The sequence below is a fragment of the Ceratotherium simum genome, chromosome 30 (genome assembly GCF_057802395.1).
Source record: "Ceratotherium simum simum isolate JZ-2026a chromosome 30, ASM5780239v1, whole genome shotgun sequence".
NCBI lineage: Eukaryota > Metazoa > Chordata > Mammalia > Perissodactyla > Rhinocerotidae > Ceratotherium > Ceratotherium simum.
In genome coordinates, this window is record NC_141929.1 from 1,926,908 (window position 1) to 2,205,970 (window position 279,063).

Sequence of the window (279,063 nt, forward strand, 5' to 3'; positions counted from 1 at the left end):
GGAGCATTGAGTCTGAGTTTCCACAAGTCCATGACCTTGGACAGCCATGTGATTGCCCCAAGTCAGGATGTCCAGCCAGCCCACCTCCCTCAATGAATGCTCCACACACTGACACAGGGGGCCGCTGTCGCCATGGCTGGTGCCCCCAGGGCAAGGGGCCATCTGTCCCGGGTCCTGGGACAGCAAAGCCCCAGCTGTGAGGCCCGGCTCTAAGCACTCCAAGTCCAAGTGCCAGGCTCCCAGCTGGGGTCTGGTACCTCCACCTACTCGAGAGCACAGACAGGGGCTCACCCTCCTCCAACTCCAGGGATGCACATGCCCTGGGCCGCATTGTTTGGGGACCCTTGATGTTTTTCCATCTAGTCCAACAAGGCTTGCTAAACCCCCACGGTGAACCTGACCAAGCGCAGGTGCTGTGCAGGAGCAAGGGCTGGCTTCTACCCGGCCTGGCTCTCAGGACTGCAGGCTAATGCAGATAGTCATAGAACCCAATCAGCAAAAGAAACAAGCATTCAACGGGTCCGTATGTATATGAACACGCATACGCAGACAGAGCCGAGCACTACTGTCTGATTCATCCTAAAGCAGAAAGAAAGAGCACAAAACATATACATAGAAAGAAACTATCAAGCTAAGTGGAATTGTAACAATCTGACCTGCAGCTCCCAGGGTACCTACCTACTTGGAAACCGTTTGTTGAGCATCTGATGGAGGCGGAGGGGCGGGGCTGGCAGCCTGGCTCTGGGCAAGCTGTCATCCCCAAGGTCCTGGGTGCTGAACGAAGTCTGCTGTGGTTTCTGCATGAAGGTGTGGACCTTGCTTCCATGCAAGTCCTGCACTGGTGGAGAGAGAGGGGGTTCCAGGAGCTAGTGGCAGGTGGGTTTCCCACAGCAGCAGGGCACAAGGCTTAACCGCCAGGCAAAGCAGCCAAATTGAGGACAGAAGGACACAGAGCAGAACAGATGGGGACAGCCGCAGCCCCTCTCTGGGGCTGCAGAGGTGCGGACAGGGCAGGCACTGAGGTTTTCCTCTGTGCGTCCTTCTAAGGTCCAGCCCAGACATAACTCTGCGAGTCTCGGCCGAACAGTGAGTCTGTGCGACAACAGGAGGGCAGTTCTGAGAGTTGGTAGGGACCTCAGAGTTCCCTGCAGGGTCATTTGCTATGGCAGCCCCAAGAAAGGAATTCACTGCCCCAACCCCAAAGGTGCTCCAAGGACCCTCGGGATCCCTGTGGCGTTTCCAGGATGGGATGGGCAGGTTCTCCACTGGAGTATTCAGCTTCCCTAAATAACAGGAGCGTCTCTCCGGGGATTAAGGAGGTCATCTTGGCCAGCAGCCACACAATGGGTGGCTGGATGAGGAAGGACAGTGTGGTAGAGGGTTGGCCTAGGTATCTGCAAGTGTCATCTATGTCTGGGAGGAGGAGAGAAGGAAGAGAGGGTATAAATAGGAAGCTTTTGAGGCCACAGAACAGGTGAATAAGCAGAAGTCAGCCACGTGTCCCCTGAAATCCACACTCTCGGCAGCGTGGTGCCAGGCTGAAGCCCACAGGCGAGACATGCGCCGTCCCCCGTCCATGTACCACCGTCCTTCCACGCTCCCTCACCCAGCCAGACAGGGGCACACACACCTTGTGTGAGGCTGGAAGTGTGGGCCTGGCTCCCAATTCCACCTAGTCTCTTGGAGCCTCAGTTTCGTCTCTGCAAAACTGTGGGAACGTAAGACACTGTGTGACATGGCCTTCCCTCCCCACTGTCTCTCCACAGGTTCTTCTGCAGACTCACGCCATCTCCATCTTGCCCCCCAAGCCCACAGTTGGCAAAGAGCACCAGGCTGTCATGTGGCACCCCTGGCCTACTGCACAGCCATGAGAATGCCCGGCAGCTCTGGGGGGACTGGCCAGGAGCTGTGTCCACCTGCCCAGAGACAGCCCCATCTGACCCCTGAACTCATGAAATGTCCTCATCAAAAGGGACCAGACACCCAGACACGACTTTCCCAGCTCTTTGTGTCACTGAGGATTCCAAAGGCCACCGAAGGAGGGACATGGCTGCCTTGGCCACCAACAAGACTGTTGCAGGTGCACACTCTTTGCTCTCTTTGATTAAACATCCTATAACCGCACATCTGAACCCCTCGGAATTCCAGAATTCCATGCTGTGTCCCTTCTCTCAACCAAATGAGCTTTCTCAACGCCTGGGGCCAACTCCTAAAGCACTGTCTCCAGAGGGAGGGAACCCTCCACAGCCTTCATTTGACCAGGAAAGGGCCACTATTTCCCAGGCCGGCTGACCCCTTGGTCACCACCACGGCTGGTCAGCCAGGTCAGCTATGGACTTCGGGGCTTGCGCTCATCCATCCTACCGCGGCGGGTCTGCGCAGGAGGTAGAGAAGGTGTCACCGGCTGGAGCGAGGGTTCTAGGCTGGGCTCCGCGCACGCTCCCCGCGCCGTGTGGACTGGAGCCCGGCTCGGCTTCCACCAGCCCTGACCTCTGCCCTTCAGTCCACGGCAGGTGGGTGCGCCAGGTCCCAGGGGTCCGTGTGACTCGCGGCGCGCGCCAGCCAAGTCCGGTGGAAAGGACCCGGCGGCCATGCGCTCCCTCCCCCGCAGCCGCGCACCTGTCCTGGGCGTGGCCCGAAGCCCCGCCCCGTGGCCCCGCCCCGGCCGCGCCGCGCGCTGGTTGGCAGAGGCGACGCGCTATGCTAATGAGCCTGGCCCTCCCCGCACCTGCCGGCAGCAGCCCGCGGGCGCCAGGCGGACGCAGTAGGACCGCGCCGCGAGGGCAGCATGCCACGCTCCTTCCTGGTGAAAACGCACCCCGGCCACAGGGTACCCAACTACGGGCGGCTGGAGACCCAGAGAGGTAGGGGCTTCCCTCTCCCCATCCCCCGTCCAGGGCTCAGGCTCCCGCGGGGCAGGCGGGTGGGGCGACCCCGGGAACCGAGACACCTGTCCCAGGTGGGAGGAGAGGACTCAGTTCGCCAGTGCGGCTGCGGCCGAGACCCCGGGGCTGGAGGTAGGTAGGTGGCCTGCGGGCACCTCGTCCACTTCGGGGGCCACCTGCTCGTCGGTCAGGGCGGGTGGGGATTCTCTCCCCACTTAGAGAAGTTTCCCGGCCCCCAGTCACTCTGGGACTCTCCCCCTGTGGCCTGGCGAACCCACCCCAGCCAAGGGGACCCCTGAGCCACCTTCCTGGTGCAGGAGATTTGGGAGGGCCCCACGGATGGTGCGGAGAGAACCGGAGGGCAACCTGGGGCTGCAGTCCAAGGGCTCCCCCAGAGCATCCTGGCTCGGGTGGTGAGTGGAGGAGACAGAAGAGGGGCCCAGCTCATCCCGCGTTCTGCTGGGCCCCTCCAATGCCTTGTCGCCCCTCCCGTGGGCCTCCTTCCCTCCCGCCTCCCCTCGCCCCCATGGGGGCTGCCCAGGGCAGGTGGGCTGAGCAGCTGCAATCCTTGCCCGGTGGCTGGGTGGGAAGACGGGCATCCAGGAACCAAGACTGTACACTCATTCCCATTCCCTGCTAGGCATGGGGACACAAGATGTTCCTGGGGTAAAGGCCTCTCTAGAGTGGTCAGTGCTATCCCCACAGCTCGGCAGCTTCTTGACGCAGAGACCCCCTGGGGGGCTGCTCGGTGACTCAGAAGGGGAGGGCAGGAGGGACACTGAGGTGGCCAGGTGCCCCTTCAGAGCCTTTAGCGCTCTCAGATTCCGAGTGGGGAGGGAGTCCCAGGATCGAGACCCTAGGCCGCTGCCACCAGGGGGCGCCTCCTAGGACTGACCTGCTCCTCAACTCTTACTGTCACTACCAGCAATTTTATAAAATAAACTAGAACAGAAACGATCAGAGCGCAGTGCTTATGGTAAAGGAAACTTTTGCTTCAGATATATATATATGATGGAAAATTGAATTTACATGGGTTGTAATTTTAAAAGTTTAAAACCGGTTGCTTTGAGTCCAGTCATACAGTGCACCCCACTTTACCATCTGAGCTTGCAAGGCCCAGGATCGAAGTTTGTCAGGGAACAGCCTCACAGCCAGCCAGCGGTCTCTGCTCCCCTCTATCGTTCCCCTCCTCTTCCTCTTCCTCCCCTTCCCCCGTCCCCTCCCCATCCTCCTCCTCCTCCTCCTCCTCCTCCTCCTCCTCCTCGCTGTGGCTCCTCCAGCTTTCTGACAGCCACATGGCCACGGTGATCCTTTCTGCCATGATGTTACCCCAGGATAGACCTGAGGTTCTGGGTCTGGGGTCCCTCACTCTCTCCTTTTAAATAAGTGCATTTTTAGGCCTCCCTAGGGAACCCCAGAAGCCAGAGGGAACTTAAGTCTCTTCTAGGAATCTGAGCTGCAGAATGAATAGAAAAGTGAGCCAAGGGGCCAGCCCCATGGCCTAGCAGTTAAGTTCAGCACGGCCCGCTTCGGCGGTCTGAGGTTCATAGGTTCAGATCCTGGGCGTGGACCTACACCACTCATCAGCCATGCTGTGGCAGCGACCCACATACAAAATAGAGGAAGATGGGCACAGATGTTAGCTCAGGGCGAATCTTTCTCAGGAAAAAAAAAAAGTGAGCCAACCCAGAGACTATGGGGAAGACTGGGGAAGGGCTAGCAGAAACATGGGTCAGGAGCAAGCAGTGTGGCGGCCTCTCCCCTGCCCTCCCTCTCGGGTCGACACTGGCCCCCCAGACAGGGTTTGGCTCCGTGGCGATGCCTGGGGCCAGGGCAGTGGTTGAGCCTCAGAGACTTAAGAAAGGCAAGTTTTTTTCAGTAGAAAGACCCCTAGGGAAGCTTCCGTGCAGGGTGGGGGGTCCTAGGCTCTCTGGGCAGCCCAGTGCTATCACTCCAGAACATCCTTGGACTTCATCTCTTAGCCTGTCACTGCCCCACCCCCATTTCCGGGCCTGCTGCTTTTGTAATTGGGAAGATTTGGGTGGAAGACAGTGAGGTCAGGGGAGAGCGGAGGGTGGGAAGCCTTAAACTTTCCCATTTCTCTACATCCTCACCGACATTTATAATTGTCTATTTTTAATTCTTGCCATCCTAGTGGGTGTGACGTGGTATATCGTTGCGGCTTTAATTTGCATTTCCCTGATGGCTAACGAGGTTGAGCATCTTTTCCTGTACTTATTGGTCATTTGTATATCTTCTTTGGAGAAATGTCTCTTCAGATCCTTTGACCATTTAAAAATTGCATCATTTGTCTTTTTTACTGTTGAGTTGCAAGAGTTCTTTATATATTCTGGATACTAGTTTCTTATCAGATATATGATTTGCAAATATTTTCTCCCATTCTGTGTGTCGTCTTTCTCTACCAAAGCCTTGGCACGGAGGTAGAAACAGAGCCAGAGATTTATTTCAACACCTGTGGGATAAGCAACGAGGACTGTTTGGAGGTTCAGGCTTCGGGGAAATCAGAATTTAACTCTTACCTGTAAGCCTGCTTACTTTGGGGGCTTCTGCCCTTCTCCTCTGGGTCAGGCACGGAGCTTGCTGGCCTGCAGGTACCGGAGCAGCAGCCTGAGGGCAGGTCCATCCCAGAGGCAGTGTGACACCACCTTGGACAGCCCGCCTTGGCTGGGAGCATTGGCAGGGGGCCGAGTACACCCACGTCATGATGGGCGAGGGGTGATCTGGAGGTGACAGGAGGCTAATTTGTTATTTAACACACGGTGGCCTGCTGCTAAGTGTTCTGAATGAACGCTGCGTGGGAGCCTGGAGGATGCTGCTCCGAACTGGTCCTGAGGAGGGACTGGGGCTCAGAGGGAGGGCCTGCCCTGCCCAGGCGGTAAAGGAGCCTTCCTTGGCCCCAGGACGGCTGTTTTAGGATCCTGTAAGATGTTTCTCTTTCTTTGTTTTTAGAGAGGAACTGAGATTCCTCCTCTAGACCTGGTGGTCTCTGGGCTGCAGCCATCCTTCTGTCACTTCTCTCACCAACACCTCCGTCTTGTCAGATCTTTCCCCTCATGCCAAGCTGCTTCTGGCCCAGAAGATGGGCTTGCGATGAGACCAGGAAGTTAGATGGGGAAGACAGAGCATTGGGACTCAGTCTCCACCTTTTGTTCTCTCTCCCTCCACCTTCTAGAAACCGATGGCACCTGTGCTGCCTGCAGGGGGCTGGTGGTACCCCTCCTCCTCCCAGACAAGGCGGCCCCTTCCACACCTGGTGACCCTGCCCCGCCCTGGGACTGCGCCTCCGTCATTGCTCGGATCTCCCTGCCCCTCTTGAGGAATGAGGAAGCTCAGGGGGCCTCTGGGCCAGACCCCCTGGAAGTCAACCGGGCGGAGCCTCGGGCTGGCTGGGCCCCCAGCGTACCCCTCAAAGACAGCCTGAACCACCTCAACCTGCCCCCACTGCTGGTTCTGCCCGTGCGGTGGCCCCCGATCCTGAGCACGGATGGGGACCAGGCTCCAGACAGACTGCTGGGTGCTGAGCAGGTCCCCCACCCCCTAGGGGGCTTCCAGTGCTTCCGCTGCCTCAAGCCCTACCACACGCTGGCTGGGCTGGCCAGGCACCGGCAGCTGCACTGCCAGGAGCAGGCCCCACGCTGCTTCACCTGCAAGTACTGCGACAGGGAGTACGCCAGCCCGGGCGCCCTCAAGATGCACGTCCGCACGCACACGCTGCCCTGCGTCTGCACCTTCTGCGGCAAGGCCTTCTCCAGGCCCTGGCTGCTGCAGGGCCACATCCGGACCCACACAGGTAAGATGGCGTGGGGTCCGCAAGAGGGATCAGGGTGGGACCTGGGGGTGGGAAGAGGGGAGGGGTTGACTGTATAAACCAGAGGATGGACGGTCACCCTGCCTCTGCTCCCCAGTGTATCTGTGTCCTGGGTCGGCCGGCACATAGTCCACAAACCAGAATCTCAAAACAGAAATGTTCTCTCTCCCAGTCCTGGAGGCGAGAGTCTGAAATCCAGGTGCGGCAGGGCCGTGCTCCCTCGGGAGGCTCTAGGGAGGGTCCTTCCTGCCTCTCCCAGCCCCTGGGGGTTCCAGGCGTCCTTGGGCTCCTGGCAGCATCGCTCCAACCTCTGCCTCCGTCCTCCCATGGCATCTCCCCCTGTATGTGTCTGTGTCCAGATTTCCCTCTTGTTATAAGGACGCCAGTCATACTGGATTCAGCGTCCACATACTCCAGTGCGACCTCATCTTAAGCTGATGACATCTGCAAAGCCCCTATTTCCAAATAAGGCCACGTGCACAGGTAGGGGGTTAGGACATGGACGTATCTTTTTGTGGGGGACACAATTCAACCCATGACACCTGGCAAAGTACAGAACGTGCAGGGCTTCGGTGGGGTCTGACTTCTGGCATTCTACAGCATTCCAGAATTCTGGAGCAGCAGGTGAGGGGAGCGAGAAAGGCCTGGCCTGGGGGTGAGGACCACAGGGGTCACATAGCCTGTCCGAAGGGCAGAGACGGCGGCTAGGCCCTGGGAGCAAACCCGTCCACAGGTGGGAGGACAGCCAGCAGACCGGAGGGAATGAGGGGGAGAGGAGCAGCTGGGGAGGGAGAGGAAGACAGAAACGGAGGAAGGAGAGGGAACGGGGCTCAGAGCTGAAGGAGCCTGAGGATGTTAGCCTTTCATTCTGTAGAGAACAAAATTCTGCCCAGAAAGAGTGGAAGTGGCCTGCTCTGCCAAGGGCAGCCAGGGGCTGAACTGGACCTCAATCCAGGTCTCCACCTTGCATCCGGGACATGGCTGAGCACACCCTGAGAGCGAGAGACAGGACTAGACAGCCCCAGGAGGAAGACTTTGGTGTCAGCCACAGGCCCACAGTTACAACACACACTTTCTGTAACGCGGCTCCCTCACCCCTGAGTCTCGACTCCGTGACTAGAATCTTCCGAGTCACGCTCGCATGGAGGCTGGGAAGGACAGTTTTGCTGGAGCCTTTTTCTGGGCTGGAAATCCCCTCTGGTTTTCCTTGACCCTTCGCGAGAATGTCCCCCGAGCGCCCCATCACATGCTGTCAGAGACTCAAGGCTCATGGTCTGGAGCCTGGGAGGCCCTGCAGGAGGCTGGCCCGGGTATCGGGCAGCAGGGAGGCAGATGCCCTGGCCTTGCGGAACTGCAGGCTGGTGCCTCTCAGGACTACAGAGCTGCGGGACAGGAAGCCACTCCGCATGCAGATGACTCTCCCTCCCGTCACACTTGTCGGGGTCGTCCTAGGGGCCAAGGTCACAGAAGGACTTTGTCCAAATGCCTGGTGGCCCTGATTGGAGGTGGCCTGGAGGCTACAAGGATTGTAAACCGTTCCTAGATGCTGTGTTCCTCCAGGCCCGCCTTCTCTGTAGACTGGCCTTCAGTGGGTGGGAACAGCTGCCAGAGGCTCCTGGTGCTTCTCACCGCCAGATCCGGTCAACAAAGGGCCCCAGGAGGGGCTGGCAGAAGCAGAGAAAGATCTAGCGACTGTGGTGGATGCAGCAAAGATCTGTGCTAGATCCTTCCTCCTAGAAAGGGTGTAGATGCTGCAGTCCTGCTGGTGGGACGGTCTGCCCTATCCCCAAGTGGCTCCGACCTTGGGCGCATGTGGCGTCCCGGCCCTGGCGTTTCCTCCTGGTGCAGGTGCTGAGGCCCCCCTGTCACTCATCTCCCAGGGAGGGGCGATGAAGATCAATGCATTGCATCACCGTGAGTGAGCATTTGGAGGGGGAGGGACAGGATTCTTCATTTATAAACAGGGACCCTTGAGCCCTGGGGCCCCCTTCCGTGGTACTGTACTGGCCATTGCAGTAGGACCCCCATGGTCAGTCACCCGGCCCCCTCTTCCTCCTGCAGGGGAGAAGCCGTACGCCTGCTCTCACTGCAGCAGGGCCTTCGCCGACCGCTCCAATCTCCGGGCCCACTTGCAGACACACTCTGACACCAAGAAATACCAGTGCAAGAGCTGCGCCAAGGCCTTCTCCCGCATGTCGCTCCTGGTGCGGCACGAGGAGTCTGGCTGCTGCCCTGGCCCCTGAGCAGCGCCGGTTGGTGCAGGTAGGAGAGACAGGACCTCACCACGAGAGCCGATGGCTGGCGGCCCTCTTGGCTGCCCTGTGTCGCCTGGTGGGCCAAGAGGATCTGGGCATCTTGGGAAGGCAGGGGCCCAGCCTCACACTCAGCACGCATTTCTCCTCTCCCTGCCCGCCACCCGCTTCCCCTGGAACTAGAGCAGCCCCATGGGCATTAGTGTGAGCAAGGGCTCATGTAGATCTCCCACCCACTCTGCCCGCTGAGGGAGGGGACTTCTCTCCCAGGGAAGACCTTCATCCAAACAAGAGCCCCCGTTCATCTTCAGCTGGGTCTGCTTGCCGGTGCTCTTCTTCCAAGAGGGACAGACTGCTGGGCGCCGGTGGCCAGCCCAGACAATTCCTACCGCTAAGCTGACAAACGCAGCTGCCTGTGGGTCCCTTCACAACTCGAAATCCACGGTTTTGCCTGGTGCCGAGTGCATCTGAACGGTCCAGCCTTCGTGGGCAGAGCAACCTCAAGGCTCACCTCCACCTGCCTTTGATCTGGGACCAGGGCCAAGCTGTCTCATGTCACGAGTGCACATGCACACGCAGGTGCAGACACACACACACACACCCTTCCCACCTCACCAGGCTGTCCCGAAGATGGAGCAGCAGTGAGGGGGTCTGGCATGGTTGGGATGGAGCTAGGCCCCCCACCCGTGACCGTGGGGATGGCAGAGAGCCCGCAGCCCTGCCTGCTGTCCTCCGGAGTTCTGAGTCTTGCCCACTCCCCTGGGTCTACGGGAGAGGCCAAGCTCTGAGAAGTTCCCCAGGAGCAGCAGGATTCCTGCATAATTTGGGCCTTTCCGGCCACAGAGTGGGGAAACTGGGGTGAGGGCCCCAAGCTGTGAAGTGTCGTGGGACAGGAGCAAGGCTTGTGGGAGGCTGGCTGGGGGGTGGGAACGGTATTAAACAACGTGGAAGAAAGACTGAGGGGCGTGAACTCTGGGGCGTGAATGCGGGGGGTGAGGAGTGTGAGAGGCCTGGGAAACAAGGGCGGAAGAAAGGCTGTGGGTCTGCTGACAGGTGCTCGTTCCCCAAAGTCTAAGTTAGAAGAGAGAACCCCGTCCTGTGTCTGCACCATCTCTCCTGGATCCACACAGAGGGGCTATTTCTGCACCTGCCCCAAACATACACGCCTTCCCAAACCGGCTGGGATACTGACCCGCAAGGCCCCCAGCCCAGCGTCCTGCCCGAGCCTGGTGGTAGCATTCCCTTCTCGTACGTGGACTCTTCTCACCCCTAGACCGCCAGGTGGTCACCCACTGGGCTGGTCCTGCCTCTTGCCAGCATGTCTTAGCCGTCTCCGGCTGGACCCTGGAGGGTCATCCGGAAGGAGGCAGGAGGCTTGAGTCTGACGGGGACTGACTGAGTCCTTGACACTGGGAGGGAACACCTGCTCCTCTCTGCGGAAGCCTGGCCTGCTATCAGCAGCTCCACTTCTGGCCCCGGGCAAGGGATGGAATGAGGCACCTTGGTCTTGGCCCCGGAATGGAGCCCCATAGCAAGTGACAGAGGCCACCACTCAGCCCTGAGCCACCCAGACCTGCTGAGCCTCCTCCCCGTGTGCGAGGACATTCAGGCCTTCACCAGGACCACGTGGGGCACAGAGGACCTTCCTCTGCAGTCACCCAGGGGCTGCAGTCCAGCCCTGGTGGTCCCCACCTGTAGATTCCACCTGACACTCGTCAGGGCTGAGGGCCCTGGGTGGCTGGTTTGATGACGGCCATTGGCGGGGTCTTGGGGACAGCCCAGAGGAAACTTGACCTTGATCTTGGGCTTCTCTGGACCAAGGGTGACCTTGATGAAAGAGACCCCCCAGGAGAGCCCCCCGTTCCAGCCTGAGGCAGACCTTGTCAGCTGGTGGGATGATGACGCTCTCTGAGGAAGTCACGCTCCCATGCCCAGGCCCGCCCCGCTGCCTTCCCTCCCCAGGGATCAGCCGTCCCTCGAGGGATGGATGGTGGGACCCAGAGGCTGGGAATGTGCCATGTTGCTAATGTATCAGTTTGCCATGGCTGCTGTAACCAAGTCCCACAGACCACAGAAATCTCTCCCACCGTCTGGAGGCCCAAAGTCCAGACCAAGGTGCCAGCAGGGCTGGTTCCTTCTGAGGCTGAGAGAGAATCTGTCCTAGGCCTCTCCCCCAGCTCCCGCTGGTTTGCTGGTGTCTTTGATGCTCCTCGGCTTATAGAAGCACCACCCCGATCTCTGCCTCCATCTTCACATGGGTCTCCCTGTGTGCATGTCTCTCTGTGTCCAAATTTCCCCTTTTTATAACGACACCCGTCATATGGGGTTGGGGCCCACTCTCCTGATCTCATCTTGACTTGACTACGTCTGCAAAGACCCGATTTCCAAATAAGGTACTAGGGGTCAGGACCTCAACATATGAATTGGGGGAGACACCATTCACCCCAACAGCTGACAAGAACACACGGTTTGCCAAGAGATGCCCAGTGGGTCCTGTGCTTGGGCTGAAGGAGAGGAGTCGAATCCTCTTCTCCCCCAGTCGAGGGGGCAGTCGATTCTAACTGACGGATTTACTAGAAACACCTCCTCCAGAGGCCTTGTGAGTCCCCTCCCCACTCACGGGCCCCTCTCGAGCTCACATGCCTGCGCCTGTCCCTCGCCTCCTCCATCTCCCAGCGTGGCCCCTGACAGGGCTTCTGTCCTCCCTCCCACGCCATCTCTGAGGCGCCTGCGCCTGTGCTGAGTGGCCGCCTGTCATCAAGCCGGGCAGAGCCAGAGCTCCAGGCTGCGCTCCTGTTTGCGTCCGGCCATCTCGCAGGAGGGCTTTTTTTTTAATAGCATCCAGATGCCCGAAGGAAGCTATATTGTAAATTGTGTTCTATTTCTGGGCCCCAATATCTAAATGGGGAGATACACCTGTTGGGTATGAAGGAGGGAATTTCACAGGCCTAAAATAAAGCCAAACGCTTGCCCTTCTGCACCAGCCCATGGAAAATGCTCTTGTATTTATATCTGGGCTGGCGGAGGGCGGGGCGCTGGAGGGGGTTTGGCAGAGCAGGGGAAAGGCCTGAGCACCTGCCAGGGAAGCAACAGAGAGTGAGTGGGGCATGTTCCGCTCCGACCACAGCGAGGCCACCACCTCCCCGCTGTGGGCCACACTGCCCGTGTGGGGCCAGCTCCCTGCCTCGCCTTCGCTTGCTATTTTGCCTGAGCATCAGAATCAACCTGGAATGCTCATTTAGAATCTGGGTTTCCGGAGCCCTCTCCCTGCACCCACGAACGAGAGTCAGGAGGGGTCTGACTCTCGCCCACGTTTGTCCGTGGGGGAAGTGGGCTCGGCCAGCTCTTTTCTCTGGGGGCTGCAATTTGGGTCCCCTCACCTGTAGGCCTTCTTTTTCCTACCAAATTTTACTCATCACATTTCACTTTTCTCCCTAAAGAAGGCCTTTTGATGGCACTACTCCAGGCGCGTTGTGGGAGCCTCTCTCCAAGGTGGGAGCAGGGGTGGATGAGAGACGAGAGGCCCCGGGACCTGAGGAATGGGAAGCAGGGGTTTCCGCTGCAGCCGGTTAGGTCTGGGCGAAAGCAGAAGCCTAAGAAATCAACGAGGATTCTGGAAAAGAGAAAAACCAAGCAATGAGCTTGCCAGGGTGGGGATGGCATCTTCACAGCATGAAAAGCGCTCCCAGGACGGTGCGTGACAGGCCGAGGACAGGGCCGCCCACAGTACACAGGACGTAAACCCCCCAGGGCTGCATGCCTCCCGCGGTTCTGACTCAGCCCTGAGTGCCGGCCGCTGTGATTGAGCTCAAGGCCTGGAAACAGGTGCGAGAGGGACACTGGGCTCTCAGCAGCCCAGTCCCTTGCCCCACTCCCCGTTGAAAGAAACCTCTCTCCTGAAAGCTGCCGATGAGCTACGGTTGTGCTCTCCCTTCCAGAAGCCCAGAGGGTTCTATAAATATCATTTTGGCCCAGAATGTTCTGGGGGGTTCTCTGGAAGTTTGAAAATAGTCCACTTGTTACTATCTATATTCAGAGAACCCACTCCTGGCCTCCACTTGGTGGCTAAGTATAGCTCCCTGGCAAAGTCCAATGGAACAAAAGTTTCCAGGCCTCCATCACCTTGCGGATGGCAGAACATTCCAGGGAGAGCACCCAGCTGCCAAGACTCAGAGGCGCTCGGAGGAGGCTGGAGCTGACGTGGGGCCTGCAGCAACTCCCTCTCCCTGCACTCGGGAAGTCTGCGGGGCTGTCAGCAAACGAGGGTGCCCTCGCCAGATCCAGTAGCGAGAGCTTCTGATGCCAGCTCTGCCGTTCTGTGGGGTCCAGTCAATTCCATTATAAAGCCTTGGTTTCCGCCTCTGTAAAAAAGGAATTGTGCTAAACTATTTCAGAATTTGGGAAGAGTGCCAAGTAAACAGGATAGTAAAAAAGACACTTAGGATGCCTAAAATAAAATATAATTGCTAACTTGAGAGAAACCTCAACCTTTATCTTCTCAGAATCTATGTCCATTTCTTGACCACCAAGTTCTGGCTCCAGTAAATCTCTCCTCCCAGCTGTCCCCACCCAGCCCACTGAGCTGCCCGAGAGCTGGTCTGGCCCCTGTCCAGGGCATCCTTAGGTGCCAGCAGAGCACCAGGCACAGCTGAAGTACAGGGACGGCGGGAAGGGCGGGAGGGGCGAGGGATGGGGATTCAGACCAGGGTCCGTCCTGTCGGGTGGGCGTCGCATCTTTGGGTATCACGTGGAAAGATGAGAGGCTGCCTTCCCACATGACATCCATCAGTGCAGTCCCCTCTCCCCCAGGCTGATCCGGAGCACCCACGCCGCCCCCTCCCCGCAGCTCTGTTCCTGGGGCTCCTCTTTTGTTTTGCTCTGTAGGGATCCTCCCGCAACTGGTCCTTAAGAAAGACATGAAGTCACATCGGCTTTGCTCACCCAGCTCAAAACACCAGCCCCCACTGCCTTCCCCTGGCACAGGCCTGGGCCTCAGGACGCCTCCACTTCAGGAAGGAGAGGCTGGAAGGAAGGTGGCTACCGGAATCACAGGGGACTCTTCTCTGAAATCTGCGTATTTGCCTTTGAAATGTAACTGTTCTGAATTGGCCAAAAAGAGGCTGAGATTGAGGAGAGTCAGGGGGCCTGACTCTGCTGCCATTCCCTTCGCTGAGCATCAGATGAGGCGTGGCCTTCTGTCCCCACAGACCCTCCACAGCACACATGGATGAGGTGTGGACTGCTCCCCCGTGGACCCTGCATGGCACACGTGGATGAAGTGGGGCCTGCTGTCCCCATGGACCCTCCCCAGCACACATGGATGAGGCATATCCTGCTGTCCCCATGGACCCTCCCCAGCACACGTGGAGGAGGCGTGTCCTGCTCTCCCTGTGCCTCCAGTTACCTTGGTGGTGGTCGTCTCCCTCCTCCTCTCTCAAAACACGCACGCCTATGCTGGTAGTTGACACAGGTGGCCTGCAGACCTGCTCCAGGGCGGCCGTGCTCAGGGAGACTTCTCACAGTTCGGCACACACGTCGATGGGCAGGAGAAGCGGGGCTGCCCTGCTGGCACCTATGCACGGACCGAGCCCCACAGTGCACCAGGAGTCCTGGCATTTCACCTCCACATGTTCTCAGAAAAGCAAACGCAGCTTAAGAACGTCCTGAATTGTATTAAATCTCAATGCTGAGTCCCTGTCCCTTTAATGTTCTGAGTGAAGGAAAGGGAAGTGCACGCGGAGCCCCTCGGCTGCCACTGGAGTGCGAAGATCTCTCCAGCGAGGGCACGTGGGCGCTGTTGCTAGGAGCCAAGCTGGCCGCTCTGCTGCGTTCACAGGACACGCCATGGTGATGCTGGCCTGGGTCCTTGCAGACACATTCTCAAACAAGGACCAAGAGAGCCTGCCGCTTCAAGAATGGACAGTATTTATTGCCAATGGCAACATTTACACTTTCAAGGGAAAATGACAATTTTGGAAACTTCTATCTTCCACTAAAAGCTTGGCAACTCTCCATGCTAAAAGACTTTTCTGATGAGAAAGTGATTTTTTTATTGTGAAATTTTTGTTATACGTTATTGTTTGTCAGTCACCATATAAATGCATCCCTCCACCCCTTGTGCCCACCTCCCACCCCCCAGCCCCTGGTAACCACCAAACAGTTCTATCTGTCCATGTGTTGGTTTATCTTCCACATATGAATGAAATCATGAGGTGTTTGTCTTTCTTGAGAAAGTGATGTTTTGATATTATAAAATGAAACGTGTGAACATTTGGAAGCTCTGCATAAATCACTGAAGTGGTATTTTCCAAATGACCAATGCAGATGTTACAAAATCCTGCCCGGGCCAAAGGCCTAAAGTGCAGGACAGACCAATGGATTTCAGTGGAAGCCAGGACAGGAAACATCTTGATGGGCATCAGATTCCACGTCGCGGGTAACCTTGAAGAGATCCCCCGGTCAAGTTTTGGCGTACTGTTAAGAAAGAGTCACAATCATCGGAAAGCTATGCCAATGCGTTTCCATCCACACACCTGTGTGGGGCAGGGGTCCCTCCCAGGCACCAGCCACAGCGACAGAGCGCAGCAGCAGACAGCAGAGCCTGGCTGCTCCACCCATGAAGTCAGACACTACGGAGATTTGCAAAAATGGGAACCAATGCCACTCTCCTCACTAAAAATTTGTTTCAGAAAATAGTTATTTTTCAGAAAAATAAGTTTGCATATAATGGGTTTATTATTGATTTTAAATAAACAAATCTCTTAAAAATTTATCAATTTTAATTTCTAATATGGGTAAATATAGATAGATGAACCCCACATAAACAATAGCTCTTTGGGGTCCTCAATAATTTCTAAGAGCAGGAAAGGGTTCTGAGACACAAAGCTGGAGAACTGCCACCCTGTGTGTGATTCTGCCCTGTGAATGGGAACCCACTGGTGCCAAAGCAGCAGCCGTCCGGCCCAGTGCAGGAAGAGCCTGCTCCAGGCTCAGCGAGACACGGTTCGGCTCTGTTCCATAGGTGACATTAGGGAGTTATTGGGGTAACTCCCATATGTGTTTTCTGCCTTATCCACTGACTCTGGAAAGGAGTCCCCGAGACCACGTGACTTCATCACATCTGCAAAGACAGCCCCGCTGAGTCAGCGAGGATGGCCCCGACACACACCACAAGGGGCTCCCACATTCTGGACCCCACGTTAAAATCAATTCCACCTCCAGAGTCTTTCTCAGACCAGTCCCTTCATCTCCATCCTCAGGCCATCGCCTCAGTTCAGGCTCCCACAAGTTCAGCCGGACAACTAAGAATCCTTCTAGCCCCCTCATTTCCATCTTTGGTTTGCCCTGCACCCTGTACCCCAGTGCATCTGCACAACTCGCCCACAACCCCTGCTCTCACCTCTGACAGCCCCCTGCAGCCTCAAGTTCAAGCCCACAGTCCTTGGCATCGTGTGCGAGGCCACCTTCTCCCACGAACCCCACTGTATCAGAGCAACCTCTGCATTGACGTGCCTACCCCCTATCTGATCTGGGACAGCCACTTGACAGACGCCAAGGGCTGAAGGAATACATGGAGCAGGGCCAGGCTCAGCCTAAACCAGCCTTTTCCTTTTTTCTCTCTTTACTCCATTTTGGGGGCTAATCTCAGAATCGTGGATTTTCCCATCCTTGGAAAGTGATCTGATCTGTATTTTGTGTGTGTGTGTGTGTGTGTGTGTGTGTGTGAGGAGGATCAGCCCTGAGCTAACATCCGATGCCAATCCTCCTCTTTTTGCTGAGGAAGACTTGGCCCTGGGCTGACATCCATGCCCATCTTCCTCTACTTTATATGGGATGCCGCCACAGCATGGCTTGACAAGTGGTACGTCGGTGCGTGCCCGGAATCCGAACCTGTGAACCCCGGGCCACCGAAGCGGAGCCGGCGAAATTAACTGCTTGCACCACTGGGCCAGCCCCAGATCTGCTCTCTTTAGCACAAACTTAATGACGGTGTTCAGCCCCAAGAAGCCCAGGCTAGGAGCATCCTGCGTTTATCCAGGCCGCGTGAATCCAGCCCCGGATCCATTTATCCAGGCGGGCTGTGGCACAGGACAATGCGCGTGCGCGTTTGAAAGCGGGTGAGCGGGCTGGCGCAGCCCCTTGATGAAGGAAATACTTGCCAAGTCAGTGGCTCACGCAGACACCAAGGTGAGTGCGGAGCAGCGATGCCAGTGGCCCGCCCACCTGGCGAGGCCTCCCAGCCACATGCGCACTGTAGCGATGGCCTGTTCAGAGCCCTCGATTTGGAAGACGGGAAGGGCTAGAGGCAGCTGTGTTATTTACTCACCAATTTACCCACATGAACATTCTGTTTCTCCTGAAAGGCAACTGCACTCATCCGAGAGCTGCTTTTGGGACAAGTAATAACCAACGCCGACTGTGATCAACGTGGGCATGACACTGACATGACCCTTCGAGGGCTTCATCTCCTGTGAGGGAGGAAACTGAGGCACAGAGAGCTTACGCAGCAGGTCTAATGTCACACAGCGGGTCAGTGGCAGAGCTGGGATTTAAATCCAGAGTCTGTAACCTTAGCCGCTAAACTATTTCACTGCTTAGTAAGAAATTCTGAGCTTTCCTTTCACTTGGAAATGAGAAATAGGGTTCCAGATCAGGATGGCAGATACTGGGGCAGGGTAACGGGGCGATGGTCAGAGCGTGGCCAGGAGGATGAGCGGGAAGGGGAGCTGCCTGGGACCCAGAAGGAAATACTCTGTAGCTCTGGAATTCCAACGCAGGAAGCCAGGTTCTTTCCCACCCTTGTGAGGGGAGAGCAGGTGTGATGAGCAGAAGGGAAACAGGGCTGGAGGAAGTCTGAGAACAGCAGGGAGTGCTCAGAATCTTACAGAGCTGACCCGGCTCTGAGAAACACGACAGGAAAGGCAAAGAGGAGAGAAGAGAGGGGAGGTCAGGGGTCTCAGCAAGACCAAGGGGTCCAAAGGTAGATCTGGAGAGGACTCTCCTGAGCCAGGTGGATGGCACCGTGAACAGCCAGGCTGCAGGACCAATGGGATCACAGCACCCGGCACACAGGAAGCGCTCAATTAATACTCAGTCCTTGGCACTCTGACGCAGTTCTGTTTTGCTGGTTTACAACAAGACAAAAGCCATTTCTGTTGGAACCATAAACCTTTCAAGGTAGACCAGCACAAGATTCTGGGTGATGTGGCTGGGAGGACCTCTGAAGACTCGAGGAATGCCAGCAGGGGCAGGCGCGAGAGGAGGCCCCCGTTACTGTCCACAGTTAAATATGCACCAGCACGCCTGCCCTGTGCCGGGATTCCCGGGTATCTGCGGAACACAGTATATCATGACTTCTGTACCAGTTTGCTGGGGCGGCGGTAACAGAGCACCAGAACCCGGGCGGCTTAAACCACAGACAGTTATTGTCTCCTGTCCTGGAGGCTGGATGTCTGAGACCAAGGTGTCGGCAGGTGGGTTTCTCCTGAGGCCTCTCCCCTTGGCGTGTAGACACAGTCTTCTCCCAGTGTCCTCACACAGTCCCCTCTGTGCATGTCTGTGTCCTGATCTCCTCTTCTTATAAGGACACCAGTCCTATGGGGTTAGGGCCACCCTAGTGCCCTCATTTAACTTAATCATCTCCTTAAAGGCCCCATCTCCAAATACAGTCACATTCTGAGGTCCTGGGGGTTATGGCTTCAACACACAAATTTTCAGAGAACACAATTCAACCCCTAAGAGCTTCCTTTCAAAACTACTAAATCTTATTTAAAAACACAACACTCACACGGCCCTCCCAGGCGCCAGCGCCCCTAGCACCCTTCCCAGGACTCAGTCCATTTCACCCTCTGAGGTTGGTGCCGCTCTTGCCCATTTCAGGGGTGGACGGCGCAGGCATGGGAGGGGAACTGACCTGCCCAGAGTCTCTCGGCTACAATGTGCTGGGATCAGGATTTGATCCTGGCAGCCTCCCGCTACTCGAGAATCCTTTTCGTGCCCCTTCCCTGCTTGAGACAGCAGCTCCTTCAGAGGATGAGTGGGGTCCTTGATCCCTCCCACTTTTAGAACAGCCTGTGGCTTGACTCCCTGGAGCAGATTGGGAATTCTCTCATCCCTCCTCTTCCTCAGCAGTGCCTCTCAGGGTGACAGCTCTCCAGGTGGTGGCCACCATCACCCCTGCCTCCTTGCAGAGGCTTCCTGGTGGCTCTGACTGGAGCATCAATTCCTCACCCTACACCCATCATGCATCCCCGAAACTAATCCTGAAGCATAAACAAGGAAGGGATTAAAAACCTAGACATCCTCTCTTCTACTGTTCCGTCTCTGCTGATGGAGAGAAAAGGGGAACCATCAACACTTGCTCCCCGCCAGCAATGTCACCTGCCAGCAGGCTCCCAAAACAAAGGGCTGGAAGGAAGCGGGAGTGCGCAGAGGCCGGGGACCTGCGGCGGCCATCCCGCCAGCAGCAGAGCGGGGTCTCAAACACGGGTCTCTCCTCCTCCAGCAGGCAGACATGGGTAGCTGCAAGTGGAATCTAGAAGTGTTACCCGGTGGCTGGCTGGATTTTCCAGGTTCTTTTTTGGCGTTGCAAAGGAATTTGTGAAAGAACACAAGCAAGAAAGTTTCAAGCAGGAGTTTACTCACAAAGCAAAAGACACTTGGAGAGAGGGAGCGGGCAGGCCCAAGGTGAGCAACTGTCCCTGAGGTTTGAGTAATCTGTGGGTTATATAGGCTATGAAGGGGATTACAGAGGGTTGTCCAATTGGCTTGTTGCCTCTTCCCTCACGTCGGGAGGGGGAGTTTTTCCCCTTAGATGGTCTCGATCAGAGCTGTCATGGCATCCATCCTCTGCAAGGGGGGGTCAAAACCGCAATGTAAATTTATGATGATTTTAGTATAATGAGGGTGAGGGCAGGGCAGGGCAGGGCACGTGGGGGCTCTTTGTGCACCAGCTCTGCTGCGGGGGATTTTAGTCCCTCACTACTAGGATAGGTGTCAGGATTTGTGGGTTCCCCTCATAACTAGCTACGTGTCTAGCTGCAAAACAGGACGTTGTGGGTGTTGTGTTGGGTGTTAGGTGGCCCTCAGAGGAGGCTTCTTTTCTGTTGACTTGTCAGCTTTTATCCCTTCCCCTGCTCATGTCTGACTTACTACCTGCCTACAACAAAAGTGGCACGAACTGCTTCTGGAGAACTGAAAAAATGTCCCTCAAAAGGGAGGAGTAGGGACCATGCAGACAGACAAGGCCAGGCCTCAGGCCGAGGTCCTGGCAGGAACGATCTCTTCTGAGTCTCCTCATCAGTGCGACGACCTCGCAGGAGGGCCCTGTGCTTGGATGAATGCTCTGCTGTTGTCATCTTGAAATTCTTCAAAGAAGAACAAGGGGCCCACATTTTCAGTTTGCACTGGGCCCTGTAAATGATGTCACTGGTCCGGCACTCAAGGATGGATTAATGAAGACATGAATAATTAGATGATGGAGGGGAGCCTCAACACTCAACGTTCTGTCAGTGACACACCCTCCCTCCTCCAAGCTCATCTCCACTTCCCCACTCGGGGGCTTCATCTTTCGCTGCCTTTATTGTCACTGGTGCCTAAGTTCAAAACGCCACTTTCAACACATTTATGCCTGATTTAAAGAGTGTATTTTGGTTGCAAAACTGAAGGGCAAACATTTTTAGATGAGCAGTTCAGCAAAGACGACGTCCATGGCTCTAACACAACGAGCATGTCCCTAACCCTCAGACAACAGGGGAGCCCGTTCAAGTCAATAAACCTAAAGCCAGCCATGGCTCTGAGCCCCCAATTCATCACCACACCCCTTGAAGTTCAGACATAAAATCCCAGCAGTCAGAACAGCTTTACTGAGGTGTCACTGGCCCAAAAGTAAGTGCACACGTGTTAAGTGTACAGCTGGATGAGCGCTGATACCTCTGCGCACCTGTGAAGCCACCACCCCAATCAACGTGACAGACGTATCCACCCTGCAAGTTTCCTCATGCCCCACCACTCTATCTGCCCCTGCCCCCTAGGCCCACCCCATAACCAGTGGTCTGCTTCCTGTTGCTGCAGATTGGTCGGCATCTCCCAGAACTGTTATAAGTGGAAACTGCCATGATCTTTTACCCATCTTTTTCCCTCTGGCTCTACCCCTAGGCCCTTGACATGTCTTGTGCTTCCTCCCATCACACTCCTCGAGGCCTCAGACACCTTTTGTTGCCCCCTCCACTGCTGGTCCAGATCTTCCATCACAGACCGCCATGGTCTGTGTCGCAAGGGATGATGGCTGTCATGGACCACCGAGATAACCTTTTAGGGGTCTCCCTGCCTGCAGACGGTCCTTGCTGCAGTTCATCCACGTCACCAATTACATCTGTTTTTGAGACACAGTTACAACCGTGTCGTTCTCCAGACTGAAAGCCAGACCTGTCTCCGAGTCTGTGGGACCTCAGCATTCACAGTGTCTTCCCGTGACGCCCTGCCGTCACTTGTGGCCTCTCCAGCCACTGTCTCTGCTGTGCTGTTGTTCACTTTTCAGGAGCCGTCCTATCTCCACAACACGGTTGTCAGCGTCCTGAGGGCAGAGTTTGATGCTGCCTTCCCTGCCTCCCCTGATGCTGTGCCGTGCTGGAGGGGACCCCAACAAAGACTTGTGAATGAACAGAGAGGAGTGTACACAACTTCAGCAGAGTTCAGAAGAGACTCAGAGGCTTTAGGACCTGCCGTTCTGGGATTATTAGAAGGCTCTACAGCTTCTCCCAGAAAAGGGAGAGAACGGAAGGATAATTTTGAAAGCTCGAAAGTAGGAAGGCCAGGGTGACCTCACACCGGTGCTCACACGAAGCGTGGACCGAGCTCTGTTTCCTACCAGTCTGGAACACGCACACCCTTTAAACGTTGATGTTTCCATTTCCGCCGCTAACCCCGCTCCCCTCTCCTGCTCACCTTTCCCAGGATGCTGGCAGGTGCTCTGCAGCTGCAAATGCTTGGTCCTAGCCAAGTTGGCCCTGGATCCCCAAAACATTGAATTCATCCTGTAAAGAGAGTAGTGATCCTTAGAGATGTAACTGGGTGTGAGAACAGCAAGGCTCGGAACAGGTGCAGTGCTTCTCAGACCACAGAGGAAGCACGGCCGTCAAGGAGCCAGAAGGGGCAGATCCACCTAGAACTTTAGAGAACTAGTCGGAGTTCTCAAAGCAAGTGGTGGAGGCTGGGGGTTCATTTTTTGATGATGAGTTGGACAAATTATGGTACCTCTAGACGACAAAACCAGAGAGCTCTTTTGTACTAAATTAGGATGTTCTCCAAGAAACTCGTAAGAGGAAAAAGCAGGGTGGGAAAAAAGCTATTTGCTTGTATTATGCATAAAATGTTGATGGAAAGATACACAAAGAATGGATAACAATGATACTTCTGGGAACAGACTGGGTGGCTGAGGCCAGGGTGGGACTGGCCATATTGCATACTCTATCTTGACTGAAATCGGAACCATTTTAAAGCTAAAAATAAATTTTTATAAACGGAAAGGGGAAATTGGGAGTAATTGCTTAATAGGTATGGAGTTTCAGTTTAGGATAACGAAAAGTTCTGGAGATGGATGGTGGTGACGGTTGCACAACAATGGGAATGTACTCAATGCCAGACAACCGTACATTAAAATGGTTAAAATAGTAAACGTGACATCTATTTTACCGCAATAAAAAAACCCAAGGTAAATATAAACGTGGCACTCCATTGCAACCATGAAAAAAGAGTCCTTGCTTATATGGAGCTTAAAAAGGGGAGTGGGCTGGGGCCAGCCCCGTGGCTTAGCAGTTAGGTGCGCCAGCTCAGCTACTGGCAGCCCAGGTTCGGATCCCAGGCGCGCACAGAGGCACTGCTTCTCCTGCAGTGCTGAGGCTGCCTCCCACATGCAGCAACTAGAAGGATGCGCAACTATGACATAGAACTGTCTACTGGGGCTTTGGGGAGAAAAAAAAGGAGGAGGATTGGCAATAGATGTTAGCTCAGAGCCGGTCTTCCTCAGCAAAAAGAGGAGGATTGGCATGGATGTTAGCTCAGGGCTGATCTTCCTCACACACAAAAAAGGGGGGGGGGGCTTTGAAAGCACCTATCTCTGAAGCAGCTCATCTCTTAGCAGCACCCCCACCCCCACTCAGCAGCACTGGTCAGCCAGTGGGGTGGGGAGTCCTTGGGGCCCGTGGGAGGCGGGGCGCAGGCTAGGAGATTCTGGGGGGCCAGTCAGGGGGACCCTCAGTCTGCGGGGCACGGGGAGACCCCCGGAGGCCACGTCCTGGCGCGCTAGGAGCCGCCTGCCCTTCAGCCCCGCCAGCACTGCGCGCGGTCACCCCGAGTCTCCCAACCGGAGCAGCTAGGAGTGTCGGACCTCGCAGGGCCCAGTCATCCCCGCCGGGGTAGACGGCCCGCCGCCTCCCTCAGCCCAGGACCACCCCGCAGGGTGCCGAGCACATGACACTTCCGCCCGCCAGGAACACGCCTCTCAGCCCGGTCCGGCCTCGATCACGGGAAGGCGCCGCCATGCGCATGCGCAGACCCGGCACCTGCGCAGTCTCGGCGCCTGGGCCAGCCCCCGCTGCTGGGGCGGCCTCGCGCCTGCGCAGAGCTAGAGCCTGCACGGACTCCTTGTCAGGCTAGATCCCCGCGCCTGCGCAGAGCCGACACGTGTTCGCCGGCCAGCGGAGGCGGGCTCAACGTCGGCAGCCCATCGTTCGATCTCGCTGATTGGCTGAGAGGTGGAGCGTGAGCCGAACCCGCCGCTGGTTGGACGGCGCGCGAACAGCTGTGGCCGCGCGGGCCAATCGCAGGGCGGCGGGGGCGCGGGTCTGGCCAGTTGGCGGCAGCAGGTGGAGGGCGCTGTGTTGTTTGGCCATGGCGTCGGAGAAGCCGATTGTGGCCGTGACTTGCACCGCGCCGGTGAACATCGCTGTCATCAAGTACTGTGAGTGCGCGGGTCCGGGACACTCGGTGGTCACGGTCTGACATAGGACGGACGTCCACCCCCGGGGGGCCAGGACACTCGGTGGACACGGTCCCGACGGGACGTCCACCCCCGCGGGGTCGGGGCACTCGGTGGACACGGTCTGCCGCAGGACGTCCATCCCTGAGGGTCTTGCTCACCTCGGCCTGCTCCAGAATGGTCCGTAAATGGGTTCATTCAGGATGCAGCCTTTGAGGACTGGCTCTTTTCACTCATAACTTCTGGAGATTCGTCCAGGTGGTTGCAGGCATTCTTACTCCTCAACTTCAGCGCTGAGTGCTGTTCCCTGGTGTGGACGGCCACAGTTCGCTTAGCCACACACCCTTTGAAAGGCAGCTGGTTGTTTCCACTTTTGCACTATTATGAATAAAGCTGCTATAAACTTTTGTGTATGGGTTTGTGTGTGACCCTAAGTTTTCGTTCTTCTAGGATAAATGCCCAGGAGTGCAACGGCTGGGTCTAGGATAGTTGCACCTTTAGTCTTTTTAAAGCAACTGTTAAGCTGTTTTCCCGAGTGGCTGTACCATTTACATTCCCACCAACAGCATGAATGGGATCTGGGTGTTCAGCATTTGGTGTTGTCTCTGGTTTTTATTTCAGCCATTTTGATAGGTGTGTGGTGCTATCTCATTGTGGTTTTTGTTTTTTAATGATTTTATTTATTTATTTATTTTTTTCCCCAAAGCCCCAGTAGATAGTTGTATGTCATAGTTGCACAGCCTTCTAGTTGCTGTATGTGGGATGTGGCCTCAGCATGGCCAGAGAAGCGGTGCGTCGGTGCACGGCCGGGATCCAAACCCGGGCCGCCAGCAGCGGAGCGCGCGCACTTAACCGCTAAGCCAGGGGGCCGGCCCTCATTGTGGTTTTTGTTTGCGTTTTCTGCTGGCCAGTGGGGTTGGGCACCTTCTCAGGGCTTATTTGCCATCTGTGTGTCCTCTCCATCTCATTGGTCCGTGTTCTAATGGGTTGTGTGCTTTTTACCATTAAATATTGAGAGTTCATTGTGTATTTTAGGTATTGATCCTTTGTGGGATATGTGGATTGTGAATGTTTTCTCCCAGTCTGTAGCTTGTCTTTTCATCCTCCTAACAGGATCTTTGAAAGAGCCAAAGTTTTTAAAATTTTGGTGAAGTCCGGTGTTTTTCCATTTGTGGATCATGCTTCTGGTGTCCAGTCTGAGACCTCTCTGCCAGCCCTACATCCTGAAGATTTTCTCCTATGTTTTTTTCTAAAAGTTTTATAGTTTTACTTTTTAAATGTAAATCTGTGATCCATTTTGAGTTATTTTTTGTATAAGGTCTGAGACTTGGGTCCAGGTTCATTTTTTGGCCTATGGATGTTCACTTATTCCAGCAGTGTTTGCTGAGAAGGCTGTCCCTCCTCCATTGAATTGCTTTTGCAGTTCTGTCAAAAACCAGCTGGGTCTATGTATGTGGGTTTCTTTCTGGGCTCTCATAGATTACCTGCCAGATACTAGTCTTTATTATCTCCTCTTGCTGTTTGCCATCCCCAGAGATCCCACACAAAAGTGCAGCACATTGTGTGTGCTTAATAAAGAGTTTTGAAATTTTGGACTTTCAGGAAGGTTTACTGTGTTTATTGTGATCTGCCAGGAGTGGAAGAGCTCAGCAGAAGTGGGTGATTCTGAGTAATTCCAGGGAGTACGGGCAGGGAGATTTGAGGAGTTTTCAGTCACTGGGGTCCTTCCTGTTGGGGAGGAGAAGGCAAAGGCCTTACAATAAGAGCACCCAGTGCCTGGTAGGCCCTCCAAGGTGATTCGTTGAATGAGTGAAAGAAGGTGAAGCAGAATCAATGAAGCAGGGAGATGGACTGGCCTCCAGCTCAGCTCTGGGACCTGGAGCTCAGTGAAGTAGGGAGCAATCCAGGAGGGCTGCCTGAAGGCTGGGGCACAGCAGGAAGAGGACTTAGATTGTGCAGTGAGAGAACAGGGTCCAGATGGATGGGGGAGCTGTGGGATGGGAGTAGGGGTGACTGCGGAATGTAGGTGGGGAGGGGTGGGGCATTGGTGGGCAGGGGCAATAGTACACTGGTTTGCAGGGCCCAGAAACTGATTGCCTTTGCCTTGGGTTGTCTGTTCCAGGGGGAAAGCGAGATGAGGAGCTGATCCTGCCCATCAACTCCTCTCTGAGTGTCACTTTGCACCAGGACCAGGTTAGTATGGACTGGACTGGCAATAAACACCGAAATAAATATTGATTAAACTTCTCTTAAACTTTTTTTAACAATTGGTAGCAATATATCCCCAGCCAATGAATGGTGTCCATTCCATCCCCCCTGTTAGGAAGGCTCACCGCACATGCACACACACGCACTCGTGCCCCCGGGTCTCCTCTGGAGGTCCGTGTCCCCTCATTCTCCGAGCCTAGCCCTGTGGCTCTGCTGTGGGAGATGGAAGCGTGGGCCACACTCTGTGTAGTGAGCCAGCCTGGGGCCCAGCCTGCCATGTGTCTGCCGGCCTTCCCTACTGCCCGGCCCCAGACACCTCGGCCTCCTCCTCCCTGCTCTCCTGAGTGGGCGCCCGTGAAGGGCCGTGGTGGAAAGGCCTCCACAGCAGAACGGGGGGCTTGGCTGGCACCCGCCCTGAAGTTGCCCCGCATTTTCTTTCTCAGTTAAAAACCACCACGACGGCCGCCATCAGCAAGGACTTCGCCGAGGACCGGATTTGGCTAAATGGCCAGGAGGAAGACGTGGGGCAGCCGCGCCTGCAGGCCTGCCTGAGGGAGAGTGAGTGGGGGTCCCCTGAGGGATGGCAGGGCCAGGCCAAGCCCGCTCCGTCCCCTCGTCCCTTCCTCGCTCTAGGCACAGAAGGTGCTGTCGCCTCCTTGCCCCTACCTGGCTCCCTGAGCCCCGGGGACAGGGCAGTGCCTGTCAGCACGGGCCCGGTTTGGGGCTGGGGTCTGGGCCTTCCCCGAGAAGGAGGGCTCAGTGGGGCCCCTGCCCTTCCTGACCCGCAGCAGGTGAGGTGCCAGGGGCAGGGAGTGTCGGCTCTGCCCGGTGACCGTCTCCCCGCCCTGCAGTCCGCCGCCTGGCCCGGAAGCGGAGGAGCAGTGGTGATGAGGACCCGCTGCCCCTCAGCGTCAGCTACAAGGTCCACGTCGCGTCGGTGAACAACTTCCCCACGGCCGCAGGCCTGGCCTCCTCGGCGGCGGGCTATGCCTGCCTAGGTGGGTGCCCACAGGGAGACCCCGGGCCCCCAGAGTGCTGTGCCGCAGCAGGTGGTGCCTCATGCTCTTGCAGCCTTCAGGGAGCCCCTGCCACACAAGGCTGAGGCCTCGGTCACCTCACATTTCTGAAGGTTAAAATCTTCTGGGGGCTCCATGTATAGGACCCTCTAGGTTGTATGTGACAGAAACCCACCTCAAACCAGCTTAAGCTTAAAGTAGGAATGATTTTTTGACTTATGTAACAGAATTCCAAGGAGTGCAGCTGGCTTCAGGTGCAGCTGGCTCCGGGCTCTCTGACAGCCCCGTTAGGAATCCATCTCTCTCTGTCTAAATCCCAGCTCTGCTCTCCTCTGCGCTGGCTTACTTTCCAGCAGGGCCTCCAGCCTGAGGGCAAAGCCGGTCACCACAGCGGCAGGCTCACACCGTCCTCATAGCCACTGAGACCAGTGGCCCAGCTTGGCTCATGTGCCCATGCCTGAACCACCCTTGGTGACTAGGGGGTGGGCGAACCAGGCCAGGAAGGGCCTCAGTTTCGGGGGGCAGAGAGCTTGCCTCGTGGACCCCCAGCTCCATCCTGGCATCCCACCCTTGACCAGGCCCAGGGCTGCTCCCTCACGCCCCGCCCTGCCGGTGCCCTGAGTGGGCACGTTCCTCAGGCCCTTATGCCTAGGTCCCTGCCCCAGATGGCACCCTGAGAGCCCAACTTGGTGTCTTTCCTTAGAGAAGCTGTCTCTGGCCCCTCGCTGCTCAGTCCTCAGGCCCCCAAGGGTGGTTCCATCTGTGGCAGCCCTGCAGGCTCGGGTGGTCTTTGTGTGTCCAGAGCACCTCTGAGAATGCTAGGTGGGTGGGTGGGTGGCTGGGCGGGTGAGCCAGTGAATGCTAACCATGGGAGCTGGTGGCCGAAGCTCCGCCGTCTCAGAATTTCTCATTTCCTGTGGGAGCATCCTCGTGCGGCACAAGCTCAGCCTGCGCCGGCACCCCCGCCCACCTGAGCCCCCCTCCTTTGCCTGCAGCATACGCCCTGGCCCGAGTCTATGGGGTCGAGAGTGACCTCTCGGAGGTGGCTCGTCGAGGCTCGGGCAGTGCCTGCCGGAGCTTGCACGGCGGCTTTGTGGAGTGGCAGATGGGGGAGCGGGCTGACGGGAAGGACAGCGTCGCCCGACAGGTGGCCCCCGAGTTGCACTGGCCCGAACTCCGAGTCCTCATCCTTGTGGTGAGTGAGACTGGCCGTGCAGCCAGGGGTCCTCACAGGCCGTGCTGGGAGCGGGAGGAGGGATGGCGTTCCCTGGCTCGCGGGCTTGGGGTGCTAGGAACGTGCCTCTCATCGAGCGTTAGGAATGACTCCCATGCAGCAAGGGCTGCTGACCTGGACGCGGCCATTCCCAGAGCTCCATTGTCTCTGCCACGGTCAGAAGGCCACTGGTCAGGAGACCTGGCTCCCACCGCACTTCCCCACCAGCTGAGGGGAGGGGCGGGACAGGACAGGATGGGATGGGACGGGTGGGTGGTTGGGTGTTTAGGGCTGGGGGCCTCAGGGCGTGGTCCAGCCTGTCTCCACCTCGCAGGTGAGTGCCGAGAAGAAGCTGATGGGCAGCACGGTGGGCATGCAGACCAGTGTGGAGACCAGCCCCCTGCTCAGGGTAAGGCTGGCACCAGGGTGGACAGGCAGCCCCCAGGGCACGTCCTGTACGTCGCGACACGCCAGGCTCTGTTACGTCCTTCGAAGCTAAGGCTCATCCGCTCTGCTGAGCCCCTGTGGACACTGGATGCTGACGTGGGGTGGGATTGAGGCCTGAGCTGCCGAGCTGGGGCTCTGACCCAGAACCCGAGCTCCTGACACTCTGCTGCGGAGCCGCCAGCTCCTCACGGAAAGCGCTGTGCCTTGCAGTTCCGGGCCAAGGCCGTGGTGCCGGCACGCATGGCAGAGATGACCCGCTGCATCAAGGAGCGGGACTTCCAGGGCTTCGGCCAGCTGACCATGAAGGACAGCAACCAGTTCCACGCCACCTGCCTGGACACCTTCCCGCCCATCTCTTACCTCAGCGACACCTCCAGGCGCATCATCCACCTGGTGCATCGCTTCAATGCCCACCACGGGCAGACCAAGGCAAGGGTGGTACAGGTTGGGGCTGGCACTGACCCGCACCCACTGGGAAACCCGCAGGGGCTCCTGAGGCTTCGAGCTGCAGTAAAACCACGTCGTGAGGCAGCATGAGGTGTCTGTGACAGCCTCGCAGAGCCTGCTGGTCGCTGCTGCACACAGGGCATCCATGGATTCCATCTTGCCTGTTTTGTTTTGGTTGCATGACCCCCTGAGGGATTGCAGCCCACGCTCCGGGGCACCGGTGTGGGAAGCCCCTCGCTCACCCCACCGCCCCACTCAGCCTGGCCCCGCGGGCGCTTGGGAGCTGGTCTGGGCCCCAGCCCTGCAGTGGGAGGCCGGGGTCTCCGAGGCAGATGAGAGGGGCTGAGCCGGGCACAGCCACCATGCAGACTGTCACGGTGACCACCTGGCTTCCAGGTGGCGTACACATTCGATGCGGGCCCCAACGCCGTGATCTTCACCCTGGACAACACCGTGGCCGAGTTTGTGGCTGCATTGAGGCACAGCTTCCCCCCCGAGTCCAATGGAGACAAGTGAGTCCTGTGGGTCCCCCCATTTGGGAGGCCGTGGAGGGAGGAGCGGGGTCTTCTGCTGAGATCGGGGTGCTGAACAGGGAATCCCACAACAGGCGTTGATCCCCCGGGGACCACAGGCAGCGTGTCACCAAGTGTGCCTAGCTGTGATTGTGGATGCATCTCCATCATGTCCCAGCCCCGTGATCACATGCACACTCCCCAGTGCAGCATCACAACTCCTGTGTGGATGCGCCCGTGGCCCCGCTGTGACAATGGCATTTGGGTTCCCTCCACCCCGCTGTTCTCACGTTCTCTGTTCTCAGCTGGGGACACCTCCCTGCTGGGCCTGCTGGAAGTGTGTGGGCTCGTCTTGTCTGTCACCATCACTGAGGCAGCACTGACATCTGGGGGGCGGGGGCTGGAATTCTAGCCTCCCCCCTGTGGGACAGTCCCAGAGGCCAAGGGGCCTCTGATCTCACTGCCCTGTCCCCCGAGGGGTGGTTTGCAGATCCTCGCTGTCCTGAGGGACACGGGGACAGACCCACGCCTACACTGAAGCATCTCCCTAAGCAGAGCTGCCCCGCTGGGCGTAGCAGTAGCCATGGGCTAGGAATGAAAGGACACCGAAACCCTGCAGAGGTTTTCTGAAACTGTCCCCTCACGTGACCCCAGGCAGGCCCTCGGTCATCCCTGCTTAGGTTTTTTTGTGGTAAAATACACATAACATACAATTACCATCTTGACCGCTTTGAAGCGTACAGACCAGTGGTGTTAAGTACAGTCAGTGTCATGCAACCAGCACTTCCCTCTAGTTCCAGAACTTTTCATCACCCCAAAAGAAACCCCATGCCCATTGGCAGTCACAACCCACCCCCAGCGCCCAACAGCCACTTCTGTGCTTCCTGTGTGGACCTGCCTGTTCTGAGACCCCCCTGTGGATGGATCCCTGTACGGCCTGCCTTCCTTTTCAGGTTTCTGAAAGGGCTGCCCGTGAGGCCTGCCCCGCTCTCAGACGAGCTTAAAGCTGCACTGGGCATGGACCCCACCCCGGGAGGCGTCAAATACATCATAGCCACTCAGGTGAGGCCTGGTACCTGGCCCTCGGCCCAGCACAGTGGGCAGGGGCGTCCACCGGGCGAAAGGCTCCCTTCACGCCCTGCCTCGGCGGGAAGCCGGCTTGCTAACAGCAGAGGAGCAGCAGTGACGGCCCCGTCGGTCCTCAGAGCATGTGGCCCATTGCGGTTTGTTTCGTCCAGTCTCTCGCTCACCTTCAAAGTGGACATTGAAGGACACCCTGCGAGGGGCAGTGCTGAGGGTGGAGAGCAGGACTGGGATGGTGGAGACTTGGGATAGGCAGGTGCTGGGGATCCTGGGGACCCTTGGGGCCCCCCCCCCCCCCCCCCGCCGCCCCGGGAGCGGATCAGGATTCCTGCTCAGAGTGCTGAGCCAGGATTTCACTCGGATCCGCCCTATTCCAGGTTCCATGACCTTTGCACCCAGGCTGTGGTCTCACCTCCGCCCTGGGACTCACTGTCCACCCTGAGTCTGGGTGACGGGGGCCGACTGACCGGGCACTCGCAGTGGGGAGACCACGTGGCTCTGCGCGAAGGAGCTGGGACAAGGCCTGGGTGTCCCTACGCAGATGTTAGCTTCTGACCTCACTTACCTAGCAGGTGGGGGGTACATTCTGTCCCTCCCTGTCCCCCTGACCTGACATTGATTCCTGTACACCCCAGGTAGGGCCTGGGCCTCAAATCCTGGATGACCCTCACGCTCACCTCCTGGGTCCCGATGGCCTGCCGAAGCCAGCTGTTTGACTGCCTCCTCGACGGGAGCCCCGGCTGCTGCTTGGGAAGGGGACGCTTCGCTGGGACTGGGGAACCGGGTGTGGCAGCCGACCAGGCTGTGCTTGTTGGGACTTGTGGGTGGCCGCCCGGCTCCGAGCCGGGCAATGTGCTGTGGTTGAGTTGGGGCAGTGGACTGGCCACCTGCAGTTGTCCAGGTGGTGAGGAGCAGCCCTGCCCCCTGTGCCTCACCCTTCCCAGCCTTCACCCAGCCCTTTGCCAAGATGAGAGCTGGGAGGGGAGCTGGGAGCAGCTCAACACCTGAGGACCAAGCCAGCTGGGAGTGGAGCTGCCAGGGCAGCATCCTGGGGAAGGGGTCTCTGGCCCCGCGCTCTGGGCTGCTCCCACTGCCCCGGAACAGCAGCTCGATCATTGGCGCTGACGGGGAGTCAGGCGTCCGTCCTCGGAGCTGGAGGACAGGTCACTGTGCAGGGAGCAGCCTCCACAGGCCTCCAGAAACCTCCACCAAGTGGTTCCAGCATGATGGCCGCCAGGGCTCCTCTGCCAGGCTGGGGGCCGGACCTTGAGCTTGGGCCACAAGGTGTGGATGGAACGTTTCTCTATAAGAAGGCCTGTAGTGTGCCTCGGGCGGGAGGTGGGAGAGCAGCACCAAGGTTCCAGCATCCCCTGGGAGCCCCTGTGGCCGGCCACTGGGAATAAAGCCAGCGTGGGTGACTTCCTGCTGGTGCTTCCGCTTGGTTCCTGCGCAGTGTTCCGGGGTCCCTGCTCTGAGGGCCTGTGCCGGGCAGTGGGCAGCACTCACCCAGAGGACCAGGGAGGGCCTGGGCAGCGCCTCCCCTCCTGCTGTTTTCTGCCTCTTGAGCTCCCCTTCAGTTACCCAGCCATTCACCCCGCCCACTTCCTAAAGATCTGCGCGGGCGGGTGGTGGAGGAGGAGCTAGGCACCTGCCCTCCCACCCGCCTCTCCCCACTCCCCTGAGGGTCGGATGCCTCAGGGCGGGTGAGGCTGCTGCCTGGATCGGGTTCTGGTCTGTGACCCTGAATGCGGCAGGCGGAGGAGGGACATGATAAAGGGATGGGACCCAGCACTCCTGCGTTGAGGATTTCCCCAGAAGCTTCTCACGTGCTGTCCCCTCCCTGTTAGTCCTGTGAGCAGAGGGTTGCCTGTAGTCTGCCAGAGGAGAAAGTGGGGACTGGACCTGCCACCGTCCTTAGTCGCTGATCTCCAGAGAGGGAGGGGCTGCCCAGGCTCAGGGGTCTCCTGTCTGAGGCCCTGCTCCCTGGTGGGGAGACCACAGTGGACATGGTGAAGGCTCTGGACCTTTGTAAACCCTTTTGGGAGCCCGACCTGCTCATACCTTTTCTGGGTGACGCCCCATAGACACCTGCGGGACCCTTGGTCTGCAAGCTCCAGAGAGAGCTCAGCGTTGTGGGGGTGACTGCCTCCTGAGACAGGCTGCTCCCCTTGTGGCACAGCCCACCAGGAACCACCCTTGTCACAAGCCCCCGGAGATGCTTAGGAAGCCCCGATTAACGGCAGAGGGCAGAGCTGGCAGGGTAGGCGCCTGGCACAAAGTGAGCATCAAATGGTGGCCTCCCTGCGGGGCGCCCGAGGAGGTGCTGGAAGGAGGAAGTGAGCGGGGAGGCCTGGGCCTCGGAGGCTGGACCCGGCACGCAGAACCCGCCGAGGAAGCCGGCCCAGTGGGGCTGGGCCTCATCCCGAGCTCCCGGGCCGGGCTCTCGGGGAGCAAGTCTCCTGCGTCAGCACCCCGAGACGTCGGATCCCACCGGCCCAGCCAGTCTGTCTCCTGGGGGCTGGGGGCGGGGCGAACGGCCGGGGACGGGGCGGGGCCGGAACTCGGGCCGGGACGCGGCGGAGGGGCGGAGGGGCGAGAGGCCAGGTGGGAGCGCGGCCGCGGAGTCCGAGCTGAGCCGCCGCCGCCGCCATGGGGCAGATCGAGTGGGCCATGTGGGCCAACGAGCAGGCACTGGCGTCCGGCCTGAGTGAGTGCACCCGGGATCCCGCGCTTGGGGCGGGGGCTGAGCCTGGGCACCGGGGGGCCCGAGAACCCGGGCTGCGGCCCCGGCAGTGCAGGCTGGAGTCGTGGGCATCGGGAGTCAGCGGGTTGCGGGCTGGGAAGTGGGAGTCCAGGAGACTCCAGACTGCAGGCCGAGGAAAGGGGCGGGCTAGAGATGGGGTGCGGGGAGCTAGGCTCCTGAGAGGTCAGAGACCCCGGGCTGCGGGCGAGGAAGTGGGAGCTGAAGCCTGGGGTGGGGGCTTGAGATTCCAGCCAGGGACCTGCAGCTGTGGGGCGGGCCCGGGGCGGGGCGGGCTGGAGCCTGGCGGGGCAGTCAGAGACCTCAGACTGCAGAGGGGGTTCAGAGACCCTCCAGCCCCTGCAGACCCGTGCAGCACCCCACCCCACTCCCATTCCCCCCGTCCCATCCCCTGGCCCCTAGATGTCCCCTCTTCACTCCCCCACCCCCGCGCAGGAGTGGAAGAGGAAGTTTCAGCCCGGTGGTTTCCGGGGAGTCACCACCCCTCAGAGTTGGGAAAACCCCATGGGACAACCTGCCCCACGGCCCCTCCTGCACTGGAGTAGGGGCTTCAGCCAGGAGGTCGCCAGGGGCTCCACCTCCGGGGTCCTAGGTTGCACAGTGGGCTCCTCCTGCCCTCTGGCGAGGGACTCAGCTCCTGGGGTGGTGACCACTCTCCCTCTGGGGCCCAGCCCAAGTCTGCACGGAAGGACATCTAGGATTTCACAAGGCTCTTGGAACCCACCCAGAAGAAGCCCCTCCCAGCTCAATTCCAGGAGACTGCTTCTGGGGAAGGATGGCAGGGCCCCTCCACCCTGGCCGCCTTGTGTTCAGGAGCTCTGGTTAGGGAGCAGTGGGGTCTGCTCCCCAATTTGCAATTGGAAGCAGGAACCGCTCAAGAGGGGGCAGGTTCTGAGGCAAGAGGAAGCTGCTCAGAGGCTCTGCCCCCCTTACCTCTGGGTACCTGCCCCTCCCAGGAATGACCTATGCCCAGTGGGAGTGGCTGGGAAGAGTGTGAGAATGTGATGAGGAAGAGGGTCCCAGCCACCACCGTTTACCTGGGACCCACCTCAAGGCCCCCTTGCCATCTGGGCATGGATGAGCGGAGGTGAAGCTCTGGGAGGGAAAGGAGCAGAGGGAGATGAAGGCTCCCCAGCACCCCCACTGTCAGATCACATTTTGGGATGGGCAGCTTTGGAGCACGGGGCCCAGTGGTCTGTTCTGTGTGTCCAGGCAGGTCACCCCTGTTTCTGCTTCTAGAGTGGCTGAGAAATCAGTGGGTCAGGTAGTTCCCGTTGCTTCTCCCCAGAGCTGTCCCAGGCTGTCCCTCTGCTTGTTGAGGGCTGTGAGGTCTTAGACTGCTGCAGACCAGCCTCCCTTCCTCCCACAGCTCCCCACCCCCCAGGAAGTAGAGGGCAACGGAGGGCAGCTCCCTGAGAGCTGGGCGGCCTGCGTTCTATCGCCCGCGGGCGCAGATAGTGACTGTCCCGTGGCCCCATCCATTGCACGCCCCACATGTGCAGGCTTTCTCTGCCCTGCCTTAGCTAATGTCTGAGCTCCTGTCCACTTTACAGACAGTGAGGTCAAGACCTAGGGAAGTTACCAGCTATGGCTTAGTTTCCTCCACCATCAGATGGGGCGATGTGTCGGGCGGTCTCCTGGACCCTTCCTGCTCTGAATTCCTCCTTGTGCTGACTTCTCTTCCTGACTCAGGATCAACTGCAGCCACCTGGCCTGCTCAGGACTGGCCAGGCCCTCCCAACAGTCGCCTCCAACAGGCTTCTTTTTTATGGTAGAAAATCCCATCTAATCAGATCATGTCACCTCCTGCCAAAAACCCTCCGGCTGCTTCCCATCGCGAAGAATAAAAGCCCAATTCTGACCGCTCTGCCCCTGCTCCCTCTCAGTGCCCTCCCTTCCCCTCCTGTGTGTCCTTGGGTCTCCCTAGCACACTGCAGGGCCTCTGCAGGAATGGCCTCTGGCGCGTCCGTGGCTGGCTCCTCCATTTCTTGGGTCAGATGAAGACTTGGCTCGGAGAAATTGTTCCAGAGCACCCAGCCTGTGGTAGCCCCGGACATTTCTGTCACATCCCTTGTTCCAGGTCATCACTACCTGATATTTATTTCTGTCCCCGCACGAGACTGTAAGCCCCGTGAGAGCTGAGGCGTGTCTGTCTTGTCCCTGCAGCATCCCAGCGCTCCCAGGAACCCCTGCACGCAGTAGGTAGCGTCCTCATGCCTCCCTGGTGAGCCAGTGGTGTCTCAGCCCCCTCTTGCTCACGGGAGGCAGCGAGCCTGAAGCTCAGGACGGGGAGGTTACACCCCGGGACGAGTGGACCGTGTGCTGCCTGAACACATGAGGAGGCCGCCCTCATCTCTTGCAGCTCACAGAAGTGCTGACCAGCAAACCCAGAGTTAATACGCTGCTGAGCTCAACCCCAAGAATGGGAAACCTGCTGGCAGCAGACGCAGACTGCGGGTCAAGGTGCTGCGCTGGGGCGGAAGGAAGGGGCCTGGGGAAGTGGACCCCCGGGCTCAGGCTTTCCTGTGTGGGAAAGGGCTGTGTGAGCTGCGTGCTGAAGCCGGAGCCAGGAGGGGCTGCCTGTGTAAGAAAGAGCTAGAAAGCCACCCCTCCAAGGAAGCTTGCTATCTGCTGCCGGGGCCTGGAAGAATAAGGTCACAAACAAGACAAAACCCGAGAAACTGCTGTGCACGGGGTGAGGCTGACTGTTCTCTACCCTGGGACCAAGAAATCCAAATCCACTGGGTTCAGGACTGGAGAAGCCCATAGGCCCCCAGCAGAGGCAAAGGTGAAGTCGTCTATTGGGGCATTTCCTCAACCAGGGCACACGAGACACAAGACAGACCCTGCTGGGCACAGCTCACAAGCGTCCCACCACTTGAGGAAGCAAACTCTCTGAGGGAGAGTCGGCAGACACTGTCAACAGGAGAACATCCCTCCCTAGAGCCAGCACTACTAGTGCTATTTGGAAGAGACATGAGAACGTGGGTACGCGTTTAAGCATATGGGTGTGTTTAAAGCCGTTCAGGGGCGAGCCCGGTGGCGCAAGTGGTTAAGTGCATGCGCTCTGCTGTGGCGGCCCGGGGTTCGCCAGTTCGGATCCCGGGAGTGCACCAACGCACCGCTTGGCAAAGCCATGCTGTGGTGGTGTCCCATATAAAGTGGAGGAAGATGGGCATGGATGTTAGCCCACGGCCAGTCTTCCTCAGCAAAAAAGAGGAGGATCAGCAGATGTTAGCTCAGGGCCGATCTTCCTCACAAAAAAAATAAATAAATTAAAAAAATAAAGCCATTCAGGGGAATAAAGGAATAGAAAATTATACAGCAAGAATAGGACAGTGCAAAAAGTGAGCTAATATAGAATGTCTACAAATAAAAAAGATAAGTCATTAAAGGTTACTGGATGAATTGAACACTATACAGAGATGGAGAGAGAATTAGGGAAGTGGAAGACGGGTCTGAGGAGACCTCACGGAACACAGCTCAAAGAGACGAAGAGGTGGGAAGTAGGGACTAGACGTTGAGCCATGTATGACAGTACGAGGAGACCCAACGCAGACACCATGTAGGTTCCAGGGGGCAGAATCAACAGAATGAAGGGAGCAATACAGAAGGATAATGGGTGAGCATTTTCCAGAAATGAAGAAATCTCACGTTGAAGCAGAAAACGAAGTCCTTTACAGAATAAAGGAAAACAAACCCTTCTTGGACACATTGTAATGAAATTACAGACCGTTAAATAAAATCTTAAAACTTACTGGAGAAAACAATAGATTAGTATCAGACTGACTTCAGACTTCTCATCATCAGTAATAGAAACCAGAAAATGGTGGGATAATATCTTAGGTGCTGAGAGAAAAACATGAATTCAATACCCAGATAAATTGTCATTCCAGAATGAGGGCATTTTCAGGTATCCAGAGAGTTGCTACTCACGACTCTCACTGAAAGGGCTACTGCAGGATGTGCTTCAGCAAGAGGAAAACTGAATCCAGAAGAAAAGCCTGGGACACGAGTAAAGACACCGATGAACAAGTATTGACTATAAATAATTAATAATGGGGTGAGAATGAAGTTACACATTCTAAAGTCCACATGCGGTTCAAGAAGGGGAATTTTAAAATTAAAAAAGTTTGATCAGGTCAGCAGAAGGCAGGAGAAGCAACAAAGACACTGTTAAAGAGAAAACAAGATAATGAAATAAGTTCAAACTGTCTGCAATCACTGTCAATAAAATATGTTAAATTTACTATCAGATTGATTAAAATATAAAAAATTTAGCTATCGCAGCTTATTCATAATAGTCAAAAACTAGAAGCCACTGAAATGTCTCAAAGACAGAAGAATGGATAAATAAACGTGGTCGATTCATATAATAGAAATCTCTTCGGTAAGAAAAAACAGGAGATAGCAATCCACAAAAACTGCGTGAACGACCTTGACAACCTTCTGTTGAGCAAGAGAAGCCAGATGTCAGGTTCCAGGTGTGGCCTGGACAGGGCATGAAAGAACTTTCTGGGATGATGGGAATCTTGATTTGGGTGGAGGTCCATGGGGGAACCCACCTGTAAGAGTCGCCAAGCTCATGCCTGTGCATTTTACTGTATGTAATGATTACACCTCAATAAATCATTGGAAGGTCTGGGGATGGATCGTGGTGATGGTTGCACAACAATGTGAATGTACTTAACGCCACTGAACTGGACACTTTAAAATGGCTAAAATGGAAAATTTTATGTTATGTATATTTACCACAACAAAAATTGCAAAAGAAAATTACTGGGGAGAACAGATCCAGGTCCATGCGGCTTACAGCAGGCCCGCAGAAAGCAGGACCACAGAGCTGAAAATAAAGGACGGACCGGCTGACAAATACCGACCCAAAGGAGGCTGTGGGGTTATCAGTATCAGACAAACGTGAGTGGGGACAAACGGGGACCCCCTGCGGGGAGGAGAGACCATCCAGGAGCAGACACAAAATCAGCAGTCAACAGCGTGGTCTGTAAATGCATCAAGCAAAAACTCAAAACGACGAGAGCGCGCGCGAGTGTCCAGGTGGAGTCCAGGACCCACCTCCTGCCCGCTGCTCCTGCAGCGCCTGCCCCGGCTCACGGCCGCTGTCCGGGGATGGCATCCCCCACTGTCTGCCGGGGTCTGCACCGCCTGGGTCCCTGTCCTGGGCACACGTGTTGAGGGACTGGAGGGCATCTCTGTGGTGGATGGGTGGCCCAGCTGTGGGAGGGGGGAGCACAAGGGGAGGTGGCCAGACCCCCTGCAGACCCCAGCCCTGCAGGGACGGGCTGGGCATGCCCCTCCGAGGGTGGGGCTCCTACTAACCCGCTTCTCCTCTGCCCACAGTCCTCATCACAGGAGGCATCGTGGCCACTGCTGCCCAGTTCACCCAGTGGTACTTTGGTGCCTACTCCATGTATCCTCCCAGTGTGGACCCCAGGGTGGGCTGGGCGGGCAGTGCCAGTGGGCCCTGGGGCACAGCACTTCACAGTGTGCAGAGAGCTGCTTATGTCCCTGGGCCCTTTGGACTCAGCAGCGGCGAGAGGGCGGGGTGGGCTCAGCTGCAGCTTTGGAAGCCAAGGCTCAAGGCAGGGGAGCCACCTGTCGATACCGCGTGGCGGTCAGAGGCAGACCCACCCGGCCTGCGTCCTGGCGAAGGGGCAGGAGGTGTCAGCGGCCCTGAGGTCTGACACTGAGGCCTCGGGATGCTCGGGACCCCCTCTGCACCCCCTTCTATCAGCCACCCTCCCCAGCCGGCTGGGCCTGTCCAGGAGTGGGCTGGAACCCTCTGTCCCCTCCTGGCTCTGCCCGCCCAACCGTTACAGGCCCTCTGGAAGCCAAGGCAGGCATGGGGGGAGGGAGGGCGCAGGACAGGCAGTGAAGTGGCCACCTGCTGTTTCCCGGCTGTGTGAGCCCCAGGCGGCGGCTGCGCCTCTCTGTTTTCTTATCAGCAAGGGGCTCACTGTGGCCCTCAGGCTGAGCTGAGCTGTTCCTTAACTGTGGCTTCAGTGTGGCAGGTGTGTTCGTCTGCCTGCTGGAGTACCCCCGGGGGAAGAGGAGAAAGGGATCCACCATGGAGAGATGGTGAGTCTCCCCGCTCCGGCCCCTGCTGCTCTGGGGTTTGTCCCAGGGGCTGGGAGGCTTGGCCAGTAGCACTGCAGGAGCCTGGTTCAGTCCCTCCGAGGCTCCAGCACCAACCCATTTGTCCTGGGCAAACCGAGGCTGGTGGCTGCCCAGCCACTGTGGCCTCGTGGTCCCTGGGAGGAAGGAAGCTGGGATGCCCTGGGGTGGGGCAGGTGGTGGGGATCCTGAGTAGGACACGGCCTGTCCCCTCCCTCCCTCTGCTTAGTGGACAGAAGCACATGACGAAAGTGGTGAAGGTGTTCGGGCCCCTCACCAGGAATTACTACGTCCGGGCCTTCTTGCACCTTGGGTGAGTGACCCCTGCTGCCCCTCGGGGGGCCAGGGAGGCCCTGGCCTGGCTGCCTGGACAGGAGAGCCCAGGTGTTTGTCCAAACAAAAACCCAGGTCTGGGCTCTGCCAGAGCTTCCCCAACCTTGCATCCGTCATCTCTCGCCACGTAACAATTCATCCCAGACCTCAGCAGCTTAAATCAGGGGTCAGGGCTCGGGTTGGCGGGGCTCCCCGGCGCGGCGCTGGTTGGCTGGCTGGCGCCCCTGTCTGGTGGTTCCTACTGGGAAGGCCGGGACACCGTGTGACGCTCCAGCTGCTCCAGCTGCTCGGGCTTCCTCCCAGTGTGGGGCTAGGGGCCGAGAGCCAGTGTCTGCAGCATTGTTGAGGCACAAGTCAAGACAGAGGACAGCTCGAGGGACCCAAACTGGGAAGCCCGACCTGTGGCAGGCTGGGTGTCCCCCCTGTCCGGGGTCCTGGGACAGCACACTTACGGTCTGTTTTGTCCTGAGATCCTGTGGCCTCTGACCAAGGCCTGGGGCTGCAGACTGCCCTTCTGAGTCTTCCATCCCCCCACCCCCTCCCCAGGCTGTCAGTCCCTGCAGGCTTCCTGCTTGCCACCATCCTGGGGACAGCCTGCTTGGCCATTGCGAGCGGCATCTATCTGCTGGTGAGTGGTGTCCTCTGCGGTCAGCCCCACTGGTGCTTGATACCTCGGTCCCTGAAGCTGGCTCTGCAGGCCGAGCCAAGGCCAGGAGCCTGTGTCCCTGCTCACGTCGTGGGGATGGTGCACATCTAACGTGCGCTGGCTGTTTCCTGATTTTTCCTTTAATCTGCATGACAGCCCTGCCCGGTGGGTGGTGGGGCCCCACTTCACAGAGGAAGAGGCAGAAGCTCAGAGAGGTGACGTGGCTAGCCCACGGTCACACAGCCAGCCAAGGCCCAGCCTGGACTGTGCTCCATTTACCAGACTTTTCTCACCTAAACCACCCTTGCTCCAATTTGGCATGCAGTCAGGAGCACCTCCGAGAGGCTCGTTAACAGGGCAGACGCCATGTGGACGTTTTCCCAAACTGCCTGGGGCAGGTTTGCTGGAGCTGAGATGCACGTGGAGGGCCCCTGTCAGGATGCACATGACGCAGTCTCTAGTCGGGTGTGGGGACGCTCCGCCAGGCACAGCTTTGGGCTACACGCTCGCACTGTTCCCTGGTGTTTGATGTTCCTCTTTTCTTTCGTACCTGTTCTTAGGAAACACGCAGCAGTTTTGTGCATGCGCTAAATGTAGGGACCAGGGCTGCTGGCGTCTTGGTCTCACCCGCAGGACTCCCTGCTGTCGCTCGTCTCTCTGGCCTGCTGCTTCTCTGGCCTCGGGTGCACGCACATCCCCACGTCCAGCCTCTGCACCCTCCCAGGGCCGCCCGCATCCTCGCAGCTCCCGCTGCCACACGTGGCCGCGCCCTCGACAACCCGAGTGAGAATTCCTTGGGTTAAACCAGAGCGGAATTGCGGGGTCCGGGGTCAGCCCCTGCATTCCTGAGTGGTGGCGGCAGGCTCCCTGCCTAGACACGCCCCTCCCCCGGGCCGCGATTCCCGGCCCCCCCACCGCGGTTCTTGCCCTCTCTCAGCGCCGTGAGGCTGACAGAGCCCATGGGGTACTTGACCCTCTCTGAGGACGGCGTTGGGCACCTCCTCACGGGCCTCACCGTCCGAACGCCCTCTTCTGAGATGCCTGGTCTCGGCCTTGGCGCATTTTTCTCTTAGGGTTTGTCTTTTTCTCCTTAAGTTGCAGGAATCTCCCTGTATTTTAATCATGATCCCTCCTCAGTTTACACACTCTAAATGCTCTCCCCGTCTCCATTGAGGGTCTGCTCTCTCCGCCCGGGGCATCCTCACTGAGCGGGGACAGACGTTTATCCATTTGTTTATTTGCTTCATCGTTTGTGCTTTTAAAAATGTCTTTCCCGCCCACACACTGTTTTCCTGCATTCTCTTCTATCAACTTTATAGTTTTACTTTTCAGGATAAAATGTTCTAGTTTTTAAGTTAGGAGGTGGGATCAGAGATGTTCATTTTATTCTTATGCTTCATAAATTATATGATATCACATATTTTTTAATCTATCAAATATTATGGGATATGAAATTAAAAATACACATTCCCAGGTCCACTCAGCGTGTCGCAGGGATGTAGGGCCCAGGAGCCTGCATTTTAGTAAGTTCCCCAGGCTGCACACTCTTCACCCCTCAACATGCCTGGGTGCCCCGGAGGAGGCTCCAGGCCAGGGTGGGTCCAGGGTGAGTGGGCACCACCCACCAGGGCTGAAAGGGGCCCCTGCCCTCCCTGGCTGCCCTCCTGGGCCTCTCCACCCTGCGAGCAGCCCAGCTTGCCTGACTCAGCGTGATGGACACCCAGACCTGGCCTCCCTGTCCTGCTCCTGGCTGGTAGTCTCCGGCGGAGGCCTGGTGGTGGAATGTGTCCCTGGAAGTGGTGCACAGCCCAGCGATTCCACGCCCCCTTCCCCCTTGTGGGGCCACTCCTGGCATGGTGAAATAGCTCGAATTTGGGGTCAGGCAGAGCCAGGTCCTGGCTGTGTGGCCTCAACCAAGTCACGTAACCTCTCTGAGCCGCAGTCTCTTCACGTCTTAGGGGATTCAGACTTGGGTCCCGCCCTGTTCCCTGGTGGGGGTGGGGGGTGCAGGGTTGGGGTGGGAGTGGAGGTGGCTCCTCGGAGGCCCCCTCACCCAGCCCCTCCGTGTCCTGCAGGCCGCCATCCGTGGCGAGCAGTGGACTCCCATCGAGCCCAAACCCAAAGAGCGTCCGCAGGTCGGGGCCACCATCAAGCAGCCGCCCAGCAACCCCCCACCCCGCCCCCCTGCTGAGGCCCGCAAGAAGCCCAGTGAGGAGGAGGCGGCAGCGGCTGCAGCAAGTGTCCCCGGCGGCCCCCAGGAAAACCCCATCCCAGTGACCGATGAGGTCGTTTGACCCTTGTGTGACCAGAGCCTCAAGCCTCTAGCCGCTTCCCCAGCGGCCCCACAATAAAGAAATGAAAGCTGCATGTGGCTCTTCCTGTGGGCTGATGGGCAGTGAGGGGAGGTTCCCCCAGACCCTGAGGGGCACCCTCAGTACCACAGGCTCTATCTTCCTGCGGGCAAGGGGCGTGGGGGTCCCCCCCCCAAACCACGGGCCCTATTTCGGATTCGTTAGCAGCAGCCGTGCCGTCTTCTCAGTGGCACACGGAATCAGGGTGCATCATCTATTCTGTGAAATACGGTATCTGGAACTCCAAGTATTTGAGTTTCTACTCTGGAAATGAGCTTCCCGGGCCTAGGAGGGAGTGTGTCCCCTCCCAGCTCTTCCAGACCTGCCAGCACTCACCTTCTGAAGCATCCCTAGGACCACCCTCGGGGCTGAGTGAAGAAGGAAAGCAGATGAGCCAGTGGGGGTCCCAGGGAGCCCCTTGTCTTCCTGTGTAAGGGGGACGGCCCTCCAGTGCCCCAGGACAGCCAGGCCAGTGGTGGGGGGCTTCCAGCCTACCCTCTCCCCTCACTCCAGTCCTGAGGCTGCAAACACCGCCACCTCCCACATACACCCCATACACACACACACACACACACTCTCTCTCTCTCTCTTTCTCTCTCTCTCTCTCTCTCTCTCACTAGCCATGGCAGGGCTGAGCATGGTCCTCCAGGTCACTGCCTGTCGCTCCATCAGGAGCCCCTGTGGCCCCCGAAGCTTTGCGTGGCGTCGCTCCTACCCCAGCCTGGGCGCCCCTTCCCTGCTGGGCTGTCCCTGGGCGCCTCTCCCCTGAAGTCCAGAAAACGCTTCAGTCCCTCACCTCCTGTCTGCCCCACCTGCTCTCAGCAGATCAGACGTTCAGGACTGGGGGCCTCTAACGTTCCAGGGGACGGGCATCCTGCCCCGTCGGCCAACACTCACCACTGGACCAGTGTCTAAATCCAGCCCTGCCCCAGGAAACGGCCACTCTGGCCTTCCAGAAAGTCCGCAAAACCTCGCCCCCGGCTTATGCACCCCACACCCAATCCCCGCTCTGTCTTCAGCATGAATCCAGATTAGCCACTTCGCGCCTTCCTGCTCTGCCGCCCCCTGCAGGCCATTCCCACCATTGCAGCCAACACTCTGGTGCCAGCTCAGGACGTGCATGGCGGTGGGGGCAGGGGGTGTGTGGTGGCGCTCTCCAGCCCAGGACTGACCCTGCCGCTCTGGCCCACTGTCGCTCCCTGCTCACTCGGTTCCAGCCACACTGACCTCCCTCGACCCTCAGACACGGGCACACAATCTTCTCAGGGCCTTTGGCCTGCTCCCTCTGTCTGGAACACGGGTCCCTGGATGGCACTCTGGTCTTTTTTTTTTTTTTTTTTTTGTGAGATCAGCCCGGTGCTAACATCTGCCAATCCTCCTTTTTTTTTTTTTCTTTTGCTGAGGAAGACTGGCCCTGGGCTAACATCTGTACCCATTTTCCTCCACTTTATATGGGACGCTGCCACAGCATGGCTTGCCAAGCAGTGCATCAGTGTGTGCCCGGGATCCGAGCCGGCGAACCCCAGGCCACCGCAGCAGAGCGCGAGCACTTAACTGCTTGCGCCACCGGGCCGGCCCCGGCACTCTGGTCTTTGCTTGGTGGCCTCTGAGGCCTCCCTGACCCTCAGTTCGGAATTGCAGCCCCTCCCCCTTCCCCGCACTGCTGTCCTAATTCCTTCACTGCCAGCAGACCAGTCCTCCGCGGCTCTGTGGACAGTCACCCCGTGGGAAGGGCAAGGATCCAGCCATTTATTGCCCTGTTCCCGGTGCCGGGCACATAGTGGAAACTCAGTAAGTAAGTGCTGAGTACTTCAAGGAGCCCCTCCAGGCTCAAGACAAAGGTCACCACCCCTGCTCCTCCTGGGCGCTGTGCAGTAGGCATCAGTCAGTGGGTGACGACGGCGGGCTGTCAGCGAGGCACTGACGCCAACATAGCCCGTCAGCCCTGAGCAGGCTGGGCCCACGCATCTCCAGCGGGGACACTGAGGGTCCTCAGGGGGTTGTAGCTGATCCAGAACTGCCCCAGGGCCCTTTCCCACAACTGCCTATGCTCCTGCACCCCTTCACTAAGTGCCCCCGACCCCAGCGTGCCTAAGTGTGCTCTGATCCAGGACACTCTGCAGTAAGAGTGGGGCGCCTGGTCTGGGGGTGCCGGCCAGCTCGGCCGCCCCTGGTCTGGCAGGTCACCACTCGGGACAAAAGCACGAGGGGGCGTCTGGGCCGAGGGACGGGACTTCAGACAGATCTGCCTGGGCCTCCGCTGGGGGGTGCTCAGACATCTCAAAGGTGATGGCGCTCAGCCAGGCTGCAAAGGCGTGTCTCCTGAGCCGCCCTACTGGGAGTTTACCCTCAGAGACGCCTGCCATGAGCTGCTCACCGTCCTAGCAAAGGCCTGGCCATGCCCAGGCCCTCCAGTGGAGGAGGGTCCGCCTACATCACAGCCGGGCTGTGGGAGCGAGGCCCATCCTCAGGCCAGGAGGGCTCGCCACATAGGCCAGCAGGGCGCACCTGTGCTCCACTCCGCGTTAGAACCCACCCCCACCCCAGACGCACTTGGGGGTCACGCAGAGACCTTTCTGGAAAGACACACCACAATCTGGGCCAGTGGCTGCCCCTGTGTGCCCAGCAAGGGCCAGGCAGTGCCATCCGATGCTGTGCTCTGGGGAGTGTTTATCAATTTAATAACACATAGTTACATTTAAAATAAATAATTGTGGGCTGACCCCGTGGCTTAGCGGTTAAGTGCGCGCGCTCTGCTACTGGCGGCCCGGGTTCGGATCCCAGGCGCCCACCGACGCACCGCTTCTCCGGCCATGCTGAGGCCGCGTCCCACATACAGCAACTAGAAGGATGTGCAGCTATGACATACAACTATCTACTGGGGCTTTGGGGAAAAAAGGAGGAGGACTGGCAATAGATGTTAGCTCAGAGCCGGTCTTCCTCAGCAAAAAGAGGAGGATTGGCGTGGATGTTAGCTCAGGGCTGATCTTCCTCACAAAAAAATAAAAAATAAAAATAAAATAAAATAAATAATTGTTTTAGAAATACAAGGGTGCTTTTTCCTTGCGGGGTGGGGCTTGGAAGAAGGACCTTGGGGTGGCCTGGACCAGCCCAAGACCAGCGATGGGGCGAGGGGGACCACCAAGGTGGAGGGAGGCTTTTCTGTCATTTTAATAAGTTCTAGAAGAGTAAAAAGATTCCTTCCAGCCCAACTGTCTGTTTTTGTGAAAGGGTAAACTGAGTCTCAAGATGGGGACTGCCCAGCACAAGGTCACCCCTCCAGGCACCGGGGACATGGCCCTTCCAGCGCCTGTCTCCGTTATTTCCTCAAACCAGAGGCCTGGAGCCCAGGGGCTCCACGGGCAGTGGAGCCGGGGCCGCCCCGGCAGCACATAAATAACCAATAAATACACATAAATAGGAGGGGCCTCTGGAGAGAGACCCCGACTGTCCACTGTGGGATGCCGTCCGTGCCCCCCAGCACAGTGGGGCCAGCGGGGGCCGGCAGTCACCGGGCCGTCCTGGGCAGGACGCAGGTGCAGCCGATGGGCACGCGGATGAACTCCACATGGAAGGCGAAGGCGCCGGGCGCGGGCTCCCCCGAGGCGTCCGGGGCGCAGGGCTGGCGGCGCAGTACAAGCAGGCTCTGGTGCAACGGCACGGAGTTGAGCGCGGCCGTCTCACGGCCCGTCTTGGTGCTGATGCAGCCCTTGCACAGGCACTCCGCGAAGGCCAGCTTCTGCGGGTAGCGGCTCTCGTCCGTGTCCACGCTGTGGGGAGAGATGAGGTGAGCATCCTGGCCCGCAGAGAGCCTTGGCCGGCGGGCAGGCAGGGGACCTGCGCAGTGGGCGTTCCTCCTTCCTGCCGGCACTGAGGGAGTCAGGCTGCAGGGAGGGTGGGATAGGGCACCACAGCACAGCGCCTCGCATGCGGTTGGTGCTTAATAAGTGACGATTGCCCATGTGTCCCTCTGCCCTCCCAGAGCACAGAAGCAGGGGTAGGGGCTTCCCAGGAGCCCCTTCGTCCCTCCCCACTGGGCCCAGCCCAACCTCTGCAGGGGCTCAAGTGGGGGCCCCAGAATGTCCCCAGGGGACCCTGGTAAGCGAGATCTGGGCTGAGACATCAGTGGAAGCAGGAGCTCATCTGATGGAGCCCCACTCTCCCGGCCCTTGGGGCTGGCTGGTGGGAGGTCAGAGTGAGTGTCCCATTTCACAGGTGAAAACACTGAGGCTGAGGGTCTGCAGGAAGCCAGTGCTCAGAGAGGGGAGGGAGCAGCCCAACGCCACACAGTGGGGACCCCGGTGCCAGGGAGCCCCCGTGGCCCTCACCGGTATCTCCAGGGCGAGATGGAGCGCTGGTGGATGTCTGCTTCCAGTACTTCCTCGGGCCCCAGCACCGGGCACTGGGTCCCAGTCGGAGGCCTCTCCTGCCGCCTCCTGCGAGATGCCGCCTCCAGGCTGGACACCAGGGCTACTGGCAAAGCCTGTTCCCACTTGGCAGCTCGAGCCAGCAGGTGTGGGGGGACCTGGCCCAGGGACAGCTCTTCCGCCGAGTAGCAGCGTGGAGTCCCGTGGGTGTGGAGACCCCCCCAGAGTGGGGGGCCATGGCGGGCCAGGCTGGCGGGCAGCCAGAGCAGAAGCAGGAGGCCAGGGAGGATCTGGTGAAACAGGCAGTGGGGGGTCAAGGGGTGCCCAGCGAAGGGGGCACCTCACTGCCACCCCAGCTTGCCCTGTAGCCTGTGGAAAGATGGGGTACAGTCCTCTCTCTACAGTTGGGGAAACAGGCACAGAGGGGTTCGCCCCTCAGTCCAAGCTCTCCAGTGCACCAGGGCTCCTGGGTCCTGGCTCCCTCCTGCCCCCAGATTTGAGGGGCTTCCTGGACCCCATCCCGACACCCTCAGCTCGGGGGTCAGCGAACCACCACCACTTCAGGTCCAGGTGACACCATCCAGGTGGGGGCGTGGGGGAGAGACGGCTGCTCACCATCACAGCGGCTGGGCTCAGAGCGGCCGGCACACCTGGCAGCGGTCCTGGGGTGCACCTGGTGGCAGACCTGGTGGCAGACCTGGTGGCGGCTGGCTCACGGCGCCCTTTATACCTCGGGCCACACCTGGGGAAAATCCGGGCATGGCTTCCTCCTGGGGAAGTGCCTGGCCGCGCTTCCTCCTTCCCGCCCTGCGGTCTGACTGTCACCTCCTTCCCAGCCCAGGGCAGGCCATGCCCGCCCCCACCCCATCCCTCCTGCTGTTACCCTCCCTCCCCCACTAGAGGGACCCTACCCCAGGCTAAGCACCTGCAAAGGGAGCTGTGACCGGGTCCTGCCTGTGTGACATTCTCGAACCTTCCATAAAAGGGTCGCATCCTGAGGATCCTTCTGCAACTTGCTTCTGTTATGTTTTTGCTCTTTGGACCTGGTGACCGGGATACCTGGGGTGGGGGGCTCACTCATTTTATGTGTTGTGTGGTACTCTTCCGGGGTTGATTTCTCCTGTCCCCTGTTGGTGGACAAGAGGCTGGTCCCATTTTTTACCTAAGATGATCAAGATCAGGTGGACGTCAGTGTCTGCCTCCTCCTGCACAGGTGGGAGAGGTTCCAGAAGAGACCTGGGGGGCTGGGGCTGGCGAGTGTCTTCAGGTTTCTACTTTGGGCTTCTGTGTCTTTTTTGTTTGTTTTTTTGTGAGGAAGATTGGCCCTGGGCTAATATCCGTGACCATCTTCCTCCACTTTGTATGTGGGACGCTGCCACAGCATGGCTTGATGAGCAGTGTCTAGGTCTGCACCTGGGATCTGAACCTGCAAACCCCGGGCCACCAAAGCAGAATGCGCGAACTTAACCACCAGTGGGCTGGCCCCAAGCTTCTGTGGTCTTATTCAACAAAAGTTAAAGCTAAAAAGTCTGAGATGGAGGGGATGAGGATGCCTTGGAAACGTTAAAGTGTAGTGCACCCTAAGAAGCTTTATTTAAGGAGGCGCAGGAGCCCCCCACCGCCCCCAACTCAGTGCTGCTGGCTGGTGGGTGGGTCTAGGGGTGCCTTGGTTATTCTGAAAAGGAGACAGTTTGGAGCCAGATCTTGCCAAGTTTTTTTTTTTGGTGAGGAAGACTTGCGCTGGGCTAACATCTTTGCCCATCTTCCTCTACTTTATACGTGGGACACTGCCACTGCGTGGCTTGATGAGTGCTGTGTAGGTGCGTGCCCGGGATCTGAGCCCGTGAACCCTGGGCTGCCGAAGCAGAGTGTGCAAACACAACCACTATGCCACTGGGCTGGCCCCAGGATCTTGCAAAGTTTTGAATGTCTGGGGTTTGGATGCCATCCTGGGGAGGGCCTGCTGGGGTCCCCCTGGGGCCCTGGCCACCCTCCCCAGCTGAGGGCCCTGTCTGCCCTGGGTCTCTCAAATCAGAGCCTGAAATGCCACCTGAGGAAGGGCTGGGGGAAGAGTGGTCGAGCTGCCTTCCACTCTTTCCTCACCTGCTGGCAGGGGCCAGAACTACACCATTAAGGCGCCGTTCTCTAAGGTGGAAGCCACAAACTCGATGGACATGAAGACCCTCCAGGAGGAGGGGCCGGAGGAGGCAGTGACACCTGGGCTCTCCTAGCTCCACTCAGCAGTGTGTGACCCTGGGCCTCACTGTCTGCATCTGGAAGTGGGGCTTCACCGCCCTGCTGGGGAGCAGGTGAGGACTGAAGGACAGCCTGCCCAGCGTTGGTCTGGAGGAAAGGCCCCAGCAGCAGGCGCTGTGTCCTGACTGTTTTCTCCGCCTCTTCCCAATAGATGGATGAATAGATGCATGGAGTCCCCAGGGCTGCTCCTCACTACAACGCCCTGCCCATGGCCATCCACTTTCTGCTTGCATACTTCCTACAATGGGGAGCTCACCCCCCTGTATTAGTTTGCTAGGGCTGCCATAACAAACAAGCTGGGGGGCTTGAAACAACAGAAATTTATTGTCTCCCAGTTCTGGAAGACAGAAGTCCAAAATCAAAGTGTTGGCAGGGTTGGTTCCTTCTGGGGTCTCTGAGGGAGACCCTTCCTGCCTCTCTCCAGCTTCTGTGGCTGCTGGTGACCCTTGAGGTTCCTGAACTTGTAGCCGCATCACTCCAGCCTCCGCCTCCACCATCACACGACCTCTCCCTGTCTCCTTTTCTGTGTCTCATAAGGACATTCACCACTCACCCTCCTCCAGGACGATCTCCTCTCAAGACCTTTCCCCACAAAGCCCCTCTTCTCAGGTGAGGGCACGTTTTTCACAGGTGCTGGGGCTAGGACAGCAACAGATTTTGGGGGGACACACTTGAGCCCACTCCACCCTCCACCAGGACGACCACGGTGGATGCTCTCAGGTGGAGACAAGACCCTCCCTAGGCTGAGCTGAGACCCGCCTCCCTGCAAGGGCACTCGGCGGTCTCAGAAAAACTCCAGTCCCTCCTACCAGCCCCTACAAAGCAGCGTGAGCCCCTGGAGGGCAGGGACTGCGTCTGCGGGGACCTGCGTGTCCCCAGCACAGAGTTGCCCCTGGCGCCGAGGCGCTCCATGAGTGTCGCAGAATGCAGGGGAGAGGGACGAGCATGGATTCCTCCGCGGGTAAAGCGAGGCGACAATGCCGCCCACTCGCGGGGCCACTCGGAGGTCAGTCCAGGCGGGGCGGGGAGGAAGGCGCCCGAGGCCGAGGGAGTGAGCGCGCGGTCTCGCCTTCCTTGGGGCTGGGAGTCCGCGCGCACGCAGGCTCACGCAGGAATGAACAGGCCGTGAACGCGTCGCCTGCAGGGCCGCTGCAGTGTCCCCACCCGGGAGCGCGGCCGGAGGCAGGGTCACGCGCGGCCCGGCCGGTGCCCCTGCGAGGTGACCTTCAGCACTTTCCGTGTCTGTTCTTAAGAGCTGCCAGTGGGGCCCCGGGCTCCGCGCCCACCCTTCCCCACGGGAGCACGGCGGTGTTCCGCGGGTCCTGATGGCCCGGGAGGACTGGCCGAGGGGCCGCGGGGGCCAGGGTCGCGGAGGCCGGAAGGACGCAGGGCGGGGGCCGGGCGGCACCTCATTCCTGCGGTGGCTGAGGCAAGCGCATAAGTCCCGGATTGGGCAAGACTGGAAAGGAGCCACCAGAGGAAGGCTGGAGGGCGTCTCGGAGGCGGTGTCCCAGAAGGCCCCGCCCCTCAATCACGCCCCCAACGGGACCCCGCCCTCTACAGACCCCGTCCCGCTGACCACGCCCCCAAGTCCGGGCCCTGAGAGATGGAGGAGCAGGGAGGAGAGGACAGGATGCAGAAGATGCAGATGCAGGAGGAGGGGACCGAGGTGTGGGAGGAGGGGATGGACAGAGGAGACAGGCAGAGAGCCATGGAGACTCGACAAATGCTGAGACAGACCGGCAGATGGAAGGCAGAGGAGAGAGAAAAGGCAGAGGCCAAGGCAAGAAGGCAGAAGCTTGAGGACACAGGGACAGATGCACCAGGGCCGGTCCCTCTGGGCACTTCTGGTGTGGCCCAGCCTGTGGTTTGGAGCCCTTGCAGCCTTGGCTGCAGCCCAAGTGGACCTGGCTTGGGGAGGCGGCCTACAGGAGGGGTTTGCTCCAGGCTCTTCTGGCTCCAGGCTAGTTCTCCCCCATCCTGGAGGAAGGCTCAGCGGCAGGCCTTAGTCCCCTCATCTGTGAAGTGGGGGTGACAATACCATCTCCCCCTTCCCCCATAGACGTGGCTTCCTGACCCCTGGGCCCCGGCACCCTGCCCATGGTCGGTAGTTGACACAGCCCAGCTGTCTTGTGCTCACAGCACTCCACGCTATCAGGAAAAACCTCTTCACCTCATCCTTGTCCATGGCTCCTCTAGGGCTGGCTGCCCAGGGCGGGGGTCCCTGCTTGCTTAGCCAGGGCCTAGGCCAGGGCCTGCACCTCCTTCAGCCCGAGCTCCAGAGCCCTCCTGCCAAGTGAGGCTGACCACTGCCCTTGGAGGCGTATGGGCCAGCAGGGGCTGGTGTGCTGGTGGAGCCGTCACTGGGGCCAGCTAGGTGGTCGGCAGAGAGCGGGGGGAGGGGCAGGTGGAGGCCTAGGCCTTGAGGGGCCGGGGTGCAGGGCTGGTGTAGGAAGGCGTGTCCCAGCGCAGGAAGTTGAACAGCAGTGGAGCCTGGCAGGGCAAGGGTGCCATGTATTCACTCGTGACATTGGAGATTGTATTCTGCATTTGAGTTAGGAAAACTCAGATGAAACAAATAAACACTTTCCCTTTTATTTCCATCCATTCAAGAGAGCCGGAACAGGAGGGAAGGGGCGGCTGCAGCCTCGAGCACACCGGAGACTGGAGAGAGGCTGTGTGGGGAAGGGGCGGCCCACAGGGCGGCGGGGGACGGTCTGCAGGGTGGCCGTGGAGCAGGGAGGCTGGGAGGGCAGGCAGCAGTCTGTAGGCAGAGAGGGAATTGGGGGACCTTGTTGTCGTTCCCACTCTCAGCATGCTCACCACCTGTGGGGACCTCAGCCCCTGAGGATCCCCTGCACAAGAGGCCTTCCTCTTCCCAGAGGCCACCAGGCCTGGGGTGGTGACAGAGCTGGCTCGGGGTGAGGCTCTCACTCTCCTCAGGACAGGCACCTGCCCCAGCCCAACGCAGGTGCCATGACCCCAGGCAGCGAACGGGGAGCAGTGATGGCTCCAGCCCAGGCGCCACAGGGCAGGGTCAGAAGTCAGCCTGTGGGGAGGGGAAGGCACTGGTCAGGTGGGCAAGGAGGGCTCAGTGCAGAGACCTGTGTGGTGGGCTCACCCTGGGGGCTCCTGGCTTTAGATGAGCAGTCACTGACTGGCTGCCTTGTGGGCCAGTGGCTTGGCGGCACAGAGTGCACAGGGACAGGCTCGCCCCCAAGTGTCCTGGATTCTGGCTCCATTTGTCCTCGAAAGCCACCCACTTGGACACTGGGAGTTCCCTTTGCACCTGGCTTTGACCTGATGGCAAATCAGACATGCCTTCAAAAATTGCTGAGACACAACTGTGGCCACTGTGACGAAAGGGGAATCGCGTGCCCTGTGCCATGGGAGGGACACGGATGTAGAATGGAAAACAGTCCACACAGGAGGCCCAGGCCAGCCTGGAGGTGGCGGCGCTCCCTCCTAGCTCTCCTGGGAGCTGGCCCACATCTGAACTGCCATGTAGCTTCGGGGCAGAGCGCCCAGAACACACCCAGTGAGCTGGCCACAGCTCAGCAGGTCCTGCGACCCAGCGAGAAGCCAGACTGCTGCTCCTGCCCCTGGGCCCTGCAGGGCCTGCCCAGGACCAGAAGTGGGGGGTGGCAGCGTGGGCTCGGGGGGCATTTCATCCACAAGTATTTACAGAACTTGCTTGAAAGTAACGAGGGCGGAGGTGCAGATGGAAGGGGACTGGCAGGCGGCCAGGCCGGGAGGGGCCCTCCGAGGCCCAGGGTACCACACTGCGTGTGTAATCCCACAGAGGACCTGGAGTGAGCACTGGGGTCTGCCCGGGGGGAAAGCAGGGGCTTTGGTGGGCGCCTGGAGGGCAGCGATCCAGCTGCTGACGGCTCATTTCCGCTCTGCAGGGAGATGGCAGTGACCCTGGGCCTACCTGTGTGGGGACTGGACAGTATGTCTGTGGCACTGAGTGAAAAACTGGCTTTTCCGCTCGGGGTTGGCCTGGCCCGAGGAGCGTCCTTGCTGACTTCTCCGGCCCAGGGCCCGCTGCTGGGAAGGCAGCACCGGCGCATGTGGGAGGGGCTCCAGCATTCACGAAGCCCCGCCAGGGCCTGTTCCACCATGAGGAAGAGGAAGACGAGGCACAGTGCTCCACGGGCTGGGGCTGGAGGGTGGAACCCCTGTGCTGGCAGCTTGGAGGGCCTCTCCTGGGGGCCTCCCAGCGGGACCCTGCGTCCTCACCTCCATGAGCCGGGGGCCCTCAACGCCAGGCAGGCCCAGCAAGCATCGTGGGCCCAGGCACATGCGCACATCACCGCCAGGGCAAGACAGCTGCTTATCAAAATATTTTATTTTAGGAGACCCCTCAAAAAAAAGACCCTCCACATAGACAGACGCCCAACAATACCCTTGGCCTTTTTTTTGGTCTTTTCTGTATTTTTTTTCCTTTTTAAATCAACTAAAACAATTTGATGCTTAAAATAAAATACAGGAAAGGTTTCCCGATCAGACTTCAGTCAAGAATATATATATTTTCTGATCCTGGGGCCGGGCAGCCGGGAAGAGGCTGCGCAGAAGCACTCGGTGCTCTGGTCTGTTCCTGCTGACAGCGAGGACGCAGAGCGGTGGAACACGGCACGCGCAGAGGGAGGACGAGACGACGGAGGGGGAAAGGAGGGCGGGCAAACTGGGCGTCCGGGACCGAGAAGTGATGCACAATTGGTGCCGCATCCTCGCCGGGGCTGCCGGCCCGCCTGCCGGCCTGCCTGCCTGGCGGGACTTCTGCTCTGGGAGGGACTGTTCCGTCTGGTCAGAAGGCTGGGATTCAGCGTCAACTTCATTGTGTGTGTGTGGCTTTTTTTCCAGCTGAGGAACTTTTTTTTAATTTTTAAAAAGAATCACAGCCAAAATAAGACATTAACTGCAAAATCCAAAATGGCTGCGCTTACCCTATTATAGAAACAGGCGAGTCTCTCCCCTCATGGGAGCCAGCCAGCCTACACCTTCCCGGGGATCTTGGCCCGCTTGCGTGCGATGGCGTCCTCCACGGCTTTGAGCTGCTTCAGGAGCTCCTCTCGCCGCGACAGCGTGCTGGCCTTTCCTGACTTGGCGCCGGTGGTGGTGGCGGCAGTGCTGGTGTCTGAGGCTTTGCCGGGCACACTCGTGACCTTGCTAGAGCTCTTGGACTGCGGTGACAGCTGGCGCTTCCTGCGGGGTGAGGAGGCGGTTAGGGGTCGGAGGGCCTCTCCCCCTTTGCTATGAGCCTCCCACCGGGTCGGGGACACAAGGCCCAGCCCTGGGCCTGGGCCCCAGAAGCTGTACTTGCTGGCTGGAAGGCAGCCCCTCCCGTGAACAACACCCGTTCTGGCCTGTTGGGTGTAGCCCCCCTCATCTGTGGAGCAGAGACTGGGAGGTGAAAGGGGCACAGCGTCCGGGGCTCGCCTGGCACCACGTTAACCTGTCCCTCCTGCTTCTGGTCCTTGGATGCGATCTTGCTCTGTGGTGTGACAGACCCCTCACTGCTGACTTAGGAGGAGCCCTGAGGATGTGGGGTTCCCCCAGGCCAAACCCCAGCTTCAAGCAGCACTGTGGGCTGAGGGCAGGGCTGTGTGTGGCGGGTGGCACAGCTAACCCAGTCGTGTGCCCGCCCTCGGAACCCACTTCCTGAGAAAAGGAAACCTACGCTCCTACTTCCTGTGCCCTACAGGAAAGAGCTGCAACCATTCCCCCACCCGCCCCTAGGCCCATGAGCCAAGCACCCCGGGCCATTCTGAATTCTAGGGCCCACTGCTAGGGCAGAAGAGGTAGGCCAAGCCGCTCTCTTGCCTCCAGACCTAAGCTGAGTGCAACCTTCCCGCTGCATCTGGGCCTGCACCTCGGCTCATCTTGCAGGCTGGGGCCTCCACCTGGGGAGGGAAGCTTGGCCAGCCCTCCCCGTGTCATGCTCAGGGCCCAGGCAGGACACTCACCTGTCTGAGGGGGCCACCAGTGCTTTGGAATTCTGTCCTCTCTGCCGCTCTGGCTTCGGGGAGCCAAGTCTCCCACCTGACTTGCGGTCCCGAGAACCTGGGTGACAAGAGACAAGTAAGACCAGGGTCCTGGTTACAGGAGGGCCAGGAGCACAAGGGGTGGTGGCATGGACAGGGATGGGGAGGCCTCACTGGCGCCAGAGACCCTGTTCCAAAGAGTTGAGGCAGCTCAGCGCAGCTGCCCCACGTCACAGAAGGCAAAAGGGCTGAGCCAGTGCAAGGGGAGGGGAGCACTGACTGTACTGGAAAACCACCCAGGCTGAGGTCAGATTTGGGTTCCAGGTTCCTGAGCGAGGGTCCAAACAGGCCATGGCGCTCTTGTCATCCAAAGGAAACACCCCACTCTGTCCTAGGTTTGAAAAAACTCATCATACGAGTCTTCAAATGGGGAACACAAAAGCAAGGCAGTTTAAAAAACAAAAGTGAACCCAGAAATCAGGCATGTATGCCACACTGCCACCGGGCGGGCAGGGTCCCCAGGGGCGGGCAGTGGGCGGTCAGTGCCTGGTGGAGGCTCTCAGCCCACGCCGTGCCGGGGGGTACCCCAGGCCCTGCACCCCCACCTGCCCTCTATCTGGGGAGGAGACGGCTGTACAAATTGCTCATTATAGCAGCTGGAAGGTGCTCCGTCTGTGCCTGGGCCAGTGGTGCTTGAGATGTGATCAGCAGACGGTGGGGTCCGGGTGGTCAGACTGTTCTCACAGCGACACCAAGATACCGCCTGCCCCTGCACTCTCGTCCTCGCATGCCCAGGGTTTGTGCCATCACAAAAGATGGGAATCTGGCTGGCGTCTGTCAGCCAGACATCAAAGAGATTTATGAAAAAGAAAAAACCAGTGCCACTCCTGCTAATTTCTGTTTCAGGAGATATGGTTATTTTTCACAAAAAATGTTATCTGTGTTAAAATAGAGTAGTTTATTGTTGTTATTTTAAAACAAATAAATATTAAGCAATTTTTGTTAGTTTTAACTTCTAATACCATAAATATTGGTAGATAGAACCCATGTGATCATAAGTCCCTTGGGGGCCTAGTCCCTCTGGCGAGGCCCCTGGGGAGGGCCGGGGCTCCAGCGCAGGGCTCACCTCGTTCCGGGGACGTGGTAGCCCGCTTGGCTGGGGGAGGACTCTGCCTGTCCTTGTCAGAGGGTTCGTATCGCTTCCTGCTCCCTTTATCAGCCGCCTGAAATGATGTAGGAGCACCCTGAGGACAGCCTGGCTGGCGCTGCTCCAGGCGAACACGCACAGCGTGGGGAGCAGAGCAGGGCATCCTCACACCCACACCGGCTCTGTGCTCCCACGGCCCCTCCTCTGGGGCTCCCTCGAGCCCCCAAGTGAAGCAGGGCCCTCGGTTTTGGGGCCTTCATTCTCTGTAGCAAAGGTGCCTGCAGAGATGCTGCACTCGCTGAGGGGGCCACTAGCCGGGACAGGGCTCCAGTGGACTTGGCCTCTCATCCTCGAGTCCCATGGCCTTGAGGACGTCAACTCACAGAGGCCAAACCTGCTTTGCTGTCTGTCCCAGTGCTGCTGTGTGGACTGGCCAGGTCCAGGCACACGGAGAAGGGCCAAGGACACACGTCCTCGGGGATAGGGAGCGTACCCACAGCCCCGGATGCTTGATCCCCAGAATGTGCGATGGAGGCACATCTACCCTGTACCCACATGTCCCTCCACTTCCCACGAGGCTGTGCACCAGGGCAGGAGGACAAGCAGGGGTGAAGGCGCAAAAGGCTACTTGCTGGCCCTGATTTGGTTTCAATCCCAGGAGCAAACTGGCCTCCAGGAGCAGAACAACCTGAGGTGTGGGCTCCCCGGGGTCCCACCAGCAGTGCCCAAGGCCTCACCTTGTTCAGCAGCGTCAACTTGATCTCCTTGTGGGCCATGAAGGCTCCCTGTTGGAGCTGCCCAGGGGGCACCTGCTGGGGGGTCGTGGGCTGCTGGGAGGATTTACCGCCTGCAGAAGGTTTCGAGGACTTCGGCGGTTGTGTTGACGAATCCCTTTTCCGTTTCTCCTCTTTAACACCATCTTCTTTTTTAGATTTTCCTGCCAACAAGAAACAGTTACCGTCACGGCATGGCAGCCTCCTGTGTGCCACCTGGGGGAGGGACGCATGTATGGTGACAGCACTGGGGAGGCTCCACACACAGCCTCTTTCCACCAAGGGTCGCCCTCCTCTGGAGCCACAAGCAGTCCCTGTACCTTTCTCCTTCTTGGTCTGGGCTGGGGTGGGGGACCGCGAGCTGGCCGAGGACACAGGGCTGGCCAGGTCTGCGTACATGTCGTCTGAGTCCACGCTGTGCACTGAGCTGCTACTCGACGTGGCGCTGGACACCGAGGAGACGCTGCTCACGCTCAGGGACCTGGACACACACGAGCACATTTGTGTCCACGTAGCCCGATTGGGAGACGGGCCGGGGCTGGAGGCCATGGGGCCAGCATTGGGTTTCTAGGTCCACTTTGCCTAAATTTCTACTTTTAAATTTCCCTAAATTTCCACTTTTAAGGAACTTGTAGCCACCAAGCCTGATATTTCATGGGGGGCTCTGGGTAGTTTATTAAAGGTGCCACATAGTGAAGGGACGTCCACATCACCAAGTCGACACCCCCCTTGTACTAATGAGCGGCCGTGCTGTTTGCTGGGCAGGGACATACGACTAGGTGTGACCCCAGAGTTGGTGACGACAGAATTGAGTGTCAGTTAATGATGCACGACAAAAGGAGAGGGCTTCAGCCTGCAGTAAGGCCAGACACTAGACAGACACGCCCAAACCCCACGTGTCTCAGGGGAGCTCGGACGTGACGCCAAGCTCATAGGTCCTGTTCTGGCACAGCTCATGCTACAGAGCACTTGAAAGGCACAACACTGCCACGTCAGCCTCTTACACGCAGAGGAAACACCAACCACCGTTTCCTAAAGTTGTCAGATGCCTGGATCGGGGGGATAGGGGAAAGGAGAGCCCCATTTTGTTTTTAAAGGTTAGGACTTCAAATGTATTTAGAAAGATTTGGGCAAATGTAAAAAACCTGCCTCCTGAAAATGAGAGAGGAAGTTAGATTCAAGGAATCTAAGGACTGGTTGTTTTAAACAACTAAACAGCAGAACTCTTTTCTACTTATTCTTTTCTCCGATTTTTTTTTAATCTGCTGTCCCCTGGCTGCCTCGGGCACTGAGGCTGGGGCAGGACCCAGCCTTCCGTACGAGGCGAGGGTGGAGGCCTCCGTGCAGCCTCTCTCGGTCCTGTTGGGCTCAAGTGCCCTGGCTTCCTCCAGCCCGTCGATGTGCTCCTGGGACAGAAGGTGTCCAGGCTGCTCCCTGTGCTTGGAGCCGTCGGGAGGCCTGCCGACTACGTGAGCGTCAGTCTGTTCTCTCCATCTGACCTGAGACAGCCAGCCCATGCTGCTCCTCACCAGCAGCTCGGACGGGTGGGACTGCAGGTAGTGGGCCACAGGCTGCCTGAGGGAGAAGGACACCCACACTTGAGGTGGCCTCTTTCAGGGCTTCCTGGACCCTGACTGGGAAGAAGGAACAGAGTTGGAAGCTGATGGGACCAGCGACATGCTGACAATGACCTTGATCTGGAACTAGAGCCGCTGTAGCTGCTGCCACTGCCGCTGCCGCTGATGGTCCGCCTGCAACAGAACCCAAAATCCCCCACTCACAGTCTCTGCAGAGCCAGCATACGGGCCCAGCCTCCCCTCAGAACCAGGCTCCCCACTGGCCTGAGACAAATGTTCAGTCAGGGACTTGTACTGACTCGGAAGTGGGGGGCTCTAGCGTAAATGCAGCTCTTTCTCATCAGCGTCCCCACTCCACCACTGGCTCCGTCCAGGGAAGAATCTGGGTGTCGAGGGAGTGCCTGTGTCCCTCACAACTGCACCTTCTCTCCTCAGGTGGAGCGGAGGGATGGGCTCACACCTCCCATCATGCTCAAGGGGAAACTGAGGCTCAGCGAGGTGACCTGGCTGCTAAAGCTACACAAGTCAGGGACAGAATGGTTCCACGGTCTCGGCCACTTCATCTGGGAGGGCCCCCCACCCCCAGTCCCCACCAGCTCTGGCACCAAAGACGTGGAAATCCCCACAAGGATCCCCGAGAGCCAGTGTGCTCACCTCCTGGGGGGGGTCCTGGCTTGCCGCTCCCTCCTCCTGGCTTCCCGAGGGTCTCCTGGCTTGGCAGGCTCGGGAGCAGGAGCGGTGGTTTTGGGGGCCTGTGGTGGGGCTGGAGGTGGGGCTGGCTTCTTCACCAACTTCTCTCTGTGATATGAGATGAAGGGAGGGTCAGACCTGGCTGAGCAGCAGAGGAGGCCCTGCCAGCCGACCTCAGGGCGTGGTGTTTTGTCACTGGGACGTGAGGCCAGCTCACACATGCGACATGCCGTTGCCTGTTGATCCCACATCACTCTGAGCTCTCGGAACATCTCTGAAGCTACCCAGCATCATCCTGCTTCCCTCTGAAACACAGGAACAGGAGGTGCATCTGAAGAGCCCCCGAGAAGAACTGAGAGCTGGCGCTGTGCTCCCTCGGGAATGTGGCCCCCGCACTGCTGGAGACACACATACCTGGGCTACCCCAAACCTCTTGCCCTGATGTGGGGTGGCCCTCTGAGGGTACTGGGCGCGCTTCACACTGCAGTGCAGAAAATGGCCCCCAAAGCTTCTCTTTACTGTCAGTGTGCGAGAAGTACTCTGCAAATCATCTCAGTGGCACTGAACTTGTGGTTCAGCTGGAGCACAGAGCACAGTGCCATATTGGAAATCCTGTCAACAAGTGGACGTCAGCAGGAACACACAGTTGCAGGCAGAAGCAAGTCGCCCAGCAAAGTGTCAGGGTCAGTTGGAGCCTGTGCTGAGGAAGACGCAGAAGTGAGAGCGTGTGCCTGTGTGGCGCCGTCTGCATGAAGTCTGGGCCAGCACGGCCTCTGCAGGGGCTCACACGTCTCGCGGTGCTCTCATGTTTGTTAAGCCCGTCAAACGGTACAGTGTAGATGGAGGCGGGGCATCAGACACACATTACACCTCAACACCATTCATTTTTAAACAGCTGTTCCAGATTCCCTAAGTGTTTCTGAGGCCTGTGAGTGGATTCCATTCAGGAGGAAAACTGCGGTGTGGAGCTTTGCAATGCCTGCCATGCAAGAGGGCTCTTTCCTAACCAATGTATGCCTAACCAATGTAAGAATAAGTCGGAAAGCAGGGCCACGGTGCAGACGTGAGCCGCCTCGCCCGGGGGTGTCAGGATCACCTTAACCGCTGAGCTTGGGAAGCTGTGGGAGGGAAGCCCACCTTCACTCTGGGGCTGCACCCAAGGCCCTGAATGTTAGGTGTTGTGACGTTGGCATAATAAGTCCTAAATGTTTCTAACTTCTCATGTTAGTTGCAGCTGTTGAGAAGGATCAATATGACCAGTTCCAGGAGCAGCAATGAAGGTGCAGGACAAGAGGGAGTCTGACAGGGCCACTCCTCTTGCGGGTCAGACACAGCCCTGGGGTGGAGCATGGTGGGAAACCACCTCTGACCCGTCTGGCTCCTAGGAGCACAGCCATCACCACGTGGCCCTGAGGTCCATACAGGGGGCAGTGAGAGGCCAGGTCTGTGCACGTGGCCTCTGCCCCTGTTCCAGGGGTCCCATCTATAGTTCCCACTGGGCTTCTCCCCCGATGAGACATGAGAGGGACGGAGAAGGCTGGAGACTGCCAGCGTCTCGAGAGCCTGACAACTGGGCACTTACCCTGCTTTCCCAGGAGGTGGGGCTGGCTCTCCCTTGGTTCTGACAGAAGGTCTGTGTGGGGAAGGTGTTGGGGATGGGGACGGGGACGAAGAAAAGGACCGGGACCTAGGGAGGAAACAGAAGCGTGAGAAGGGAGTATCACGGTGGTCTACGCCTGGGCACGCTGGGGATGCCACCCCAGATGCAGAGGCCACTGCGAGTTTCTGCTGATCTGCCTCAGATTTAAAATGAATTTCAGATAGTTCTCGGTCATTCCCTGAAGTACACTGCAAGAGGGGAAAGGAGGGTGCTGGTGGTCATCCTGGAGGCCCTGGGGCAGGATGGGAAGGGCACAGGCTCTGCTCTCCATGCTCCTACGAAACTCCAACAATGACACACAGCCTGACCTGGCCACAGTGGGACCAAAGGACTGAGGGCCTAGTGGGGGAACCGGGCAGACTCGCTCGGGGCCGAGTGGGGACCTGAGACCCAGGGGGCTGTAAGTGGGAGTTGAGGGTGGCTCTGAGCACCATGGGGCAGGCCTATGAGCAGAGGTGACAGTGCTGTGAGGTAGGGGCTGGCCTGGGTGGTGTTCCAGCTGAAGGAAACTGTGACAAGCTCCATTTCGACACAAGTTTCAGGTGTCAGCAGGAAGGACAAAGAGTGCTGGGAAAGGGGCGTTGGGCCGGGTGGGGTTCCGGGAGGCATGGCCCAGCCAGGTTGCTGACTCCTCTGTCCTGGGATTCACCACGACGTCACACAGGAGGCAAGCCTTTGAAATGCTCATGGGTTGGCCGGTTTTTTCCCTACTTAGAATCTGTCATGAAGGTTTTCAACATTTTCAGCAAAACCACCACCACAGCTAAAGTAAGATCAGGCTCCCGCAGTCACATGGGCTGCCATTTGTAAAGACAGAGCCACCCAGGAGAATCACTTGTTTCCTCTCCTGCCCTCACACCCCTTCCCTCGGCACGGGCTGCTGCCGTGGGAGCTGGGAGGAACGCCCCAGCTGACTTCCAAGAAGCTTCTGCAGACAGTGCAGCCTGGCATCCCTGCCTGGGACGCCCTCCTTGCGCCTGTTCCTCAGAGGAGCCACTGCAGAGCCAGTGCCCCGTGCGGGGCGTGGGCAGGGCAGCACTCCTGTCTCCATCTGCAGTGGCCACGCATGTGTGCCCAGGCACGGCTGCGGCGTGGGGCCACAGAAGAACCCTGCTGCATGAGGGGCCATGGGAAGGGGTCCCGGTGGGCAGCCAGCAGGATGTAAACATACTTAAGGGGAGGTAGGCCGTGAACAGAGTGTGCTTCATTTTGTGGAAATGGCTAAGAAGTTTATGTTCCAATTGTCAGGCTAACCTGCAGCTGATGAGGGACACTGGCTCTGGACAGTGGAGTCCAGAGTGGAGTTTCTCAGAACCAGGTGATGAGGAAGCTGAGCATCCTCCTTTGGGCACACTCCCCAAGAAAGGGCAGCCAGGTTCCTGCTGAACTTCTCCCACTGGCCACCAAGGCCGGCCTTGCCCTTGACTCAGCGTGAAGGCCTGGCCCTGCAAAGCCGAGCTGCCAGTTCTTTCTCCCGCCATCGTAACCTTGGGTCTCATCAGAGCTGCCCCCAGCCCCAGGCCCTGACCTCAGAGACTACAACGCCATGGGCCTTCTTCCCAATCTCGCCTAGTGTCACCCACTGTACACACGGAGGACAGACTGGAGCTAACACCACCCACACTGTGATTCCCCAAATTTCCAAATGTCTCAGCATGGCCTCAGGCTTCTTCCCCAGAGCTCCCCAGTCTTGTTTCTGAAATGAAGCCACATACAGCTTCTCTCATCACTGATGCTCTGATCAGCGTCTTTTCTGTCTTCCCCCTCACCTCCTATGGGCAGCATCCCTGACTGCCCCGCCACCAGTGCCTTCCTCTGTAGCCCTTGGGTGCTGCTTACACTCCCAGCAGGAAGGGCATGAGGCCCCGGAACCCACAGCAGACCCTCTAGACACCCTTAGAAAGAGGTTTGCTTTTCTTTCCCACAGCTGTTGCTCTGCACAAGATCCAACAATCATGGAAAACAGGCCCCAGATGTAATCTACTCTGTTTGTGGTTCACCCCACCTAAAAACGTTAACTCGACTGTCAGATTCAGTAACTTCAATGATCACTTAATGCCGTCCTGATCCTCTCTGCAACTGTCCTAGAGTAAGATGTCTGCTAGCAAAGGGCGCCACTGGGGGACAAGTGACCCCACAAGACGGGCTGACTTATTCCAAGAATGTCCAGTGATATGCCTCCCAAAGAAGTGTGGGGGTGTGTGTGTGGTCTGTGTAGTGAGTGGTATGTGCATGCGTGTGGGCTGTGTAGCGAGTGGAGTGTGTGTGCGTGTGGTCTGTGTAGCGAGTGGTGTGTGTGTGTGGTCTGTGTAGCGAGTGGTGTGTGCATGCGTGTGGTCTGTGTAGTGAGTGGTGTGTGTGTGCGTGTGGTCTGTGTAGCGAGTGGTGTGTGTGTGCATGTGGTCTGTGTAGCGAGTGGTGTGTGTGTGGGCTGTGGTCTGTGTAGCGAGTGGTGTGTGCGTGTGTGTGGTCTGTGTAGCGAGTGGTGTGTGTGTGCGTGTGGTCTGTGTAGCAAGTGGTGTGTGTGTGCGTGTGGTCTGTGTAGCGAGTGGTGTGTGTGTGGGCTGTGTAGCGAGTGGTGTGTGTGTGTGGTCTGTGTAGCGAGTGGTGTGTGTGTGTGTGTGTGTGTGTGTGTGTGTGTGTGTGTGGTCTGCGTGCGGGGTCTGTGTGGGGTTCTGTTCAATGACTGAGATGAGAACACCCCACTATCCACACCCCCCATGGCCTTCTGGGATTGCTGCGTGGTGTTGGGGACAGAGCCTGAAGTGACAGTGGAGCTGGGAGAGGGCGCAGACGGACACAAGAGCTCGGTGAGCGTCTCTGGGTTGCCGAGGAGGAAGCACCTGTGCGGTGGCCTCCCTCCGGGTTTGGATCTCTCCTCTCCCAAGTAAACCGGGAATGGGGCCAAGGGAAAGAAAGGGGAGCCAGTTGGGTCCCCAGAGGGGCATCTCACCCAGGCTGCAGCAAGAGACAGAAAGGGACTAAACCGGCCAGCGGTTTTTTGAGGTGGGACAGGGTAGGGTGACGTCAGGTCTGTGTGCAGGTGGGCACATGGCAACCTGACCGCAGGAAAGCTCAGGAAGCAAAGACAGTGTTGGACTCTCCTGTTCATCACGGGAACAAAGACTCTTCCCACAAACAACGACCAAGAGTCCTCTAACACTCTAGACAGTCTGCCTATTTTCAACGGCGAAAATACACAAGTTGTTTGATCTTTCTAGAACAGTGCAGAGCTTTACGTGAAGATGGAAATGTTCTCTATCTGAACACTCCAAACGGGGCTTGTGCACATTTGAAAATTTTAATTGCATTAGCACATGAATCACCACATGTGGCTGGTGGAGCCCAGTGGACACTGCAGTTCCACAGGATGTAGCCGGAGCTGGCGCTGACCCCGTAACTGCCTTATTTCTGACTTTAGGAACCCCAAAAACAGGCCAGCGTAGTGCAAGGCAGCTTCTGAACCACCTCCCGACATGTACTTGTGTTCAGAACTCCCAGCACCTGTGGTTTATCTGGCATCTCGCTATCTATTCCACTTAAGAACTGGCTACGGGACATGCACCTTAGTGAGATTGTTCTGAAAACAACTGAGTCCCTGGGAGAATACGTCAGGACAGAGACCTGCCATCATGCAGGCACCTCTGGACGCTTTGGGCCACACCCAGAGGTGCCCAAGTTCACCGCACCTGCTGGGCCTCAGGGACGTACCTGGACCGGCTGCCTGAGAACGAGCTGTGTCTGGAAGACCGGCTGGAGTAGGAACTGTAGGATGAGGACCTGGACCGGGAGCGGGACGAGCCAGAGCCAGAGTAGGATGACGACCGTGATGATGACCTGGAACATTCGAGGAGGGGGCAGGGGGCTGAGTCTTCTTCCAACCACCTGCCTGCCCACTGTGCTGGATGACACGGCTACATGCATGCACGCACGCACACCCACCCACCCCTTGACACCTGTGTGGACGTGCTGCGGTCTGGTCCCCCTTCTGGTGGGAATGGTGTTTAGAACCTGAAAGCTGGTGTGCTCACTGTTGCGGGGTGACAGCTCCTGGGCCCTCGGTGGACAGAGCCAGGGCGTGTGCACCATGTGTGTAGGTGAGTGTGTCCCACCCGCATGTGTACTTCTCTCTCGGTCTACCTGTGCACGCAGTGAACCCTGAGCCCACACTTGACCCCTCTGGGCCCTTTAACACCGCAGGCTCCTCCTGGCGCCCTGTTCCCGTCTGTACTCGTATCTCTGGCAAGGAGACTCAGCTCTCACCACCCACCATCCTCACTCGGCTGTTCAGACCCAGTGTGCACAGAAGTTTCTGAGCTGCTAATGAAACTCATAGGAGAAATGGACAGACTGACCAGATGATGGGGCTCAAGCCCTTCTTCTGCTCTTTGGCCTCACGGCGTCTCTCCCAGAGCAACTCAGGCCAGTGCTGCCCCCTCCCTGGCTCGCAGGCCAGGCCTGTGCTCCATTCTGGACCACCTGTGTCCTGGCTGACCTGGTGTTTATTTGGGGCTATGTGAAGCCCCACCGAGTCTCCACCGTCCGTCTGCTTTGCCGTTGGTGCTCTAGTGCCCCACAGTCACTCAGCAAATCTCTGGGGGACAAACCATGCCTGCTTAGCCCTACTGACTTGTCCTCAGGCAGCGACGGTGCAGTGCTCCTGCGGTTTGCGGAGCAGCTGTTCAGAGCCACGGCCTCCTTACCTGGAGGAGTTGGAGGCTGAGGCCGACGAGGCTGACGTTTTTCGACGCCTCCGTGCCCGGCTAGGGGAGACTGACACCCCAAGTTTCTTCTTGGGAGACTTGGACCGGCGCCAAGGGTCCTTCCACTCGTCAGCTCGCTTCACCTGGGGCCCTGCAGAGGCGACCTCCTTCTTTGGTGGCTCAGCTTGACGGCTAAAATCACAGAGCTATTAGCAACTCTTGGGCCACCTTCCATTTGACAGCCCTGCTGTTTGGTGAGAGGAACTGCGAGGTGAGGACTGTGACAGGACTGGCTTATTTAGGAACGCCTAGAAACTAAAGGGTCCTGTACAAGAGGCAGTAGGTACTCCACTCACAACACAGCTCATCTTGAACCAGACTCGCAGTGCTCTCCACAAATGGTTCCACGCACATGCAGCTTTTTCAGAGGAACTCCATCTTTCTCCTTCTCAGCACCTACCATACTGGTACGTACTGAATTCCTACCTTCCCCATCACCCCGCGAGCTCTGGGGAAGACAGAGACAGAGCTGGCCTCATCCAACACGCTCTCTCTAGAGCCAGCACCCAGTGGGTGCATGATAAACACTTACGAAATTACAGGGTAATGAAGTACTTTTGTTTTCAAATGCATTAGAAAGTTTGTGAATTATCAACCCAAGTCTTTAAACATTTCCTTTGTTCTATGACTTAGGTTTAAAGAGATGGGTTTCATTCACCCAGAGAACATCCTGATGAAACCCCCAGAGAGAGAGGAGTGAGCAGCCCAGAGGTCACAGGGGCACCCACAGAACAGCCATTGACTGCAAGTGTCAAGACTGAGGGCTAGCGGGTTTAGTGAGAGAACATGTGAGGCCCGACGAGCAATTTCTCCCAAATCCCAGCGAGGCTGCACACGCTGTGATTACAGGTGGGCAGATGAGATCAAGGCCTTCATGTGAAGGCCACACTCTGCAGTGGCCAACAGACCAGCCAGCAGAAGAACTCAGGAGCCCTCCTCCAAGGGGGCATAGGGAGGTAGCCATCAACTGAGTCTCGATCATCTGAGCCCACCACCCTCCCCAGGAGCTCAGGGTGGACAAACGGTGGGAGCAGGGAGCTCAGCAGCGCTTGAGAGGGAGGCTGAGCACCAAGCCAAGGTGCCCTGTGCCCCACAGAAACACCCCACAAACCAAAACACCTCCCCCCACAAAACAGCCTAAGTGCAGGGGCCCAGAACCACTAACAGCAGTTTAATGCGAAGGCTTCTGCCGGCCTTTCGATATGTGTTTTTACTAATTAAAAATTCATATAAGTTCATTTAAAATTTTGAGAAAATACAGAAAGTAGAAACAAGAACATAAAAATCCTGTCATCTCGCTCTCTGAGGACAGCCAATGCCTGCATCTCTGCGTTCCCTCCCTATCTTTCTTTTCTTTTCCACAATGAACACTCATGCGTGCACTCACACTCACTTTGAACAGAACTGGGACCTGCCTGCGGACTGCTTGGTTGGCAAGGGGACTCTCTCTTCTTACATGGTCCATCTGTGGACACGTGGTCTTGACTGTGTGATAATTCACTGCCACGTGTTACACCATCTGAACATTTCCATACTGTTAGCTATTTCTAACTTAAAAAAAATAATACCATGAAAATGACCCTTTACAAATAAATCTTAATGGACATCTTGTCTTCTTAAGGACAAATTCCTAAGAAGTGGAATCAGTGGGTCAAAGGAGATGAGCATTTTATAGGTTCTTGGTATGTTGTCCATTATTTTCCCCGAAAGTGAAACCAAGTGACTCACCCAGCAGTGTGAGGTTCCCACTGACCTCACTCTCAAGGATTCTGGGTTCCTGTGTTACAGGGAAAGACCGTAAGCACCACCCAGACAAAAATAAGCCCCAATCCTGGCAACTGCGTACACGGAAACAGCTCCTGCTTGTTGCCAGTGGTCCTCGAAGGCTGGAAGGCTCCATCCTCCGGGCTTCCTGGCTACCCGGGAGTTTTGGTGGTCTGCCTCGTTCTTGGCCAGTGAGCTCTTCATATACGAAGGACTAGAACCCTTCACTATCCTGTATTTCCCCAGGCTATCCGCTGTGAATTGTGTTTGTTGGTGGTGGTGGTCGGCACTTTCAGTTGTCAAATCAACCTCTCCTTGTAGTTTCTTTTAGGCTTACAGAGCCCTCTCCATTGAAAGTCACAGTCACTGCATTTGCTTCCAGTTGATCTAGAGTTTCTTTCTTTCTTTTTTTTTAAACCCCACTCTTTGGTGTGCTTGGAATTAGTATCTGGCACATACGGTCCAGCACAAGGGGAAGACCCACACCCCTTCCCTGATGATCATCCCCGCAGTTCTGGCCAACTAGCTTCTCCTTCCTGAATGGTGTGTGATGTGAGGACACCTGTGATATATATAAATTCTTACTCTGGGGGAGGGGTGGTGCTCACGAGCTCTGCTCACCATTAATCTACCTACTCTCATTCTAAATTTGTATCTGCAGACAAGTCCACAACATAGTTAAAATTCCCAGTACTCTTAAATTTCAAAGATTTCTTGGTACATCCCTGCCTATGTTTACCTACGGAAGAACTTTAGCAACACTGTCAGACTCTGCTCCCCTAGTCCCACTGGGCTTTGCAGTAGAATGTTATGACACTTATTAACAGCATCTTGCCATTTCTTCATGTCTTCTTTTATGGGTGTCAGCAAAGGATAATAGTTTTCTTCATAAAAGCTCCTGCCTTTTTGGGGTTGATTTTCAGTTACTGTGGATTCTCCACCACCAGCATCTCAGCATCTTGGTTTATACCTGGCTTTGCTGTGAGCAGCATCTAGTTACATTACATCATAACATTTAAAAACCATTACCTGTTGATATTTTCTGAACTGTTTAATCAGTCAATCTACCAACCAGCAAGTTTCACGCCTACCAGGACCAACACCCCATGTTTAAAACTGCCCCAAGGACACACTAAATTGAGGCATAAAATCCCTGTTATCTCAGCCCCAAACCCCGAGAGCTATTGCCACATCAGCTCCTAAGCGTGTCCTTTGGAAAAGCAGTCCAGGAAGGCAGTGAAGCTGCTGGACAGCCCCGGCCTGTCCCAGGCAGTCTGGGAGCTGCTTTCACCTTCACACTTCCTGGGTCACTGTCACCTAAACCTGCAACAGGAAATGGAGCTCCTGGGTCACCAGGTTTCTCATTAGTCATCAGAACGGCCCAGCTCTGTCAACCTGCAGCCCTTCTAACACAGGGAGAGGGAAAGAGGCGGAAATCCAAGGAGTGATTCATGATGCAGCCATAACAGGACTGAAGTTCTTGCTGTAGCCATGGGGACCCTGCCCCCACCACAGCATGAAAAGAAAACCACTTGAGGCCACAGAGAAGCAAGCAGCCAGCACAGGCCTCCACAGTTTCCGACGGTCAACACTTCCTCACCAGGAAGAAGCCTTCACTCACTCTGGAGATAAGACTGCGGGTTTTAAAAGCTAGCTCCTTTAACAGTGCCAGAAAGAAGGCTGAAGGTGCCCCAAAGCCTCTCATTCTCTTGGCTGGTGCCATGACGGGCCTGAACACCCCCTCACCCAGAGCCAGCCCTACGCAGCAGGAGCTGACAGCCAGCACCACCTTCCCTCTGAAGGGCTGGTACTAGGCTGGGTAGTGACCGCAGGAAACAAGGGATTCCATTCAGCAGTCGTGTTCCCCAAAGTGTGGCAAACTGGGGTCCTAATTTTAATTAGTATGCAGACAATCCTTTTTATTTTTGACTTTACAGTGACTCACTAGGACAAATGATCTGGTGTTTGCTTTACGGAAATGATGTAAAATTTCCTTTTAAAATGTATTTTAGTTTAAAAAGTGAAAACAGGGCTGGCCCCGTGGCTTAGCGGTTAAGTGCGCACGCTCCACGATTGGCGGCCCAGGTTCGGATCCCGGGCGTGCACCGACGCACCGCTTCTCCGGCCATGCTGAGGCTGCATCCCACATACAGCAACTAGTAGGATGTGCAACTATGATGTACAACTATCTACTGGGGCTTTGGGGAAAAAAAGGAGGAAGATTGGCAATAGATGTTAGCTCAGAGCCGGTCTTCCTCAGCAAAAAGAGGAGGATAAGCATGGATGTTAGCTCAGGGCTGATCTTCCTCACAAAAAAAAAAAAAAAAAAAAAGTGAAAATAATAAAAAAAAATATAAATAACTAGTATATAGGTGGTACCTGGATATAGAAAATCCTGCAAGCGGCCCAAGAACAAAATAAGTTCAGGGATCATGCTGTGTAACAAGCCGCTTCTGGAGACTGCCAAATCCAAATATTAACAAGCTGAACCCCAGCTGGTTTCTGTCCCCAGATTTGGGGACCCAACCAGGAAGAAAAGGTTTCAGACTTGGATGTAAAACTTAAATCATCAATTTTAATGGCAGATGTTTTGGGAAAAATGACTGAATGAATCATCTGTAAAGAGTTCATTAAAAATTCCATTTGGGGAAAATACCCACATAACATTGGGAACAGGAGGGAAAGCAACATCGGCCAGCTCCCAGCCGCTCTGGCCCCCGATGCACCCTGTGGGGTGTCTGGGCGTGTGGCCCACGTGGAACAGCAGCAGTCACTCCAGGCCATCTTTTCTCCTTACTTCTCTCTCTGTTTTCAGAGAGAGTTCCAAAGCTTCCTGAATTTTCATGTTTTACATTTATTATAAAAAACATCTCAAATGTTATTTAAAACTTTTTTCCATTTCTGTAAAGAAAATCTCTTTTTTTTTTTGTGAGGAAGATCAGCCCCGAGCTCACATCCACGCCAATCCTCTTCTTTTTGCTGAGGAAGACCGGCCCTGAGCTAACATCTATTGCCAATCCTCCTCCTTTTTCTCCCCAAAGCCCAGTAGATAGTTGTATGTCACAGTTGCACATCCTTCTAGTTGCCGTATGTGGGACGCTGCCTTAGCATGGCCAAACGAGCGGTGCGTTGGTGCGCGCCCAGGATCCGAACCCGGGCCGCCAGTAGCAGAGCGCTCGCACTTAACTGCTAAGCCACCAGGCCGGCCCCAAGAAAATCTCTTACTACTGTCGATGAGTACATACTCTTAGGAATTTTACTAAAGACTGCTCTTAGTGACTTGTTCTCATCTCTCATGGGGACCTCAGAGGAGAGGAAAGGAGCCCCGCCCACTGACCTAAGGCACTGAGTGCAAAGTGGCTCACAAAGAGCACACTGCCGCTGATGTCAGTCCTCAACTCGCTTTGAGCTCACCACCATTGGGGACAGCAGGAAGCAGGCGTCCTTCACCCATCAGTAGACTAAAAACGACCCAGTTAGTAAGGGAACAATAACCAGAGAACAGGGCATAGGCTGATGTCCTCTGGAAATCCTGGAGGAGATCAGCACCTCTGACCATGGAGCCCAGGACCTTGGTCCAAGGTGGCCAGACAGGTTTGCTCTCCGGCTGTGGGGCTGGAGTCATGCTGGTGCCTCGAGCTGATAGCAGAGAAGTAGGGCCAGACTTCTGCTTTCTGAGAGAGCCCAAGACACCTGAGGCCAAAGCCCTTCTCTCACTGAATGGCAGCACCCAGAGGAGAGCCTAACGAGACCTGGAAAATCAGGAAGACAAACCAACCAACCATGACACTGACAGGCTTGCCACCCTTCTCCACACAGGCACCCACTAAAGCCCACTGTGTGCAATCTGAAGACATGGATGGGAGGACCCAGCGTGAATGGAGACAGCTGGGGAGCGAGGACCTCAGTCAGGAGCACGAGCATCAAAAGCTGGCAGAACAGATTTGGAATTTGCATACACACTTCTAAACAGAGAGGGGAAAGAAACTTCCAGTAACCTGTGACGGAGGAAGTACCTTCCCCACGGCAGCTAGACACAATCTTATCTTCCCAGCACCTGATCCTTTGCTCAAGGCCACAGGAAAGAGACTCCAAGGAGCAAAGGCCAGCTGTACTGTACCTGTGATGACTGTCACACACAAACACAACAAAGGGCCCTCAGTCAACTCTCTGACATCAGTGGCGAGAGGTGTGAGGTGCCCATGATGCAAGATTGTCTGGAAACTCCGACCTGAGCAGCTCCAAGTTTGGGGTCAAAGATAAAAAAGATAAAAAGGATGAAGATCTCTTCTAAAATTGCAAGGTTCAATATCTGACAGAGATCCGGGAGAAGGGGATAGAAGCACATGGTTTCTTCCCGACTGCACTTGCTCATGTGCGTTTCTGGAACAGCTCACAACACCCTCCACAGCAGGTCTTTACTATTATACTCAGAACCTTTGTGGAGCACAAAACAAAAGACCTGTGCTCCGCTCACCTCTCCTAAAACTGCACAGAAACCGCCCACAGGGGTCCTGACTGCAGTCCCCGTGTCCCCATGTGCTGGCTCGGGGCTGCCATGCCTCTCTCCTGGACTTCTGGGTGGGCCCCTCCGCCCAGCCCACTGTGGACACCGAGCGGCTCCCAATGCCAGCAGCATCCCTTCCTGCACACACATCAGGGGACGCACCACAAGCACCCTCCTGTTCCTGCCACGCCTGGGTGGACGCCTGCCAGCTGAAGAAACCCTGAGCCTGGCAATCAGTCCCTCCCCGCAGAATACCCGCCTCTCGTGGAAGTCCCATGTGTTCCCTGTCCAGAACTACATTTCCTTTTTATGATCCATTCAGCTGGCTATAACCCTCCTACAGCCTCCACCACGCTGTTTGGCCCTCTCTTAGGGAAAATAAGAAATGTGATAGAATTCTTTCTCCTATTCACGTTTCTCAACTTTGTGACCCCCACAGGACCTAGCAGAAGGCCTGCAACACATGCCAAGGGCAATCAACAAGGCATAGAGCAGACCCCAGAACCCTGACAGTTCTAGGAGCCCGAGCCGGTCCTGACTGATGGCCTCTGATGGAGCAAGGCTTTCCGAGGCCTGAGGACCTAGCCCTCTGCACAGGAAGGGCTGCAATCGTGACGACAGTTCTTCCAAGGGAGGCTTGAGAAGGTGAGGCAAGACAGACTGGCTCTCCCTGGTGAGGGCACTGGGGATGCAGACCCGCCACTTCAATCCACAGATTTTGAAAATGTATTTGATTGAACTCAATCACAAGCAAGGTAACCTGAGAGAAATGTAACCACTAACTAAGGCGACATGTGTGTTCCCACCTACCCACACTTTAATTTCTGGGGAAAAGAAAGAAGAAAAACCTGTACTGTTTCAAGTGGGGCAAGTGTCATTAAGACTTGCTGTTTCAATGGTGAGGGCTTGTCATTCAAACACATTTTCTGACATTTCCAAGACTACTGACATTATCTTAGGTTCTTTTTATCATTTTTCCACTTCTCACCTGTGGCTCCCCACACTGAATACACAGCTATAACTGTAGAGAGTCATGTTTCAATAGACTCAACAATACTTGTTTCTAATTCATGACTGTATTTGTATTAATCTGTATTTACCTAATTCCTGTTGACGCCAGATGTCTATACTTAGATATGCATACATGAGAGACCACTATTTTTTATTTTATTTTATTTTTTTCCCCCAAAGCCCCAGTAGATAGTTGTATGTCATAGCTGCACATCCTTCTAGTTGCTGTATGTGGGACGCAGCCTCAGCATGGCCGGACAAGCGGTGCGTCAGTCTGTGCCCGGGATCCGAACCCGGGCCACCAGCAGCGGAGTGCGCGCACTTAACCGCTAAGCCACAGGGCCGGCCCGAGAGACCACTATTTATCTCTCTTTTCATCTTTCTCAAACAGTCAGGCAACTTCTGGACAATTCAGTGGGTAAGTAGTCAAGAATTTAAAAAACAAGATCCACTTTTCCTCGAAAATGCCCTGGGTACAATGACTTTCTAGAGACAAGCAATTAGGCCATGCCCAGGATGGATTCAAATGAAAGCTCAGAAAGGCAGAAGGAGGTTTATTAAATTCGCAGGCAACTGTCTTGTGCAGCAGTAGAAAGGTCAGTGGCTGTCTTAATGGCAAGCCAAAGTGCTGAGGAGCCCCTCTGAGCCATCTCCAAGCGCTGGCTCCTCAGGGAGCATTGAGTGTGACGACAGAGCTGGGAGTGGAGCGGGAGGCCGGGGCGACCTGCCCATCGCGCAGCGTTCAAGAGACGGCACCGTCCTGCTTCCGGGGCACGCACATCCCGCGTGGCTGCTGGCGGCCGTCCGGGTGTGGTTACCCGACACATTCAGGGGCAGCAAAGGCGTGCGACACTACCACAGGGGTCTAGACACAAGCAATCACAACTCGGCATGGTCACATTCATGACATCAGTGGATTCCGCCATGTAAGATATGGACACCAACGGGGCAGCACTGAAAAGTGGTGATGAGCCAGCGCTGCTGGAGACCCAGCAGAGAGGAAGCCAAGCCCCGCTGGCCTGAGCACTGGGCTAGGCCGGGGGAGCAGCAGCTGTGCCCCAGAAGACAGGGAGGGAGCAGAGTCAGGAGGGAAACCTGACAGGGATTGTTTGCAAAAGTGGGGAGTCACAAAATCCTCTGAAGAAGGCAATGTATGCTCACCCACCCCCAACCTGCCGAGACCCCTAGTGTACCTCACACTGGAGATATGCAGGTCAGCACGCTCGCGCCAGAGCAGGTCTGAGGGCGAAGCGACAGCCTGCCAAGCACTCGCACTGATAGCCCGCATGGGGCGTGGGCCCCCTGAGACGGCCGAGAACCCCGTCGGGAAACGTCTAGGCTTCAGTGAGTGTGAGGAAGCGGTGGGAACAGTGCTCCTCTGTGAGGATTCAGTGGATCTCCTCGGAAATGAGAAGTCTGCCACTTCACCCCCAAGGAGCACCAAACCTCAAATGTACATCGGAGTATTTAGTCAACACCTGTAAAGATAAGAGGTAGTCTGGCAATTCCTCCAGGAAGGTCTCAATTACTATGTCTACCTAGAATGAAATTAATTTGCCCATGCCAAACAACATCCCAATTACCTGCCTCGGCCCCACCCAGTACAGCACACCCCACTGGCTTGGCTATAAAGACCAGGACGAGGTTTCACAAAAGGGGTTTCCCCTGTTTGCACTGATGTATTCTACAGAATTTTTTAGTCTAAAAATAGCCCCGATGTAGGAGTGGACAGGAGGCCTCAAAAGGCATAACTACCACAGGAAAACCTGGACCAAGAGAGTGACGCAATCTCTAAACACAGTAACACTGCATCGAGCCCACAAGGTCAAGAGAAAAGCTGACAAGGGATTCCTGAGGTAGCCATTCGACAAAAGACAGTCACCCATTACCTGTCTGAGAGTGGCACAGCTTGGGCAGGTGAGGGAGAACCGCAGGCAAGAGGGCTGACAGTGGCAGGTAAAAAGAAGGGAGCCCCTGGTATCCTGCTGGCACATGGCACCAGTCAGCACCCATGGCTCACCCCGCTGCACGCCTGTGCCTTCTGCTCCTGGCTAACGAGGTGTCTGGGTTTAAAGAGCTCTTGCTGGTTGCAGATGAAACACAACCACCATACTTTATTAAAGTTTATCACCATCTACTCCAATTTATGTCCCCTGGACCCTGCAAGTAACATTCCCAGTGTAGATTCTGCCTCACTGTACAGAGTCCCTCAGACAGTGGATGAAGATAAAAGCTTCTTGAGGCTCTTCCTGGATGGAGTTACATCATTCTTTTTTTTTTTTTCCTTGTGAGGAAGATCAGCCCTGAGCTAACATCCATGCCAATCCTCTTCTTTTTGCTGAGGAAGACTGGCCCTGAGCTAACATTCATGCCCATCTTCCTCCACTTTATGTGGGATGCCGCCACAGCATGGCCTGACAAGCGGTGCATCGGTGTGCGCCCGGGATCCGAACCTGGGCCGCCAGCAGCAGAGCGCGGGCACTTAACCGCTACACAACGGGGCCGGCCCCTACATCATTCTTCTGTTTGAGGTGAGAAGTTATTTCTGTGCAGCTGCTGATGAAAAATTCCCAACCTGTCAAAAGCTAAATAAATAAAGGCTACTATCAAAGGGAGATCATATAACGTTTTACCGCAGGGAAATTCAGCCACCTCCTGAACAAGCGGGCATGCCAGCTCTGGCTGATCCAAGGAAGAGGAAATTGGAGGACTGTGCTGGAAATTCTGCTCTGGTAGCGTGCTGGCAGGGTTCCAGCCAGGGCAATCAAAGCTGGGGTTCAGGACTCCCTAGCACCAGTGAGACAGGCTGAGTCCAGACCGACTGACAGGGAGTGCCCCACCTATGCTGGTGGCAGCAGGTGCTGGGGGTGCAGGTCCACAGGAGCGCATGTGAGAGTTCCAGGAAGAAAAGAGGAGGACTGAGCCCAACAGCAGGAGACAAACCAGGCCAGAAACCGCTGGGAGAGCAGAAAAGCTACATCTGATTTTAGGAAGGGCTCACTCAGTCCTGTCTCCTGAACCTGACACTGACCTCCCTCCTCACTTGAGAATCTCTGGCTGTGTAAACGGAGGGAGTGGAGGCTGTTCTCCACAGTGATCTGCTGCCTGATCTACGGCCTTTAAAACCCTCTTTGTGGATTCATGCCACACTTCCTCTGGTAGGGTCAGCAGCAGTGGAAATGGGAATGAGGACCAGATGAGATGGCGTCTTGTATACGCCGTCCTGTTCCTGGCTTAGTCATGAGCAGGGAAGCACAGCTGACCTGTGCGGCCACCCTCCAATATGCACTCTCAAACCACACTCGTGCGTGTATAAGTGTCCCAGAGCTGGAAATATAGACCCTTGACTTGGAAGAGTTGCTTGGCTTCTTGGAAACAAGCAGGACATGTTAGTAGGGGCTGGTGAAGGGGGTTTGTGGGCATAGTAAATATGCTTGTAAACCACAAAACCATGAAAGTGGACTTCCTGATGTGATTCAGGAACCCATGGAGTCACACGGGGAGAGTGATGCTCTGACCTGGACCTTGTGTCTCTTCTTGTGTCTAAGGACCAAGGATCTGGATATGCATGAGAACAGCCATTTTATCAATATGGAAAGCAGACTGAGCTAGTTCTGTCTGCAGAACTCAGTCTGTAATTTTGTCAATCCTACAACATTCGTTGTGTCACATAAGGTCAAAATGCAGGCTGCGACCGAATGCACTACTCACAGCATCCAGCAAATGTTCTGAGACCGCAGTGCCCTCCAGGGGATTACATTCTAGAAGGACAACAGATGCCAACAGATGAGTGAACAAGTCGTATGATGTCAGGGGGTGAGAAGAGCTATGAGGAATAAGGCAGGGTGGGGGGACAGAAGTGAGAGGGGCGACCTCTCTCAGGGGTGGGATTTGAGCAGAGGCTGGGCCTGGCCGCATCTGATGAACCACAGAGGTGGGCATAAGCAGAAGGGCGCTGGGCCTCATCCTCCCAGCAGTGCTCCTGTGGGGACCGCAGCCCCAGGACTGGGGTTGGAAATGCTGTGCAGCTTAGGGGAAAGGGCTTCTATCAAAAAGGAGCTTCAAAGGGACCAACAACAGAAAGTCAGAATCAGGCTTTTCCATTCAAAGGAGTATGTAAACATCAAAATAACTGAAAGAGTGCAAGAGTGATTACTGTAACAAAAAGATTTGTCATCAAAGCGTGTTTTAAAGAATAAACTCTCAGTGCATCTAAAACATGGGATTTACTCTGAATGTTCTTTGAGAACATTACTTTGCCCAATGTTAGGAAAGAATGAAAATAAACAGCAAATTTAGGGAGGTCAATTCATTGCAACCCAGAGAATGAAGACGGTCAGAAGTGGCACTTACACAAACTAGGTGTCCCGCTGCAGCCATAAATAACCTCAAAACGGAAGACTCCAATCCTGACATCTACCGTCAGAAACACAACTGTACACAGCAAAGCAGCTTGTCCAACCAAAAGGATAAGATATGGGGACGAGGGTCTGGTTTCACCCACCAAACACTGTGAGAACCAATCAACGAATGCAGAAAATTTGCAGAATACAAAAACCAATGTACAAAACCCAGCTGTGGTTCTATACACTAACAACAAACTATCTGAAAAAGAAACAAAGACAACAATCCCATTTGCAATTGAGTCAAAAAGAATAAAATACCTAGGAATAAATTTAACCAAGGGAGTGAAAGACCTGTACACTGAAAACTATAAGACACTGAGGAAAGAAACTGAAGACACAAATAAATGGAAAGATATTCCGTGCTCACGGACTGGAAGAATTAATATTGTTAAAATGTCCATACTATCCAAAGCCATCTCTACACACTCAATGCAATCCTTATCAAAATTCCAATGGCATTTTTCACAGAAATAGAAAAAACAACGCTAAAATTTGTGTGAAACCACAAAAGACCCCAAATAGCCAAAGCAATCCTGAGAAAGAACAAAGCTGGAGGCATCACGTTCCCTGATTTCAAGCTATATTACGAACCTACAGTAATCAAAACAGTATGGTACTGGCATAAAAAACAGACACATAGACCAACGTAACAGAACAGAAAGCCCAGAAATAAACCCACATATACATGGTCAACTAATATTTGACAAGGGAGCCACGAATATTCAATGGAGAAAGGACAGTCTCTTCAATATATGGAGCTGGAAAGACTGGATATTCACATGCGAAAGAAGGAAAATGGACCCTATCTTACACCACTCACAAAAATAAACTCGAAATGGGTTGAAGACTCAAATGTAAGACTTGAAACTATAAAACTCCTAGAAGAAAATTGAGAGCAAATGGTCCTTGATGTTGGTCTTGGCAAGGATTTTTGGATATAACATCAAAAGCAAAGGCAACAAAAGCAAAAATAAACAAGTGGGACCACATCCAACTACAAAGCTTCTGCGCAGCAACAGAAACCATCAACAAAACGAAAAGGCAACCTACCAAATGGGAGGAAACACTTGCAAACCATGTAGCCGATACGGAGTTAATATCCAATATATATAAGGAACTTATACAACAGCAAAAAAAACAAATAATTCAATTACTGATTTTTTTTTTTTGAGGAAGATTGGCCCTGAGCTAACGTGTGTTGCCAACCTTCTTCCTTTTTCTCTTTCTTCTCCCCAAAGCCCCAGCAGATAGTTGTATGTCATAGCTGTATATCCTTCTAGTTGCTCTATGTGGGACACTGCCTCGGCAGGGCTGGATGAGCGGTGCATAGGTCTGCACCCAGTATCCGAACGGGCGAACCCCGGGCCGCTGAAGCGGAGTGCCTGAACTTCACTGCTATGCCACTGGGCCGGCCCCTCCAAATAATTCAATTAAAAAGTGAGCAAAGCAGATGAACAGATATTTTTTCAAAGACATACAGATGGTCAATGGGTGTATGAATAGATGCTCAGCATCACCCATCATCACAGAAATGCAAATGAAAACCACAATGAGATATCACCTCACACCTGTCAGAACTGCTTTCATCAAAAAGAATAACAAGTGCTGGTGAGGATGTGGAGAAAAGGGAACCCTTGTGCATCGTTGGTGGGAATGTAAACTGGTGCAGCCACTATGGAATATAGTATGGAGGTTCCTCAAAAAGCTAAAAATAGAATAACCATACGATTCAGCAATCCCATTTCTGGGTATTTATCCAAAGAAAATGAGATCACTATCAAAGAGATATCTGCACCCCCGTGTTCACTGCAGCATTTTTCTCACTAGTCAAGACTTGCAAACACTGTTAAGTGTCCACAGAGGAATGGACAAAGAAGCTGTGGGAGACAGAGTCATGTGTCACATAATGACATTTCAGTCAACGATGGACTGCATATACGATGGTGGTCCCATAAGGTTATTACCATATAGCCTCCGTGTGTTCTAGGCTATATCATCTAGGTTTGTATAAGTACTGTAGGGGAGAAAGAAATTTTCCTTTACCCTTGTAGGTTCTTCTGGCTGGTCTAAGAATTAAATTGACACGAGACAGATTAACAGGAGAAAAACAAACAAAAGATTAATAACATGTATACCTGGGAGAAACCCAGGAAAACCGGGTAACTCGCCAAAATGGCCTGAGCCCTCACCTTAAATACCATCCTCAGCTAAAGACAAAGAAGATGTTGGGGGTGGGGGGAGTCAGAGACTTCAAAGGGAAGGAAGGCTACTCACAGCTAGGTGAAAAGGAGCAAACTTTTGGAAAACAAGTGTGTGTTTGGCCACACAGAAACAGAAGAACATAGAGGGGAGCCCAGCAGACAGGCTTTTCTAGCTTCCTCCCTGTCTTCCACCTAGTTCATATTATGCTAAGGTGATAGCTTGCTTCCTGAGACAGGTTTTTTTTTTTTTTGTGAGGAAGATCAGCCCTGAGCTAACATCCATGCCAATCCTCCTCTTTTTGCTGAGGAAGACCGGCTCTGAGCTAACATCTATTGCCTGTCCTCCTCGTTTTTTCCCCCAAAGCCCCAGTAGATAGGTGTATGTCATAGTTGCACATCCTTCTAGTTGCTGTATGTGGGACGGGGCCTCAGCATGGCCAGACAAGCGGTGCGTCGGTCTGTGACCGGGATCTGAACCTGGGCTGCCAGCAGCGGAGCGCGCGCACTTAACCACTAAGCCACGGGGCCAGCCCTAAGACACAGCTTTTTTTATCTGAATTCTTTTAGGCAGTTAAGGGGGAGGTAACAAGAAAAACTTTGAGTCTTTCGTTTCTTAAAAATAATCAGTCTAAAATAATCCTCATGTTAAAGAGATACATTTTAGGTTGACAAATTTTGTTCTCCTTCAGTATACTCTATGATGGTTGCACAATGACAAAATTGCCTAACGAAACATTTCTCAGAACACATTCCCTGTTGTCAAGCAATCTATGACTGTATATACAATGGAATATTACTCAGCCATAAAAAAGGACATCATGCCATTTGCAACAATATGGATGGACCCTGAGGGTATTATGCTAAGTGAAATAAGTCAGACAGAGTAAGACTCTCATTGCATGATCTCACTTATTACGTGGAATCTAAAAAAGCCAAACTGAGAAAAACAGGGTAGAATGGTGGTTGCCAAATGCTAGGGGGTGGGGAAAACGGGGAGATGTTGGTCAAATGGTACAAATTTCCAGTTGTAAGGTAAATACATTCTGGGGATCTAATGTGCAGCATGGTGACCAGAGTTAACAATACTGTATATACACCTGAAAACTGCTAAGAGTGCAGAACTTAAATGTTCTCACTACACACACACAAAATGTAATCATGTGGGGAGATGTTGCTATTAACTAACCTTATTGTGGTAACTGTTTTGCAATATATACAAGTATCAAATCATACACTGCACACCTTAAACTTACATAATGTTATATGTCAACTGTACCTCAATAAAGCCAGGGGGCGGGGGAGTTAAAGAGGCTTTCCCTTAAAAAAAAAAAGAAAACGGACATCATCAAGGAAGTGAAACGACAACCTACAGAAAGGGAGAATGTATGCGAAATCATACCTGATAAGGGACTTGTATCTAGAACTCACAAAGAACACTTACAACCCAATAATAAAGACAACCAAGGGGCCGGCCCCATGGTGTAGTGGTTAAGGGTGTGCACTCGTTGCTGGTGGCCCAGGTTCGGATCCTGGGCACGCACCGACGCACCACTTGTCAAGCCATGCTGTGGTGGCGTACCACATACAAGTGGAGGAAGATGGGCACAGGTGTTAGCTCAGGGCCAGTCTTCCTCAGCAAAAAAAAAAGAGGAGGATTGGCATGGATGTTAGCTCAGGGCTGATCTTCCTCACAAAAAAAGACAACCAAACTGAAAAATGGGCAAAAGATCTGAGTAGAAATTTCTCCAAAGAAAATATACACATGGCCAATCAGCACACAAAAGGATGCTCACCACCACTGCTCACCAGGGAGATGCAAATCAGAACCAGTGAGATACCACTTTATACCAACGAGAATAGCTAGAATTAAAAGGAAGGACAGTAACAAGCGTTGGCAAGGATGAGGAAGAAACCGAACCCTCACACACTTCTGGTGGGAATGTAAAATGGGGTGGCTACTCTGGAAAAGTCTAGCAGCTCCTCAAAGGTTAACACAGTCACCACAGGACCCAGCAATTCCACTCCTAGGTGTGTACCTAAGAAAAATGAAAACTATGCCCACACAAAAACATGTACATAAATGTTCATATTCACGAAAGCTAAAAGGTAAAAATCACCCAAATGTCCACCAATGGATGAAGAGAGAAACAAAATATTGTCTAGGCATACAATGGAATATTATTCAGCCACAAAAAAGAATCAAGTATTGATACATGGCACAGTGCAGTAGAACCTTGGAAAATACTCTGCTAAGTGAAAGGAGCCAATCACAAAAGACCACTTAGTACACAATTCCATTTATATGAACTGTCCAGAACAAGCAAATCCGTGGAGACAGAAAGTGGATTAGCAGTTGCCAGGAGCTAGGGGTGGGGGTGGGGGTAGGTGGCATTTGAGGAAAATGGGGAGCAACTGCTCATGGGTATGACGTTTCTTTTTGGGGGACAAAAGTATTTTAAAATTGTGGTGATGGCACCACAACTCTGTGAATATGCTAGAAACCACCGAATTGCACAATTTAAATGGGTGTATTGCATGGTATGTAAATTATATCTCAATAAAGCTGTAAACACACACACACACACACTTCATCCAGTTGTATCATTTTCTAATGAGGACCACCCGTCCTGCTCTAGTCTTCAAATATGTTTAAAAAGAAAAAAGGGCTGCCCGAAGGCCCAGAGCCCGCCCTGCCTCTGGGGCCTCTGCGGTGCACGCGTCCTGAGCGCCCCCGCGCAGCCACACCGGGCACCACCACCCAGAGAACAAGTGGAGTGAAGAGGCCAGCCCTCCACCCGGAGACGCAAGGTCCCGCATTCCAGCGGCGACAGCGCCACACTGTGGCCAGCAACTCGCACACCCTGCCGCTCGCAGTGCCTTCTCTCAAGCCCCAAGGGGAGGGGAATTCACCGCCTTCCTGATTTAGGACAGTATATGGTGCACACCACGCACGTTCCATTGTTACACGTGTACACGTGTTACGTGCCGGGGCACACCTCCTCCTCAAGACACACGGCCGTTTCTTCAGCAGTTGACTCAGGGACGGCGGGCATGGCGTCGTGGGCGGCAGACAGGAGCCGCGATCCGGGTGGCCTACCTTGGGGGCTGCGGGGAGCGCGGCTTTGGCTTCTCCTTCTCCTTCTCCCGCTCCTTGTCGCGGTCGCGGTCGCGGTGCTGCCGGTCCTTCTCATCGCGCTTGGCGCGCTCGCGCTCCCACTCCTCCTTCCTCCGCTGCCGCTCCTTGTCGCGCTCCCGCTCGCGCTCGCGCTCCCGCTCCCGCTGCCGCCGCTCCCGCTCGCGGTCTCGCTCCCGCTCGCGCTCGCGCTCGCGCTGCCGATTCTCGCGCTCGCGTTCCCTCTCCCTCTCCTTGGTGGGAAGCAAACACAGGCTGGATAGAAACACTTGCAAAGGAAACCACGGAGAAAACGCACCAGCAACCAGTGGAGGTTAGGGAACAAGCTCGAGTGGTAATTCTGTTTCAAAGTTTCTCCTTAAAACATAACATTAAAAAATAGATTAGATGCCAAATTAGAGTGGAACACGACCTAAGAGGGAACTCTTCCCACCATCATTCTAGACTAATCAGCCCCAAGCCTCAGGCTGTCCTCCGTGGGATGAGAGAAGCCAGGCTTCCTACAACCTCAGGCCCGGGCCCCTAGGGCACTTTGCTCAGCAGTGTCTGAAACAGGGTGGGCACCCCAAAACGGTGGCTCCTGCTTTTCTAAGCACAATCCTCGAACACCTGTTTGAACGATTACTCTGTTCTTACTCACTCCTCTGCTCTAATATTCAAACTTAAAACTGAATCTAGCCTAGATCGCAGCACACAGACAGGTTGTGGGCCTCAGGCGGCCTGTGGGGAAATGACGTGCACTCTGGATCTCCTGCGGGCCGCACCTTGGACATAGTGGGGAACGTGGTGCAAAGGGACTCCCGCCGGCCCCTGTTACCTTCAAGGCTGCCCTGCCTGGCAGGAGGCACTGCAGCCCTGCAGCCTGACCCCAGTGAGGAATCTGCTCTACCAGGGAGGGGGGCTCTTTTCTCCACAAGCTCACCATCTGAGGGGTTCCCCAGGTAGTCACCTCCCTTTAGTCCCGAAAACTCATGAATGTCACAGAAGTCACAGCACAAGAATTGCTGACCTGCTTTTAACTGATCTCTTTCCAGCAGCAGCTTTATCATCTCGCCCAAGAGCATCAGATTAGGGACTCCAAGCCTGAAGCACTCTAAACACACACTCTAAACTCCCAAAGAAATACCAATACAGAACAGTCCTCCATTAGTCCAACAAGGTACTGCTGGTGGACGCCCAGGGGAATGCCCTCACCCTGTTCACTAACATGGAGAAGAAGGGCACCACAATCATGAATGGTGTCACCAAGGCACCTAAAGAGGGCACAACACACTCCCCCGCAAACGTGTATCAATAACCCAACCAGCAAATCTAATTTTACAAAAACCAGAGCAAGAACACTGATAAACTCAAGGAAGTCTCTGTTCAAATCACCAAATTTAACCCGTGGATCTGAATTAGTTCTCCACAGTCAGTTGGAACTTGAAATTGGTACACTGTGCCAACACTTTACGAATTCAGAGTGCAGTTCAGATGTGCACATTCAGGTCATACTCACCCGGTAATTGTGGTATGGTTCTGTCTCCGTATACTGCACCCTGAAATTCTCATACTGCCCGCCACGCCAGAACCGCTCTATTTCATAGTCATAATAAGGATCTGCATAAGGCTCAAGTCTGAAAAAAGAGCAAGTAAAAAAGTAAATCACCTCTTAGAAATATCAATGCAAAAGGTTACATAAAATGTTAGCAAACGTGATCCAACACCACATTAAGAAAATAATACACCACGACTAAATGGGATTTATTCCAGGAAAGCAAGCTTGAGTCAATATTAGGAATTCATGAATATAAAAGATACAATAATGGACTTAAAGAGAAAAGTCGTGGGACTATATCTGCAGACGATGAAATGTCTGCAACAAAAATTCAGTACCCATTCCTGATGAAAATACTCAAGAAAATAGGAAACGATACTTTTTTAACATGATAAAATATACATATACACTTTAGAACTAAAGCCAGCATCTTACTTAATGGAAAGAGGGGAGGCATTTCTGTAAGATCAGGGCGAGGCGAGGAGGTCCCCCGCATCCACGAGGACCCCCCCTCCGGCATGCTGGAGGCTCCACCAACACGATCAGTCTAGAGGAACCCACAAGAGGCAGGAGAAGGGGAAAAGGGGTGAAAAGATCCCAATTTTCAAATTAAGCGATGCTGAACCTGGAGAACCGAGCCTCGGTGACAGATCCAATTCCAACAGCCAGAAGAACCCAGTAATTAACCTACAGAAACCAAGGCCTTCATACTCACAAATGACAACCAGTTAGGAGACAGGTACATGGTTAAGTGTACCTCATTTACTATTGCAAGAAAGAAGAAAAAATACTTAGGAATAAAATACATTTAACCAGAAATGTACAGAACCTATTTGAGGAAAACTTTGTAATACAAACACTCTTGAAAGACACAAAAGTATGTGTGAATAAATGACACAGCGTTCCTGGTCTATGGAGAGGGTGACTGGACATCACTAAGAAGTCAGCTCTCCCTACATTAATTTACAAATTTAGGGCAATCCCAGTGAAAACACCAATGAGCTAGACAAGCTCCACCCCCAAGTTCACATGGAAACAGAGACATGTAAGACCAGCCAAGAAAACACTGGAAAAGACAGGACACACCCTCCGAGACATTACAACATTATAGGAAGCCTGGTGTGTGCAGAAACGAGTGGACTGGCAGAATAAAACAGAAAGTCTGGAAACAGATCCCGTACATATGATAAAGGGAGCCGGGCAAAGGTGGACTTTTCACCAATGGGAATGGGACAGCTGACCAACCACTGGGAAGAAGGTAAGAGCAGACCCCACCTCACTCACCTAGGCCAGATGCCGCGCAGGCCAACCAAGAGCATCTGTCCCTGGGGTGCTGTGAACCCCGAGGCGGGTGGTGAAGAGGGAAACAGGCATCCGGCAACACACCGGCCCCGGGAGGTTCTTTCAGGGATTTCTTGGCTCCAGACTAACTCTCCCCTTCAGGTAAAATGGCAGGGAAACTGAGGCGCCCACAGCTTGAAGACGCCCTGCTCTGGGAGGCCCCTACTCTGCAGGCTGTGCTGCTGCCCTCACCGCCTCGCGTCTCCAGCCATCCACATGGCCTTCGGCTGGCTGCTTTCTAGGAAATATCGCCTCTAGCATTTCCAGTGCCCCTGGCAGGGACTAACCCACGGCTGGCTCTGCCAAATGACACAGCTCTTTTTCATTCCAAACAGCCAGACATCTTTCTCACACTACCCCTCACACTACTCAGATAATCTTTAATTACAACAATCAGTAACTATTTGCAGAGGCCTGCTGTGGACCAGCATCCTGTTACACAGAAAGGAAGAGGAGAAAAAGTGGTCCCTGAGGCACAGACTTCTGTGACCTTACAAATACCAAACCAATACCACACACAGCCAATTAAGACCCCAGAAAACACTTTCCCAAATGGGTGTGAGGGGAGGGTGTGTATTCTCTCAAAGGAGGGCTGTGTGAGCAGATGCCTTTAGGAAACTGTTCAGCAAAATGAAATTGGCTTCTCTCCTGCGGATTTCTTTGAGTCTGAGGATACAGCTGATGGGGACAGGGCACGTGGTAGTCCCTTGGCCTGTCTCCCTCAGAACCAAGCCTGGGCTGCCCACCGCCCGGCAGGGCCTTGGTCTGCAGAAACACATAAAAACACTGCCATGAAATGCAACCAGGCGACTCCTCAGGCATGGTGTCGGAGGATGGACCTGGCAGGGGTGCAGGCCCAGGCCCTAGGCGTGTGGCCTGGCAGTCTGGCCCTCATTTACTATGAAGCTCTGTTCCCAATGACCTTATTCCTTGCAGGTGACACCCCATGTATCCTGGGGGTCCCTATGTCTTCTGGATCGCACAATCCCCGCCACAGGACTCAGTGGAGCATTCTCCATACAGTGTCCCCACAGCCCCATGCACAGACGTTTCTTAATGTCTCCTACACATGAGGTCTTACAAGTCAGATGGCATCTGAATAAAGTGCTTGAGGTGGTGGAAAAGGAACTTCTAAAGCTATGATTTGGGGTGTGTCTGTCTAGAACAGCAATATTTTTTCATTATTTTAAGTGATCCTGCTAGGCAAATTATGTTTAATTCCAAAAAAAGGTATAACGAAAAAAACCATTTTCCTGCTCTTGACACCATCTCAGAATACTTCCTCAAGAGTGCTTGAAGGGTCACCTTTTCCCACTGGTTCTACAACGAAGTACCTAGCTCCTCACTACCAGAACCTGACCACGCTAAGGAGGTTGTGTGTGACAACTATTCACTTTTTCTATCCCTAACACTCAAAGTCAGGTTACTGGGCCTATGCCCCTGCAACTGAAATCAGTGGTTCTCAAGCTTCAGTGAGATTCGCAGTCACCTGGAGGACCTGTTAAAAACAGCCGGCCGGGCTCCACCCTTCCTAGGACTTCCGATGAGGCATTTCTAACAAGCTCCCAGGGGATGCTGGCTCAGGGACCACACCTGGAGAACACCAACTTGCAGTCCCTTCTACTACCTTCCCTCACCTGTGCAACAGGCTGTAACTTTGATGACAGGCGTGCTGTCTTGCTGGGTAAGGAGCATGGGGGCACAAAACCTGCCCCACAGCAGGTCCCAGGAGGCGAGAATTACGGAGGCTCGGTCTTTCTGAGTCTTCCACTGATGGCCCTCGAGCCTGCTGTTGAACTACTGGTGGGTTTCCCTGCAACCCTTCTGCAGACTCTGCCAAGCACAGCCTGCTTTGCCAGCTGTTCCAGCGGGGGCTGGCTGACAGCGGATGCTGGAGAGGGCTGGCAGGCTGGCTGGAGAAGGGCTTGCTCTGTCCTGGTCTCCTTCCCTTTCCCATCAGCAGGACTTCTGTCCCAGCAGCAGCAGTTCCCTCCCACTTCTTCCCCAGGCCCACCTCAGAGATGCCAGCACAGCTGGCCAGTGTCCCCTCCTCAGCGGACTGAGTTCCAGCCCCTTCTCCCAGGTTCTCAGTTTTAACAGTTCCAACCTCTTCTCTCCTTCCCGCCCCCTAGGATGGCAGCTCCTTCCTGCAGTTGCTACCTGTTTCTGCTTCTGCTGTCACCTAGGTAGCACGTCTTTACATTAAATGCTCTCCGTTACAAAAGCCGGGGGTCTCCTCTGCTCGGTGGACTCTAAACGACACAGCCTTCACCCTGAGTGTGAGCAGAAACAGCTGAGGCACTTTCCTACCTGATACGTGCCAGGAGCCTGTTCCCAGAGGTATGGACTTACCAGGTCTCGGTGGGGCCTGGCACCTGCATGTCACAAAAGCCCCTGGTTCATTCTCATGCACAGCATATGTTCAAAAACAAACAAAACACAAACACGAGTCACATCCTGGCTTGGAGGCCCGTCCTTTGAGGTTTTAGAGCCTGAGGGCTGTGCAGCATCAACCCTGCCAGGCAGAGAAGGTGCAAAGTCAGCAGCCAGCGTCAGCCTGGCACGAAACCTGGGGCAGGCGTAGACAGAGCACAGTGGCCTGTGCAGCTGAGGCCGCCGTGCACATCACAGATCCGCCCCGTGGGCTGCTCCATCAGGTACATTCTCAAGGTCCTGTTCCAGCCAGGGACAGGAAATAGCATGTCAACGATCGACCCCAAGGTTCTAAAGTGTCTTCTCTCACCATGCACAGTAACCACACAGAGTGCACGTGCAGTGCTCTTCTGAGCGCTTCTGTGTACACCAGCTCCTGTGACCCACCAATGCCCCTGAGGTGGAAGGACAGTATCATCACCCTCATTTGACACAAGAAAAAGGTGAGGCTTCGAGACCTGCAGGGGTATGGCCACGTCGACGTAGTCTGACTCAAACATTCCTGTCCGTGACCTCACAGTGTCTCCACACACTCAATTAGAACACACAAAAGGTTTAAGGTCTTTAAACCTCTACCCCTTCAACCTCTGAGCTACTACCTGCCACGATACGCGTGGACCACTCGAGCGTCCTCCCCTCTCCTCTCTGCAAGCCGAGAGCCTAGGGGAACGAACGCGGCCTAGAGGGCCTTGAGACAGCCTCGTGGGTCCAGTCAACATGATTGGATCCTGAAACACAGCATTGCGTGTGCCTTTTTTCTGCGCCTTTTCTCATCATGTCAGCCAGAAATGAGCGTTTATGGCTTTCCAGGAGCAGACACAAATGCACAAAGTGCTGCCACAGGACCAGAGGGATGCCGGAGCCAGCTCGGATCACTGGTTACGGGCTGTCCCCGACCTGAGCCCGCTCTGCACTGGCTGCTCAGAAGCCTGGCCCCTTCAGTCCCCTCAGCGGTGAGTGCAACAGAGCCAGGCTTCCCAGGGAGCAGGAGCGCTGGGAGATGAGAGCTGTACCTATTACGTCACACAACTTCTGAGGATTTGACTTAGGTTTTTCAACCACGTACTTCCTCTGTAATCATCTTTTAAAAGACTAGTAATAAAATGTCTGGTAGAACAAATAACAAAGGAGCATTTACAATGAAAAGGGTCCCACCTGCCATGCTCCTGGATTTTAGTGACAAACTGCATAGGTTTTCCTGGTTCCTGGATAAGTGCAGGAGGGCTGTGGAGGAGACCTAGGGGCTTCAGGGGCTTCAAGAACAGCTGTAAAAACTCTCAGAGCTCGTAAGAACCCAAATGGGTGTGAGCCCTCCCAAGTCACCTGGCCCTGCCCAGAGCTGAAATACTTCCTTCATAGAAGCAAAAAACCGAGGCAAGCCAATTGCAAAAACGTCTGAATTCTCTCAGGGCTGTGGTCTCAGCGTGGGGAGGTGGACAGGCACCAGCCACGTGCCTTGGGGAACCTCCGTGCTGCTGCTCTCCAGAGCCCGGCCCCCCACGCTGGGGAAAACGCCATTCTCTCTCAGAAGGGAAGGAAGAGGCAGAACCAGTCCTTACGCTGTGTCTCTGACATCTCTCGTGATCCGATAATTCCAATCTCGGAAAGCTTCATTTTCTTTGTCAAACTCCCGTTCATCTTCACCAATCGTGACTGTAAACCTTTTCTCCTCAAAATCAGGCTCCTGTTCTTTTCGAATGGTTGCTTTTTTTAAAACCTACATTGTAAGAAAAAAGAAGCCAACACTAGTTACTGTCAGGAAAAACAAAGGGAACCCTGTCCTGATTTGACCCCCGGAGTCTCGGCCCACGTGGCTGGTACAGCCTGATTGGGAATGCTCCACCGGTGAGGTGCACCTACGCTCCAGGCCTGGGGCGGATGCCGGATGTCATGCGCCTTCCAGGGGGACAGGGGCATCCCATCTCTGCACACCCAGCTGCACCCAGCACTCAGGATGGGCCCACTGAGCAGTGCCCTGGAGCTCACCCACGTGTGGGGAGGGATGACAGAGCTGGTCACTTCCTAGAAATAGTCCCGGCCCTGAACCAGAGAGCCCCAGATATTCCGTCAGTGATGAGGACCGAGTGTGGAGACGAAGGCAAGTCTGCTCTTGGCAGAAAAGGCACAGAGTCGTTCAAGTCTTGGAGGCGGAGTGCATGCTGAGGGAGTGAGAGCAGTTTAGCTTTAGTCTGCCATCTCATTGAAGAGAAACCCACGTGAGGGCTCAGAAACCAGACCTGGTGCCAACAGATCACAAGCCTGGACATTCCAGGCCAGAGCTTGGCCTGGAGTGAGGGAGTGGGGAGAGAGGAGGCCCGTGCGGGCACCACGGTGGTCTGGGGAGAGAGGGTGGCTGCTCCAGATGCACGGGCCACTCTGGGGGAGCCGTGTGTGCTAACTCTCTGGGGAGTGGCTGGAGCCTGCAGCCCAGCTGGGGGGTGGCCTGAGGCTGCTCAGGCCACATGAAGACAGGGGCCCGTGTTCTAGGCTGGGCCTCCCTGGCTTTGTCATGACCTAGCATGCCTCGGAGAGACAGTCAGACATCATTTTCCATTCTTTCACTCTTCAGAGAAACCACAGAAATATACCCCTCACTTCAGAGGCTTTTACTGAATTTTTGATCATTGTCTCTGGACCAAACAAATGCTAGTTCTGTGCGAGGACCACCACCAGTGCTGTTCTTCTTGGGTTTCTGCTGGACTCTGTTACCTCCTTTGCGTGCCGGAGTCCTCGTTCCCAGGCACTCTCTGTGGGAGGTTCTGGAGGGGGTGGAGGCAAAATTTCATCAACTACCGGGCCACCCTATTAACAAACGAGAAGGGAAAAGTTGAGACAGCAAGCAAACCTTTAAAGTCTATAAAGGAACAGAGGATCAAAAACATCAACTAAAATATTAGTCAGCCACACACTGCCTGCTCTCTCCTCCAAGCCTCGCCCTGCCTTGACTGGCTGCCCTGAATCTAGGATTACCACTAAATGGAGACAACGGGAGCATCTGGAAGGCAGCTCTGTGACTCAGACATCACAGAAATGCCTTTTACATAGGCATATTAATGTGCCCTAAGCTGGAGATTCACAAACAGAACTTAGATGTCTGATTCGCTAGCAATTAAAGAAAACAGGTGTTCACACACCCAAGGGTTGGCCGGCATCAGCGGGTGAGGTCCGAGAGGCGGGGCGCCGTTAGGTGGGAAAGGCTCTGCTTTGGTGATGAGGGAGTAGTTGCCCTTGTCGTTGACTCCAGGGTGTATAAACCTGCAGTTCATCCCCCAGGTACAGTTCCCTGTGGAAACAAAAGGAGGTCAGAATGGGTCCACAAGTCAGCTTCCTGCTACCAGGTGCAGTAGCTGTATTGAGGACCTGTGATGTGACAGACGGTGTAAGTGCACTCACAGGCCACTGGTGCGACCCTCCCCACCCCACAGGTTGTGTGAGCCTGAGCATGGACACCTGCAGTGGCAGGGCCAGGGCTCAGAGCGCCCAGGCCATCATCTCCCACAAAGGGGCCAGGGCAACTGCTCAAGGGTGCCCGAGGGGGGCGGGACGTGTTAGAGGAAACGTGGCCCTATTCCAAAGTCACTCTGTGAACAGCTCATTTTCTCTAAAAACAGAAAAGTCCAAGAGCTTTCCAGACAAGGAGAGGTGGTCCCTGGCTCTGTGGGCTCACTGGCCCTCAAGGCACTCACGGCGCTCTTGGTACAGGATCATTATTCTGACTCAAAACACCACTCACACTGAAATAGAAATCAGCAAGAAGCCTAAAAATGATCAGAAGTCTGCAAGTCTGTCCCAGGATGGTCTTTATCAGCTCTGTACATGTGCATTTCTCCTATCCAAAGTCTCACAAAAAATATCTCAGGATATTTCTGGTACTTTAAAAGTGTGTTAAAGAGAAAACACAGACAATTATAATAAGTTGGGTGTTTATGATTTACGAAAAACAATAAAAAAGGTCACCTTTTAGTATTATTCAGCAATAGAACACCAAGATTATTCAAGGAAACCATTTAACTTCTCAGCACAGAAGGCAATAAGTCTAAGTTTTTAATTTAATTAGGGAGTGAATCACTTTTTAAAATGTAATTTTTCGTACAGGTAATATGTACACAGGCTCAAAAATAAATACGGCACACAATATCTAAGTAGTTTTAAAAAACATTTTCAATGGGTTAACATGTAGTTAAATTTTAAACCATCTTTTAATACGTATTCACTTCTAAACATGATATTCCATTTGAACACTTCTGTTGACAAAACATGTTTTTCCTTGTATAATGTAAATTAAACAGAAATAGTCAACTTGTATTTAGGAAAAAACTAAATTTTATCTGTTAAACATTATAAAAATTTAAACTTGTATTAAAACCAACTTACTAATATATTGATTTAAATTAAATACAAAATAAAGTATGCTTAAATTTGCTTCTCTGGGAATGCAAAAATGATAGATTAATTTTTAACTTCCTACAAGTGTTTAAGAGATCACGTTAAGTCAGAGGTTGAGAAATATTGTACTACAAGGGCTCAAAATCCCAGAGTCTCAGAGAGGTTTAAAGAAGAAAAGACTATGCCATCATACATCTAAATAAAGAATGCCGAAAACTATCACCCTCTTCCCCATTTGACTTATAAAACTCATCATACTCCACCTTACCTATGTGTTAAAGTAATAAAAGCTCATTATAGAAAATCTGCAAGTACAGAAAGTACTAACAATATAAACTACAGCTTTTCTATAATTTTTTTTTTAACCTAAAATATACCATGCGGGTGGCAGATAAGCGGGTACTTGTTATTTTCTGTTCTTTTTTGTATTTAAAAATTTTTCAAAACCAAACCAAACCACCACCCCTGAGCTTTCTGACGAGAAGAACTTTTATCACTCACATTGGCAGGAGGACAGAGGAACCAGTGCATGAAAAGAAACAAGGGAGAAAAGGAGAGGACGGGCAGGGGAGTGTGCCCCCTGAGATGCTGTGGGTGACAAGAGCCCGACTCCCTGAGCCCCCTGCTCCTGGGTGCTAAGATCCTTGCTGAGCGTACGCTTGACCCTTGGCCACCAAAGAGAAGGAGAAGAGGCTCCAGGAAGAAGTACAGGTCCCCACGTCTGGCAAGGACAGACGTCAGCAAATGTCGGCAAAACAGAGCAGCAGACATGGTGTGATCTCATTAGCCTTTTTAAATGTGAATTTTACCCGTGTAGAAAAAAGTCTGGAAGGATACACCCCAAACTGTTGGGACTGTGGAAAGAGAAAGACTTTTATCTTTTATTGTCTTTACTCTCTGTCAGCACACATTATTTTCATAATCTAAAAAAGCAATTTGTTTGGAAACAAAATTCTTCAGGAAATGGAAGCAAAAATAGATCTTCCGGTTGTAAAATTGTGTGGTCTTCTGCTTCTAAACGAAACTTCGCAACACAAACTTCATGTGGACTGTGACTCTGACAGGAAAAATTATGGAAGGACCCTGTATATGGACATGGCAGCGAGCTGGAAGGGGACAGGAGAAATGGGAAGAGCTGTAACAGGGCAGGACGGCGGGAGGAGTGTCATCATCCTGATGCACAGGCTTCAAAGGCACGGATGTGTTCTCCTTCTTAACCGGATGGTGGGCATGTCAGTAATTTTTTATTCTTTTATTACTCTTTATGCCTCTGTAAACATTGTATTACTTTACAGAGATGAAATACTTCATAAGATGATTAGTAAAAGGAATCCCTGTAAACAGAAAGTATCCAAATACTCTAAAAGGAATTCTGTGAAGTCTCTGCACCTCCAGGGCCCTCCACTGGAGGCCGTAATCAATGTATTGGGGCTGATCAATCAGTCTGTGTGTCCACCCCCATCTTTCCCAGTTATATCAGACACTTTGTGTTGAACTTTGCTTTCTGTCACTAAATAATATATCTACAAAAAAGGAACCTGCACACTCAGTAGCAGCAAACCCAAACTCTATCAGAGAAACAGACATGACACATGCAGAAAACCCACGTGGATCCCTCAGCAGAAATCAAGGAAACTCAACATAGAGATGACAGGAAACAAGAGCCACATCTCCCATGCCAGCAACCCACTGGTCACAACCCACACACTAGATCAACTCAAGGCATGAAATGTCAGAAGAAGAAAGCACCCATATCTGTGCACACACGTGGGAGTGTGTGTGCATGGTTGGTCCAGAAACCAGATTTTTAAGTTTCTGATAGTTGGTCTGACTGGTGACCAGTCCAGTGCAGTGCGGGTATCACTTACAGGCTGCACGGTCACTGTATCTGCAATACATCCTACTGGAACAGTTGAAATAATTTTATAATATCGCTCTATTTTCTATACAAAGTACTTACCTTCACACTAGAATTTTAAACAAAGACTTTCTGACATAATGGTCTTATTTAAATATTCGTTGGTCCCATTTCCTGTTAGTCTGAATAACTCAGAATAGGTAATAAATATAAGGATTGCCAAAACAAAGTTTAAAGTGCTTCACTGTTTTTTAAAAAATACTTCATGAAAAGAAGGCAGAATATATAAAAATCTAATAATTAAATATTAAGGACAAACCTAAGATCTACAAATAAGTATTCACAGAGGCACAAAATCCAACCATCGGTGGCCGGCCCGGTGGTGCAGCAGTTACGTGCGTGCGCTCCACTTTGGCGGCCAGGGGTTCGCAGGTTTGGATCCTGGCCGTGCACCAACACATCACTTGTCAAGCCATGCTGTGGCGGTGTAGAGGAAGATGCACACGGATGTTAGCCGAGGGCCAATCTTCCTCAGCAAAAAGAGGAGGATTTGCATCAGATATTAGCTCAGGGCTGATCTTCCTCACGCACACACACAAAAGAAAAAAATCCAACCATTGACATAACAAACTTTTTCTGAGCTCTTCTCGGTAAGTAACATAGACTGGAAACCAGCAGCTCTCTCATGTTTTGGTCTCAGGATCCCAAAGAGGCTTTGTTTGTATGGGTTATATCTACTGATATTTACTGTAGAAATTAAAACTGAGAAACCTTAAAAGACTATATAACATATGTAACAGGTTAATATAAATGTTTTATGAAAAATAACTATATGTAAAAAATCCTTGGCGATATGAGTAGCATTATTTTCCTTTTTGCAAATCTCTTTAATGCTGACACTAGAATAGGAGAGAGCTAGATTCTCACGTCTGCTTCTGTGTTCAATCTCCTGTAATGGGCTGTTCCAGCTGAAGCAGGTGAAGAAAACCCAGCCTCACGCAGAGATGTAGGTGGATGAGGAAGAAGCATTTTAACAGCCTTTTCAGATGAACTGGATACTCTCTGATGGCACACCAGACTTGACAAGTGAAGGCTACTTCACAGCTGCAACACAGGATCTGTAACTGGCATGTTACTTTTCCGACTCTGATCCACTGAAGTCCACTGGTCTGTCTTGACCTGGGAACGGAGCTTCTACCCAGGTATGACTTTGTAACATCAGGCAGTGGTCATTTCCCAGTCATTAACCCCTATGACAGTCAGGCTCACGGTGGAGACACAGGCTCTCCAAAATTCTCATTTTCACTTGAGAGCTCGAATTTTATCGTTAGCCACAGACACCGTCCATGGTTCTCCTTGAAGTGGCAGGCTCACAAGCTCGTTTTTGAGGAGACTTGGCTGTGTCACTGTGGTGTGGCTCGGTCGTCCCTGTGATGGAACACAGCGCTCCCTGGGAAGAGCGGCTGGCTCAGCTCACAGCACCAACTGTGCCCGGGTTCCCTCCCTGGAGATGACCTTCCCACTTCAGTGTGCAGCAGAAGGCTCCACGTGTGCTTCCCATTTCGTAATACTGAATATCGAAGAGACATGTACTGAGAGGTCTTATTGGGGTGATGGAAATGTTCTAAAACTGGATCGTGGTGATGGCCGCACAACTTGGTAAATTTAGTAAAAATCATTGAATTGTACACTTAAAACAGGCGAATTTTATGGCATGTAAATTATACCTCAATAAAGTTGTTTTTTTAAAAAAGATCTGTACTCAAGTACAAAATTTAATTATAATTCGTAATGCTCTATCACAGACATCAAGTGACACTGGCATTATTTAACTGTGAGTGCACGGTGGCTGACACTTGACTCCTGGTACAGTCTTAGTATTATTATGAAATAATTCTGACCTCAGAGGCCCCCTGAAAGAGTCTCAGGACCCCTAGGGGTCCACAGACCACACTGTGAGATGTGCTGCTTTACACGCAAAAAAGAACACAGGGATTCAAAAATGGGCAACAGAATTTCTCCAAAGAAGACATACAAATGCCCAAAAAGCACATGACAAGATGCTCAATGTCACTAATTATTAGTGCGAATCAAACTACCATGAGATAACTACCTCATACCCATCAGGATGGTTACTATCAGAAAATGAGAAAACTGGGGCTGGCCCGGTGAGAAAAACAATGAGAAAATTGTTCTGGCATAGTGGTTAAGTTTGCGTGCTCCGCTTTGGCAGCCCAGGGTTCGCAGGTTCGGATCCCGGGCATGGACCTACACACCGCTGATCGAGCCATGCTGCGGCAGGAGTCCCATGTATGAAGTAGAGGAAGATGGGCATGGATGTTATTAGCCCAGGGCGAACCTTCCTCAGCACAAAGAGGAGGACTGGTAACAGACGTTAGCTCAGGGCTAATCTTCCTCACCAAAAAAAAAAAAAAAGAAGAAAAAGAAAAAGAAAGAGAAAATAAGTGTTGGCCCAGATGTGGAGAACTTGGGACCCTTTGTACACTGTTGGTGGGACGGTAAAATGGTGCAGCTGTGTAGAAAATAGGCTGGCAGTTCCTTAAAAAATTAAAAGCAAAACCACCATATATGATCCAGCAATCCCACTTCTGGGTATATACCCAGAAAGATTCAAAGAGATATTTGTACACCTATGTCCAGAGCAGCATTATTCATAATAGCTAAAAGGTGGAAGCAATTTAAGTGAATACTGTTGGATGGATAAACAACATGTGGTCCATTCACACAATGGAACATTATTCAGTCTTAAAGAAGAAGGAAATCCATGGGGCAAGCCCAGTGGCGTAGTGGTTGGGTTCATGTGCTCCACTTTGGTGGCCCGGGGCTCACAGGTTCAGATCCTGGGTGGACCTACACACTGCTTATCAAACCATGCTGTGGCAGGCATCCCACATATAAAGTAGAGGAAGATGAGCACAGATGTTGGCCCAGGGCCAATCTTCTTCAGCAAAAAGAGGAGGATTGGATCAGATGCTAGCTCAGGGCTGATCTTCCTCAGCACAAAAGAAAAAAAAAAAGAGGAAGGAAATCTTGACATATTACAACATGGATGGACCTTGAGGACATTATGCTGAGTAAAAGAAGCCACTCACAAAAGGACAAATACTGTTTGGTTCCACTGACATGAGGTACTTAGAGTCATCAAATTCATAGAGACAGAAAGCAGGATGGCGGGTGCCAGAGGCTTGGGGAGGGAGGAATGGGGAGTGAGTGTTTAATGGGGACAGAGTTTCAGTTTTATAAGATGAAAAGAGCTCTGAAGATGGATGGTGGTGATGGCCATAATCTGAATGTACTTAATGCCACTGAATTGTACACTTAAAAATGGGTAAAATTGTCTATTTTATATCCAGTGCATTGCACCACGAGAGAGAGAGCAGGAGGAGGAAGGAACAGAGACAAGGTGGCCTGGCCCACAGCTGGGCTGGGCACACCAGAAACCCACAGTAGGACACAGTGTAGAGAACACGGTATTTATGCCTTTGTGGACAGATCTTTGTGTCTGGTGATTCAACATAAATACATGAGAGGCAAAAATACACCTAAACAAAGCATTGGTGCTTTAAAATGTTTCAATTTGTATTTCTAAGTACATTTTGTTGTCAATGCTCAAAAACACCAATGTGTCTACCATTTGGGCAATTAAATGATTAATCTGCAAATCACAACTTCTAATAGAAATATGGCTAACAAACTTTTTAAAAAGAATCTTCAAATTAAGATATAATTCATATACCATAAAACACTCCCATTTAAAGCACACAATTCAGTGGGTTTTAGTATAGTCACAAAGTTGTGCAACCATTACCACTATCTAATTCCAGAACATTTCATCACCCCAAAAGGAAACTCTGCACTCCTTAGCCACCACTCCCTCCGCACCCCCAGCCTAGATAATGACTGATTTACTTTCTGTCTCTATGGATCTGCCTAATCTGGAAGTTCATATAGGTGTGATTGCACAATATGGGGCCTTTTGGGGTTGGCTTCTTTCAATCGGCATAATGTCAAGGCTCGTCCATGTTGCAGTATCAGGACTTTACTCCTTCTTATGGCTGAATAATAGTTCACTGTACAGCTAGCCTGCATTTTGTCGATCCATTCATGAGCTGATGGACATTGGGTTGTTTCCACTTTTTGGCTACGGGGGATAATGCTGCCATGAACATTCAGGTACAAGTTTTTGTGTGGAGAGATGTTTCCATTCCTCTTGGACAGATACCCAGAAGTGGAATTGCTGGGTCATGTGTAGCTCATCCTTCACCTTCTGAGGAGCTTCCAGCCTGTTTTCCAGAGCAGCTGCACCCTTTTATATCCCCATCAGCCCTGTATGAGGGTTCCATTTCTCTACATTCTTGCCAAACACAACAAACTTCCTTTTATTTTTAAAGTGAATTCTCTTGCTATTGGAGGGAACTTAAATAAATTCATCTCAATTTAACACCAAGCTGATAAATTGCAGGTAAGCAAAAACATTTACATCCAAAAACCTTCTCATAAATAAGAAAAAGCAGGAGATATGTTCTAGAACACCCACACAATCAACCATTTCCTTTTGTACTCTATCATATCACTCCGCAGAATAAACAAAAAGGACGGGGGAAAAGATAAATATATATTTAAAAAATACATTCCTGAAACAAGTTACTGATCATGTCAACTAAGCTGCAAACAAGGCCGCTTGCCACTAGCTTCAGCTTTCAACACTGCAAAGCCTTACCCACCCTCCCAGAAATCCGAACTGAGCACTGAGTTTGACGCTGGAGGCGCCTCCTCTCCTACTGTGATGTGCCCCCGCCCGGTCACGGAGATGGCCACGGAGATGGCCTCTTGTCCTTGTCCATCCAGGCATCTCTTGATGCCGATCTGCAGTCCCAGAACAACTTCATTTCATTTGTGTGCTTCTGGTGCTAAATTCTGGAAACTACTTCAGCGGTGTGACCCCCGAGCTCCTGGACCAGAGCCTCTGTGGCACAAATGTGGACGCTGTGCTTCCTGCCATGGGAGCCTCTGGCTAGTCCTGACCAGCCAGCCAGGCTCCTGAACCACACGGTGTGTGAACAGTGCTAACTGGAAACGACTACAAACACGTATATGTATACACATCAGTGTCCATTGCTTTAATCTAGAAGTTTCACAGATGGACTGACATCACTGATTCCTGCATTATTATGGAAAAGAGGTCTGCTGCTTAAGTTTAAATTTTCTGAATTACCGACACTTCACATACCCAAGCTTTTAAGGAATTGTAACAATTTGCTTTCTAAAATGTATCGCACGCTTATCTACCTTCTTAGGATGGCTATGTTGTTCATGGTGCCGCGTCTGCTCTATAGCACATGACTCTGCTGACTGCCCTCCTGTGGGCACAGTGCACATGGCTGCACAGCAGAGCCCATCACACGCATGTCTAACTCAGACGAGTCAAACTGCATGTCAACAGCATAGGCCATGAGCACACATCCCGAGGAGCGAGCCGACCCGGGTCCCCGGCGTGCTGGTCTCTCAGGTCTGTGCCCTCTCGTCCTCCGGTCATCTTGATACTAGGTATAGGGTTGTTCAGGGGCCACCCTAAGTACAGAGCCTACCCTCTCCCTACGATGGGACTCCACCGTGCCCCGATGGTCCCGCCCACCCTGTGCCGCCAGCGCGCAGTCCCCATGAGCCTTATCAGGTGCCTCTAAGCATTAAGGTTCACAACCGCTCTCTGCCCCTCAGAGCCCCCCCTTCCTTCTGGCTTCACAGCAGTGTTCTGGATCCAGGAGAAAGAAGTCTGGTCTCTGGAGCAGGTGGAGCTTTGAGGTTCTAAAGAGAGTGAATATCGTATATTTTGTACCTTTAACCTGGCCTCTGAATGGTATGGAATTTGATATTGGTGGAAGAAGAGTGGACAATGGTGTCACAACATCTGGAAGAGAAGTACAGGAAGCTCTGGTGAACTTGAGACTGTACAAGCAGGCGGGTCCGCGAGCAGTCATCCAGGGGCAGAGCACAATTCAGGGAAAGAGAAAAACACCTTCCTACCCGTCTAAGGAAAATGATGAAGTACCAGAAATGTGTCAACTATTGTTGCACATCCAAGAAACTTCCAGATGGGAAGTCTCATCTCCACTTCCAAATCTCCCAAGACTTTAGTCGACTTCTCCACAAGACTTTCTCCACCGCCACCTGCTACAGCTACTTGGCTCTCACTGGCCCCTCTTCAGGAGACAGGCCTGCTGCTCAGAGGCCACCCTGCTATTTAGAAATCCATTCCAAATGAAGGATGTACTGCTGAAACATCCTGCAGAAAAGTGGTAATCTTCCTTACAGAGGCAGGAAGACGTCATAGCTGGAGCCTGGGGCATTCGGCCTTATAGACAGGCCTACTTAGAAAAATGACTGATGTTGTCCACAATAAAGTCATGGGTCTGTTATAAACGGGTGGCCCTGGAACCACAAGTCTGACAGTGACCAGGCTGGCTCCCCTCTGAGTTAGTCATTAAAGTGATGAAAGGACCAGTAAAAGGATCTACTGTTTAACATCAAACTGTTTAATATCAATGCCACCATCACCACCACCACAAACTGTCACCGTCTGGCTCCAAGAACAGCCTTGCACAGGCTGCAGGGCACTTGACACGGCTGAACCACCACCACAGGCCCAGGGAAAGACGAGGCCACACCAAAGCCCCACTCAGACAATTACCTTTCATGAAGAATCGGCAGGTGGGACGAGGCCTCACCTTCCTGTCACTGGGGTCCTTTACTTCGCCCTCTTCCAGATCATCATCCTGAAACAGAGGACAACGTTGACTTGAAGAGGGAATCATCTTAACAAAAGGGAAGGGCATCTACCGACAGGCATGGTTTTCACCAAACCAGAAAAGATATTTTCACAAGACCTGTGTCTTGGCCACTCACCAATTCATGTACATTCTCCAAACTTTAGATCCCTCATCCACACATGGAGATGTCTCCAAGCGAGACTGAGGCACTACACGAAAGAGCACCGAGTAGAAACACTCGGTGATGGACACAGCGCGTGGTACAGAGCAGGGCTTCTGTATTTCTCTTAAGGAACAATTCTGGGCAGGAAATGGTTCCACTTCAGGTTTTTAACATTTTGTACAGTTAAACAAAATTTATAAAACAAAATATTTTATGTCTTTAAAACTAAACACTAACTTCCTCTAATTTAATAGTCTGGGGGCCAGGAGGAGGGAAGTTAGGTGACTCATGTTGGTGAGACCACCTGGCCAGTTCTGTGGACCCACCTTTCAGCTCAGATCTAGGCCCTTCTCTTCTCATTCTTAGTCTAGAGTTGCTAATCCTGGCTGTCCAGTTTTAGAATAACACAAGAGCTTTAAAAAGACCAAAGCGTAGATGGGTCTCACCCTCAGGGATTCCAAAGAGCAGTCTCAACTTGGACCACTGCTCTGTGCCCTCCCCAGCCCCAGGGCCTCAGTCACCACCAACCTGCACAGACTCCCACCCGTGCCCCTCAGTCACCACCGACCTGCACAGACTCCCACCTGCACTCCTTGGTCACCACCAACCTGCACAGACTCCCACCTGCACCCCTCAGGCACCACTGACATGCACAGATTCCCACTCCCACCTGTACCCCTCGGTCACCACCAATCTGCACAGACTTCCCACCCGCGCCCCTCGGTTGAGACCCCCTGGGATGGCCCCCAGCCCAAGCAGGTAACCAGTCACCCTGCTGACATCCATCAGTCTGTCCAGGATGGAACCCCTCACTGCCGCCGTGTCCCAGCCTGTTTCTCAGTGCCCTAGTGCAATCAATCCAGAGGTCACGCAGGGCAGAGGTCAGGGAGTCAGCTGGCTCCCTCTCTCCCCTTTTCCTGATGCACCACCCTTGTCCCAAACTCCTGCCCAGTCTCACCTGCTCTGGGGAACCACTTCCTAACTGGTGTCCCTCACTCTCCACAGTGCACAGTGACCTTTTCAAATCCCAGCCTGACCACGTTCTTCCCTTAGCATTGAATTCTTCTCATTTTCAGATCGCAGCTCAAGTCCCCTTCCTCAGGGTTCCCCATCTCCCTTCACGATGGGTCCCCACAGCCCCTGCCTCTGCAGCACTCGTCACACTGTCATGGCTTGCCCGACTGAACTGGAGGCTCCACCAGGCATGACTGTGTCTGTCTGCTCCCCAGGTTTGCCGGTCCAGGCACAGTGCAGGCTCACAGTAGATGGCAGTGAGTATTTGTTGAATGAAGGAATGCTGGAGTCAGACCTTGGATTTATGATGACTTATTTTTATTTTTTTTAATTTTTTTTTTTTTTAAAGATTTTATTTATTTTATTTTTTCCCCCCAAAGCCCCAGTGGATAGTTGTGTGTCGTAGCTGCATATCCTTCTAGTTGCTGTATGTGGGACTCGGCCTCAGGATGAATGGAGAAGTGGTGCCTCGATGCGCACCCGGGATCCGAACCCGGGCCACCAGCATCGCAGCGCGCGCACTTAACCACCAAGCCACAGGGCCGGCCCTATTTTTTTTAATTTAATTTAATTTTTTTTCCGTGAGGAGATCAGCCCTGAGCTAACACCTGCCAATCCTCCTCTTTTTGCTGAGGAAGATTGGCCCTAGGCTAACATCCGTGCCCATCTTCCTCCACTTTATATGGGATGCCGCCACAGCATGGCTTGCCAAGCAGTGCGTTGGTGCGTGCCCGGGATCCGAACCGGCGAACCCCAGGCCGCCGCAGCGGAACGCGCGCACTTAACCACTTGCGCCACCGGGCCGGCCCTATGATGACTTATTTTTAAAGCTTAAATATTTGTATAATTTCTGCCTCGAAAATATTTAATTATTAAAAAGCATTTTATAATGAAAAGAACAGATGCCTCAGAATTATATTCCTTAAGAGAACCAACAGAATGAGGTTTTTTTTGAGAGAGTAAATCATTGATTCAAGAATTCTTTTTTAGGTCCCCAGAATTTACTTGTCTTAGAACTGAAAGTTTGTACCCTTTGCACAACATCTCCTCATTTTTCCCAACCCAAGAATGACTTCTTTAAGTTTTAGAGCAACCGTGCTTCTTTTATGCTAGGGGACAGAACACCTCTCTCCTCTGGTCTTTTAGCCTGTACCTGCTTTTTACCGCAATCCTCACAGTAATGATCGCTACATGAAAACCCTACCCTGGTACTTTACAGAAGCTCAATCTCAGTTGGGAGCAAATTCTCTCCGTTCTCATTAGAAAAATAAAACCCTTTTGAAAAGTTAGAACCCATTCAAATCTAGCTGCTTCACTTGGAAATTAGTGCACAGCAGCTGAAATGATGAGTGCAGAAAAATGGTTCTTCAGAAATCAGGATTCACAGTAAGTGCCACTAGAGCAGATTTAAAGAGGTGTGGGGTTCTGCAAGGATGTGATATACTCTCAATGTTTGCAAGAGCACCAGGGAGAACCAGCCCCCCATCTCAGCTGGGGAACAGTCCCATGAACGTGCAAAGGAGGACTATGCAGAGACAAAAATGGGCAGTAAACAGACTTAGACATGCATGGCAAAGAATTCACGATGCACTGTCAACTCAAAGATCATGAAACGGCATCTGCCCAGGACCACCATCATCTAGTCCCCACACCTGCTTGGACTGAGACAGAGGGCTGTACACATTGGTATCTCGGGTTTATGGTCTCTCCATTAATTAACAAACAAACAAAAACAATAAATCACTCAGCAATATCATATCCTGAATTTTCAACTAAGCATTCATTTAACATAATGGCTCTTCAAGTGATGGATGATTATAACAGGTTCTTAAATCTTATGAAGAGTTTCATGCAAACACAACTCAAGAAAGGGATCTCTGAGGCCAAACTCACAGTGCCCAGCCATCTGAGGGCTGTTACGGCATGCATGTCCTGTATGGGAATTCTTTTAGGCCTCCTGATAATGGGACTAGAGCAGAGACAGCAGAGAGTAGAGGTCAAGGAGATGCCCTAGTGGTCCAGCCGAAGTACACTGGCAGGTCTATAAAAATGACAGCACCTGTGAGGCTCTCAGCAAACACCATCCAGGACAGGCTAAGACAGCACCAACACCCAAGTGGGGGAGTGTGCAAGGCTCTCCACAGTTTACACATCTGAGGCAAACCACGGCCCACTGGTGCACCAGTCAGTGCTTCCTCACAGGCATATTCAACTTTAATGCCTTCATAAAACGAGTACACCTGGGGGAAGGCCTGGGTTTGAATCCTGGTGGTGTGGCCATAGACATCCCTCTACTTGGAGCCGTGGTCTCCTCGAGAAGAAGAGGGCTGCCGTGGGGCTGAGCAGATGCTGTGTTCCGAGGGCTCACGCACAGTGCCTCACCTAAAACACGAGCACGCAGGCAATCATTATTCTAACAGAAAAATACCTCAGAGGCAACGTGCCCAAATATGCTTTTCTCTGAGCACTGGTAGCGTAGGTGATTTTTACCTTCTTCTTTGTGTAGGTTTTTACTTTCCTTAAAAAAAACCAACAACGACGTATATTACTTATAAAACAAGAAGTCATTTCCAACACGGCGGCTCCTGGAGCAACTATGGCTAAGGAGACAGTCAGCACGTGTGGAGCTGCTGTGCGGGGAAGCAGCTGCAGCCCGAGGGCACAGGCACCAGAGCAGAGGCCTGGGCTCCACCCTGACTCTGCCACCTGGGCCAACACAACCTCCTTCCATGCTGATTCTGCATCTGTAAAATGGAGGTAACAACACAGGTCTATAAGCCAGCCCTTACCCAAAACCCTCAGGGCTGGCTTTTTCAGGAGTTCAGCAATGTTTTGGTTTTAGAAAGGCGACATAGCAGGGTCTGAAACAGCACCCTGAAGCAGACACAGGAATCACTCTGTGAGGAGACGTGTGACCAGCCCCACGAGGGGGTAAACATGGAACCATAAACAGCCTCGTGTCAGCTCAGGCCAGGTCTGCCACCAGACGAGGGAGGAAATCTTTCTGTTCTCAGAGCTTCTGGGCTCCCCCAGCTGAGAGTAAGGACGGTGGCCTGTGCTTCCTCACGAGGCTGTGCTGACCAGCCGAGCTGAGGGGCACGGAAGGCCTTAGCCCTTCAAGTGGCTGATAGTGCACGGGCTCTTTCCTCAAATGAGGTGTAGACAGCTGCTTCCTAGGCTTCGGGCGGGGGGCTGATGCCATTCAGCATCTAAATGACACGGAGGAGAGTGAACACAATGAATGTGCCGCCTGAAGGAACAGGCCCTTGCAGAGAGTGAACCCCTAAGCCACGAGAGTAAGCTGAGGAAGACCTTGTGTAGAAGATATTATGTAACCAGAAATAAAAGGAACAGGTGGATTTGAACAGGAGAAAATACAAAATACCACCTGCAGAGAAAATGCTTCAAAGTCCTGTTGTATGTGGGTAGGCCAAGCGCTGCCACTTCTGACCAAGGAGTCACGCAGACTGTCCACTCAGGACGTGGCTGCTGTCCTGCTGTCTCTGACAGGCTACCCTACCAGCAGGAGAGTCACTGATGAAAGGAGGAACGGCACAAAACACACACCCCACCCTTTTCCAAAGGGATGGCATACTCCAAGTGGCTGAAGTTCTGTCAACCAGATGACAAGATATAAAAACAGAACCCAGTAATCAAGCAAAGGAGGGGAGGGACAGACCAAGACAGGAGGACTGGAGCCTGTACCGATCAACCAGAGACCCATGCAGATCAATCCATCCAACTCAGAAGGAAGGAACAGTCCTGGTGAGAGATGAGCCAGAGGTGCAGGAGAAAAACAGGACGACCTTCACACAGTAGTTGATTGTGGTGGGCTCCGTTCACTCTTCTGGGCAATGCACAGGTAGGAATAAAACCACAGGCATGTCTGGTTTTTCTAAGGGTGGCTTCCTGAACAGGTGAGAGACTGCTGATTAAATGAGGCTCACCTGAGGTTCCACTCTCGGGACCCTTGGCCCCCACTCCACAAATACACCAGGGTGCTCTAAATAGTTGGCCCACAGTCCTGTGTGCAAAATCCCATCCCTACTGGAGCAGGGAAGGGGCACTTCCAGAAGGGCATCGGTATCAGAAGGGTATTTTGGCAGCACACCAAAAACATACAAAGGTAATTCAAGGCCTTAGTCACAAACCACACAAATTGTGTGGTTTAGACAAAAGAATTTCAAGAGTTTATTGTACAAATTGATGTCACTATCAAGGAGACTACCAAGAGAGCAGAAAAGCTGGGGAGGGTGGGAGTGATTCCCCCTAAATCAGTTCCCCTGTCCCAGGGACCCAAAATCTAAAAGGGAAAGAAACAGGACAATGTGTCCTAACAGAAGAGAAGAGTTCTCCAAAGCTCAAAGGAGGGTAAATCGCACGCACGGCTTCCTAGACTCCTCCACCTAGCTGTTCCCAGCAACTCAGGGTGGGATGCCGAGGGCAGGAGACAGGCAGCAGATGCCCGGAGGGGACTTTGAACACGAGCGAGCCTCCTGGACTCAGTTGGGCTGCAGACCCCTGCTGGGCATCGAAACTTTCAAGGGTCAGCAAACGCACATTTTTGAGGTGTAAGCCAGACTGCACGTTTCTTCCTCATAAAAACATCCAGGTAGTTTGCCTCCGATATCAGAGCTGCGCTTAAAAGCAACAGGGAAGAGGACCATACTTTCCAGGAGGACAAGTGACTTTGCAGGGATTTCAACAAATGGGGCCAAGGCCAAAGGCCGGCTGGGAGCAGGCTGTTCACGGACCCAAGTGCACACCTCTGGTTTCCTCTCCATCCGAGAAATGTACCCAGGGACAGGGAACAGGATACAGTGCAGGAATGCCAACAGGGTATCTTGGGAAAGAAAGATACGGGAGTGCGTGCTTGCTGCAGACACAGAGCAAACCTTGTAGCAGAGAGCTGACGGGGAGTGAAGGGCTGGAACTGGGACGGAGAGCAGGAAAAGGAACCAGCAGTAGTTATCTGTATACGAACTGACACGTGTCTACACTAGGTTCTTCCAACGGTGTTAGGTTAGGCTGGTGCTGGTCACCCACACCCAGTGCCTGAACCGCCTCTCTATGTGAACGGCTTCCCAGTGTAGACCTGCCCACCAGCACTCCACATCTCAATGGCACTCCACTTTAACGGGCCCCAAAACAACTGGGGCTCATCTATCCGCTCAGAAGGCAGTCACTGGTTGCCTACAGCGTGCCAGGTCCCGGGGTTAGTGGAGAGCGAGCCAAGTATGTCCGGACTTAGAGAACATGTTTTCTTGGAGGCGGGGGTAGTGGGGAAGCAGCAGAAACAAAAGCACTAATGACCCGGTTAATTGAGACTGTGGAAGCACAAAGGTACAAAGTAGGTATGACGGAGAGTTGGGGCAGAGGCAGAGCCTACCTAAAGGAGGTGACATTTAAGCCAACAGTTAAAGATGAGGAGGAGCATGGAATGCTCAGGCATGGGCAAGAGCAAAAACCAACCAGATAAGCTTCTGGAGGGCAGGTGTGCTCATGTGTGGGCCCAAGTCATCACTCACAGTGTCCCTATCCCGTGTTGAGGTCGGCCTGTCCCCAGGGTGGGGACGGGCTCTGCTCTGCCTTGCCACACCCCAGTGCGTTATGATGAGCCTGGCACACTGCAGGGGCCCCCAGTGCTGTGTCCGAGAGCACAGACCCACAGGGATGACTCATGTCAGAGGTACGGTCTGTGGTGTGGAAGGACACTGACTCCCCATGGCTGAATGAAGCTGTGCTTGGTCTCCTCAGCAGCACGCTGTTTCCAACAGGGCTGTGGGGCCCCTCACAAGAAAGTGCCAAGCAGGGTGAAAAAAGCCAAACTGGCCAACCAACTGTAGGATCTGAGTGGGCAAGAAAGTCAAACTGGATTTTTATTTCACATGCTGCTTCTAGGGGAAACCAGCAAATCTCCAGACAATAGGCATTTTCTAGAGCTGGCTCAGTTCAACCCAATGTCCCACACTGCCACATCTAAGCTCAATGGTGTGATGCCAAGGCCCTCCAGGACCCGTAGGGAGAGACGCTTCACCCCATATGATCATGGAAAGGCAAGAGAGTAGATGAATTTTCCCCTACGACTTATTTAACAGTTGCAGAAAGAGGAGTTTGCAACTGGTCCTCTCTTAACAGGAAATGGGCCACCCAGAACCCCCGGGCTGCAGCATCCCAGAAATCAGGAGCCCCCAGGCCGTCCCCATGTTCCCTGGTGGCACAGACGTGGCTTTTCTCTGTAACACTGAAAAACCAAACTCATGGGCAATCTCAACCAATGATTTCATCTTCTGCCAAAAATTTCATCCAAATTAATTACCTTGAGTCTCACAGCATCACTTTTCCCTTTGCCAGCCCTGTGGTAGAGGTGAATTTTCCAAAAGTGTAAGAGAAGCATAGCCAGCAAAACCCAAGGACACTGTCATGATGATGTCCTGACAGCATCCTTTTAAATAAGGTAAGACTAAGCAACGCTATTAACTCAGGAGACCACCTCCTACGCCTAGCTGTGAGAAGATAAAAGATCTAAAATTCTAAGCTGTGACCACACAGACACACAAACACATGCCCACAAAGTTCTGTTCTTAGGAACCAAAGTTAGACAAGCGATGTCTAAAACTTTGTAAATTTGCCAGCACAACCATGGCCACTGCCACATTTTAAAATGAACTGAGCACATACACACCAACACACCATGAGAGGAGTGTGGTGTTTCCGGCAAACCTATGGGTAAGTATTTAACCCGCAACCTTTCCCTCCTCAACCCAAAACGTTTCTGAGACATTCCACACACTTTTCACCACAATGACTCTTGGAGAAGAAGCGTCTCCCTCCCTAGGGAACTTGAAAAACCCCAGATAATTTCAATCTGCTCTGTCGCTCTCAACTCCTTTGAGTAAGAGCATTATTCAGTAGGACTGCAGACTCTTTCCCCCCAAAACTCAGCTTCTTAAAGACCATGATGAAAGTGCTGTCAACAGGATTACCTGTCCTAAAAATCCAACCTACCCATATCTCAGATAGTGTATTACCAGTGTTCCCTTCTCCTCAACCTGAAGGCCAGATTATTTACATAAACTATAAGGTAGTGTGACGGCTTGATCAAAAGCCAAGGTGTTCTGACACACAGGTCCGTTTTATCCAGTCCTGAGGGTCTTCTCAGGGACACTTCCCAAAGAAGTGTGGCCCAGCTGGGACCCTCACCAGAGGACAGGCCATGGGGCACAGTTAAATGCCTAAAAAAACAGACAGACCTGGGGCCAGCCTGGTGGCTTAGTGGTTAAGTTCCCACCCTCCGCTTCAGTGGCCCTGGGTTCACAGGTTTGAATCCCAGGAGAGGACTGACACACTCCTCACCAAGCCATGCTGTGGCAGCATCCCACACATAAAGTAGAGGAAGATGAGCACAGATGTTAGCTCAGAGCCAAGCTTCCTCAGCAAAAAGAGGAAGATTGACAACAGATGTTAGCTCAGGGCCAATCTTGCTCACCAAAAAAAAACCAAAAAACAAAAAACACCACACACCAAAAAAACCCCAAAACAGACAGAACTGGAGTGAAGCCTCTAGAGCCTTTTTAGTCTTAAGAACCTGACAAGAACTAAAACTCATGATGGCCCTAGCTGAATGCTAACTCAGTATTTAAAGACAGCAGAGACAAAGGGAGAAATTACCTCTTTACTTGCTTAAAAAAAAAAAAAAAAAATCCAAAACTTAAAAACAAATGGGTGCTGGGTATTTGAGCAAGAGCAGCAGACAGGCGAGTGAGGGTCCACGGGGAGTCGGCCGGCCGGCTCCTGACTGCAGCCACAAGTTTTCTGAACCTCGCCTATTTCTCCTGCCCGGTTTTTAGCACCTCCTGATTACCATGGCAACTGCTCTCAGAACAGTCTTCTCCCTTCCTTGCACTCCTCCGCCCCGCTCCTTGCTTCTAGTGATGAGCGAATCCCAAGTCAACCCCATGAGGAGCCCTGGTCCTGGTGCCCCCATGGTCTGGGGCGCTATGTGGCACCCTGTTCACAGCTTGGGCATACTCACGTCGATCTCCCCGTCGTCGATCTCCCCGTCATCGTCCTCTTTCCTTTTCTCCTTGGCAGCTTCCAGGGGCTCCTTGTCTTGCACACTGTGAGCACCTTCGGGCCCCTCCTCCCCAAGAGCTCCTGCCCCCTTCTCCTCATCGCCCTCAGGCCCGGCCCTCTCAGCCTCGTCCTCCTGCCCTGCGGGGGCCGACTCCTCAGGGACTTCCTCGTCATAGTCTAACTCGTGCTCATCCAGTTCCCTGGTGACCGACGAGGCCTCGTCCCTCAGGTCGCTTGTGCGGTCTTCCTCCCCCCCGTCTCCCTCCTCCGCACGTGGGGGGCTCGCCGGGCCCCCGCTCAGCTCCTGAGCCTCTGAGTCCTGGTCCTGGTCCTCCTCGTCAGAGCGACTCTCCTCTTCCTCCTGGCTCAGTCCCGGGATGGCATTTTCCTCATCCTCCAAATCAGAAGCCCTCCCCCCAGCTCCGTCCAGATCCTGATCAGACCCACTTTCCCTCAGAATGTCATCATCCGAGAGCCCCTGCTGCTCCTCTTCATCCTCTGGAGAGCGAGGGTCCCGTTCAGGGCTCTCGGCCACATCCATCGGTACCCACAGTTCTGTAAAAGAAAGAGAACACAGACTCACAGCACTTAGCAAAATGGAAAGTCAGTCTTGCCCCGGGTTTTCCTGGCCCCACGCTCACTTCTGACCAGCAGGAAGGATCCGGACCTGCACCTCACTGGGCCCTGTGCACCTCCTCCAAATCCCAGACTCTACTCTGCAGAGCACCACTGCTGGCTGTCCCACTGGGGGGACGGCAGGCTGTCACTGCACACATCGCCTCCACAAGGGTGGACTGTGCTTGCTAAACTGTGCTAAACTGTGCAGATGCCTCACATCTGCAGCAACCTGGCAGAAAGACCCAGCATGCCCCTTCTCCTCACAAGTGCAAATAGACCAGCTAAGAGAACGTGAGCGATAAGACACGAATTGCAAGGGACAGCTTTTTGGATTCTGAGAGTAAACTACTTTTGAAATTCAAAAAGAATTTGCATTATGGAATGAGGCAGCATAACTGAAGGCATGCTTCTGACCATTTTTCTGGAGTCATCCTGAAGAGTCTGGAGGAGAAACCTGGGCCCGTCTTTAGGAATCCCTAGGTTGAGGGTTGTCTCTGTTCCCGAACTCACTTCTCTAAGTATGGCCCTGACTGCCTCATCAGAATCACCTGGGATGATCTTCAAAAATGCAGACCCTGGGCCTCACCGCAGACCTGTATGTTGGAGCTGCCACGGGATGCCCAGAAGAAGGTGTTCACGCATCCTGTGACTCTCATGGGAAAGTTGAGAACCACCTTTCAAATATGGGAACGTATAGGAAAAGAACTCTGGCAGGAAATTTTACATATTTAAGTAGTTTCTTATGTAAAAAGGCTAACAGTGTCATTTTAGCAGATTTCATTTCTATTTTTACTAATCTAGATTTTATCATAAAGTGAATACTTTCTGGTTTTCCCACCTCAATGTGCAAAGACATTACCCTGTTCCACTTGTTTTAAACACAGAGTGCATAAGGTGGGGTAAGAGTGTGTGTGTGTGAAATCAACACCAAACAGTCGGTAAGCAAACACCGACCATTCTCCTGCAGGTGGAGCAAGTCACCACCGAGTTAGCCTGAAATGACAGGGATAGCAGAGGGTTCAATGGTCACTTGATCCTTCAAAATTTTTTATTTCAAATAATGTATGTCAGTTATGCTGCTTGGTATCTCAGCGAGATCTGGAAACCTATGCACGTATATTTACATACTTGAAATGTATAAGTTTATTTTATGTACTTAGATAACTAAAGATAGTTATGTATTATATAAGTATATATCTAAAATTTATACTGTCAAAAGGAGAACCCATGTTTAAAGACACACATACCAAGAGTTGGTATCTGAACATGAAGTTGAAAACATTTTTTTTGCTATTAATGGAAATTATTATAATTGAACACACATTAGGACAAATCACTTAAAATTCATCACTTTGGGCCAGCCCTGGTGGCCTCATGGTTAAGTTGAGTGTGCTCCGCTTTGGTGGCCCAGGTTTGGTTCCCGGGCACAGACCTATACCACTCGTCTATCAGTGGCCATGCTGTGACGGGGCGGTTCACATACAAAATAGAGGAAGACTGGCAACAGATGTTAGCTCAAGGCGAATCTTCCTTAGCAAAAAAAAAAAAAGAAAATATCTCTTTATAGATAAACTAACTGGTCAGCAGTAATAGAAATTTAAAAACCAACCAGTTTACTCAAAAGTCACTTAAAAGTAGACAGTTTTGAAAATGATTCACTTTTTGGTTTTCTAACTATATTTTCCAGAGGTAGGACTATTGAAAAGAATTATTAAAAAGTTAGTCCTAAAATGGTGTACTCTGCTGAAAATGGAAAGTTGAGGCTACCCCGTGGCTTCCTGGGCTCTCCGCAGAGGGCAGAGCCTGTCATCGCACACGGCACTCCCACAGCCACGGCCACGGGCAAGGTGAAGAAGCTACCAAGGACAGGGCCGGCTGCTCAGGCCCTACATCTCTACTGTTCCAGAAAGATCGGCGAACGGGAAGCCTCCCCTCTCTCATCCTTAGCTAATGATATTAATAAAACACATAAGATTTCCCTTTGTGTATGACATCCTATGCCTATCTTTGTCTAGTTTTTATTACAGTGTATATACGAAATCTTCTCTGGCAGGGACTTTTGTCTCCCACCTGCTTAAGCCAGCCCCTGGTGCCCTGTAGGCAGGCAGTCACACAGAACCAGTTACCATATGAAACCTGATCAATGCTGATCCTCACATTTACAGTCTAATGGCAACCTTGGAAACAAAGTTACCTCTTAAACCAATCAACTGTTATCCAAAATCAAAGGCCCCCTCAAACTAGTTTAAAAATTGCACAACTGATACTCTGCAGAAAACAACCCTGCAAGCCTGCCACTGGCCTGGCAACATACTATCCTGTTCACAGCCACAAACTCTCATAACCTGGTCACAGCCCTTTTCTGGGGCCCAGGTGCAAAATGGTTTCCACTTTGGTTTCATTGTTATGATTAGGTCCAAGCAAATTGCTTTTTGTATTTTGGAAAACTTGAACTTAAATCCTAGAGTGAGAAATAGAAGAAAAAGAGCGCCTAACTTCAGTATCGGAACCAATGCAAACGGGCCAGTCAAGTGGGAAGTCTGCCTCTTGGTGTGCTGTATCCTTATGTGACACAGGGGATACTGCAATCAGTGTGTGCTTCTGAGCAGAACCTGACCCCCAGCTCTACTGCTTCCTAGCTTTAGGATCTTAGACAAACGATGTAAACTTGCCAGACCCCAGTTTCTTCATCTGAAATATGGAGACAACAGTATCTTCTTTATAAGGTTGTTGCAACAAGGAGATAAGACAAGCCTGATAATGTGCCCAGCACATGCTCCACACCTTTTAATTTAAACTGAATTAATGTGAAGATGAGTAAAGGTAATCCTCAACTTCCGGAAACAATACTCTTATCATGCCTGTCAGATCCAGTTCAAGTCTCTAGGAGCACTCAGGGGTAATGCATTCACCGTTTCACTCAACCAATGCCTGAGGACCTACTAATGCAGGACTCTGTTATTAAAACCACGTCGGCAATAAAACCCACAGCCCCACCACCTGCTGAGACCACTCCTGTGTCTGGCATTTGACCGATTTCCTCATATTAACCTTCCAAATAAGTGATGTTCCCCTTCCGACACAAGGAAACTGCGCCACAAGCCCACTGAGTGGGTACCCCAGGACTGCAACTCAGAGCTGCTTCTAGAGCGCATGCTCAGTCAGAGCCCTGTACTATGCATGAAATGAGCTTCCGCTCCCTGCCTAAGAACCAACCCTCATTTTTTGCCATTGTTTCTACAGGAAAATGGGACCCAAGTTCCAAACAGATTTTATAAATTCTCTTTTGGAACACAGCCCATGCATAAACTGGGGACTTGTACTGAACCAGTAGATTCTGCCTGTTGTTCTCTTCTCCCTTCTAAAGTGTTCTGCTGGTCCATCTATACTGCTATCCTAGCCCTTCTAGAACCCAAAACACACATTTTCATATAGATGGAAAAGTTACTATATGATCTGTATAAACTATTAGTTAAAAATGGTGATGATCACATGGAGATTCGACTTGTAACAACCGTCATTTATTTTATGATTTTGAACTTGTCTGAAGTTTGAATCTTAGGCACTTACACCAAACATGAATCCAATAAAAGAAACCCCCAAAAGGTGCACACCTTTATACTAACACCACAGGAAGTGCTGACTTAAATTAAGATCCTGAAAGGCTGGTGTATTGTGGCATGGGAAATAATTTCAAGAATTTTATTGAGCCCGCATGCCCTCCACAGTTTGAATTACGGAAATCACTTCGACATTCCAAGGACGCAAAGGTAACTTCCCAACTCTCACAGGCAGTTCTCAGCGCTGACCAGAAGGTGGCAGAGCCTACGGTCCTGAGTGCACCTGGCACCATCAAGGGGGGCCTAGAGCTCTGTCAGCGGTGCTCACTCAGCCTTTGCGAAAGCATGGACTGCTCTGAGAATCGGATGAAGGGGATGGCTCCTCTGCCTAGAAAAACCTGGACATATGCAATTTATCTTCCACTTTAGGGAGTTCAAAACCTCCTGAGGTCCACTCATAGGCCCCAGATTAAGAACTCTTGCCCTAGGCATACTGTCCATTTGTCTATTATGTATCCATACTTACCACACTGTACTGCGACTGTTTGCAAAGTCTGTTGCGAGACCCCCTCAGCTCCCATGAAGTGCCTGAGCGGAAGGGCTCACACTCACCTCTGTGCTCCCCTAACTCAGCAAGTGGCTGGCACTTAGGAGCAGAGCTACCACAAAACTGACTGTCTAAACTGGGACACGCTTGAGACTGAAAGGGGGCATTAACAGCCACACAGGCATGATCAGGAGCTGTCCTAGACACACTGGGACATAGTTACTGTATGTCCTGACAATTTCCTGAGGAAAGGAGTCACATCTCTTCTCTCCCTATGGAACCTCTTGGGATTTCATAATCCGAAGCTGCACAGAACTGAACACCTTGCAGAAGAAAACAAGCCGAAGAATCTACCTGTTTATTAGAAGCACCCTGAGTCACACCTTGCTGTGCAGAAGAGGAGAAGTGTCACTGGGGTCAGAAGGTGGCTTCTGTTCCAGGCCCGCTCTGGGCAGGTTAATTGTCTCTCTGGATGTCTGCCCTGTTGTGAAATTAATTCAACTTGGCAAATATCTAAGTGGGTGCTCTCTGTCAGGTGCTGGGAGAAACCTGTGGCCTCTTAAGTGTAGAAAACGAAATGGAGGTCTGGCCATGTCTTCACCACTCCCAGGCTCACAGCTCTCACACAACCGCCTGCACCCACTCCCGGCAAAACTGCGCACTCTTTAGTCCTCTGATCCCCAAGATGGAATAATGAGTGTCCATCCTTGTGTCTCCACTGCCTACTGCATTTGGCAGACAGTGATTAATAAATGCTTGTTGAATAAACGAATGAATAAATGCGAAAATCTCGTGACTTGATAAACTACCTGTCGCTCACCAGAAATATATGAAAGAAGTGCCAGTTTTAGAAGACTATACCAGAACTCAGATGCAGAGTGGGGCTGTCTCATTTCCCAGCCGTCACTCCGGAAGGCTGTACATTGATTCCAATGGCACTGCTAAAGCACAGAACATTTTGAGAACCTCTCTCTTTGAGTGACCTGTAGAACACTCTCTTGGCGCTCTCAGTGGCAGCAAGTCTTCCTCAAGGTGGGTCACTTTGAGAAAGCACAGGAAGCCATTCAGAGGTGGTGAGGTGAATTACCAAGCCAGGTAAGACAATTTTTGGTCAAACATGGGGTGTGACTATTGTATGAGATTGATTTTCTCATACACTTATATATTTACTACCAAAACGGGAGTTCTAAAGAGGTTTTGGCAAAGGAGCACCAGTGAAATGCAAGGTAGCCTTCTGGGATAACGACCTTCAACAGAGCAGACCCTATTTGAACGCCTCAGTTCTGCTACAGCTGGTTAAAGTCCTGGTTCATAACTTCATGGATTTACAACATCCAAAGGAAGGATGTCAAGGCTGGTGACAGCACCCCCAAAATGACTAAGCTTGACTACCAAAAATTCCCAAGTAAGTCTCACATTGAGACGATATGTAGCTGTGAAAAAGTAAACAAAAAACCTCTTTAAACGTGAGCAAGGCCACAGCTTACTTGTTTGCCCTCTGAAATGATTCCACAAAGCTTTCTTACAATGTTTGAGCATTTCCCACCCCAAACTGGAGATGAGTTCCAGCCTTTGGGACACATACCATTGGTTTCCATAGCTGGGTGGGCTACATACGTGCTCAGATTGTAAAACTGTCAGACAGACTCCCCTCCCAGGGCTTGGAGGTGGGAATCAGCCTGGGTCGAGGCTCACCCTGAATCCCAACCTCGGTTCTGGGAAAGGACCACTCTGCGGGAACTATGATGAAGGTGAGTCTCTAAGAAGAAAGGATGAGAGCCATTGCTACGCTCCCAAACAGTACTTCGGATGTCAAACACCCTCCTCTTCCTTTTTCCCCAAACGCATCTGAAGTCTGACCTACTCTTGCAAATGAGTTTGCTGGACAAAGCTCATTTAAAGTGATCAACCACCCTACCCAGCAAAGTCGGCCGTCATAAAGTATTCAGGAAAAGTTAAGTCTTAGCAGGAGCAAGACTAGCAGTCTCCCACTCAAGTTCGCCCAGCATCACAGCTGCAGTAGTTTATCCCAAGGACCCAGCATCATCCCTCCGGCTTCTGACCAAAGGCGCAGGAAAGTTTCACATCCTAAGAGAGTGGCGCGCGTCTTGGGGCACAGCCAGCGCGTCTAACCTGTGCACACTGTGACGCCGAGGGAGCAAGCTCCAGGAGGCTCCAGCGAGCTCAAAGTTCCCTAAGAGCCCATCGACAGCCCGGCCGGCCTCCTGTGAGGGCCGACCCGCGTGCCCCCCCTGCGGGCGGCAAACATGTGCCCCGCGAACGTCCCGGAAGAGAAATGACAGCTCCGGGAGAACCAACTCCACGGCAGGGCGCCAAGGCAGCCGCGCGGGGCTCGAGTTCCGAGGGGTCCAGGGCTCTGGGCTGGCTCGCCGCGGACGGAGCGCGGGATCGTGCCGCTCTCACGGCCCCTTCCCGGGGCCCGAGAGCCACGCTTCGGCCGGGGGCGCAGCCCGGAGCGCTCCCCGGAGGCGGCGGCGGCAGGGCTCCCGGGCCTGGGCTCCGCGCCGCCGCCACGCTCCCCGCCCGGCCGCCTCGGCCTCCCCTCCCCACCGGCCCGGCTCCCGCCGCCGCCGCCGCTTACCTCAGCGCGAGGGCGGGGAGGGGGCCACGGCTCCGCTGGGGTCTGGACGGCGCGGGGAAGGCGTCCCTCGGCCCTTCCGCTCCTCACAGTCTCCGGCTCGAGGCGCGACGCGGGCGGAACAAACGGGCTCCACTACCCGCGGGGGCCGGCCATTGTGCGACGTCATCAGGCCGCGACCGCCGTCCTCCGGGCCGGCGGGCTTCCCTCGCCCGCCCCGCCCTCCGCCCGCTTCCTTCCGGCTTCCGTGCGGCCCCTCCGCGCGGCCGCGCGGCGCGCGCGCCCGCCCCCTCCACGGCGCAGGCGCCGCCAGAGGCCACGCTCCCGGGGGCGGGTCTCCGAGCCCGCGCGCCGCCGGCCGCCGGACGACGCCTGCGGGGAGGGTCAGCGCGCCGCGCGGTCACATGACGGGCCGCGAGGTCACGTGACGCGCGGAGCAGGCGATTCCCGCGTGGCGGAGTCGTGCGGTGAGTGGGGCGGTGGACCTTCTGCAGCGAAGGTGGTTTAAGCCTCAGAGCTTGCATTTTAACTGCTTCTGTGGGAGTAAGGAGCTACCGCCCGACAAATTAATCATTTTTGAGATATGGAGTTTAAATGCCAAAGCTTAAACATTTTTAACTATTTCCACTTTCTTAAAAATAATCAGCTCAGCACAAGAATTAATTGTTTTTTGAAATATTGAGTTTAAATATCACAGCTTATAATTTTTAACTATTTACGTGGGACTAAATAGCTCCAGCTGTATTAAATATAATCAGCTCAACACAAAATTAATCATTTTTGAGATAGAGTTTAAATATCAAAGCTAAAGTTTTAAACTATTTCCATCGGACTGGATAGCTCCGCGTCTTACTAAATGTGATCAGCTTAACCCGATGTAACCTGTCCGTGATCAGAAGGACATCATGTGATACTTGGAGCATTTTTACAGCTCTACAACTACCTTCACAGACCCTCAGGGTGGAGCCTCCTGGAGCCACGCTGCAGAGGATCACACAGCGTGCTCTCCATTTTAGAGATGAGAAACTCGCACTTAGAAGGGTACCAAGCTCGGTTGAATGACCTGCTTTCCCCACCTTAAAATTCTTAGTCATTTTTGAACAAGGGGCCCATGTTTTCATTTTGCACTGGACCCTGCAACTTATATAGCCTGTCCTGGGGGTATCTAAGGGTTTTGGGGAATGGTGAGCAGAGCAGGCCTGTCCTCACCCCATCTTCCTCCTCCAGGAAATGTGCAGTACTAAGAAGGGCTCCTCCTTGGGGCAGCCTGCCTCCATTCAGCCTACAAATATAATGTCCAGCACATGGTGAGGTTGAATGAACTCATAAATGTTTGCTCCATGTTTTCCGAATGAATGAATGAGCAGGGGAAGAAATGAAGGCATTAACACAGCTAATGCACTCCTTGGTGTCTAACCCAAGAGAAATGACACGTATCTAGACAAAACCAGTGCACAAATGTTGGCAGCAGCACTGTTCACAGTAGCCTCAAAGTGGAAACAACCTAGATGTCCACGCCCGGATGAACGGATAAACAAAATGTGTTCTAAGTATACAGTGGAATAACTATTAAGCCATAGAAAGGAATGAAGTCATTATAAGAAGAGATAACAGAGAGAGACCCCCCCTTCTGTCTCTCCCTCCCCCACCCCACCTCCACTGTGTGAGGACACAAGAAGGCAGCGTCTGCAAGCCAGAAGAGAGCTCTGGCCAGACCCCTGCTACGCTGGCACCCTGATCTTGGACTTCCAGGCTCCAGAACTGTGAGAAAGTAAATTTCTGTTGTTTAAGCTTCCCAGTCTATGGTATTTTGTTAGGGCAGCCCGAGTTGACTAACACATTCCATCTACATGAAATATCCAGAAGAGGCAAATCCATAGAGTCGGAAAGTAGAGTAGTGGTTACCGGGGCTGGAAGGAGGTGGAATGGGGGGTGACTGCTAAATGGTGTTGAAAAAAGAAACAGGCCCAAGCTGGAGTCAGCAAACCAGGACTTAATTGCAGTTTCAGTCCCTCTCAGGAATGTGGCCTTAAAGGATCAGTCTGGAAAATCCTGGTCAACACTAGTGAGGTCATCTGATAAGACCCCTGAGCCCTTCCCCCAAAGAAAGTTGACCTTGCCTGAAACAATCCTTTCTTTTTTGTTTGCTAGTAACTTTCTTGTCCCGCCCAGTTTCTGCCTATCAATACCTTCCATTTCAACAACTCTGCTTGCTAGATGGGATGCTGCCCGATTCATGAGTCATTGAATAAACCCAATCAGATATTTAAATTGACAAGGTTGAATTTTTGTTCATTAACAGATTTGGTGGCAGCAGCACAACCGAAGGAGACTTCCAGCAGCTTTGGGAATAGCAAGAAACACAGGCGTGGTGCCCGAGAACCCTTTGAGTTCTTCTGTCTTTCTCGCCATTTCTGAGGGCCATTGGTGAGTTCCTCTCAGTTTGTGCTATGCAGTCTTTGCCTCCAGCTCTTGATCTAAGTGGCTTTCCTTTACAGGGCAGGTCAGCTTGAGGTTCTGCCCAGAGCCAAGCCTCTAGCCTTTCAGACTGCTTTGTCAAAATTCCATGGGTATTGGTGGTGGTTACTACCAGAGTCAGATTGGGTCCAACTTAAAAACCAGACTGGGTCCAGGATCACACTGGGTCTGACTTGAGCTGGACTGGGTCCAATTCAGGCAGGGCTTGGTCCAGTGGGAGGCCTTGGATGAATAAAATTTTGTTCAAACGGAATCCTTTATATCCAAAGAGCTGAGTGCACCACCTTCTGGCACATTTGCTGATTTTATGTACAGTCATGCACCACATGATGACGTTTCTGTCAACACATATATGATGGTGGTCCCATAAGATTATAATGGAGCTGAAAAATTCCTATTACCTGGTGACGTAGCTGTCGTAAGGTCGTAGTGCAACACATTACTCCCACGTTTGTGGTGATGCTGGTGTAAACAAACCTACTGTGCTGCCAGTCATATAAAAGTATAGCACATAAAATTATGTATACTACATAATAGTTGATAATAAATGACTATGTCACTGGTTTATGTATTTTCTATACTATACTTTGTATTGTTATTTTAGAGTGTGCTCTTTCTACCTAGAAAAAAGTTTTGCTGTAAAATGGTGAGCTGTCGCTGGCAGTAGCCTCATATGTCTCGTGCTTACCATGTATCTTGATTGCATCATTTTCTCTTGTGCTTGATTTAATCTCTTATTCTTTTCTTCATCATGGCCCTTAAGTGTACAAAATCCACTACTAATGTTGCCAGTAAGAGGCCACATCAAGTGATTGACTTGGAAGCAAAATTAAAAGTGATTAAAGACCACAAAGGTGGAAAATCAGTGATGATTATTGCTCGCCAGTCAGGCATGTCCCATTCCATCTTCAGGACTAGCTATGGTCTTGAAGAATGAGAACAAAGTGACAGAAGCTGTTAAAGGATCTACGTCATTGAAGGCAATGAGACTAGCAAAAATTTGAGAAGAGCCTATATCAGACATGGAAAAACTTCTAATGACCTGGATTGAAGACCAGACACAGAAGTGCACCCCTCTCAGTATCATGACAGTCATGGCCAAAGCAAAAAGTTTGTTTGCGACGTTGAAAGAAAAGGCTGGACCTGACTATGATGTTGAATTAACTGCTAGCTCTGGGTGGTTTAAATGATTCAAGAATCATTGTTCATTACATAATGTGAAAGTGAGGGGTGAGTCTGCAAGTGCTGATGTGAAGGCAGCTGAAGAATTTTTGGAAACTCTGGATAAGCTTATTGTGGAGGAAAACTACTTGCCAGAGCAAATATTCACCATGGATGAAACTTCCCTATTCTGGAAACAGATGCCTGAAAGGACTTTCATCCATAAGGAGGCCAAGTCAATGCCAGGTTTCAAGGCTTTTAATGATAGGATAACAGTCTTGCTTGGGGGCAGTGTTGCAGGCTACGAATTGAAACTGTTTGTGATCTGGCATAGTGCAAACCCCAGGGCCTTCAAGTGTGTCAATAAGCACACACTGCGAGTGCACTACAGGAGCAATAAGAAGTCACGGATGGCCCAGCTCCTCTTCCAGGATGCCCTCCTGAATTGCTGTGCCAATGAAATGGAGAAGTACTTTTTGGAGAATAACATATCTTTCAAGAATTTTCTTATTGTTGGATAATGATCCCAGACATCCTCCTTTTATTAGTGATCTTCATGCCAATATCAAAGGGGTGTTTCTTCCTTGAAACACCACCTCTTAGATCCAACCAATGGATCAAGGAGTTATAGCAGCTTTTAAGACCACCTACCTGAGGAGGACCTTTGCAGGCTATTGCTGCAACTGAGGTAGACACTGAGAAGACACTGGTACAATTCTGGAAAGATTACAACATCTATGATTGCATCAAGAACCTTGCTTGGGGTTGAAGTAATGTCACTAAGGAGTGTATGATGGCATCTAGAAGAAGACACTGAAGAGGTTCATCCATGACTTCAAAGGTTTTAGCAAGGATGAGGAGGTTGCAAAAATCAACAAGGGGGGTTGGCCCATTGGCATAATGGTTAAGTTCATGTGCTCCACTTTGGCAGTCAGGGTTTGCCGGTTTGGATCCTGGGTGCGAACCTATGTACTGCTCATCAAGCCATGCTGAGGTTGCCTCCCACGTAGAGCAACTAGAAGGATGTGCAACTATGACATACAACTATCTACTGGGCTTTGGGGAGGGAAAAAAAAAGGAAAAAAGGAGGAAGATAGGTAACAGATCTTAGCTCAGGGCCAATCTCCCTCAAAAAAAAAAAAAAGACAGATCCATAGAACTTAATATTAGAAGATGCTTTAGATAAGTAAACTTTGAGAAAAAAAAGTCCAACACGGCTGTGGTTGAGATGGCAAACAACTTGAACCTGGGTGTGGGTGAGGCTGACATTGAGGAGCTCCTAGAGGTGGTTCCTGAGGAATTGACTAACGAGGAGTTGTTGGAAACGGAACAGGAGCACATAGCTGAAGAAGAGGCAAGAGAAGGGGAAACTGTGGGAGAAGAACAACCTCCAAGAAAATTCACAGTGAAGGCTTTAGCAGAAGCTTTTGCAGACCTCAACAAACTCCTAAAGATTTGAAAACACAGACACCAATACCAAAAAGTTTTCACTAATAGAGAGGAATATTCACAGTGCATTATCTGCTTACAAGCAAATCTATGATGAAAAAGAAACACCAAGCAAACCACCATAGACATATTTCTGAAAAGAGTGACATCTCCTCAAGAAGAGCCTCAGGCAGGTCCTTCAGGAGGTGTTCTAGAAGAAGGCATTGTTATCATAGGAGATGACAGCTGCATGTATGTTAGTGCCGCTGAAGACCTTCCAGTGGGACAAGATGCGGAGAAGGAAGACAGGATATTGATGATCCTGACCCTGTGCAGGCCTAGGCTAATGTGTGTGTTTGTGTCTTAGTTTTTAACAAGTTTAAAAAGTAAAAAAATGAAAATAAAAAACTTTAAAAATAGAAAAAAGCTTATAGAATCAGGATATAAAGAAAAAATATTTTTATACAGCTGTACAATGGGTTTGTGTTTTAAGCTAAGTGTTATTACAAAAGAGTCAAAAAGTTAAAAAAAATTAAAAAGTTTATAAAGTAAAAAAGTTACAGTAAGCTAAGGTAATTGATTATTGCAGAAAGAAAAATGTACTTTTTATAAATGTAGTGTAGCCTATAGGTGTCCAGTGTTATAAAGTCTCCAGTAGTGTACAGTGATGGCCTAGGCCTGCACTCACCATCACTCACTGACTCTCCCAGAGCAACTTCCAGTCCTGCAGGCTCCATTCATGGTCAGTGCCCTCTACAGGTGTACCATTTTTTATCTCTTATAGGATATTTTTATTGTACCTTTTCTGTGTTTAGATACGTTTAGAAACACAAATAGTTACCGTTGTGTTACAGTTGCCTGGAGTATTCAGTACAGGAACATGCTGTAGGTTTGTAACCTAGGAGCAGTGGTCTATACCACATAGCTTAGGTGTGTAGTAGGCTATACCATCAAGGACACTCTATGATGTTCACACAATGATGAAATCACCTAATGATGCATTTCTCAGAATGTTTCCCCGTTGTTAAGCGACCCATGACCATAATAACTATAGTCCCAGAAGTTTGAGACATCCAGCAAGATGACAAAGCTTTACTAGAAACAGGCTAGAATTAGAGTGGCCATTGTGGGGACTGTTCCAATTAGACAAGACCGTTCATTGAGGAAGCGCACTTGAGAGCAAGGGATCCCAAGTTGGACAGACAGAATGGGGTGCCTGTTTTAATTGGGGTGCAGGAGGTTCCAAAAGGCTTCAGGATTCCAAACTAATGTCATTCAAAGACTAGTTACAAAAGACTAATGAAAACTTAAAAAGACAGAGATTCCTAAAATAAAAGACGAGAGGATGGATGTGACTCCGACCGCCCCCTCTGTCCTCACTGAGCGCTGTTGTTCACAGAATCTCTGTCTGAACTGCCGTTGCACTTGGAGAGACTATTAGACAGTTACCTTTTAAAATAAAACTACCCGAGGCTACAGATGAGCCCCCTCAGGTGTCCTTCAACCATTGATCAGAGACTGAACTAAGAGCCAGAGTAAAAGAATTTCCTAAACCCAGGGAGGAGCCCCAAAAGGTTTTTGAAGAATTTAGAGTCATTGTCGGGGTCTCAGACCCCAGGCTGTGCACACGGTGACAGTACCTGGGGAAGCCTCACAAATGGATGCAGGAAGCAGGATGGCAAACCCCCAAGGATGACACTCAAGGTCCTTGACAAGAAAGGGCTTGAAAAATAGCAACTGAATGAGCCCTTCCTAGAGCTTCTCTGCCTGCACTGATTGTCTCTTATACAAACATGCAAACATGCAAACAACAAAAATTGAATCTGTGGCAGATTTTAAAGCCGTCTTGAAGCCCTCTTCCTCTGGCGTTTGGGTTCGTACAGTAAATAAGGTCAGCCCGCCTGCTCTCGCTGCCCTCCGTGTAAATGGGTTATCTCCTGAGATCGGTGGACTGAGAAAGAGGCAGAAAATAGGATGGAGGCCCCTGGCCTGCCTGAGCTCGTGAGTGGAGCTGAGCATTTTGAAAGGACGCTTGAGCAAGACCACAAGCAGAAACCCTCCAAGCGAGTAGCTTTACGGCCACACCAGCTCCCAGGCCAGAGCCCCAAATCACCCCTGGGCCCTTGCATTGCACCCCCTAGGGTCCATCACCAAGAAAACGCTGGCCCAAAGATCAATGTCTCAGCTGCAATCACCTGAGACACTGGCAAAGAGATTGTCCTCAAAGTCCTATGCAAATTCTTCTCGAGTGTCCTCATATCTGCCTCCAAAGAAGGGCCGCCCCACAGCTGATGGGACTCTGAGGGGTTCTCTAGTCAACTGTTAACCAATAATTCCCTTACACAGCCAAGGGAAACTCACATTAACATGAATGGGAAACCTTGCCCAAGTCTAGTTGATGCCTGAGTTACACTCTCCGCTTTAAACCCCACCCTTATAGGACAACATATCCCTCGGCGTGAAAAGGAGGTTTCTATCGTGGGGGTATCTAATAAAGTTCAGAGAGAATTTCTGTCTCAGCCAGCACAAATGACTCTGGGATGTTTCACAGAAAAGCTTCCTTCTAGCTATGCAACACAGCCCCCATCCATCTGTTGGCAGAGATCTCCTTTCTAAACTAAGAGGGCTAATACGTTTTTGCCTCCACTGGAGACTTCATCTTAGAATGTCCTGACCAACCTGAACCTGATCTGCTATGTTACTCACACTCTGACCTTGACATAGAGGAGGAGGAATTCCAACTAAAGTCCCCTAATTTAATCAAAGTGCCAGAAAATCTGTGGGCTACTTCTAGCGCTGACACTGGGAGAATAAAAAGTGTGGAGCCTATAAAGACTCAGATAGATGTGACTAAACCTCTCCCTAAATTGCCTCAAAATCCATTAAAGCCCGAGGTCATATAAGACCTCACTCCCATAGGAGAAGACTTCCTCGCCCAGGGGCTGCTCATGCCCTGCATCAGCAGCTGTAACATGCCTCTCTTGCTGGTGCAGAAACCTAATGGGTGGGGATGGCAATTTGTCTAGGACTTAAGAGCTACTAAAAGATAGTTATTCCCCAATTCCTGGTTGTTCTGAACCCAAACACCCTCGTGTCACAGGTTCCGACAGACTCAAATTGTTCACTGTTGTGGACCTCTGCTCAGCCTTCTTCAGCATCCCTGTAGACCCCAACAACCAATATCTATTTGCCTTCACTTGGACCAATCAACAATATGCCTCGACAGTCATGCCTCAAGGGTTCACTGAGGCCCTGTCCTACTTCTCCCAAGTGCTCCACCAAGATTTAAATACCCTCCAGTCCCCTGGCAGATCGACCCTTTTACAATATGTAGATGACCTCTTGCTGTGCTCAGTTACCACAGAGGAGTTCTGGAAGGATTCTTTTTATTTGCTGCAATAGTTAGCCGAAAAAGGACACAAGGTCTCTCAGGAAAACTACAGTTATCTCTAGACGTTGTTCATTACCTAGGGCATAATCTAAGTGCTGAAGGAATTCAGTTGTCTCCAAAAAGAATTAAGCTAATCTGGGAATTTCCTAGACCCACAGCTAAGCAACAGCGTGTTGGATTTCTGGGCCTTGCTGGCTGTTGCAGACTATGGATTCCTGATTTTTCTCTTTTGGCTTCCCCACTCTATGAACTTACTAAAATTTCAGTCCCTGAACCCCTTGCTTGGGAAGATAGACATGAGCAGACTTTGTAAGACTAAAACAGGCTCTGCCAGAATCACCTGCTCTAGGGCTACCTAACTATTCAAAACCTTTTCACTTTATTTGTGCATGAGAGACATGACCAAGCCCTGGGAGCACTCATGCAAGAGCATGGCCGTGAACACAGGCCTGTTGCCTAGGACAGCATCGACTTGATTCAGTTGCTCGTGCCTGTCCCAGCTGCCACAGCTGCAGAGTTAGTGGAAACCTCAGCAGATTTGACCCTAGGAAGTGACGTTTATTTGGAAACTCCACATGCTTTCCCAAGTCTTCTTAACTCTGAACCGACTCGACACTTCTCTGCAAGCCCACTAACCTTCTGTGAGAGCCTGCTTTCATCACCTGGTCTACGTCTTAAATGTTGCAACGTTCTTAATCCTGCTGTTATTACCTCTACCTGAGGAAGGCGGGCCCCACGACTGTGAGGTAATAACGTCCCGTTCTGTGACACCGCTTCCTGATTTATGAGACACCCTTTAATCCTGACCTAATCTTCTTGGTTGACAGGTCACACTGTAGAAATGGAAAGGGAATTTCCAAGCTGGCTATGCTGTTACTCCCCAGTATGAACTACTTGAGAGGGGAAACCTCCCAGAAGCTCAGTCAGCACAGCGGGCAGAGCTCCAGGCCCTCACAGAGCATGCCTGTTATCAGAAGGACCAACTGTTCATGCTTATACTGACAGCCGGTATGCCTTTGGAGTCGTCCATGATTTTGGGATGTTATGGAAACAAAGGGGTTTTCTTATGTTCTCTGGGACCCCAATCAAAAATGGAAAACAAGTAAAGGATCTTCTTCCTGCTCTTCTCTTACCGTCTGAAATTGCTGTCAGCAAAATTGAGGGTCACACTAAAAAGACTGACTCTGGGCCTCAGGGAAATGCCCTGGCTGACTGTCACCCACAGGTGGCAGCAGGACCTGTAAAGGATGTGGCACACATGGATGAAGTTCATCTGCTTCTGCAAAAAAGGACCCCTTGTTGCCAGACTTCCGCCATCCTGATGTCCCTGCAACATGGTGACAGTCTGTTCCTGCATCAGAGAAATCTTGATGACAAACAATGGCAGTGAATTCAATGAAGAGTTAGGGCTATGAGAAACCTAAGATGGCTGCTTGGTTCTTCACGGCTCCCTGGCAAGCCCTGCTTTTCAGTTTTTGCATTCCTTCACCCACCATAGTGCATTTAAGATGACTCAAATTATGAATAGACATTGGTGGGGAGACTTCTATAAAATTGTGAAAGCATTCTACCAGCAATGTCTGACCTGTCAGGTCCATAATCCTGGAAAAACGATTTTTTTTGTCCCCAGAGGCCTCCTTCTTCTGGACCATTTGAGCACCTGCAGCTGGACTTTGTTCAACTGCCGCTTAGTGTGGGTTAGCAATATGTTCTTGTTACTGTATGTATGTTTTCTGGATGAGTTGAAGCCTCCCCCTGCCGCAAGGCCAATGCCCTCACAGTAGCTGAGAAACTGTTAGAAAATGCGTTTCCCACTTGGGGTATACCTTCCACAATCTCCAGCGATTGAGGCACCCACTTCACTGGGCAGATCATATGAGCCTTAGTGAAAGACTTGCAAACTGCTTGGAATTATCACTGGCCCTATCACCCTCAATCATCGGGTAAGGTCGAGAGAACGAATGGGATCTTCAAACTCAAAATTTCTAAATTTGCTGAAACTGCTGGACTCCATTGGCTTAAGGTGTTGCCTTTGGCATTGCCGACTGTTAGTAGTACCCCCTTTTGGGAAACATAAACTCACTCCACATGTGATAGTCACCAGTAGACCAGTATCCATCGGTACACAACCTTCCTCTGACCCCTGTAGTCTCATGCTGGTATGACCAGCTACAGTAAGTCTCTGATGTCCTATACTCAAGCCCATCATCAACAGGTTAAAGCAGCTTTCCCTGATCCCAATTCAAGGGATCCTGTTGGTCACTGTCTAGAGCCTGGTGACTGGGTATTCTGGAAGCACCATCAGAGGAAGACAGCCCTTGAGCCCCATTGGAAGAGACCTTACGAAGTGCTCCTGACCACTGACACTGCTGCAGAACTGGAAGGCACTGAGCCCTCGGTACACGTCTCCCCGCTGAAGAAGGCTCTACCTGACACCTGACATCTGGGCCTGTGGAGACGCTGGAGACCTCCGTATAAAGTTGAGGAGAAAGAGAAGTAGCTGACACTGGGGTAGACTGCTTCCACCCAAGATGGCGGATCAAGACTTTAAGTAAACATGAAACCCTTTCTTCTTCTCTTTCTTTCCTTTACTCCAGCATTGGGAAAGATAACGCCCCTCTCTGTATCTCCCAGGCCATCGCTAAGGGGGGTGACTTTTCAGATGCTGGATTTGTCATCAAAGATTCTGATCTATTTATGATGGGAGAGATCTCTGGTCCTCTCTGTGACAAATTTCTCTTCTATCCCTAATGTCACCACAAACTACGATTGACCCCCCCTCCTTAGAAGACTCTTCACCCCCACGTTCCCATGATTATCAAGATCAGATCTGCCCCCACTCACTGAGAGATCTCACGAGCAACACCCATCTTTGCAGGGCATGTAGGTTGACTCTTTATTTCAGGCCAGGATATTCTCTTCCCACATGCACCAAACACCTGACTGACCCTGGCTTGAATGGGTAAATGCAGCAATCCCTGTGAATAATCCGTTCCCTGGTTAGGAGTAAATACAAATGAGAATATGATCAGGAACCTCTCCTTAGCTCTTGGAGACATTGCATATTCTGTTGCAAGACATTAGCTGCCCAGCAAAGATCCTTAGACTCCTTGGCCATGGTTGTTCTTGATGATAAGAAAGCCCTTGAGGAGTTGGTCCCATGGCTGAGTGGTTAAAATTCCATGCACTCTGCTTCGGCAGCTCAGGTTTGTGGGTTCGATTCTTGGGTGCAGACTTATTCCACTCATCAGCCATGCTGTGGAGACATCCCACATGCAAAATAGAGGAAGACTGGCACAGATGTTAGCTCAGCTACTCTTCCTCAAGCAAAAAAGAGGAAATTTGTCAACAGGTGTTAGCTCAGGGTGAATCTTCCTCAACAACAACAACAAAAAAGTATCAAGTCTTAAAAAAAAAAAAAAAGACCGCCCTTGATTATCTTTAGCTGAGCGAGGAGGTGTCTGTGCTGTGGCCAACACCACCTGCCGTACCTGGATCAGCACTCCTGGGGAAATGGAAACCCAGCTACACAGATCACTGAGCAAGCCATTGGCTTAAAGGTGACCCTTTCAGCAGGGTCTTTCTTTGATTGGTTGGGGTCTTGGGGATGATGGCTCCCAAGGGCACTCCAAGCACAGAGAGTTGTCTTGCTTGTAGTTATCATAATCATCTCCCTTGTGCATTGTATCCTCTCAAAAGCTTTACACGCATGTTCGTAGCCACTCATCACCAGGCAAATGATATCCCTGAACTGGACATTGAAAAAGGAATGAAGAGGGGCCAGGCCAGTGGCGTAGTGGTTGAGTTCGGTGAGCTCCGCTTCGGCATGGGTTTGTGGGTTCAGATCCCAGGCGTGGGCCTGCAGCACTTGTCAAGCTGAGGCGCCGACCCACATACAAAATAGATGAAGATTGGCACAGGTGTTAGCTCAGGGACAATCTTCCTCAGCGAAAAAAAAAAAAAGGGGGGGGGGAACGAAGAGAATGACCTACTTAAAAATTGTGGACCTGAAGCTGTGACCTGTGACTATCACACAGGAGATCAGTAGATCAGTAAAAACTGTGAGAACTGCAGAGTGGTAGCTGAGAGTGGAGCAAATACCTTAACTTTTGATCACATCTCTCAGGCTGAGAGTTGTGATCAAAAGGGTGAATAATTGTTAACAAAAGAAGCAACAGGCCCAAGGTGGAGTCGCTTGCCCCCAGGACAGCAAACTGGGACTTAATTGCAGTTTCAGCCCCTCCCAGGAATGGGACCTTAAAGGATCAGTCTGGAAATTCCTGGTCAACACTAGTGAGGTCATCTGATGAGACCCCTGAGCCCTTCCCCCAAAGAAAGATGACCCTGCTGAAACAATCCTTTCTTTTTTGTTTGCTAGTAACTTTCTTGTCCCGCCCAGTTTCTGCCTATAAATACCTTCCATTTCAACAACTCTGCTTGCTAGATGGGATACTGCCCGATTCATGAGTCGTTGAATGAAGCCAATCAGATCTTCAAATTGACAGTTGATTTTTGGTCCTTAACACCCATCACCGGCTAATTTAATCATTCTTCAGGTCTCGCCTTGAGTGGACCTCCTCCCAGAGCCTCGTCTGTCTCCATGTTACCGAGCAATGAGCTCACTCTGCTCACCACAATCTGAGCCAATTAATCATGAGTTAGAGATTGAGAAAGGAAGCTTTTATTGGATTAGCAAGCATAATTGGAAGATGGCAGATTAATGTCTCAAAAAGCATCTTAAAGAATTACAGAGGGGCCTGTTAAGTTCACGAGCTCTGCTTTAGCAGCCCAGGTTCAGATCCCAGGCATGGACCTACACACTGTTCGTCAAGCCATGCTGTGGCAGGCGTCCCACATACAAAACAGAGGAAGGTTGCCACAGATATTAGCTCAGGGACAATCTTCCTCACCAAAAGAAAAAAAAAGAATTACAGAATCTTGAGGCAGTTATATAGGGAAAATGGGCAGTGAGGAGGGGGTTTAGAAACGTCAGTCTTCAGGCATGATGGACTCCAGGGTCCCTCATTGTTCTTTTCTTCTCTCAGTGATGATGAATATCCTACAGGTGCCCCTTCTTCCTGGAGGCCTTCTTGTTCCTTGAGAAAATTTGTTAAGATTGTTAAGAACAAAGCTATCAGAGTACCTCAGCAGGGGTATGTGCACAGAGTCAAGGCCAGAAAATCATGAAAGTGTGTAGTAATTTATAATGATCACATGCTAGAAGGGTTTTAACTAGGAAGGGGTTATTTAGCGTAACAAGGTGGTCTCACTTATGCTCACTTACATCCGCAGCTGGGCTGTGAGCTCTTGGAGGGCAGGCCTGTGGCTGATCACCCTATAACCCCAGGTCAGACACTCAGCTGCTGTTCACAATGTTTGCAGCATCGGGAGTGTGTGTATTGCCGGGGGGGCGGTACTTAGAAAGACTGAGAAAATGGCTGAGATGGGATTAGAACCCAGGTCTCTCTAAATCTAAACAGCATGGGCTTGAACCACTGCACTTTTTTTTTGGTGAGGAAGATTGGCCATGAGCTAACATCTGTGCCAGTCTTCCTCTATTTTGTATGTGGGACGCCTTCACAGCATGGCTTGATGAGTGGTGTGTAGGTCTGCATCCAGGATCCAAACCCGCGAACCCCGGGCTGCCAAAGCCGAGTGCGCAGACTTAACCCCTGTGCCACCGGGCTGGCCCCCGAACCACTGTGCTTTGAACCAGAGGCCCTGGGGTGAGGAGGCAAGCAGAGTCCCCCTGAGCCCCAGTTCTCCTGCTCTGTAAAGTGGGGCTGTTCACACCCGTGCCTCCCTTGGGAGGGAGTGAAGAGACAATGTGGTGACAGACACAAACGTTTGTGGGTTCATGGAGCTCTTCTCTCCCCGCGGGCCTCGTGCCGAGCGTCCTCTTGGAAACCCTGGGAGGAAAGCCCCACCGCTGCCCCCATTTCAGAGCTGGAGAGACAGAAGCTGTCGAGTCACAGAGCTTCAACTCCACCCCAGACAGTCGGACCACAAAACCCAAGCGTTTTGTGACATAATGAACATGGCTGTCTCTGATTATGTTACTCCGGCTGTGACTATCATGTCAGAGAAATACAGACAGCTGTTTTACTGGCCCTGGTGTTTGGGGTCACTGTCACTAGCAGCCACCCTGGCACATCCCCCACATTCTGTGTGCTGACAGTCATGGTCCATCCGGAAAGGGCCACGGCTCAGTAGAAGCAGATGGGCCTGCGCTCACGTTACTTCCCGTGTGGCAGCTGCGCCACTGAGCTGGGAAAGGTATTTGCACACTGTAACCACGGGACACTGACTGAATTTAACAAGTAGGTGATCTACATTGGGCCACAACTACTTTGGAAAATAGTGTGGCTTCATTGAGAGCAGTACCCTGTGACCAGCAAGTCCAGACATACACCCCAGACAGGCGTTCTCAAAGTGGGGTCCCTGGACCGGCAGCACATCACCTAGGGCTTTGTTGGGAATGCACATTCTCGGGCTCTGCTCCACAACAACTGCAGCAGAAATGCTGGCAGTGGGGCTGGCAGCTGCATTTTAACAGGCCCCCTGGGGATTCTGAGGCTCCCTGGAGTGTAAGACCCACTGGACTGGGGATTCCCTTGCCCATGGGCACCAGGAGACACGAACAAGGAGATTCATAGAAGATCTTTTAGTAATAACCAAAAGAACAAAGGAAAAATACCAGAAATGGCCCAAATGTTTATAGGTGATTGTAATATTGTTCAAAATTTATAATATTGTCATTGTTAAAAATTGTGATATATGAATCTCAAGTGTGTGTATATAAATATATAATATCTATACGCAGGGGAAGCTGTTTTCTTTCCACTGAGAGTCTGCTTCCGAAGAGGGAATTGCCTGCCCCGCTGGAGAGCGAGGGGAGCCTGGTCGTCTGGAAGGCCCCGTCTGATCACTCCCACCTCTGCATGTGGCTTTTCCTCTTGGTTTTCAGGGATCGGGTCCCTTTTTATAGCATGCCTTGTACTTTTTTTTTTTGATGTTGGACATCGTTGATAAATTATTGTGGGACGCGGGGTGGCGTTGTCTGCCCCCAAAGAAGGTGAGGCTTGTTTATACGGGCAGACGGTTTCAGCAGATCACTGTGCTCTGGTATGGCTTGCTCCCGGCTCTCACCAGGGCTGGCCTGTTCCGAGTGGCCGGTGCTGGGGGGAGGGGACCTTCTGCGCTCTGGGAGGAGCCAGCACCGTCTGCTGACCTCCACCTGCGCGGGCTCCACGGACGACTGTTTCTCCCCGTGCCACGCGGCTGCGGCTGCGCAGTCTCTGCTTGGCTCCTAGCCCCCCGGGTGCTCGTCCCTGCTGTTTCTTGCATTCCCCAGGCGTGGGCATCCGAGGGGTGGCCATGACCTGAGGGGATTTGTGCCCAGGATTCTGGGCTCGCTCTCCAAGGCTTCCCCTCAAGTCCCCGCTGGTCCCTACCCCGTCTCCTCAGCTCACAAGGCTGTGCTTGTGCTTTCTCCTCCCCGCGCCCCCTCCCGGAGGAAGGCGGGGCTCACTGTTGTTTTCCTGCGCTCAGGGGTCGCAGCCCACGTCCTGCCTCCCGGTGCCTCGTACGGGCACGTGCATCTCTATGTGTTTGTTCAGCTTTTACGGTTGTCGTTAGCGAGGGGGTGAGTTCAAGGCAAGGATTCTGTCTGAAAGCAGCATTTTAGAAAGGGAGTCTGATGGAGGAAACGACGGGGAAGAGGTAACCCGGACGGCTGTCGCTTCTGCGAGCCGGCCCACGCCGTTTCCTCAAGCCGCCACCAGAGGGCGCGCCAACCCCGGTGTTCTCTGCGGGCCTGGCGCTGGGGCCCGCGGATCAGGAGTGGGCAAGAGCGGCCGATACTTGTGGGTGGGCGGTGCCGCTCTAGCTTCCAGGCAGGGTCAGCCCTTCTCATTCTTGGGTCACTGCACGGATGACGGCGGGCAGCGTCAGGCTCCTGGACATTCAACTGCTGTCTGTGCCCCTCCACTTGCTCACGGGCACACGAGGAGGGGCCCAGGTGGGCCTGACACGTGCACACAAGCATGCATGCAGGCTCGTGCACACGTGCATGCAGGCTCTCACATGCACCTATGTGTGCACACACGCACCTTCATCTTCATCCAGAAGCTCCTTCTCCAGCCTCACTAAGAAATTAATGGAGCGCACAATTCTTTTCAGTTTTTTTCTGCGTTTGGAACTCACTTCTTCAAGACAGCCCTGGATGCAGCCTGCAGGAGGGCCCCTGCCCTGTTCCGTGTGGGACGCCCACTCACATCACAGCCCTGCCTGGGCGTCATGCAGGGGTGAGGAAAGACGGGGTTCAGTGTCAGGGGCCTGTCACCTCCAAGCTCCATCCCGGCCTCCCAAAGGGTGACCCCACCTGGCCTCCTTCCTATCCAAGGGTGACCCTCAAGCCCAGCTGAGCAGTCGCCACTTGCCCTTGCCTCTCTGACAAGGTTCACCGGCTTCCAGGGAGCTTGGGAGGAGGATTCCTGGGACCTCTGCGCCTGAAGCTGGAGATTTCTGTTGTTTCTGTGGCCCCAGGGCTCCAGCACTCTGCCACAGCCTCGGCAGCTGGTTTGGGTGAACAATGAACATATGTCAGTTCAGTTGCTATCTAGTGTCCTTTACCAAGGGCCTGGACTTTCTTCCCACGGTGACAAAGTGGCCACAGCACCTTTCGCACCCTGATGCCCTCCTCCGCTTTGGCCACCGGTGGACACTGTGTGGACCTGTGTGCCGTGCTAGATCCAGCCAGCAGCTTCCCCATCCCAGCTGTCAGCAAAGCCCTTCCTGGAGAACGAGGAGACTGTGGTAGCCGGTCTCCAAGATGGCCCCACGGAAGCTTGCCTGCCAGATTTGTGCTCCAGAGCAGCCCCCTCAGCCTGGGACGGCCTGTGACGGCTTGAGCAGCAGGTGCAGGGAAAGGACGCTATGCCCTGAGAAGGCCGGCAGTCCCCTCGTCTTGGTCTGGGCCCTTAGCTGCGTGTAGGAAGTCTGGCTTCTCTGCCGGAGCGGCCGCATGGAGAGGCCCAGGCAGAGGCCCCAAGACTTCGTGGAGGGCAGGGCTCTGCTGTCTCTGCCGAGCTCAGCCTTTGGGTCCTCCTCGTGAGGCACCAGGTGGATGAGCACCAGCCAGGTGATCCCAGACAACCGCAGTCCCAGCCGTCATCATGCGCAGAACTGCCCGGCTGAGCCTGGCCTGGCCACAGAAATGTATGTGATGATGGAGGCGTCACTTCAGCCCGACGCCTCGGAGTGGCCAGTCGCACAGCACCAGAGAACCAAGGCAGCACCTGCTGCCGTGTCTGGGACCTGGCTCTCCACCCTCATGTCCCCCAGCCTCTGTAATGAGTCTGCCGCCTGAATATGACTTCTGTTTTTTTCTAGCACCAACCTTATATCTCTGCCTCCATCTTATTTACACAAATGTGCCTGAGTTTCCGGGAGCACCTGCCACGCCCACCTTTTCTGCCCAGATTTCAGCAGAAATTGCCTCCAAACACCCAGGGGTGTGGCTCAAATATTAATTCATAACCAGGCAGCATGGACACTGACCAGCCAGAAGGGCCACAGTTGTGGGACCAGACCATAACCCTTTGGTTCCTGGGCCATGAGAGAGGTCTTGAAGGTTCCAAGGAGGGACTAGGGTGGCTGAGGTGGAGAGCCCATGGGTTATTGACAGCTACCTCCCCTGAGTGTGAGGATTTGAGGCTGACATTTTAAGAAGTCTCAGTGTGGCTCACTGCCCCTCCCACCCCCAAGAGCACAGCAGAGCAGCCCCTCCTGCCCTTGCCCCACTCTGTCTTCGGGACCAAATATAGGGAGGATGCCACGGAGCAACCAGGCCGTTGAACAGGGACATTTCATCATTTTTTCTAATTACAGAATCAACCCACATTTATAGATGCAGTTAAAAAAATAAGGCGCCGGGTGTGTGTCCTTCCTCCAGGCATTTCCAGAGTTGCAGGGACAGACACCACCGCCCACTTTGTAGAAGGAGAGATTTGGGTTCAAATCCTGGCTCTGCCATTTACCAGCTGTGCGGCCTTGAGCAAGTCACCTCACCTCTCTGAGACTGCTTTCTCTTCTCAAAAACAGCAACAATAACAGTTGCCACCCTATGGGGATGGTTGTGATGGCCACACACGATGCCATGGGCCGTGCCCAGTGCCTGGCACGTGGTAAGCTCCTGGTTGGCGGTCGCTGTTAGATATGAATACGTTTTGCAATCAGGAGAGGATGCTCGCCTGTTATTTACGCCCTGCCCTTACACTCAATCTATTGTGAACGTTTTTCCACGCCATTTAGTACTTCTCCAACATCAGTTTTAACAGCCAGATATTCTGCTAGGGAACACAGCGGGACATAGTGGGGACCCAGCATCAAGTTCTCACCACTCTGAATGGACATTGACATTGCCAGCAAGTTGTCTTACTATGAACAAAAGCTATATAACTGCGCTGCACCCAGGGAGATGCCTCTGAGGGTTTCTTTGCTGCTGGTGGGGTAGGGGCTGCTGGCTGCAGGACTCCTGGGACATGCAGAGGGTGGGGACACGAGAAAATCTGTGTGATGCGTCCGTCCACAGGCGAGCTGGCGGGCACGAGGACTCTAGGCAGAGGGAAAGCGCTCTTTACAGAGGGTTGGGCGGTGACCCTATTGCGGCTTGTACATCTCTTTCCTGTCCTAGAGGGAAGGAGGACGCCCCAGATCCAGGGTGAGGGGAGGGGCGTTGACGAAGGGCCCAGCATGAGGCTGAGGACATAGGTTCTAGGCCCAGCTCTGCTGCTTCTCCTCCATTGAGGGGGCACAGGAATAGGGCCCTGCTCTTCAGCTTGCGTGTGGACTGACCAAGATACTCCACACACGAGCACTCGGGACAGCACCTGGCACGGGGCAGGTGCTCACTAAGGCTTCGCTGTCATTGCTGAGTTCATTTTTTATTGTTAGCTGTGCAACTTTGGGCAAACGGCTTGCCTCTCTGGACCTCTGCTTTCACCTCCGTGTGCCAAGGGCCTTGGTGTAGCCAGTTTTGTAACCCTAATCTACACTGTTCGATTCCCTTCCCTCCCCAGGTCACCCATGCCCGCGACTTCTTCCGAGGCTGTGTGATAAGGCACCAGCCTGGAGGTTTCAGCACCAGCGGGAAGGACAGCAGCTGGGAGCTGTCCAGGGTGCTGACGCAAGGGAGGGCCATCCTGCAGGAGAGGGCAGGAGGGGTGCAGGAGGTGGGCCGGGGCAGCAGCAGCAGATGGCGAGAGATGGAGAAATCCCCCATCCACCAGGCACAACCGAGCCTTCCATGCGGGGACAGCTAATGGAGTCGCAGCCTTCCTGGCGGTTCCAGGCAGCCCTGGGGGAGCTAGGGTGCTGTGTTGGGGGTGCTAGGGACCGCAGCCTGCAGGTATACTGTCTCTACTGCCACCTTTCCTCTCCCCACCAGCCCTCTCCTGTCTCCACTCATCTCTGTGGTCTTGGCTTCAGCTGGGTCCTGGAAATCACATTTTTGGGGACCAAACTGATGAAAATGCCACTCAGGCAGAACTCATGAACAGGAGTGTCCACAGCAGTGTCATTTGTGGTTCCCAAACTGGGACCAGCCTGGAAGCCCCTCAACGGTCCATCATGCATGAACATACTACAGTCTAGTCCTATGGTGGAATATTACGCAGCAGCGGAAATGGACAAGCTTGAGTCACACACAGCAAGGGTGAATCCCAATATGATGATATAATTGGAATAAGCTGGACACAGACAACCACGTGTGGTCCTGGTCATAGAAAGCTCACAGACAGGCAAGATGAAGGGTGGTACTTGCAGACGTGAGCCAGGGAAGTGGCAAAGCTCCTTGGAGGGCAGGCAGGGGCTGGGAGGGCAGGGTGATAGTCACCCACAGGCTCACTTTAGTCTTCCAACGCCTAAGCTATGTTTTGTGCACCCTTCTCTATGTATCTTACATTTCACAATAAAATGTAAAAAAAAGAGGGCCGGCCCCATGGCCTAGTGGTTAAGTTCGGCATGCCTCACTTTGGCAGCCCGAGTTTGGATCCCGGGTGCGGACCTACACCACTAGTCAGTGGCCATACTGTGGCGGTGACCCACATACAAAATAGAGGAAGATTGGCAACAGATGTTAGCTCAGGGCCAATCTTCCTCAGCAACAAATAAACAAATGTAAAAAAAGAGAAAGACACTGGGACCATTGGACTTTCTGGGGGGAGCGGCCTATTGAAACACATCTTTAGGGCACTGCCCCTGGATACTCGATTTGGTGGCCCAGGAATCTGCATGCTAACAGGTCCCTCCCTGGTTCCGAGGTGCATGCCTGTGACTGAGAGCCCAAGGGACCCAGGCCTGGGGACTGGAATTTGCATTTTAAATGCCTCAGAAGAGCCAGGACCCTGGCCATTTGGGGGAAACAGTCTGAGATTCCTGCTTTCTGAGCCAGCTGAGGGGCCCCTTCAGGATCTCTTCTGGGGCTAGCCAAGAAGGTGTGCCAGCCACGCCCCTCGTGGGGTGCACAGTGGCAAGCCCCAGGCTCAGCAGGAAGGGCCTGGGGCACCCTCACTCTCCAGAGCCCCCAGACCTGGGCTCCAGTCCTGCTCCTTCGCCTGAGCCGGCCACTCCCCGTCCCGAACCTCAGTCTCCCCTCTGGCACCTGCTGCAGGAGGCACTCAGTGAGTGTGTCCTTCCTTCCTCTCCAGGTCACTGTGAAGGGCCCTCGGCCCCCACTCCAGAGTCACCTTCGGATTCCAGACACCTGAGCGTCCCCAGTTAATCCCAGCCAGCCTCTCAGCATAAGGGGACTGGTCCATGCCCTCCCCACCCCGTCCTCTGTCAGGCCGCCTACTGCTCAGCTGGCTGGTGGAATCCTTCCCAGCCTGATGAACTCCTGGGGAGCCCCCGCCTGGGCCTGGGAGGGGAGGCAGTGGTGGCCGTGTTCCCCAAGCAGGCCAGGGCTTTCTTCTCACAGGTTTCCCTCCCCGGGAGGCTACATCAGTTGACGTGGGGGGAGGGCGGGGGGCACATGGGAGCAGGGAGAAGTTGGCAGGGCTGTGTGTGTGTGCGCGAGCACACACACCGCGTACGCGTGCAGACCTGCAGCCTGCAGAATGAGAAGCCTCCGTTTGTGGAGTGACGAGGTGTGGGCACTGTGTCCCCTCCTTCTCCCTCTCCCTCTGGAAGGAGGGGGAACAAGAGGCTGAGCTCCTCGCTGGGTAAGTTCTCAGCTCTTGCAAGTTTCTCCTGGGGGCTGGGAGACCGTGATCCTGCTCCCCACCTGGAGGAATGTTTTGTGGAGAAAGGCCGGCGGCGAGCAGGCGGGGGCGGAGCTGGAGGCAGGCAGGATGGGGGTCCTCTGAGATGCCAAGGAGGCAGGGAGGAGGTGAGCCCCTGGCTGCAGGGGCGGCTTGCACATCTGGAGGGGCTGCCGTGAGAACTCTGGATCAGTCCCCGAGGCTGCCAGCCTCCGTCGGCTGGGAGAGAAACAAGGCCTTTGGGGGTTGGGATCCTGGGGCGACCGTCTCCTCAGCTAAACAGAAAGGGAGGCTCATTTCCAGGAGAGCAATGGCCTGCGGGCCCATGTGGATCCACACATGGTGCCCATGTGCAGGCGTGTGTGAGTACAGGTGTGTAGTGTGTGTTCTATGTACCTGTGCACGTGGGCCTGTGAGAGTGGACGATGTGTGTCTATATTTACAGTACATACACCTGTGTTGTGGGGGTGTGAGCAAGCTCGTGTTGTTTATTTACACACGTGTATGCATTTGGGTCCCTGTGTTTTGGGTTGTGTATGTGTGTATCACATGCGTGTGCAGGTGTGTGTTGTGGGTAGGTTCCTACATATGTGTGTGTGCAGGCACATGGGCAGTGTCCTAGGGACCACGACTTCTCTCCCAGCCCTGCCCCAATTCTGCGCCCAGGTCCCTGCCCCGTGGGGGCTGCAGTGGGGAATGTGGCAGCAGTCGGCCACTCAGGTTGGGCAGGAGCGGGCTGAACACCCAGCCCAGTGACTAGCTGTGGGTGGCCGTCAGCCTCAGCTTCATCAGCACAGCAGGAGCATCCTGTCGCCCGCTCCAGGTTGTCTGGGGTCAGCCTAGCTAATGGGGGCACAGGGCGGGGCTGCATGGACCAGTTGGGGCTTGGAGGGTAGCTGACATGTAGCCCTTCAGGCCAGTGACACTAACAGGGTTAAAGGGTATAGGTGTGTGTGTGTACCTAAGTGTGTTTGTGTGTGTGGGTGTATGTGTGTTGTTTATTGTGTGGTGTGCGGTGTGCGTGTGTGTGTGTGTGCGTCCTGTGTCCTCACCTGTCTGCCCGAGTCCCAGCTCTGACCCCACTCATTGAGCAGATGACTCAGTGGCTTGATCCGCTCATAATAAAACTCCTTGTGTCGCCATCCCAGGATGTGAGAAGGAGAGAGGAAGTGTGGGGTGTACCTCGGAAGGATGACAGGTCGGGGGCTGGCTGGCTCCAGGGCTGTTTCCAGAGTGAGACGGAGTGAGGGTCTGACCTGGCCCAGGCTGGGGGCTCTGGGCAGGAGCCGGCCATGGGCTTCTGGCTCTGCTCCTGGGAAACTGAGACGGGGCATCCAGCAAACCGGGGGCATGTGATCCAGTTCACTACTCACAGCATCCGGGAGGGGGCTCCCGCTGTTGTCCCTACTGACAGACGGGGAAACTGAGGCTCAGGGAGATTAAAGCCTTAGTATTGGCCTTAAATAATGGACATTGAACATTACCAGGCTCCAGGCCCGGAACTTTCCATGCTTCACCATTTTGCGAGACTCTCAGCACCTCCCTGAGGAGTATGTGCTCTGTTCTCCCCACTTCACAGATGAGCTCGCTGAACTCAGAGAGGCCGTGTGTCGTCCTAATGACAAGGGGCAGCTGACCGCTGAGCACCAGGATGTGCTGGGCCAAGGGCCTGGCATGCATTTGACCTTGCTAACCTTCCCTTGGCCTCACCTTACCTGTATTTATGCACCAGGAAACCGAGCTTGCAGTGACGGGTCTTGGTGGTAACATTAACGGTAGGGACTAGAACGTGCCTTCCCTGCTCCATCTCCTCACCTCGCCGAGTGCAGTTGCTCCCCAGGCACCAGGTCCTTGCGCGTCTCTGGGGGCCTGGCTTATGGGAGGGGCCGGTGTTCACGCGAGGCCCGGCCCCGTGGAGGTGGACACCTCCTGGAGCTGCCTCTTCTTGCCCCCTCCAGTGCCTGGTCAGCCACTGTGCGAAACGGGAGCAGCCCCAGCAACGTGTTGCTGGTGCATGGCGACGCCATCCTGGGCCGGATAGAGTACAAGACGGTCTCGGTCTTCCTGGTGCTCCTGGTGTGCGTGGTGGGCATCGTGGGCAATGCCATGGTGGTCCTTGTGGTGCTGACCACGCGGGACATGCGCACACCCACCAACTGCTATCTGGTCAGCCTGGCCCTGGCTGACCTCACCATGCTGGTGGCTGCGGGGCTGCCCAACGTCTCTGACAGCTTGGCTGGGCAGTGGGTCTACGGGCACGCCAGCTGCCTGAGCATCACCTACCTGCAGTATCTGGGCATCAACGCCTCCTCCTACTCCATCCTGGCGTTCACCGTGGAGAGGTAGGTGTCCCAGCCCTCCTCCCGCCGTTTCTCACCACAGAGTGGTGGAGCTGGGACTTCCTGGCCAGGACCCTTGGTAAACTGAGGCTCAGCTGAGCAGGAAGTTCTGTTCTCCATTTACAGAGAGGGGAGCTGGGGTGGGACCTGGAGGAACCTGGCCCAGGAACTGGGGTTCTTATCTCAACTCTGCTGCCCACTTGCTATAAAATGCCAGCGTTTCTCCGGGCCTCCATATCTGGAAGGTGGGCATTTGGACTGGACATTCCCTTGGGTCCCTTCCAGCTGTGATTAACACCAGAGAGGTGACCTAGCCTTGTGGTTAACATGTGGACTCTGAAGTCCGCTGACTGGGTTCAAACCCAGCTCTGCCACTTCCTAGCTGCGTGGCCTCGGGAAAGGTGGCCCAGAGGCTGATGGCTTGTCCAGGGCCACACAGAATTGGGACGTAGCCGAGGCCTTCTGACATCCAAACGCTGGCTTGGTCTTGGCTCTCCCCGGCTGTGCCCATCTGGGGTCCAGCGCCCTCCAACTCCGCCCATGTGCATTGACCCGGGTCTAGGCATTGCAGGGTGGGGGGAACCCGGGTCTAGGCTGTAAGCATGGCCACGGGGGGCACACAATGTTGGCTGCCTCAGTCAGCAACCTTTGGAGGTGGGCAACAGAAAACCCACTGAGACTTGTGCAAGGTCAAAGGTCTTCAAAAGGGCATGGGGTCCCTGGGCCCACAGCATACAAGGCAGAGCCTGGTGGGCCTCGAGGGACAAGGTCCTCCAGAGGCTGCACATCCCTGTCTGCCTTCCCACCTTCTTCTCTCAAGACCTGCTCCCTTTGCTCTGCCAGTCCCTGTGGCTGCCTCAAAATGGCCACCTTGCTCCCCAAATCTTCACGGCCTTCAAGTCCGTCCATGAAAGGACCAGTTCGACCATGGGGTCCCCGATGCAGTTTCCCCAGACAATGGATCCGATTGGCTGAGCTGGGGCAGGTGTGCCTGCTTTGGTCCAATCACACCTGGGCGGGTAGGTCATGTGACCCCACCCTCAGGGCCAACCTGGCCTCTGTGTGGCCTGCAGGTACATCGCCATGTGCCACCCGATGCGTGCGCAGACCGTGTGCACCGTGGCCCGGGCCAGGCGGATCATCACAGGCGTGTGGGGGTCACGTCTGTCTGCTGCCTGGTCTGGTTCTTCCTGGTGGACCTCACTGTCAGCGAGAGTTAGGGCCTGGAGTGTGGCTACTCCAGGTGTCCCGCAGCCTCTACCTGCCCATCTACTTGCTGGACTTCATGGTCTTCTTCGTCGTGCCCCGATGGCCACGGTCCTCTACGGGCTCATCGGGAGAATCTTGTTCCACAGCTCCCTGCCCCACCCGCCCCACCGCGGGGGCAGTGCCGCCTGACGTGGGGGAGGAGCTGTGGAGAGGCAGCCCCACGGGCCAGGCGGGGGCGGGGGGTGCACACGCCCCGGGTCCAGAGGCTTCTCGTCTTCCCGAAAGCAGGTAGGCAAGGTGTCGCCCGGGGTCGGGTGGAGGCGGCAGGTGGGAGCTGGAGGGGTGAGGAGGGGAGGGGTCGTTAGGCAGAGGGCAGGGAGATGCGGCACAAGCATAAACAGGTGAGGGAGGACGCGAGCTCAGCAGTCGTTTGTCCATCCAACAAGTGTCCGCTGCGCCCTCCTGTGTGTGGGCGTGGTTCCAGGAGCTGCACTCGGAGAACACGACCCAGTGAACCCCTGCCCCTGGGGCTTATGGCAGGTGGAAACACACCATGAGCAGGATGAGTACAGAGGAAAGAAGGAGAGAAAGGAAGCTGGGAGGGAGAGGGAGTTTGGGGGAAAGTTCTGGGAGGCCTCGCTGAGGTGACAACTGAATAAAGGTCTGAAGTTGGCTTCTGGGGAAGCATTCCAGGGAGTGGAGCAGGTAGGCTGAGGCCCGAGGGCAGGAGTCTGGTGCCCTGAGGATTAGCATGGAGCTGTGGTGGGGACATGGGCCTTGGGGGCTGGAAGCACTTGGCTCTGCCGGGAGGGAGCGGTGCAAACCCTGGGGGTTCCCATCGCAGGGACAGCATTGGCCTTAGGTGTCAGCAGTGTCCCCACATGTATGGAGCCCGAGACAGGCATGCACGGGCTCCCAGGGGTGACCAAGGCAGGCCCTCATGGAGACTGAGGCAGGGAGAGGGCAGAGCAGAGAGGGCAGCTGTGTGTGAGCAATGGGGATGAGGTGGAGGGAGGGAGACAGGGAGAGAGAAACAGAAAGAGAGACAGGGAGGGCAGGGAGAGACAGACAGAAAGGGGGAGAGACAGAGACAGAGAGATAGGGAGAGAGGGAGAGACGAGGAGACAGAGAGAGAGACAAGGAGAGACAGAGGGAGAGAGGGCAGAGCAGGTGCACGGAGTGGCACTCTGTGTTCACACTCAGGGGTAGCATGGCCCCAGACACAGATCTCTGGACACCCAGGTGCTCACCCTTCCTTGGGCAAAGGAGAGTGATAACTTCACGGGTGCCCCCGTCCTCACCACAATTGGGAAGGAGACTGCTATTATCCTGATGCTACAAGCGAGAAAGAGAGGCTCAGAGAGGTTAAGTGGGCTGCCCGGGGTCACACAGCCAGGAGTGGGGAGCTGGGATCTAATGAGGCCTGCTCCACACCCACCCTGGAGGCCGCAGCAGGGAGGGGCCAGGACTCAAGCAGATTAGGGGACCCCCAAGACCTCCCCTCAGCCCTAGGCCCCCCAGGAAGCTCCTTGTATGGGTCAGGCTGGGGGCTGCCCCTCTGAGGCGGCCAGGATACGTGCCCCCGCCCCTTCCTGCTGACCCCGCCTCCCTCCCAGAGGAGCCCTGATCCTGGCAGATTGTCCTTGGGCTGCACGGGGTGGGGTCTTCATATCCCTGCCTCCACCCCACCCCCAGACAGGATTGTGTTTCTGGGTCTGGTGACTCACTCCTGAGCTGAAAGAATGGAATAGGGTGGGTGGCGGTGGTCCCACCCAAAGGGACATGACTGTAGCTGGAAGGGGCCATTGAGAAAGCCGTGAGTGCAGACGGCTGCTGGAGAAGCTGGTTCATGGGTGGGTGCCGTGTGACCCCTTAGCCCTGTTCACCTCTGCTTCCTCATCCACAAAGTGGACACAATGACAGATGGCAGCACCGGCTGGAGTTGCAAGGGAGGTCAGCCACCACCGTGTCCGTCCTGGCTCTCCCTGTGCATCAGGGGTCCGAGGCCCCCTCAGGTGTCCAGTCTGAGAGGTCTGGGGGCAGGGTGCACTTGCCCTGGTGGGCGCCCGAGGCAGAACAGTTCACGATCTTATCAACGGCACAGCTTTGAGTGTCAGCCCTGGGTTAACGCACGGGAAGTCTTCAGCACAGGGCCCAGCAGACTGGCAGTAAAGTTTATCATTGTAGCAACATTCTCATCACTCACTCAACAAACACTTCCCGAGGCAGGAGCCACGGCCGTACCTTCCTGTGGCATTTGCTCGGCCACCAGCCAGCGGCATGCCAGCTTGGTGGCTTCCCTCCCACCCCCGCAGGTCACCAAGATGCTGGTGGTGGTTGTGCTGCTCTTCGGCCCCCTGTGGATGCCCTACTGCACGCTGGTGCTGCTCCGCTCCTTCGTGGTGCGGCCTCTCCTGGACCCCTGGGTCCTCCTCTTCTGCCGCGTCTGTGTCTACACAAAGCGCCGTCAACCCCATCGTCTACAGCCTCATGTCCCAGAAGTTCCGGGCGGCATTCCGGCGGCTGTGCAGGTGCGGGGCGGAGGAGCCGCAGAGGCGCGCAGCCTGCCTCACCACCACCGGCTACAGCGTGGTCCGAGAGCCCCCCAGAAGACCCAGACCACTGGGAGTGAGGTGGCAGGCCCTCAGGCGGCTGGGCCCTCGCCCCAGCAGCAGGAGCCTTGTTCCAGCGCTGTCTGAGGCCGGCCTCCTCCTGCCTGGCCCTCCCCACTCCTCTGTCTCCACCCCCTCTGTTTGCTCACATGTTGGGTCCTGCAGGCGTCTGCTCCGTTCACTGGTGGCTGGCAAGGCCAGGAGAGGGACAGACATCTCTTTTGCCATTGGCTCCCAGCGTCCGGTCCCCAGTGGCTTCCCTCCTCGTCAACTAGGACATTCGCATGTCCTGGCTCAGGCAGTTGGAGTTCAAGTCTGGACTCCATTCGGGCAGCTCTCTTGCCTCCTTGGGAAGTGGGGAGGTGAGAAACCGGAAGAAGAAGCTAGAAGACCCCCAGCCTTCATCGGTCTAAAATTATGACCTTCCATCTCTCATCATCATTTTAAGCATGTGTTTCAGGGGAAAAGTCCTGACGGCTATGAAGAGAGTGTGCTTCCAGTCTCTGTTAATATCTGTCTACCAGTCCAGCTGTGGGCAGAGCGTGGACTCCAGTGTGCACAGTGCCACCTGGTGCCACACTGGAAGGTGCTCTGCTTCCCCCGCTGACACCCAGAGACGCTCCGGGCTATATCCAGGGCCATGTCATGGGGCAGCAGGAGCCCCTGCCCCAGGCCGCCCCAACGCCGTGGTGCCCCAGCCTGAAAAGGACATCCACCTGGAGGTGTCAGCAGGGCCCGCCCCTTCCCCTGTCCCGTCTCCAGGACCCGGTCACTGGCAAACAAGCTGAGCAGGGGCCAGGAGGGACTGAGGCGAGCTGGGAGCCGTGAGGAGGCACAACCGCCCCAGGACGAGCCCCGGTGTGGTGTGGTTAGGCGGTGCGGGGCTCCACTCCCTGGGCCAAGCGCACTGTACGGAGCCCTGACTTCCCTGGCAGTGACCCTGTCAAGTGGGACTTCTGACTGTCCTCGTTTTAGTGACAAGGAAACTGAGGCTCAGAGACATCTAGACTCAGTCACTTGTTCCCCTGTGGTGACCTCAAAGCTAGGCAGGACCCCTGACCCCACCCCTATTCCTTTGAGACGGTTTTCCTCTCGGCCCCTGTGATGTTCATTAAAAGCAGATTTTCCTTGGAGGATTGTCTGGGTGGAGGTGTGAGTGTCTCAGAGGTGGCCCAATTGGGACGTCCATGCTGTGTAGGACGGAAGAGGCGGGACTGAGGGAGGGGGTCCGCGGGGAGGAAAGGCATCCTGAAAGCTGGGGCCAGCCCGGCCAACGGTCAGCGCAGTGGTGGGGCTGTGTCCCCGAGAGGGCTGAGGGACAGATGGGGGAGGAGGAGAAGGTGGGGACCTCACTGGAGGGAGGGCACCCACACCCCTGGCCCTGTTGCCGAGCTCAGTGGACGCAGGCCCCTGGATGTTAGCGTCTCCTTCGGCTGCTGGTGGCGTTGGTGTCGAGGGCCAGTCCTGGACCTTTCCTTCATCTGTGAAATCCAAGGTGAGCTCCTTGGCCTTCAGCAGGGACGTGTCAGGATGTGGCAGAGCTTGAATGGATTTCTCTATTTATTCTGATTCTAATGTTTGAGCACGTTGCTCAAGGTCTCGTCCCTTCTCGAGAGTCGAGTGGGGCTGAGGTTACCTCTCCCACCGAACTGAGGCCCTAGTTGGGGGTTTCACTTCTTCGCTGTGGACGACAGCTCCCAACTGTCTCCTCCTGTCCTTCCTCCATCCTCTTCCCTAGTCACTCCTGCACAGCTGGGCCCTGGCGCCCCTGCCACCAGTAAAGACAGGGCCAGTGTGGGCACTTCCCACCTGGTTCTGGCTCCCCCTCCAGTCAGTCTTGCTGTCCAGACTGTTCCTTTCCTTTTTTTTTTTTTTGTACAGGAACATCTCATCTATGGGGAGGTTAACTGTTTATCCAGGACATAGGTGAAAATCAGGAAATAAGTAAATTTGTGCCCCACCGCCCCCCTGCAAACGAAGAAACTTTCTGTAGGGCTGAGAGGTCACCGAGCTGCTGCGTTGACACCCAGGGGTGAGCCCTGTGCCTCCCGCTTTGGTTTTACGCCCAGCTCTCAGGCGCTGTTGGTCTGTCCAGGGGTCCCCAAACCTGGCTGTGCAGTGGACCCGCCCCGTGTCCCTTGTTAGTTCTCCTGAGTGAAGCCCCATGCTCCCTCCGATTTCCGTTCCCTGGTTCTCACGCTGTGGACCAGAACAGTGATTCCCACGTGTGGACCCCCTGGGGAGCACATCACAAATACAGATTGCTGGGCAGGGAGGGACTCGCAGGTCTGGGTCTCTGCAAGAGAGGGACAGGAGCTGCTCGGTGGGACTGCGGTGGGTGGGCACGAAGATCCTGACAGCCAGCTCTGCATTAGGAAGCATGCCGGGCTGGGGCACCTGATGGGCAGATGGCTCTAGGCTCTGGCTGGGCCACCCGCCCCCCCCTTAACTGTGACAGGGCCTGGTAACAGGCAATGCCCCCTCTTTAAGGTGACAGGGACCATGCACTATGCTCTGGATCTATTTCCCACCCCAAGCGGGTAAAAGCAAAAAGCTTTGGTGTGTGAGGGCGTAAACCAGTGGTTCTCAGCTGAGCAGTGAAATCTGCAGATGTGTGTTCTGATTTCCGGTGAAATTCATTCTGTGACAGTTCGGAATTTGTGCTGTCCTGAGAACGACATCAGAGGAGCTCCGGCCGTGTGGAAGTGGGTGCAGCAGTCAGGGCGAAGCTGGTGCAGGAGGAGGAGCGTGTGTTTCCCAAGAACGGGCCCAGAGGGCTGTGCTCAGAAAGTGACAGTGGTGCTGAGAGCTACTGGGGCAGAGTGTGACACCGCGGAGCCCTCAGGGCATTGATATAAGTACACGTGGTAACAGCGTGACCTACTCAGTGCTGCTTGGTGCTCCTCGCCACAGCTTCTGCTCTCTGATGAGCGTGTGCAGCCTTGACATGGGGGTTGAGACCTCGGGGTAAACGCCCGGCGTGGTGTGGCCCACCAGGGGCCGGCTGGTGCTAGCACAGCCAGACTGAGTGAATCCTGGTGGGGGCTCCATTTCCTCACTGGCGAGGCCAAGATCGCCACCAAGAGAAGCTGTGAGGACAGAGGAACAGACGTGGGTGTGCTTTCTGGCTCAGAGCTGAGCTCAAGCAGCTGTGGGCCCTTCTAGGAAATGGCCAGACCAGTGAGAGTCGCTGTGTGTGGTTCCCTCTGAGACTTTACCTGAGCCTGTGCCCTCAGAAAACAGCGACAGTGAAGCCCCCACAAACCTTTGGTTTTCTGAAATACCCCGAGAGACGACTTACTGCAAAGAACCCCCATCCCCAAATGACTTAGTTGAGATCCCTGCCCACTCTTCCTCAGAACCCCACAAGACCCACAGATGACCCCTGGTTTACCCGGGATTGGGCCAGACCCCGATCCTTTAGCATCCCATTCTTTGTCTCATGGTTAATTAGCTGAGATTAGAGCCATTTGTCCCCCTGAAACTAGCTAGGTGTGGAGAGAAACATTTCTCAGTCAGCTGACAGAGATCCCCCTGGTTGCATAATGAGCCCAGCTGCAGACCACCCTTGTCACCTGCAGACCTCCACCTGTCACCTGCAGACCCCCACCTGTCACCTGCACAAAACCCACCTATCATCTGCAGACCCCCACCTGTCAACTGCAGACTCTCTACCTGTCACCTGCATACCACCCACCTGTCACCTGTAACTACCCACCTGTCACCTGCAGACCTCCCACCTGTCACCTGAACACCACCCACCTGTCATCTGCAGACCCCCTACCTGTCACCTGCAGACCTCCACCTGTCACCAGAAGACCACCCACACATCACCTGTACACTACTCACCTGTCACCTGCAGGTTGCCTGTCGGTCACCTGAAGATCTGTCACCTATAGACCACCTACCTGTCACCTGCAGACCTCCACCTGTCACCAGAAGACCACCCACCCATCACCTGTACACTACTCACCTGTCACCTGCAGGTTCCCTATCGGTCACCTGAAGATCTGTCACCTATAGACCACCTACCTGTCACCTGTAGAGTACTCACCTGTCATCTGCAGACCACGCATCTGTCACCTGCACACCACCCACCTGTCACCTCTCTACTCCTCCTCATATGAGCCCAGGACAAAACCACCTGCTGGGACAGGTGAGCTCTCCCTACTGCAAAGGCCTGAATGAAACCAAGGTCCTCACTATGGTTTCGTCTCTGGCATCAGCCACTTTGAAGGTTTCTTGGCTTTTTTATTTTTCCTGACTGACCTCTCCTCCCCCAGGGCATGGGCATCCCCACGCCTTGTCTGCACACCCAGCCTCTGCTGCAGGCGAACTGTGTGCTGGCCAGGACTAGCCCCCGGCGGCCCCTGTGTTTTTTGTGCACCTTCCATGCGGTGGCGGGGGTTCAGGTTGCCTAATAAGTGCCAACTCCATGGGTCACGTTTCGGCCTCCTCACCCCAAGTATCCTGGCAGGCATCTTGCCCAGAGTTCGCTTTCCTCTCAATTCTCCCCACCACTAGTCTCATCCACCTCATTTGCCAAGAGTGGGACGTCTTGGGCGTTTTCATGGTGGTGTTTTGATTGTCCCAGGATTGGGCAGAGCCACTGGCATTTAGTGGACAGTCTGGAGACCCCTGAAGTCCCCCGTGCACACGCTGAGGTAGTGCCCGCACAGCTGGACAGTCGCGGAGGGAAGACAGGTGTTTGCAATTCCGCGCACTTTGCATGTGAACACTGAGCACTTTTTGCTCCTTTTACAGCCACACTGGAAGTCCCAGGGGAGCAGCCACAGTGTAGCTGACGGAAACTGTGCCTGGCTTTCTGTGGAAGTCGGCTGAGAAGCTCACCGTTTGGGGAATCACATCATTACAACCAGCCATTGGGGGTCTCCCCCTCAGGCCAATGCATCTTCACCAGGAGCCTCACTGGGAGCCTCCTCTTCCAGGAAGCCCTGGGGCAGCCCCCAGCTGTGGCATCTCTTCCCACAGCCCCCACCCCTCCTAAGACCTATCACTTTCCACCTTGTGCTCAGACGACTTACGCGGCTTCTCTTTTGTTGGAGACTACAGATGCCCAGAGGGCAGCTTTGCTTGTGTTGTGAATTCTCTGCTCTAGCGCTGGTGGCACGTGTCCAGGAAAGAGGCCAGTGGGCCAGTGCCGTCCAGGCCTGAGTGCGTCTCGTTACGCTGGATCCAGGTCTCAGCCGGGGTGTTGCGCACAGCGGGCTGGGGACCTCGGGGCCCTGGTGAGGGGGTGGAACTGGGCAGCGGTTCTCAAGGCGCCAGACCAGCAGCCTCAGCTCAGCTGGAGCCTGTTGGAAAAGCTGCAGGCTCGTGTGAACAGCCTTGGGGGACTCTGAGCACCTCGAGGTGAGACCACTGACAGAGCAAGCCCTCCGGTCCTCTGGACCTTGCACTTGTGGCCGGAGCTGGTTCTGGAGGATCAAGAGGGGACAAGAATCTGTGCACTACAGAAAGTGCAGAGGAAAACATGAGGAAAGAGCCTTCATCCAGGAGACTGCTTAATGACATGCACATAGATGCACACAACACGTGCATTTCTGCTTCCAGCCACTTGAACTCGCACACAGGAAGGTTGCCTTTGGAACAGGCCCAGAGAAACACGCCATGCCAGTGCTCACCGGGGCCTGGGTTGGGCTGTGGGCAGGTAGGACCCCTGCGCCACTGCTCAGGTTCCAGAACATTCTCAGCCATCAGTGTCTGGTGTCAGCACTCTCCCCCTTCACCCATGGCAGACGTTGCAGAACACTTGGTCTCTGTCTTCCACCCAGCCCAAGCCGGGGTAGTTTCAGCACCTTCCACCACCCAGTGTGCCCGGCGCCTGCCACTGGTCATTCAAGGTGGTGCATTTTCTGAGGGATCCTGTTACCCTGAACCTGCTGTCTGCTTTTACGGGCAGGGTCATATCTCCCCACTCCTGCAAGGACCAGGTGCCCACTCAGGCTTTCCCACTGCCACCTGATAGAGGAGCATGGGGACGCTGGCCCAGGCCACAGGGCGTCCCTGCTGGCTCTGCGGGAACCACGTCCGTGGGCCATGAGCAGGCAGAGCCCAGCAGCCGCCAGGAGGAGGCGGTTGGCTCTCGGCAGGTTCGCTCCACCCAGCCTGGACACAGAGTTCCGGGTGCTTTATCAGGCAGAACGAGGTTGCACACATCAGGATTCCGACTCAGACTGGCTTAGGCAGAGGGGATTTGGTGACTGCACGGGAATTGTCCAGAAGGTGTGGTGGCTGCCACCTGGCACCTGGGGAGTGACGCTGCCTCAGTGGTCTGCAGAGCCCTCCACCTGGGGACTGGCCTGAGCCTTAACCCCTCCTGTGGCTGAGCAGGGCTGGAATGTGCTGGCTGGGGACCCCTGCAGCCCGGAGTGGAGGTGCTGCTTCCAGCCCAAGAGGGCATGGTGCCTGGCAGGCGAAGGGGAGAGGCGCCTGTAGCTGACGTGAGCCCCCCAGCTCTTTTGACTCCCTCGCCATGGCTCCCCGATTTCTCTCGGAGGTGGGGAGTGAGCTGTGCTCCAGGAGGGGATAGCTTGGGGCCTGGGAGGCTGTGCCGCCTCTCCGAGCCTCCGTCTCTCGCTGTCCACTTGGAATGACCCTCACACTGGTCCTGAGGATGACAGAGGATAAAATGTGCTTTGTAAAATGTGCAGTGTTCCTGGTGTGCGGGGTCCGTGAATGTGAGGGATTATCACTCGAGGCTGCAGAGTGTCGGGGAGACATCTCAGTGGCTTGGACATTGAGGGCCCCAGCTAACCAACCAGCCGAGGGGAGGGTGGTTGGGGGGGAGGCCTTAATGGAAGGAGCGGGGCAGAGAAGAGAGCTGGGCCTGCGTGGGGTGGGGGCCGAATGCTCCAGGGACCAGGAAGCTCCCTGCCTGGCCCTGTGTATAGGGGTCGTGCACAGATTCCTGCCCTGTTAGAGACGGAAGGAATGGGGCCAGGCTGCACAGGGAGAAGGGTGGGGGTCTGAGGGTCCCCTGGGGACTGAGGTGTGGGCCCCTCATGAATGTCACTGAGTCCCAGTTTCTTCTTTTGGTAGAGCAGAAAGCTTACCCGCACGACCTAGGGCGGGGGTGGCGGTTTAATCTAGCGTTTCTCAAAGTGTGGTCCCGAAACCCTCAAGGTCTAGACGTCAAAACCACTCAGAGGTCATCAGCTTTTTCACCAGTTGACCTTTGCACTGATGGGGCAGACGCAAATGTGGCGCGAGCGTGGCCCTGCACTGTGCTTGCGGTTGCCGTGTCCTCACAGCTCACACTCCCAATCGAAGACACCGCGGCTTCTGCTGAGACTGCCCTGGACGAGGCATCAACAATGCTAGTTGTATCAAATCTCAACTCTTGAGTTCTGTCTTTTTAATGTTTTTGGCGATGAAATGGGAAGCGCACGTGGAGCCTTCTGCTGCACACTGAAGTGGGAAGGTCATCTCCAGGGAGGGAACCCGGGCACAGTTGGTGCTGTGAGCTGAGCCAGCCGCTCTTCCCAGGGAGCGCTGTGTTCCATCACAGGGACGACCGAGCCACACCACAGTGACACAGCCAAGTCTCCTCAAAAACGAGCTTGTGAGCCTGCCACTTCAAGGAGAACCATGGACGGTGTCTGTGGCTAACGATAAAATTCGAGCTCTCAAGTGAAAATGAGAATTTTGGAGAGCCTGTGTCTCCACTGTGAGCCTGACCAGCGTCACAGGGGTTAATGACTTTTCTGATGAAATTGGTGGTGACATTAGCAAGTGCTGTGTTTGATGTGGTGTAATGAGGTGCGTCACCGTCTGCAAGATCCTCGTGACTCTGAGCGTAGGTTTCCAAATGGCCCGATGCAGATGTTCAAAATCCCACCTTCACAGTGCAGAGCAGACCCACGGCTTTCAACGTGGCAAAGGAGGGCAGGCTCAGGGGCGCAGTGTTAGTTTAGTTTTAACTTTCTACTTTCTTTTTTGATGTCATAATAGTTTATAAGATTGTGAAATTTTAGTTGTGCATTATTGTTTGTCAGTCACCATATAAATGCCTCCCTCTACCCCTTGTGCCCACCCTGCAACCCCCTTCCCCCTGGTAACCACCAAACTGTTCTCTCTGTCTGTGTGCTGGTTTATCTTCCACATATGAGTGAAGTCATGCAGTCTTTGTCTTTCTCTGTCTGGCTTATTTCACTTAACGTAATACCCCCCAGGTCCATCTGTGTTGTTGCAAATGGGACGATTTTGTCTTTTTTAATGGCTGAGTAGTATTCCATATATATATATATATATATATATGTATATATACCGCATCTTCTTTATCCAATCCTCAGTCGAGGGACACTTGGGTTGCTTCCACTTCTTGGCTATAGTGAATAATGCTGCGATGAACACAGGGGTGCATAAGCCTCTTTGGATTGTTGATTTCAGCTTCTTTGGGTAAATACCCAGAACTGGGATAGCTGGATCATAAGGTAATTTTCTATTTTTAATTTTTTGAGGAATCTCCATACTGTTTTCCATAGAGGATGCACCAGTTTGCATTCCCACCAGCAGTGAATGAGGGTTCCCTTTTCTCCACATCCTCTCCAACATTTGCTATTTTTTGTCTTGGTGATTATAGCCATTCTCACGGGTGTGAGGTGATATCTTAGTGTACTTTTGATTTGCATTTCCCTGATGATTAGTGATGTTGAACATCTTTTCATATGCCTATTGGCCATCTATATATCTTCCTTGGAAAAATGTCTGTTCATATCCTCTGCCCATTTTTTGATCAGGTTGTTTGTTTTTTTGTTGTTGAGTTGTGTGAGTTCTTTATATATTTTGCAGATTAACCCCTTGTCGGATATATGATTTGCAAATATCTTCTCCCAGCTGGTGGGTTGTCTTTTCATTTTGATCCTGGTTTCTTTTGCGTTGCAGAAGCTCTTTAGTCTGACGAAATCCCACTTGTTTATTTTTTCTTTTGTTTCCCTTGTCCGAGTAGACATGGAGTTCGAAAAGATCCTGCTATGACCAATGTCAAAGAGTGTTCTGCCTATATTTTCTTCTAGGAGTTTTATAGTTGCAGGTCTTACCTTCAAGTCTTTGATCCATTTTGAGTGAATTTTTGTGTATGATGTAAGATAATGGTCTACTTTCATTCTTTTGCAAGTGGCTGTCCAGTTTTCCCAGCCACTTGCTGGGAAAGAGACTTCCTTTCTTTATTTATTGAAGAGACTTCCTTTCTCCTTTCTATGTTCTTAGCTCCTTTGTTGAAGATTAGCTGTCCATATATCTGTGGTTTTATTTCTGGGCTTTCAATTCTGTTCCGTTGATCTGTGTGTCTGTTTTTGTACCAGTACCATGCTGTTTTGATTACTATAGCTTTGTAGTATATTTTGAAGTCAGGGATTGTGATGCCTCCAGCTTTGTTCCTTTTTCTCAGGATTGCTTTAGCTATTTGGGGTCTTTTGTTGCCCCATATGAATTTTAGGACTCTTTGTTCTGTTTCTGTGAAGAATGTCATTGGGATTCTGATTGGGATTGCACTGAATCTGCAGATTGCTTTAGGTAGTATGGACATTTTAACTATGTTTATTCTTCCAATCCATGTGCATGGGATGTCTTTCCATTTCTTTATGTCATCATCGATTTCTTTCAATAATGTCTTATAGTTTTCAGTGTATAGATCTTTCACCTCCTTGGTTAAATTTACTCCTAGACATTTTATTCTTTTTGTTGCAATTGTAAATGAGATTGTATTCTTGAGTTCTCTTTCTGTTAGTTCGTTATTAGAGTATACAAATGCAACTGATTTTTGTAAGTTGCTTTTGTACCCTGCAACTTTGCTGTAGTTGTCGATTGTTTCTAATAGTTTTCTGATGGATTCTTTAGGGTTTTCTATATATAAAATCATGTCGTCTGCAAACAGCAAGAGTTTCACTTCTTTTTTTGTGTGTGTGAGGAAGATCAGCCCTGAGCTAACATCCATGCCAATCCTCCTCTTTTTGCTGAGGAAGACTGGCCCTGGGCTAATATGTGTGCTCATCTTCCTCTACTGTATATCGGACGCCACCACAGCATGGCCTGACAAGCGGTGCATCAGTGTGCACCCAGGATCCGAACCTGGGCCACCAGCAGTGGAGCGAAAGCACTTAACCACTACGCCATGGGGCTGGCCCCAAGTTTCACTTCTTCGTTGCCTATTTGGATTCCTTTTATTCCTTTTTCTTGCCTAATTGCTCTGGCCAAAACCTCCAGTACTATGTTGAATAAGAGTGGCGAGAGTGGGCACTCTCGTCTTGTTACTGTTTTCATAGGGATGGCTTTCAGTTTTTCCCCATTGAGTCTGATGTTGGCTGTGGGTTTGTCATATATGGCCTTTATTATGTTGAGGCACTTTCCTTCTATACCCATTTTGTTGAGAGTTTTTTTCATAAATGGTGGTTGGATCTTGTCAAATGCTTTCTCTGCATCTATTGAGATGATCATGTGGTTTTTATTCCTCGTTCTGTTAATGTGGTGTATCACATTGATTGATTTGGGGATGTTGAACCATCCCTGTGTCCCTGGTATAAATCCCACTTGATTATGGTGTATGATCTTTCTTTCTTTTTTTTTTTTTTTGTGAGGAAGATCATCCCTGAGCTAACATCCATGTCAATCCTCCTCTTTTTCCTGAGGAAGACCGGCCCTGAGCTAACATCTATTGCCAATCCTCCTATTTTTCCCCTTTTTCTCTCCAAAGCCCCAGTAGATAGTTGTATGTCATAGTTGCACATCCTTCTAGTTGCTGTATGTGGGACGTGGCCTCAGCATGGCCAGAGAAACAGTGCGTTGGTGCACGCCCCTGATCCAAACCCGGGCCGCCAGTAGCGGAGCGTGCGCACTTAACGGCTAAGCCACGGGGCCGGCCCCCTGATCTTTCTAATGTATTGCTGTATTCGGTTTGCCAATATTTTGTTGAGCATTTTTGCATAAATGTTCATCAGCAATATTGGCCTGTAATTTTCCTTCTTTGTGTTGTCCTCGTCTGGCTTTTGGATCAGGGTGATGTTGGCTTCGTAAAATGTGCTAGGAAGTGTTCTGTCTTCTTCAATTTTTTAGGATAGTTTGAGAAGGATAGGTATTAAATATTCTTTGAATGTTTGATAGAATTCTCCAGAGAAGCCGTCTGGTCCTGGACTTTTATTTTTTGGGAGTTTTTTGATTACTGTTTCAATCTCTTTACTTGTGTTTGGTCTATTCAGATTCTCTATTTTTTCTTGATTCACTTTTGGGAGGTTGTATGAGTCTAAGAATTTATACATTTCTTCTCAACTGCCCAATTTGTTGGCATATAGTTTTTCACAGTATTCTGTTATAATCCTTTGTGTTTCTGTGGTATCCATTGTAATTTCTCCTCTTTAATTTTTAATTTTATTTATTTGAGCCTTCTGTCTTTTTTTCTTAGTGAATCTGGCTAAGGGTTTGTCAATTTTGTTTATCTTCTCAAAGAACCAGCTCTTAGTTTCATTGATCCTTTCTACTGTTTTTTTTTTTGTTTCTATTTCATTCATTTCTGCTCTAATTTTTATTATTTCCCTTTCTGCTGACTTTGGGCTTTGTTTGTTCTTCTTTTTCTAGTTCTGTTAGGTGTAGTTTAAGATTACTTACTTGACATTTTTTTGGTTGTTAAGGTGGACCTGTACTGCTATGAATTTCCCTCTTAGGGCTGCTTTTGCTGCATCCCACATTAGTTGGTATGGTGCATTTTCATTCTCATTTGTCTCCAGATATTCTTTAATTTCTCCTTTAATTTCTTTAATGATCCATTGGTTGTTCAGTAGCATGCTGTTTAGTCTCCATGTTTGTCACTTTCCCAGCTTTTTTCTTTCTTTTTTTTTTTTGTGAGGAAGATTCGCCCTAACATCTGTTGCCAATCCTCCTCTTTTTGCTGAGGAAGATTGGCCTTGGGCTAACATCTGTGCCCATCTTCCTTTACTTTATATGGGATGCCGCCACAGCACGGCTTGATAAGCGGTGTGTTGATCCGTGCCTGAGATCTGAACCCATGAATCCTGGGCTGCCGGAACAGAGCATGTGAACTTAACTGCTACACCACCAGGCCAGCCCCCCAGCTTTTGTCTTGTAGTTGATTTCTAGTTTCATAGCATTATGGTTGGAAAAGATGCTCGATATGATTTCAATCTTCTTAAATTTATTGAGGCATGCCTTGTTCCCCAACATATGGTCTATCTTTGAGAATGTTCCATGTGCACTTGAGAAGAATGTGTATTCTGCTGTTTTTGGAAGGGGTGTTCTATATATATCTATTAAGTCCATCTGGTCTAGTTTTTTGTTTAATTCCACTATTTCCTTGTTGACTTTCTGTCTGGATGATCTATCTGTTGATGTAAGTGGGATGTTGAGGTCCCCTACTATTATAGTGTTGCTGTTAATTTCTCCTTTTAGGTCTGTTAATAGTTGCTGTATGTACTTTGGTGCTCCTGTGTTAGGTGCATATATATTTATAAGTGTTATGTCCTCTTGGTGGAGTGTCCCTTTTATCATCATACAGTGCCCCTCTTTGTCTCTCACTGCCTTTTTCATCTTGAAGTCTGCTTTGTGTGGTATAAGTATGGCAACACCTGCTTTCTTTCATTTGCCATTAGCTTGGAGTATTATCTTCCATCCCTTCACTCTGAGCCTATGTTTGTCTTTAGAACTGAGATGTGTTTCCTGGAGGAAGAAGACTGGCCCTGGGCTAACATCCGTGCCCATCTTCCTCTACTTTTTATGTGGGACACCTGTCACAGCATGGCTTGATAAGTGGTGAGTAGGTCCACGCCTGGGATCTGAACCTGTGAACCCTGGGCCACTGAGGCGGAGCACACGAACTTAACCTCTACGCCACTGGGCCAGCCCCTGATTTTTTGTTTCATGGTTTCATACAAACCGTGAGGTTTGTATAAAAGATCTCATAGATGAGATAGTCCATTTTCTGATAGCCTCTTATTTCCTTAGTCTAAGCAGTTTCCATCCCTTGCCTCTTTTCTGTCTAAGTTATTGTTGTCACAACTTATTCCTTTTTGTGTTGTGAGTTTGTGATTAAAATGAAGTGATTATAGTTATTTTTGATGCTTTCCTTCCCTTTATCTCTGTTATAATTAAGTGTTTGCTAACCTGTTCTGATAGAAAGCTGCAATTTTCTGATTTTGTCTGTCCGTTTATCTCCTTGCTCAAGTGTTTGTAAACCCTTTCTTTTTTTTTTCAGGTATGAGGGCCTTCTTGATCATTTCTTGTAGAGGGGTCTTGTGGTGATGAAATCCCTTAAATTTGTTTATCAGGGAAAGTTTTTATTTCTCCATTGTATCTGAAGGATAGTTTCGCTGGATAGAGTATTCTTGGCTGAAAGTTTTTGTCTTTCAGAATTTTGAATATATCATTCCAGTCTCTCCTAAACTATAATGTTTCTGCTGAGAAATCCACTGAAAGCCTGATAGGAATTCCGTTGTAGGTTATTTTCTTCTGCATTGCTGCCCTTAATAATTTTTCTTTGTCATTAACTTTTGCCAGTTTTACTAATATATGCCTTGGAGAAGATCTTTTTGCATTGATGTAAATAGGAGATCTATTGGCTTCATTTACTTGTAATTCCAGCTCCTTCTCCAGGTTTGGGAAGTTCTCAGCTATTATTTCTTTGAACAAGTTCTCTGCTCCTTTCTCCCTCTTCTCCCTCTGGAATACCTATAATCCTTATGTTGCTTTTCCTAGTTGAGTTGGATATTTCTCAGAGAATGTCTTCATTTCTTAGTCTTAGTTCTCTCTCCTCCTCTACCTGCAGTATTTCTATATTTCTGTCCTCCATGATATCAGCTCTATCATTTAAGGACTCCAGATTTTTCTTTATCTCGTTCATTGTGTTCTTCATCTCTAACATTTCTGATTTTTTTTATAGTTTCAATCTCTTTTGTGAAGAATTCCCTCTGTTCATTAATTTTATTCCTGATTTCATTAAACTGTCTTTCTGGATTTTCTTGTAACTTGTTGAGTTTCTTTATGATAACTATTTTGAGTTCTCTGTCATCTAGATTGTAAATTTCTGTGACTTCAGGATTGATTTCTGAGTACTTGTCATTTTCCTTCTGTTCTGGAGCGTTAATGTATTTCTTCATGCTATTTGATGGGGTGGACTTTCGCCACCACGTTGTAGTTGTATCTGGTTGGCGATTCCACCTGCCACCACTGGGGGGAGCAGGAGGTGTGTTTACTGAGACCGCCATGACCCCTGGCAGCTGTGCCTGTCTATTGGAAGCTGTGCTGACAGGGACAGTGCCCGTCTGTGTTTGCCCACTGGCTGCTGCTGCTTTACACAGGTAGGTGCAGGCACTCTGGTGGTGGTCCCTTGCTCTGGCCAACAGGCCAAGCTGTTGTGCCAGGTGGGCGGGGGCACTGTCTGCCTGCCTGGGCTGCCCCTGTGGTTGTGTAGCTGCCTTGGTGTGGGGCATGGCCACAGGCTGGGAGGCAACTCGGAGAGCACAGGCATTCCCACAGAGGGCTGCCTTCTCCCCCATCTCCTCTCAGTGTCATGTGCCAGCAACTGCACAAGGTCCTGTGCCCTAGATTGCGGCTGCTTGGGAGGGAGAGGAGACCCCCTTACCTCCTTCCACTGCCTCTGGGGGGTCCAGCACCCCCACCTTCAGACATAGGGCTGCATGGTTCTCTCAGATGTCTATTTTGTTGTGTGAATGTCCTCTGTCGGTTTATAAATGTCCTTTTCATTGTATCTTAGGGGAGAGAGACTAAGAGAAGAGCTCACTCCACCATGATGCTGATGTCAATCTCTTAGTAACTTTTAAGAGTGTAAACTGTGTCCTGGGACTAAAAGATTGCAAACCACTTAATCAGATGATAGATGCAAATTAATTTGCATAGTCACTGGCAAATACTGTTTTTGATAAATGATCATTTTCCTTCCTTCTGGTTTGCTTTTGGGGAGACTGAGGTTCAGAGAGGAGAGATTCACCTACGGACACAGGCAGGACCAGGCCGCTGCCAGACTTCATCCAGTGATGGTCCATCTGCCCACCTTGTTCTCCATCCCACTTGCTCCCCACCTGCCTCCTCCCTCCCATCTGTGACTCCTGAGCGAGGGTCAGCTTGATCCCTTATGACATTTGCTCAGAATCTCCCCCAGCATCTGTAAACACATCATTAGAGGGCACTTCAGAGAGAGACCCAGTACCCCTCTTTGAGCAGCCTGTGTTCATGTCCCAAATAACAAACTCAATGCCAGTTTTTAATTGTAACCAACATGCACTCATTATGGAAAACTAGGAAAATAGAAAAAAGTAGAAAGAGCTCCTCAATAGTTTCATCCAAAATGTTACAGCACAAAGTACCTTCCAATCCAGTATCCCACACGAGTTTCCCCACTGGCCACAGAGACAGTGACCGGGACAGTCTCGTGAGAGTCAAGGAGGTGTGGGGGGCTGTGCACGGTTGCAAGTGCCCGGCTGAGGCCAGATCGGGGCTCCTTCCTCTTCTGTGTCAGCTGTCAGGAGAATATGATTAAAACAAAATCTTCTGTCGACCCAGGAAACCTCCCCACCAGCGTAGAAGAGAGAGAGAATGGTTTTATTACTGGAAAAACAGGAAACCATAATGTGGTGCGTGTCACACCTGCCAGGTGATGGCAGACAGAGACTCACCCTTTCCTTTAGCCAAGATGCAGCCCGTCACACACACGTTCTCAAGACAGACGAGAGCGAGTCCTTACGTAGAGGACGTGACAGCACCATTTGTCATGCACCGTTCATGCCAAATCCACCTGGGGATTGGGGGCCATCTGTGTTAGCTAATTGCCTTTATCTAAAGGTATAATAAAACTTCTTGTATCTCTGACAGGAGCTGGCTATGCAGCCTGGAGCCAGGAGCCTGCTGAGTTAGGTCCTGCCCTGGGGGAACCTGGGGGATGGACAGGACACCACTTTCTTCAGAGAGACGGCTCCTGGGTTCTTGAGGAAGATGGTCTTGAGTTGTAAAACTGGCAAGAGGCTTAGAAAGCTGTTTAAAAAGATTTACACACATTTCAAAAGAGGCAGAGAAAAATTTACAAGTTTTCTAAAGTAAATGCTCTAAGAAAAGGGAGGGGGACTGCCCCGGTGGCGCAAGCGGTTAAGTGCGCACGCTCCACTGCAGCAGCCTGGGATCCGCCGGTTTGGATCCTGGGCGTGCACCGACACATCGCTTGTCAAGCCATGCTGTGGCGGTGTCCCATATAAAGTGAAGGAAGATAGGCATGGATGTTAGCCCAGGGCCAGTCTTCCTTAGCAAAAAAAAAAAAGGAGGATTGGCAGATGTTAGCTCAGGGCCGATCTTCCTCACAAAAAAAAAAAAAAAGAAAAGGGAGGGGGCACTCCCGTACCCTTTCTGCACCAGGAGAGTTAAATTTTTCCCCTATTTTGAATTTACATTTGCGTTGCACAGCCAGCAGGGTGTCCCGAGAAGGTTAGGACGTAAAGTGCCAGCCTGCATCAGATGGACTCGGGAGCAGGGAGGGGCTGCACAGAGAAACAGGCCGATGGAATGCACGTACCTTCAGGAGCATCAGACCTGCGCGGCCTGGCTGGGCGTCCTCGTGTTCCCACGAGCGCTGCTCTCCTGGATCGGGGAATTGGGGGCCGGGAGCTCCTGCAGAGCTGGAGTGTGCCTGGGATTGTGCAGCAAGAGCTGGGAGTCATGGAGGACAGGGGCTTCAGTCGTGACAGAAGACTGAGTCCCAGAGGCAAAGCCAGCAGCTTTGTCGGGGTGCACGTCACCTGAGGGCCGAGCCCGAGGTGAGGGCCTGGGAGCAGGGGTTGACTTGGCAGGTGAGGAATGGGGCTGAGAACGACAAGGACCACTGAAAGGCACATTGCTGGGCAGCTGCACCCGGGCTCAGTCCGTGAGGACCTGCCAAGCGGTCATGGAGAACGTCCTCTGTGTCCTTCCTCCCAGGACAGGCACATTTGTCCCCGACTCCTGCCCCACTGCTTGAGGGCTGCCCTGGGGTGCTCCCTGCCCCCCAGGGAGCTCCCTGGCTTCGGCAAATGCTCTCCAGCAGTGAAAGCCAAGCGGGGCCACACACTGGAGGTAGGGTGCCGGGGGCCATCTCCCACAGCCTCAGTGACCTTAGGGAGGGCCAAGGGGATGGAGCAGGGGCATCTCTGAGAGGACGTCACACATGACGCTCCGCTCTGTAGTAAAGAGCTGGCATGAAGCGGGTGAATGAGAAACAGCGTCCCCCGGGGAGGAAGCCCCGCGGGGGCTTCACCATGACCAGGTAGAGGGCTCCAGTCCTCAGGCTGGGTCGTGAGTGCCCGGTGTCCTCATCTCCTTTCTTCTTGTCTGCATCCTACTTGCTCGTATGTATGAAACATGCGATACAAATAAATACAGACTTCCTCAAAAAGTTAAACACAGAATCAGCACAGGACCCAGCAGTTCCTCTCCTAGGAGACACCCCAAAAGAACTGAAAGGCTGGATCTCAAACAGACGCTTGTATACGAATGTTCACAGCAGCATCCTTCACCACAGTCAACAGGTGGATACAACCCAGTGTCCATCAGTGGATGATGGATAAACAATATGTGGTCTGTCCACACAATGGAATATTATTCAGCCATAAAAATAAGTGAAGGGCTGACCATGATGTACAAGATGGGTGAACCCAAAAAACATCACGCTGAGTGAAAAGCTGGACACAAAGGGCCACGTGGTATATGATCCCACTTATATGAAATATCCAGGAAAGACACATCCATAGACACAGAAATCGGATGGACTGTTGCCAGGGGCTGGGGAAGGGAGGAATGAGGAGAGACTGTTAATGGGCACGGGGTTTCCTTTTAGGGGACGAAAATGTTTGGACCGAGATAGACATGGTGGTTGCACAACACTGTGAATGTGCTAAATGCCACTGAAGCATTCATTTTAAAATGGTTAATTTTGTGTTATATGAATTTCACTCAATAAAAGAAAGAAATGGCAGAGGGCCATTCCATGCAAGTGGAGCCCTGCCCCCTCTCCAGGGACCTCAATCTACAGGCACCAGAAGCACTGAGCCGTCCCCTGGAGAAGTCCAAGCTGATCGGATCCTTTTGAAACACAGATTCCAGGATCCACCTGATTCTGAGTTCCCGGCTGATAGCTCTCTCTGTCATTAGGAAATTACAGAGTCTTAGAACTGGATCCGATCCAACCGACGTGTCCACAGGGCCTGCCTCTGTCTGGGCACCTGGGCCCTGAGGGTCTCGTTTGCTCCTCCCCATGATTCTGGGAGCAGGACCGTCCTTGCTCTGGGGATGAGGAAGGATGAAGCTCGGGGATTCTGAGAGTCTCACTCGACGTCACACCGCTGGAACGTGAGGGAGGCAGGACCGAGCTGCGCGTTTTACTCCCAATCCTCTGTCCTCTTTAGTCTCCTCCACAGCCCCCCGGTTTTCCTCACCTTCTCAACTTAAGATTCTCAATTTTTTAAAAGTCAACTGTGAGAGCCACCCCCCGTGACTGTTGCCCTGGAGTGTCTGTGAACGAGCACGTCCATAATGAACAGTGAGAGCCGCTCTGAAGACAGAGACACCTCACTCACGGCTCCTGTGCGCAGCTCAGTGCACATGCAGACACGTGAGAAACAGGCTCAGCCACCCTGAGATATGACCAAGGCTGTAGATTCAGGCCCCAGGTCCGTGCCCACAAGTTGGGAACCACTAAGCCAAAACAGGGGTCTCATTTCACAGCTGGGGAAAATGAGGCCCTAGGAGGGGAAGGGACTTGCTCAGGGTCACTTAGTGACCGCAACCCTGGGCCCCGTTGTCCTGATGCCTGCGATGCGGCTTCTATCACAGCAAAAGCTCTCCCCAGACCCGGGTACTGCCCAGGCTTCTCTGCCCGGTGCATTTGCATCGCTGTGTCTCCATAGCAACCAAGAGGCACCTGTGGTGGGTTTCGTCATGCTGGAATGTTATCAGGGCTCCTTGTCTTTCCACAGCAGGCAAAGGACGGCTCCCACTGCCTGCCTCTCACCCCTGCCTGGCCCTAAATTGTCCCCGGAGCCAGACTCTGAGGTCAGGGTGGGAGGGGGCCCAGGAGGCTCAGCCACAGCCCCCCGTCACAGCAGGGCAGTTCCGACTCAAGCTTAGAGAGTTAATAACAAAATCAGAATCCAAACTGGCCCTGCTGGGCTGCTTGTCCTTCCTGCCGTCTTGGTGCAACACTTCTAAAACTGGAGGGTTTATGTCAAGGTAAGGCAGTGTGTGTGTATCAGTGTCCCCGGGCTGCCTGACAAAGTATACCAAACCAGGGACTTCAATAACAGAAATGTAGAATCTCACAGTTCTTGAGACCAGAGTCCCAAGTCAGTATCACTGGTTGGAATCCAGGCATCACAGGGCTGCGCCCCCGCCGGAGGCTCTAGGGGAGGGTCCTTCCTGCCTCTCCACCTACTGGTGGCCCCAGGCGTCCCTGGGCTCGTGGCTGTGACCTTCCATCTCTGCCTCCATCCTTACATGACTTCTTTGATTCTGTGTGTGCAACAGCTCCCTCTCCTTCCCTCTTGTAAGGACACATGAGATGACACTGGGTCCCCCCGATAATCCAGGATAGTTGCCCCATCTCAAGATCCTGGATTTAATCATATCTGTAAAGGTGGTTTTTCCAAGTAAAGTCGCGTTTGTAGCGTCTGGGGATGAGAACCTGGTCTGTCTTAGGGGCCATTGTGCAGCCGGCCACAGCGAGCATGAGTGGCCAGCCTGGATTCCAGTCTCTGAGACTGCCTGCTGGTCTGTGCTCGGACGTTGTGAGGTTACAAGAGGAATAAGAAAGAGCGGCCTCTTAGCATGTGCTTAGGTGGCTCTACATGTGTCTGTTCGCTTCCGTTTCTCTTTCTCGCTCCTATGGAGTGGTTGGCTCTGGCTGCGAGTTGGATGGATCAGCATCGCTGTCCTGCTCTCCACTCATGAGCCTGGTGACAAGTTACCTGAGCACCTCACTGTCCTTCCCTGTAAGAGGGGCTGAAGGCAGCACTCACCAAGGGGCCCTTAAGTGAGACGCTGTGCGCCCAGGGCCTGCTGGCCACCTGGCTGCGTGGTAGGCTCCTGGAAGTGGGGAGCTTTTAGTGTGAAACAGGAGTGGGGATCCACGTGGAGATGGAGGCACGGCCTCCTTGTGAGGTCAGATGAGAACACGTCCAGTGTGCACTTACCCGTGGGGCAGGGCCTCGGGGACAGACGGCCAAGTCTTGGCGGCGACCGTGGTGTGTCCAGGATGCCTGCTTGTGGCGAGAGAGCCCCTCAGCCTGCAGCTGGCAGAGCGGGGTGTCTGCTACGGTCCCAAGGGCGCTGGCTTCCAAGGACACTGTCCACAGAGTCGAGAGAGCCCACGGCAGGGGGAGAAATCATGCATCTGATTCGGGATCAATGCCCGGGACCTAGAGAATCCCTACAAATCAACAACAAACCCAAACGACCGGATGGAAAGACAGGCAAGGACTTGAACAGACGTTTCTCCAAAGAAGATACACAAAGAAGATGGCCGATAAGCGCGTGAAAAGGTGCTCAGCATCACTTGTCGTGATGCCATCCCTGATATCTGTTCCCCTACATTGAACACAGTATGTATGGGGTTAAACACCAAAAAGCACTCATTCCCATTCCCTGCTTCTCTGAGGTCCCTTCACATGCAGATCTTGGTTGTTTTAGCCTCCCTGAATTCCACAAGGCAAATGGAAGTAATAAATTGTTAGAAGCCCAGGTGGCTTCACACTGAAGCTCTGGCTAATCACCAGTTCTTGTGGTTTGTCACAGTGAGACTGACATCCAAAAGTCACCAAGAAGCTGAAGCTCCCCAATCCGGGTTCCTGGCGCCGAGTCCACCGTTCCTCACGGAGACAGGCAAACAGAGGACCCTGCAGCTCCCCTTATCTCGGCCAAACGCAGGCCGATGGGAGGACGCCGAACTGCAAAGCCACAGCTCCCCTCCACATCTAAAACCTTGTCAACTTTGTAACCGTTAATTGGCAGCAGTTTCCTTCCACTCCCCATGGCCCAATTTCAGGTGACGCAGGAAGATTGATTGATAGAGCCCTAAATCTCCTGCTGTAGATAGAGATGACAGCTGGCTTGGCGCCAGAGGGCTGGGACCCCTCCTCCAACAAATAATCACAGTCACCAAGAGTACATTCTTTCCCACAGATTTTCCTTTAAAAACCCCAACTCCGGGGCTGGCCCGGTGGTGCAGCGGTTAAGTGTGCGCACTCCGCTTTGGTGGCCCATGGTTCACAGGTTTGGATCCTGGGCGTGCACTGACACACTGCTTGTCAAGCCATGCTGTGGCGGTGTCCCATATAAAGTAGAGGAAGATTGACACAGATGTTAGCCCAGGGCCAATCTTCCTCAGCAAAAAAAAAAAAAAAAAGAGAAGAATTGGCATCAGATGTTAGCTCAGGGCTGATCTTCCTCACAGAAAAATAAAAACAAAACAAAACAAAACAAAAAACCCCAACTCCTAATGCCTCAGGAGGACTGTGGGTTTTGGGGTACGAACTCACCACAGCCTCATTTTGCTGGCAAAATTAAACCATTTTTCTTTTCCTCGATCCCTGGTCATTGTGTTCATTGATTTGGCTACAGTGACAGGGTCCCGGGTTTTTCCTGCTACAGTTACTAGGGGAATGCAAAGCGAGCCTCAACGAGATGCTTCCTCATAGCCATTAGGATGGTTACTATCCAAAAAACAGAAAACAACAAGTGGTGGTGAGGATGTGGAGAAACTGGAAATTTTGCGCACAGCTAGGAATGTAAAATGGTGCAGCTGCCATGGAGAACAGTAAGGTGGTTACCCCCCAAAGTTAAAAATAGTATCACTATATGACCCAGCAATCCCACTTCTGGGTCTACACCCAAAAGAACTGAATGCAGGGTCTTGAAGAGATATCTGCACACTCATGTTCACAGCAGCATTACTCACAATACCCAAAGGGGGAAGCAACCCAAGTATCCATCAGCAGATGATGGATAAACAAAATATGGTCCATTCACATAATGAAACATGGTTCAGCCTTAAAGAGGAAGGAAATTCTGACCCATGCTACAACACGGATGGACCTTGAGGACATTATGCGATAACTAAGATAAGCCAGACATAAAAAGACAAATACTGAATGATTCCACTTATATGAGGTCCCTAGAGGAGTCAAATTCATAGAGACAACGAGTAGGATGGTGAGTGCCAGGGGCTGGGGGAGGGGGATGGGGAGACGGGCACAGAGTTTCTGTTTGGGAAGATGAAATAGTTCTGTGGATGGATGGTGGCGATGGTTGCACAACATTATGAATGTACTTAATGCCGTTAAACCGTACACTTAAAAATGGTTGAGGAGCTGGCCCTGTGGCATAGTGATTAAGTTTGCTTGCTCTGCTTGGGCAGCCTGGGGTTTGTGGGTTTGGATCCTGGGCATGGACATACACACCGCTCATCAAGCCATGCTGTGGCGGCATCTCACATACAAAATAGAGGAAGATGGGCACAGATGTTAGCTCAGGGCCAGTCTTCCTCACACACACAAAAAAGGGTTAAGATGGCAAATTTTATGTTATTTGTATTTTACTACAGCAAAAAAATTTTTTTAATAAGGGGAGCACAATCAGACTCTCTGGGGGGCACTTCATCACTTCCTCCGCTCTGACATCAGAGCCACCTACCCTAAGAGTGTTGGGTGGCCCCTGCAGGTCCTCTTTGCAGGTGATGGATATTCTGGGGGTGCTGCTGTGTTCCTCATTCTCCTTGCTTGGCGGACACAAGAGGCAATGCTCGTTCATGAGCTCTGGTTTGAGCTCCCCGTGTGCCTCCGTCCTAGGCTCCTGGAGATAGGGCGATAAATAAGAGCAAGGAGGCACTCTCCTGGAATTCCCATCTAGTCGAAAAAGCCAAAGAGCTTCGGAGAGGCCAAGCGGGCCAGGGGAGAGAGAAAGAGCCAGTGGAGGAAGATGTAGAGGGAAGGAAGTATTCAGATCAGGAGCAGAGAAGGTTGGGAGTTAAGATGAAATGCTGCGTAAAGGTTATGTGCTCCATCCAGCGATGATTCACCAGGATGGAAGAGGTCAATGTTGGTAGAAGGAGGTGGAGGGAGTAGAGACGCTGCCTGCAGGGGGGCCATGGGGAGCCGGGCAGGGCTGGAGGTGAGGAGTGGGGAGAGGGTGAAGATGGTGCAGCAGGCAGGGAGTGGTCCTGGGGGATCAGACAAGGACCTTCCCCCAAGACGAGGGATGGAGGCCATGGGGAGGAGGGAGGAGGCCAGAGGCAGCAGGTGCAAGAGAGGCAGACGGGGCCCAGAAGTGCTGCCAACGGGGCCGTTTGGTGCCAGTGTGGAGGGGACAGATGCAGCCCAAAGCAGGAGTCCTTCACTCATTCACTTACTCACTCATTCATGTTAGCGCCATCTATGCCAGGACTGCCCTCGGGATGGGGAACAAACGCTGGCGTGGCTGCCCTCATGGAGCCTGTGGGGTGGCAGGCGAGGGGACAGCTGCTCTCAGATGCTGGCAGGCCACGTCACTGCACACGAGATGAGGCTCCAAGGCAGGGCCCACAAAGGTCCCACGGTGACGTCAAGGAGGCCTGACCTGGACTGGTGGTGGAGGGCGGGGCTGGGTGGAGAGCTGCTTCGGGGTCTTGGACAAGGACGGAGCCCTCGGGGAGCTCAGGGGGAACCAGCAAGCAGGATGAGGAGGAAGGGCGGAGACATGTGAGTCCTGGGGACAGCCTGGGGCTGTAAACTCACCTATGCTCCCCCGGGTTCAGGTCTCTACCCCTGGACGCCCGTGGGGTCCAGACCTACTGCCTTGCTGCCCACCTGGCATCTCCACCCACCATCTGTGGAGCCCCTGGAAGGGAATCTGCCCGCTCCCCATCATGTCCCCACCTGGTGACCATGGTGCACATGGTTTCCCATGATGGGCCCCCAGTGCTCAGCCTGTCCCCTCCACTGCCCCCATGGTCTCAGAATGTCCAGAATGTTCTCCCTCATTGAGTCCCTAGAACCTGCCCACTTCTCTCCCCCTCCCCACCTTGGTCCTGCTCCAGGGCTGTCTTCACTGGGGAGGCAGCAGCTGCCCTCCCGTGGGCTTCCTGCTCTGGGTTTGCTACCATCCATCCTCCACTGGACCCCAGTCTGGGGACCCTGGAAAGTCCCCTCCCGCCAGAGGTGATGCCAGCCCGGTCACTGCGTGTCCTGAAGCCGGGTGGCTGTGGGTACCCAGGGATTCCCTGACGCAGGGCCGGGGCAGGCTGGGTGCACAGAGCCCAGCCGTGGAGCTGGGCGGGACCAGCTCCAGTCCAACCGTGTGACCTGGGCCAGGTCTCCTAGGCCAAGCCTGAGCTTGCCAGTCACAAAACAGGAGCATCCCTGCCTCACGGGGCGATTGTGAGCCTCAGACAAGGACACGGAAGAAAACGCTTTTAAACCAAGAGCCCGGGCCGGCCCCGAGGTTTAGGGGTTAAGTGCGCGTGCTCCAATACTGGCGGCCCGGGTTCGGATCCCGGGCTCGCACCGACGCACCGCTTCTCCGGCCATGCTGAGGCCGCGTCCCACACACAGCAACTAGAAGGATGTGCAACTATGACATACAACTATCTACTGGGCTTTGGGGGAAAAAAAAAGGAGGAGGATTGGCAATAGATGTTAGCTCAGAGCCGGTCTTCCTCAGCAAAAAGAAGAGGATTGGCATGGATGTTAGCTCAGGGCTGATCTTCCTCACAAATAAATAAATAAATAAATAAATAAATAAATAAATAAACCAAGAGCCGTCCCTGCATTAAGGGACTCGTGGAGCCTTTCCTGGCTCAGGTGCTGTGGGAGGCAGAGGAACGTCCCATCCCCAGAACCTGTGGGTGTGTGACCTCATTTACATGTGTGCTAAGTTAAGGACCTTGAGCTTTGAGATGACCCTGGATTATCTGGGGGCCCGGTGGCATCACAGGGGCCTTCTGAGAGGAGGTGGGAGGTCAGACAGGAGAGGAGATGCTGTCCTGAGGGCCTGGAAGATGGAGGAGGGGCCACGAACCGAGGAACGTGGTGCCTCTGGAAGCTGGAGAAGGCACTGAACAGACTCTCTCCTGGATTCTCCCGAGGAACCAGCCCTTCGCACGCCTGGATTTTAGCCCTGTGAGGGCTGTCCTGGACTTCTGGACTCCAGACTATGAGAACAAATGTGTGTTTTTTAAGCCTGTAGGTTTGTGGTCACTTGTCGAAGCAGCCACAGGACACTCACACAGGGACAACGTCCAGGCCTAGCCAGGGGCCCCCTGGTGACCCATTTGGACATCTCTGCCCCTCTCCTAGATGAGGGGCTGTAAACATGTCTGTGACGAGGCCACCCAGTGAGAGACACAGCACTGTGTCCCACAGTGACCGAGCGGCCCTGGCCAGCCTGGGCCGACGCCACCAGAAATGCTGGGGAGGGTGGGGAGGCAGCCCTGGATGCCAGCCCTGGAGTCCTGGAGCCGCCCTCCCCAGGCTGGGCATCCTGTCCCAGCTCCCTACAGCCTGGGTCCTTCCAGATGGGCGGGGCGTGCAGCCCTCACTCCGAGGAGCCCTGACCCGGCTGACACTTCCTTCCCGATCCTGCTAAACGGAACTGGATCCTCTGCTCAGCATGACATCCATTCCCGTAAATTATCTTTTTTTTTTTTGTGAGGAAGACCGGCCCTGAGCTAACATCTATTGCCAATCCTCCTCCTTTTTTTTTTTTCCCCTTTTTCTCCCCAAAGCCCCAGTAGATAGTTGTATGTCATAGTTGCACATCCTTCTAGTTGCTTTGTGTGGGACTCGGCCTCAGCATGGCCAGAGAAGCGGTGCATTGGTGCACGCCCGGGATCCGAACCCGGGCCGCCAGTAGCAGAGCGCGCGCACTTAACCGCTAAGCCACAGGGCCAGCCCCTCCCATAAATTGTCTTTTAATGGAAAGTTTGTAAGCTCTTTCATCTTGCTCTTTGTGGCTGAAGCGACGTGTGTTCACGAGGCTTTATTGAATGATGAATGCTGTTGTCTCCCAAACGCCCTTTCAACTCACTCTTCACGCAGGTTCGAGGGAGAGAGATGGAAGCACGTCACTCTCAATGCTTAGAAAGTGTCGCTTTATGGGCCAGTCCCGTGGCTTAGTGGTTAAGTGTGTGCGCTCCGCTACTGGCGGCCCGGGTTCGGATCCCGGGTGTGCACCGACGCACCGCTTCTCCAGCCATGCTGAGGCCGCATCCCACGTACAGCAACTAGAAGGATGTGCAACTATGACATACAACTATCTACTGGGGCTTTGGGCAAAAAAAAGGAGGAAGATTGGCAATAGATGTTAGCTCAGAGCCGGTCTTCCTCAGCAAAAAGAGGAGGATAAACATGGATGTTAGCTCAGGGCTGATCTTCCTCATAAAATAAATAAATAAATAAATAAATAAAATAAAAAAAAAGAAAGTATGGCTTTAAGAAAAAACATCAAATGGGGGCCAGCCCCGTGGCTTAGCAGTTAAGTGCGCGTGCTCTGCTACTGGAGACCCGGGTTCGGACCTACGCACCGCTTCTCTGGCCATGCTGAGGCCGCGTCCCACATACAGCAACTAGAAGGATGTGCAACTATGACATACAACTATCTACTGGGGCTTTGGGGAGAAAAAGGAGGAGGACTGGCAATAGATGTTAGCTCAGGGCTGATCTTCCTCACAAAAAAAAAAAAAAAAGAAAGAGCTTCCAAGAAATGATGATGATGATGAGTCTCGGGAACACCTGCCTTGGAAGAGCTGGACCTCGCTGGTCCCTGTCTGTGTCCGAGGTCCGTGTGGGGCCTCATGGACTGTCTCCCCACTATCCCGGTGGGCCTTGTCCACCGTCCTCAGCCATTATTAAGCGCCAGGCCTGTGGGTGGAACAACAATAAACACAGGCTTGTCTTCATGGAGCTTTCTCTCTGGTGCAGGAGGTAAAATCTGCAGGTGAGTAACGATAACTCAGGGAACGAAGTTATCAGGCGCCTGGATGAGTTTACTGGGGGGACAGTAACAAAGTGCCACACATGAGGGCTTAGAACACGGAAATCTATTTCTCCCAGTTCTGGAGTCTGAGAGTCTGAAATCAGGGGTGGCAGGGCTGCGCTCCCTCCAGAGCCTCTAGGGGAGGACCCTTGCCGCCTCGTCCAGCCTCTGTGGGTGTTGGCAATCCTTGGTGGCCTTGGCTCGTGGCCACACCACTCCATCTCTGCCACTGCTGTCACAGGGCCTCTCTCGGTGTGTTTCTGTGTCTCTGTGTCCTGACCTCCTCCTCCTTAGGCGCCCTCTGCCTAAAAGGACACAGTCCTTACGTTGGATCAGGGCCTGCCTTAATCTAGGACGCCCTCATCTTAGCCTGAGGACGTCTGCACAGACCTTATTTCCAAATGAGGACGCACTCCCAGGTACCAGGGGTCAGGTAGTGGACATATCTTTTTGGGGACACAATTCAACCCACAACAGGCCCCAAATGGAGAAGCTTCAGAGGAAGGAACGATTACTCCGGTCCCTTCATGGGCACAGAGGGGCAAGCACGTGGGTCCCGAGGATGGGGCAGGATGCGAGTGTGGGGAAGACACCGGGAGGATGCCTCAGCCAGAGAGGACAGCACCCAGGAGGGCGAGGAGGAGGCGATGGCGGAGGCCCAGCTTTGTGGGGCTGGGGACAGGCAGGGCCAGGGCCAGGGCCAGGGCATGTCATAGGAGGATCTCTACCCCCAGGGGATGCTGCCAGCCCATGTCACTTGATGGAACCCCTGGACAAGGTCACTGCTTCCTGGAGAGATGACACGACTGTGTCTCCTGTCCCCGGGGAGGCGGGGGCTTTCCTTGCCTTCTTCTTAGGGATGATGACAGGAGGCCGGCAGAGGTGACACAGCTGGGGGCAGATGGAGTCCAGTTCTGCCAACCTCGTGGCTCAGAGCTGTCCCCTCCCAGCCGCCCGCAAGCACATTTAAAACACAGCAAGACAGATGCCCGCCTACAGATGGCGGGGCAACAAGACGCAGCCCATCCACATGACGGAATACTACTCAGCCTTAAAAGGAACGACGTTCTGACATATGACAACACGGATGAATCTGGAAACACACCAAGTGAAAGAAGCCAGTCATGAAAGACCCTGTGTTGTGTGATTCCACTTACAAGAAACGTCCAGAACAGGCAAATCTGCAGAGACAGGCAGCAGAGGAGGGGGCGCCGGGGGTTGCCGGGACTTGGGGGGAATTGGGAAGTGAGGGCTGACTGGGGACAGGGTTTCTTCTAGGGAGATAGAAGGTGCTGGAAACGGAGAGGTAGTGGTCGCACATCATTGCGAACACACTAAATTCCGCGGAATGGTGCTCGTGAAGATGGTGGATTTTATGTCATGTGTATTTTATCTCAATTAAAAAAAAAGCGACAGGAGCAGAGCTGGGCTGGGGATCCAACCTGGGTGGAGTGCCTGGTCCTTGAGCTGCCCTGGTGGGACCCATGCCAGCCTGCGACCCTGGCTCACACCCCCTATGACTTAGTCACACAAGGCGTGTCTCCTGGTCTGGGTCCCAAGCTCCGTGGCGCTGTGAGCTCTGCCTTCGCCCACCTGCCCTGAGAGGGTTTAGCGCCTCTCGCCCGCTGTCAGGATGGCGACATGTTCTTTTCTGTCTCACTGAGACCAAACTGGAATATTCTGTAGATTCTGAGTTGTCTTAATGTAGATCAAGGGCTTAGAAAGGTCGGCAGAGTAATGAGCACCTTAAGGAGTCTTGTCTCATAACGTTTGGGGAAACGGTCGGGCAGACAACTCTCTAGGGCTCATTACCCAGGCGGCCTCTCCCGTCTGACTCCGACCCTGACCTCCCTCTCCTGGAGCCCCGGGCAGCAGAGGAAGGCCACGCGGTGGCCTGCAGTGGTTGTCGGCTGGCCCCAGACTCTGCTCCTGTGGAGTCGGGGTCTGAGGCAAGAACCCCCGGGGTTCCGAGATTCTCCTGGCCTGAGTTTGGCAGGAGCTCTGATGAGGCAGGCAGAGGAGAGAGACGCCCGCCCCAAGCCCACCGTCTGACGCCTGGCAGGGCTTCCCGGCCGTTTCCCCTCCCCGAGGCTGGCAGTCTTCACCCTTTACCCGGTGGACTCACCGTGGCCTCAGGGAACTGTCCTCCTCGGCTGCTGCAGAAAGGAGGCGCCCTCTGCCCGGGCGCCTGGGCCTGGAGCCACCCTGGGCGCCCCTGGTCATCCGTGCCTCGTTCAGGCAGGTCAGGGTCCCCGGCCCTCCCTGGGTCAGCCAGAGCTGGCCCTACTGGCTGCATTCGCCACTTTGAAGGCCGAGTGGACTTCAGTGGGTGCCAGGCCCCGGGGTGCAGAAGGGAATAAGGCAGAGTTTCCGCCCCTGAGGCAGCCTGGTGCTGGGGGCAGGGACCCCATACGGGACACACGCCAGGGCAGGAGATGGAGGTTCCTTTCTTCTGAGCAGAGCTTGGTTGGGGTGGGGGACAGCTCTCCCACGACATTCGACCTGGCCTTGGAGGGGGCAGGTGCATGGGGCGTTCGGAAGGTCACAGGTGGACAAGGAGCAGAAGTGGAGTGAGGGTTCTGGGGGAGAGGGAGGGCCGTGGAGGGCTCAGTAAACGCGAGATTCCTTTGTCTTCCTGACAGTGGGGCTCAGGCCAGGGCCCGGAGTGACTGCAGACCTCAGAACGGGAAGACAAGCCTCCACTCGCTTTAACTCCCAGCTTTGGTCCAGCGGGACAAGGGTTCAGAAGGGGTGCGGGTTCAGACTGCTCAGCCACATCCCACAGCTGGATTGAAGGCCCCTCCACACTGGCTCAGGTGCCTGAGCTGGAGGACTGTCTGCAACGTCCCTAGCCCTCCCCAGAAATCAGACCAATTTCAGAAGTTCTTGCTGCTATTTAAACCAGTATTCGCCTGAAAACAAAATTACTGACAATCTAACACAGATTGGAAGTGACTTGCCGCTTTTCTTTTTTTGATTGAGCACTTAGAAAATCAGAGGCAAGTATTTTGGACGCTACGGTTAAAGTAAGAGTGTGATGACTCCGGTGAAAATGACTCTGTTATGGGACCTATTTTTAGACTAAGAAATTGACTAACTTTACTCTGCTTTGATATTTCCAGCTTATTTTGAAATCCAAGCTTTGTCTGCTCTTTGTCAGGTCAGCTTTCTGCGGATTCTGGCTAAAAGCAGCCGATTTGGGCCTGTCTGCCCGGTTGTGACAGACTTAGAGCAGGAGAAGGGGTCCTGCCGGCCCTGCCTCGATGTGGTGTTCAACCACTTGGACCCTCTGTTTTCTCTTCTGTAAAACAAAGTGAAGGCGGAAAGGGTCCAGATGGGAATAGAGGTTCCCAAACCCTGATCCCAAACTCTGACCCATGGATCTGTGTTTTCGTGGCACAGTTTCTATCTGTCTGCAGTGAAATGAGAAAAATAAGAGAAAAGAGTTGATTTCAGGAAGTCAAATTAATTCATGTAAAAGACTGTCTTTTGTTCTGAGATTATTTCCTCCTAACATTTTTGATGTTAAGATGTGTTTTTATGAAATATTGAGACTACTAAACAGTAGTTAAAAAAAATTAATGTCAGTATCTGAGCAAAAAAAAGAAAGAAAAGCTAGAGCCCATGTAACCCCCGAGTGGTTGTTGACAGTTTTCTGGTTTGTGAATTTCCAAAGTCTGAGGACCCTTCTCTGGGGGGCTTGTCCTTTCCAGCCTCCAACCCTGAGATCCACTGCCGATCCCCTCAAATGAGCTGTGCGCCTGGCCGAGGCCCTGGGAGGGAGCTCACAGCCAAGCTGGTCCAGCCAGGTCGGAGGTGCAGTCCTGGCGGGTGGGGTGGGGACCCTCCAGACTGCGCGATTCAGGGGTCAATCAACAAGCAGTCCCGCCTTGAGCTGGGGTGGGATCAAGGAGGGTCCTGGGGTTCCATGGCTGACGCAGCATGGGAGGAAGGTACCCAGACCACAGGGAGCCGAGGGGGCAGGAAATGGGGGCCATGGCCCCGCCACGTGACCCCAGTCCCAACCTGCTGGGGCTTGGGGCCTGGAAGCCCTTTCTGACTCCTGTGCGGTGAATAGATGGTTCTTCTGGGAGAGCACCCTTTGATGATAATGATGTGTCTACCAGTGATCTCGGAGGGCACGGTTGGGGCCACTGCGAAGTGATGCTGGGCAATGCCTGTGGGGCCCACGGGACCCTCCCATTTCACAGATGAAGCAAGGCAGGTACAGGGGGGTCCTGCTGTAGTGGGTAGAGCTGGGGATTGCACCCCTGTGCCATGGAGGCCCCGCCGAGCTCATCCGTCTGGCCATGGCGTCTTCCTCCTCTTCTATCCCTCCTCTGAGCCCACCCAGACTCTGCCTGTTCAGAACAGGTATGCCCCCAGCTCTGCCCCTGTCCCTTTGTCTCCACCTGCTAGCCTCAGATGCCTGACTTCTCCTCTGCCCACAGACGTGGGACAAGTCACTCCTTCATGACCTGTTGGACTGGCCAGGACACCAAGGGTCACTTGGAGGTGAGTTGCCCAGAGCCTCGTGGCTGTAAGGGCCAAGGTGGGGATCCAGCCAGGGTCTCTGAGACCAGAGCTCACTCCTGTAATTCATAGACTCATATGATCTTTAGTTTCTGTTTTCTCACCTTCAAAATGAACAAAAAAGTTGTAGTGATGGAGAAAGATCTGAGTAGACGTTTCTCCAAAGATACAAGAATGGCCAACAGGTATGTGAAAAGATGCTCAACATCATTGGCCATCGGGAAAATGCAAATCAAAGCCACAGTGAGATGTCACCACACCCCCACTAGGATGGCTAAAAGAAAAAGTCAGACAATAACAAGGGTTCACGTGGATGTGGGGAAATCAGCCCCCAGTACACTGCTGGAGCCTGAAAAGGTTAAACAGAGAGTGACCATATGACCCAGTAGTTCCCCTCCTGGGCGTCTACACAGGAGAAATGAAGACATATGTGCACAGAAACACCTGTACATGGATGTTTCTAGCAGCATTATTCAGAATAGCTAAAAAGTGAAAACAACCTAAGTGTCCATTACCTAACGAACAAACAGAATGTGGTCCACCCATACAATGGAGTACTACTCAGCCATAAAAAGGAATGAAGTACTGACATGCACTACAGTGTGGATGAACCTTGAAAACATGATGCTGAGTGAGAAAAGCCAGACACAAAAGACCGCAAATTGTCTGATTCCATTTATATGAAATGGCCAGAACAGGCAAAACCCTAGAGACAGGCAGTCAGTCAGTGGTTGTGTAGGGCTGGGAGGCCACTGGGGAGGGATGGTGATGGCTAAGAGGTACAGGGTTCCTTTTGGGGTGATGAAATTATTCGAAAATTGATTGTGGTGATGGCGACACAACTCCGTGGATATATTAATGCACTGAATTGTGCGCTTAAATGGGTGAATTATGTGGTATGTGAGTTACATCTCATAAAGCTGCTAAAACTACTGTGGCTGGAGCCTCCTGGGACTCAGGGATGCCTGGGTGGCCTGGGCAGAGCAGAGCAGGGCTTGGGGTGCTCAGCTGCCCCTTTGGAGGGTGAGGGAAGCGGTCAGCGAGCCCACAGCCCTGGAGGACGGGGGATACTGCCCCCAGGGCCCAGGAGTGATCCTGCAGCCTCAGCTCCCCCAACCTGGGGCGCCACGCACCGCTGTGCTCTCACTGTAGTCACCTCCCCTGGAGGAGAAGCCTAGGGTCTTTCAAACCCCTCCCTCCCTCTCTTCTGCCTTTCCTCCTTCTCTCAGTCCCTCCCACCATCCTCTGTCCCTCCCTCCCTCCCATGGTGTGCGGCTGCCTGGGGAGATGGGCAATCAGGCTCAGAGCTGGCTTAGGTGGGGGTGTGGGGAGCGGGGAAGTCACCCAGTTTGCCCCATGTGGGCGGGGGCTCACTTTCCTCTGGGAGACGAGGCTATAAATAGAGCCCTAGATCACGGCCGTCACCAGCTGTAATTAGTTATGTCACAGAGGAGCTGCTGGACCACCCAGCAGTGCTCTCCCTCCTCCCTGTCATCTCATCTCGGCCTCTGTCGCTATGTCCGTCGCTCACTTTTTCTCTGATTTTCTCCACCTCTCTGAGGCTTTTCTGTTTCTGTTTCTCTCTCGCCATTTTTCTCTCTCAGCTAAAGGAACGGGCATTCAGTCTTTCTGCTGGGCCTCAGGATGGGGGTCGATGCCAAGGTCATTACTAAGCACAGAGAGGGCTGAATTTCAAGCTGGGACGCCCAGACACACACGTGGGGACCAGAGCACGGTCATTTGTGGCCACTTCAGCTCTGATGCAACTCCAGCTGCAGGAAAGCCAGGATGACACGCTGAATTCTAGCTTATGAATGGGCCTTAGGAAACGTAGTGGCCGTCGTCCTCTGCACCCGACATTCACCAGCAAACAGCCTGGGCTGGGTCTCTCCTTCATCAGCCGTGGAATATTTCCTTAAGTGAAACTGTGCGAAGCCCACGGTAGGAAATGGATTAAATGGAGCCCTTCTTGTCGATGTGGAGGTGGGTCACCTGGAGCTGCCCCCCCCCCCCCACCCAATGGCCCCTGATGTGCCTCTGTGGGCCCTGCAGGTCCTGGGAGCACAGTGTAGAAACGCTGGTGCAGTGGAGAGACGAGGGGCCTCCTCTTGTGTCCCTGCACTGTGACACGGCCGTGTCCACGAGTATCTGGTTCTCTGCGGGTGAGGGCTCGGCAGCATCCATGCTCCTGACTCGGGCTGCGGCCTGGGTGTAGAGGCAGCCACTCCTGCAGGTTTGGGCAGCAGGGTCTCCAAGTGACTGTCCCGCTCACGGCCTGGACATGCCGTGGTGTCAGGGCAGGCTAGAGGCTTGTCCATTAGCAAAGGAGGTGGCAGTCCTGACACTTCAGAAGCTCCTTGGGGAGCAGGGAAAGCCACTTCTCCCCCAGAGCCTTAGGGAGCATGGGGTTGAGTGGTGTTCCCCAAAATTCACATCCACCTGGAGCCTCGGAATGTGCCCTTACTGGGGCACCTTTTTTTGTGTATGTAATTTGCAGATGTAATGCAAATGTAATTAAGGTAAGGATGGAGATGAGGTCATCCCTGACCAGGGTGGGTCCTAATCCAATGGGACTGTCCTTTTGAGAGACAGAAAAGAGAGACACAGGAGAGATAGACGGAGGAGAGGCCACATGGGGATGCAGGCATGTGGAGCCATGCGTCTACAAGGCAGGGACACTGGGGGTTGACCGCCACCACCAGCATTGGGAAGAGAGGCCGGAACAGCTCCTCCCCTGGAGTGTCGGAGGGAGGCGGCCCTGCCACACCTCGACTTCGTGACTTCTGGCCTCCAGGACTGAGAGAGAAGACACCTTGGTTGTTTCAGGCCGCCCAGGCTGCGGTCATTTGCTCCGGGAGCCCCAGGACACTCATCTCGGAAGAGGGGGATGAGTGGAGAGGGGTCTGCAAGCAGGTGAAGGCAGACCCCTTACCGTGGCTGACTTCCTCTGGTTCCGCCTCATCTCCCTCAGCATCCCCAGCGCTGGTGAGGTCTTAGGCAGACGCCCTGTTGCTGGGCCGTGCGGAATGCGGAGTCAGACTGCCCCTCCTCCTAGAGCCTTCCTGTGGCCTCAGTCCTTGAGGCCCTCCAGCTACACGCCCCTCCCAGGGGAGCAGATTGCCCGGGTGTGCCATCAGTGTCTGAGGATACCCTCTCCACCTGGCCCCCCGCCCTCCTGCATCTTGATGGGCACAGGTGTCCAGTCTTCTCAGATGCCCGTCAATACCTTGAGGCTCCCACCACTCAGTGACTCGGCAGTTATGCTGAGCATCATCCCGTTTTCTCTTTCGAAGAGTGATTTGCTGAACATTGACATGGTACTCCTTTGCTCCCAGCAGGCGGACAGTCAACTACCAATCAAGCCCTTTCTCAGACACCGCTGCTCAGCTCGCTGGCGCCAGCATTCCTCTGGGGGGGAGGGCATTTATTTTCCTCCGGTGAGGTAATGAGGTAACACAGTTGGAGACCGTGTGTTGCATGTGGTTTTCACATGAGCGTTTCTCCTCCCTGAGCCTCAGTCTCCTGTCTGAGAAGCGGGAAGTGTTCCTGGGAAGGGGTGGGTGATGTTTGTTCCACAGGTGTTGGGGGGCTGCTCTGAGGCTTCAGGGACTGAAGCATTGAAAGCGTGCGCTCAGCTTCCGTGGGAGACACACAGACAGACAGGTGCTCAGGAAGAAAGGCAGATACAGACGCGGGGCCCACTCAGGAGACCCTGCAGGGCTCAGACCCTCCATAGGGAGTTTGGGGTCTGGCAGCTGTGGCACCCCAGGCATTGTCCCCCCACGTTCACTGCAGGGTCCTGCTGTGGTCTCATTTGCTTTGTAAATCGGGGTAATTTACACACAGTGAGACGCACAGCTTCCCCTCCACATATGTCATGAACCCTGATAGTCGCCAGCGTCTTTGATGCTGACATTCAACTTTTAGAAAGTTTACGGCCAGGAAGAGAGGTGTTTTTGTGCTTCTGTTCATCCTGTGGACCCCGGTTCCTCTGGCGCCACCTCCCTCCAGCCCGAAGAACTGCTTTTAACTCAGTGACGAATTTGCTCTCCGCTTTCTTTTATCTTAAAATGACGGTTCTGCGCTCGTTCTTGAGGGATATTTTCACTGGATATGGACCTCTGGTTGACAGTGTTATTTTTTCTTTAGAAACGTCGTTTGGCTGTCTTCTGGAGTCCGTGGTCTGAAGAGACATTAGCCGTCATGCCGGAGTCTGGTGTCTGCGTCCTCGGGGAGGGGTGAGTCTCCTGCCTGCCCTCCATTCTGTGACAGCCGCACTGTCGCTGGAAATGCTGGCTCCTGGAGCCATGCAGAGCCTCCAAAGAGTGACAGCTTTCATCTCACACGTACAAATGTGCATTCGTTTATATCCCCACAGATATCATCAGAAAAGTCTTTAAATATTGAGAGGCTGTGGGCCGGCCCCATGGCTTAGCGGTTAAGTGCCTGTGCTCTGCTACTGGCGGCCCGGGTTCGGATCCCGGGCGCACACCAACGCACCGCTTCTCCGGCCATGCTGAGGCCGCGTCCCACATACAGCAACTAGAAGGATGTGCAACTATGACATACAACTATCCACTGGGGCTTTGGGGGGAAAAAAAAAGGAGGAGGATTGGCAATAGATGTTAGCTCAGAGCCAGTCTTCCTCAGCAAAAAAGAGGAAGATTCAGCATGGATGTTAGCTCAGGGCTGATCTTCCTCACACACAAAAAAAAAAAATTGAGAAGCTGTCAGTCTGGCGGGGTTGGATACAAGCTTCCCAGACTTCTAGTTTCCACTCCAAAGCTCCAATTTTTTTTTTTTTTTGTGAGGAAGGTCAGCCCTCAGCTAACATCCGATGCCAATCTTCCTCTTTTTGCTGAGGAAGATTGGCCCTGGGCTAACACCCATGCCCGTCCTCCTCCACTTTATATGGGATGCCGCCACAGCATGGCTTGACAGAGGTGCGTCAGTGTTCGCCCGGGATCCGAACCCGTGAACTCCGGGCCTCCGAAGCAGAGCACGCGCACTTAACCGCTACCCCACTCGGCCAGCCCCTCGAAAGCTCCAATTTTAACACTGGCAACAAACACCCTCACCTGTTTCCTCAAAGCAATAGGCTAACTGCTCACTTTTTAAACGTCTGCCCAATATCCATGTCTGAATAACTGTCTTTCCGTCCTTTGTCTTTCAAATCAGACAGTAATGTCCCTGAAAACTCAGGAGTTCAACCCAAAACTCAGTCAGCCCCCAGGGCTTCTCCTCCAGGCAACCACCGCTCTCTTTCCAGCTCAGCACACTGTGCTCAGCAGCCGAGATTTAATACAGGGAATAATTCTTACGGCTTCATCGAGGACATTCTTAATTGAAACTAGTTTTTGTTGTTTTGCTGCGAGTGGGGAGGGACGGGGTGACCACTGCCATCATCTGGGGCTGCTGCCTTGATCTGCGCGAAGGCCCATCTGTGATACCACCGTGGCTTTGTGCTATCTGTGCAGATATGGACCAAAATAGGATCTCACAGACGCTCTGACAGGGTGTGGGGCTCCCGTGGTTCCTCGGAGCACACACTGAGAACTGCTGATGGAAAAGCACAGTAGCGGTCAGTCTGTGTGTGCTTCCTTGTTCCTTCCCACCTTGTCCTCCGTTGGGCACTTGGAGTGTCCCGCCGGTCAGCGTGGCCCTGCTGGTGTGAGCTGCTGTGGAGCGGGCTGCAGCTCTTGGCCCTCAGCTGGGCTCTGGATTCGAGCCCAGAGCGTCTCGGGAAGCCTCTCTCTGCTGCTCAGCCTCCTTCCACCTGCCCAGCCTCTGCAGGGGCTGCCACCTCCCGTCTAACCAGGAGTCGAGTTGGATGAGGATTCGTTGCAGCTCTGCTTTAGCCCCATTTACGTGGGGTTTCAAACGTCTGGAAGGCGAGCTCAGGCCACTCTCCCTGGGGGCCCAGGACCGCGCGCTGTCCACTGCAGGACTTGAGACATCTTGCTTCCAGCTTGCTGCTCACTCGGGGAGCCCTCGGGGAGAGGATTGAGTCTGGATGCCTTTGGGCTCAGATACAGCACCCCAGGCCCACAGTTGGTGGAGAGAGCGGCTCCACCTGGCTGGTTTCTTCTCAAACCAGCCAGGATCTCTGGGAGGCTCACTCCGGGCAGTCTGCCCCGGCCTGTTGGGCCTTGCTCCCTGCACGTACTTGTCCCTCTGGGGTCGTCTCCCCACCTCAAGGTCATCAGGTTAGCAACCTGATTCCCATAGCCATGGGAGGAAACGTTCCGGGTTTTGGGGGTGGGGACTTGCACAGCTTTGGGGCCATCGTTCTGCTGACCACATCGTCCTTGCATCTTTTATGTACTTGCTCCCTGGATGGAGTCCATAGTTATGGACGTTCCTCGCTGCACCCTGCATTTCCCCCTTAGCATCTTTGCTAAGATTTCTCCATGCTGACCCACGAGCCAGCCCTGGTTCACCCTGGGGTGCTGCGATGTGATCTCTCTGAAGCTCAGAGCTGCCTCTGTTTCAAGCAGGACCTGATGATGTGGCAGGTTTAACTCTGGCGCAGCCTCCACACGATAAATGGCGTTCACGTCAGCTTCAGGGAGCCTAGGCTGCCCATGGGAGCCTGGGGGACCTCGGGGAGCTTTCCATCCTCATTGTTGAGTGTTAGAAACCTGCCTGGAAGCCCATGGCCCTGCAGAGGCCCCTGGGGCAGAGTGAGGGTGACATCCAGAAAAACCCGGCAGAAGGCTGTGCAGTCCCAGCCACTGCCTCGAGGAGCTCCTTCCACGAGAGAATATGGTCGGCCGTGTCCCACGGCAGACGACAGGCCGGGTGTGCGTGTGCTGTGTCTGTGCTAAAAGCTTTCCTCCCTGTGCAGCATCAAGTCACAGACTCAGAAAACACCTGGTGTGTGTCGACGGAGGGCAGGGGAGCGGGCAGCCGGTGGGACGACCGACGTGTTTTCCTTCTGGATTTCCCACTAGCTGTAAATTTCTTCCCCTCACTGTGCTCTGCTCCCTGCCTTGCTGAGCATAGGTAGCTGGAGATCTGGTCACCGTGGGGGTGGTGGCTTGCCGTTGGCTCTCCTCTTGGGCGCGTTGCTGGGATGAGGAGCAGCCCTGGAGGAGCACGTTCTCTTTCCGGAGCATTTTCCCGCACAGAGCAGAGCAGAGAAGAGCACGCCACGTGCGCTCGTCTGAGGCTGGGCCTTTCTGGAGTAGGTTTCGTTTCTGAGTGTCAGTGAGCAGACAGAGAGGTCAATGGCATTTCTCGCCGTGCGTCTGGTCAGGGAGCTATCAATGACAGAATTCTGAGAATTGGACTTAGAAGACAACTAAGGGCTGCTGAAAGCTATCTGGATTGGGGGTCGGCTGGGGCCTCCTCTGGATTGGAGATGAAATCCGGGTCGTCTGGGCTGCTATGTTCAAAGAAATGACAGATCCATCGGACCACCCCGATCTGACGGAGAAGGAGTCCGGCTTCATGCGACGTCTGCCATTGGCTTTGAGCCCGTGTGGTGGCAACTGTGGTAGAGGGGTGGGGGTTGGCGCCAGACCATCACAGTCCATGTCCGCAGGGGACAGATTCTCCCTGTAGCTCCAGGGCTGGGGCCTTGGGGTTTGGGGCAAGCTCCATCATGGTGTTGGGGTCACCTGCAGGGTGGCCTTTACTGTGACTCTTGTTGACTCAGCAGTGTGGGCCCTGGGGTCCCCTCTGGGTGGGGTCAGAGTCGCCTGCATCTCTCAAGAATTTGGTTCTCAGGTTCTGGTTTTTTTTTTTTTAAATAATTTTATTTATTTATTTTCCCCCCAAAGCCCCAGCAGATAGTTGTACGTCACAGTTGCACATCCTTCCAGTTGCTGCATGTGGGACGCGGCCTCAGCATGGCTGGAGAAGCGGTGCGTCGGTGCACAGCCGGGATCCGAACCCGGGCCGCCAGCAGCGAAGCGCGCGCACTAAACCGCTAAGCCACGGGGCCGGCCCGGTTCTGGGTTTTCTTAAAGGGCTATGCATTTGGGGTCCTTGGCGATATGGTGAGTTGCCTCGTTTCTGTGGGTTAAGGAGTCGCTCTCCACAGCTCGCCAGCCCCTCTTCTCCCTCCTGCTGTACAAAGTCATTTAAAATATTTTTTGAATCTCTAGATGCGTTAAGTTTTGAGTTTCAGTTTCTAATTCTCTATTATCTCCCACCGATTTGACCTCATGAATTGTCACAGGAAAGATCTGTGGTGGATGTCCCCGGTGGCTAGACTCGTAGGCAGCCACTTTCCTCTCCAGGGTGACCCAGTTGACCTCCCTGGGGCCGAGGTTGGCCTCCACTAGCGCAGTGGTGGTGAGATCCTTGGGGCTGGCCCCTGGACCTGAGAGTGTAGATCCAGTGCCTTGGCGGGTAGGTGCTCCAGGGCACCGAGTGATGCCCAGGCCGCTTCCCTGGGCTCTGCATTCAGTGAGGGGCCCGCTAATTTCCTCGGCCGTTTTAGGTGGCGCAGGCCCCAGGTGCTCAGGCCGTTTGTATCAGGCCACCAGGTCTTGGGCCACCACGCACCAGGGGTGGGACCCACTATATGCCATAGGATTGGGGGATGAGGTGCGACAGCAGCAAGCCGTGCAGCAACAGAGGGACCACGGGCCCGGCCGTACCCGCCTCTGTGGGGAGCCCTGACTTCCCGAGCGAGGGTCCCCCCTGTTCTGGTTAGGACTGGGAGTCCTGGTGCCCCACCCCAAACACAGCGGTCAGGGAGGGGTCTCCCTCTCCTCCTGAGGGCAGACCCACCACTTTTACCCACACTTGTGGGGGCCTTGCCACTGGAGAGTCCCAGCCGTTGACGAACACAGTGGGACCTGGTGAAGATCTCAGCCGTTCTCCTGATGGTCGGCCCGGGTTGGTGCTCAGAGTCGGAAACACACCCAAAGTCTGACACCCGCGGAGGGATTCACCCCTGTGGGGCGTGGACAGGGTGAAACACACCCGCGGGACATCGGGACAGCTCCATGAGCAATGCTCCGGGGTTGGGAGGACTCGGTGCTTCTTCTGAAATTTGTACTTTGGGATGGGAGCTGCGCAGCACTCCGAATGGGGTGTCCTTCTGCATTCGTGGTGGCACTGCTGCCCTGGCTGTTTTGTTCACCAGTGTCGTTGGGGGTCAGGGTCAGGGGGGTGCTGGGGCCAGGGGTGGCTTCGGAGGGCTCATCCACAGGACGGAATCAGGATGCAGCGTCTAGAACATGAGGATGGTCAACTATGTACCCCGTGAAGAGGGAAGTGCTGGTCTCGTCATCGACCCCAGGTTCTGAAGGGCTGAGATCTGGGCCAGCCCCCTCCCCGCGGCATCCTTGCCCTAGCTGACAAAGGTGCCTGGGCAGGGCTGTGTCTGCACCTGTTAGGCTGGTAAGAAAGGCCCTAACAGGGTCTGAGCACCTGCCTTGTGGGCATTTCTCAAACCTGCTAGAGAAGAGTCTGCTGAAAGCAGATTAAATGCAGACTCCCAGGCCTGGCCTGTGTCCGCCTGTCCGGGAGGCCCTGGGACGTGTGCTCTCCATGGCTCAGGTAATGCTGATGTGGCCATATGGAGAAGAGTGCTCTTGGGAACGGTGGCTAACTGTCGCAGAGAACCTCACTCCTAAATTCTCCCTGCGAGCGGCAGTGCGGCTGTCACAGGAGGGAGGGAGGCTGGTTTGGGCCCAGCAGGAAGGGAAGCGCTGGCAACCCCGGTGCCAGGGCCACTGTCCTAAGCCGCCACTAGTGTGAGCCCTGGCGAGGGGCGGGTCTGCCAGCAAGCCTGGGGCCCTGGTTCAAGGGGACTCTGGTGGCAGACGGGAGGTGGGCCAGGTGTGGGCCGAGTGTGCACTTTGTCCCAGTGCTCCCTGCGGTCACCGTGAGATGCCTCTCTGAGCCTCTGCCACCTTCCGTAAGAACAGCGGCGGGAGGAGAGCGGCCATACCCTTGGGGTTGCTGTGGAAGCAACTGGATGACAGCCTGGGGAGCCCCCTGCCTCCTCCTGTGCTCCTGTCACGCAAGGCTCCACCTCTGTCTGGGCCCCTTCCGCACTGCCCTGTCATCTCTACTGCTCCTTCCCTTCCTGTGGAGAAGGACTCTTCCAGACTCCGCGAGGCCAGTGCCTGGGCCCCGCGCTTCTCTGTGCTCTCTCATGTTCCCTTCCCACCGACCGCCACCTCCCAGCCCTCCCCACTCCCTCCCACCCCTTCCTTCTCTCCTCGGGGAGACTAGATGGCGGGTAAGCTTGGCCAGCCTGCAGCCAGCGTGAATGGGCGCAGGCTCCGGGCCCTGGCCTTCGGCCCATATAAACGATTCGCTGCTGACCCCTGGCGCCAGGAATGTCCACCTGCAGCGATTCCTAGAGCTGGACTCTCCCCAGGGGTGTGCGGGGCTGTGGATGGCAAGGACCTGGGTGTGGGTTGCACACTGGACTCTGGGTGGATGGTCTGGTTAGGAGGAGATGGGGTAGGACGGTGGCCTTGAACGTGGACTGTATGCCATGTGCGCCAAGGAGCTGTGACATGGCGTCACCTGGTCAGAGCTGGCTCCGGGGAGATGCAGTTGGCACAGTGTGGAGGGGTGGCCGAAGGCAGGCGACCAGCAGAGGAAGGGGTCGAGGAAAGAGCCATGGACAGACAGGGGCTGGCTTTGGGGACGGGCTGTAGACGAGCAGGGTGTGTGGACAGGGACTCACTCATTTGCCGGCCCTTTCACTCCCTCAAGACTTCAATGACCGTGCACCCCTGCCCGGTGCCAGGTGCCCAGGAGGCCGTGGTCAACGCAGGTGAGGCCCGTGGGAAAGGGGCAGGGCAGGAAAATAAAGCCAGGAGATCCGGAGAGTGACCACCACTGTGGCGGAAATGGACGGGTGATGGGATACAGAGAGGTGTGTGACAAGAAGGGCAGCCCTTCCCCAGGGAGCAGACTGGCGGAGGTACTGACGGGAGCAGCATTAACTGGGCTGCGGCGCCTGGTGTGGGGACCGGGGCCTGCAGGCCACCTCTGTGTGGTAGGAACCTCTGAAGGCCTGAGCAGGGCGTGCCGCCATCTGGTCTCCCAACCACCCCCCGACCACGGCAGAAGAGAAGCATGGCAGGGCGGGGGGTGGCCAGTCCAGTGGATGGGTTGTGGCTGGGGGCCTGGGCGCAGTGCGGCCATCTCCGAGAGGCAGAGCCGTGGGACTGGTTGATGGGTTTGGAAGTGGCGACTGAGAGGGAGCCAAGGCGAAGCCAGCGACCTGCGAGCCTGATGGCGGTTGGCGGGGAGAGGCGGGTTTGGCGAAATCAAGTCACTTTTGACAGTGAGGTGTGAGGAGGTGCAGGTGGTGCTCTGTCACCAGCTGGAAGGGCAGAGGGTTGACGGTGACGTCTGCACAGGTGTGGGGAGAAGATGCAGGGACAAGGTGGGGCTGGGCTCAGTCTTGGGCACGTCGGGACCCTTGAGGGACATCTGGGCCATATCGGGGGCAGTGGGTCGACAGGTCTGGGGCTCAGAAGAGGCGTGGCTGGGTTGGAGAGAGAGTTAGGGTCACAGGATCCATGCGCCCACCCAGGGAGAGTGTGTGGAGCAAGAACTTGAGGGGAGGCTGGGCGGTTCTGGAAGCCAGGAACTCTCTCACTTAGAGCAGCAGCAGGCTGGGCAGAGGGGGTGGGGGTGGTCTGGGAGCAGGGGGCGTCAGGATTTCTGGAGAGAGGCGGGAAGGAGGCTGGAGCACTGTCCCAGGCTGCAGCTGGACAGTGGCAGCAGGGGAGGTGGCAGATTCTGGGAGAGGAGGGATGGGGGCTTGAGGAGGAGGCAGGGCCACTGACGGTGTCGGCAGAGTGTGGGAAACCTGGGGTCTGAGGAGGGAGGATGGCGGGGTGGGCTCTGGGCCTGGGCCAGCGAGCCTAAGACTGGGGACGCCGAGCTGGGCAAGGGCAGCAGGGAGCCAACGTGACCAGCACCCAGTTGCAGGGCCCTCAAAGAGGCATGGTGCTGCCTTAGAGATGGGAGCAGAGCCGGGGGGCAGGGCGGGCAGTGGGCTGCAGGGCCTTCCTGGTACCAGCGCTCAGCCTGGCCAGCAGTTCAGGCCTGGGTCAGGGGTCAGGGGTCAGCTCTGCCTCCTAGGCTGAGCTCTCAGAAGGGGCTGCAGGATCATGGAGCACAGCCCCACCCCACATTTACTTACAGGGTAGAACCTGAACCCTTCTCTGTGCGGCACTGTCCATTCACGTCCCTCTCCTGTTCTCGGGGCTTCATGTAGGGTGGGGTGTGGCTCTCAGGCGGGCTGAAGGTGCTGGCGCCTACCTCCCCATCTCCCAAGTCTACATCGAGTTTTTTCCTTGTTTAACCATCTGTTGCTCGTCAGAAGCTGTATCCCTGATGTTCCCCAGCACCTTTTTTAAAAATTCATTTTAAAATTTACGTACAGCAAAATTCACTTTGCGTTAAATTTTTTAAGCAGAGTGTGCGGACATCAGAGTAACCTCGGCTTTCGTTCGAGGTCCGGCTTGGAGGCAGAGCCTCTTGAACGCTCCAGGCAAATCCACGCAGATAAGGAGCAGGGCTGAGGGGCTGTGCCCCCCCTAACCCAGGAGCACAGAGCCCGGGGATGGTCCTCACAACCTCGAGGAGGGGCGTCCACGAGGAAGGCAGCATGGCTCCCCTGGGACACCCCCCCATGACTTCCCTGCAGCCCAGGCCCCCCGAGGGTGTGGGAGCCCTGACGGTCCAGTGACCTTGGCTGAGCTGCCCTGTCCAGTCAAGCCCTGGTACTCAGGACCAGTTCAGGGCAAGCGGGAGGGGGCGAGTGTCAGATGGCAAGTTCTGTGGACAAGGCCGTGGAGACTGTTCTTGTCCAGGCTGGCTCCTGGGTTTGTGTCCCCTCCGAGGCTAGGTGGGAGGGAACCTTGCCTTCAGCAGGACAGTGAGTCTGGGTGGGCATAAGGAAGCACCTCACAGTTATTACAGAGAAAGGGCAAAGATCAGAGTTCACTTTTATTCCCCATAAACTGCTGGGTCAGATTGTGTTTGGAAAAAACATCTGCTACTTCAGGCAAAGCTGGAAAAGGACTGGTGCAGGGACACCAGGCTGAAAGGAGGCCCCAGCCCCAGCTGCAAAGTGGCAAGACCATGGCTGGACTCTGCTTTCTTGGGTTTGAGCATCATTTTGGTCCGGCCGTGACACGTGCAGACTAGGGGTGGGGTGCCCCCGTCCCTCATGCCACTACAGCCACCACAGGTGCCATGCTGCCCCTGTTCAGGATTTGGCTCCCTCTGGTTCTGGCAGTCGCTGTGGGCCTTGGTGGTCCCTCCCCTTCTTCCCTGGTGCCCGTGGGCTGCTCCCTTTTCCCCACCCCCCAGCCTTGGCAACCACAGGGCTTCACCTTCCCAAGACACTCCCAACCCTGGAGATGGTGACTGGACAGTAACATCCAGGCCCCCAGAACCGAGCACCCTGGGAGGCCTGTCAGCCGCCTGGCATTAAACCTTTCCCTTTGGTGTGTAGTGGCAAACCAGAGCTTGTGGTTCTAGCCTGGAGGACACAGCAGTGGGCCTAGAAGGCAGCGCCTGCTCCCAGTGCCCCAAGCGGGTTCAAGGCAGCTGGCAGTGGTCACCAGTGCGCGCTATGCCTCTAGCCTGACGCGGCTCAGTGCAGCCCTTAGGGCCACTAGCCGTGACTCTGGCAGGGCACCTGGTCACTCCGTACTGCAGGGTGTTCTCCAGTGGGGCGGGCGCTGTTCGGTGCACAGAGCACCCCGAGATGCTGGTCGTGCGTGTTCCCACCCGCAGCGCCCTCTGCTCAGAGAATAGGCCCTCCACCACTGTGCTCATCAACTCAACTTCTTTATTAAGTGCCAAGGGTCCGGGCGGGCGCGGTCCCCGCAGCCCCTCCGCGTGGCCGTGCTGGGTGCGTTTCCCGGGAACGAGAGTCCCCCGGCCCGGGGTCCCGCGGGCGGCCCCGCCGTATGGCGCCGGCTCACTTCACGTGCTCGGCTGCGTGCGAGGAGCAGTAATACTTCTTGTGCGCGATGAAGGTGGACAGGCTGCTGAACCTGATGTTGCACAGGCGGCAGTACCTGTGACTGCCGCCGGGCGCGGACCCCGGCGCCACCCTGCCGGGGGTCTGCGCGCCCTTGTCCGAGAGCGAGGACGGCGTGGGCGGCCGCGGCCGCTCCGGGGACGAGGCGGGGCCGGGCCGAGGGCTGCCGGCGGCGAGGCCGGGGGTCTCGCGCAGCTCCTGGCCGTTGAGGCCGTCACGGGGGGCGGGCGAGGGCGTCCGGGGTTCGGCGCGGGGCCCGGGGCCGGGGCCGGCCGGGGGCGGGGCCAGCAGCAGGCCGTGCGCCAGGCAGAGGTGCTCGGCCAGGTCCCCGCGGCCCGTGTCCCCGCGGGCCGCGCCGTTCGGGGGTCCGCAGGGGCGCGGGTCCGGGCGTGCGCGCAGGTGGCGCGGGGCGGCGGGGCACGAGAAGCGCTTGTGCGCCAGGTACGCCTCGAGGGTGTGGAAGCTCACGCGGCAGGCCGTGCACTCGTGGTAGTCGGCCAACGCGGGCAGGGCCGCGGGCGTGGGGGCGGGGGACTGGCGCCGCGGCTTCTTGCTTAGGTCGATGGGGCCGTCGGCGCCATCCGCCCCGCTTCCGCTTCCGGGCCGCGGCGACGGCGACGCGGGCGGCTCGGGGGCGGGGCCGGGCGCCGGGGGCGTGGCCGGGCCGGCCGCGTGCAGCTCGTAGAGCTTGCGGCGCCTGCGCGTGCGCACGGGCGGCGCGCCGGCGGGGGTCCCGGGGGTCCCGGTGGGCGCGGGCCGGCGCGGCGGGGGGTCGTGGCGGGAGGCGCAGTAGTAGCGCTTGTGCACCGTGTAGGTCTCGTGGCGGCTGAAGCGGATGTTGCAGGCCTCGCACAGCGTCCGGCGGGGGTCGTCGTCCTCGTCCGCCCCGCTGCCCGGGCTCGGGCTGCCCTCGCTGCCCCGGCCCCCCGCCTCGGCCTCGGGCGTGGCCGCGCCCCCCGCCTCGTCCTCGCGCGCCCCAGAGCCTGGTGACGAGCGCGCTGCGTCGGGCTCGGTGGGCGGCAGGTCGGGGGGCGCACGAGCTGGGCCATGGGGCGCCCTGGGCCTGCGGGCGGGGGGCGCGTCGTCGGGCGGGCGGCGGCCGGAGCAGTAGAGGCGCTTGTGCACGTAGAAGTTGTTGACGTTGTTGAAGGTGATGTCGCACTCGAAGCACGTGGCGCCCTTAGGGGCCCCCGTGAAGAGGCCAGCCTGCGCGCCCGCGCCTGCCTGCAGCCGGCTGTGCACCAGCTCGGACATCTTGGCCAAGATCTCCGAGGCGGGGGGCGCTGCGGGGAACTGCGGCAGGAGGAGCGCGCCGGCTGCCAGGCCTAGCTCGCCAGGACCGGGGCTGGAGCCGGGCGTGGGGCTGGACAGCTCCGCCTTCACCCTGGCCGGGGCGGGGCTTGGCGGCGACGGCGTCCGTGAGGGGGCCCCCGGCCGTGGCTCCGCCCTGGGCTGCTCCTCCGCCTCCACCTTGATGCTCCTGGGGGCCGCGGGGGGCTCGCTGCTGCTCCCGTTTTGGGGTGCCGCCCTGGCCTCTCCATTGGTGGCCTCGGCCAGGACCTTCCTGTCCAATCCTGGCGGTGGGGTGGGCGCCAGGCCTAGGTCGGTGGGGATCAGGGGCCCATGCAGGGCCGCGTGCTGCTGGAAGTTGGCCAGGCTGTCTGCAGGGAGACCCCAGGGGCCACACTTAAGGGCTAGAGCAGGACCTGCCTGGGGCCAGACCTGAGGAGGGGGGAGGGCAGGCAGGGGAGAGCTGGGCTGGGCAGAGGTGGTGGAGGGCCAAGGCCGAAATTGACCCCAGGCTATCTTAGGGACACCTCTCCCTTCCCAATCCTCAGGGGACCCCAGGGGCTCACCTGGGGGGAACTTGGCGGTGGGGTGCCCGGCCGCTGGTGAGTAGATCTCAGCCTTAGAGCCAGGCTGGCAGACCATGTGGTTGGTTACCAGGTGGCTGTAGAGAATGTCCCTTGTGGTGGAGATGAAGCCACAGCTGTGGCAGACACCTGTGGGCAGGCTGCGGTGTCAGGGCCCTGGGGCGGCCTGGGCCCCACAGACACCCACTCTGCCCGCCCCCTTCACAGCCTCCACGTACCGCTCAGGGTGTCTGTGTGCACCTTGAGGTGCCGCTCACAGTTGGCCTTGGTGGTGAAGGCTGACAGGCAGATGAGACACACGAAGGGGCGTTCTCCTGGAACACAGGGTCCAGTGAGGGGCCAGCTCCTGCAGCCCAGCCGGCCGAGGACCCCCGACATGGGCTGTGTGTGGAGGGCTCTTTAAGTCCTGCTTCCTTGGCCCCTTGTCTCCCAGGACCTCGGCAAGGGCCCAGCCCTGAGCTGGCCATCCAGACAGCCCTGTGCTCTGGGAGCCCTGTGGCAGGCTGTGCGGTGTGGCAGGAAGACCACGCAGGCATCTGTGTGGCATGGGTGTGGTGGGCATGCACGAGCTATCATAGAGGACAGTGGGGAGGGGGCGTGGGGCCTCACCGCTGTGGCTGCGCATGTGGATCTCCAGGGAGCTGGCGCTGGGGCAGCTTTTGCGGCACTGGGGGAAGGGGCACACGCGCTCGTTGGGGTAGGTCTCCTTCGGCTTCTCATCGGTGGCGGCTGTGGCTGGGGAGCCGGCACTCTGGCGGCTGGCGCAGTAGTAGAGCAGGTGAGCTTGCAGGTTCCGCTCACTCCGGTACCAGATGCCGCAGTCCTTGCACGGGAAGACGTCTTCTGTGGGGGCAGGAGGTGGGCGCAGCTTGAGGGGGCACCCCGCAGCAGAGGGGGACTGCCTGTACCCCAAGGCAGGGCAGTGGACTCTCCGCGAAATGAGGGCTTTGCCCTTGCTGCCCCTGATGTCTTCCAGCTCTGAAGAGGGAAGTTTGCGACCTGCCCCTTTCCCCTGTCACTGCTGCCCCTTCTCATCTGTCCCTTTATGATCCCGAGTTCCCTGTCTATGGATGTCCAGGCCGCCCCGGGAACATGTGGATGCGGGGTCTGAGTAACCCCAGGGTGGCCCCATGCTGCCTCCCAGCTGTGAGCCCCATAAGGAGATGCTCTGGTCTTATGGGGTGCCCATGGAAGGAGTGTGGACATGCTAGTGGACACCTCGGGGCAAGGCTGGGGCCCGTGATCTGGTTATGTGTGTGACTTGGGGGAGTGACTGTGTGCACGTGAACATGCCCTGGCGAGGGGACTTGAGGGATGGCGTGGACCCGGGTGCCCATGGAGGAGGAAGCAAGGTGTGCGTGTGCAGGGGAACAGGTGTGTGAGTGGTGCATGGAGGACCCACATGCATGAATCCCCAGGCACTCTGCTCGAGGACGAGAGTTGAGGGTTGGGTGGGCGGAGGTGAGGCTGGGAGCTGCAGAGGAAGAGCCCTCCTGTGTCCCCCAACCCCATACCCCTGGACGGCTCCATATCAGTTACTGACCAAATGGTCACATTTGCTGAATTCACCAAATTTACTCCTAACGCTGCCTCTAACTTTCCGGTTGACGAGTTTGGGTTGTGGGGTGGTTTTGCCAGTGCGTGAGGATTTCTGACAGGTGCTTCCCCAGTCTCTGGTTCTCACTGTGTCTTTATAGCAGAACGTTAAGTAGTGTTCTGTTTGTCTCTGCCGCTTGCCTGAAGGCAGGGGAGGGCTTGTTCTGTACCTTGACCTTGACCTTGAGGTGGAACTGAGGGCCCGGGACTCCTTATCTGGGTTTTAGGCTGTCTCGTGTAGAGACAGTGTATGATGTGGTTTCTGCTTCTGCAGGTTGGGACGTGCTTCTCTCCCCAGCCTCTGCGATGTTTATCCTGGGTCCCCCAGCACCCCAGGGGGCTGCCGCTTTTCCACCTTTTGCGTCTTTTAAGGACTTTGAGTACTTGTCTGTTGGGTGCGGTGGCTGGCCACCTCTCATGTCCCTGCAGTTTTCTGGTGATTTTTCTCCTTGAAATCCCCTTCCTGCTGTGTTGTTTATTTCTGCTTTTCAAGTTCCCTTTTATTTGGGGGCCTCAGGGCAGCTCTCTGCTCTATCAGCTGAGGCCTTGGGCTACGACCGGGACCTGAGAGGCCACTGGTGGCTTTGTTTTTGTATCTGTGAGGTCAGTGCTGGGGACTGGCTGCCGGTGGCCAGGGCGGGGGGGCGGTGCTGGGCGCCTTGGAGGCGCATTCGAGCCCCGGCCACAGCCCTGCAACTTGGCCAGGAGGGTCACAGTCCCACCAGCCCAGGGCTGACCACAGGCTGACCACAGGCAGGCCCTGGATGGGCACAGCCCAGGGAACCTGCACCAACGCCTTGAGGCTGGTATGACCATTGTCCCCATTTCAGAGGCGAGAAAACTGAGGTCCGGAGTGTGAAGTGTCAGGAATTAAATGGGTCTGATTGACTCTGGGGCTTGGGTTCTTCAGGCCCTTTCAGACCACCAGCTGGAGGAGCCCCTGCAGAAGGGCTGGGGCGGGGCTCGAATGTGCCTCCGAGGCGCCCAGCCCTGCTCCCTCGCCACCGGAGGTAACAAGACGTCTGGCCCACGGTGGCTTCTCCAGTGACACGCTCATGGGATGTTGCTGCTCAGGGGTGAGGCACTGATACCACGTCCTCAGACCAAAGAGGGGGACACTGAGGCCCAGAGGGCTGAGCCCCGTCAGCTCCAGAGAGGAAGCTCCCCAGTGCCGGGGGCTCCCGACAGCCCCCATCGGAGCAGCCAGATGGGGGAGATAGGGAGGTGGCCTCCACAGGACTCTGCCGACCCCGTTCTGCCACTTGGGCACCAGATGCCATTCCCGGCCTCGGGTCTCCTGGATGCACCTCCCTGCCCCTTCAGCCTCCCTTCTCCCCTGAAACCTCGACCTCCAGACAAGTCCTCCACTTGCTTGCCGCCATCCTCTCAGTCCCCCTGCAGGACCCCATTCTCCCTGGGGCAGTGGCCTTGCCTTGTCCAGCCCAGCCGCTCCACACGGGGTCTGGGGGTGGACCTCACGCCTGTGGCTCCCCCACCACCGCAGTGTCACCAGTTTCTTGTTAGTTCCACCAGCGCACAAGTGCACACCAGGATTGCTCAAGTTCCAGCAAAGCAAGCTGCGTCCCCTGACGGTCTCATTCCTCTGTCCCCTCGTGCTCTCCCTCACTCCCTGTTCCCTCACTGTAGCGGTTTTGCTCAGGGTCACGGTAATCTCTACACTGCCCCGTCTAGCAGTCACTTCTGTCTGCCCTGGGTCTCACCACAGCCTGGACGCAGCGGACCCCCACTGCCCTCGGCAGACGCCTCCCCCTGACTCGTGTCTGCAGGTCCTGCCCCAGAGCTCCCCAGGGGGCCTATCTGGCTCTGACTGTGCCCCAGTCCCAGCTCCCTCCAAAGCTCCATGTTAGCACCCAGGCATCTTGGGCAGGGTGCTCAGAGCAGCTCTTCTCCCGATCCCCCGCCCATGACAGTACTGACATGACCACCCATGGGCAAAGCCCCTGCCTTGTGCTTGCTGCTTCCTCCTCAGCCCCACTCGGCAGGTCCCTGTTGGCTTCAGTGCCCCATCTGGCCTCTGTCTCCGCTGCCACAACCTGCTTCAAGCAGTCATCGTGTTCAACTTACTCAAAAAGGTCACTTTTCTTCTGATTTTGCAACCCTGCACGTGCTACCTAGCAGCCTGAGCCATTTTAAACTAAATTGGATCATGCCCTTTGCTGCTTAGAAGCCTCTGGGGGAGCCCTCGGTGCTGAGAGGACATCCCAGCCCTCACCGGGTCCCCCGGATGCTCTCCCCGGGAGATTTGCCCTCCGCGCCCTTGCTGCACTGCCGATGCTGGCCACAGTGACCCCTCGCTGGGCCTCGGCCCCAAGGGCTGTCCACTCAGCTGTTCTGTCCCCTGTGTGCGGGTCCTGGCCTGTCATCTCGTCCAAGCAGCTCCCCTGAGCACCCCAATAAAGTAGCCCCCTGCCACTGTCTGATCATGTCACTGCTGTCCTTCTCTGTGAGACGTACCCATGCCGAGGCCACCGCCTCTGTCCTCCCTGGAGTGCTGGTGCCCTCAAGGTGGGCCAGCGCCCCCACCTCAGTGACCTGACCCTGTGGTACAGCGTGGATGTTAGAGTATTTGTGGGATGAGTGAGTCCTGTTTGATTATCACGATGACCATCTGAGGCCATGTGTCATGGCAAGCAGGGACCAGTGCGCCAGGCGTGCTCACCGCGAGGCTGGGGCTGGCGCGCAGCGTCCCATGGCGCACGTCAGTAGCGCGGAAGCTGAAGCCCTCCGGTATGCCCTGCTGCCTGTCCTCCTGGGAGAGGGCAGGGGCAGCTTTGTGCCTGCTCGCTGGGCCTTCCTCTGTGTGACCGGACCCTGGGACCTGCTGGCCTGCCTGGCCCACCTCTGCTGGGCTGCCCTTTCAGTGTCTGCAGCCCAACCACATGGCCCTCTTGCGCTGGCTGCAGCCTGGAGCCCCCCAACCCCCCTCCTGGGACCCCACCTTCAAGCCCCTGGTGCATGTTGCTGCACCACACCGCCGCCTCTGCTCAGATGGCAGTGGTAACAGATCTTTGCAGCTCTTGAGCTCCTGGGCACCACCGCAGCCCTGTGCCCAGGGCTGTGGTGGCACTGCCACGGAGCTGGGGTGGCACGGCCAGGTGTACTCACTGTTGATAACTGCTGTGGCCAGGATGGACGCCATGCCGGCCTGCTGGGGCAGGAGCTGAATGTCGGTGTGTGAGGGGGCCGGGCCCTCAGGCTCTGCTGGCTCCTCCTTCACAGGGTGGCTGGGGGCGCTGCGGGGCTTAGCCGCAAGGAGCATGCTCAGCAGTCCGCCCGTTGGCACTGGCTTCGTGAGCCTGCACCAGAGGGCTTCATCTGCAGATGAAGGAAAGGCATCGTGACAGGAGGGCCTGCAGCACCCACAAAGACTCCCCCATCTTATCCTCCCGAGCCCCTCTGTGCTGCCCCGTCTTAGAGACCGGGCTTCAGAGTCAGGATGGGGGATGGAGCTAAGGCCACGGTTAGGGAGCAGCCACGACCAGGGTCATAGCTGTGGCTGGCTGGTTTCCACGGTGAGCCATACTGCCTCCATGGGGTGACTGGGTGGTTCCTGGGGCATGCCTGCTCCTTGGGCCTCCCTGCCCTGTGGCCATCAAGTGGGATGGCCCCGAGGGCAGCCAGCAGAGCTGCCCCGGTTTCCAGAAGGGGTGGCATGTGGGACAGGCAGCAGAGGGCCTGGTAGCTGCAGGGCTGGCCCTAGAACGGCCTCCATGCTCCTTGCAGCTCCACTGGGTGCGGCTGTTCCCTCGGCGGCCTGCAGGGGGCAGCCTTGGCCAACAGGACCCAGGCTGAGCTGCCCACCGAACACCTCCAGCGTCCAGCAAGGAGGCTGCCAGGAAACCCCCCCAAGAGGCACAGGCCCCACCTGGACAAGGCCACCTCGCTAGCATTAGCACTGCAAGGACCCCTGTCCTGCTGGGGCAGACACAGGTGGCCAGAGCCCTGCTGACCTGGCCAGCAGGAGGGGCAGGCCGGGCAGTGCTAACTGGCCCACATCCCTGGTGGGTGTGCAAGCCCACAGCTGACTGCTCGCTGCCAACACTGGCACTTGAGCGCCTTCCAACTGCTCTCTGGGTCCTTAGAGCACCCCTGGTGGTGAGGAGGGGCCAGGGTCCTCTCCCCCCTGCGGAGGGGGAAACTGAGGCACACGGGTGAAGGTGGCCCAGGTCTGTGGGGTTGACAGCAGGGAAGGATGGAGAGCCAGGTCCTCAGACGCTGAGCTCAGTACCCTCTCTGCACCCCTGTCATACCTGGGAGGCCCCTGGGTTGGGGGGCCTGGGGTGTATGTGGGAGCAGCCCTGGGCTTGGCCCCAGCCCTCTGCCATGGCCTTTGGCTCCATCTGGAAGACAGAGCCGTCCTCAGAATGGAGCTGCCTCCACTGGGGTATTCAGCGGAATGTGCTGTGTGCTCAGGAGGCGATGATGAGGGTGACACCCCCAGAACATTCTGGCAAATGGAGCTCCCCCACAGGGGAATGAGGCAGGTTTCGTGTGGTCAGTGGGTGCACAGCCATCCCGGGTGGCCACATTGCAGTGGACGGCCCTCGCTTGGCTGTAGATGTTATCATGAGTCGGCCCCCTCTTCCTCCCCCGGGGCCAGCACCTCCTCATCTGTAATGGGGGGTCCCCGCCTCCCTGACACCCTGATCCTCACATGCGGAAGACTGTGCTGTGCTTTCCTCAGGATGAAACTGCCCAGGACAGGCGGGACCGAGGTGATGGAGACAGAAGCCCCTGCCCCACGTCTGCGCCGCCTGATCTCTGGACTGTCCTCACCGCTCCCATCCTGCTCTCCCACCTCCCTCCTGGGCCACTCCTAGAGGGTGCAGGGAGGCAGAAGGAACACAGGAGGGAGGTGGGGACAGAAGCTCCTGGGCCGCGAGCCTCCGTGCCTGACCGAGCTCTCCGGTCAGCCTCACACAGAAATGGAGGCCTGGGGCCGGCCCGTGGCTTAGAGGTTGAGTGCACGCACTGCTCTACTGGCGGCCCGGGTTTGGATCCCGGGCACACACTGATGCACCAGTTCTCTGGCCATGCTGAGGCCACGTCCCACATACAGCAACTAGAGGGATGTGCAGCTATGACATACACCTATCTACTAGGGCTTTGGGGAAAAAAATAAATAAAATTAAAAAAAAAAAAAAAAAAAAAAAAAAAGAAATGGAGGCCTGAGAAGGTGAGGGACTGGCCCAAGGCCCTTTGGAGCATGGCCCTCCTGACTGTTCCTGGAGCGAGCCACACCGCACAGGGCCCTGGTCCTGTTGGCTCCCCGCAGCCGGCCCCTGCCAGCCTGCCCGGCCTGGGTTCCTCTGCTGACCCTGGCGGATTCCCAGAGGCCAAGAGCAGTCCTCACCTGGGTCTGGGGGAAGCAGCATCCGGCCTCTGGAGACCCGCTGGGCTGACCTCCGTCCGGCCCCAGATGGCCTTGCATCAGGGCGCCGGGGTGTGGGGCAGGGCTGGCCAGCCCCGAGGCCCAGCCCCTGGCAGCTTGTCTCTCCCCCTTGGCCCAAAAGGCTGATTTCCCTTTAAGGGCTGGCCCAAGGACAGCCAAGTGACCCCCGCCTTCCGGAAGGCTGCGAGGGAAGCGCCGTGATACCAACCCTTCCTGTAGATCTCCACGTTGGCTTCGTCCTCGGTCAGGGCTCGGGGCAGTGTCCTCAGCCAGCAGGCCTCGTCCTCCAGCAGCAGGGTCAGGGCTGGGCTCTGGGAGCAGGAAGGAGGGTCATAAAGGACAGAGTTGTGCCCTCGGACATAGCACGGGAAGAGCCCAGCTGGGGCCTCCCCAAAGGCCACGTGTGGGGAAGCCTGAGAGACCGCCCGGTGGGGTGGCCAGGCCAGGCTGTGGGCCGGCTCCTCGTCATGCACTGAGCTGGCGCCAAAGATGCGGCAGGGAGCCGGCACCTTCCGGGTTGGATGCTGGGTTCTCTTGGAAGCTGAGCAAGCAACTTGCTCGAGGTTACAGAGCCAGTGAGCAGCAGGGTAGGGATTTGCACCCAGACCTGTTTTCTCCTAGCCTCCCCCTCCCTGGTGGGCACTGGGTGCTACAGCACAGCCCATGGGGTGCATGGGGCTGGACTGTGCCAGACTGCTCCCACACAGGCCCCCAGAGGCCTCCAACATGAGCTCTGTGGGCCCAGCAGAGATTGGCCCGGAGGAGAGGCATGTCCCCAGAGAGGTACTTCCGTGTCCTCCCCGACAGGGGCGCCCTCCCTGATGCAGGGCCTGGCAGGCCCCTCTTCGTCCCGTCCATCCTGAGACCCACACACAGTGGACACTCCAAGAACACTGCCTGGGCCCAGTAGCTCTCTGAGGTCCCCAGGCAGCAAGATGTCCCCCCACTGAGCTGGCTCAGCCCCGGCCCCTCCCTGCAGCTCCTAGAGACTGACATCAATGTGTGGGGTTGGGCCCTGGCCCACTCGGCCTCGCTGTCAGCCGGAAAGCAGGCAGGGCTCTTCTCCCATCTCACAGGTGAGGAAACTGAGGCATGAGGAGGGGAAGGGAGGGGAGGGACAACCGGTGCCAGCACTGCCTCGCCCAGCCATGCTCTCCCCACAGCTCGGTCTGCAGCTGGGCCTTTGCAGCACCCAGAAGGAAAGAGTGCTCTGGGCCAGTCCTCGGGCTGCTGCCGGTGGCCACAGAGGGGGGTGGCCTGATTTCCGGCGCCCTGGCCCCCAGCAGAGGAAACACACAGCCTCTGTCCCAGCACAGCCTGGTGTGGAGAGGGGTGGGTGGGGCGGGGCCGCCTGCAGCCCCACTCTGGCCAGTGCGCTGGTCAGCAGAGGAGATGAGGTGCAGGCTGTGGCCGGCAGGCTGGTGGGAAGAACCCTGGCCCTGCTTTGCCCTAGGAGGTCGGGGTGACTGCTGCCGCCCTCGGGCCTCAGCCTCAGTGCTGGACCCCGGTTATAGGCTGGCAGCTCTGCCTGGTGGTCCCCAAGCTCAGCCACTGGGTGCTGTACGGAAAGGCACAGTGCGTGTCCACTTGGGGTATTTTTCTTTGTTTTATGCAAATAAATGATTTTTACTCAGAAATTTGTGCACCAGGACCTTTAACTAAAGAACCAGTGTCACTTGCTGTCCCTGGAAATGCTGCCACCTTGACGGGGGCAGTTTTGTGCACCCCAGGGGCGCACATGACAGTGGGCCAGGATGCTACCATGGTGGGACGGCCGGGGCAGTGATGGTGTGTAGGACATCCTCTGACGGGTTCTGGCATCTCCCGCCAGGTCGGAGCCCACAGCATCTTCCTGGGCTTTGCCTGCAGGGACCACACGGGCTCCAGAGCTGGGCATTGGGGTCCAGTCCAGTCTTGGCCTCCCACTCTGTGACCTTGGCCAAGGCACCATCCCTTGACCCATGGTGGCCCCTCTTACCACCTCTGTGACTCGTCCCCATCCCGTGGCAGACTCGGGGACCCAGCGAGATCAGGCCCGTGGACCGGGCATTCCCGGTGACAACTCCCAGCAAGGCTGGGGCACCCTGGCCAGCGGAAAGTCCTGGCCCTGGGAGCAGAACCCACCATCCCACCACCATGTCTGCCCTCCCTGGGCCTCAGCATCTCTCTGTAAATGGATGATGACCCTCCTGCTTGGCGCTGCGGCCGGAGCCCACGTGCTCACTCCAGACCCATTCTCGTTCTGCCACCTGCTTGCAGGGCGGGTCACGTCCCTTTCTCTGGGACTCAGTTCCCCCCAAGGCATCAGGAAGTAGCAATCTATGTGAATCCCTCCCTTTCGAATGGCACCCGCCTGGTGCGTGACCAGCAAGCGAGCCCTGGCTGCCCTTGCTCTCGCCTTCCCTTTGGCCAGCAGGACACAGCAGGCAGGGGCCACGCCTTCGGGCCCAGGAGGCTGGCATCCACTGGGGCACCGGCCAGCAATTGGCACATGTCAACGTGGGGCAAACATCTCCACCAGGGAGCCTGCCTGGGCAGGTGGGTGCAGGCGGCACCCGGCGACTCTAATGGCTACAGAGTGGGCGCAGCTGGGGTCCCCGCCGGCTTGGAGGTTTCAGCCAAGGCCACAGCTGGGGACAGGCCGGGGGACAAGTGGCACTGGCAGGGCAGGCACAGCGGCGGGTGACCAGGGGCTCCTGCGTCCCAGCTGCGCCGACTTGGGCCAGCAGCTTGCAGCCAGGAGGAGGCTGGGGCCTCCCTGAGCCTCTAATGAATATTAATGAGTGGAGGAGGGTGAAAAAAATTAATCTGCCTGATCCTCCGATGGGCACTGCGGTAACGATATGAAATCTAATTATTCGTCCCAATATTTCTAAACCCTCAAACTGAGACTGACAGCCTCCCAGTCGGTTTAATGCTTATCACTCTCAGGAGCGCGTGTTCGCAGCACGATAAAAACACCACTGCTGACGCTGCAGAAGCCCCGAGTTTTCCGCGTACGCTCTGAGAGCGGGGAGGTGGCAGCAGCATGTTCCCACCCGGCTCTGTGCCTCCGCCGGGCAGCCCTTCGCCAAGTCCCCGTGTTTACTGAGGACACGCTTGGTGGCTGCCCTGGGCTGGTGCACGGCTGTCTGTGAGGGTGGGCGGGGAGGAGGGGGACGTAGGGGCCAGGATGGGGCTTCCTCCTGCACCCTGCACCCGATCCCAGGAGGGAAATGGGCTAGGAGGTCCAGGGCTTCACCCCACATCCTCAGCCCGATGCTCTGGGAGGGGCCTGGCCCCCCACTTACACAGGGAAGGTGGGGCTGGGGGTGGCCTCCCTGCCAGTCTGAACACCCTAGGGGTGCAGGGGCTGCCCCCTCCGGCCAGCCCTGAGCCAGAGCCTCACCCTGCACCAGGCAGCTGGACCCCTGACACCTGCAGGGCTACAGCCCCCAGGAGCCAGCCCAGCCCTAGGCTGAGGACGCTGGGTGGGGGCAGATTTCAGTCCAGCGTCCCCTGTGGAGGGGCCGACTCAGCGCCCAGTTATTTATATTCTTTTTCCCCTCATTCTCCCCCAGTTCCAAGCAGCCCTGGAACAGAAGCCCTTTTCTCTGGTGGTTGAAGGCGCTGGGCTGAGCCAGGCCCCCTTCCCGGCCCTGCCCTGCCTGTGGGCAGCAAGCCTGGGAGGGGCTGTTTATAATGCCTCCACCTGGCCCTGCTGCCAAAACCATCAGAGACGTGTGTGCCGTGTGCCGCCACCGCCACCGCAGGCTGCCTTCCTCCGCGGGCGCCCCCAGGCTTGGGGCCCGGTGCTCACGTGGGACAGGCCATGTCGGGGTCAGCAAGAAGCCCCACCCTTGTCCTGCCTGCAGCCCCTCGAGGTGGCCCCTGTCCCTCCCTCCTGGCTCAGGCCAGCCCCACCCCGCCCCGGGATAACGGGCGGCCACTTTAAATTCTCCAGGTGCATCTGAGAGCTCCTTGTTTCCCCCAACAAAGAGGTCAGTGTCCGGATTCTGCGCCCGCTGATAACCATCAGAAACCCTATCTCCACCGCATCCGCTGTGACAACTTCATCTGAGCCTGTTCCCAAACCTTGCTGTGCATCTCATGAAGCGGCCTCGAAGGGAGGTGGGGCCCCTGTTCTGTTCTGGGGGGAGGGGGTGGTCTGGCCTAGGGAGCCAGTCAGCCCTGCAGGTGAGTGGGGCCGCCTGGGGCCTCCCCTAAGTCACTGTGGGGCAGGTTTATGGAGGTCAGGCCCCGGGTGGGCTCTGATGGGGGCCCCCACCCACCTGCCTCATCCTCCAGTCCATTCTGAGAAGCCCCCCACCCCCCGCATCCCGCTCACTCTTGCCAGAGGCAACGGCCTTTCTGTCCTCGGCCCCTCTTATCTCCCCCCGATCCTGTGAAGAACCCATTTCACAGGTGAGGAGACTGAGGCCCACAGAGGTGACCCATGCCCAAGGCCATGGGAAGTGGCTGCGTGCACATGGGACCAGAACCGAGGTCTGCGTGATCTCCACTGCATCACTGCATCCTTTTCATTCATTCATTCATTTGGCAAACAGTCCCCAGGGCCTGCTGTGTGCCAGGTTCAGGGGCACCGAGAACAGAACACGCAGTCTCTGATCTCGGGCATGGATGCTGGAGTGGGGAGGCTGGCAAGAAACAGCCAATGGAAGCTGGAGGGGAAAGTGCTAGAGAAACAGGGACAGGCTGAGAGGGGGGTGAGGCCTGGAGGGGGGAGGCAGAGGTATAGACAGTGGGGGTGGGGACAGCAGGGGAGGGGACAGCAGAGGGGATGGGAGGGGAGAGCAGGGGGTGGGGACAGCAGTGGGGAGGGCCATTTGGCCCCCAGCCCCTTTCCTAGGGGAGGCCCTTGGGCTCAGTGGGGGAGCCAGCAGTAAGGGTGGGCCTGGTACCCATGGCTGCCCTGGCCCCAGGGGCGGGGTGGCCAGGGCTGAGAAGGACAGGCCTCTCCCAGCACCTCAGCGCGGGTCTTTCCCGTGTGGCAGGAGGGGTCCCAGAGTCCCTGAGACCAGTGGAGCCTTCTCCTAGGCCCCAGGAGGCCAGTCTGAGTTGACCCTGTAGCCAGAGCCCCTTCACACCCACAGCACCTCCCAGGCCCTGCGGCACCTTCCCAGCTCCTACAACTGCAGGCAGGGAAGTTGAGGCATGCAGAGCTGGTGCCAGGGACCCAGGGACACCAGCAGCAGGTCTCCTGTCTGGGTCTAGTCCCCAGGAGGGTGTCCACCTCTCAGAGCACCCCATGCTGCCCTCTGCCCCAACCTGACCTTCCCCCCAGGGGCCAACCTGGCCAGGACCCCGGCTCTCTGCCACTTGCTAGCTCTGTGGGGGGCTGAATATAGCCCCCAAGGTATGTCCACCGGAGCCTGTGAATGGGACCTTGTTTGGAAAATGGGTCTTCGCAAGTGTGATTAAACTGGGGATAATCCAGATGAAATCACCCTGGCTTATCCAGGTGCGTCCTAACTCCAGTGACGAGTGTCTTCAGAAGAGCAGAGACGGGGAGAAGACGGAGGCAGAGGCTGGACAAGCCGAGGAACCCCAAGGGCCGCCAGAGCCACCAGGAGAGAGGAGAGGCCTGGAACCACCCTCCCTCAGAGACCCCGGAAGGAAGCCCTGCAACACCTCGATTTCTCACTTCTGGCCTCCAGAACCAAGAGAGAATACGATTCTGCTTGAGACACCAGGTTGAGGTGCTCTGTTACAGCAGCCACAGGAAACTTACATTCTGGGCCCTCTCTGAGTCTCAGTTTCCCCATCTGTACCATGGGGCAGTTGGAACAGCTGCTACATGGCCATAGTGGGTTAGCAGAGAGTTCAGCCCCAGGCCTGCGGGGAAGGGCCGCCGTGGTCCTAGTGATCTATGGGCTCTCCCAGGGTCTGGGCGAGGCCACACCCAGTTATGTGGTGGGGAGCACAGTCTCACGGCCCTTCCCATGGGGCTGCAGGGCCCCGTGGAGCTGCCGGGTCCACTGTGTGGGGCACACGGGCTGGGAAGGCTGGGCGAGGCTCCTGGGAGCCGTGGGGGCCTGGGGAGGCCCACAGACTGCTGAGTGAGGCAGCGGGGTCGGGGCAGGGATGTGTGCAGGACCGGCGGGCGGGCGGCCCAGATGCTGCTCCACTGGCGCTCGGATCTGAGTGGGTCGGAACCGCTTGCCATCAGGGTGTCTCCCAGCGAGCCGCACGCTGCTCACTCCACTTTCCAGGGAGGAACCACAGGGCTGGACAGCCGGAGGCAGTAGCGACAGGGCACCCTGCACACCCCGGGAAGGGGACGCCCGACGCGGAACTCAGAAGCCTTTCATCAGGTGAGCAAAGCTGGACGTGGGGCGGCTCGCGGTGCATCTCCATCTGGGTAAGGAAGGACCTTGCAGCGCCTCACACCTGGGCTTGGGGTCTTCCCCGTGTGTCCCCCATCCCTTATGAATCTATTAGCTATTACAGACAGACATAAATGAGAATTGAAGAGGGAGACAGGGACATCAACAGGCGCGCACCCAGGCGTCGTGTCTCAGCCCCCACCGGCTGCTGGACAGGAGGCCCCTGGGCCAGGGCTTGCCCTGCGGTGAGGTTGGCTCTGCCATGGTAAGGACCCTGACACTGGACCTGCAGCCCTGCTCGCTCCTCCTAGGTCTCACTGATGTCACAGTGGCCTCATGGCTAAAGTGGGTGAGCCCTGGGGGGATGACTAGACAGATAGATGGGCCAAGCCAGCGTGGGCCAGGCTGGGGGTGAAACAGTTCATTTGTTCATTCATCCACCTGTCCACCCATCTACTCACTTACCCATCCACCCATTCATCCATCTACCCACTCACCCATCCACTCACTCACCCATCCACCAATCCGCCCACTGACCCGTCCACTCACCTATCCACCCATCCATCCATCCATCCATCCATCCATCCATCTATCCATCCATCTCCCCATCCACCCACCCATCCACCCACCCTTCCACTCACTCACCCATCCACCAATCCACCTACCTGCCCATCTACTCAATTACCTGTGCACCCATCCACTCACCTATCCACCCATCCAGTCACCCATCCATCCATCCATCCATCCCCAATCCATCCATCCATCCATCCCCCATCCATCCATCCATCCATCCATCCATCCCCAATCCATCCATCCATCCATCCATCCATCCATCCATCCATCCCCCATCCATCCATCCATCTATCCATCCCCCCCCCCACCCCTCCACCCACCCTTCCACTCACTCACCCATCCACCCATCCACCTACCTGCCCACCTACTCACTTACCTGTGCACCCATCCACTTACCCATCCACCCATCCAGTCACCCATTCACCCATCCATCCCATCCATCCACCCATCCATCCATTCTGAACATTTCTTTTGTATCTGATTCCAAAGTTTTGAGCTGGCTGGGCCTCCAAGCCCTGGGTTTCCAGCAGGGGAAGCCACAGCTGGATCAGGGAGGGACCCACCCGAGATCACTCAGCAAGCTGGTGCCGGACCGGACTCTCCACCCTGGCCAGGCTCTGCGCACTCTGTGTCCTTTATGGGGCTCCCACTCCCAACGTCTGATGTGTGCAGAGACTGTGGGGGAGCGCTGTCTGGCTGTCTGCCCCTCTTCCTGCCTGCAAGCACCCAGGCCAAGGAGACGACAGGGGAAGGGTCGCCACACCCCCTCGGCACCGTCCTTCCTCTCCACACAGCAGAGACAACCCGCCTGGTGGCTGATAGGCATGATCTGGGGTGGGAGGTGCGTGGGGAGACCTGGGACCCATCAGCCGAGCTTGATAAGGGCCCGCTGAAATGTTAGCAAAAATATTTAGACAATAAATGAAGTATCGGGAAGGCGTGCGTATCTTTAAGAAATCAATCATCTTGTGCGGTGTGTCTGGACGCTCGGCGCCAAGGCGGAGATAGCGACCGCTGGAGAGATAAGGGTTAATCAGGGATTTAACTCTGCAGGAGATAAAGGTGCAGGGAAGCGCAGGCCGGCTCCTTCCTCCCTGGCTCCTCTGCAAGAGCCTCAAAGGCCTCTGGTTTCTCTGGCACTGGCTTCCTCACTCCCCTCCGACATTCTCTCCCCATCTGGAGAGGGCTTCCAACCTCGTGCCAAGTCTCCCCAGGCTGACCTGTGGCCCAAGCCCCAGGGGGAGAGAACCCCAGAGAGGAGGCTGCAGGTGGAGGAGAGGGTCTCCCACCCTCAGTCCTGTCCTTACGGAGCCTGCCAGGTCTCGGGTGGAGCGGACGTGGGTTCCAATCCTCTCTCTACTATTTGATCCTGGTCCCTAACCTCTTGGAGCCTCAGTTTCCTCATCTGTAAAATGGAGATGGTGGTACTGCCTCACAGGGCAGGGGAGGAGGAGATGAGGGGCTTGCGTGAGGATGGGCGCATGGCAGTGTGTAAGCCAGTCTGGAACACACACTTGTCCATCTTGGAAGGGGCTGACTGTCCCCAGAAGGATAGAGAAGAGGAGAGGTGCAGGCCCTGCCCAGACCACACTGACACTCCCCATCCTCAGCCACTTGGCTTTGTCCTGTCACTGCTTATGGGTTTTCTTGACACTTGGAGAGTTCAGAGACAGAGACACGGAGCTCCCAGCCCACCCACTCCTTCTTCCAACCATTAACTGCCCCCCAACAGCCTGCCCTCTGAAGTCAACTGCTGCTTGCATGCCTCCAGTGACAGGGAGCTCACTGCTTCCAGAGCCAGCTCTCAACACACAGCTTCCATCCTCCAATGATGCCAAAATCAGGCTCCTTCCACGGAGTCGAAAGCCACCACCTGGAGCTTCCACTGTTCCATCCCTGCTTGGGACATGGGATGAGAAGGTCCTACCTCCTACAGGGCTACTGGCTACAGTGCCCACTGAGCTGTACCCCGTGGTAAGCACCACACATGGATCACCTCATTTAATTCTCCCAGCCGCCCTGGCCACTTCACAGACAAGCTGCACCTCTGCCCACACTCTCCTCTGCCGGGAGGGTGGAGGGTCTGCAGGCTCAGGCTTCAAGGACCCTTCAGGGCTCCCCTGTGTCCCTCCTGAGGTCCCAAAGGCTGAGGAAACGGAAGCTCAGAGAGGTCAGGGGCCTGCCTGGGGGCACACAGCAAAATGGCCAGGAGGTAGGAGACCCTGGGATCCAGATCTTGCAACATGGGGCCATGAAGGTGGGCATCCTCCCTCCTGGGCCAGCCTCTCGCAGACTCTCCAAGCACCTGGGCAAGCACCTGCCCCTCTGAGCCTGGCAGCTCAGTTGTGATAGGCGGTGTGGGCGGCCCAGGGGGCCTCAGCTGGGTTGCACATTTGGACCCCAGGAGACTTCAAGCTTCTGAGGCCCAGGCCCCAGCCCAGAGATTCTAACTTAGCTTGACCTGCAGCCCAGGTTTTATTACACACAGGAGTGGGTGGGGGCTGTGAGCGCCAGTGTGAGGGTCTGCAGCTGGGGATTCTGCCTGTGGCTCCCCACTAGCCCCATGGACACTGCTGCAGGCCGAGTTCTTGGGGCCCTGGTTTCTGCCGCTGAGAAGTGGGGGCTCTAACTGCCAGGCTGGAGCTGGTTAGAGCTGTCAGGGCAGCATTTGGCCCCCAGGTGCGGGGGAAGCCTCACCCACATATCCCCGCCACTGCCCGCAGACCAAATGGAGACCTACAGGAGGCCCATGCCTGGGGCCTCGGGACCAGGAGACACAGCACCGCAGGGCACCTGCCAGTCAGTGCATACCCTGGATCAAGCCACACCTGAATGCCACATCAAGAATCAAAAAAGGCCCAGGCTCTGGTTGCCTGTGCACATTTGGGGTGCCGGAGCCTGGGCTTGAGGGGACCAACCTGGGGTCCCGTCTGGCGTCCTAGAGAAGTGCTATCAGGGCTGGAGGTGTCCTGCACACGCTTGTCCTGCACAGGCCCTTCCCAGTTCCCGTCATACCGTATGATGCCCGTTCGCCCATACTTACTTGTTCGTTTCCCATACATTGATGTCCTTTCTTAAGTGAAATGTATTTTAAAAGGAGCCTTTGTACCCCCTGCAAGAGGATGCCAGACCAACTTGCCATAAACAGAAGGTAGTGACCCCGAGACAAACGATGGCCCAGTGGTGAGGAACATGCTGCCTTGGATGGCACTGCCCAGGTGGGGCTTCTGAGTCACAGGACTGGAGGGGTGCTGAGGACACTGAGGTACCAACGGCGCCCTCTCCCTGTCATCAGAAGGACCCACAGGGACGGAAATGGACGAATCTTTCACCCTCTGCCATGGCTGTCCTGAAGCACCCAGAAATCACCTCCCTTATCACAGCGGTGGTGGCGCCTGTGAAGTCCCTGCCTGCTGCCCCAGCCACAGGCCAGGTCCAGCCCCACCGCTTGGCTCCTTGTTGCTTCCTCCCCTTCAACACCCTTCTCCTCTGCCTCGACAACTTCTACTCATCCGTCAAGGGCCTGCTCAGGGAACCCCTCCTCCAGGAAGCCCTCCTGTGCCCCCAGGCAGTTAGCTCCTCTTTGTCCCCCTGGTGCCAGCTCGCACCTCCCAACAGGTTCCACTCGAGGTGGCAGTTGCTCCTGGGCTGGAGTCTGGCCTGGGCCTGGCCCGGGGGCCGAAGAGGCCTGGGCCCTGGGCTGGCCGCTGCCCTGGCCGCCGCCCTGCGGCTGCTGGGCGGGCTGGCCGGGGTCGGGGCTCCTTACCGGTTCCTCCTGCCCAGGGGATGAGGCTCTGCTCTGGATGCTCCCGCGGAATGGGCCCCAGGACAGGCCCTCGGCGAGGCCGCGTTGAGCCCGCACGCACCTCTGCCCATCCTGCAGCACCAGCTCCAGCTCGTCTGCGGGGAGAGACATCAGAGGCGTGAGGAGCGCCCGGCCCTGGGGACTGCCCAGGTCCAGCCCCCCCGTAGCCCCCATCCCCCCAGGGGCAGCCAGGGGGCTGTGGGGCAGGGGAGGGAGGGCAGCCCCGTGGGCCTGGGCCTGAGTTACACGGATGGTGGCTGGTGCCCGGGTTCTGGGGGCCACGTGTCCTGTCCGAGAGAGGACAAGGAGGGGCCTGCAGCTGGGTCTGATCAGGCAGGCGTGTGGCTTGGGGACCGCTGCCGCCTTGTCGGGACGTGTGTGCCTCCCGAAGCCCAGGGTGCACGGGTGGAGCCCAGTCACCCCGCTGCTTACGCTGGGCGGGCACAGAACAGGGTCACGGCGCAGACGAGACTGCCTCCCGCCCCTCCGCACGCTCCTCCCGGCCCCTTCCCGTTGGCCTGAGCCCTGACTCCACAGAGCAGGCCTGCAGGGCAGCTGTGGAGAAGCCGGGCATTGGTTTCTGCGGCTGTAAGACGGAGACCTCAATCCTTCCTGCCTCCTCAGGTTGGTGTGAGGACCGGAGGAGTTAATCCACCAAGCACGCTCAGCACAGGGCCCTACAGGGGGAAACTGAGGCACAGCGCCACACACTCCTCCCCGGCCCTCGGCAAAGCTGGAATCTGCGCCCAGTGGCACTGACGTCAGCTCTGACCACTCCCTGCAGGTCGGCAGCGACGGGCTGGCGGGGACCCCAGAATGCTGCTGCCCCCATGCACCCTCCCAGGACCTCTGCTCGCTCTCTGGAAAGGTCTGGGCCCTGACTCTCGCTGAGGGTGTGGCGCTCAGGGGCTGCTGCTGCCTGTGCCGTGGATGGGGCCTTGGGGTCGGACCGGGTCTGCAGTCAGGCTCCTGGGTTCAGCCTGGCCTCGCCACACAATCCACGTGACCTTGTGAGTGGGCTGGATGGTGGCCCCCAAAAGACACGTCCACTGGAACCCGTGAGTGTGCCCTTCTTTGGAAAGTTAGGATCTCAAGATGAGACTGTCCTGGATCATCCGGTGGGCCCTACACCCAATGACGAGGGTCCTTAGAAGAGACACGCAGAAGAGAAGAGACAGGGGAGAAGCCCAGGAGCTGGGAGAGGCGGGAAGGACCCTCCCGGAGCCTCCGGAGGGAGCGCGGCCCTGCCACACCTAGATTTTGAGCTTCTGGCTCCAGAACTGGGAAAGGACAGATTTCTGATGTTTTAAGGCACCAAGGATGTTCACATTTGTCAGGCTGCCCGGGAGCCTCACACCTGGCACAACCCACTGGCCCCGAGCCTCAGGGTCCTCACTGGACAGGGGACGGTGGTAGCCACACCCTCAGAGGGTGGCTCCTCCCCAGGCCACCCACCCTCTGCCCATGAAGGCCGGGCCCCCTTGTGCCTCAGGTGCCACCCAGCTGCCTGGGCCACGGAGGCCCCATGTGGCCTGGCATGGTCCCCGTGTGAGCACACTGTGGCGGCCCCACTTCCTGGAGCCCGATCGGGCAGGCTGTGGCCTTAATGGGCCCGATTATCAGATAACTGCCGGCCTAATGGCAGAGATAACGTGCAAATACGCCGGGAGGCCCGGCTGAAACGTTCTAACTGGGTCCTTGTCTTCCCCAGGGCAGATAAGATGGCAGGGGACCAGGACGAGGCTGCAGAGGCCGGCGCCCCTTTATCAGCCCGTGGAGCGGGGGGCAGAGGCTGACTCTGTCATTTTGCGGCCCGCCCACGAGGGGCTGTGTCCTCTGCCAGCCCACCCAGGATGCCTGGGTCCCGGCCTAGGGCTCTGCCCACAGGCCACCCTCTCCCCTGGCCCTGCAGGGCCTGGCGCCGAGGGGCCGAGTGAGAGCTGGGCCACCATCAGGGATGGGAGTGTGGCCCGGCTGGCACCCACTCCTGCTTGAACGGCCCTATGAAGTCGGTCCTCTCCTCATGACCCCTGGACACATGAGGAACCCCAAGGCCCGAGAGGCCAGGCCGCTGGCAGTGGGCGCCAGGATCTGAACCCAGGCCGCCTGCTCCAGATGTGAGCCGGGGCCCTGGCCTCTCGTGTCCTGGGTGCAGCTTGGTCTCTGGTCCCCCACCCGGTGGGCCCTCAGGGAGTGGGTGCATGTGAGGGGCACTGAGGAGGAAGAGGCCATCTAAAAGGCCAGCTTGCTGGGCACTCATTTGTCCGTTGTCTGTCCGTCTGTCCAGCCATCTGACGGGTCCAAGCTCTGAGGCTGGAGGGAGCCCACCGTGGACCGAGCCTGTGTACTGGCCTCCCCGACTCAGGGCAGTGGGGTCGAGGGGGAGTCATTCAGAATCCTAACACCGCGGCCCCCCAACCACCCTGGACAACCAGACGCGCTCTGAGCCACACAGGTGCTGTTGGCACCTGGGCTTCTGGACGGGGACCCCACGTGCCTGTCTGGGCTTTCGTTCTCCTGCTGGGGCCACAGACAGGACAGGGACGGTGGCTGTGACTCCCTCATTTCACACACTTTCCTTTCAGTGTCCAGAACATGCAGGAAGCAGCCCGTTTCTGGCCTGGTCGGGCATGGAGCCCCCACGAGGAGACGATGCCTTTCACCTGAGGCCGGTGCCCGCCTTCCTGAGGGAGGAGCAACGTGGAATTCAGCTCAGTCTTCCCACGTGTGGCCAAGTCCCACCCAGACTCGGGGACACAGCGTGGTGGGGGGCTGGCCTAGGTCACCCTGCGAGCGAGGAGGTGTGGGGCAGCCCTAGGCCTCCCGTCTGACCCAGCTTCTCACACCTGTGGGTCTGGAGGTCCCTCTCCCGGAGCCCTGCCTCTGGCTTGTCCCAGCCCTCGTGGCGATGGAGGAAGGGGGCAGAGCCATGCGCCACCCCGCCCTGCCCACGCGCGCACACATAGGCAAACGGCTGTGCTCCCTAATCGGAGCCCCAGAGCCGCTGAGCCGAGCCTCCCAGATAACAGCGTGGCTGGTATTTCCCACGGCAGCCGCTCCATCTGCTGGGTATCGTGCACCACCAGAGAGAGGGCTGGCTCCTGATAAAAGCAGCCGTTCCACATGCCTGGGGGCAAAACCCACCACTCAGGGCTTGCTGGAGACTGGCGAGGCCTGGGAAAGGCGGGGAGGCCAAGGAACCGAGGGACCTGGGCTGGGGATCGGGCAATGGTCACCATGACAACATAACTCCCTGGTCCGGAGGAGGCTGTGTCTGAGGGGCTGTGTGTTCGAAAGGGCACCCCCTGTGAGTGGATGCAGGGCCATGGCTGGTACCTGGATCTCAGCCTCAGCTCATCCAGTGCCCTTGTGCAGTACACAACCTGTGCAACAGTCCACGGTGGCCCGGGGGATATTTAACATCCATCTGCTCAGATAACCTGTTTCCAGCTTCTAGTTCCTGCCCAACTCCTCGCGTGGCTGAAATGGGGTCAAGCAGGTGTTTAAGCCCAGTTGCACCTAGCAGAGACCCTCTCCCAACCAGATGTAAAACTGCATCAGAAAAGTGGGGGTGGGGCCGGCCCCGTGGCTTAGCGGATAAGTCCGCGCGCTCTGCTACTGGCAGCCCAGGTTCGGGGCCCAGGCGCGCACCGACACACCGCTTCTCTGGCCATGCTGAGGCCGCGTCCCACATACAGCAACTAGAAGGATGTGCAACTACAACATACAACTATCTACTGGGGCTTTGGGGGAGGAAAAAAAGGAGGAGGATTGGCAATAGATGTTAGCTCAGAGCTGATCTTCCTCAGCAAAAAAGAGGAGGATTAGCATGGATGTTAGCTCAGGGCTGATCTTCCTCACAAAAAAAAAAAAAAAAGAAAAGTGGGGGTGGGTGGGGCATCTACTCCTGGAAGACTGAGACCTCAAGGCTAAGAAAAAACAGAAGTCTGAATGAGCAAAGGCAAGGGGCTGGGAGGCGCTGAGTTGGGGGTGGGAGCTGGAGGCAGAGTGACAGGCAGGGGAGACAGGTAGTTTTAAGCAGTCTCTGTAATGGCCGGAGAACACAGACAGTGGTGGCTGTGGAGGTGGTCAGCCCCACTGCACGGACAGGAGACCTGGGCCCAGAGAGGCCCAGGAGCGCCCCAGCCACACGGCGAGCTCAGGCTGGAGGTAGGACCAGAACCCGGGCCTCTGGACTCACGGCTCAGTCCTCACTCAGCCACAGAAGCCAGTGTGGGCCCTGGGGCAGGGGCCAGGGAGCCTCTGCGCTGGGGGGCTCCCAGGAAACACGGGTGGTGGCAGCTCTGGCAGTGGGCCAGGCAGGGGGGCTTTCAGGTGGAGGTGTCCTCCCAGCAGCTTCCTGTGACTGGTGTCTCTCTTTCCTCCTTCCAGGTCCAGACAGCTGGGGGGAGTGGGGCACAGAGACGCCAGCCCCAGCCAGGTCCTGGCCAGTCCTCTGTGCTCTGTCCACCCTGGTCTCTGTTCCCTCAGCTGAAGACCGGGGGCAGTACCATCTGCCCCGAGAAGTCACAATCCTAACGATCCCTGGTCCCCGGTCATGGAGCCCCAGCCCAGCGCCTCGCACAGTCTGCAGGGATTCCTCCCAGCTATCCACCTGGTGTTCTGAGGGGGAGACTGAGGCTCAGAGCGGTTAAGTGACTCGCTCAAGGTATGCAGCAGGCAGATGGATTTAAACCAGAGCCCTGCGCTCAAGGCTGAGGCCTTGATACCCTATCTGGGCTTTTCTGGGCTGGGGCAGGAGGCGACAGAGAGGACAGGAGGCTGCTGGGGGAAGGGGAGAGGGTAGGTGGGCCAGCCCCTAGCTCTCCCGGCCCGTGGCTGACCCTTCCTGCTCTGTCCTCAGTTTCCCCAACTGCAGATGTCTCCTCTGGGGGAGGGGCAGGCCTGTGCGGCCTGGGTGGACCCCCCACGGGGGTCAGGCCACCTTTGTCCCAGGCACAGCATCGGGACAAAGACTGATTTGTTCTGGCAAACAACCCCACGCACGTTATTTCCAGAACAAACACGCCTCGCTGGGATTCAATTTCGCCCCGAGCATCTGCGAGGAACCGGATGGGACGGTTCCGATTTTGTGTATTTACATGATTGCAATGTCTATCCCGGCCTCAAAACCCTCCGAGGGTGTCCGGACAGGACGGAGAAAGGAGGCCGGGCCGAGCTGGTTGGGAGAACTGGGGTCTGGAACCGACAGGCTGGGCCACGTCCTGCCTCCGCCCGCTCTCGCTGGGCCTCAGTTTACCCGCTGGGCTGGTGCTGAGAGGGGAAAGCCGCGTGTCAGCCGGCGAGGCCAGCTTCCTCCTCCGGGCGCCCGGCTGTCCTGAGGCCTGGGGCCCAGCCCAGCCCAGCCCTGCCACTGAGCTGCTGCCCTCACACCTGGCCTTGGCCCCAGCTCTGCCCCACGCCTGCGCCCTTGGCGGCCCCTTGACAACATGCACGACAAGCCAGTGAGGAGGTTCTGATCTTCCCGCCCCACCGGCTCAGAGAGCTCAAGCAACTTGCTCAAGGTTGCACAGCAAGGAAGGGGTGCAGTCACCCCACCCAGACGAGATCCGAGCTCCTTTCTGATGGAAGATCCAGAGCTCCAACCCGGACCATCTGGCTCCAGAGCCCACCATGCCCAGCCATCCCAGGCCTCGGTTTTCCCCCCTGAGCAATGGCTGCAGCAGGCGGCTGGCAGCTCTGACTCGGGCGGCCCTGTGGGCTGGCAGGAGTGGCCGTGAGCCTGGGGGCTGCCTCCTGCCCCTGCTGGCTGGCTCCTCCTTCCAGGGGCCAGGCTGTTGGTGCGAATGGCTGGCGGCCTCCAGAGCACAAAGTCCAGCTGCCCCGCGGCTCCCGCCCTGAACAGGGGGCTCTGGGACTGGCTGCGGGTGCCCACCTTGGGGCACTGCCAGCACCCACATATCTAATCAGCCCCATCGCTCTGCCTGGCCCCGCCTGTGGCTTCCGTGGGCCAGCTGGCCCCAGCTCTGTAGGGAGCGGCCCTATCTCAGGGATCACGCTGTTTGCCTTTGATAAAAGTCACAAAAAAGAGAGAGAAAAAGGAGCAAGTGAGAGAGAGGAGGAAAACCCCAGGGGCGAGCAGGCCCCGCCCTGGCAGAGTTCTAGAAGTCTCCATGGGTGGGGGCCCAGAGTGGGGCGGGCTGGGGAGCTATGTGAGCCCTGCAAGTGTGTGCTTCCAACACGTCCTGTACCAATGTGGAAACCAGGTCCAGAAAGGGTGAGCGACTCTCTCAAGGTCACACAGCAGATCGGGACTGGCAGCGGTCAGCGGGGTGGGGCGAGCCAGTCCCTCTGTCCCCCCTGGCCTGGTACCGGCTGGCACAGGCTCTTTCGCAGTGACGTGCTATGGAGACTCATAGCTCAGCCCCTCCCACTGCAGACGCACCTCACTGGATGCCCCCACGACCTGGAACACTGGGGGTCTGTGCCCTCTTTACTGGGGTGGCGTGACTTGCCCAAGGTCATCTCCTCTAAAGTCCAGCCAACTTTTCCTGCCCCCAACTTGACCCTCCTGACCGAGAAAGCCATGAGCTGGGTGACAGCGGAGGCCCGAGAAGGACAGAGAGAAACCACGGGAGGGGGAGGCCGGCGCTCCTCTGCCTGTCCCATGTGGCCACCACCATCCAGGGTCTGACTGTCCCCTCTGCAGCTTCAGCAACTGACCCTGGCCCTGCGCTTCTGGGACGAGCTGCCCCGGGGTGGGGATGGGAGGCTGACTCCTCTTAACCCAACCGGTAGGGGGTGATGCATAAACCTCTCCAGCCCAAGGGCTCTAACCTGGGTTGTTCCCTGACACTGCTAACTGCCAGCTGGACAGGCCACTTCCCTCACAGCCCTCGGTTTCTCCTCGTGTGAAACGGGGGATAAGAGCTCCCCCCACAGGTCGTGTGAGGGGAAACGACACGGCGGACATGGTGTGGGAAGGACAGGGCCTCGCACACAGTAGGTGCTCACTGAGCACTCAAAGGTGCCTGACTCGCGGGCAGCCAGCGGGCCGGCCGGGCTCAGCGTCAGTCCCTGCGCGACCTTGGCCAGGCCCACAGCCCCTCTGCGCCTGGGAACAGACAACGCCTCTGTGGCTCTCAGCGGTGACGGGGCGACCTGACGGCTCAGGGATAGAGCCACGTGACCAGTCCCCTCCGAGTCCACGGGGGTGCCACGGGGGCGGGAGGCAGCTGCAGCCCCAACAGCCACCCGGCTGGGCACCCCTGGCTCCGGTGCGTTGAGGGGCTCGAGAGTGGCCCGTGGTGGCAGAGCTGTGGTCACATGGCCACACCAAACAGGGCCCTGGGCAGGCACGGAAGGCCACTTCCTGGGCAGTTATTTCGAAGTGAGAATTGAGCCCAACCAAGTGCGATGGCACCACTGGCGGCTGTGGGAACCTGTCTGTAACGCCCAGGGCCCCCAGCTGGTCACCTCCCATCCTGCCCTCTGGCCACAGAGCCTCCTGAGTGGGAGGGGGGTCTGTTCTGCATGAATGCCCAGGCACCGCGCATGTGTGACCCTCCCGTGACCCAGCAGGAGGGGGCAAACCTGGGCCTGGGGAGAAACGGTGGGGGGAGGGCCAGTTGGGGGTGTTCCCATCAGCTTCTTGGAACATCCCCCCTGGGCCCGCCGGGTCCCACCCTGTCGGCCCCTGTTCTTGCCTCTTGTTTACAGATGGGGCAACAAGGCCCAGAGGAGGTGGGGACTGGCTCCGGGTCCCCATGTGGGACTGGGGACGGGCTGAGGAGGGGACACCCTCGTCCTGGGGCATCAGGAGAGCCATGGGGCTGTGTGTGGGTAGATGCCACCTCTTCCTCAGGCCCACACGCCTGCTGGAGCCGTGCAGCTTCTCCCACTTGGGCTGGTTTCCCCAGGCCTGGGGCAATGGCAAGATTCCCACCCAGATACTGACAGGCTTGGTGCTGTGCTTCAAGCTGTTTCACCCTTTAGGGTGTGGAGAAGGCTGACATGACCACACAGCTCGAGGTCCTGGGACCAGGAGACCCAGAGCCACAGGGCACCAGCCAGCCAGTGTGTCCTCTGGATCAAGCCACACCTGAATGCCACATGAGGAAACAAAAAGGGGTGGAGCTTGCTTCCAGCCCTGGCTCCATCACCAACGGCTACAGCAGACCCCACCCCATCCCAGGCCTCAGGCTCCCATCTGTGAATTATGGGGACAAAGTGTGGAGGGGACACGGGTAAAAGAGCTTTGGGGGAAAATGGTGGGGTCTGTTTCCCCTGCTCTGTGCCAGTCAAGGAAAGCAAAGCTCAGAGAGGTCACGGAATTGTCTGAGGTCACACAGCCAGCAAGTGGCCCAGGAGAGTCAAGCCCCAGGCCCTCAGACCTCAAACCCATGACCCCAACCAGGCAGCATGCCCTCACTTGCAGCGGATCTGGCACATTGTGTGGCTGGGCACTCCCGGCCTTAAGCACAGTCCTGTCCGCATTTCACGGTTGGGGGCAACCGAGCCAAGCGGGGCAGGAAACCCCCAGCTGCCCAGGCCGTGTGCACGGGCAGCTCCCAGGCCCCGCCCACGGCCGTCAGTAGGGCCAAGGTGGAAGGAATAATCTGCCGTGTGCTGCGGGATGGAGGTGATGGTGCCCGCCAGATAGGACGGGAGCGAGGGAGCCGCAGATGCACACTCAGAGGCAAAGCCACCGAGTGCTCAGCGCATTAGTGGCTCTCGGGGGCCTGGGGGGAGGGTTTCCACCTGCCTCCTGCCGGGGCGTCCCCCCAGAACCCCTCGGAGGGTCCCGACCGCCGCAGGAGGGCCAGGGTCTGGAAGAGGCAGCTGGAGGGGCTGGGGAGCTCCGAGCTGACGACACGCATAAAACGGGGATGGGCTGCCATTGTTTGAAAACCAGATCTCACCAAGGATGGCCTCACGGGGAAACTGGGGAAACTGGATGCCACGGCAGAGCCAGGCTCTGCTATATGAAGGGTCACGACCCGCTGGAGCCCCGCAGACAGTGACCGCCTCCACAGAGACCACGCCCACGCCCTGCGCCCATGCGGGGGCCAGCCGCAGGGCTGCACCTCCATCCCATCATTTTGTGCTGTTTTATGTTACTGAGCGTCCAGCACTGGAGTGACAGTGACCAGGACCAACGCCCAATTCACTGATGGGGGTCAAGACGAGAGAATTTCTGGGAACCGCCCCCTCCTGCCTCCCGGGTTCCCCCACTCCTGCCCCACCACTGCCTGGGGAGGTCTCAGCTCATCTGCCCTCCCCCACCCCGATGCTCTCTGCCCATGGCCCAGTGGGGTCCCGCTGGCCTCTGCTGGCACCCAGCCCCCCGAATGCCCAGGCTGAGTGGGGTGCGCAGAGCCAGGCCCTCCCTGGAGGGGGTTCCCTTCTTATTCCAGGTCAGAGGTTTTCCAAGGGCTTCGGGCCCAGAACCTTCCTAAGTTTCCTGCAGACCTTGCACTCACAGTGGCCGGTTGCAGGGGGCTGGGCTGGAGCGGGGAGCCCGGACCCCGAGGCCTCATCTTGCAGGGTGGGACACACCTGAGGGAGCCCCTTGGGCCCTGCCCAGCCTGTGGCATCTGCCCGCAGTTCTCTTTCCACCGGACACGGGCGTGTGTCCGCCCACTGGGCATGGTGCCATCTCTCGAACCTCCCTCTCCCACCATGCTCTGCTCCGTGGCTGTGTCACGTGGAGCCAGCTGAGCTGGGCGGGGCCGGCAGGTGACGCTCCTGGGAGTTGGTGGCAGAGGGGGCTGGCAGGGTGGCACTGGGCTGGCTCCAACGTGGACCAGCGGGTACCAGGCCAGCACAGGACCTGGGGTGGGGAGGGCCCTCCAGGTGGGGACCTCTGTGCCCGAGTTCCCGCGTGCGTGCAGCAGGGGCAGTGCCATCAGCCGCCGGCCCCTCCCGCCCATGCCGGCTTCATTGTGCCCTGAGTGCCCACTGTCTCTAAGCCACGGGGCTGACATCTGTATTTTATTACTTCTCAGTCCCCCCACTAGAATGTCAGCCCCTTGGGCCAGCGTCACTGATAGCTGTGTCCCTGGGATCCAGCGAGCGCGTGTCTGGAGGACGGTGGCAGGAGGCGGAACTGAAGCTGGACGCCCCGGTCCAGTCATCAGCCTGGGAGAGGGGACAGCTGGTCCCACTGGGTACGCCCGCCTTCCCTCTGCTTCCACTCTCACGTCCTGGACAGGAGGTGTCCTCCCCGACCCTGGGGAGACTCTGGAAGGCCCAGCCTCCCCACGGGGCTCCAGCTTCCCTGAGGGGCCCAGCCACACCCCCTGCCCAAAGGGGGGGTGCAGGGGGTGCCAGCTGCTCTGGGCCTGGCCTCCTCACAGCTGGGGGAGGGGTGGTGGGCCCAGCCGGCTCTCAAGCCACCCGTCTACACAGAGGAGGCACGGGGCGCAGGTAAGGAGGGACGGCTGGGCTAGGTCGCCTCGTGCCGCCCCCAGGCCTTGAGTCCGCCATGGACGGCCTGCCAGCCGACGTGATGAGGGACGGGCTGGGGTGCAGGAGCCCTGCCTGGGCCCCGCCCCACCCGCCAGCTGGTGCGTGACCCTCTCTCCTATCGCTGGAACATCGCTGGGTTATTGATTTTTTGACACAGAACAACAGCCCATCTTTATGGGGCTGAACCCTGGCCCAGACTAATGGTGGAGCTGGGACCGCCAGGGAAGAGCCCCAGTGCAGGACGGGGCCCGGCTCCCCAACCCGGACCTACAGGGGCCTCTCGCCACTGGCCCATCCTGGGAGGGGTGGCCGCAAGGGAAAGGGGGCCTGGGGGCTGGGATGGGGCCCGGCCTTGACCACCCCAGGCCCCAGGTGGGCGGCGGGGGCCGCAGAGGAGCCTCCCTCGGGCCCAGAAGTGCCTTCTGAGGCCCTGTGGGCAGCTCGGAGCCAGGGCTTGGAGGAGGTGGTAGTGGAGGCTGAGCCCCCGAGATGGGGCTCCTTGGGGTGGGGACACAGTCTCAGACACTCCATCCCCTCGGCACAGCCGAGAGCAGCTGTACTGGCAGGAGGAGTTGCGGGCAGGCAGTGGGGCCTGTGGCTTTTTAGGGGTCTGAGTGTTGGGCCCAGGACACTGCCCTGCACCACTCTGCGATTTCTGGTGGGCCTGTCCCTGCTCCCCACCCTGGATGGAGCCTCCCCTTGGCTCCATAGAGCCTGAGAACCACGGCTTCCCAGACACCTCGAAGCACAAGGACTCATGGTCTCTCTTGGCTTCTCGAAAAGCTAAACACCCTGGGTCTCTGGGCCTCAGTCTTCCCATCTGCAAAGTGGGGAGAAGGAGCCCCTTCAGCTCTGGGCCCCAGTACTGTGGTCCTGGAAGATCCCGGGCCTGAGAACTGTGGTGGGGGTCCCCAGCTCTCCCAGCTGTGCCTCGTCCTGGCAGGCAGGCTGGAAGCAGGATGTGTGATAATGTAAGAAAATACCTCCTGTGCAAACAGCTTATCTGGCTCCTATCGGCCTGGGCGGCCTGGCCCCTGCCCCCTGTTTTTCCAGGGGCCGACGCCACCAAGGGCCCTTCCTTCCCGTTGGCCTCCAGCTCACCGCCTCGGCCCCCACCTGCCAGCCCACCCTGGTCCCTGCGCCGGGCTGGGTGTGGACTAGGGGTCCGGGCCTGCTCACTGGCCCTCACAGGGCCCTGTCTCCTCTGTACGTGGGCAGGAGAGGTGCGTGTGAGGGTCCAGAAGGAAGGGCCCTCCTGCCACTGCCGCTGCTGGGGGCCTGGTGCTGCCCCCAGCCTCAGGTGAGTCTGGTCCTACCCCGGCCTGGCAGGCACCCACCCTGCCTGGGGGGCAGCAGTGCGCACTGAGGTCAGCCAACACCATCGAGAATATCATGACACTGACACCACCCATAGCAGGGTGAGTCCCTGAGGGGTTACAAAGATCCTCCCAGAAAAGAGCAGAACACCCCCAGCACCTGCCGATCCTCTATGAGCACCGAGCACCGAGCACCAAGCACTCGCTCCGCTCACAAACGAGGCGTGTGCACATGGGGAGAGAGGCTGCGCCTGGGGAGGGCTGCAGGTTGCCCACGGCCCCATAGCTCTAACTGGGGCACTGGGCCCCCACCCTGGGGTCCCCAAGAAATGACCCAGCATGAGGCAAGTCCCTGGAAATTGTTGAAGCCCCCCTCTTGTAAAAGCTGTGTGTGCTCGTGGCACTGCAGGACCAACTGACACTGCTTTCTTGGCACCAATCGACTCAACCCTCAAACCAATCCACCGCAGGGACTGTTACTCGCCCTTTAAAGATGAGGAGATTGAAGGTCAGAGAGGATCTGGTCACATGGTGAGGCGGGGTGGATGAGTTCAAACCCAGGCCCCTGACCGCTGTCCAGTGCTCTGTCCTTCATGCCCCTTGAAGGGGAGGCAGGGAGAACAATGACCCGCCAGAGCAGGGCCTGGGGAGGAGGGCGGAGGAGGTCTGGCGCAGCAGAGCCCTGCCACCTGCACGCAGAGGGCACAGGCCAGACCCCTAGACTAGCTCCCTCCTGCTGCGCCTCTGCTCAGGAACCCTCAGGGCTCCCACTAGGCCCCGAATTGATCACTCTGCCACGGGCCCAGCAGGAGCCCAGGGCCAGGCTCCACAGGGGTCCGTGTCCTGGGGGCACTGTCCTGGGGCCAGTGCTCACTCCCACCTCCACTCTTCGCCCGGCTCCCATCTGTCAGGGTGACTGCACATGCCTCCTGAGACCCAGCAAGGCCCGGGCCTGCAGGGGCGGGAGGCGGAGGGAGCAGGTAGAATTTTGGCAGAACCAGTAAAGGCTCAGGGGCCAGGGAAGGTGCTGGTGGCGGAGGGGCCACCCCAATGTTAGCCCCGGGTCTGCTGTTCCCACCCGAGGCCGTCGGTGCTGCATGTCCTCCCCCCCCGTGTGCATGCGGGAGATGCACACACAGGCGCGGCACTGGTTGCATCTGTGTGGAATTTGCTTCTTTTAGATCATTTATCCCTCTTCTTGTAGACATTTTGCAGGCCAGCAAAAGAAAAAAATAAATGACTCGCTATCTTCAACACGCTGCGATGACTATCCTCGCCACCCTGTGCCTGTCCACGCCGAGATTATTTTTCTGGGATAAGTTCCTAGGAGCAGACCTGCTGAGTCAAGGCGAGGGTGTCGCAGCCGTGGGGGCTCCGGCGGCCCAGCCTGAGCACTTGGGCATGAGTGCACGTGGCCGGGGCCGAGGGTGGACCGGGTCCCAGAGCCCACTGCATCCATCAGGTCCCAGCAGCAGGGGGTCTCAGTGACAGACAGGGACACTGAGGCTCAGGGAGGCTGCAGGACCAGCCCAGGGCCCCATGGGGACCACGGGTGGACCTGGGACTGCCCAGATGGATGGTGTGGCCCATGTGGCCCAGGGAGCTGAGGTGCCCCGTAGGGGAGGGCATGGGGAAGGGTGGATGCAGAGGCAGGTCCTGGGCGGGGAGGGGCGCGGGCCGAGGCGGCAGGGCCCCTCCCACTACGACACACAATCAGCCCCTGAGATAGCATCGCAAGAGCATCGCGCCTCAGTTCAGGCCTGCTCACCCTTTTGGGCAGGATATGACCAGCCCTCGAGCCGATGGCGGCCCCTTTCTCCCATCTCCGGGGACCGATCTTATCAGCCTTGTCCACCACCACCGTAGTGGAAAAGTGCAGTGAGGAAATCAAGAGTTACGCACAGAGATAGAGGAACAACAAATAAATAAATCAGAGGCCGGCCGCACAGCGCGGGAGGGGCATGCAGGGAGCAAAGCGTTAACCCTAGGGGGCGGCGTGCCTGGGGTCAGAGGGGCCTGGGGCCCATACTGGGCCTGAGAGGCACCGCAGCCTCAGTGTCCTCATCTGTCGAGTGGGTGCGATTGGGGGCCCCTCCCTGGGTGCAGGGAGATCCCATGATGACAGTGCCTGTCACGAGGGCAGGGCCACCTCCGTCTCCCTCCTGGCCCGTGACAGCGGCTGGTGTAAGGGAGGCAATGGCCCGACAGTGACCCCAACACACCCCACCTGAGACTGCAGGACCGCGGGGCGGGCCCACTGTGTCCAACACTGTGACCTGGGGACCGCAGGGCCGGGGGACCGCACAGCGGTGGGTGTGCTTGGAGAGAGCCACCGTGTCACACGCGCTGCCCTCCCGCCCCCACCCGGGCACGTCCCCAGCCCTCCTGGTCCTCTAGACAGCCTGGACATCCTATCCTTGTCCACAGAGGAGCAGCCCGAGGCCCCAGCGGGAGAGGGCCAGCTGGAAGACAGGTCTGCCCTGGGGCCAGCAGTGGGGGCCTGCCGCCAGGAATAGTGGGGGCAGGGATGGCGCCATGGACAGGGATGGTGAGCACCAATAAGAGTGACAGTGACAGTGCAAGGACTGCCGACAGCACCCGCGGCAGGGCTGGCTCTGGCCCTGGGAAGAGGCGCTGTCCTCGCGCAAGTCACGGCCACAACAGCAGTGGTGGCGGTCCCTGCCTGCGGTCAAGCCAGCCCGTCATCCCCCGGGGCCTCTGGTGGGTGTCTGTGGACATTTACCAGGCAGGCAGCAGGCTCAGGGAGGTGGCTGACGCACCCAGCCACAGGCCCAGCCGCGGCGAGTCTCTGCTTGGGCCCAGGGTGGGGACAGGGAGGGAAACTTCGGGAGGGGCAGCCGGGGCTCCAGGGCCCAGCTGGGGGACCTGCACCCTGCTGACGCTGGGGAGGTGCTGGCAGGCGAAGGCCGGCGCTCAGACACGCCGCTGTGGCCGGGGGCGGACTGGCCGGGGCAGGAAGCCGGGTGGGAGGGCGGAGGAGGAAGCCGGCTCGATTAGCACCCGCGGCCGAGATAGGCTGCCCTGGCCACAGACAGCCACTCCCGGAAGGCGGGTGAGGTCAGTGGGCAGCGCGGGGCAGGCGGCCAGGCCCGGGCCCCACCCGCCACTAGGACGGCCGGAGGACCCGCTGTGCTCCTCGCCGGGCACGCCGCTGCCCGCTGGCCCCCTAGCAGCGCAGTGTCTGCATCCACTGAGGGGCCCGGGAGAACCATGTGGGCTGGGCCAGGGGAGGACAGGTGGGGGCCACCCTGGCAGGCTCGACGGCGGCCTCAGTGCCCCCTCACTTGCCCAGTGGTGGCCCTGGAGCAGCCACCCAACCTCTCTGGGCCTCAGATTCTGCATCTGTAAAATGGAGACCATAGCGTCTGCTGCCAGATTACAGTCTCAGCCTTTTCATGGGTCCCGTGTCAGCTCCTGAACCCCTACAGTCCTCTCTCCACACGGCAGCCAGCCCCAGCCGCCAGCCCGCACCTCCCGCCCGGGCCTCCTCTCTGGGATCCCCCATGGGCCCCCCACAGGGCCTTTGCATAGCTGTGCTCTGTGAGGCGCTTAACTCGGGGTGTCCACAGGGCTGCCCTCTCTCAGCCCACTGAGATCTGTGCAAATCCCCAAACTGAGGTGTGCCCCCCATTTCTCAGTCTGGACTCCTTGCTTAGCCTCTGTGTCCCTTGTCCCTCTCTGACCACTCTCTGCCATGGCTGCGGCTCCAGGAGGGCAGCGGCTGGTCTGTTCTGCTCTGCTGTATCCCCAGTGTCTGTAACAGGGGCCAGTGCACAGTAGGTCCTCAGTAAATAAACGTTCGAGGGGGTGGCGGTGGGGAGCAGCTCCCGTGCTGGGGCAGTGTGATGGGACCGCGGCCGTCTTGCTAAAGGGCCGCCCAATGACCGCCTGCTCCTCTCACAGGTTCTGGCCCCAGGGTGACCCCAAGGTGCAGGTTCCTTTGTGGGGGGTGGAGGTCGAAGTCAGAACCAGGCCAAGGGGCAGCTTCCATGTGGCCAGGGCCCACGTGGGTGCCTGGCGGTCAGCGCCTCCAGGGTGAAGAACCACTAACCACAGTGAGGGGGCTGCCCAGGGCCGAGGGGTCAGCAGCCCCGCCACAGGGGAAGCCATGGCTAGCTCCATGCCTCGGTTTCCCCGCCAGTTAGAAGGGAGTGGGAGTCTTCCTGCGGAGGCCCCTCTGCACAGGGCCTTTCCGGGGTGCTGTGTGTGGCTGGTGCCCACGGGGCAGTGTAGGAGGTGGCATCCGTGTGGGCCAGGCCAGCTACGGAGGAGAGGCCATGGCTCCCGGCCCACCTCTGCCCTGTCCTGGGGGCTCTGCTCAGAGAGATAGGCTGTCCTAAGCCTTGGTGGTGGATGCAGGCCAGGGGTGGAGGCCCCTCCCTGGCCTGGGGACCCATGCTCTGAGGAAGGCTGGGGAGGGTGTCACGGAAAGAGCTGGGGCCAGGAGCAGTGGGCAGCTGAGGCGTCCATCAGCCAGCCAGCCACCCTCGGCTGTGCTGGCCAAAACCTGTGACCTCTGAACTCCGTTTCCAAGACAACCAGCTACCCAACGGGAGCCCCCAGCTCTGAGCTCGCCTCCTCCCTCCTCGCCCCTGCACTCGCTCCAGACCCAGCAGGGCACACTCCGGCCTCAGGGCTCTGGCCCTTGCTGTGCTGTCCACCTGGTCCACTGTCCTGGACGGCAGCTGGTTGCCCTCCCTCTTCTGGTCTTTGCTCAGATGTGGCTCAGCGAGGCCCGCTCTGGCCCCCTATTTGGAATTGCTCCCGCTTCTTTATTTTATTCCAGAGCTTCTCCCTTCGGACACGTGACAGTTTTACTTCATTATTTACTCTCTGTCTCCCTGACTAAGAACATCAGCTCCCTGGGCGCCTGGACTCTGCCGGCACCAAGCAGGTGCTTAATACACGAGTGTTTGTTGAGTGAATAAATGACCTCCTTCTCTTACTCACTCCTGGGCTGTAGACCCCACACATCTTTGGTTCTCTGGCCTGCGTCACCCCCACAACACACTTCCAAGGGGGCAGGACCGTCCCCCGTTTCTGCCAGCACCTGTGGCATGCCTGGCCCCAGTAGGTGCTAGGTAACCCCTGGGAAGGATGGCCGGCCGCAGAGACACACAGCCCCCTCCTAGGATTTCGCTCCGTCCTCCGAGTCTTGGTCTGCTCAGCTGTGAGGTGAGGAGATCAGGATGGGCGTAGGGCCCCCTGGGAGTCTCAGGGAACGTGTCCCTCTGGGGATGCCCAGTGTGGACCCCCTTCCCTGGGACCCCCAGAAGAGGTGGCTCCTGACCCAGCTGCTGGGTCTGGCCCCTGGAGCTGACCCCAGGCTGACCCCTGCAATCAGCCATTGCCCCCTTGCATGCCCCTCTCCCGCCCGTTAATCTAAGACAAATAGGCCTTTGGGGCCGAGATGCCAGGTCCAGTGATAACAAAAGAGCCGAGATGATTTTCCCACCCACACACGCCAAGCTGGTGGGAGGGGATGTGCAGCTAGCTGTATCGGCCCATCTCCCGGGCTGTCCATCAGGACAGGCCGTCCTGCCTCGGCTGCCCGCTGCCCGCCACCCGATAACAAACCTTGAGGTTTGCAGAGAAACTCCGGCAGCGAGATTACTCAGCCGCCCGGCCCAGATAGCCAGTCCGACGCCATTGCTCACGCGCCAGGGCCGAGGATTCTAGCCTCCAGCAGGCCCCCTGGGACCCTGGGACGGGGTTGGGGGGGGATGGGGCTCCAGTCCCCAAGCAGGAAATGGCTGAGAGAGGCCTCCTCCGGCCCCTCCCAGCAGCCGCCTCCCCGTGCTCCCTGGGGGTACTCCCAACCCATTCTCTGCACAGCAGCTGACCCAATGCCCCACTTAAAACCCTTCAGTTGCCCATTTTACAGCCAAGTAAATGTAGGTGTCTCCCTACAGTGCATGGCACTTAACCCAGACCCTGACCGTCCACGCCCCTCCTCTCTCTCCAACCCCAATCCGGCCTCTAACACTCCTGCTACACCCACCATTCAAACCTCAGGGCCTTTGCATGTGCCAGCTCCCTGCCTTGACACCCTCGCCCCCTCCAGTTTGTTCTTTAGGCCTCAGCTTGGCGAAGGGACGTAGGTGCCCTCCTGCGGTGCTGACCTGGTCCCTTCCACCCGGTTGACCCTTCTGCTGACCTGCAGTGCTGCAGGCACATGGCCAGCCTTCCCATCTCTGCCTCCAGGGCCTGGGAGCAGCTGGAGTCAAAAAAGGTGACCCCGATGTTTGGCCAGTTGGATTTCATTTTGTAAACAGTGGTCATCAGGAAAGAGTTCCAGGCCCTGAGACACTTATGGGTGAAGGGGACCCCGCTCCTGGGGCCCTCATCACACAGCCAGGCCAGGAGCAAAGGTGTGCAGCTCGGGGGTGAGGGCACTAAAATGAGACCACCCATCCCCCAAACAGACATAGCCGGCTCAGGTCCCTCTCCTTGTCCCCTGGGGACTGGGCGACCTTGGCCATGCCACTTTACCTTGCCGGCTTCAGCTTCCCTAGTTGTAAAGTGAGGCTCACCGAGCACCCCCGGCAGGGTCATGGGAAATACATGTGTGAAGGGGTCAGCGCAGCTCAAGGCACCGGAAAACCAGAGCAGAAAGTGAGTCTCGTCAGGTCCCGAGCATGGCGGGCTGGTCGTGCTCCATGGTCCTGCTCTTGGCGGGCGTGGGTCCCTATTGCCACTCCATGCTCCCCGTGTCCCTTTCTTCTGAAAGTGGGCCACCCTAGGCAGAGCTGTGGGGCCCAGAGGAGCACCCCTCTCAGGCTCAGCTCTGGGGAGCCCCAGGCCACTCCCTCCGAAAGGCCCCGGCTTTAGAGGGAGGAGACCCCACTTTGCCTCCAGAGTCAGGGTGGGGCAGAGGGACAGACTCTTGCCCCATGGGGACTGTTTGCTCCATGAGGGTTCCCAGTGCTGTCCCTGCCTGGGATGGGCACAGGCAGCTGTGGAGTTGAGGCTGGCCTCAATGTGTCCCTGCCCCACGCCCCCTTCCTTCCTGCTCCCACCCTGCACCCCACCCCCAGCTCCAGTCTGGGGTCCTGTGGACGAGCCTCCTGACCAACCTGTGCCCTCAGGACAAAGCCAGGCCCTGGTCCAGCAGTCCTCCCCCATGGGGAGGCCTGCCCCACTGCCCACAGCGTACTCACCCACCGCCCCATCTCGGCCACCCCCATCCTAGGCTCTCACGAGTGACCTTCTAGCCTCCTCACCTGTCCCTCCACTGAAGGCTCTGCCCAGTTGGATTTATTTTGTAAACAGTGGTCACCAAGAAAGAGTTCCAGGCCCCAAGACACTTGCAGGTGAAGGGGACCCTGCTCCTGGGACCCTGATGGCCACCCGCCTGGCCACCCACTGCTCTGACCACCAAATATGTCCCTGGTCACTCTCTTCCTTCCTGGCCCATGGAGCCCAGGCCACCCTCACAGCCACTTGACAACCCCAGAGCTGGTGGGGAGCCCCCATGGGCCTCCTGGGTTCACCTCCTTGCTCCCAGCTGAGATCAGCACCCACGGGGGATGGCCCTACACTCAGCGGCGGGTCTCCCATTGCTCCCCCAGCCAGGCGTGCCCCCCACGCTGCCTTCCCTCGCTCATCCTCGCCTCCTCTGTGCGGCGTGGTGCGGGGGAGGGGAGGGGAGGGCAGTGGAGTGAAGCCTTCTCGGCCCCTCACCAGGCCACCCTGGGCAAGTCACCCTGCTCTGCTGTCCAAGGGGCTGCTCAGGTGGGAGAAGGCCCTGGAGGGCTCCCAGGGGGAGGGGACCCCACACCAGGAGGCCTGGCTGCAGAGGAGGCTCCCAGACCCCCTGGGGCCAGACCCAGGCCCAGCTCCCACTCACCGCAGCCCCTCCCTGTGTCTGTTTTCTCACGACCTGACCAGGCAGGCTGAGGTCATGCTGACTGCCACTGGACAGAGGCTCAGACGGGGCCATGAGGCAGGCAACAGGCCTGGTGACCCCACACAGTCGGACAGGACCCTCGGGGCTCTCAGTCCTAACACAGCTGGTGTGTCTGCTGACCTGCTTTCTCTGGATGTTCAGTGGAGAGATGGGGGCGGGGGGACCCTTGACCCCTGACCCCTGACCCCTGACCCACAGAGCCTCAGGCCCAGCAGAGGCAGAGGCATGCCCTCCCCCCCCCACCCCCTTCCCCGCCCCCCCCACAGTGCAGCTGGATTATAGATTACGGCATGCTGCTATTTGCATATCAGAATTTTAAGCAGCCAGCCCCTCCAGTGAACAAGGTCATTTAAAAGATAAAGTTACAGAGCTTCCCCTTCCTGCCGCAGCCCGCTTTGAATTTGGGGCTGGCGGCTCAGGCGAAGACAAGGCAGGGCTGGGCCAGGGCAGCCCCCAGCCCAATGTCCCCCTTCCCCAGCCCTGGTGGGTGCTGTCCCCACCTCGGGCTGAACTCTGTCCCCACAGACCAGGGGCTGGGGTGGGGGAGTCCCCTGCTCTGCCCTCCTCCACTCTCCCCAAGGGATGCTGCCCTGCTCAGAGCCCGCCCTCTACCCCCCTTCCTCAGGACCATACCCCACCCACCCTGACCCCCTCCCCATGTCCTGCTCAGGCCCAGGGCCTCCTCCTGCGCCGGGTCCCGCCTCCGAGCTTTTGTGTGGGCCGTGCCCTCCACCTGGCACCCCCTCTGTCAACATCACACGGCCCTTCGGACCGCAGGACCTTCTCGCCTTATGGGCCCCTTTGGGGTCCCCTTCTCTCTAGGACGCCTCACTTGCCCACGCACCCTGCAGCTCTGGGATGGCCTGGCACACCAGCTCCTTAGCGTCAGAGAGCGTTGACCCAGCACCCACTCGGTGCAGGCTCTGCTCCAGCCCTTGCCACCCAAGGGGGCAGCTACTGTCCCTGTGGCTCAGAGCAGGAAGGTGACACCCCCGAGGCCACACTGCAGAGTCACCGCAGAGCTGGGTCTCAAACCAGCCTGAACCCCGGGCTACTGACGGTCGGGAGACCTGAGCCGGTGCAGCAGGGCCTCATGGGCCCAGGGTGGGTGATGGCGTCCATGGGGCCAAGGTGACCGCCACCAATAGGGGAGCAAAAGGTGGCTTCTCCTTGCTGCACGGTCACACGGCTGGCCGGCCAGCGGGTACAGTGTCCCTGTGCCCCGAGAGCAGAGTTCTGGTTGTCTCAGGGAACATCCCTCACCCCCAATACCAGGGGAACCCAGGCTGCCCCAGGCGGGTGACAACAGCGGCAAGGAGCTCGCTCTGCACCAGGGCCTGTCCTCTGTGCACCGTGGGCGTCTCCTCACAGCACCCTCGCGAGCCCGGTGCTCTCTGCAGCTCCACTGCACAGAAGAGGACCCTGCGGCCCAGAGAGGTCAAGCAACCATCCCACAGTCACTCAGCAAAGCTGGACCCAGGCCCGGGCGGGCGGGCTCCGGGGTCTATGCTCCTGCCTTTCAGGACAGCTCGGTGTGTGCCCACCTGACCAGCCAACACTTGAGAACTAAGCAGCCAGCAGCTGACAAAGCTTGTAACTTTTGAAAATGAACACAAACCCCTGAGCACCTCCCCAGCCTGGTTTTGGAACTCTGGGGTCACCAGGTATCAGCCAGGGGCAGGAGGGAGCTAGGGTGGGGCAGTAACGGGGCTAGGCGGTTATGGGCCCCTCACATACTCCGGGATACACGCTCTAGTGTTTACAAAGCCCTTGCACATCCAGGACCTCGTTTGCGTCTGCAGCGCATGTCGACGCCTCCTGGGAGGAGAGGGGTTGGGGGCCTCCCTTCTGCCTGGGGGTCTTCGCCCCCATCTGCTCGAGGCCTTGACCACTGGGGCTGGGCGGCTGCATGACACCCACTGTGAGCTGTGGAGGGGGCACTGAGGCTGGCCTCTCCGCTGTGCTGATACCGCTGGCTCCCGGGCCCCTGGCAATCTCAGTGCCCTCCCTGGGTGATGGGTCTGACAGGGGGAGAGAGTCCCCAGGAGACTCATAAGCCGTGGTCCTGGCCAGCAGGTGGCAGCCGGAAAGGCGAGGTGGGGGCCACAGCATGGGCTGTACCAGGCGTGTGCCCAGCCCTGGGCTCCCGGCTCTGAGGCCAGGTGGGAAACTGAGGCTTGGGGCCCAGTCACCTCCACAAAGCCAGACAGCGCGGGGTGCTCTGCAGTCTAAGCCAGCCCCTCATCCCAGAGGGGAAAGGCGGTGGTGCCCCCCGGGCTGGTGGCCCCAGGCCAGGCGCAGCCGGCCCGCGCTTTTCCCCACGCTCGGGGACAGGGCAGTAGCTGCCCGAGGTCGAGGGACAGACTCAGTTAGACAGGGCGGGAGAAACAGTGCAGGAGGGAGAGAGAGGCAGGCAGAGACGGACCTGCAGAGGGGCTCAGAGAGACAGGGAAGGGAGAGAGGGGCCAAGACGTGCAGGCTAAGGCTCCGACCCCCTGGCTGGTCACTGGGCCGGGCACTGCCCTCGGGGACACTGACCTGGCTGGGCCCCGGCAAAGCCCTGCCACCCCACTGCTGGCACGGGCGGCCCCCACGAGATAAGAGCCCACTGGGCCTCTCTGGCTTCCCGGCCGGGCGATAAGTGTGGCCTGCTCGGAGCCTGATAGCAGGCGGCCACCTCGGCGGTTGGCCGGCGGCCGCTTATCGCCCATCACTGCCCAATGCACAGAAATTCATATCTGTGGGAGCCGATAGGGAGCCCCCGGGCCCCCGAGGATGCAAATAGCGCAGGAAGCTCCCGGTGCACCCCAGCCCCAAACCACAGCCCCCACGGCCACCCCATGCCCCAGGGTCAGGTTCCAATCTCTAGGGGCCTCTGTTTCTCCTTCTGTAAGACGGAGATGCTGATGTTAACAGGCAGGGTGGACGGGACCAGCTGGGGTGATGACTGAAGCATTTACAAACTCGCAGCCCGAGCTCTGGAGCAGACGGCGGGTCCACGTCCCAGTTCTGCCGCTTCCCAGCTGGTGACCTTGGACGAGCCCCCTCATCACTCTGTGTCTGGGTCTCCTCCGTAAAGACGCCGGTGTGGCGACCACCTGGTGCTCTCCTCCCCACGGTCACTCTGTCCAGTAGCTGCTGCCTCAGTCCTCACCTGCCCAGTGGCCAATCAGGGTCCTGCAGGCACATAGGGGGTCCCTGCCTGCACCCCCATGGCAGCAGGAAGTTTGCACTGGCAAAGCCTTAATGTGGGGGCCGCAGGGCTCACCCGGCATCTGTGGGTGCCTCATTGTCACCCCATTCTAGAGCTTGGGAAACTGAGGGAGGCAGAGCAGTCTGACCGCAGGGCCCCTGCCCATCCCCCATGGCACTGTCCCCTGTGCGAGGAAGGGCCCCCCCTGCAGGCCCTGGTGCCCCGCAAGTGGGCATCTGGCTCAGTTGTGCCCAGCTGGGCTGGGAGGGCCTTGCAGACATGTGGTGCTGTGGCCTGTCCCTCGCCAGGTGCTCCTTGGTGGGGAGAGGGCGTGCTGTTGGCACATTTCTGCCAGAGCCCCTGGACCCCTCCCCTGCCCATCACCAGTCTCCGAGGTGGGGTGCAGAATGGCCAAGGGACAGGAAGCCAAGTCCATCCTGAAGGACAGCATGAGGGCCCCCCAGTGCTGTCTTACCCAGGATGCTCTACTCCCAGGCAGCACCACGGCCCATTCGGGTGGTAGAGGCTGGGAGTGGACTCAGTTTCCCCATGGTATGGGGTCACCATCTTGGTTGTGACCACCAGGCTGACCCCTCCCTCTCTGGGCCTCAGACCGCCTACCTATTGCGGGAACGGGATATGTTAAATCAGCAGGGGGACCCCAAGGCACACGTGCCACCACATCTACATCGGTGCTCATGGCAGACATCACTAATTGATCACAGCACGCTCCTCTTGACACCTTGGGGTCCCAACAAGGGGCCCACACAACCACTCGAATTGAACCTGGTGAGACCATCTCTGACACCCTTCCCATCTTTGGCCATGGGGGATCCCCAGAGGAGGAACGGGGGTTCCCTCTGCCCTGGTGAAGCCTTCCCTGACCGCCCCCCCAGCAAGGCGAAGCCCTCACCACGTGCTCCCTCTCCACTGCCATGAACCTCACTTGTGTTATTACGCCACATGCAGCTCCCTGACGACTGTGTGCTCACAGGTGTTTGTCTGGTATGCGTAGGTGCTCAATATATGCAGCTGTGTCCACACGGCTGGCCTGAATGTGTGGCCTCTGCTCCATCCCTCCTTCACCCACCGGCTCTCACCCATGGCCCTCGGCCCTCGACGACCAGCTGCGCCTGCGCCCAGAGAGGCAGAGCCCCCTGAGCTGCGCTAGTTACTGATCACGAACGGGGGCAACCAGCTCGCCCAGCTTGTCCGAGTTCACAAACAGGGGAATGGGGGCCACAGGGACAACACTGCTGGGACCTCAAAGACACTCCTGTGGTCCAGGACTGGGCAGTGGAGCAGCCTCCTGCCTCCCACGCGGCTGCAGCCACCCGAGGGGTGAGAGGGGTCCTTTACCGGTCTGCACAGGTCCGCGTGCCTGCCTGGGGCCTCTGCTGCCAGCTCTGAACCCCCGGCCCGGCTGGGACGGCTCCAGACACACATCCCTGCCTCACTGCCTTTGCCCTGGCTATTCCCACTCCCGAGATGCTGTTCCCTGCTCTCACGGCCTGCTCCTCTTTCCCAGCCAGCTCAGACTGCCTCCAGGGAACACTCGGAATGCTTCCATCTGCTGTGCGGGGCCCGCATTTAGCCCTTAGCATCGGCACGGCTCAGTGCCCGCCTCCAGTGATCCCGCTGGCCCCACTGGCCGGCTGGACTTTGGAACAGGCCCAGGCCCAGTGGGTCGCCACAATCTCTCCGGCCAGCAGGCCAGGCCCGTCCCACCCGAGCCATCAGGGTGGACAGCTCCCAGGACCCCCTGAAGGCTGGGACCCGGGCCGCCCTGGAGAGGCAATGCTGCCGGACCCTCCTGCAGGCGTGCTTACCTGGCCCCCTCCAGGAGCTGCCGGCCTCCTCCTCCAGCCTCGTCTCTGGCTCCTGCCCCTCCATCTCCTGGGGGCCTCCGGGGGACGTGGCGGCTGGTGGCGGTGGGGGTGGGGGTGGGGGATTAGCGTCTGCAGAGAAGAAAACACCATTAGGCCCTGCAAAGAACCCTGGGCGCCGTGTCACCCGCCCACCCCACCCTGTGGCCCAGGCGGGCGAGCACACGCCTGAGATGCCCCACCTCCAGGCTTGCTCTCATTGTGGGGGTCAGACATCTCAATTTTCCCCTTGGCCTTTAAAATTCCTCATCCCTCTCATTAATTACAGCAATAATAATTGCTATTCCAGCTGCTGTTAATAATTAGAGTGCCTAATTAGAGGTAGAAGATGGCCTACCGGGCACACCCAGGCCAGCGGGCACACGCGTGGGCCCCCGCTCCCTTGTCTCCTCCAGCCGGCAGCTGGGGGCCCCTCCACCAGGCCCTGCACCCAATTCCAGCCCAAAGGGCATATTTGCCTTCCCTGCCGGGCCTGATAACCACCGCGGCCCCCAATCGATGAGCTCCCATAAAAGCCCCCCCTTGGTGACGTCATGCACCCGGCAGATTATTAATACCCTCGATAAGGGCTGTGATTAACATCAAATAAATCAATCACACAGTATAAAAGTCCTATTATTTTTGGCTATAAATCAACATGGCTGGCATTTGAGCTCCAGCCACCACGCAGGAGCTGCGCTGGGCCCGCCCAAGAGGCAGATAGTGCTCCCGCCGCCTTATCGCGCCCATCACTGCGTTATCACCACGGCCTGTGCCAGGTGCAACCCCGGCTGTTTTTTCCAGCTCCTTCCCCGGCCCTGCCCCCACCCCTGTGCAGCCCCAGCTTCCAGATCAGATAAGGGGCCCTGCTCCCCAGGAAAGCCACCCGGGTCAAAGTCCACCAGTAATGAGCCACTCGCCCTTTGGCAGATTGTGGCCCCCCATTAGCGCAGCCCCTAACAATGACGGTGATGGTGATGGCGATGAGTGGCCCCTCACACCCCCTCAGCCTCGGCCACCGGGAGGGGCTCGTGCCCAGTTACAGATGTGGAAATTGAGGCCAGGAGAGGGCCAGGAGCACGGGCCTTGAGTGCCGGCTGCACTGCTGAGCAACATGAGGCCGAGACGATGGCAGCAGCGATAACAACAACGCACAGGAGCCGGCACCAGAGGCCAGGCCGTGGCCCTTCACCCCGGCCCCGCTGCCCCAGCGAGTGGAGGGCGATGGGAGCCCTGGCCCTGGGTTCAAGTCCCGCTGGCTCTGCCTCCTTCTCGCCACATGGCCCTGGTGATCCCATGGGCCTGCCTCTGGGGAAGGGGACATAGGGGCCAGCAGGTCTCCAAGGACAAGGCTTCTTGGGCTCCTGGGCCTGTGGACGTCCAAAGGGGGAGGCTGACACTCTGAGGCTGGGAAACACTGGGGGTGGGGGGTGCACAGTGAGAAGGACCCTCCTGGGACCAGGGTCTGTCTGGGATCTCCCCCACCCTTGGCCCCTCCTCGGCCTCCAGCCCCCTCTGTTGCGCTCTCCTCTGTCCACTCTCTTTCCTACCCCAGGGCCTTTGTGCTTGCGGGCACTGCTGCCTGGCACACCCTTCCCTATGCACAGCACGGTGGCTCTACGTGTCCTTCGGTCTCTGTTCAGTGTCACCCCCTGTCCCATCTCTCCTTCGCTCCCAGTCATGCCTCCCACTTACCACCTTCCAAAAGGTCCTGTTTGTGGCTGCGTCTTCCACATCATACTGTGGCCTGGGGGGCGGAACGGGGCCAAGGCCATTGCCCACGGCTAGCAGGGTGGAGGGGGTGGGGGAGCCGGTGCTCATGCCAGGCAGACCGCAGAGCCCACCCCTCGTTCTTCTACCACAAACCCCCAGCCTCAGTTTCCTCTTCCTCCTGGGGGTCTCTGGGGGTTTCTGGGGGTACAGCTGGCCCAAAAGGCTGTCCCAGTTTCGAGGCCCCACCGGGGACCCAGCCAGAGCAGGCCGCCTGGTGCCAGGTTACTCACTCTGGGTGGGGGGGTACCTCTCCTTCCAGGTCCTGTTCTCAGCTCTAGAAATGCACCCCCCTCACCCCAGAACTGCCACCAGGAGGGCCCAAGGAGCGGTTCCAGGTACCCGGAGTGGAGTGGGGTGGGGAGCAGGCAGGGGAGACATGGTGAATCAACCTGAATCCAGACCTGGGGTTGGATCCCTGCTTGGGTGGTAATAGGCTGTGTGACCCTGGGCAAGTCACTTAACCTCTCTGGGCCTCATGCCCTCATCTGTAAAGTGGGGTGAAGCACCTTAACAGGAGAACCTGCCATGTACTAAGCACCATGTGTGCTAGGGCAGGCACCGTACCAGGCGAGGCTTCACTGCCCTATTTTGTAGAGGGTAAACTTTTGTAGATGCTGGGGGTGCGTGGCTTTCCCGAGGCCACTCAGTGGCCCGTACGACTCCCTGTCTAACCCTGGGATAGACCTTCCCCATCAGGCCTTGGTCTCCCCACCTGTACCACAAAGGGCCCTCGTGAAGATGTGCGTCTCTCCTCTCCCCTCCAGGCCCCTGGGTCAGGCCCTGGCTAGAGCCGCCCAAGCCTCTCCTGGACCCAGTGGGCACAGTCAGGCCCAGACACCACCCAGCTCAAGACTCGTCTCACAGGTGTGGAAACCAAGTCCCCACAGGGACAGGCTCCTGCGAAGTCCCGTGAGGACGAGGGAAGGGGTGGCGGGAGCTCAGGGTGGAGACCCGCCCGCTGGGCCCACGGCCCCCACTCACCTGCACTGCAGGGACTCAGGGGCTCTGGCTCCCCCGCAGCCTCTGGCTCCGGTGCTGTGGCCTCACGCTCTGGGAGGCTGGTGTCTGCAGCCTGGGCCTCTTCTCCAGTCTCCATGTCTCCGAGGGAACCTGCGAACACAGCCCCAAGGGAATCGTGAGGGGCGTGGGGGGATGGCACCCTGGCCTTCGGACCCCCTCCTGGCACAGGCCCAGCCCAGGGCCCAGGTGCCCCACGGAGTCAGAGGCCACGACAGGCGCCATCAGCCTGGGGGCTTCCTCGGGGTTCCCTGAGACTTGACGTGCAAACCCCACCCTGTATCAGCCCCCACCGTGACCATCCTGGCCTGGGGTCACCCCAGCCCTCCCACCCTACTTGCTTGCTCTGCAACCTCTGTGGCCCTTGCCAGGGGGATGACGGTCTCGCCCCCACCCCCCCGCCCCCACTCCGAGCCTCGGAGCCGCAACGGGGCCTCCCCTGGGCTGTGGCCCCTAGGGCTGCATGAACCCCACGGCCCTTCCCTGTCCCACAGGGACGTGCTTCTGGGGTTTCCCAGAGCCCCCGGTGCATCCACAGCCCCCAGGTAAACATCTCCTGGGACCTCCGAGAAGTACCCCATGCTCGGGTATGGGGTCTGAGTGCCTCTCCAGGGCAGCCCCGTGCCCAGCACATGGGAGCCTCAGAGAACCCGATTAAACGCATAAATGGTTGACGGGCAGAGGTGAGCCCACAGGGGTCTGAGGCCAAGCCTCTTGGGGCTGGAGAGCCGCAGGCCTGGGCCCCTAACTCCAATCCCCACCCTCCCTGGGAGGCTCGTGCAGGGTGGGGGCCATAGAGCCCACCTTACAGGTGAGAAGGCAGACTGAGAGGGGACTGACCTCAGACCCCCTGGGAGGGTGGCCACCTCTGCCTCTGAGGTTAGACAGACGGTGCCAGTGTGGTGGGCAGAGAGAATAGTGGTGAACGGGTGTCCCTCCTCATCCTGCTCTCCAAGTTCCCCCAGACCCCTCTGTCCCTGTCTCAGCCTGGGCCCTGGGGCCCAGAGACAGGTGCGGGGCTGGGGCTGCCTCCTGCCCCCATTACCTTCCCGGGTCCCTCCTCAGCGGCCACCTGCCCTGCCCCCCACCCAGCGGTCACCAGAGAGATGACGCCCATCGTCCAGGCGTGGCATGGAGGATGGTCCTGACTCACAGACCCCAGCTCAGCCCACTCAAGAATGGGGAGGGAACTTCCGGCCCAGGGCATTGAGCCTGCAGCAGCCAGGCCCTCTTGCTACTGAGGAAAATGAGCAAGAAGAAATGTCTGGAAGCCGCGGCAGCAGCTGCAAATTCGCATGTCAGAGGCACCTGAGGGAGCAGAGTGGGGCTTGCTCTGGCTGCTGTTGGGAGCAGACGGCACCAGAAAGAAGGAAGGGCTGAGCCGTGTGGAATGGAATGGCCACCTCTCGAGGGCTGAGCTCCCCATCCCCGGAGGCAAGCAAGCAGCAGCACATGGAGACTTGCCTGGGATGCCCCTCTCTGTGGCTGGTGGTTCCTGGCCTTTTGTACGTCATGACCGCTCCAGAAATCTGATGAAATCCGGTGCCTTCTCCCCAGAAAAACACACAGAGGAACCACAATTTGCCCCATCTCAAGGGCTTCCCACCACACCCCAGTGTCCTCCTTCCTGGCGCCCTCACTCTCCTCCTTTGCTAGATTTTTCCAGGGGTGAAAGAAGATGGGTGGATGGCGGACGGAGGGAGATGGGAAGATCTGAGGTGGGGCTGCTGATGCCTTCAGTGCCTGTCCCTGCGTGAGGGACACGCGCGGCCGGCCAGCGTCCGACACAGCCACAGAGCTGGCTCGTGGCAGGATGACAGGGAGACCATGGGGCTGTGACAGAACGAGCAATGTTGTCATGACTGTGCAGGCCGACTCTCAAAATCCAGCAGTTTCCATGGGCAGGGCGTGGGCAGCTGGTTTTCTGTTTGCGTCTCCGCTGACCTCTCTGATCACAGGTGGGTGATGGCTGGCTGTAGTATGAAAACCGAGTTGTTCCTGCTGGCCGCTGCCATCGGAGGGCAGACTCTGCTCTAGGATGCAGAGGTGCCGGGACCTCTGGACTCTGAGGGGGACGTCCAGGCCGGTGAGGGAGACAGTCAAACAACAGACGAGCACAAAGTGAAACAATGGCAAATTATAGAAGTGCTGGGCGGAGGAGGGTGGGAGGCAAATGAGAGAGAAGAGAGAAAAACAAGAGGGGGAGATGCTACCAGCAGATCTCAGAAGGGACAGTGCTGGTACCAGACCCACGGCTGAGAAGAGAGCTCCAGGCAGAGGGACCTGGAGGTGGGCCGGGACTCCGTGTGGTGGAGGAGAGAGGAGGGGAAGCTGAGGCTGAGAGAGGGCAGGGTCAGCCTCAGAGGCAGGGGGAGGAGTGGATCCTGATCCTGGGGGTGCCGGGGAGCCACAGAAGGTCCCAGGCAGGAGGCGGCAGGGTCGATTTCCCAGCTGCAGCTCTCTGGATTCTGGCTCCGGACCCACGAGGCCTGGCCTCCCCAGGACACCTCAGAGCTGTCATTACAGGAGGGGGTGCTCACCACCCCGCGGCCTGTCTCAGATCACACAGAACCAGCCTCGGGCGAAGCCTTGCGCTCTCTCCTCAACGTGCCCACACGGGCAAGCTCCATGGCGGGCTGGGCACACTTCAGACCAGTCCAACTCGTGCTCCCTGGTACAGATGGGAGGCCTGACCCACGGTGACCTCCCGTGGCACACACCGGGGCAGGAAAGCGGAGGCTGCGGTGGAGGCCAGCCGACGGCTCCCTCCTCTGCAGGGTTGGCCCTGAGCGGGCACCGCTGGTCACCATGGCCAGCAGGCTCAGCCCATCTGCCAGCCCCTTTCTAGAAGCCCTGGTGCCCCCGTGGCTCATTTATAGCTGGAGGAGGCTCCCCAGAGCTGTGGCCCTGCTGAGTGGCCATGGACTTCATGGCCTCAGGGGCCTGCCCTGGAGGATCATTGTGAAGCACCTGCTTTTGGGGACCACAGGGACCAGAGCAGGGGCCGGGCTGATGCTGGACACACAGCTGACACTCCCCTCCCCACACCTGCCCGGCCTGGGACCACCACCCCAACTCCAGGTGCCTCACCCAGGTGGGCCTCAGCCACCTGGGGGACCCCAAGCTCGTGGCGGGTCCGTTCATGGGAGAACAAAGGAGCCCGCGCTGCACAAAGGCAAGAAGATGAGCGTGAAGAGAGAGGCTGCAGGCGGCAGCAACGGATTCTAATGTCGCTAATTCGGTTGCAGCACAATTAAGACGCTCCCCCCGATAAAGCGGAGACAATTGCCAACCAGCAAGATCGCTCCAAGCCCACAAATGGTACGTGGCGTGGCGTGACGAATCCCGCCCCATGCCCGCCTCAGCACCCCAGAGCGCGCCACCTCTGCCCTGCTGGAGCCCCCGTGACACCCCTGGGGTCACATGGGTGCACCTGGGTCCCCGCTCCACCTGGGGCTCAGGGAGGAAGGCTTCTTTGCCGGCAGGGGCACTGCTGAGACACACAGGTTTCCCTGAATGCCCTGGGCTGGGAAAGACCCCGCCCGGCTCCTGTGGGACCCTCTCTGCTCAGAGATCCTAACAGTTGGCCAGGCCAACCCCAGGCAGGCGGTGTCCTTGCTTTGTGACCTCAAGCAAGTCACTCTACTTCTCTGTGCTCGGAAACCACAACAGCTCCCACCTCCCAGCTCACCTGCACGGAGCTCAGCTCAGGGCCCGGCTGTGCACCAAACATCAGCTGTCCCATCACGTCACCACTACCTACCACCTGGCAGGAGCTGGGAAGTGGGGTGGGGTGTGTGTGTGGGTGGGTGAGCATGCTCTATTATTAAGCACCGCCTGTATACAAGCCCTGTGCTCAGCCAGCAGTGCATAGGTGTAGGGCCGGGGGCAAAGGTGTGTATGGGGGGCACTCCTGGGCAGCCTGACAGGTGCACAGAGCGGTGGGAGACGACAGTGAAAGGGGACGGGGGTGGGGGAGGCAGCACCCTGATGACCGTCATGACAGGCAAGTCTCCTCCGGGCCCCCAGCACCCCCCAGAGGTGAGCCCGAGTCACGCCCACTTTGCAGTCACCCAGCAAGGTGAACAGACTCACTCATGACCCTCGGCGAGGAGGCAGGGGTGGGGGTGGGCAGGGCGTCCCCCCAACATGTCACCCTTCTGGACAGTGGCTCAGGCCACAGCCCTCCCCTTGCCCGCCCTGCGGATGACCTGAGGTGAGGGTGACACTGGCCCCACTGCCTGGTGGGTGGAGAGGCCAGCGCCCAAGGCCGAGCCCCTGCCTGTGGATGTCCACAGGTGACAAGGGCAGCAGACGGGGCAGCACTGAGCACGGCCCTCACTGCCTGGAGCCCCTCTGTTATCACGGCGAGCAGATGCCCCACGCGTGCTCCGGCTCCTGCTCATTAAGCCGGATGCCCATGGAAATGAAAACATAATAGCTATTTGATTGGGGCTGAGATATTTTGCATATTGGCTCGGCGCTGATAGTGGAATTTCATCAACTCCCTTTTTTCATGCTTTAAAACCGAATTACGGAGCCAGGCTCTGTGCAGCAAGATGATCCCAACTCCCTTCCGTGTCCCCGAGCAGTGATGATTCACAGCCCCCTCCTGCATTTGATGGTGAGGCAGCTGGGGGGGCCTTCTGAATGATGCTTCCAAGACAGCTGGAGCTGGTGGCTGTGGAGGAGACAAATCCCACAGACCCTGGCCCCCGGGGAAACCTGCCAGGCAGGGTGTGGGTGGGGTAGCTCAGAGCACTGGACGCAGAGTCTGGAGGCCCCAGGTTAAGCCCCCACTGGTCCCTGTGGACTGCACCCATGTTGAATAGGGGCCACTGTGCCCGCCCCCCAGGCCATGAAAGACCCAGGGCAAAGTCGGGCAAGCCCCCACCTGGACCCAGTGCGCCATCAGTGGTGTGTGTCCTTCCTGAGGCCCACCATGTCCTGCCCAGTATGTGGGGCACTCATGCCCCTCTGGAAGGTCCTTTTTTTTTTTTTTTTGTGAGGAAGATTAGCCCTGAGCTAACATCCATGCCAATCCTCCTCTTTTTGCTGAGGAAGACCAGCTCTGAGCTAACATCTATTGCCAGTCCTCCTCCTTTCCACCCCCCAAAGCCCCAGGTGATAGTTGTATGTCATAGTTGCACATCCTTCTAGTTGCTGTATGTGGGACGCAGCCTCAGCATGGCCGGAGAAGCAGTGCGTCGGTGTGCACCCGGGATCCGAACCCCAGGCCGCCAGTAGCGGAGTGAGAGCACTTAACCGCTAAGCCACGGGGCCGGCCCAGGAAGGTCCTTTTAATTCCAGTTTACAGAGGAGGAAACAGAGGTGTAGGCACCTGCCCAGGCCCCCTCCTGTGTCAGGGCCGGATTTTGAACACAGGACTGCTGGCCTGGGGTGGGGTGGATGCTGGTGGGCCCTGCTCCTCCCCCATCAACACTCTGTCTGCCCCGGGAGGGCAGCAGGCTTACCCTGGAGTGCTGCGGACCAGAGCTCTGAAGGCCTCATCTCAGTTCTTGTTCCTTCATTCACTCACTCAGTGATTCACAAGCTCAGCTCTTCATTCTCATCAAAGCTTTCCTGGGGGTCCGGCCCAGTGGCGCAGTGGTTAAGTTCACACACTCTGCTTCGGCAGTGCAGGGTTCATGGGTTTGGATCCCGGGCATGGACTTACATACCACTCATCAAGCCATGTTGTGGTGGCGTCCCACACACAAAGTAGAGGAAGATGGGCACAGATGTTAGCTCAGGGCCAATCTTCCTCACCAAAAAAAAAAAAAAAAACTTTCCTGGGTCCACCAAGCGCTGGGCCCTGCAACAGGTGTTGGAGACCACTCAGTGATCAAGACGTACCCCCCAAGAAAGAAATGTGAAAAATGCAAGGGCAGCCATTGCCACAAAGGAGAGGTGGAGGTGCCAGTCAGGGAAGGCTTCCTGGAGGTGACAAGTGAGTGGAGATCTTAAAGGGACAGAAGGAGGCTGCCTGCAGCTGGGGCCAGGGAAAAGTATTCCAGGCAGAAGGCACCGCGTGACGCTGAGGCCGGGGCCTGGTGCAGGCCACGCCTTCCCAAGCCTGGTTTCCTTATGGAAAGCAGGGGACGAGAGCTGGGGTCAGGGTTCAGTGAGGTGGTGCCAGTGGGTGCTGAGCACAGACTTGCGTTATTATTACAACTGTTGCTGTTGTTCAGTTCTCCTGGGAGGTGCCACACCTGCCCCTCTGGGGGTGTGGGGGTGGACAGGGCCGGGGGCTGAGGGGCCGGGGCCTGGCAGCGCAGACAGAAGAGCAGACCTCCCCTCTGCTGGCAGAAGGCCTGGCCTCCAGTCCCACTGGCCCCAGGCAGTCAGTGGGCAGGCATGGGCACAGTGCCGCCAGGAGAGAGACCCTTGCCTTTGGGTGGCACACAGCGGCCAGATAAGGCCCTGATAACAGAAAGAAAATAGCAACAGATTCAGACTTTCCCACCGCTGGGCAGCGGGGCAGCTCATGCCATAGCGGGGACAGAAGCAGTGGGGACAGCTCCACTCTCCCAGGGGGCTGAGCTGTGAGAGCTCAGGGTGGCCGGGACCCAGCCATCCTGGGGGCCCAGCAGACATAGCCTGACCTCTCAGAGGCGGGCAGCATGACCCCTGGTGAAGCACCCCTTCCCCTGGGCCCTGGCAAGCAGGACTGGATGCTCTTAAGTCCCCTCCCAGCCAGGAGGGTCTCTAATCCTGCCAGTGTTTGACAGACAGGGAAACTGAGGCATGGAACGCAGGGGCACTGCCTGGGCTGCATCCCCCAACCCGCAGCCTCCACTCTCCGCCCAGCAGCAGGGACCAAGGGACTCGCACTTTATGGACAATTGTAACAAGCAGCTAAGCCGGCCTCCAGGCTGGAGAGAAGCAGGGGGAGTGCTGAGGAGGGGGTGGGGAACCGCACATGGGGAGCCCAGCATACGGGGCTTTGGTGTCCCCACACCCCAGAACCCAGGGACTGGGTCTGAGCCACCCCAGACGGTCCCAGGGCTGGGGAGGTCGGGCTTGTACGGCTGATGGGGGGGCAGGCGCAGGCACAGCAGGGCTCCTGACAGCAGAGGAGTGCAGAAGGGGGCAGGTGGGCACAGGGGCAGGTTCCAGCCCCCCGTGAAAGTTACAGAGGCCTGGAGGGGGGGTTCATTTCATCAGAGCTTCCTAAAAAGCTTTGCTAACATTTAGAACGGGGTGGGTCCCAGCAGCAGAGGGCTGGGGGCTCCCCAGGAGGGGTGCAGGTACCCACCGGGGAAGCTGCAGCTCCAAGAGGGCCTCCTGGGCGCCCGGCCCAGCCAAGCCCTGGTGCTGACCGCCCCTCCCAGCAGGTCTTCTCAGGCCTGCTTCCCACTAGGACGCAGAGGCCCAGCATGGACACCACCAGGAGCCTGGCTCTCTCGGTGGGTCCACCTCACATACATCACACCCATCCCCCTAAGTGTGGCCTGAAGCCACCCGCTGCTCTCCACCCCACTGCCACTGCAGGTGCAGGGCCGTCGGCACGTGCCCTCCTGGGCTCCCAGCTCCTCCGGCTCCCTCCACCCTTACCCCCAGCATGATGAGCAAACTCCTTCCAATGCACCGCTCCAGCCGTGCGGCCTTAGCCTGCGTTGCCTCTGCCTTTCTGCCAGGATACCCTCTCGCCCCTCTGCCCAGTCGAGACCGCCTCACCCGTCATGGTCTGGGCCATCCCTGGAGCCTCACATTTATTTGTAAGTTGTTTGTGCAATTCGCCCACGGTGGGGGGAAGCTAGTTGCCTGCCCCCCACCCAGCACCCAGCGGAGGATGGGCGATCCCACCCTGTAGCCAGCTTCAAGGAAGGTGCCCCCACAGTGGTGGCCAGCGGGGTGTATCCCATGTTCAAGGATGCACCAACGGCCGTGAGGACCAGGGTGCTGTTGGAGACATGGAGGACCTCAGTGGAGCCCAAGGGGGTCTCTGGGGCCTGAGGGGCTCAGGCTGGCAGGGGCCCTACAGGCCCCCGCTGCGGCCCGCCAGCAGCTCTTAGCAAGCCAAGATCAGTCCCTGCTGAGGGCTAGGGCGACCACAAAGAGGATGCTGGTGAGATAATCTTGGCTTCTTCGAGCAGGCAGCCTGCCCCTTGGAGGGGAGAGTGAGCATCTGAGCGTCTGCACGTGCTGGGGACCTGGGCCCAGGCGCCCTCCCGCACCGGTCCCATCCCTGACTGCACGAGTGGGCCTGGGGCAGAGGAGACATGGGGGCTGAGCAGCTTGACTCTCCACTTCTCCACCAAGGGTCAGCCAGGTGGTGCACGAATGCACCCTGCAACGGGGAGCTCACCACTCCTCTTCCAGAGGAGCAGACAGCTGAGCCCTAGACCCTTCGCCTCTCAGGCCCTGGTCTCCCCACCTCCGGTGGTCCGAACCCCCCTCACGGCTGTGTAACTGACTGTCGATTCATAGGCCTGCGCTGCCAGGCTGTGACTGGGACCCCGACGCATGCAGCCTCACATCCCCACACGTACTCAGGCCACGCCGGGGGAGATGCTGGTGGACACGACAGTCCCAAGGAAGCCAGGCTGGAGTGGCCGGCCGCCATGGCAACACACTCTGGGCCATCGAGGCGAGGAGACACCTCAGCCTCAAGCGAGCCGTGGCCGTGCTCTGAGCCGTGCTCTGGGAACACCCTATGCCAACGAGCAAGAGCTGCCGTGACCACTTCAGCTTTCGACAAATGAAAGACATTTTATTGAGATACAATTCACATACAGTAAGATTCATCCTTTCAAGCATCATTCAGGCTTTAAAGGCAAGTTTATTGTAAGATGAGTGGGACAGGCATGTGTAACCCAAATAAAGCCCAGGGCCCTCGTGGCCCAGTCTCACGTGGAGACACACACCCCAGCACCCAAACCCTTGCCTGTTCCTCTCCCAAAGCTTCACGGAGGCCAGTGAGACCCTCAGCCTCTGCCACACCGACCACCTTTCCTTGTCTGCTCTGGTGCACCCCCACTGATCCTAAGCTATGTGCCACATCCATGTGCCTCTGCCTCAGTCCCGCTCCCCTGGCCTCCCTCTCCTTCCTCCCAGTCCCTTCCCTCCACGCCTGTGGTCTGACGCCCTCACAGAGGCCGGGTGGGCGGCTGGCCACAACCAGGCTTCCCCGTGAGGGTGTGGAGGGAGACCTGGTGCCAGGCCCAGAATAAGACCTGCCCCGCGGCAGGCGGTGGGCGGTGCAGGGGAAAGGCCAACAGGCAGGCCCATGCGGGTATCTTGTCCCCGTGTCCCCATGGCGCCTGGGGGCTGCTGTAACCAAGCGCCCTGCTGTCCACTTGCGCTGCTGCCGAGACAGAGGACCAGCTCCCAGGCCTCAGGCGCCCTCACGCCGTGGCCCTCACCCTGTGGCTGCCCGCCCAGCAGTCAGCTTCCCCAGCTCCTGCCCTTGGGGCTGTCAGTGCGGATTCTAAGGACATGCTCACAGCATGAGGACCGTCTACACTCGGCACCCCCTGCACTCGGCTGACAGAGGATATTCTCCCAGAGCCCCCACCCCACCCGCCCTCCTCTGCGCGAGGCCTCCCACAGCTCCCTGTCTCTCTCAGCGAGGAAGCCAGACCCTCCCCGTGGGCCCCAGCCCACCACGACCCACACCAGCACGCATCTTGCCCCTGCGTCTCTGCACAGCAGGTGCTCAGTGAACACTGGTGACCGCGTGATGGAGGAGGGGGAGGGAAACTGGCTGCTCATGGCCGGCTGGCTCGGAGCCGGGGGTGGCTGGGGGCCGTGGGGGGGGTCTGGGGCAGAGGGGTGGGGGGCCTCAGGCCAAAGGGGAGCCTTGGGGGCTGAGACCACTTGTCGGGGGTGGGTGAACAGGGGCTGTGTGGGGACCAGAGGCCTGCCACCTGCCCCTCTTGACAGAAGATAAGCCCAGGGTCTCTGAGGCCTGGGTGGGTGTGGGGGCTCTAGGCTGGGAGGGACGAGATGTGGGGAGATAGGGTGCTGGCACTGGGGGGTCCTGCACCCATATCCTAGCCCCAGCCACCACCACTTCCTTCTGTGGCCAGCCCCATAACCGACAGGCGGAACTCGGGAGGCTTAACTGCCCAGCCCCACAGCCGCACCCAGGGGGAGCCTAGGGTGGCTGGGCACTCCCTGCCCGCATTACCCCTCGAGGCCTCATGGGGCAGGAGGGACCACAGGCAGCACGGGCGCGGCTCCTAGCTGGCCCCTGCCTGGGCAGGCATAAACAACAACAATAATAATAACCATGGAAGCGGCAGCGAGCTCTCAGAGCGGCCTCTGCATCAAGCCCAGATCTAGGGACTTATCCACATGGCACTTTTGATCCTCATAACGACTACCCAACTTCGTGTTACCCCCCCTTTACAGATGGGGAAACTAAGGGACAGAGAGATAAAGAAACTTGCCCAAGGCCTCACAGCCAGGAGAGCAGACAGGCGCCCGCACGTGCCCCCTCACCTGAACCCTGCCCCGCATTCCCCCAAGTCCTCACGCACCTGCTGTCCCTGTTTATAGAGGTGGGGGGCCTGCTCAGGTGGGGGACTCGGACTCCCTTCTGCATGGCTCCCAGCCCTGAGGCCTTGTCTCTCCCCTCACTGGGCCTCAGTTTCTCTTCCTGGCTCTGCATCACAGACAGACCGTGGCCCGGAGAAGCCCTCCCTGCCCCTTGCATTCCTTCCCTGTCCATTCCCTGGTCGCTATGTGACCGCTGTCTGCCCCCTGAGGCCAGGTCCCGGGTTTGGCCAGCTGCTCACTGCGTAGCCCAGGCAAGGGCACCCCTCTGTGCCACGTGGGGGTGTCCATCTGCCTCCCTGGCTGTGGTGGGGGTCAGCAGGGGTGTGCAGTTGCTGGCACCCAGGGCCCCCTCCCTTCAGGAGCTGTGGCTCCCTCTGTCTCAGATCCCGAGGACATGTGTGCACGGCCCTCAACAGTTTATGAAGCTCTGCCAGGACCCTCATCAGCACCAGCCTGTGGGGAAACCAGCTCCACTGTGCAGTGAAGGAAACCGAGGTAGACCAGCCCCCGCCCGGCCCCATCACAGCCTCGGGCCATCGGTTCACACGCTGTGCCGGCTTCCGGGGCACATGGCTCTGGGCCTAGGGAACCTGCCCAGGCCTTGGTTTACGCATCTGGCAAAGGGGTATCGACCCACCGACATTGTAGAGCTGTTGAGGGGTGGGCAGGAAAGGGCTGTGGTCCAGATGGTGGCGAACATTCTGGGTGGGGGGTGGACACACACCTCAGATACCGTGAAGGGCTAGGACGGGTGCAGGATGGAGAATGGCGGGTGGGTGTGGGGGTGGTCGGTGAAGGCTTCTCAGAGAAGGCGGTATTCAGACTGTGAACAGGGAAGAACACTCCAGGCAGAGGGAACTGCCAGGGCAAAGTCCTGAAATCAGGGAAGAGTTTGGTGGGTTCTGGTGCTGCGGCTGAGAAGGGGTTGGGGAGGAGAGGCAGAGGGGCCGGAGCACCAACATGACTGAGCCAGGGTTTTATTCTTGGCACCGTGGGAAGCTAAGCAGAAGAATGCAGATGCTGGACTGTAGGGGTGACCCGGTGTGCGGCTGCTGTGGCCGGCCACTGCCTCCAGGCAGCCCTCAGCAACTTCCACCTCCTTGGCCTCACTCAGGATCCTCCCCTGCCCCGAACCTGCCCCCTCTCTTGGGCCAGGGCCAGGGGGCTGGTCCCCCTTCCCTCTCCCCAGCTGCAGGGGCCGGGTGGGGCGAGGCCAAACAAAGCCGAGGAGGAGGAGGCGGGAAGAAAGAGCGGGGCCTGAGAAAGCCCAGCCCCGCTGATAGGGGAGAGATTGGTTTCAGCGGGAGCTGCGGGCCTGCCAAGTCCACATCCTATCGGGGCTGCCTGCACTTACTCAACATTCATCACCGCCGAACGCGCGGACTTGATCAACGCTCAGGGCTGGCGCCATCTCTGGGCCTGGCCACTCCTGGCCCTCCGATGGGCCTGATAGCTGCTGATAGATTACACGAGATTGTTTCCCTCCGGAGAACGGATTACTAAGACTCCTGTGGGGAGCACAGACCACGTGGCCTGGGTGGCCGGGGAGGGGCCGAGGCCACTTGTGGGCCGCGGGGGGTGTCAAGAACACACTTGGGGTCGAGCGGCAAAGACCGCGCGTGACTGGTGGGGAGATGGAGGGGTGAGGCCATGGTGTGGGATGAGCGTGGCTGTCAGGGCCACAGCGCGTGGCAGGGGTGGCCGAGGCCATGGCATAGAGCGGTGAGCACAAAGACGGGGAGGAGATGGGGAGTCGTGTCCAAGAAAATGGGGTGCCACAGCTGAGAGTGATTCTCTCTCCAGATGGGTGATAAGGGCTGACAGATGGTACCGGGGGCCGCGGCCAATGGAGCCATCACCACGCGGCCGCATGTCAGATGGATGGAGGCAGATTGCTTCCCGGCAGGGGACGGGGCTCCAGGGTGACAGGGCCCTGCCATCTGATAGGCGGGGATGGGAGACCCCGAGCCAGATGGGCCGGGCGCCGAGCCCTCCTCAGCTCCAGGATCCTCCTCTCTTAGCCCCAGGGGCTGCTGCTGCTCAGGACCCCACGCCGGGCACTGGAAGGACAGGCCTGCCCAGGATGTTGGAGGACCTGGCCTGTGGGTCCTCCACTACGGCCACCATGACAGGGGCTCTTCCGTCACCCCACCTTACCGAGGAGCTGCAGCCCCAGGAGGTGGGAACTCGAGCACCCACTCTGGTCCACGGTTTCGCTCACACCCTGGCACCACGGTCTGGAGTGGGTGGTTATCACCTCCTCCGCCGGGCAAGGCCGCTGGCTGCTCTGTGGGTCAGGAGCAGGACGCACACCCCGGCTGGAGGCTCTGGTGTCCAGACTGTGGCCACCGCCCCAGCTGTTACTCCAGCGCCCTGGGATGCCATGTGGGGAGGAGGAAGCCGGGTACTTCAGGCTGGCCTTTCTCCCTCTTGGGCATGGCCGGGTCCCAAGTGGCAAATCTACTCTGCTCTCACTGCACAGATGGGGAAACCAGAGGGTGGAGGGGGCTTCCTGGTCACACGGGGAGTCGGTGGCTCTGCAGGGCCTCCTAGCCCAGTGTGCCCCTTGTCCTTGTGGGGCCCAGAGGCACAGCGTCCAGGAAGCTGGAGGGGGACACCGGGCTCAAATCCCACTGGCAGGCCCCTTGCCTACCCTGACCTGAAAGCTCAGGGAGTTAAAGCATCAGCCTGGAATTCACAGAGCGTAGAATGGAGGCTGCCAGGGGCTGGGGGACGGGGGTCGTGCTCCATGGGACAGAGTCTGCTGGGATGACGGACAATGTCTGGAAATGGATGGCAGTGAAGGGATGGCTGCACAGCCTTGTGAATGAATGTACTTAATGCCACTGAGCTGTCCACTTGAATAGTTAAAATGGTAAATTTTGTCATGCATATCTTCTCACTCCCTTCCTCGAGGATTCAGAGACACGCCTCCCTACCCATGTGCACAGCGCTCCACAGTGACATGGCCTTCCCCATCCCGCCGCCTCAGCTGTTTGCTGGGCGTGGAGACTGAGGCCAGGGCTCACTGGAGTCTCGTCCTGTGTCCACGGACGGGGCAGGGGATGCAGACAGGCTGTGGCAAGTCCAGGAGGAAGGCCAGATGAGCTGACCTGTCCCGTGAACGATCCTGGGCAAACCCCTGCAGCTGGTCACGGCTCAGCCCTGCCCGTCTCCACGGAGGGGCCGGGCGTCCCTGCGTCCGGTTCCACTCCCTCCAGCCCGGCGGCCCTCCCCCTGCCTCAGGGACACCCAGTGAGCCCGGACCGACTGCCAGGCCCACATGAAGTGTGGTCCACACAGCCCCTCATGCACCCTCACATCCTCGGAGGGCCTGTCCCACCTTATGGAGGAGGAGACCAAGGCTCCGGGGCTTCAGTGACCAGCCCGAGGGGGCCCAGCGAGCCGTGGGGCTGAGATCTGCACCCAGGCCATGTGGTCCAGAACCCATGGCCTTGACCCCTCTCGGGTGAATGAGAGCCACGATGATGACAGTCATCTTGGGGCCTGGACATTACAGCTTTGAGCCAAACCCTCTGGCCACTGGCCTGAGGGAGGAAGGAGGCGGCATGTGGCCTGAGGACGCAGGAAGAGCCTGAACTCCCTGAGCTCATCTGGCCAGGGCAGAGTAGGTGCAGAGAAAGTCTGGTACACGAGGAGACGGATGGAGCAGGGAGCTGCGCAGTTCCCGTGCCCCACCCCACACCCTGGGCCCACCCACCCTCTGCCGCTTCAGAAGGTGACCCCTGGGCACGCCTGCCACGTGGTGTGTGAGGGCACACAGGAAGGGAGTGTTGACCCCGGAGGCGAGGTTAGGCACAGGCTGAGGGGGTGCTGGCAACTGCCCTGCGCCAGGACCATGCTGGTCAGCGCTGGCACCGCGACCAGCTGGCCTTTCTCCTCCCGCCTGACTCCTCATCCCCTGCTCAGAGCTTCTGCCTCTGCTGTTCCCTCCACCCAGAATGCTCTTCCCCACACACACCGCCATCAGTCTCTCCGTAAAATCTCTGCTTCAGCGTGGCCACCTTGCCTTCCACGACCACTAGTCCCCAGCTACAGGGGTGTCCGGGGTCCCCACCACAGCACTTAAGACCCTCCGTCATTGGGGGCTCATTTCTTATGTTCCTTCTCTATCCCCCCACCAGCCTGGGGCCCCAAGGAGGCAGGGACCGGGCCCCCGTGAAGGTCATGGGGATCCTGGCCCAGGCCCCACACACAGTAGGTGCTCAGTACAAGTTTGGGGAATGGAGACATGAAGACATAAGGAATACCAGAGGTCGGCCTGCCTGGCTCGTTCCCGGGCATCGTCCATGACAGCCCTTGCTCGGAGGCACTGGCTATTTCTTCTGGTTTGCTCTGCTCTCCTGGGACAGGGCCCAGGGTGGGGGGCAGATGGAGAAATCAATTGAGGGAGCATTTACTGATGCTCCTAGATGCCCTGCATGGTCCTGGGGGAGACAGTGCTACCCCACCTGACTGGGGGACCCTCATGGAGAGATTTTGAGGCAGGTGTTGGGGGCCCCCTCCCAGGTGAGGCTGCCCAGGGCTGTCCTTCCACACGCGCGTGCCGAGTCCCACCCCTGGGAGGCACCATCACCCTGTCTTATGGGGGTGGGGTGCCAACACCGAGAGGGTGAGGTAGTCTGGTTCTGGTCCTGGGGATCTCAGCCCGAACTCCTTCCCTCTGTGCCCCTCTGCTAACCTCCACATATGCTTTTTTGAAAAACGCCCACGCCTGTGGCTGGTTTTCAGGTCACAAAACCCTGCAGGTGCTATGGGACCTGGGGGGCCGCTGGCTGGGCTCTGGGCCGGCTGTACCAACCTGGGCCCCATCTTGCCGACAAGACATCCCGTGGGGTGCAAAGTGACCTCGAACACGATGACAATCCCCCTAAGATGCTTGAATGCTTCCCATGGACAGGGTCTCTTGTTACGTAAATTTCTGACACCGGGAAATCTGGAACACTTCAAGTTTGTAGAATACACCGCAGTCACGGACAGAGTAGGGAGCCCCCAGAGAACTCCCCTCATTGTCTCAGCCCTCATTGTGTGGATGGGAAAACTGAGGCCCAGGGAGCGGACGGGGCTTGCAGAGGGCACGGAAGCCGCCCTGGGAGGCAGACAGACCATACTCTCCATTTTACAGACGGAGAAGCAGGGTTGGCAAATGGGCTGGGACTGTCCTTCATTAAGATGGTGCTACAGAGAGCCTGGCAGAGCGAGGTTCTAGGTAAAATCATAGTGGGGGTGGGGGGCAGAGAGTAGGGGAACACCACGCACGGGGCTGGAGGTGCCCCAGACATGAGAAGTGGGAGGAGAGCTGGCTGGCCTTGAGCCGTCCCCGCTCCACTTTTGAACTCAGTGTTCCCATCTGGGAGTCAGAGTTGGAGGCGCTGATCTCAGGAACACCCAAGTCCTAGCCCCCCAATTCAGGCTGTGGGGGTTTGGGCTCTGAGGGTCAGCAGGAGATCATCCAAACGCCAGCCTGTCCAACCCCCTGCGCCCAGCCAAATGGGAGGCCCCAGCAGCGAGCCCTGTAAAGGCCAGCTCTTCCAGAGCCGGGGGAGATTTCCACCACTGGGGCAGTCGGGGCGGGGACACCTGCCCTCCAAATTAAGGGTGTCCCCCGGAGGAGGCCCAGCCTCCCCGAGGAGACCCGCCCTGTACACGGAACTCGGCCAATCCCTGGCCCTCACTCCTGCGTGTTTGCAGGCCCTGTTCCTGTTGGCTGCCGGCACACAGGTTTGGACCTTGGTTCCCTTGCCTTGGAGGCGGGGCCCGGAGGGCTGAGCTACGGGGCCCTGGGCTCTGGGGGTGCCAGACTCTGGGGTACCAGGCTGGGGGGGCCAGGGCTTTGGGGCTGCCAGACTCTGGGGTACCAGGCTGGGGGGCCTGGGTTCTGGAGGTGCCAGACTCTGGGGTACCAGGCTGGGGGCCCTGGGCTCTGGGGGTGCCAGACTCTGGGGTACCATGCTGGGGGGCCTGGGGGGCCAGACTCTGGGGTACCAGGCTGGGGGGCCTGGGCTCTGGGGGTGCCAGACTCTGGGGTACCAGGCTGGGGGGCCTGGGCTCTGGGGGTGCCAGACTCTGGGGTACCAGGCTGGGGGCCCTGGGCTCTGGGGGTGCCAGACTCTGGGGTACCAGGCTGGGGGCCCTGGGCTCTGGGGGTGCCAGACTCTGGGATGCCAGGCTGGGGGGCCTGGGCTCTGGAGGTGCCAGGCTCTGGTGTGCCAGGCTGGGGGGCCTGGGCTCTGGGCTCCGGGGGACCTGCCCAGCCCCAGGTCTGGGGCACAAGGGGCCGCATGCCACAGGGGAGCACTTCGGTGAATGCGCAGGCTCTTCCTTTTCCCCTAAGGCTCCGTTACATCCTCAGCCACTCCCCCCCACCAGTTACGGATGACCCCGAGGGGAAGAGACTGACCCAAGGCCACACAGCCAGGTCGCAGCAGCACAGCTGGGTCTCACCCCAAGGCTGGGCCCTGCCCTCCAGGGAGGTGCATCAGGGGCAACTTCTTATTTTTAGCTCCTCTTCTCAGGGAGGGCTATTTTTTGGCTTCCTTTGCAAAATCATGACTAGGATGATGATTTTAAGAGAACCCGAAACCCTTGGCTTTCGCCTCAGATCCAGTGGCACCATTTTCTGGCGGCTCCGTGAGTTGCCGGGTGGGGGGCTCGCGTGAGTGTGTGGGTATGTGGGTGTGCACGCTTTTGTTCCTGGCATTTTGGTGGTGAGATAAGGGGAGACAACAGAGCCGTTCAGAGCCGCGGCAGATGGATGAGGTGATAGGACTCCGGTGCCACACAGGCCTATCGCCCTTTCCATCACTCCTTTCCTCTCGCTTTCTCTTGGGGGGGGGGGTGTTGCAGCACACCCCCACCCCCAGCCCAAGCCGAGAACTGAGGGCTGGGGGCCTCCCTCTCTCAGGCTCCCATCTGACGTGCCCAACACACCCAGCACCCTAGCTGTCGGGTAGAAGGGGTGGGGGTCATGAGGGCTGTCACCACCACGGGGACAGCAGCAGCAGTCAGGCATCTGTCCCTGCAGAGCGAACCAGCTCTGTCTCACTGGCTCCAGGAAAGGACCCAGAGCGGGGCTGATGCCCTGTTTGATGGATGAGGGCAGGGAGGCCCAGGCAAGGTGAGGGGTGGCTGAGATTCGAACCTGGGCCTCTCCGGCCTTGTGGCTGGTGCTCTGGAGAGCAGGGGCTGAGCACCTCCTCTAGAGTCCTGCGAGCCCTGGGAGGGCATGGCTGGGTGGGGACAGGGGTTCACCAGGCAGGGAGACCTCAGGGCAGATGGCCAGAGCAGCCACTGACTCCCAGCCCAGGGCCTGCCTGCAGGGTAGGTCTTAGTGTCTTCAGCCCCATTTATCAGATGTGGAAACTGAGGTTCAGAACAGGGAAGTGCCTGTAAGCCACAGCGATGGGGGCAGCTGGACCCCACACTCCTCCGCAAACTGGAGCTGTTTGCCCAAAACTGTCCAGGAAGAATGCTGGTGGGCTTTGAGGAGGGTGTGCAGCAGGAGGGTCTTTGGGAGGCAGCCCTGGGGACCCTTGTCCCGCAGCCCCCTAGAGAACACTTGAGCGGGGCTGCACATGGCCCGGGACGCTCTCCCCATTCCTCTCCAGCTCATTCCTCAAAGCCAAGGATGCCGGAACTGCCTCCTTCTACAGGGGAGGAGACTGAGGCTCAGGGACATTAAGTCACTTGTCCAGGCCACCTACCTACAGGGGCAGGATTCGAATCCTGATCATCCCCCCCACTTGTCCCTTTCCCCCAAATGTGCACCTATTCTACTGGAAATAGCTGATTTCCTTTAGAATACTGAAACAAAACAAGACCCAACAGACAGAAAGAAGCCAACTTCATCACCAAGGAGCAGATGAAATGACCCCCCGAGATAAGCAGGAGAGTCACCCTCGTCCACTGCTCTTGGACAGGGCTGTGTGGCCCCGAGCAGTCTCTCACCTTCTCTGTGCCTGGGCTTTTGTCCCTGAACCAGAGTGGGCAGTCCCCTTAGGGCAGGCGGAGGCCCATGGCTGCCAACAGCCCCAGAACCTCCAGCCAGGATGGAGACCCAGACTGTGACCAGGCCTCTAAGCCAGAGTCTCTACTGCTCCCTCCCGTGCTGTGTGACCTTGGGTGAGTTACTCAACTTCTCTGAGCGTTGAGTCCTCCTCCTCCGAGAAGTGAGGTCAGAGGTGCCCCTCCCGGGGCTGCTGGGAGGACTCTATATTATAATAGAGGTCAAGTTTAGGCCTGGCATACAGCAAGCACTCAATAAAGGAAGCCGTTACCCCACAATGGCCACCATTAGATTATAACTGGGGAGTCCCAGAGCCATGAGAAATGTTGCTGATGGCCCACTCAGGCCCCCTGCCTCTGGAATCACAGAGAGTCTCGTTTCTCAAGAGTTGCTTAAAAAATAAATACAGAAAGGGGGAGAAAATGGCCGGCTGCCCTGCGCCCACCAGGAGCCCCACCCCCTGGAGGGCTTTCTGCAGTGAGCGAGGTGGGCTCAGCCTGGCCACTGCCCCGGCGGGTTGTCGTGGCTGTTGAGGCCTCCGTTTCCCCTCTCACAGCACCGGGGGTGGGTGTGTCCACGGGCCGGCCCCTGCCGGCTGCGGCACCTGTCCCTCAGCGGGAGGATTACCACGCGCGCGCGGCCCTAATCGCCACTAATCGCGCCATCAGTGCGGGATCTCGGATCAGCTGAAGGAGGCTGCTTTATCCAGACAGACGCGGAGATGGCACCGCAGTCCCACCTGGGCGCCAGCTGTCACCTGTGGCAGCCGGCCGCTGAAGGCAGGGTGGCTGGGGCCCAGGCAGGAGACAGCAGGAGCCCCCGTTCCCCATGGCCAATGGGCTCTGCCTGGTGTCCAACATTTGTGGGCACCGTCTGTGTAACCAGGCACTGTTCTAGTGCCCGGGAGACAGCAGAGACCCACACAGGCAAGATTCCTGCCCTGGGGGCACTGCATCCTCGCCACAGCCCCAGGCCCATCTGCCAGATGAGGAAACTGAGGCACAGAGATGTGTCCCCAGAGTTGGAGCCCTGGCAGCCAGGCCCAGACTCCCAGCTCCAGCGAGGTTCCCCACGAGGGCTCGCCCCTCAGGCCGGGCACTGTCCCTCCCGCAGGACTCTTCCGCCTGCTGCCTGGCCCTGGACGCTGCCTTTGTACAGGCCTGGGAGGGTCATGGCCGGCCCAGGGGCGGGAGAGGCCGGAGAGCTGGCCAAGGGCTCCCCTCCAGGGCCCCCACCCTCCTCCCTACCTTCTTTTTCAAAAACATAATTTATCTGTGTATTATCAAGAAATCCAGACACTTTAATCAGTGAGCTATGAAGTCAGAATTTCCATCCTTATCTGCGGGAGGAGTGGAAAGAGAGGAGATAGGCGCGGAGCGATCGCTGGTGGGGAATGTTAATGGGCCGAGAGGCCGGGCTATTGGCCACGGAGCCGCCCTATCTCCCCCATTATCAAGGCCCTATCTCGCCAACCATCTTGGCGCGGTAATGGGGCCAGTTCAACTTTCCGAGTTATCACAGGAGCTGAAACCTGCGCCTGCCAGAGGCCCGGACCCGGAGATAGTTCGGGGTGGACCAGGCTTCGGCCGGCAAAGCCAGGAGGGAGAGGGGGACGGCTGCAGGGCCTGGCTGGGACCCCCGAGGGCCTGGGTGCCCGCTGACCATCAAGGCCACTGCTGTGAGTGTAGGGGGGCCCCACTGCTCTTGGGGAAACTGTTTGGTTTTGGTGCAGCTGGGTGTGGGCATATGGCATAGGAGGGGAAACCGAGGCAGGAGGCCACCTCAGGGTCCCAGTGGGGCTGGGTGGTCCCAGGCCCTCCTGAGCTGTGCCAGGCCCATGAAGTGGAAAGGGTTGGTGGTGTGGGGGCACGGTGCAGGGCCCCCGGCCCCCACTGGAGGGCTTTTCCAGCCCCCAAGCCCCAGAGCAGGAAGGAGTAGTGACAAAGACGTCAGGGCGGGATGCCTGGTGCGCTCTGCCCCTGAGGCCCTGACCCTCGGTAGCCTGAGAGCCTGGCTCAGCATGCCCCTCAAATGCTGAGGGTCTCCCACCTGCCCTCAGGGCCCTACCTGGGACACCCCAGGGGACGGGGCACCCGGGCCATGAATGGAACACCTCTGTCCATTCAGAGGAAGGGGCCCCCGAATCTACTCATTCCAACCCCCTGGGGATCAAGTGCTCCCACTTGAAGAGGGGCAGCTGAGGTGTGGACAAGGTCTCAGCAAAGGACCCCCCGCTGCCTGGAGCCCCGTCTGACCAGGAACTGCCCTGGGCAGGCGTGGCCATCGTGTGCTGGTTCAGGGGATGGCTCTGGTCTCTCTCATGGAGCTGGAAGGCTGGGCAGTGGCCACGTCGGCCCAGAGAGGGGAAGGGAATTGCCCACGGTCATACAGCCAGTGAGGAACAGCATGGAGAGCAGAGCTGGACACTGCCCGGAACCACAGGAAGGCCTCGGTTTCCTGGACTTGAACATGGGCGTTGCCAGGCCTGGCAGGGCGCCAAGGGAGCGCTACCCCTGGACACTACCACTGTGGCCACCCTCCCCGCTCCCTCCCGGGGTGGGAACTCCTGGTCTGACCTTTAAACCCTCTGAGCCTCAGCTTCCCCTCTGTGCACTGGGGGAGGGCATGACCTCATGTCTGTAAGTCCTGGGCGTGGCAGGGCTTAGAAATGCCCAGTTAGGGGCTGACCCAGTGGCATAGCGGTTAAGTTTGTGCGCTCTGCTTTGGCGGCCTGGGGTTCGCAGGTTCAGATCTCGGGCACGCACCGACACACTGCTTGTCAAGCCGTGCTGTGGTGGCGTCCCATATAAAGTGGAGGAAGATGGGCATGGACGTTAGCCCAGGGCCAGTCTTCCTCAGCAAAAAGAGGAGGATTGGCATTGGATGTTAGCTCAGGGCCGATCTTCCTCACACACACACAAAAACGAGAGAAAGAAATGCGCAGTTAATGCTGGCTGTGACGACCAATGCCCAGCGAGCCCAGAGTTGACCTCAGGATGAGCTTGGGGCCCCAGAGAAGCTGGGCTAGATGGGGGAGGCCACGGAGGCCCTGCGGCTGCCACGGCTCTGAGCGAGGCTTTCTATCCTGTCGCGAGGGGCCGAGTGCCTGATGCCAGGACAGCTGAGGGGGCAGCCCTGGGCCCTCAGAGCCCTCCCGGAGGGCTGAAAACCCCGCAGTGCCCAGGATGGACCCACCATTGCCTGCGAGGCCCTAGTGGAGGGTCCTCTGGCAGCTCTTCACCTGCTCTTCACCAGGAAGGAGCCGAGACCCTCTGCTCCTGGGACCCCTTCCCCTTGGCTCCCTGGGTCTGACCTGTAGGTGAAGGCTGGATGGAGAAAAGGGAAATTGAGGCAGGAGCAAGTGCCCAGGGCAGATCGGGAGAGCTGGAGGGCTTGAGGTCAGACGCCAAGAGGAATGGGCAGGGAGCAGCCCCAGGGAGACTGGGGAGGGGAAAGGCCCCCCCCCCGGCTCTTGACTTTAATTTTGTCAAACAACACAGATGAGGCACCAGCTCTGGCCCAGGCTGGTGGGCCTGGTCCCGTCAGGCTCACCGCCCTGCGAGGGGGGCATCACTGTCCCCCTCTGTAGGGGAAACAGAGGCTCAGGGAGGCTCGATGAATTGCAGGAGGCCCAGGCACCCTCAGAGCCCAGCCTGGTGTCCCCCTGACTCCCCATTCTGCAGAGGTGGAGACATAGGCTCAGGAAGTCAAGGTAGCTTCTGTACACCGCACTCTCAGAGCCTCCACCCCGGGATTCTAGCCTGTCCTTGGCAGTGGCCGCCCACAGAGGAACCCATATTCAGAGCCCCCACTGTGGCCGTCCCTTCCTTCCCAGGAAGCAGCATGCCCTTCCGTTCTGGGGGCGCCAGGGACACAGGCACCTAGCCTGGGAGCTGGGGCAGGGCTTACGCAGATCACCCCACTGATCCCATTTCCACATCACTTGTGTGCTGTGTGACCCTAGTGCAGCCACCCACCCTCTCTGATCCTCCATTTCTTTAGGTGCAAAATGGGTGGAGAACCTCAACCTCAGTGGGTGTCCAGAGAATCACAGGAGGGGATGCCTGCCATGCACTTAGCAGGTTGGAACCCTCAGACGCTGCCCGGCTGAGGGGACCAGGAGGAGCGCCAGGCCAGGGCTGAGCTTGGGCCACGTCCAGGCTCACAGAAGCTGCACCAGCACCCGATCGCCTCTTTCACGGCAGGGAAACCAAGGCTCCACAAGTCCACAGACTTTCCACAGGCCCAGAGCAGGCAGAACAGAGGGACAGGAGGCCGAGGGGAGGGGCCTGCTTATCTGCCTAACCGGGCTCTGGCCCAAGGTCAGCCACCACATTCCTGCCCCAGCGGGGCCACTGCCTTCTCCCAAACAAGGGGCTGCGTAGGAGGGAGAAGCGGGAGTGGGGAGCAGGCTGGGCTGGAGGGGCCCCCGCAGGATGCGGATGGCAGGGCAGGTGGCCTGGGGGGCTGAGTGGGCAGCGTCCAGAGAAACCTCTGCTGACCCCTGGGGTCTGCAGACCAGCTCCTGTGTCTCGAGGCCTCAAGTACGTCACCGTGTCCCGGGGCCTCAGTTTTCCCACCTATAACATGAGTCAATCAATGACGCTGATGATCAGGGCAGGACGAGGGCCAACAGGGCTCCAGCGTGGGGTGGCCTGGCCCAGGGCAGGGTGCAGTCAGGGCACCTGCCCACCAGGCCCTCTTTCTTCAAAAACTAACCCCCGAAGGGGAGGAAGGCAGCGGACAGAACTCTGTGTGAAGTGTCTGGCCCTTGGGGCTTCTAGCAAAATATCACTTACGGAACCAGAGCTCCCAGAGCTGCCGGGTCCAGGAACGACATGACCCTGGGACCACACTTTACAGTTTGCATCTGGGACCACACTTTACAGTTTGCATCTGGGATCTCCCAGACCCCACATAAAGGCCCCAGGAGGGAGGTGCTCTGATTAAGCTCCTGCTTCAAAAGTGGAAACTGAGGCACAAGAGAAGCCACTTGCCCACAGAGTCACAGTGATGCCAGGACTCAAGGCCGGGTGGTGGCCCCCACTGCAGCGGTTTCCCGCCCTGGAGACGACGGCTGGCCCGTGGCCCAGAGACCTCAGAGGGTGGCCCAGGCCTGGAGCCCAGAGTCTGTGCTCCCTGCTGTGGGGGATGGGCGGGGGTGGAATTGCGGGTCTCGAAGGAGGGGTCTCTGTCCTCAGTCTGCTCAATGGCCCCAGGGACAGCTGGGGTGGGTGGGGGCAAACTGTCACCCAGCAACAAACAGCCCTGGTCCCCATCCCAGCCTGGGACCCAGGTATTCCCCAGATGCCGCTGTTCATCAAACACCCTCTGTATCCCGGCCCGCAGAGTGCTGACACAGCCGCCGGGCAGGCACTGCGTGTTCCCACGCTGCAGGTGAGAACAGCGGGTGGGAGCCAAGGAGATACTCGCGAGGCCACTTGGCCGGGAAGCAGTGGGGCTGGAGTTGGACCCGCTGGCCTCACCCTGGGGTTTCTAAGTCAGGTCCGCGTGCTGAGATGACAGCGTGGGGTCAGGGTGGTGGGTGAGAGCCTGGCCTCCCTCAGAGCCAGACCATCCCCCATTTTCCTCCTCACCCTGGGGCAGGATTCACGTCCTGGCCTCTCGCGCCTTCACGTCCTCATTTGAAGAATGGGGCATGGGACTGAGATGTGCCCAGTGAACTGATGGGCAAACTGAGGCAGAGAGGGGACGCCACACTGTTGCCCTGGCCCTGCCAGGAACCACCAGGTCTGCCTTCCCACAGAGACCCCCACTCCTCCTGGACCTGGTCTCCCAGGCTGAGACAGGCCCACGGCTCTCCTGGCCCTGCCAACTGCTGGCTGGGGCCCTCTTCCTTTCCAGGCCTCCAGCTCCTCCTCTGTGAAATGGGCAGAGGGATGCAGGAAACCCTGAGGTCCTCTCAGTTGGCTGCCTGATGCCTCAGCCTCTCAACTCTGGGCTGGCTGGTCCAGACCCACCCAGAGCCCATGTGGGGAGGTGAGGAGGGGGTAGGGGCAGAGGAACATCGTGGACAACTCCCTAGCACAGTCCCTCCTCTTCCTCTCCCTGGCAAAGAGGAAACCCCGGCCCAGAGAGGGCAAGCAACGTGCCAAGGTTGCACAGACTGCGGGCCTGCTTGGCAAGTCATAGTGGGAATGAGCAGGAGGGAAAGGCCAGCCAGGAGGAGGGGGGCCCATGAAGGGGGGCTGGCACAGTGGGGGCACTTCCCAGCAGGCCCTGCGTGTTGTATTCTGGGAGAGAGTTTGGGGAAGGGATTTCCCTACCTCTGATAAGCTGCAAACCACAGACCTGACCCAACTCATGGAACACGAAGGTCCCGAGGAGGAGGAGGAGGAGGAGGAGGACGAGGTTGGCGGCAGCTGTCTTAGGTAACCTGTATTTCCCTTTGATCCTCACAGGTGTGCTCAGGGGCTGGCGATGCCATTATCCCCATGTTGCAGATGGGGAAACCGAGGCTCACATGGGCTGGGCCTTGCGCACAGTCCCATGGCCAGGAAGTGGCAAAGCCAGGATCCGAGCCCACATCCACTTCATGCTCTGTGCCCATTAGGTCATTTATCTGACAGAGTTTCTGGAAGGCCCACTATGTGGGGACAGGACAGACCCAGACCATGTCCCCAGGGAGTGAGTGACAGAAGATTGACAGGTCACGGCAGGAGGGCGGGTATGGAGGTGGGGACGACCGGTGGGGGCTCCGGTGGAGACCTGCGGCTGAGCAACTGGGGCACTCAAGGGCTGAAAGAAGCCAGAGAGAAACACGCCCAGTCATTCCCGAGCACAGGCCCCAGTGAGGGTTCTGCCCCGCGAGGAGCTCCCCCCACGAGCGAGCCTCCCCTTCTCACAGAACCACGGGCCGAGGCTCGAAGGGGCTGAGCCCTTACCCATGGGGTGTCTGCTCCTGCCACAGCCGAGGACACTGAGGCCCAGAGAGGGCCAGGAGGTGCAGAGGCCGGCCCATCTGCAGGTGTTGCTGCCCCACTTCTGGAAGCCCCTCTGCCCCAGGCCGCTCCTGTGTGGGAGCAGGAGACGAGGTCCAGAGAGTGGACATGTGGCTGTGGCCTCAGTTTCCCCCTCTGTGAAATGGGGGCAGGGGCCATGGGGTAGCTCCAGGAAGGTCCCGGCATGGTGGCTGGGTGGGCAGGAGCGCAGCCAGGTGCCCAGCGTAGCCCAGGCCTGGGTCTCTGGGGTTGGCGATACCCACTGACAAGGCCACAGCTGCCTCCAGGAGGAGGCCTGTCGATGGCAGATAGGCCGCCCGGAGTATTATTCACGAGCCCGTCAAGCCCAGGAACGTCTGGTTGGCATAGAAACAGGAGATAAGGGCACAATTAATGGCATCGCATTCCCTCCTCCTTTCTTCCCCAACTGACCCATTTAAATCCCTGGAGGTGCTGGTGCCATGCTGCGCTCCTGGTGACCTCCGGGGAGGGGCTAGCTGGGCGGGCGGGACCAGGCCGGGGCTCAGGCCCCCCGGGTAGGGCTGGGGGAGCCTCCCCGGGGATCACATCTGCGCAGGAAGGCCTCAGGAAGGAGGCCACAAAGAGTGGGCGAGGGCAGGGCAGGGGAGAGACTCCAAGCACCTCTACTCCCAGATGCCCATTTCACAGGTGTAGAGACTGAGGCCCAGAGAGGCCCAGAGGCAGACAGAGGCGAGAGGACTGTGGGAAAGCAGCATGATGCTCACGGACACGCCGGCTCAGAGCGCGGGCCGAGCCACCTGCCCTCCCACTTGGGCTCTGCCACTTTCTTGGTTGAGAAATGTCACCTCTCTGTGCTTGTTACCCCAGATGTAAATGGTGATTAAAAGAGGACCTGCTTTAACTTAACACGTGGCCTAGCACAGAGTAAGCTCCGTATTAGCTACTATGAATATTATCACTACCATCAAATGAATGGACAAGCTGACTGTCTTCCCGCGGCCCAGGAATGCGGGACAACCTGGAACCGCCTGGAGCTGGGGTGGGGGGGAAAGCCCCCCACCAGGCGGTGGGAGCGTGGGCCCCAGTGTCCCTCAGAGCCCTGCCCAAGTCCAGGTGCAGGACCTGGGGGCTGTGAACAAGGCTCTCTGGGTCTCGGAGCCCTTCATCTCTTTGGTCACTGCAGCTTGGCCCCAGGCCCCCGGGGATCTCAGGAGGAGCAGCCTGGCACACTGTAGCTCTGCTCTCTCGGGGTGGGGACCAGTGGCCGGACTGACATGGCCTGGTGCAGACAAGGGGGCCAAGGCTGGCCGAGGGCAGGCCTTATGTCCCTGCCGACTCCTGGATGGCAGGCACTGGTCACACCTATTTTCCAGAAGGGGAAACTGAGGCTGTGGTAGGCAAAGTAACCTGGCCACAATGGCTTGTGTCAGGGGCAGCTGGGGTGACAAAGCCACCTCCTTCCTGACTTCTCTGCCATCACAGCGGGGTGGTGGGCATTGCCAGGTGGCCCCTGGGAGCCGGATGGACTCCCGGGTGCCTCCTACACTTGCAAGGAGTGTGTGTGGCCCTGTGCAAGGAATCCCTCTTCCCTTCATAAAACCTCACAGAGACCACCTCACTCCCCTCCTGGGCCTAACCCAGGCTCCCCGGAACTGGCCCTCGCCAGGAGGCACTGCCAGCCCCACAGGTCGGTGTTGGGTGCCAGGAGAGCAGGTGGGTGGCTTTGAAACTCGGAGTGAATTAGTCATCCTGTGGCCACCAATAATTTGTTTGATCAAACTCTGAGAGCGTGTGAAAACACCTCCATCTGAGATGGAGCAGCAGTTGCAGCCGGGACAGGCCAGGCCCAGGGGCTTCAGGAAGTCCCTCACCCGGCGGGCCTCCATTTCTAGTTGGCCTCTGGGATCCATGGTCCCTGAGTGCCTCCCACTGCAAAGGGTCTCCCGGGGCCCCCTCCACATCCCCCATTTGACCTGGGAGCCTATTTCTGTCCCCATCTTTCAGAGTTGGAAACTGAGGCCAGCCCATTGTCCCCGGAGGTGCCCCCACCCATGACTGGCCTCTTCCTGACCTGGCTGGAGGTCCCCCCATCTGCTCTCCACCCCCTCGCTGTTGGAATTTCCCACACTGCTCTCAGCCCCGCCCCTTATGTGCTCACCCCTCCCCTTTGATTCCCCAAGGCAGGGCTGTGACCCAGTGCTTACACACAGCAAGTACTCGGTAGAGACCTGTTGAGTGAATCAAGGCAGGTCTGTGCAGACCTTCCCTCCCGATTTGAGGGACCTGCTCAAAAAGACCTCAGCACACCGGGTTCACCCCAAAACTCAGCTTGGCCAATGGAAACCACCTTGACTGTTTTTTTTCAAGAAAACTCCAAGCACGTTACATCTAAGATCTGCCAGGAACGCACACCAACCCCGACACGAACACACCAACCCCGACACGATTCGGCGGGGGAAAGCAACCTCTCTCCTTCGGGAGGTGACACCCCCACGGCCTCTGGCTATCTCGCACTATCTAGTAGGAATCAGGGCGGGGAGTCCTCCTCCCCTCGCCCTCCCCGCTCTTGGCCAGCGCAAAGTCAGTTTTCTTTCATTTTGACGGACTGTACCACCCGCCGGGGGAGGATCAACTTCTTGGCAATTAAGTGTGTTTGGGATGAAAACTCGCCCAGACGGACCCGGCGCGGACGCCCGCTCCCCCCGCCCCGCCTCAGCCAGGTCCGAGGCCCCCCTCGCCCCGGCCGCGACGCCCCCGCGCTGTCGTTGCCTCGAACCCGGCAGGGCCTGGTGGCCGCAGATAAGGCCGCTTATCGCTCTTGGCGATCGCCATCCGGCCGACCAGCCCCGGCGCTTATCGGAGCTCACATCGACCCGGGAGGGAGGGAAAGCTCGGCGGGCCGGGGGCGCCAGGGGTCCCGAGCTGCGCTCTGCCCCGCGCGCCCCGCCAGCGCGGCCCGGCCTATCGTGTCAGCCATCTGGCCGGCCAAGGCCGCGCTCCAGCCTCGCCCTCCCCCGCTCTCACGTTTGAAGTTAATAAATGGAAGCGCCTATCGCCGCCGCCATCGGTTGCGCGCCTTATCAGCGCGGCACATCTATCTCCGCGCGGAACAAAAGGCGCACAGAGGCGCGGGCAGCTGCGCCCCGGCTTCGGTGGGGGCGAGGGGGGCGGCGGCTCCAAGCGCTCGGCCCCCTCCCCTCCACACTCTGGTCGCAGGTGAGGCCAGCGCGGAGGGCGCACAGCTGCGAGGGCCACACGCGCAGCCGCGGGCAGAGGGAGGCAGGGCGGGCGGGCGGGGGCCGCCGCTTGGTGACAATCAGCGCTCGCATCTTAACGCGCCAAGATCTGCCAGGGGGAGAGGCGCCCAGAGCCTGGCCCCGCCTCCCAGACCCGGCCCCCTCTCTTGTCCGGGTCCCGGCGCGCGGAGGGTGGGCAGCGGGGGCTCCTTGCGCACCCGCTGCAGTCCCTGTCCCCCACGCGCACCGCTCGGCCGACCCAGCAGGGCCCGGACTCTCGCCCCGCTTGAGGCTTTATCGGTGCTGGCGATCGGTTCCCAACCTGCGATCTCCCTGCCCGCGCTATCTGCATTTCTCATCACGCTGAAACATCAACACACACGCACACAAGAGAACAGACCCAACAGAGGTGCACAGGGGAGGAGGGGAAAAAGAAACCAGAGAACAGCACAGATCGGGAACTGTGGGTGGTTTTAATACTTGAGTTGACTTGACAGAAGGCGACTTTCAGAAAACAGGTCCCGCTTGCACACTGAGGGAGTCGGGTTACAGGAACCCGGATTCCTGCTTGCGTTCCTCCTCTCCAGGACCTCAGGAGTAGACATTTCCCCAGGCGTGCACACATGGGGTCCTGGTGGCAGTGGTTATGTGGAGAGAAGTGGCAGTGTCCAGGTGCCTGGGGCTGGGCAGCGGGCCAGTCTTCCTTGTCGCCTCCCAGGAGGCCCAGAGGACCTGCTCGTCTGGCCTGGGAGATGCGACCCCTGGAGGAAACCCTGCCCCCCGGCCCTGGCCGCCCAGGCCCGAAGTTATTACTGGCCAAGGGTGGGGAGTGGCGCTTCCTGTGCGCACTCTCTCTCTCTCCTCCCGCAGCCGAGTCGCCTCGAGAGTGTGGGGAGCTCTTATTGCGGGGGGCATCGGAGTGAGGATGCAGCGACTCCCTGTCCCCCGGGGAGTGGCTCGCAGGCCGGATGGGCAAGAAACTCGGAGACGCGCAGAGGCGACCCTGGCCCAGGGCCGAGTCCCGGGGAACCCTCCCTGACTTGGAGCAGCCCCTCGGGCATTCGAGCGCACCTCTGCTGGCCGTGGGGTCTTGGCTGGGACACTAGGAGGGTCGGACCTCAAGGAGGCTGTACCTGGGCACAGAAGGCTCGAGTTCAAGACCCCAGCGACAGGGCCCGGGAGTCTGAGTGGCTGGAGCAGAGCGCATGGGCCGCGGTAGCTGCACCCTGCCCCCAGCCACGCGGCTCTGCTGGCAGCACGAGTGGTGTGGCGCGAGCCGGTCTCCGCCACTTGGCCGTGCATTTCCACGCGGCCCCGGGTGCCCCCTCTCCCTCCCTGCTCTCTCTCTGTCTGTCTCTGTCTCCCTCTAGATACGAAGCCTGAGAGAGTCAACTGCGCGAGATAAGATCACAATTTCAGCCCGTCCCGACAGAGCGATCTTATCAGGATGGGACTTGCAGAATGGAATATTTTAAACTTTATCTGAGTCCAGATCGGGGCCGCCTTATCGCCGCACCATCTCCGGGATGCGGAGGAGGGGCAGGCCGCGAGGTGGCCGCGCCCCCAGCCACCCCGCTCCCGGCCCTTCTGGGCGGACAACCCCTCCGGGCCGGACCCCCGGTGCCCTACCCGAGACGCGGGGGCCCGGCCCGCCGGCGGAGATTAGATTACGGCGCGCTTGGCACAGAGCGCGGGGGGCGCGGCGCGGGGTGAAGGTCGCCGGCGCGGCGGGCAGAGGCGGCGGGCGCGGGCGCGGGGGCCAGCAGGGGCCGGGGCCGCGGGGCGGGCGGGCGGGCAAAGTTGGACTCACGCTTGATCTGCCGGGGGTTGCTCTGTTTCCTCCTGGACATGTCTCCGGAGCCGCGCGCCCTCCCGGCGGCCGCCCCTAGCCCCAGGCGGGAGGCGGCGGGCGGCAGGGGCGCGGCGGGGCCGCGGGGCGGCTCATGCCCCCGGCCCCCGGGCTCCGCGGCCGCCCTGACCCGCGCCCCCAGCCCGCCGCGCCCGGCCCGGCGCCGCAGCGGAGGCCGGAGGCTCGGCCCTGCGCTTTGGGCGCGTGGACTGCCGGGGGCGGCGGGCGGCGGGCTGCTGCCGGCTCCTCGGCTCCCGCGCAGACGCCGCCGGTGCCGCCGCCGCTCGGCTTTTCTCAATGAAACCAGCGGGCAGCGCGCGGAGAACCGGGCGGCCTCGGCCGGAGCGCTCGGGGCGGGCTGCGGGCGGCGGGCGAGCCGGGGAGGGGCGGGGCCTGCGCGTCACCTGCGCCCCGCCTCCGGGTCCGCCCCGACCTGGCCCCGCCCCTCCGCGCTGGCCCCGCCCCGCCCCGCGCAGCGCTGGCCCCGCCCCTCCCTCCCGGCCGCAGCCCCGCCCCCGGGCTAATCCTCGTTCCTTGCTGCCCGGCCCCACCCCGGCGTGCACAGCGCTGGCCACGCCCCGGACTGGTCTGGTTCCTTGCCGCCCTGGCCCCGCCCCTCGCCCCGCGGCCCCGCCCTCACCGCACTGGCCCCGCCCCGAGGCCTCGGGCCCCCTCGACTCCTTCGGCCCTGCAGCTTTGTCCCCAGGCCTCACTCGGACTCTTCAGCGGCCTATTCCGTCCCGCCGCCCCCCGGCACTCCGTCTGGCCAGGCTCCAGGCCTCTCTGGAGCCGCCCCTCGGCGCTAGCTCCGCTCCCAAGCCTGACCCAACCTGGTTCGGCCCCCCGGCGCCCTGGCCCCTCCCCTTCCCGCCTCCAGGCTTCCCGTGGCCCGGCCCCTCAGCCGTGTAGCCCCTCTCCCAGGGCCTCGGTACCACCCGCGACCCTTGGGGTCTGCGTCCCTCTCTCCCTGCCCGGTGGGGTCAGTGAGAGCCTGGTCAGGAAGCCCGACGCCTTGACACCCCAAATTGTCTTGGGCCAGGTTTGGGGTGTGGAGCCGGCTCTGGCCGGGTGGGGTCTTCCGCCCTTCCGAGACTCGCTGGAGGCGCATCCCTGGGGTCCGCTGCCTTTGGTGGCCGTGACCCCCAGGTGGAGGGGGCGACCTCGGGTCCTCCTCCCTTGGGCTCAGATCTGGCTGGAAATCTGGGAGGGCGCGGAAGCCAGCTCTCTGCTCTCTGCTCCCTGAAGCCTCCCTGCTCCTTGCTATCCCTGCTCACCCCGCTGCAGCCCCCTGGGCGTTGCCCCTGGTGCCTCTCCAGGGCGCCCCTGCCGGAGGCCGGGAAGGACGCCCCTCAGCGGGTGGAGCGAAGCTGGCGCCCTCTCCCCGCCTGGAACAGAGGGAGCGAGGTTCCCAGGGTCAGTCCTGTCTGTCCCAGCCCTGGAAATGGAGACCTTTCGGATATGTTCGCAGGACCCCAGAGGCCCCTTTTTCCAGTGAGGCTAAAGGTCACACAGCATTAGGGGCTATGCCCCAGAGCTGAATTGTATTTTATTTTATTTATTTTATTTTTAAAATTTTCTTGTGAAGAACATCAGCCCTGAGCTAACATCTGATGCCAATCCTCCTCTTTTTACTTTCTTTCTTTTTTTTTTGCTGAGGAAGATAGGCCCTGAGCTAACATCCGTGCCCATCTTCCTCCACTTTATATGGGACGCCGCCACAGCATGGCTTGACAAGCAGTGCGTCGGTGCGCGCCCGGGATCTGAACCTGCGAACCCCGGGCCGCCAAAGTGGAGCGTGCACACTTAACCACTTGTGCCACCCACCGGGCTGGCCCCTGAATTGTATTTTTTTATGTTAATATTTTCTGCCTGCATGTGGTGCCTCCTCCTCTCCCCCATATTCACAAGAAACAGGACGTTACAGGGCCCAGGAGCTAAGAGGAAGACCTCTGCAGAGAGGACGCCCGGATGCCTGTCCAGATGGCTGGCACACTCACCTGGTGGCACAGAGTCATCGCGACTGTCCTGTGCAGAGGCTGGCAGGTGCCATGCACTCCGCCCCGAGACACCCCCTGTCTGACTCCTGTTGCCTTTGCCCCATCCCTTGGAAGAGGAGAGGGGACAACTCCGAGCCTGGGCATCTCCCTTGTGCCACTGCTGCTCTCAGGGGCCTCTGGGTAAAAGAGTGGCAGGCAGGGCAGGAGGCTGAGGTCCACTCGGGACCACCCATAACCATGGACAGATGGGAACACTAAGCCGGGAGGCCTAGAGACCTGCCCAGGGTCCCACAGCTCTTCCTGCTCCCTGCCCGGGGCCAGTGGGTGCAGTCTTCCTACAGCTGCCTGTACAGCTGTGCTGTACCACTCTGGGGAGAGTGGGGCCTAGGGCTGGCTGCTTCACTCAGCCCAGGCCTTCCATAATGTTTGTCAACTGGGTGAGGCACCCCACCTGTCTAGGCCTTGCCGCTATTCCCAGAGGGGGGCCTCTTTACAGGATGGGAACCTGGGAGTCAGGGGGATTCCTGGAGGAGGTGCCATGGGCTGGCACCTGTGCTGGGTTTGAGGCTCCATGCACAGCAAGTGACACCAGGTTGGCACTGTTGGAATAGCTGCAGATCTGTGTTGAGGAGGATTCTGAGGGTCAGCAGGAAAAAGAGAGCCATGATCGATTAGTGATGTCTGTCTAGGGTGCAGGAGGAGAAGGTGGGCATCACTTTGGCCACTTCTTTGCCTGTATACAGACCCTGAGAGAGGGGACACATCCCAATTGCCCAGCGACTTAGGGGCAGGAAGGAGTCAGAAACAGAGGCTGTTGACTAGGATTGGCTATGTCATTTTCGGGGCTTTTGCTAAACGAAAATGTGGGTCCCCTTGTTAAAAAATTATGAATTTCAGGGCAGCCATGGCAGAGTGTTAAACTGAGTGTGGGGCCTTCCCAAGTGCAGGGCCCCGTGAAGGTCTGTGACAGCCCTGAGCCAGGCCAGAGCCGTTTCTGGAGCACTTTCCTTCTATACTGTGCCCCCTTCATCTGCCTGTGGGGGTATTCTTACCCCATCACATAGAAGAGGACGCTGCAGCATGCTCATGACCAGTGGCCATGCCAGAGGACCTGGCTTGCACCCTCAGGGGAAGTCTGTCAATAATGATGGTAAACTGAGGGAAGAAGAGCAAGAAATGCTGTCGAAAAGAAGGCCTGGGTGAGCCCAGAGCAGGAGCGACCACCTCTGCCTGAGGATGTCAGGGAAGGCTGCCTGGAGGAGGTGACATCCCAGTGGACCTTTGCAAGAGTCCCTGATCAGGTGAGAGGAGGAGCAGGGTATGGGGTTGCTGAGGGTTTCCAGGCTGAGGCCATTCGGCCACCTCCATCCCCCATGGGCTGCCCATCATGAACCCCAATTCCCGCCTCCCCCTGCATGTGCCAGAGGAGTGCCCGGATTCACGTCCACGATCACTGGGAGAGAAGACAATTGACTTCAGCCCGCTGGCGGGGTTGTTGTGCCTGCTGTGGAGCTGGGGGGACTTTGTGCGGAGCTGGGCTGCCCCAACCACAGCCTGGGTGGCCCCTGCTCGCTGGATCAGAGCTGTTGGCAGCTGCCCGCTGGGGGTCCAAGGCTCCCTCAGGCCTCCTGGGGAGGTGCCCAGAGCGTCTGGGCCCAGGGAAGGCTCCTGGGGATGGCTTTGACCTGGGCGCCCGCTCTCAGGGCGATGTCATCGTCACCGTCAGCATCACCAGGGTTTACTGAGCCTTTCTTTGGGCTGATTCTTACTGTCTCATGACGTGCAGCCCCGTGGGTACGACCGTCAGAGCCACCCAGGCAGAAAGAGGCAGAGCTTGGCCTGGGACACATAAAATGTGCTTTCAAGCACCCAGAGGGCTGTCAGGTGGTGGTGAAGACACTGAGGCTCCGAGTGGTCCTACAGCTCTGAAGTGGTAGAGCTGGCATGTAACCCCAGGCAGCTGCACTTCAGAATCTGTGTTCTTAACCCTGGCCTGGGGCTGGGAGAACTGGGCTCAAATCCTGACTGCCCTGAGCAAGCCCGTAACCAATCTGGTCCACGGTTTCCTCATCCGTAAGTGGGCGTGGGGGCGTGACCCCTCGGGGCCTTGATGCTGCTGTGGTTCTGGGCTCACGTCCTGGTCTACCTCTGCCCTCTGACCCGTGGGCTGGCGGACTGTGAGCCTGGCTCCTCTGATGGGCATGCTCCGTGCTGCCCTGTGCCAGGAGGGCTGCCCCAGCGCTTGGCAGTTGCTGTGGTGGGGAAGGGGCTAATTGTGGCAGCTCCCACGTGCCAGGCCCTGCACTGGTTTTTGGGCTATGACCAAGGGAGCCACAGAATGTTCTAGAAACTTAAGCTGGACCTTGAAGGATGAAGAGGATGCTCAAGAAAGAGAGATGGGCAAAGGGCATTCTCAGCTGAAGGAAGAACAGGTGCAAAGGCTGGGAGGGCTGAGAGTGTGGGGCCTGGAAGCCTGGGGCTGGAGCAGATTGTGGGGAGCGTGTCTGGAGTCCAGGCCAAAGGCCTCTGAATGCCAGCTGCACCGTGAACCATCTTTCTGCTTCCCTGCCCTCCTCACCTCCTTACAGCTCTGAGATGCCCCCTGAGACACTGCCACCACCCCACCTGCTCCAAGCCTCTGTCACCCGTCACCCTGACCACTGCTGTGCCTCACCCGCTGGTCCCCCACAGCCACTCCTGCCCCTGCTGCTGGCTGAAGCCAGTGGGACCTTCCCAAAAGCCATTTGTGAGAACCGCAGTCCTCGCCCTGTCCCACTCTACCATTGTTTCCGAATCTCCTTGTATGTGGGTCCAGGTGTCCTGCGGCCACAGGGCCTTTGCACAAGCTGTTCCTGCTGCCGGGTGCACCCTTCCCTCCCACTGCCTGGCCCACTCACTCTTCCTCAGGGAAGCCCCTGACTGCTCCCAGACAAAATTAGGCCTCTCCTCTGTTACCGTTTGCAGGGCCCAGGTGTCTCTTTCTGAAGCACTCAGAGCTCTGTCATCTTACAGGAGCAGCTACAGAAGGAGTCACGTCGTGGGTGATTCCTTGGTGCCAGTCCCATGCTGAGCACTAACATGGGTCAGCATGCTGCCTGCTCGTTAACAGCTCTCTGAGGAAGAGACTGGGAGAATTCCCATTTTCCAGAAGTAAACTGAGGCTCAGAGAAGTGCAGTCACTTGCCCAAGGCTACATGGCAGGTTAGCAGCAGAGCCAGACTCTCCCCAGGAAATCCACATACGCTGCTCCAGAATGGACACTGGTGGCTGCATTGGAGAGAAGGGGGCCCAGGACCTGTCCGTGGCCCCTGCCCGGGCCATACCTTGCTCCCCCACTGCCGGACAGCTCAAGGCCCTAGCACTACCAGGCAGCATGCCAGGGGCCCACCACGACATGTGTCAACACTGGCTCTGCGAAGGGTTTAATTAACTTCCTGTTTCAGGGGGGGATAATGAGTTTTAAGCACCACGTGACTCTGTAAGGAGGTCAAACGGCAGTGAGCATGTCAAAATAAATTAAGTTAGGAATCGCAAGGCTGCCTGTGGGAGGGGCAGGGAGGAGCCGGGGCAGCTCCGGGGACAACTGGATGCTGCCTGGGCCACCCCGGGCGGGCATGTGTGGGCTGCTGCTCAGGGCGTGGCTCTGGCCTTGCAGACCGGGCGCAGGCAGTCCTGCCCACAGGTGGGGACCGCGTCTGGTCTCCACCGCCCATCCCTCAGATGACTGAGGGACAGCAGAGAGACTAGGCCTGGGACCATGCGGGACAAGCCCCTTCTCCTCCTGGCTCGCTGGTCCACGAACCCAGTGTCTCTAACAAGCCGCCCCTCTGACATCCCGGGACACAGGGTTCTTGCCTGGAGACCGTCCTGGAAGTTGGAGAGAGCCACCCTGTTGTGCAGCTGCCCAGGTGTGGCCTCTGGACCCCGCCAGGCAAGGCAGTACTGGGCGCAGACTGGAAATATTATCTGGATATTTCCCAATCTCTGAGAGTTCAGGTCATGTGGGCACAGCCCCAGATAGGAAGCACACACTTCCCTATCTGCAGCCTTCCTTCCTTCCTTCCTCTCTCCCCACTCCTCCCTCCCCTCCTGCCCCGCTCCCTTCCTCCCTTCTTTCCACCCACAGACATCCCGAGGTAGGCCGGGGGACAGCACACACACAACGCACAATGCGTCATCAAGAGCCCAGCAGGAGGGGGACAGCAGACGCAGCCACGGAGTGGGCCGCATTGCTCATCCGCAGCCAAACGTCGACAAATAGAGCAGGGAGGGGCTGTGGCCCTGGGGGTGCTGCTGTGTCTTAAACATATGGTTGGGGGCCACAGAGAGGAGGTGCCATCTGAGTACAGATCTGAAGCTGGGGAGGGAGCCAGCGGGATGGCGGGGGGAGAGAGGGTTGGGCAGAGCTGGCGAGACCCAGTGGGTCTAGGAGCCATGGCACCCGGTCCTCGGAGGGAGCTGCCCAGATCAGGGCTGGGAAGGTGATTGGTGATGGAAGGTGACTGGTGATTGTGCCATTTAATAGATGGGAAAACTGAGGCCCAAGGGGACGGTGGTGAGCCCATGGTGTCCTGCCCCAGGCCCAGAGCTGGCAGAGCGTACCGCCCTCCTCCTGGGCCCAGAAATGGGCCTGAGGGGCTCTCAGCAGTGCAGGCCAAGATCCAGCTTGCTCAGGCCCAGCCAAACCCTGGGCCTTGGGAAGGTCTGTTCTGCCTCCTGTCTCTGCCTGGGGGCCCCAGGGAGGAGGCCCATGACCTTGAGCTGCAGCCCACAAGGCCATGCCAGCCCGGCGGTGGGTGAGGTAGACACTGCTCTGTGGGAAAGCTGCCGTGGCCTTGGGCGCCCAGGCCCAGCGTGGCGGAAAGGAGAGACAGCTTGTGGGGCTCAGCGTGGCCACTCCTGGGCTACATTCCCCCCCGCGGCGGGATCTCAGGCCCTGAGGGCAAGCCTCCTGAGAAATGACCTGTGTGCTGCCCACCCACTGGACAGGCGGAGAGATGGGGACTGGAGGGACATGGCCTCACAGCTGGATTTCAGAGCCCACACATGGCACATCCACAGGTGACACGGGCAGGACCCGCGGGCCTCTAGGTCCCGTCCCCTCAGGACAGGCGCTTCAAGGAGCCCCGACATCAGCCACCCCAATGTGACCAGGACTCAGCCCTCCCCTGGCAGCCGTTTGCTCCTCTGAGGCCCTCTGTGGGGTCCTTTCTGCTTTTTATTTTTTGTGAGGATGATCAGCCCTGAGCTAACATCCATGCCAATCCTCTTTTTGCTGAGGAAGACTGGCCCTGGGCTGACATCCGTGCCCAACTTCCTCCACTCTGTATGGGACGCTGCCACAGCATGGCTTGACAAGCGGTGCGTCGGTGCGTGCCCGGGATCCGAACCCAGGCCACCAGCAGCAGAGCGCGAGCACTTAACCGCTATGCCACCGGGCCGGCCCCCGTGGGGTCCTGTCTATCCGGATTCTTCCCACTGTGCCAGCGTGGCCGTCTACACTCTCCCAGGAGACCGGATGCTCTGAGGTATCTGTGGCCCAGAAGCTTAGGAAAACCCACTTAAAACAATGTTCTCCAGGCCATTCCTGGGGCCAACGAGCCTCTCCTTTATGGAGGCTGGGGGACGGAGGCCGGCCCCCTGCTCCCACCACCAGCTGCTCTCCCTCGGCTCCCATCCCCACCCCACGTGCTCCCCAGCCTGTCCCTCCACCTGCACCTCCTCACCTGCTTGCAGGCGCCATCTTCTCCCCACCCTGTCTCCATCTCTGGGTTGGTGGGGCCGAGGGGTGGTTGGGGTCGGGCTTGGGGCCTTGTAGGCGATGCTGTTCAATAACACAGCTGTTTATGTGACCTTGCTGTTAACTCCTTGCCTCCCCCTGCCCACCCTGCCAGCCACAGGGTGGCCCCTGAGGGACCCTGCAGTCACGGAGTGGGGGGCGCACTGGCTTCCTGCACCTGGCAAGCCAGCCCTTGGGGCCCAGGGCAGAGGCGGCCCTGCCTGAGGACCCTTGGGGCGGGCAGGGTCTGGGCTCCGTGTTCTCTGCTGCAGGTGGCCGGTGCTTCCTCGGGGCCTCAGGCCGCTCCCGCAGAACCATCCCCTGTCCTTGTCCCGCCTACTCCAGCCCTCAAATGGGGCCCCCTTCAGGACACCTGCCCACGGAGCTCTCGAGGGCTCCCCACCAGACGCTGCCCAGTTGCTCCCCCACCCTCGCGCACTCGAAGCCGCAGGCGTCTGTGCACCTGAGCGCATCCGGGGCCGGCAGGCGTGCTTGCCTGTGTGTGGGTCCACACGCCCCCGTGTCGGCGTGCACAAGCCTGTGGAGGAAGGCACAGGCGTGTGCAGTAAGCATGTGTCCCTGGGCCTGTCGGTGAGGGTGGGGTGCCCGCGGGTCTGTGGTGTGTGCGTGTGCAGCTTGGGGGCTGCGTGGGAGCTGGCCCACTGCCTGGAGGCCTGGCGGCAGAGCTGCCCTGCTCGGTGCCGGCTGAGCCGGGCGGATGCTGCCACCTGCTGGCCCGACGGGCGCCGTCCACACTGTGGGTCTCCTGCCGCAGAGTGGGCGCAGGAGTGGACCGGGCTCGCTCACGCCAGTCCCGAGGGGACTAGAGCACTGGTGTGTCCCCGACCGTCACGAGTGTCAGCGCCCTGGGGGCATGTGACAGCACACATGCCGTCCACCCCAGAGCATTGATTCGCAGTCTTGGGCGGGGCCTGGAATTTCCATCATGTTCCCAGGTACGCCAGGTGACACAGATGCTGCTGGTCCCCTGCCGCCCGAGATGTAGTCAGCTGAACGGGGCGCCCAGCAGCGGGGGCATGCAGTCCTGCGTCTCCCCCACCCCTGGCCCCATGAGTCTCCACCCCCAAGTCCCCAGATGGCCTGGCTCAAATGGGGCTCAGAGCTCATCTACCCCAATCCTAAACCCCAACCCCGTGTCCCTCTCTGCAGCACCCAAGGTCCCCCTCCTCCCCGGCTCTGCTACAGAGACCCTCGAGGAGACCAAAGCCCCCGAGGGCAGGGGCTGCCTCTGGCTCCTTTCCCAGTGCACAGTTGGTGTGTCAGTGCAGGCGGCCAGGCCCTCCCTGAGTCCCTCGTGGTGGCCCACCCAGGGCTGGGTGTGCATCGACAGGAGGGGCTGAGACAGAGGGAGAGGAACTGGGAAGGGCTCCTGGCAGAGGGAACTGCTCTGAGGGAGAGAAACGGTGGACGATGGTGAGCAGGGGCTGGCGGGGGAGTGTCCGGGTGGGGCAGCGACGAGACCCCAGGTGTGGTTTCACACGTGGGGTCCCCCTCCCTGTGGACAGGGCTGGGCGGGGCTCCCCTCCTGAGCACGGGTTGGTGGGGTCCTGCTCTGAGCGGCCCCTTGTGCCCAGGCCCAGGTGGCCGTCAGGGTCAGGACAGGATGGTGCCTGCCTCTGGACAGCTCCCCCTGCTCTCCAGGCCTTGAGGGGTCTTCAGGACATGGTGGGCCCCGGGGGTGTGAGCCTCCAGTGGGGGAGGGTCTCCTGGTTTGACCCCTCCTGCAGTCTCTGCTGCCTTCCGGGGACCCCCTAAACTGAGCCCTGCTAATTATTTCCTGACACTTATTCTCTCTCCTCTGCTCCCCAAAGGCCCAGCCTAGAGCTGTGACGCTTGGAAACAAAGGAGGCTGCGCCATGTTCACAAATCTGGGGGTGGTGGGGCTGCACTGCTGCTTGGGGGCCGCTCTGCAGGGACAGGTGCCCTGGGGACA

General features: G+C 56.7%; 6 protein-coding genes, 2 long non-coding RNA genes and 1 pseudogene across 11 annotated transcripts; 5 read left to right on the top strand and 4 right to left on the bottom strand.

Annotated features, from left to right (window-relative positions):
• The first annotated feature begins 2,777 nt into the window (after positions 1–2,777).
• Positions 2,778–13,624, top strand: SNAI3 (snail family transcriptional repressor 3). Its single transcript, XM_004437031.3, has 3 exons — positions 2,778–2,864; positions 6,079–6,696; positions 8,776–13,624. Exons 1-3 carry the CDS (start codon positions 2,789–2,791, stop codon positions 8,955–8,957), a joined length of 876 nt encoding a protein of 291 aa, XP_004437088.1. The 5' UTR covers positions 2,778–2,788; the 3' UTR covers positions 8,958–13,624.
• Positions 13,625–19,172: 5,548 nt separating this feature from the next.
• Positions 19,173–23,462, bottom strand: LOC147913076 (uncharacterized). Its single transcript, XR_015549109.1, has 3 exons — positions 23,353–23,462; positions 21,912–22,000; positions 19,173–19,814 (listed from the first exon to the last, which is right to left on the bottom strand). It is a non-coding gene; the product is annotated as an uncharacterized LOC147913076 (long non-coding RNA).
• Positions 23,463–23,815: 353 nt separating this feature from the next.
• On the top strand, positions 23,816–33,342 carry MVD (mevalonate diphosphate decarboxylase). The gene is made up of 10 exons (XM_004437124.3): positions 23,816–23,925; positions 26,066–26,136; positions 26,595–26,709; positions 27,003–27,149; positions 28,163–28,362; positions 28,715–28,789; positions 29,038–29,256; positions 29,671–29,786; positions 30,740–30,848; positions 31,505–33,342. The coding sequence occupies exons 1-10, from the start codon at positions 23,856–23,858 to the stop codon at positions 31,583–31,585; spliced, it is 1,203 nt and encodes a 400-aa protein (XP_004437181.1). The 5' UTR covers positions 23,816–23,855; the 3' UTR covers positions 31,586–33,342.
• An 89-nt stretch (positions 33,343–33,431) lies between these two features.
• Positions 33,432–43,106, top strand: CYBA (cytochrome b-245 alpha chain). Its single transcript, XM_004437032.3, has 6 exons — positions 33,432–33,576; positions 38,989–39,058; positions 39,652–39,726; positions 39,992–40,075; positions 40,642–40,723; positions 42,817–43,106. The coding sequence occupies exons 1-6, from the start codon at positions 33,519–33,521 to the stop codon at positions 43,033–43,035; spliced, it is 588 nt and encodes a 195-aa protein (XP_004437089.1). The 5' UTR covers positions 33,432–33,518; the 3' UTR covers positions 43,036–43,106.
• A 3,394-nt stretch (positions 43,107–46,500) lies between these two features.
• Positions 46,501–48,077, bottom strand: IL17C (interleukin 17C). The gene is given in 3 exon segments (XM_087419624.1): positions 46,501–46,862; positions 47,421–48,016; positions 48,018–48,077. Coding segments are annotated over 3 exon segments (918 nt in total). The 3' UTR covers positions 46,501–46,600.
• Positions 48,078–54,048: 5,971 nt separating this feature from the next.
• Positions 54,049–118,426, bottom strand: ZC3H18 (zinc finger CCCH-type containing 18). 3 transcript variants are annotated; one of them, XM_087419809.1, is made up of 19 exons: positions 118,258–118,426; positions 110,890–111,485; positions 101,599–101,683; positions 100,747–100,818; positions 91,780–91,928; positions 91,355–91,447; positions 90,205–90,362; positions 84,833–84,950; positions 83,299–83,567; positions 66,253–66,444; positions 65,261–65,386; positions 61,472–61,576; positions 59,854–59,997; positions 59,314–59,373; positions 57,943–58,103; positions 57,587–57,786; positions 56,829–56,925; positions 55,685–55,781; positions 54,049–54,923 (listed from the first exon to the last, which is right to left on the bottom strand). In XM_087419809.1, the coding sequence occupies exons 2-19, from the start codon at positions 111,469–111,471 to the stop codon at positions 54,713–54,715; spliced, it is 2,919 nt and encodes a 972-aa protein (XP_087275935.1). In that variant the 5' UTR covers positions 111,472–111,485; positions 118,258–118,426; the 3' UTR covers positions 54,049–54,712. The 3 variants fall into 3 exon arrangements, with proteins under 3 accessions (XP_087275935.1, XP_087275937.1, XP_087275936.1); XM_087419811.1 differs by lacking the exon at positions 118,258–118,426 and adding an exon at positions 117,143–117,882; XM_087419810.1 differs by lacking the exon at positions 100,747–100,818 and having other exon boundaries at positions 118,258–118,425.
• Positions 118,427–118,655: 229 nt separating this feature from the next.
• LOC147913077 (uncharacterized) lies at positions 118,656–138,566 on the top strand. Of its 2 annotated transcripts, none has more exons than XR_015549110.1 (3): positions 118,656–118,721; positions 120,557–120,681; positions 133,536–138,566. It is a non-coding gene; the product is annotated as an uncharacterized LOC147913077 (long non-coding RNA). The 2 variants fall into 2 exon arrangements; XR_015549111.1 differs by lacking the exon at positions 133,536–138,566 and adding an exon at positions 127,540–133,527.
• Positions 138,567–141,165: 2,599 nt separating this feature from the next.
• On the top strand, positions 141,166–146,221 carry LOC101389478 (thyrotropin-releasing hormone receptor-like; annotated as a pseudogene).
• A 44,381-nt stretch (positions 146,222–190,602) lies between these two features.
• Positions 190,603–269,669, bottom strand: ZFPM1 (zinc finger protein, FOG family member 1). Its single transcript, XM_087419813.1, has 10 exons — positions 269,295–269,669; positions 238,737–238,865; positions 235,947–236,075; positions 211,209–211,342; positions 200,752–200,854; positions 198,257–198,466; positions 194,144–194,377; positions 193,753–193,848; positions 193,517–193,663; positions 190,603–193,321 (listed from the first exon to the last, which is right to left on the bottom strand). Exons 1-10 carry the CDS (start codon positions 269,332–269,334, stop codon positions 191,598–191,600), a joined length of 2,946 nt encoding a protein of 981 aa, XP_087275939.1. The 5' UTR covers positions 269,335–269,669; the 3' UTR covers positions 190,603–191,597.
• Positions 269,670–279,063: the final 9,394 nt, after the last annotated feature.

Coding starts and splice junctions, on each gene's coding strand:
- ZFPM1 (XM_087419813.1), bottom strand. CDS start 269,334: ATGTCCAGGAGGAAACAGAGCAACCCCCGGCAGATCAAGC. Junction 211,343..235,946: donor CAGCTCCTGGAGGGGGCCAG/GTAAGCACGCCT, acceptor CTCTCCCCGCAG/ACGAGCTGGAGCTGGTGCTG. Junction 193,322..193,516: donor CACCGCCAAGTTCCCCCCAG/GTGAGCCCCTGG, acceptor GTCTCCCTGCAG/ACAGCCTGGCCAACTTCCAG.
- SNAI3 (XM_004437031.3), top strand. CDS start 2,789: ATGCCACGCTCCTTCCTGGTGAAAACGCACCCCGGCCACAGGGTACCC. Junction 2,865..6,078: donor GCGGCTGGAGACCCAGAGAG/GTAGGGGCTTCC, acceptor TCCACCTTCTAG/AAACCGATGGCACCTGTGCT. Junction 6,697..8,775: donor CCACATCCGGACCCACACAG/GTAAGATGGCGT, acceptor TTCCTCCTGCAG/GGGAGAAGCCGTACGCCTGC.
- CYBA (XM_004437032.3), top strand. CDS start 33,519: ATGGGGCAGATCGAGTGGGCCATGTGGGCCAACGAGCAGGCACTGGCG. Junction 39,059..39,651: donor TACTTTGGTGCCTACTCCAT/GTATCCTCCCAG, acceptor CTGTGGCTTCAG/TGTGGCAGGTGTGTTCGTCT. Junction 40,724..42,816: donor CGAGCGGCATCTATCTGCTG/GTGAGTGGTGTC, acceptor CGTGTCCTGCAG/GCCGCCATCCGTGGCGAGCA.
- ZC3H18 (XM_087419811.1), bottom strand. CDS start 117,194: ATGCTCAAACATTGTAAGAAAGCTTTGTGGAATCATTTCAGAGGGCAA. Junction 111,486..117,142: donor TCATTTCAGAGGGCAAACAA/GTAAGCTGTGGC, acceptor TTTCTTTTACAG/AACTGTGGGTACCGATGGAT. Junction 61,577..65,260: donor TTCTCAGGCAGCCGGTCCAG/GTACGTCCCTGA, acceptor TTTCCTCCCTAG/GTCCCGGTCCTTTTCTTCGT.
- MVD (XM_004437124.3), top strand. CDS start 23,856: ATGGCGTCGGAGAAGCCGATTGTGGCCGTGACTTGCACCGCGCCGGTG. Junction 29,787..30,739: donor CCCGAGTCCAATGGAGACAA/GTGAGTCCTGTG, acceptor CTTCCTTTTCAG/GTTTCTGAAAGGGCTGCCCG. Junction 30,849..31,504: donor AATACATCATAGCCACTCAG/GTGAGGCCTGGT, acceptor TGTACACCCCAG/GTAGGGCCTGGGCCTCAAAT.